At 46.2% G+C, this 250,842-nt stretch overlaps 7 protein-coding genes and 1 long non-coding RNA gene across 22 annotated transcripts; 4 read left to right on the plus strand and 4 right to left on the minus strand.

Annotated features, from left to right (window-relative positions):
* Positions 1–622: 622 nt before the first annotated feature.
* Positions 623–1,588, plus strand: LOC121476081 (olfactory receptor 10T2-like). Its single transcript, XM_041729829.1, has one exon. The coding sequence runs from the start codon at positions 623–625 to the stop codon at positions 1,586–1,588; it is 966 nt and encodes a 321-aa protein (XP_041585763.1).
* A 9,175-nt stretch (positions 1,589–10,763) lies between these two features.
* On the minus strand, positions 10,764–11,708 carry LOC121475992 (olfactory receptor 481). The gene has a single exon (XM_041729694.1). The coding sequence runs from the start codon at positions 11,700–11,702 to the stop codon at positions 10,764–10,766; it is 939 nt and encodes a 312-aa protein (XP_041585628.1). The 5' UTR covers positions 11,703–11,708.
* A 7,501-nt stretch (positions 11,709–19,209) lies between these two features.
* Positions 19,210–20,148, minus strand: LOC121475994 (olfactory receptor 481-like). Its single transcript, XM_041729695.1, has one exon. It carries the CDS (start codon positions 20,146–20,148, stop codon positions 19,210–19,212), a length of 939 nt encoding a protein of 312 aa, XP_041585629.1.
* A 6,790-nt stretch (positions 20,149–26,938) lies between these two features.
* On the plus strand, positions 26,939–49,253 carry OVCH2 (ovochymase 2). The gene is made up of 16 exons (XM_041729830.1): positions 26,939–27,026; positions 29,073–29,182; positions 30,794–30,885; positions 32,482–32,654; positions 33,019–33,114; positions 33,349–33,500; positions 34,208–34,397; positions 35,532–35,555; positions 37,411–37,501; positions 37,617–37,741; positions 38,615–38,755; positions 39,124–39,254; positions 41,452–41,545; positions 42,072–42,203; positions 43,547–43,627; positions 49,012–49,253. Exons 1-16 carry the CDS (start codon positions 26,939–26,941, stop codon positions 49,251–49,253), a joined length of 1,962 nt encoding a protein of 653 aa, XP_041585764.1.
* Positions 49,254–53,474: 4,221 nt separating this feature from the next.
* LOC121476266 (NADH-cytochrome b5 reductase 2) lies at positions 53,475–62,918 on the plus strand. Its single transcript, XM_041730038.1, has 9 exons — positions 53,475–53,596; positions 54,703–54,843; positions 55,116–55,188; positions 57,662–57,768; positions 58,032–58,161; positions 58,764–58,847; positions 59,587–59,672; positions 60,888–60,987; positions 61,877–62,918. The coding sequence occupies exons 1-9, from the start codon at positions 53,576–53,578 to the stop codon at positions 62,047–62,049; spliced, it is 915 nt and encodes a 304-aa protein (XP_041585972.1). The 5' UTR covers positions 53,475–53,575; the 3' UTR covers positions 62,050–62,918.
* A 2,219-nt stretch (positions 62,919–65,137) lies between these two features.
* Positions 65,138–212,240, minus strand: PPFIBP2 (PPFIA binding protein 2). 14 transcript variants are annotated; one of them, XM_041730024.1, is made up of 28 exons: positions 212,094–212,240; positions 179,464–179,560; positions 157,496–157,698; positions 128,318–128,410; positions 123,734–123,847; positions 112,664–112,795; positions 102,929–103,111; positions 99,544–99,636; positions 95,995–96,106; positions 93,503–93,564; positions 92,308–92,383; positions 91,145–91,248; positions 89,318–89,385; positions 87,686–87,743; positions 86,728–86,769; positions 83,141–83,279; positions 81,906–81,938; positions 81,370–81,511; positions 80,610–80,738; positions 73,729–73,879; positions 73,314–73,425; positions 73,017–73,105; positions 72,596–72,718; positions 71,262–71,387; positions 70,394–70,582; positions 69,071–69,247; positions 66,874–66,939; positions 65,138–65,591 (listed from the first exon to the last, which is right to left on the minus strand). In XM_041730024.1, exons 2-28 carry the CDS (start codon positions 179,525–179,527, stop codon positions 65,520–65,522), a joined length of 2,952 nt encoding a protein of 983 aa, XP_041585958.1. In that variant the 5' UTR covers positions 179,528–179,560; positions 212,094–212,240; the 3' UTR covers positions 65,138–65,519. The 14 variants fall into 14 exon arrangements, 13 of the variants coding, with proteins under 13 accessions (XP_041585958.1, XP_041585959.1, XP_041585960.1 ...); XM_041730025.1 differs by lacking the exon at positions 212,094–212,240 and adding an exon at positions 193,331–193,618; XM_041730026.1 differs by lacking the exon at positions 212,094–212,240 and adding an exon at positions 189,898–190,042.
* Positions 116,979–134,120, plus strand: LOC121476267. The gene is made up of 5 exons (XR_005983898.1): positions 116,979–117,107; positions 128,261–128,368; positions 130,984–131,060; positions 131,848–131,979; positions 132,578–134,120. It is a non-coding gene; the product is annotated as an uncharacterized LOC121476267 (long non-coding RNA).
* Positions 212,241–215,028: 2,788 nt separating the features above from the next.
* On the minus strand, positions 215,029–241,471 carry OLFML1 (olfactomedin like 1). Of its 2 annotated transcripts, none has more exons than XM_041729596.1 (3): positions 240,882–241,471; positions 238,386–238,674; positions 215,029–216,768 (listed from the first exon to the last, which is right to left on the minus strand). In XM_041729596.1, the coding sequence occupies exons 1-3, from the start codon at positions 241,005–241,007 to the stop codon at positions 215,978–215,980; spliced, it is 1,206 nt and encodes a 401-aa protein (XP_041585530.1). In that variant the 5' UTR covers positions 241,008–241,471; the 3' UTR covers positions 215,029–215,977. The 2 variants fall into 2 exon arrangements, with proteins under 2 accessions (XP_041585530.1, XP_041585531.1); XM_041729597.1 differs by having other exon boundaries at positions 238,386–238,750; positions 240,882–241,009.
* Between the last annotated feature and the right edge of the window lie 9,371 nt (positions 241,472–250,842).

Consider the following 250,842-nt stretch of genomic DNA (forward strand, 5'->3'; position numbering starts at 1 on the left):
GCTTCAGCTTACTGTCGTAAATAGGAAACCAGGACAAACTTCAAGATGATGAATTCATTTATTAGATCTACTCATTGGCATAATTGTTAGCTAAGTAGCCACTGCCTTCTGCAGAGCAACTCTAGAGATTCCAAGAATGTTTAGAAGCCATTCAAAATCTTTTAACTCTTAAAGTAGTATTATTCAGTTGACATCATTAGGCACTTCTGTACGCCAAGCTAGGATTAGATCACATAAGCATTTTTTACCTGTTACTTCTCATATACCTGTAGGTGAGAAAATAAGCATTTTTTCCTTCATATTTCTCTCTTTCTTGCCGATTCTGACTGTAGGGGACAGAAAGGAATGATAAATGAAGGGGTTCCTCGAATAATTTTTCAGTGTACTCTAGGGTATTTATACAAATTCTCCTACTAGAATCTTTTTCCTCATCACTCTGGCTTTGAATTCAGCCAGGTTCATTGAACTCCCATTTCTCAGGCTCTCTATATTAAGAGTTGTCTTGTCAGGAGACAGGAGCCCTGGATTAAAGGCCAGGTGACCTCAGTGCTTTTTATAATCTTGAATCTTGACCTCAAGAATGTCTACACCTGTCGGAGAAAGTTACTGAGCCTATTGAATGATGGGCAATCATACCACAGTGAGCACATTCCTTCTGTGGGGGTTTTCCAGTTTCCCAGACCTGCAGGCTCTCCTCTTTGTGATGATTTTCTTCTCCCATGTGACCATCCTAGCCGCAAATGTGTCCGTAATGGTGGCCATCAGGCTCAGTCACAACCTTCACACCCCTATGTACTTTTTCCTCTGCGGCCTGTCCTTCTCAGAAACATGTACCACGATGGCAATCATACCCCGCATGTTAGTGGACTTGCTAGCAGACTGTAAGACCATTTCTCTTCCTGAGTGTGCCACACAGATGTTTTTCTTCTTTGGCTTGGGAGCCAATAACTGCTTCATCATGGCTGCCATGTCCTATGACCGTTATATTGCCATTCACAACCCGCTGCACTACCCCATCTTGATGACCCATAAGATCTGCTTTCAGCTCATCATGGCCTCTTGGATGGCTGGGTTCCTGGTTTCTCTGTGCATCGTCATCATTGTATTCAACTTGTCTTTCTGTGACTCCAACATCATCCAGCACTTCTTCTGTGATATCTCACCTGTGGTCTGCCTTGCCTGTGATTACACCTTTTTTCAAAAAATGGTTCTTTTTGCATTCACTGCCTTTGTGTTGGTGGGCAGCTTTGTCTTCATTATGATGTCCTATGTCTTCATTGTGTCCACCGTTGTGAAGATGCCCTCTGCCAAGGGGAGGTATAAGGCCTTCTCTACTTGCTCCTCCCACCTCACTGTGGTGTGCATACACTATGGATTTGCTGGCTTTGTCTACTTGAGGCCCAAGGACAGGGACTCGTTCCGTGAGGACATGCTGATGGCTGTCACATATACAGTGTTGACCCCTCTGCTTAACCCGATTGTTTATAGTCTCAGAAACAAAGAAATGCAGACTGCCCTAAGGAAGGTTCTAGGCAGGACAGATAGGTTCATCCCTCAGATGGTGAATAAACGAACACCGCACAGTTAAAAATGCGCAGACTCTTGATAAATAAAAGTGGGAAAAGTAGAATATTTCCAATAGAATCATCACTTTGTGTACAAAGCATTTAAAGGGCATTCTAACTGCCTGATATACACTGGTCTCACTCCTTTCTACTACAAAACTAAATGTCATTTTAAAATATTTTAAAATGAGAAAAATATTTTAAAATGTTATTACATATATATATGTACACATATACCTATACATGCATACATATATACACAAGCACATATGTATGTAGTAAACATATCGAAAACAGCTTGGACTTGTTGCTTTTGGAAGAAGGAAAAAAATTATTCTAAAATAGAAAAGGAGGAAAAAATGAAAAGGAGAGTGAGCAAATGAAAAGGAAAATCACTAATCTACTAAATCAAAAAAGGAGAAACTGCAAACACAATTTAGATTTGAAATGAGTAAAAGACCACAATACAGAGAACTTTCAAGGAATTTTAAGAATGACCTTATTATGTTCTCATTCATTTGGGGAATATGAATAATAGTGAAAGGGAATATAAAGGAAGGGAAAAGAAATGTTGGGAAATATCAGGAAGGGAGACAGAACATAAAGACTCCTAACTCTGGGAAACGAACTAGGGGTGGTGGAAGGGGAGGAGGGCGGGTGTTGGAGGGGAATGGGTGACGGGCACTGAGGTGGACACTTGACGGGATGAGCACTGGGTGTTTTTCTGTATGTTGGTAAATTGAACACCAATAAAAATTAATTAAAAAAAAAAGAAGAATGACCTTATTCAACTCTATTCAGAGAAATCAGGAAACTAGATGGGAATGGATGAATTCCTGGAAAAAATAAACTGATGAAAATTACAGCAAAAGAGACATTTTAATATGCCAAATTTCAGGAATAATATAGAAAAGTCTGCCAAAGAACTATTCTTTCTATTCCCCAGGAAAGGAGTAGGCTAGATCGTTTCATAATTAACTTTCTGAAGTCTTCAAAAAGCAGATAATTCAAATGCTACTTGAGTTAGAGCATGAAAATCAATAGCTTCTAATTTAAGAAAATCACAGAAGTGGAAGGTGCTATATATAACTGAAGAATCTAATTGAGGTCATTGTAGTAAGATTCTCATGTGGATTGTGGAACTTGTTAGATGCTGTAAGGAGTTTAGGCATTTTGAGGTCACATTGTCTAATGGCACAGCCACATCGTGTGAAATTGGCAGTGTTGGAGGCCTGAGGGACTGAGATGGGGACAAGATGAAGAGGCTGGTGGAAACCTGCTAATACATGAGAAGAAATCAAGTAGTCAGTGAAAGACTCTGAGGACAATAGTACAGTTCACCCTTGAAAAACACTGGTTTGAACTGCACAGATCCACTTATGTGGGGACTTTTTCATAAATACAGTACTGTAAATGTATTTTTTTCTTCCCTCATGATTTTAACATTTTCTTTTCTCTACCCTAGATTGTTGTAAGAATACCGCATATACTACCTATAATATACAAAATATCTGTTGACTTTTAAAAAATGCATTTATTTAAGAAAGAGAGCATGAGCAGGGGAAAGAGCAGAGGGAGAGGGAGAAGCAGATTCCTCCCTGAGCCAGGAGCATGAAACCCCTTGTGGGGCAACATGTGGGACTTGATGCAAGGCTTGATACCAGGACCCTGGGATCATGACATGAGTGGAAGTCAGGAGCTTAACCAACTGAGCCACCCAGGTACCCTAATGAAGTTTTGAGGGGAGTCAAAAGTTACATGTGGCTTTTGACTGTGTTCCTAAGCCCTGCATTGTTCAAGGGTCAACTGCATATTGTTTCATAGCTGGATAAGATTGGTGCCAATGAGGAAAACGTTTTATCATAAATACGCAAAAAATGACTTAGAAATATAGTAAGAAGCTAGGAGAATATCAACCTTGTGGCTGGTGCCTGTAGCATAGGGAAATGAGCAACTTCCTTTTAACAAAACTGAGAAGCAGTTGTGTCTTTCTCAGACAACAGGTTTAGTTAAAATGAAGAGGTAGAGAATGAGCTCTTTGTAAAGTTGATGGGTCGAGTGAAGATTCCAGAATGGAAACAAAACATCTTGGAAGAAAACCCTGTAAAGAAAGAACAATCTCAAGAGAGGAAGCATGAGGTTGTGCTAGAGTGAATACAGGTGAAGAGAGCTCCGAAAGGGTTTGTAACTAGGATACAAATCATAGCTTCATTGATTATAGGTGGTGTCAGAGCCTATTGGGTCTCCAGGTCCCATTCTTTGACACTGAATAAAAATTTGGTTAGAAGTTCTCTGACCAGCCATTCACAAACTTCACCATTCTGTTTTCATAAAGGTCCCCTGATAACGTGAAAGTCTCTGTTTCCGCATATAGTCATCTTAAACTTTTTCATCTCATGATTCAAGTCTCAATTTTGACTAAGTAGAGATATGCCCCTGGGATGCAAGATGGTTTTAACATATGCAAACCAATCAGTGGGATATGCTCCACTGACAGAATGAAATAAAAACCACATGATCTTGTCAATAGATGTATTTATACACAGTGGCATATTATTCAGCCATGAAAAAGAAGGAAATCTTGCCATTTGCAACAACATGGATGCTGCAGACATTATGTTAAGTAAAATGAGCCAGACAAAGAAATAAAAATACTGTTGGATCTCACTTGTATGTGGACTCTAAGAAGTGGAACCTAGAAACATAGAGTAAAACAGTAGTTACCAGGGTTGGGGAAGTAGTACAAATGGGGAGACACTGGTCAAAGAGCACAAAGTGGCAATTATGTAGAATGAATATGTTCTAGAGATCTAAAGTAGAGCACGATAAGAGTAGTTAATACTATATTTTCACGCTGGAAGTTTGCTGAGAGCAAATTTCAGCTATTTTTCACCACACCTAAAAAGGTAACTGTGAGGAGATGGATGTGTTGATAAGCTTGACTGTATTAATCATTTCACTATGTATATGTATGTAAAAAAATCATGTTGTTCACCTCAAATATATACATTAAGAAATAAGGAAACTTTAAAAATTTTTAAAGTTTAAAAAATGGCAACTAGTACTTTATTCTTACCATTTGAAAGGAAACCATTGTATTTTTAAGAAGCATTTCTTTGTGAACTTCTTGAAAAAAAATACACGATATATTCAACTTTGTTTCCTCAGTTCCTAATCTAGTGCTAGGAATAGAGACCAAATAAATATTCATTGAACTGGAATTAATGTTTAACCAACAGATACTTGTGGAATGCTTGCTGTGTACCAGACACCGTACTTTGAGCTAAGGATAATTAGTTCAGCCTCCCACATCACTACTTTGACCCACCTGTTTCTGCATTTCCAGCTAGAAATGATCACCTTATTCCTATGTACCTTTATGCCTCCGTTTAATGTCATTTCCTCAGTATATCCTTCCTTGAGCCTCACAAATAAATGCATTTGCCAAATGATATCAAGAGGAACAGGGACTGAGCAAAAAGCTACAGCCTGGGGGTTTTGGCAATGTGGCAGGGTGAGTCCATAGAAATCTGAGGTCAGAGATGCCAAGGCAGCTAAGAGTTGTGAATCAGGATCCCGGAGATGAAAAACTATAGAGACATGAGCCTGAAGTCCTATGTGTAATTTCTCTTTAAGGGATTTGACTACTTCCAAGTTACATATGGGCTGGCAAGTTATCAAAATACCGGCTGGAAATCTGCCTGGGGGAAGCTGAAGATCTCAGCAGATTCAAGCATTTTGCAGTGCGGGTTTGATAGGCTGTTTAAGGTAGAGGGGACCTGTAACACCTTCTGCTTCTACTTGGAAATCCTGAAGGACTGAATCTTGGAGGCAATTGCAACATCCAAGAAATAAGGCCAAACCAGGAACAGATCATCCCCAACAAAACATGGCACCTAACCTATACTGGAAATATCACCACCATTTTACCAGGATGCAAGTTTAGGAGTTATGCTGTACAAAGAGACAGGAGTTATTTTGTTATACGAATTACCCCTCTGGGGGCTAGAACTCCATTTCTTCAAAGGGATTAATCCAGTGCTCTATCTGCCTACTGGAAGAAGACTGAATACATTTTGGAGGAAGATAATCTCATCTAGAGCCTCTACAACTTTTTATCTATATTGCCCATCATTCAAAAAACAAAACAACAAGATATGCCAATAACTTGCTAGGACCAAATGCATAAAAATTAGATCTTCAAAATAAACAGTAAAAATATATTTAAGAGAAACAGAGGAATAAAATGAAGAATTACACTAGAGAACTGAATACAAAGCATTTTTTTAAAACAAAAATGATCAAGTTTAAATCTTAGAAATGGAAAGTAAATTAGGAATTCAGCAGACAAATTCTTAGTAGATTGGCCACAGCAGATAAGAGGATTAGTAAACAGAAAGGTCGGTAGAGAACATTCATGTTACTGGATGGAGAAAAACATTTAAAAAATACAAAAAAGTGTGAGAGCTATATATGAAATTGTAAAAAGACATAACACATGTGCAATTGAAGTCCAAGCAAAACGAAGTACTTCCAAACACAGTAAGTAGAACAACCACACTTCTGGAAATCCTCACAGGGACTACAGGGAGCCAAAGCAAATGTGAAAAACTTCTAGGGTATTGGTTGGAAACCTTCTCCTGGAAGCTTCCCAGGTATGATTTGAAACCAGCTCCCTTGTACACAGTGTGGGGAGAAACCAAAAACTGAGGTGGCCACTCCCAGTAGGAAGGTGGCAGTTTTAATAAGTAGAGAGAACTTACATGCATGGCTTGTCTTGGGCAGCAGCAAGATGGCAAATGGATCCCCACACCTGCCAGCCAAATTTTAAAAGCTTGTAAGGAGGCTTTAACTGGGTATAGCCATGCAGACTATAGGTGTTTTCAATACCATGTTACTGTCTCAAGGCTGTGTCCTTGGAGCAGCCTCTGGGAGCCAGAAAGGCAAGTGGAATCCACATTCCAAGGACAGGGGAAGTGGCCAGCAGCCTCTGAATGCCTGTGTCCAGCTATTGGGTCAATGGCTGGTCACATCTCTTTGATGATGTTCCCCCTACATCATCAGGGGAAATAAAAGACATATTCCTTTTGAAAAGGAGGAGGGAAGAGGGAGGAAGGCTGATAGCTGAATTTCTGAGAGAAATGACAGAAACAAGTAAACAATTGCATCTTAAAAGTGATCCAAGATTTTTAACTGGTAACCTAGAAATTTACCCAAAATGGTTATCTCAGGAATGAAGGTGCACAGAACTATACTAATACATTGTCTCAGTGTCTATTTCTTGGTTTTGATATGGTACTTCAGGAACCTCTGGGTAAAACACAGCCTCCTTGTACTATCTTTGCAGCTCCTTGAATCTATAATTATTTCAAAATAAAAACATTTAAAAATGAAAAAAAAAAGAATGAAGGTGCTATAAAGACTTTTACGACCAAAAACAAACAAACCCACCCCAAACTTAAAATTCATCACCAGAAAACCTGTAACAAAAGAATAAATAATAGAATTTTAAAAAGATTTCTTTTTTGTTCATTTATTTGAGATAGAGAGAGGAGGAGAGAGCACAATCTGGGGGAGGGGCAGAGGGAGAGGAAGAAGAAGACTCCCCGCTGAGCAGGGAGCCTGAAGCCGGACTTGATCCCAGCACCCAGAGATCATGACCTGAGCTGAGGGCAGATGCTCAACTGACTGAGTCACCCAGGTGCACCAAAATAATAGAATTTTTTAAGCAGAAAGAAAGTCAATGTTGGTATGGGCATAGTGCTGAAGAAAGGAAGGAAGGACATCAAAAAGAATAAATGTCTGGGAAACTAGAGGAGGTGCAATAGGTGGAGGAACAATTTTGAGAAATAATTAAGAAATAGAATTGGCCTACATTGGTAAGTAGATGGTAATCCTGTCTCCACTGCCTATAGCCTCAGATTAAAATGAGAAAGAAAGGAGACTGTCTTGTAAAATCTTTTAAAATAGCAACTTTATTGAAGTATAATATACACATACACAATTTAAATATAGAGGTTGATGACTTTTGACAAATGTAAACACTTGTATAACCACCATCCCCGTTTCAGTATTCAATGAGTTCCTCACCCCCCAGAAATTACCTCTTGCCCCTTTGCCTTCATTCTTCTTCAATACTTTGCTACGGGTAAGGTTCATAGAATATGAGGAATGTCAATGACTTACTAAGACCCAATCCCTTCCAGAAAAAGAAAGTTTTCCTGAAATTTACATAGACAAAAATCTTTTAACAGCACAACAGTTCAGGACCCTCAAAATGTTCTCTCACTTCATAATCTGCCCTCTAAGAGCAATCTACAATCCATAGTAATCAGGAAACTTCTGAAAAAAAAAAAGTCTTACAAAAGGAGTTTTTGATTGTTCCCACAGAGATATCCTTGAACCTTATTTTTTGATGCACTTTTTTGCGGAAAATACTTTTTACATTCCTAATATTCTCTATCCCCCTTTTGAAGAGATATCCTCTAGCATAACACACACCTTTCTTAGCCTTCACTCCCTCCTTTTCTAGAATTAGAAAATTAGCTGATGCTAAGTTTGGAGGGGAAAACTAGATTTGTAGTAGTATTAGCTTTTGAGGGCAGCCGTAACAAAGTACCATACACTGAGTGGATTCAACAACAAAAATGGATTGTCTCACAGTTCTGGAGGCTAGGAGTCCAAGATCAAGGTGTCAGCAGGGTTGGTTCCTTCCAAGGGCTGTGGGATCCATTCTAGCTCTCTCACTTAGCTTCTGATGGTTTGTGGGCAATCTTTGGAGTTCCTTGGCTTATAGAAGCATAATCCACTTCTCCGTCTTTATTTTCACATGAGGTTCTCCCTCTGTGTTGTCTGTCCAAATTCCCCCTTTTTTGTGTTTTAAATAAGAACACCAGCCATATTGAATTAAAAGCCCACCTAACTGCAATATGACTTCATCTAAACTAATTACATCTCTAACATTTGTATCTATTTCCAAACAAGCTCACTTTCTGAGATACTGGTGGTTAGGACTACAACATATGAATTTTTCAGGAACACAATTCAACCCATAAGAGCAATCCCAGCCTTTCCCTTTCCCCCTTTCTCTTGGGAGTGAGTCTGCCCTCAGTGCTCTGGGCTACTCTTGGCCGTACTATAAACAGATGGGGTAAGGCCTAGTCTCTCTGGGGAGACCTGAGTGTTTCTAGTACTGCCAGGAACAGAGAAGAATGTCAAGTTCTGGGATTCAAAGCACAAAAACACCTGTGTCCACAAATATGTGTTAGATAATCTAATATCAGCTTCTTCATTTATACAGGTTAATATTTTGCTCTCCCATATGCCTTCTCTTTTTGTCATTTCCTCAATTGATTTAGAATTTGGGAGGGAAAGAATAGGTGCCAATGTGTATCCTCTCCAACAAAAGATGTTAATAGTTCCACACCATACCACCTACATCTGGGTGATTGGATTATTGAATCCCTTAGAGTAGAAATACAAAGGAAAAACCTCTGCATGGACTTACCGTATTCAACTGGAGTCTGTAAGCACCTAGACAGGAGAGACTTAGGTAAGGAAACCGTCAGTATGCACGTGTCTTCCATCTGGAAGGAGGCAGACTGTTTTGGTGGGTGTGCAGTGATGGTCACCTCAAATCTCTTGCATAGTAAGCCTTATAAAGAGATGCCACTTATTAAGAAAGGACCAGAGGAGAAGGAATAGTTCTGTGAGAACTATGATTAATTCAAGTCAGGGTGCACTGAGTTTGAGAGTCTTGGGGGAAGGCCAGTGACGAAGTTTGTCTGTCTTCCAAGGAAGGGTGTATATGGATTCTGTTACCACACAGGTGGCAGCTGAGCTCATGGGAGAAGATAAGATGACCCATGGGGGAGGGGCAGCAGGGCAGAAGGTCGAGCATGTACCCTGGTGAAAAGCCAAGTGTAAGAGGAAAGAGGAAGACAAAGACTTCCAGAAACTCTGAAAAACTTCAACCACCAGGATGTTCCCATCATGACTCCCAAGATGCCCTTCCAAGACAAGTTATACGTTTGGGGGCCTTCTCTTTGTAAAGGCCTGTATCTATACTGACTTCAACCTCAGAATTACTGCACTGGTGGGACTACAGGCCTATAATTTATGCAAGTAAAGAGGCACAAATGGGGAAATAGGACCAGAGAAATTCCACAGAGTAGCTTCTAGGCAGAAAAGGAGGAGGTTTCCTTGATTTGCCAGGGAAGAACCCAGGTCAGCTTGTAAAGTGGTCCCTCCAAACTGTCTCAGAATTTGTCTGACATTATTCATATGCTGATAATAAAATATATGAGCTAAAACATTAATCATAAATCATTGTGAAAGGAGTACAGGAGGCAGGGAATCAATATGGAGACAATTGACATAATCAGACTAGATCATAAGCACCTTCAGAAAGATCAAGTGGAAGAAGCAGTGATAGTAGAACCTCCCTGAGAGACATTACAAAGTATGCAGCCAATGTATTATTTGCCTGAACCATAATCTCATGTCTCCTATCTATCAATTATTGTTGAAAGAAAGTCCTGATATCCCAGTCTCCCCTCCAAAGAAACTTCAGCTTTTGAAATCTTACTGTAAGACCCAAGTTGCAAAAAGAGTCCACAGAGATGTGTACAAAGTTCCTTCTGTGTTATCTGGATTAGATCTCAGAATGGCCAAAAGAGGACTAATCTTTTGCTCTGGCTTAAACAAAGTGAAAATAGAAGCCTTTTTGGAGACCCTAACAGCAATGTTTCCAAAAGTTTAAATATCCATTGACAAAGGCAGGACAGTACCTTTAAGTACCTTTAAAGGAAGTGACGTGAAGTGCTTGACTTGTTAACATTATGATTTATTACACACCTGCTGGGAACAAATTGTTTTCCCAAATGTTTAACAAGATGGAATCCAATTAAATTTGATCTTTGGTGGGAATAGTTGTCTATATTTAAATAAGACTCACAACTGATAAACTGATATCAAACTGATAACCTTTAAAAGTTCATATTTAATTTGAATGAAGCAAATTTCCATGTTAATGATACATTTAACTCTCTATATGGAAGTGAACACTGGATTTTTGTATTTGTAGGAGATCTTCACTATCAAAGTGATAAAGTTTGTGATAAATATCATTAATGTATCAAGCACAAATGTTTCCTCAAATCATTGGTTCGTTATTTATGGATTTATATCTGATGTAATTCAGGAGAACCAATGCATTTTAGCCATTAGTTTTCTCATGGCTCCTTTTACCTCCTTGTTCCTCAGACTATAGATGAGGGGGTTCAACATGGGGACTACCACTGTATAGATCACAGATGCCACTTTGACCTGATCAGCTGAATAAGTTGACTTGGGCATCACATAAACGAACAAAACTGTCCCATAAAACAAAGTGACTGCAGTGAGGTGGGAGGTGCAGGTAGAGAAGGCCTTCTTTCTCCCCTCAGTAGAGCGCATATTCAGGATTGAGTGGAGAATGTAGGTATAGGACACAATTATGGTAAACAGTGTGCTTATGAGGACGGATGCAGAAGAGATGGCAGGCGATATTTCAGCAATATAAACATGGCCACAAGAAAGCTTCAAGAGTGGAAAGAGGTCACAGAAGAAATGGTTGATTTTGTTTGGTCCACAGAAGGTTAGATTCATCAAACAGCCAGTAAATGATGAAGCGTTCATGCATCCACCCAGGTAGGAAGCCCCCAATAGGAGGAAGCAGACCACTGGGGACATCTGGGTGGAGTAGAGCAAGGGAGAGCAGATGGCCACATAGCGATCATAGGCCATGGTGGCCAGCAGGAAGCACTCTGTAGTCCCAAAAGTGACATCAGAGCCAAGCTGGGCTATACAGCCAGTGACAGGGATAGTCGTTTTCTCTCTTAAGAAACTCATTAGCATGATCGGAGTCACTGAGGTGGAATACCCGATGTCTACAAAGGCCAAATGGCTGAGAAAAAGGTACATCGGGGTGTGAAGCTGTGGGCTGCTTCGGATTAGGATGATTATACTGATATTTCCCACTATGGTAATTATATAAACTCCCAGGAAAATCACAAAGAAGATGGCACATAATGTGGGATTATCTGTTAATCCCAGAATAATGAACTCTGTCACTGTTGTATGATTTTCATTCTCCATCTATCCATTTAATGGTGCCTATTGAAATCAGAACCAGAGGAGGTTAAACTGGTTGAAATTACTTCACATTTAATGTAGATATCTAAATAGAACCCTACAATTACAGTCTTTAAGTGGTAACTCTACCTCACACAGAGGACTTTGTGCACACAAATTTTCTTTCCAAATTTCATGAAAATGTTAAAATTGAACACTCTATGACCTTAGATTTCAGCTCTTTTACTTCTGTTTGCATGCCATGGAGTAAGTCTTTCCCATGTGTAAGAAGAAGTGTGTGAGTGATTGTTACAGCAATACTGAATGTAGTAACGTAAAATGTAAATCACCGAAATGATCATGGAGAGGCCAGCTCTTGATTTTCCACTCCCACCCTAAATGTGCCTCTGCCAGTATTTTCTTATTTAGTCAATACTATCACAATACATTTATCCAATTATTGGGCCAAAAAATATGGAGTTGACTTTGGCATCTCTTTCTTACTTGATCCTTTCCCTGGAATGAAAAAAATTACGTCCTTAGTTATGATTGATACCAAGGGCTAGAAAGTGTCTATGTCCAAGATGAAAGGGCCAAATAGAATTTTTATTATTGTTATGAGCTAACTCATGGATATTTGGCAAAATCTTTTAGGAGTAAGAGTACATCATACTTTTTCATGCTTCTAAGATTGCATGAAGCAACAAGAAGAGTCCAGGTATTTTTATGGGCTGGGGTTAATTGGAAAGTGAAGCATTTGGGGACCTGCATTAGTAAGTTTTGGTTTCATCAGTTCTATTAAGCAATTATAGGGAAATAGGAAGTAGGAGCATATGATGTGTGGGGAGAGGTAGTTAGAGAGGTATGGATGCAAGTAGCCAGCTAGTAAGGCTAGGAAATTGGGTTGAAAGAAAGATTAGCATTTCAGAAAAATATTCCCTTCATTCAAATTAGAGCACACGAATAAGGAGAGGGGAATATATTAGTTACATTCAATCATTTCCATGGCTCTTCTAGTTTAAAGACCAACATATTCTGCATAATTCGTTTTTTTCCTAAAGAACTTTTATCTGAAGAAAAATTAAGAAAACATACACATATAACTGTCAGCAACCATGCACATTTTACTCAATGGCATATGTGAGTCATGACAATGACATCCTACAGTATGAACAGTACTAGGGTTACATGTCTGAATTCTCACATTCTAGCTTTCTTAATAAGACAAAGCCTCAACCTGATATAAATTTTTTGAAAAAAAAATGTACGGAAGATACAAATGCTTTCAAAGTTTTATATGAGTGCCATCAGGGAAGGCAAAATGATGAGCAGAAATACCTTGGACTTTAGTAGCCACACAACCTTGGCATCGGTTTCTAGCTCTGCCTCCCACTATCTATGGAATCATTGGCACATTAAAGAAATTGCTTATCATCTGTTTCCTTACCTGTAAAAAGTAAATAATGATACATACCTCATGTGATTCTTGTGTTAAAAATGATGTGATGTGGATAAAAAAGACCAAGTACTATGTATGCAACAAATAAATGCCCAATTTCTAATAATTTTCTTGAAATAATCGACTTGTAATTTCTTGTACGTATAAGAGAATCAAATATTTCTGTGTCCTTAAAAAAGAACAAGTACAAACTTGTAACACATCCACTGCAATACTAGGGATAGGCTCCAAGGAATTGTCACCGTATGGCAGAGCCATATTTAAGTGAGGTTTGTGTCATTTGAGATAAGACCCAAATCACTTACTTCACTTATTATAAATTAGTTTGTTTTGGAAAACTACGTTGAGAATCCATTGGGATAGAGAAATTACATGTGCAAATCTATTGGGACAGAGATATACCATGTAAACATGATTATATAAAAGTATATAATTGAAATACTTTCTACATACTCTGAGGCTCCATTTATTTTTTAATTAAATAAAGAAATTAAACATTTTAATTTAATTACATTGAAAATAATTATAACATTTTAGTATCATTGAAGTTGATTATTAGATCAACAAGAATAATATGGGCTGTGACAATTTGTGGCACTTCTGAAATGTGGCTATATTCAATGGTCCAGGTTTTCATGTCATCTATGTTTAGAGATAATTTCTGTTTGCTAATACAGTTTAATTTACAAACACGAATCCACTGGAATTGCACTATTATTTTAACATAAGTGATGTACATTTAAAAAATCCTATATATTTTTCACTTGGTATATGGATCTGTCCTAGGACCCTTGACATACATACCACACTGGTGGGTGGCAAACGTTTCTTAACCATGCCCTTCTCTCCCCTTTGCCAACTTTGATCCACCAACATGTAAGCTTTCTAATAAAACAACGAAACTCACCCTAACATTTTTCTCAGGACCCTGCCATCCACAACTGCCACATAGACTGGCAGGTTGTCAAAGATACATGGCGACAGTTGACTCTGGCTGTATTCTTGAACCATGGCCACATAGCAGAACTTTCTTTAAGGTTGAAAGTCAGGTTCCTTTGATTCTAGGCTTGAAAGAGCCCATCAGTTAATAACATCAGAACAAAGCTAAACCTGATAATCGATGTTAGGAGGATCTAACAGCTCAGACACCTCAAACCCAGCAAATTAGGAAATGGACATGCTGAGGCTCCCTCAGTCCTAGGAAGATACTATTCCTTTAGGTTTCAAGAAGCCAAATTGTGACGGAGGACTGGCACAAATAGGTATTTGTATTCCTCTTTAATGGCAGAGTGCTGGAAATATAGAAAGCACTAAATAGATGTTTGTTGATTTAGTGTTAAACAATTTTTAGAAAATCTGTCTATGTATCAGATACTATGCTATGACCTAAAGATAAATACACACTCCCACATTTCTATCTTCACCCAATTACAAACTATTTTATAATTGTATTCATCACTCCACCCCTTTCCAATGGAAAACTAATTCCTGGCGACCTTAGGTCTGAGGTTTAAATTATTTGATCATTGAAGCATCTAAGTCTTGTTTAAGACTAAGTCATAGTCTCAGTAAACAGTTTCAGAGAATTCTAAAACCCTGAAATATGTTTTGTACATAATACACCTTTGCTTATGTAGATGCTAGTGTACATAATTGCTGAATGTCTTTTTTCCCCCTACTTTCCTACATTTCCATGAGGGAGGAATCATGTCTGCCTCATTCCACACTTTATTCTTAGAACATTGCAGAGTGCCTGGTACATAGAAGTTTTAAACAAATGAATGAGTCAGTGAATAAATGAATAATCTACTTTTTAAGATTTTTATTTTACTGTGGCACACCTAATATGAGATGTTCTCTTAATTGGCTCCTATGTGCACCCTATAGTATTGTTAACTATAATACAATGTTCTATAGCAGATTTCTAGGACTTATTCATCTTGCTTAACTACAACCTTAGGCCTGTTGACTAGCAGCTCCCCATTTCACTCCAACTCCAATCTCTGACAACCATCATTCCACTCTTGGGTCTATGAGTGACTATTTTAGGTACACTGTAAAATGGAATCATACAGACTTAGCCCTCCTGTGATGGGTTTATTTCACTTTGCATAACATCTTCCAGGTTCATCCATGTCATCACATATTGCAGAATTTCCTTTTCTAAGACTTAATAACATTCCATTATATGTATACATACCAAATGTTCTTTATGCATTTATCTATCTGTCAGTGGACATTTAGGCTGCTTTCCTGTCTTGGCTATTGTAAACGGTGCTGGAGTGAACATGAGAGGGCTGGTATCTCTGAGATACTAATTTCAGCTCTTTTAGATCAATATCTAGAGGTGGGATTACTGGATGATATGATAGTTCTATTATTGATTAACTTCCATACTGTTTTTCATAGTAATACCATTTTGCATTCCCAGGAACAAGGTACCAAAGTTTGCTCTTTCTCCACATCCTCATCTACACTTGTCTTTCTCTCTCTCTTTTAAATAATAGCCATCTTGACACATGTGAAATGATATCTCATTGTGGTCATTATTTGCATCTACATGATGATTAGTGATGTTGAGCATCTTTACTTGTACCTTTTGACATTTTTGTGTCTTTTTTGAAGAAATGTCCATTCGACTCTTTAGGCTATTTTTCAATCAAATTATTACTGTTTTTGGTACTGAGTTGTTTTTATTGAGTTGTTTCTTATATATTTTTGAAACTAACCTCTTATCAGATATGTGGTTTGCAAATATTTTCTCTCATTCTGTAGTTGCATTTTCACTTTGATGATTGTTTTCATTGCTGTGCAGATTATTAGTTTGTGGTGGTCCCACTTACCTGTTTTTTTGTTTTTGTTGCCTGTGATTTCGACGTCATACCAAAAAATTATTGCCAAGAATAATCATATGAAGCTTTCCCCTTGTTTTCTTCTGGAAGTTTTCTTCTTGCGGTTTAAATTCTTACATTTAAGTCTTGAATCTGTTTTGAGTTGATTCTTGTGTGTAATGTAAGAGTTCAATTTCATTCTTTTGCATGTGGATATCCAGTTTTCCCAATACCATTTACTGATGGGACTATCTATCCTTTCCTTACTGTGTATTCTTGGTGCCCTTGTCAAAAATTATTTGATTGTATATGCATGTGTTTATTTTTAGCTCTCTATTGCATTCATTGCTTTGTATGTCTATCTTTATGTCAGTACCATACCATTTTTTAAAAGATTTTATTTATTTATTCATAGACACAGAGAGAGAGAGAGAGAGAGAGAGAGAGAGGCAGAGGCACAGGCAGAGGGAGAAGCAGGCTCCATGCAGGGAGCCCAACATGGGACTTGATCCTGGGTCCCTAGGATCACGCCCTGGGCCAAAGGCAGGTGCTAAACTGCTGAGCCACCTGGGGTGCCCAGTACCATACCATTTTTATTACTGTAGCTTTGCAATATTATTTGAATCAGGAAGTGTGATGCCTACAGCTTTGTTTTTCCCTCTTAAGATTATTTTGGTTGTTTGGGGGCCCTCTGAGATTCCATATGAATCTTAGAATTGTTTCTTCTATTTCTATAACAAAATTCTATTGAGATTTTGATAGGGATGTACTGAATCTGCTTTGGGTAGTATGGATATTTTAACAATATTAAATCTTCCAACCCAAGAACATAGGATATTTTTAGATTTGCTTGTGTTTTATTTAATTTCTTTCATCAATATTTTGTAGTTTTCACTGTACAAGTCTTTCACCTCCTTTGTTAAATTTATCCTTAGGTTATTTTATTCTTTTTTGTGTTATTTTAAATGGGATTATTTCCCTGTCTTTCCTTGTGATCAGAGAACTGTGGCAAATTGCATACCTGAGGGCAGGTACAGAGTCTGATCTGCATTATACTGAGAAACCTTGAAGAGATGAGAAAAAATTAGCCAATTCTTGGATGGCAGTGTGGACTGCCTGGACAGACAGAAATCTAGAAGAAATCCAAGTGCAAAAAGAAATCATTTCACTCCAAAATTCTCTTTCCTTATGCACCAAGGATTTTACTTAGAAAGCAGCCTTGAAGGAGGAACTGGTAATATAAGCAAAATCACATAGTCCCACATATTCTCACAGTAAGTAGATGTGTGGGCCTTGCCTTTTTGAATTCACAGGCAAAACAAAAATATTTAAAATTACAACTCAACACTGAGTTTCAAAAGTATAAAGCCTCTAGGAGAATACATTAGAGAATATCTTTGTAACCTTGGATTGGACAAAGATTTCTTGAACTTGTCACGAAAGCACTAAACAATAAAGAAAATAGGGCAGCCCCAGTGGCTCAGCAGTTTAGCACTGCCTGCAGCCCAGGGTGTGATCCTGGAGACCCGGGATCGAGTCCCACATCGGGCTTCCTGCATGGAGCCTGCTTCTCCCTCTGCCTGTGTCTCTGCTTCTCTCTCTCCTCTCTGTGTATTCTCATGAATAAATAAATAAAATCTTAAAAAAAACAATAAAGAAAATACTGTTAAATTAGATTTCATTAAAATTAAAAGCTTTTGTTCATCAAAAGATACAATTAAGAGAGTGACAAGGCAAACCAGAATGGGAATGTAACTTTAAAATGTACAAAGCTGACAAAGGATTTATAGGCAGATTATAGTAAAACAAAATCAATAAGAAAAGTACCATCTGAGAATAAAATTGGTAAAGGACCTGAAGAGACATTACACAAAAGAAGATATGCAAATAAATATTTAATTTTTTTTTTAATGTGGAACATAAGAGGTCTGGGGAGATGGGAGGGAACACTGCCTGATGGCTTCATTGTAAAATCTAGTGACTAGCCTGGGATTCTCTGGTGTTATCTTTTTTGAAAACTATGGATAAATAACTTCATCCACAAGATGACTGAGTTACCAGGACTTCTTTAAGCCAGCTCCTTCTGTAGGCTATCTTTATACCCTTGACTGTTTGCAAAGAGTTACACTTTCACCAATTTACATGCTGGGAACTTTGAATTGGGGAGAGTTGGAATCTACTCTTGCTCTAGGATTCTTGTGACACACATCATTTTTGTAATAATTGGAAAACCATATTTTACTCTTCAAACATGATTAATCAGAAGTCATGGGGAAAGTTCTAGAGGCAGGAAGGTAATTAAGGAGGCTAAAAACTATCCAGGCTCAATCATAAACACCTAAAATAAAGCCATGACAAAAGTGGAGGCAATGAACACCCTGGGAGATACTACAAAGAAGGATGAAAGGTATATTCCATGTGTGCAGCAGCCTGGGTATCTAAATTCATAATTTTATACCCTGGAAATACCAACTGGCTTGTTTAAAAAAAGCTCCACTGTGCCATAGCCCCCTTCCTAGCACCACTCCGTGGTAGTTTTTCCTACTAATCAAAGGCTTGTCAGCAAAAGTTCGAAGACAAGTGTTTGCAGACAAACTTTTGAGAAATATGAAAAATTACTGGGAATTCTCAAAGCTCTCAAAGTCTGTCTTCAGAATTCCCTTTGTGTCATGTGGATTGAGTCATCTTGGTGACAAAACTATGGAATGTATTCTTTTGGTCTTATTTTAGGTAGGAATAAGATCTTTCAAGACTCCAGCATAACTATTTCAAAAGATTATGACAACCCTGTATAAGACAGGCCAAGTCTTCCAGAGAAAGTTATCTGGACTGACAACACTACATCAATTGCATTTCCACTGAGTACATGATGCTTTCTAAGATGTTAATTTATAAGACAATATTTTAAAAATATATAAGCTAACAGAAGAGAAAGAAAACACTCTCAAATCATGGACTGTAGACAATGAGCAAAGGAGAGAAAAAGTGAAATTGTATTTTCCAAGTCTCCTAACCCCGAAACATACACATTTGATTTGGACCCAGCAGAATTTCATGAAATGATATATATTGTGACTCTAGAAAATTATAAATTAAACTTGGCGTTAATTAACATACTGCAATTGTGTATTTAAGACTGCTCTTCACATAAAGTGATAAGGCTAATGGAAAACATAAACATCTATCACATATGTTCTGGAAGCTATCATTTTCGAGTTTCTAGAGTCACACTGCATTGCTTTCAAAATAACCAATGTCTTCTAGCCATCAATTTTCTCGTGGCCTCTTTAACCTCTTTGTTTCTCAGACTATAGATCAAGGGGTTCAACATGGGGATTACCACTGTGTAGAACACAGACACCACTTTAATATGATCAGACGAGTAATCTGACTTGGGTATGACATAAACAAATGTGACTGTCCCATAAAACAAAGTGACTGCACTGAGGTGAGAAGTACAAGTGGAGAAGGCCTTGTGTCTTCCTTCAGGGGAGCGCATATTTAGGACCGAATGCAGGATGTATAGATATGAAATAGCTATGATAAACAGTGTGATTACAATGATGGACCCGGCTAGGACAGCAGGTGATGTTTCAGCAACATAAATATGGGTACAAGAAAGCTTTACTAGTGGTGAGAAGTCACAAAAGAAATGATTGATTTTATTTGGTCCACAGAAAGTCAAGCTCAGTAGACAGCCAGTAAATGATGAAGCATTCACACATCCCCCCAGATAGGAAGCAGCCAAGAGGATGATGCAGACTCTGGAAGACATGTGTGTAGAGTAGAGAAGTGGAGAGCAGATGGCCACATAGCGATCATAGGCCATGGCGGCCAGCAGGAAGCACTCAGCTGTTCCAAAGATAACATCAGAGCCAAGCTGAGCTATGCAGCCAGCAACAGGGATAGTAGTTCTCTCTCTTAAGAAACCCACAATCATAATGGGTGTGACTGATGTGGAATACCCGATATCCACAAAGGCTAAATGGCTGAGGAAAAGATACATTGGGGTGTAAAGCTGAGGGCTTCTGTGGATCAGCATGATTATGCTGACATTGCCCAGTAGGGTAGCAACATAGATTCCTAGAAAAACCACAAAGAAGATGGAACAAAGTATAGGATCCTCTGTTAACCCCAAAATAATGAACTCTGTCACCATTGTATGGTTTTCAGTCTCCATCTTATTTGTAACAATGCCTATTGAAATAAATAACAAGTATATTCAATAAATTCAGTGATCTCATAGGTAACATATTTACTTTTCCATTCCCCCTATTAAAAAATCAAAATGGGGTGCCTGGCTGGCTCAGTTGGAAGAGCATGAGGCTCTTGATCTTGGGGCTGTGAGTTCAAGCCCCATGTTTGATGTAATGATTACTTAAATAAGCTTAAAAAAATCAAAACATAGATCCCTTTTGTCTAATGCTAACACTCTACAAAATATTTCCAAACATATTTACATTATGCATGATTTGAGATATTAATGTCCATTACTTTAAGGCCAAAGATACAAAGAGACCAATGACTCAGATCAGAGCACAGTTAACACTCATTTGCGTCATTTGATCAGTTCAGATTGTTGAATGAACCCTTACATCTGATGAGAACCAGAACGGTCAAAGGAATTGACTTTAAGCTAGTGTTTAGCAATATCCAATCTGCTCCTACCTTGTTCACCTTGGAGACCACATTTGCCAGCCCCTTTGTAGTTAGGTAAGACTGTGAATGGTACATGCCGATGGGCTAGTTGAGGAAATGCACTGTTTCTTCTAGATCAAATTAAATTACCAATGGACAGCTTTCTCTTTCTCTTCCATAGTGATATATTCTATATGATACAACTAGAATATAGTAGTACCTCCCAACAGCCTGGGATTTGAAGGAATGTGGAAAATAGAGAATACACTGGAGACATACTAGAAGTGAGAAACAAATCTATGCTGTGTTAGATACACTGACTTTCCAGGGTTGATTTGTTAGAAGAGCATAACATCACTTTACCTGATTAATATAATCACAGATTGGCTGTAAATGGAAGCTGCATGGAGAGTTTAACCCTAAGGACAACAGGAGAAATAAATCCACTCTGGATTATTAATTGTACTTTAGGGACTAAATAGACCTAACAAAAAGATATTTTTCATAATCATATGAATAACATATATAGAATAGGTGGGAAAAATGCTTCCATGCTTATATTATGCCAGTCATGTGAGACCAAGACAGTAATACACAATGAAAGGAATATCAAGAGGTCATTTCAACAATAGCAAAATTTAATGAGTAGGCTTAATCATAAAAATGCAAAAATTAAAACAGACTTTCAGTTTAAGCAATGCTGTGAACATGAAATATCCTAAAACATCCTCAACAAAATACTTGGATAAACTGCTGACTTAAGGATTGAAAGACATATTCAGAATGCAGAAGTGAGCTTTCATGTAAAAAGGGAAATCTCAACCAACCAAAAATGATGTGGGATATTTTAAATGATGCATAAATGACACAAGCAAACCAACCATGCTAAGATAGAGTGGAAGAGCATTGTAGTGTGAACTGCAATCGCAAGGAAAGTGATAGCTTTGCATTTTTGAAGAACAGCTAAGCCCATGTGGTGGGTAGTGATACAAGACTGACTCAAGAATTAGGCAGAAGCCAGATCACCTATGGCTTTGTGAGTCATAATGAGTTTAAACATTATTCTAAGTGCAATGGGAAGACAGTGCAAAATTTAAAAGAGAATGTCATGATCTAATTTACATAATGATAGGATAACGCTGGCTACTTTAAGGGGACTAACTTCTAGAGGAGTGAGAGAATTAACAGAAAGACCTTTCAGAATATTATAGTATTCCAGGTGCAATGTGGTACTGGCTTGGGTAGCAATTGTAAAGACTGAGCATAGTGGATAGACTAGGGAAATATTTGATAGGTTAGGGGGGAATTTGTAGCTGAGTCAGAGGAAATGGGAAGACGATACCAACATAGGATTTTTTTTTTTTTAAGGAGAAGATCAACTAACCTGCAGGTACCTCTAGTTTTGAGGTCATCCTACTATCCCTGCATCCCTGCATCCCAGCATCCTAGCATCCCAGCAAGAAATAAACCAGACCCACTGAAAAAGCAATTACTAAACAATGAAAAGAATCAGCAAGTACTATAAAATCAAAACTATTACCAAATATCAAATGATATTTTGGAAGTACTATAGAATATCAGATGTCTGCTACTTGAAAGAGAAGAAATGTAACTGTTTTTGAAAGGAACACTGTTGATCCTGTGTATCCCTCACTTTCCAAATGGAGTATTTGCTACTTAAAAAAACCCTCAACAAAAACAAAAAACAAAAAACAAAAAACCCTCAACATTAAGTTGCTTTTTTTTTTTTTTTTTTTTTACAAAATATACAGATAAATAACTATTGGTACCCTTAGTCAGTCTTACTAAGAAAAACTGTACCCTTTGCAGTGATGATTAAACCAATGTGATCCAATCAACTTTACACACAAATTAACCTGATACAGTATGTAAGAATGCTAAATCTCTAGTTTCGTTAGCCAATCCATGATTGTATCAGGGGTTTAAAGGACACAAATCTAAAATATATTATATATATATATAATATATATATTAATATTTTTAATTTATTTATTCATAGACTCACACACACACAGACAGAGGGAGAAGCAGGCACCATGCAGAGAGCCTGACGTGGGACTCGATCCAGGGTCTCCAGGATCACACCCTAGGCTGCAGGCGGTGCTAACCCACTGCACCACCAGGGCTGCCCAAGTCTTATATTTTTATTAAAAAAATATATACAGGGAACCTGGGTAGCTCAGGGGTTGGGTGTCTGCCTTTGGCTCAGGGTATGATCCCAAGATCTTAAAAAAAAAAAAAATATATATATATATATATATATATATATATATATATATATATATATATATACCTGAAAGACTCAAATGAGTTCCAGATAGGATGTGCGTACCAGTATGATATGGAAAACATAACATATAGTTACTGCAATGAAAATAAGATTTTAGGGATGCCTGAGTGGCTCAGTTGTTGAGTGTCTGCCTTTGGCTCAGGGCGTGATCCTGGAGTCCTGGGATCAAGTCCCATATCAGACTCCCTGCATGGAGCCTGCTTCTCTCTCTGCCTAAGTTTCTGCCTCTTTCTCTGTGTGTCTGTCATGAATAAATAAATAAAATCTTTTAAAAAAGAAAATAAGATTTTAGCACCAAAAGCTCTGGCAATAAATTTAAGGTCTGTCACTTATGAGCCAGATGATCTTGAAAATTTTACATAACCCTTCTGAGATCCAATATTCTTATTTTAAAAGTTAACATAATAATATTTACCTCACATGGCTGCTGTGTTAAGTAAGATGGTGCATGTTTATACCTAGTAATGGATGGTAGTAAACAAATAATCCGTAAATGAGAATCTACTTCAAATAAGCAACTATCAGCTTCTACTGCAAACGCGAAGGACATTTATAAATCAATAACAGAATGAAGGTTACCTGCTGGTCAAATGTTATGATAGTGACAAATTCTAGGAATCATTTCTATATGTCAGGGATTATTTATATAGGATTTATAAAGAATACAAAACCTTTACTTCAGCATCAGATATGCACAGGTTTGTTAACATCCCACTGAAAATCCAGTGGGAGAAAGTCCAAGGAGATTGAGAAAATTAGGTGCGTTTAGATATGCCTACACCATTATGCTGGCTGAGATACTCACCAAGGTCTCAGGGGCTTCATTTATTCTTCTCATTACTTGTATATAGGTATTACAATGGCAAACATCTAATTAGTTTTAAAACTTCTTTAAGATTTTGTTTATTTGGAATGCCTGGGTGGCTCAGCAGTTGAGCGTCTGCCTTCGGCTGGGGGCATCATCCCAGAGTCCTGGGATCGAGTCCTATATTGGGCTCCTTGCATGGAGCCTGCTTCCCTTGTCTCTGCCTCTCCCAGTGTCTCTCATGAATAAGTAAATAAAATCCTAGAAAAAAAAAGATTTTGTTTATTCATGAGAGACACACATAGAAAGGCAGATACATAGGCAGGGGAGAAACAGGCTTCCTGCAGGGAGCCTAATGTAGGACTCGATCCCAGGACTCTAGGGTCACAATCTGAGCCAAAGGCAGATGCTCAACCACTGAGTCACCCATCTCGCCCTAGTTTTAAAACTTGATTGGGACAACACAATTAAGGAGGGCTATAACAGCCATGACAATGTGCCTAGAACTAGTTTCTTGAACCCTATTTTGTAGTTCATAGTTAATCACACCTCAAGGAGTTGCAAGAAGAGCCAGGGTGCTTTTCTCTGTGTGAAACTGACCCATGATTTAATTCAGCATTGGCATTTCCTGCTTACCACATAAATCCCTCCACCAAATTGGGACTCCTAAAATAGCAATTATTGAAGATATTTCTTCCTTTCCCTATGTAATATTTATCTCTATCTCAAATCTCCCTATGGATAACCAAGAATCTCTTCCTTGTTCCTGATTTCCATAGGTTTTTTCATAAATGATGTTACTGCTTACATTATTCTGAAATTGCTTTCTTTTACTCAAAAATATTTTTAGATAATTCCTTGTGATTATGTATTAATCTCCTTCATTCTCTGTAAAGATCCATGGTATTCCAAGTATTAAATCATTATTTATTTAGCTATACCCTGCCAATGCTTCATTGTGCTTATATAACAGTAGTACCCTTGGATATACTCTAAGAAATGGAGTTACTGGATCAAAAACTTTGCCCAATTTAAATTCTGATAGATATTGCCAAATTGCACTTTTTCATTCTTTGCATCTGTGTGTAAATATATAAATATGTGTGTGTGTGTGTGTGTGTGTGTGTGTGTGTGTGTGTGTATGTGTGTATGATATTCTGGGTAATTCCTAAGACCTACCTTCCAGCTCATTATTTCTCTCTTCAGTTATGGATAATCTACTGTTTAATCTATATTTTTTCTGAATATATTTGTTTATTTCTACACTCTCTGGGTTTTTTTCAAATTTTTGTGCTCTTTCTAAAACAAAAACCCTTCTGAGATTTCTTGTTCTTTTATTTCTTCAAAAATACTAATCAATATTTTATAATGTCTATTAAACCATTCTATTACTTGAAGTTCTTGATGGTCTAAATCTGCTCTTTGATGTGTCTGCTGACATACTCTTATTATTTCTGTTTGTTTTTGCATTTACTCTTTTATAATTTTAAATTTTGTGCACATCTTTTTTTAGTGGGGTTTTATCTTTGTTACTCTTATTTAGCCTGGGTTGAGAGTATGTCCTCCCAAATAAGTTTTTTTGTTCTTTATTTCTGCTAGCTGCCTTCTAGATCACTGGCTCAGGATAAATTTTTATGCTATTTTTCTCAACTTGAAGGTCTACAAAAGAAGAAGACAGTAAAATTTGAACCCCCAAATGTATATTTGGTATAGATTTTGTTCTAAAATTCCCAAGAAAGATTTTTTCCTTCCAAAAGATTCTACAGTCTCATGGTTGAAAAATTGATTTTATACTACTACGCCAAGCAACACTTATGTATCCCTTTCTGCAAGTAACCACAATGTACAGTTATTATAATCTGTAGATCTCCAGGAGGCTTGGGGACCTGGCCTTATAGAAATTTTAGCATCCTAGAACCTGAAACAATCTCCATAAAGATAAAGATTTTAACAGCAAGGTGTCATAGTTTACATTCTCAAGAGATTAGATTTAAAAATTGTAATGACCAGTTTTATATTGGGAGTGTGTTGCTAACACTGATAACTGTGATATGTGTTGAATGTGTTGATATGAGCACCTAAAGGAAATGACTTCCTCTGAGCTAAAGAAATAAGCAAGATCCCATGACATTCCTGTGTGGCAGTCAACAAAAATGCCCCACTCTCCCACTGAGTGTGAAGTTGAGATTTTGATTATAGTTTATACTTTGATTACCTTTTATGGTTGATACCAATTCCCATACCAACAGCCAAAATTTTCCAACTTCAGGATTAAGTGTTTGTGGGAATGCCTCACTTGGGGTTTTGAGAGTCCTTCCTTGTCTCGCATTTATATTATTTGCATGTGTTGTATTTTTACAGATTTATTTTGTAGAAGGGCAAAAGTTGCCACAAGGAAGTTAAAGGCTTCTGGTTTGATATTTGCTCATTTGGGCAGATAATTTGTAAAGCTGACAGAAAAATCTCATATTCCTATGTGGGCATAGATAGCATTGACCAATCCACAAGTGTTTCTCACACACTGACTCAAAGAAGAGGAAGACTTGTATATAATCAGAGCTACCTCCCTGTGCCACATATTATACCAGGTGTAGAAGTTAAGATTTGGTGTTTGCCTTCTATAAATATAAAAAAATGGTGAGAAAATGAAGATTCACAAATGCCCCTATGGACAGTACCTAAATGACTGGTAGCTTAATGTCCTGAATGTACTATCTCCCTTTCCTTGCTAACACATGGCTATAACCACACATTTACAATTGGAAAATAAGAGAAAGAAAAATATTTTGGCATATTCTGATGGTCGTTTGCAAGCATGTAGTATAACCTTGCAAATGAGGATGACTTTGATATTCAGTCCTCTTGTAGAAAGTGGTAACATATATACTGAGAAGCAAGTAATGTTTGCAGATGAAACCTTAGACACCAACCACTTGGCTGGCCAATATACTCTGGGGGAAACAACATATTGATGTAGGTATAATGAGACATGTAATATTGCTCTATCAAGATTATGCTTCTGTGGTTGACTTCCCACATCTTACAAAGATCTTTGCAAGAAACCACATTCAGAAACATCATATGGACATAGTTGAATGACTCAAGTCTTGGTTAATAAATAACTTTCTTTTAAATTGGCTTCTTGCTGATTTCATAGGCTTTCTATTTGGTTCTTTAGTCTTTCTAAAATTCCAAGGAAAAGCTCTGAGTCTCAAAATGCCTCTGAGCAAGAATAAGCTGATCTTACTACTTGGAATGCTTTGTTTGGAACAAGGCAAATCTGCAACTGTCTCTCTCCCCAAAGGTAAGTTCCAAACAAACTCAATAACTGCTTTATCTGAAGGAGTAACCTTTGCTGGCAATGGGCTTCAAAACTCCATTCAATATGTCTTTGGGAAAACAGAAGCAGATGTATTTAGAGATCTATTTTTCATGTAATTATTTTGGCTTCTCTCCTGTAATTAGCATATAAACTGCATTAAACATTCATGGAATACAACTTGGACAAGTTGCATTGATCTGGAGAAAGCTGGAATTATTCACTTATTTGGACACATTACATAATCCCATCCTTTTTCATGGAGCAAATTCTGGAAATCAGCATATATTTGGAAGCATTTATAAACTTTTGGAAAATTATCTTACTGGAAAATATGAATTTTATTTACTGTAGTGTATTATGAATGGTCTTTTTTTCCCTCAAGTAACATAAGGTGAGAACAGTTCTTGGCAGGCTTCTCCATAGTTAGAGTTGTGCCAGCCCCAAGAATCATCTTGTTTTCTGTCTTTGCTTCAATGAGTTCAGGAAATAGTAAATTTTTGTGTCTAATTTATTTATGGTTTCATTCAACTGAAACAGAAATTAAGCTTTTGATTCACTGTCTGGCCTGCTTTGGGGTCAGAATCAAAAGGCTCAGTGTTACATCCATCCTTTGCTGTTAATTACCTGTGCATTTGATTCTTATTTTCTCATCTGTAATGCAGGGGCAATGGTGCTTGATTCACAGGCATAGAATGGGGATTAAGTGAGAAATTATTTGAAAGAGCTTTGTATATTTTAACATATTAATCTACATAGATTAAGAATATGTTCTCCAGAAAGCAAACAAAGATTTGTTCATCCATCCAATTTTCCTAAGTGTATGCTGTATGCTAGGATTTGTGGGAAACCTTGGAAATACAGAGATGAATAAAACATAGGTTTCTTTTTGCTCATGTGGTAATGAGAGGCAAGAAAAACAACTCATTATCACAATACTACATGGCACAATCTATAAAAGCGGGGAGGAAAGAGTACTACACAGTACAGGAGAGGCCCTTAACACAGCCTGAGGAAGTCAAGGAAGACTTCTCAGTTGAGGTGATGACTAAGCTGAGGAATAAGGATTAGAGGGTCCAGTTACGTAAAGTGGTGATCATGAGGCAGGGCTTTCTAGGTCCACCTTGAAAACATGTAAAAAAAGAATGATCTAATGAAGGGACAGAAAGTATGCCATCCTTGATTACCAGGCAGTCCTAAGCATCTTTAATCCAGCTCATCTGCTAGTTGAGGAGTCAAAAAATCCATTGACATTAAATACGTAAGTGCAATTTTTTTCAGGGATAAAGTCTTCTCACCAAAAAGGAAAGAGCTCTTTTTGCCATTACCTGGCAACCCTTCTAGCCTAATACCACTCTGGTATGTGAATCAGGGCATCGTCTTCTCTCTACTCTACTCTTCTTGGCCAACCTGCCACTTTCCACTTTCACTGAGAGTAAAATCCATTATCTGACAGTGTGTCAGGTAGCATGGACCATGGTCTCAGACTTGATCTCCTGGGTGGAGCAGAGAAGTTGTACACACAATTATAATCCAAGGCAGAGTATGGCATCATATCCATCACCAATTAACTGAGCAGCTTCTATGCAACACAAACTATTCTAGATATTTTGAATTTAGATATTTTTAAGATAAGTTACCATCTTTGAGAAACCCACAGTCTAGTTGGGTTGAAAGACATAGAAACAACCATAATGGCTGTGATAAATGTCATAAAAGTAGAGTGCTGTGAGGAGCCCACAAGGGGCCAGATTGCTCAGAATCAAGGGCACTATATTCTGGCTAACCTGGTGGAGATCTACCTCTGAGGCTCTTAATCTTCATATTAGAAAAGTATGACATACCTGTTATATGTGACAAAAGTTGAACAATCCTATGAACACAACAAATCCCATGATTAACATAAAAGCATTTTGTAATCTTTCTACATGCACTGTGTCCTACAGTTTTTCCTTGCTCAGAAAAGTTTCCTGTATCTCTCAATTCTAGGGGCTATCTAATCACTAAATTTTTGTCTTCTCTCTTTCCCAGCTCCCACTTGTGGGCAGAGTTTGGTGAAGAAACAGCCTTGGAAATACCTTAACATTTTCAGTCGCATTGTTGGGGGAGGCCAAGTAGAAAAGGGTTCCTACCCCTGGCAGGTAAGTCTCAGGGAACATTCTCTGGTGGGTAGACTATGAGCTTTCTTAGGCATGGATGTCCCTGAAACACGTTACTGTTTAGTATACTCCATTCTGCCTAACTCATCATCAGAGATCTCATAATTGTGTGCCAGGATCCAGGTCCTTCATGATGTCCATCCATTGAGTTCCAGAAAATCTACATTCAGAATAGTTACATGCACTATTGGTTTGCCCCCAAAATTGGAAATGCCCACCCAAACTTTCAGCCCCTCAGACAAAATCCCACTTTAATAAGCTAAAAAAAACCCACTTCAATTTATAATTAAAAAGCCAATTCTCTCATTCAGCAAATTATCTCATTATAGTTAAAGATGACAAGGAAAGTCAAAGGTGTCACATCTATAGGTCTGCTTTCTGTTTGGAGGTTTATACCTATACCATAGGACCTTTTAGGGAATAGTCAAGAATACTGCCTCCTTAGAAGCTGATGTCCTAATAATTCTCTCTCAGTCTAATATCCACGGCTTCCCATGCCATCAAAATGCCTTTGTGCTTCTGTCTCTAGCCTATGGTGTTTACATTTATTGACTTTGAAATTCTCCCAACTTTCTTTACCCCGAGAGCCATGTTGTATTCTTGCCTCTTTGTTTTGTAAGTAATAGTTCCTTACTTTTACTTTGTTTAAGTCAATCACATCTTTTGGTCAGTGGATGTTTAGTAATGGTTGGTTGATTTGAGTTTGTGTTCAGTATGTTGACTGCATGGCTGAATCAGTGTCATTTGATTGACTGATGGATTAATTACTTGGCTGAAGAGTTAATTGATCAGTTGCTAATTTGGTTAATTGGTTGACTAATCAACTCCAAAGTTCATATTCAAGTCATAGTCGGTGGTTTTATTTACTTTTACTTACTTTTTCTTTGTATTAATTTTTTAAATTGTTCCTTGAACAACTTTTGGTCAAAATGTGACAATCCTAATAAATGGCTTCTTTTCAAATTCTGACAATGGAATTAAAAGTATTTACTTGTACCCTGGAAGCCGTTTTAGAGTCAAATATGAACAGGATAACCAAGGATAGAAAGTAATTGGTAGGGGTAGAGTAAAACAATAGGCTTGAAGTCGTGGTAGAGGCCAAATAGCTAAGAGCGTGAGAAAATTGTAGGTACTGATATTTCTCTAAGAGGCTTGGAGAAATTGGAGCATGTGTTGGAAGATTTCCTTAGCCTTCACCTGTTTTTCTCCCAAAACGATTTATCTGGACTCTGCTGTATCTCATACTTCTCTTTCTTTTTTTCATTCACGGACTTTGTTCATATTGTTAGAGTAATAGTCTGGGTCAACAATATTATGAAAATAAATAAATACCAACAATTTTTACTACCAACTTTACTAAACGCTGATAGCCAACCATCTCAAATTAACTACTTCTCCCGACCAAGGTTGGGAATGTTCTGGTTCCAACATTGCTCTTCTTTCTGAGCTGTCATGGGATAGGTTTTATTCCTTCACAGTCCACAATTTCTAATATTTGTGAGTAAGATATCGGTCTATTTTTCAGAATAAGTTCGGTCTCCAGGTTTGGGCGGGAGGGCATTAACTTGCTCACTTAGGCTCTTTGCAATTCAGGTGTCTCTGAAACGAAGGCAGAAGCACATCTGTGGTGGGACCATCATCTCTGCACAGTGGGTGATTACGGCTGCTCACTGTGTTGCCAACAGGTAGGGAAGGCCTAGCTCATGATTACCCTCCCTCTCCCTTAGAATCAGCAGCAATAACTCTATCAAAACCTGGAAATGTGTAATGTACACTTTAACACAAAAATATATAACACAAACAGGGCTCAGTAACATTGTCAGAGGATACTGAATAAAGTAGAAAACATACTTTCTTTGCAGAAGTAGAATATTTTGTTTACTTAAATATGACTGGAAGTAATTAAAGAATAACATCTAAATGAAAACAAGTATCACAAAGATGTATTTGTGAAAATTCTCAAATTTCAGGGAAAAAAAAGAATCTGGTTCATTATATATCTTAAAAAATTGACAAAAGAACTGAATTCTACTCCTGAAACCAATACTGCTCTGTATGTTAGCTAACTAGAATTTAAATAAAAATTTGAAGAAAAAAATGATAAAAAAATTATTTTAAAAATGATTTAAAAAACAGAGGGAAGCCAATAAGGATCCCATCTCTGCTTTCCAACTGGTCCTGCCCCTTCCGAGTTTCAATCTAACAACTTCCCTACTTTATCTAATTTCCTGTGTACTCTAATAAATGTTCTATTGTTATTAATGCTCTGGATAGTCACCAGGCTGCAATCAAGATCACGTCCCATATTTCCCCTCTTTCATTTCAAGTCTGCAAACATCCCATGGATATTTACTTGGTGTTAGACACTTTGGTAGATACCAAAGATACAGAGATAAGTAATGTGGTTCCTGCTTTCCCAGAGTTGATGTTCTAAAGAAGAGTCAATGGATCATTTCACTGTAGCATGGCAAGTAATTAGGCAAAGAAATGCTACGTATTAGGTTAGGTACCAAACATAGCCAAGATTCAGGGAGATATACCAAGAGAAAATGATGCCCTTTCCAATTCTGTATAAAAGAAATTTATACAGAACTTCATTTAGGAATGAAATGTCCCCAAAAATGGTAAGCCCAAAGTTCTTAATCCACCTCAATGCACCCTACCAAGTTCCTTTCAGATAATTTTGCTACAGGATGAAGAGAAATAGAATGATCTTTCCCATCTTACACCATGTAAATTACAAACATAAAGGAGGTAAGGAGAAGATCCCCACCTCCCATGGTTTTAATCAGTCTCAAGCCTTGTGTGTGCATGCTCTCAGGGATATCAGAATTATGATGCTATTATGTCTTTCATAATATACATTAGATCTCTGATACGAAAGCAGCATACTCGGGGGAATCACAGATCATTCTCAAAGAATCACAGATACTGCAGCCAGGCCAACCAACTTGGGTAGCTGAACAAAGTCCACTATGGCTTCAGACCCCCGAATTACAACACATATGCATTTTTAGACGTGTTATGAATAGCACTGCAAAGTATTCAATTTATCATATTATTGGTTCCATCTGAAGCCATTCTTTATTAGTCCCCCACTTAAATTGGGAACCTTTGCATTTTTACTAGTAGTGATGAAATCATTCTCACTTTCTCTGTTCAGCATCCTCACAACCACATTATCCATACATGTCATTTTAAAGAGGCCAGATTGTCAACCGTTGTTAAGTGTCCTCAGAGGCTAAATGAAATTCACTCATTTTACTGCTTCCTCTTCATAGAAATATTGCAATAACTTTCAATGTTACTGCTGGGGAACATGACTTGAGCCATGTAGAGCAAGAGGAGCAAACCCTCACCATTGAAACTATCATCATACACCCCTATTTCTCCATCAAGAAGCCAATGGACTATGACATTGCTCTTTTGAAGATGGATGGTGCCTTCCATTTTGGTAAACATTTGATAAACTCACTGCAAATCATCTAACCCATGTTCCCTATAACTTCTGCTCCATAGCACATTCCCTAAATGTATGTTATGTAGCATATGTCGAACAGTTCCGGGTCCTGCATTTTAAGACAAAGATTTGGGGTGAAGGGTCCCTCACATGAAACTCTTTTTGCTTGTGCCTGCAGATATAGGATTATGTGGAGACAGGAGAGAGTCTTTCTTGGTCTGATAAGTGACCCCTGGAGGTGCAAGGCACAGATATCACAACTCTCATGAGTTCTTTTGGGAACCACCTAATTGGTGAGTGGCTTAGGGTGTCCTTTCCTCCATGGATGAGACAAGCCCTGCCCTGTTCTTTTCTTTAGGCCAGTTTGTGGGGCCCATGTGTCTTCCAGAGCCAAAGGAACGATTTGAGGCTGGATTTATTTGTACAACTGCAGGCTGGGGCCGCTCCGCTGAAGGTAAGAACTTCTATGCCACTTCTCTTAATCAGATGTCAGAACTCTCTAGTGGGTAGTCAGAAAATACAGTTTTTAATCTATTTTTTAAAAAAACAATTGTGTAAACATTTTAAAAGAGAATATCCATTGCACTTAGAAATTCAGGTTTTTCCAAAAGATGCAAACCTGAATGGGGCATTTTCAACTTAGGAAGGGTGAGTGCCTTGCTGGGGCTCTCATCTCTGTGTTTTCTAGATGGCGTTCTCTCGAAAGTCTTGCAGGAAGTGAACCTGCCCATTTTGAACCAAGAGGAATGTATGGCAGTTCTACTAACCCTAAAGAAACCTGTTAGTGGGCGGACCTTTCTCTGCACAGGCTTCCCAGATGGAGGGGGAGATGCATGTCAGGTAGGTGGGAGTGGCTGAGTTGAAATGTCCCAGGTAGAGCTTCCCTCAGCTTTGCCATCAGTGAGGGGTAAGACTGGACCCTGGAAAGAAGGGACAGGAATGATAAGGGAAGTCAAGTCAAAATAAAGGCACAGTTTATAAATCTGGGTTTTTAAAAATTTTTTTATTGGAGTTCAATTTGCCAACATATAGTATAAACCTGTTTTTACCAGGGAGTGTAGATTCAGAGGAGGTCTTTTATTTTTTCCAAAATAGCAGATAACAGAGATAATGCCAACAGTGAGCTTAGGATTGTATACCCCTGAAGGATGAGGATGGCTGGCTTTATCCTATTTAGAGGTTACCAATTTGTGGATAATGAGAACTTTACTTTTCTTCCATTCCTCCTACTGACCAAGATCTGAGATCAATTTTACAAGTAGGCCAGACTTCTCTGAGTCTGCAGGATGAGAGAGGGGAGTAGGAAGAAAGTCTGATGTTTGACGAAACAAACATCCCCTAGGATGGGGAAGAAAGAAGTGGAATTGATAGTCTCTAGTGATATATGAGGTTTTAATGTGAACTGTGCTTGGATTTTCTCCTGGGTCCCCGAGTCACACTTATTACAAGTGAAGAAATGTCATTGATCCTCATCTAGCATCTTTGTAGGGGGAAAGAGTGAGCACAAACTGGACAATGATGATAAGAGAGGCTCTTTCCTCCTACAGGGAGATTCAGGAGGCTCCCTCATGTGCCGGAATAAGAAGGGGGCTTGGACTCTGGCTGGTGTGACTTCCTGGGGTTTAGGCTGTGGCCGAGGCTGGAGAAACAACATACGGAAAGAAGACCAAGGATCCCCTGGGATCTTCACAGATCTTAGAAAAGTACTTCCTTGGATCCACAAACACATCCAAATTGGTAATAATGCCAGCTCATAAGGTAAAGAAGCTAGGGCCAGAGAGAGTGTCAGTTGTCTAGGCAAGTCAGGGCCACTGAGCAGACAGGCTCTGCTTCTGTTTTTAGGATAGCACACAAGAATTGTGACACCTAGGAAATTTAAAACAAGAGTAAAATTTGGTGCACAGTGCAGCAGACAAATATTCAAAGAAACATGAAGCCATCCATCCTAGGTTTTGTAAAATCTGCCTTTAGTTGAAACTATCAGTTAGTGATATATTCTCATCACTAACTTCTCAACTGTCCTACAAAGATATAGCAAGCTATTGTGGTTATGAACCAGTGGAGATTTTGCATCCCAGAGGACAAGGTCTGGAGATATTTTTGGTTGTCACAGTGGGGGCAGGGGTGCCACTGGCATCTAGTGGGTAGTACATATGGCTGTTGCTGAGGACAGTGCATAGGACAGCACCCACGACAGAGAATGATCCAGCCCAAAGTGTGAGTAATGCTGTAGCTGAGCAGGCCTGGCACAGATCTGGGTGTGTCATTAAGTCTGAAAAGGTGAAATGGTCAGGGTCTGTATACACCCTTCTACTAGACTGACCAGTGGGTTAATTGAAACTTCGTTTCTGACCCCAAAGCCAACTTAATTGTTTTCTAACTAGTAGCTTCCAACTTTAATAGGGCTTCTAGTCTGTCCCAAAGGGGTTAATTCAAATTCACTCAGTAAGTACTTGGGTTTGTTTTCAAGTGTATGGTACAGTGGCAGGTATCCAAGCCCTCGGCTCCAGTTGTACCTACACCGGCAACTCTTTTGTGGTTGTGGGTCACTTATTCCCATATCCAGGCTCCTTTCTCATGAACAATGACAGAAGTAGACCAGATAACCTCTGCTCTGTGTAACCTCCAAGCTAATCATGGCCTGTTTCTTAATTAGCCCACTTAATAAGGAGAGTGAAATTTCATCAAAACACCAAGGCCACTTTCTTGCTTTGTCAATTTATCCCTTCTGTTCTTTCCACAGATTAGATTTTCATTAGTTGCATGTGGACTTAAAAATGCCTGCACTTTGGAGCCAGGGAAATACTAACTTCTTGAAATGTTGTTCAGGATACCACAGTCCCTGAATATCATCTTTCTTTTTTTTCTCAGGGAAGCGGAGAAAGAGCTCCAGAGGTGGGTATTGCTCACAGCCTTCCATGAAGAGCAGGAAGTAATATCTAGTATTTCTGAGTATAGGTTCCCTTTATAATCAAAAGTCTTAGCAAGAGCTTTCTCTGCTCTCTAGGTATAAAGCTACCCACACTTGAGGCAACCACAACCATTCCCTGCCAGTCAGGGCAGTCTATCACCCAGAAGGAGCCCTAGAATTGCTCTCATTTCACTTCTTGAGAACTCCACCTCAACTTAACAAACATTTACTAAATCCTAGCTTTGGATCAGAGACTCAGGTGCAAGGAGATGAGGTGGTGCAGATGTGGTCAATAAGCTACACACCTTATCCTGAAAGTGTCTTCACGTATACGGAGGTCTCTCCCCCAGGGTTATAGGGCAAGTCTGCAATGAATCTACTCTGCAACTTTGGGAAGCCTCCTTCCTACCTCTGGACCTCAGTTTCCTCATCCATAAAGAAAAGAGTCTGGACCATTTGGTCTTTAAGGCACCTTTAGCTCAAATCTTTATTGGTTCCATGAGTCTGTTGAACCATCTACAAAGAACAATGGGGAAAATATATTCTGAGAGCTAGAGAAGTGGCTGGGTGAAAAAGCCAGAAGGGGCTTTGGAGCACAGACACCTTTTAAGATGAATCACAAAAACCCCCACAAAGAACCAGTAGGATGCTGTCAGGTGGAAACAGGATACAGGTAAAGAAAATTATTGCAGCTCAAGGAATCATCTTTGTCAAAAGACAATACCAAAGGATGGATCTACAAATATAGAGGGTAAAAGGGACCAGTATGTGGGGCTGAAGTGGAGTGTGATGGGGTTTGATGTGGAAGATGGGGTTTGGTGAGGAAGACTAGAAAATAAATTGAGACCAAGTGGTACGAACTTTGGATGCCTGTCAAAAAAGTTTGGATTTACTGAGTAATTAGAAGTTGATGAATTAGATAAATAGATTAGAGCAATACTCTAGTGGTGGGACAAGAACATCATGTAGGGGATAGGTTGGAAGGGACTTAGGAAATCACACATTAGTTCCAGAGACCCAGGACAATAGCCAAAGAATGAAAGGGTGGAAGTAGAAACAAGAGAATTGGGACCTGGTAGTACTTTGGATGAAGGGTGGTGAGGGACAGGGAGGAACAAAGGATGGTACCAAAGTTCTAAGCATAAGACATGAAACAAAGGGCACATAAAAGTAATCTAATCAGGGAACACCTGAGTAGTGCGGATGGTTGAGTATCTGACTCTTGGTTTCAGCTCAGGTCATGATCTCAGCCCACATTGGGCTCCGTGCTTGGCATGGAACCTGCTTGAGTTTCTCATTCCCTCTCCCTTGCCCTCCCGCTTGTTTTCTCTTCCTCTGTCTCTCTCTCTCTCTCTCATAAATAAATAAATAAATAAATAAATCTCTTTTTTTTAAGGTAATCTAATCTGAAGTGGATGCAGTTTTGCAGAACATTTGTAGCATGTTAAGGGGATATCTAGGAGATGGTTGAAAAGCCAGGTCTGAAGCTCAGGAGTGTAAAATAATAGCTGAAACCCAGAGAATGAAAGAGACTGGTCAGAGAGCTTGTGTAGAGAGAGATGAAAGCTAGGGATAAAGCCTGGGAAATACGTGTATGTACAGAATTATGATGCCAGAGAAAGAATAGTGGCGAAGAAATCATTGAATCTCAGGGTTAAGCAGACTCTAAAAAGAACAAAAAGAATAAAGCATCACAGAAGCCACAGCAGGGAAAGATTTCACAGGCGAGGAAGCAAGCATAATGAAGAACCAGGTGGGCCTAGTGTCTGTACAGGTTCCGGAAGGGCTGTGGTGGCTGGCCACCAGGGTCACCTTGACTCTCATGGCTCTCTCTCCCAGCCCCATGTCCTGAGCAGGACCATGTGCTCTGCAAGTCTGAGGGGGAGCTGCACTTTCCAGAAAGCCCCTACCTGTATTATGAGAGCAAGCAGTGAGTAGCCCCCTGCCACTCCTCCCGTCACCTCCAGCTGACTGTGCCCGTTAACTGTGCTGTGACAGCCGCTTTCTGCCTAGAAATGGTACCTTCTTAATGTATCTGCCTGCAGACGGTGTGTCTGGACCCTGCTGGCACCAGAGAAAATGCATGTGCTGCTCAGTGTTTCTCACTTGGATGCAGAGTCCTGTCACCACAGTCACCTCTCGATATATTCCTTAGAAGACAGACTTATTGGTGAGCAGATTTTCATGGTGTCAGATGGACGGTTGTGGTGCCAGGGCCTCAGGGGGCCGGCCTGCGGTATGCCTGGCACTGAGGCATCTGTAAACACCATACTTCCCGTCTCCCTGTTTGAGACTCAGGATTGACAGTGGAAAGGAAAGGCATCTGAGCCATTTCGTTTTGCTGTGCCTGTTTTCCATGGAACCAGGCTTCCGAGGTTCATTTGCCAGGCCTGGTAAAATACAGACATAGCACAGGGCCTCTCAGGCAGAATGTTGCTTTTCTGGGCATGAAAATGAGCTTGACTGCATCATCCAGCTAAAAAATAAAGTACCGGGGCGCCTGGGTGGCTCAGCGGTTGAGCGTCTGCTTTCAGCTCAGGGCGTCATCCCGGGGTCCTGGGATGGAGCCCTGCACCGGGGAGCCTGCTTCTCCCTCTGCCTGTGTCTCTGCCTCTCTGTCTCTCATGAATTAAAAAACAGAACAAAATAAAACAAACAAACAAAAAAAAAACAAAAAAAGAAAGTACCAATGGATAACCATGAGTAGGAGGCAAAGGTTCCTTATGCAAGAGATGCAGGAGCATTTCGGTGGTTAACAGGAGCTAGTTTTGCCCCCCAGGAGATAAGTGGCAATATCTCAGAAGCATTTTTGGTTGCCTTGACTAGAGGGAGTATTACTGGCATCTAGAGCAGAGGCCAGGGATGCTGTTAAACATCCCATAATGCACAGGACAGCCTGAACACCAAGAATGTTCCAGTTTAAAAATGTCATGAGTACCAAAGTTGAGAAACCCTGCACATCACAAGTCCAGTTCTCCCTAAGTCTCTTAATGGGTGCTGTTCTCTAGACCCTGAACAAGGACTCTTCTTCCTTCTGTTGCAGGGAAATTCTGTGGGAAAAGCCTCGCTTCGTCGGTTCTTATCGCCTCTAGCTCAATACGGCTGAATTTCATCTCTGATGCCACCGATTATGCAGCTGGGTTTAATCTCACCTATAAAGCTCTAAAGCCAAACTACCTTCCTGGTAAAACCACTTACCTTGATCACACACTATGCAGGCCATCTAGAGAAGTCTGAGGCCCTGTAGGAATTAGGTGAGAAGCAGGGAGCTCCCCCGCCATCCCTAGGGCCTGCTTAGCTCCACAGTAGTGGGGAGCACAGGGCCCTCCGTGTGCAGTCCTGCTAACCTGTGTTCATGGCACCCCTAAGTGAGTTGAGAGGGATGAGCGGGTCCCGGAAAATCAGCACACAGACGTCTTCCTTCGTGTGGACCCTGCCTGAAGAGTCAGCTGCTGCCTCATTTGCGGGAGACTGGGGGGGGGGGGGGGGGGCAAGAGGATTCCTCTTGGCTTGAGTGATGCCACTGTTGGGACTGCTCCCCTTGTGTTTCAGATTCAGGCTGCAGTTCCTTTACTGTCCTTTTTGAAGAAGGCTTCATACAGAGTCTTCACTACCCTGAAGACTATAGTGACATGGCCAACTGTAACTGGGTTTTTCAAGCCCCCAAACACTACCTAATTAAGGTACTGACTCTGGTTGCCCTTACCTTGCTCGGGTATCTCCACAGAAATCACAAGGGCAGAAGGTTTTTTTTGTGTTTTGTTTTCTTGGGGGGTGGGGGTGGAGATCTGTATGTGTGTGTTTGAATCACATTTATTCACTTCTGTATCCCTGGTCCCTGGCATTCAAGGCTCTTGATAGATATGCGTTAACAGACCAGCCTACTTTCCCCATCACTACCCCCATTTACCACTAGATGGCAATTGTGTGCTTTACTTTCTGTTGAAAGGCACCCTTAGTCTGTACCAGGTAACTGGCTTAATCAGTTGCTAGTCCCTTCTAGGAACAAGCATTTCTTCCTTATTAAACTGCTAACCAAAGGCTTTGTAAGTAATGGCTAACAAAAGTCAATGCCAATAAGACTCCAAACATCAAGCTGTCCACACAGAGGGAACAGAGCAAGCACAAAGGTGCTGGTGCAGAACAGGGTAAGGGACCAGCTGGTGTCAGAGAGTCCTAGGTGTAGGGGGAGAGGTCGTAGGTGAGGCTGAGGTCAAAGTGCAGAGACTTTTCAATGTCAGGATGCAGAGTATTCAGCATTTGATCAGTAGCGTTTGTAGCCACTTGTTTGTTCATTAAGCACGAGTGGGCCCTCTGCAGAGAGGCCCCCAGGTCATTAAAGGTAGGACCCCAGTCAGAATGAGGTTGGAAGTAGGCATTTATTTAGAAGTTTTTCTCTTAAAATAATAGTTGAAAGTGAGGGAGTGGGGCACCTGGGGGCGCAGTGGTTGAGGGTCTGCCTTCGGCTCAGATTGTGATCCTGGGGTCCTGGGATCGAGTCCTGCATCAGGCTCTCCACAGGGAGCCTGCTTCTCCCTCTTCTTCTGCCTTTGTCTCTGCCTCTCTCTGTCTCTCATGAATAAATTTTAAAAATCTTTAAAAAAAAGGGAGAGTATATGAAGGAGAGAAAAAGTAGAAAATAAAGGGGGAAGAATAAGGATGGACAAGACCTCCAGGTTCTCATGTATTTAAGAGGCAAAAAGAAGCCTGAGACTCAGCAGTTAGGATCATCCAGAGAATGAAGCCTTTAACTTAAAACACAAAACAAGCAAGCAAACAAAGAGGTGTGGCCCACAGTTTGGATTTACCACAGAAAGTGAGTTTAAAGGGGGGAGGACTGAGCATTTGCTGTCAGGTCTTCAGCTCATCCCCCAGAAAAACGGTTAAATAATTGGATTGACAATTGAACAATGGAGAGAGCAGGTGGGAGTGGAAGCACCCAAAACAGCCAGCCTGACATTCCGAGCAGGAGCAAGATCACACAGGTTTTACTGATGAGTGGAAGAAGACACAGAGGAAAGAAGTGTAGATCTCCTCTTTCTAAAAGCTTCTGGAACCCAAATAGTCAAAATAGAAATTTCAGGAAGAAGCAGAATTAAGGGAAGATTTGTTGTTAATGGTGGAGGATAAAAGTTGAGGTATGAGTGGATTTCTGGAAGGAGGAAGAAGAAAAATGTTGAAATCTGAACGTGCCAGAGCTAGAAGAAATTCAAAAACACCTATTCATGTGTACTGAGTGCCTGTGCACCAGTGAAATGATGCTTTCACCCCCTGCAGTGACAGCATCATTGTGCGAGGCCCAGCCAAGAGGAATTGGGAAATTAGCATTACAAATCACAACTATGGGCATATCATTAGACTCCAGAAAGCATCACAGGAAGGGTTTAGAAAGGTTTGAATGAATCCTGTTTCAACACTGTCCTCTCTGTGCCTACAGTCACCACTAGTGACCATTTACCTCTACTTTGTCCCATCCACGCAGTCCTCTGTGTCTCTCGCCCAGGATTCAGGCTCCATTGAATCCCCATCATCTGTGTGTTGAAAATCTAAATTCCTACCTCATCAGCCGAATCTCCCACTGCTCCTCTCTTCAGAGTCAATTGAAGGCCGGTGCTAGCAAATCGCTCAGATGGTTCTTGGCTGTTTATTCGCTCTTCCTAGGAGGGCACCAAGGGAGCTCAAGTATTTGCACGTTCCCCAACCCTTGTGTTTGGTAGCTGAGATATCTGGAGTTGAGGAGTCTGTGGCATAGCATCTTTTCCTAAATAATTTAACCCATTCATGAATGCCCCATTCACATCCCAGGGCAAGACGAACAATCCCAATTTCTCCGCTTACACAAAATCAGTCATTCGTTGACGTAACATGGAGTCTTGTCAGCTCTCCTTTCAGATCCTGGAAGTAGAGGAAAGTGGGGACTGCACTTCCGACTATGTGACTGTGCACAGGGATGTGGAAGGGCAGGAGGAAGTAGGTGTGTGCCCCTTGGAGCTGTGGCTCCCCGGGTTTGCATTTGGGCCCAGTCCTTTCGGGTGATTCCTTCTTGGGAATAAAAAGGGATTGGGCTCCAGCCTCCTTCATTTCCCTGTGCCCCCTTCCCTTTGACCCTCAGTGCTCACGACCACTCCCCCTTCTCCCTGGTCAGGGACAGGAAGAGTGGGAGGGAGGCCCAAAGAGCCACCTGGGCAGAAGGTGTGGAGGTGTCCCCCCCCTCCCCAGTGATCAGTGCCACTGAAATAAGCCCTGTGGCTCAAACCAGTTCTCTCCGTGGCTTTCCCAGTGGGAGTGTTTGAGAGATAAACAGAATTGAATCGCTGCTGGAGCTAATCCCTATTAAAAAGAAGGAAACTGCCCTTCTATTTTGAAAATGAATTGGGACACCCATCAAAAAAGTTTATTTCTCAACAATTACCTAAAGGACAACTTTTTTTCTATCCAATGCCACGTGTATTTGCTGGGCTCTTGACCGGTCCGTCTTGCCTGGGCTGGGCTCTAACCAGCTCGGTTTTGCGGCTTTGTTGCCCCTGCCCCTGTGCTGAGCTCCTCTGGTGTCATGCTCATCAGCTTCCAGTCGGATGAAAATGTCACCTTTAGAGGCTTTCAGGCTACAGTGTCTTTCATCCCTGAAACAGGTAAGAAGACAGAGGCATCAACTTCTTGGGTCCCAATTCCCATCCTCGCCATGTGGTACTAAATGGCAGCCTTTAGAGCCCAGCATGGACACAGGTGGTTCTCAGTAGTTGCAGCAGCTCTGGCCTATGACTCACTCAACCACCGCTCACAGGGGAAGTACAGGCTTAGGTCCCTGGGAGCCTCTGGTTTTACGGGTGTTTCTGTTTAAAGTCACCTTCTTCAATATAACTTGTGCATCCATTCACACTGAACTCACAGCCACACCACGGTGGCTTGGCCTGAAGAAAGCTTATCTATCAGTAGTTTTTCCGAAAGGCACATCACAGCCTCCTCGCACTCATGAACACTAGATGGCACTTCAGTACTACGTTACCTTCAGGGCCATTTCAAACAGCAAAATCATCAACAAAAAAGCACAAAAATGCAAAAGACCCACAGCACACAACACACCATGGAAAGGACACTTGTTTATAGTATAAGAGTAAAACAAAAAGCAGAGCGTCACCTCGTTGGACTTCACCTAGGAACATGTGCATCAGATGACTCAAGTGTTTCACTGCTCTGCATATGGCTTTGAATGATCATGAAAACACCATTAGTTACAAATAAATGTTAGGGAATAGGTGAATTTGCAAATGTGGAATCCATGAAAAATGAGGATCGATGCCATGTCTGAATCATGGCCTATCCTTATTAGAGGTGTGATCTAAGAGTCATCCGAGATTCACTTTCTTCACCTTACCGTGGGAGAATAATAGATGCCTCATAAAATTATAGTGAGAAGGGGACGCCTGGGTGGCTCAGTAGTTTAGCATCTCCCTTTGGCTCAGGGCGTGATCCTGGATTCCCAGGCTCGAGTCCCACATCGGGTTCCTTGCATGGAGCCTGCTTCTCCTCTCTCTGCCTCTCTGTGTCTCTTATAATAAATAAATAAAATCTTTTAAAAAAATTATAGTGAGGAGTAAATCAAATCAGGTACGCTTGGCCAGGAGCAAGTGTGTGACACACACAGATGCCTGGAAATGTGAAATGTCTTCACCAACCCCAAGTCCCTAGGCACATGAACAACACAACTCCCCTCCAAGTCCTCACATCCATGAGCATTCTGCCCAAATCCCACAAAGCCAGGTGTCAGCTTCTCAAGCTGTTCATTCTCGTTAGACAAGCAAGCAGCTGCATACGGCATACTTGGATTATAGTTAAAATATGCCACTTTTCAGTTAAAATGCCCACAGTCCAGCTAACTGAGATGCCCCAGAATTCTAACAACAGTAATTTTCTGGTAGCCCCAAACACTGGCCTTGTGTGTGTGATCTGAGCCATTGTATATGCTTACACTTAGATTTAAACATCTCCAGATCAGAGGATGAGTCGATGATTTTGGAGACATGGAAGGTACTACCTGAAGACCACAATGCTTCCGGTAAGCTGTTTTGGGGAATGTGACCAAGAGACACCCACAGAGTATATATCAGCCAGGGTTCCACCAGAGAATCCCAAAAAGATATATTGGAGTTCTAACCTCCAGTACTCTAGAATGTGACCTTATTTGGAGCTAAAGTCTTGACTGAGGTAATCAAGTTAAAATGGAGTCATCAGTGTGGGCCCTTAACCTAACAGGACTGGTGTCCTTGTAAAAGGGGAAATTTGGATGTGGAGAGAGCCACCCACACAGGGAGGAGGTCAAGTGAACATGAATGAAGGTGGAGACTGGGTGATGCATCATCTACAAGCCAAGGAACACCAGTGATCACCAGCAAACACTGGAAGCTGGGCGACAGGCACCATTAGCACCCTCAGAAGGAACCAACCATGCTAACACCTTGATCTCCAACCTACAGCCCCCGGAACTATGACACAATAAATTTCTGTTCTTCTGAGCCATCTGGTTTGTGATATTTTGTTACAGCAAGCCTTGCAAGTTAATACACTGGCTGACATGATTGTGGGGGGTGACCAAGCAATTAAATCCATTGGGCAGGCAATCAGAAAGAGATCACGGGACCCTGGAATTCCATAGGCATGGGAGGAAGGTTATTTTCCCCAGGGCAGAATTTCTTCTCTTTTTTTGGGGAAGCTTCAGCTCTGTTCTTAAGGGCTTTCCAACTAAGTCAGGCCCACCCAGATTGTTCAGGATGGTCTTCCTTACGTAATGTTAACTGATTAGAGACTTTTATTTCATCTGCAAAAATCCCTTTACAGTGACACCTGGATTCTTGTTTTTAATTGAGTAACTGGAAGCCATGGCTTAGCCAGGTTGACACACCAAAAGAAGCCATCACGCAGAGCTGTATGGGATGGGGTCATTGTCCATTCTGCTCAAAGCAACATTGAAATATTTCTGGTCACAAGAAGCAAAGTTCCCATCTAAATTGATTCATTTAGTGGAAATGCTAGTGTGCCAAACTATGGTCTGACTCACAAGATCCATCCACTAGAAAAAGTCTGTGTACTGCTCTGTTTTAATGCCAGTGAGCACTGGGAAGTGCTGGACTTTCTCTTTTCCTTGTTTGGTCCATGACATTCACTGACATACATGTGCCACATCCTGGTCTATGTGGAAAATATGGTGAGTGGAGCAAGCCTAGGAGGGGGTTGGGAAACTTAGAGTTTGCCATTTTGACAGTTTGTCGAGAGAAAGTTCAAGCATCTTATTTTTAGGGTTTTTTTTTTTTTTTTTTTTTAGTTTTATAAACTGACACATGGAACGTAGAGTGTTGAGAGAGAATATTCCTTTTAATGAGAAGGCATAGAAGCTAGAAGCAATCTGAGTCTTTTTGTCCTGTCTTCTTGGACCTCATGATGCAGAGATGCCTTAGGTAGAAAATCTCTGCAAGGTGTGGCGGCAGTGGCTCCTTCTCTTGACCACCATGGGGGTGCAGTCAGAAAAGCCATTTTTTTTTTCCCAGCCTAAACCCGGTCCAATGTTTTCTGAGGAGTCTCATTACAATGCTCAGCAAGATTTATCTATCATTCTATCCCCAGCTCCCACTGCAGTGCCCAGAACATGGCAGGTGCCCCTCTATTAAATCCTTATTTTTAAAAATTAGACTAGTAGAGATTTTTTTATTTTAGAAGACAGAGACATTCTTCTACTGAATCCATGCCCTTTGCACCCTACTGAGTCATTTCAGCTGACCTGGATAGGCAAGCTGCACAGGGGCTGGGGACTGTGCCTCTGAGTGAGTTCCTACAGATGACTAATGGGCATAGCTATAATCTGTGCTGACATTAAAATGAAGCTGCAAGACTTGATTATGTTCCCATTAGAGCTCTTAACTCATCAGTGATGTCAGGCAGACTAGATTGCTTCATGTTTCTGAGCCCCAGAACCTTTTATATACATAGAAAAGAGAACATTCACTAGAGCCTTGCCATACCACTGGAAGGGTTGGCTGTTGCTTCCATTGCAATGGCCAAAATGGTGGCTTTGCTAACCCTCTGATCCCAGGGCTCCTTAGAGAGTTACCTCATAACCCCACATATTTTAATGAGGCCATATCTGGAGATTCCTTTTCCTCTGATTTTCCAGGGAACAGCATGCAGCTGCCTGGGTGATGAATGCAAGAATCCATGATTTGGCCTAATACACCCCTCAGGTAAGAGCCCTCAGTCTCCCTTCTGTGCAGCAGCCTGGCCACTAGGCATGTCACTGTGGCTGCCAAAGCCCTGCTAGATTTTCAGGTTCATAATGCTATTTGGTGGTTGGCCATAGATGTTTTGGGCATGGAGTATGGGCTTTGGACTGAATTTTCTTTCCCTTTACAAGTCAGAGAAATAGGGGAGGATTCAAGAGCCAATGCCAAGCTTGTCCATTGTGTCTAGCTTCACAATGGAGGCCCTCTTCTTTTTCTGGAAGCCTACTGAAGATTTGTCTGTAGGCCAGCCTTTCCTTGTTTCCAGCCCCAACAAGACTGCAGGTTGAACAACAGTCACTTGGGAAATCCTCCCTGAGGCCCACATCCACCTGGTGCCATGCTGGGCTTGCAACACAAGGGTGAGTCAGACACCATCCCACATGGTGACCAGCTACCCAAACTTCAGGCTGTTTCCCCCTGGAGGGAAGTCCAAGCACCCATACTCCATGTGCCTCCCATCTTCATTGGGTCTATTTAAGGCTCCTTTTTTGTCTTACCAGAAAAGGTCCATCAAGCACATTGTACTGCACCCTACCTCCTACAGCATCACTGTGGAATGATTTGGCATCACTGCAGCTGGCCAATCTGCTTCAGTTTAATTCATACATTCATCCATCTGCCTGAGAGAAGCCAAAGGCTGCCTGCCTCCAGGGTGTGCACAACCATGGGCTGGGGGCAGTCATCTGGGGCTGCAACAAGCCCTCACACAAGGATCTTTGAAACCTTATAGCCTGTGGTACTTCACAGACTCCTTCCTCTTACACCTCCGTCAACTGCTTCTCACACTGCCCATGTGGTGTGAAAAGATGAGGATTTACCCCATACCCAGAAAAAGAAAAGAAACTGAGGCTTATAAAATTGAAGTGAGAGTCACGCACTGCTAAGTGAGACAGGGCATGGACCTAGTTCAGATAAGCCTGGTGATTTTTCCCCTACCCCCATGCCACCTGTCTTGGAGAACCAGTGGCCAATTCCACACCACTCTGGTGCTGTGCCACCCTCCCCTACCGTATGATCAATCACTCATTTCATTCATTCTTTTATATGGTCATGCACAAGTCTTCATTGAGCACCATCTTCTCATTGAACTTATAGTTAGGTGGGGATGCAAAAGCAAATAAAACCCAACCCCTGATTTCGCTCAAAGGCTTCGAGAGCCATGTTCAGCTGCCCCAGTACAGGGGGAGAAATGCTATAACAGATGTGAGCATTAGTGCAGACGGAGCATGGAGGAGTGAGTGGCTTCCTAGGAGTATCAGGGAAGGCCTAGTTCAGGATTAGACACGTATGCTGGCTCTTAAAGGAATCAGAAGCTTTTCAGGAAAGCAGAGAAGGGAAGGCACGTCATTCGGGGAAGGTGGCAGGAATGAAGGGTCAGAAAGACTAAGGCAAAAAGTGCAGTTCTGTGTGGCTGGTGCTTTGGCAGGGGGAGCTGAAGGGAGATTATTTGAAATTACAGCTCAAATCCCAGCTGTGATGGGTAGAAAGAAGGTTGGACTCTGTCTTATGGTCAGATGATGGGAATGATTGCCATTTGAGTGTGGAGGAGAAACAAAAAGATCAGACTTGTACTAAAGAGGAATTATTAATCTGGCAGAAGTCAACAGGATGGATGGATGGCAGGAGAGAATGGAGGCAGGAAATAGCTGAAGAGATTCATAGAAACAAGAGGCCAGAAGAAATATGATGGGGACTACAAGAGTGACAGGAGGGAAAAACAGGTTCAAGAAACACTGTGTTACGGAATCAACAAGCTTGGATGACCAACTAGGTTTAAAATGGAAGAAAGAAAAAAAAAATCACACATACAAAAATGACTCCCAGGTCCCTAACTCAGGTGATTGCATAGGTAAAAGCTAATAGGAGTCAGCATTTATTATGTACTCTGGGCCAAACCACTTATATGCATTATTTCTTACAAGCCTCTCAATAAACCTGAGAAGTAGGCAGTATTATTGACCCTAATTTTACACATGAAGAAACTGAAGCTCAGTGACCACGTTCTTTGCCCAAATAAGTGGTGCAGCCCTTCTGTCTGATTTCCCTTCTCTCAGGCTCCATACAGACATATATCAGGTTAATACTATCTATCTTTAGGGTAGACTATAAGACAATGGCTCAGGCCGTAGATTGCTTAACCACAGACACAGGGTAGAGCCGTCCACAGAATCCGGCACTCTAATCAATGTGGTCAGACTCAAGTGTTTCCTACTGTCCTCAATCACACATTTATAAATAATGCCCTGGGTTGTAATGAGGCTCGCCCAGTGCCCCCACATAGTAGACACGTGTGCCTCTGGAAGTCCATGAGCAACCAAAGTCCTGGTTATGTTCCAAGAGGAGAAGGACATGCTTCCCTTTGTTTCTTGAACATGTGGTACACTTCCCTACCCTGCCCAACCCCGTCCACTTCCTAAAGGCCCACCTTGTCCTCTGTTATAGGTCTGAGGCTACCGGCCACAGGCTAGCAGCCCCAACCCATCTGTGCAGGTGGACCTCTGCCCTAGAAACTGCATTTGCTGCCCCATTAATTCCCTGTTGTCCCCACAGTCCAAGCTGCAAACTCACAAATTGCTACCCTCTGGAGGCTCTAACCCTGCCCTCCACCCACAACAGATGCAGTTTGGGAAGAGTTGAAGCAACTGCTCTAAACACTGGAGAGGGCTTCACTAGCTTTGCTGGCATATCTCTGCAGATGTAGCTGCTCAGGAGGGGCCCCCTGGGTATGGGGAGGGCAACAGGGCAGAGGACTCTGCAAGCTGTTCTTTTGACTCTTCCCAAACACACCTGTTTCTGGCAAATCCGGCTTATTCCCGGTGTCTCAAGACTCTTGCCTTTATACAGTCTTATTCCATCAGGCCTATGCAAGGTTTCCCATGCCACATTTCTGTGATACAAATCAAGGCTGGGAAAGCAAAGTGTTACTATTGCTCTCTGCCCACCTTCAGGGCATTGTGGGGGTATCAATACACAATACACATTAGTTTAAAATCCTTGAAGAGGAAAACCAAGGAAACTCCAATTCAAGCAATGTTTTACATTCATGGCATCAGCTGTTTGGAGCGGGTTAGGTGTTTCATCAGTGTTCTCTCAAAGCTCACCCCAGTCAACGGGGATTTTTCTGCTGAGACCCTTTGTTCAGGATGACATTTTCACACAATGCACAAAGCACAGGCCAGCGACAGGGTGAGGAGGAAGGGATGGAGTGAGTGGGCCGCTCTTGTGGCCTGGCGAGGAAAACAAGCTGAAGACACGGCCAGGAGCAGGAGGCTGCTGAGGAAGGTGGTTCGCAGCAGAAGGGAGTCACACAGCCAGAGCAGCAAGAGCACTGGCACCAGAGCAGAGGAGCACTTCCTGGCTTTTCTGATCCAAATCACGGGAAATCTGTTCCTGGAAGAAATCCAAGTATAAACAAACAAGCCCTATGAGACAAAAATAATAGTTCATTGAGTGTATTAGTTTACCATTGCTGCTATAATGAATTACCACAACTTTGCTGACTTCAAACAGCACAAATGCATCATCCTCTTATAGTTTTGGAAGCCGGGAGTATAAAATCAGTTCCACTAGGTTAAAGTCAGGGTATCAGCAGGGCGGGTCCCTTGCAAAGGCTCTCAGGAGGAATGCTTTCTCTTGCCTTTTTCCACTTCCAGTGGCCACCTGCATCTCTGGGTTTGGAGACCCTCCCTCCATCTTCAAAATGTGTCATCCAAGGGCTGCTACTGGCATCACATTGCCTTCTTGTCTCCTGCTGCGTCCCTCTTAAAAGGAATATTGCGATCACATCCTGCCCACCGGACAATCCAGGATAGTCTCATCTTGAGATCTTGAAGTTACTCACAGCAACAGAGCCCCTTTTGCCATAGAAGGCAGCATCCACAAGTTCTGGGATTTAGGATGTGGGCATGTTTGGGGAAGGGCATTATCCAACCTACCACAATGTAGACTTACTAGGTGGTCATCTGTTCAGGGGCAAAATGGAAAGAAATCATTGTCAAGGTCAAAAAGCTAATGAAAAGGCCACAACAGCCTGGACATTGTTGAGAGAGCAAAGGCTTCTGGAGCTTCGACATGGCTCTTGGGAAATCTCAGTAGTGAAGGTGGCTGGTCCCCCCACTGGAGAAGCTGTCTTGTGGGTCAGTCTCCTACAACCTAAAACAGTGACAACAGACATTCATTCTTTTTTTCAGCACTCTCTGAGCACCGCCTCTTTGCCAGGCCCTATTACCAAGCTGCAGATTGAGACAGCGAGACATGAGCTCACAGTCTGTTTCAGCAAAGTAGTAAAGGATGAGCCAAACCAGGCGGAACATGGGCATGCAAGGGGCGCAGCCAGAGTGTGCAGGGGTGCCCAGGAGAGAGGGGAAGCACTGCTTTCTTGGAATTCCGAGAGCCCAGACAAACGCCTGCCTTTTATCCTGCTCCAAAGGTTAACCAAGGGGGATGTCTGCTGCCTCTCCGGTAACACGGAGGGAAAATAAGAAGGGGGAATGGAGGGTAGAGGCAACCACTAAGAGAGCCACAGGAAAAACTGACGTGCCCAATGATTCCACAGCCAAAAATAAAGAACAATTAATTGAATCGGAGGGAGAAAATTAAGTTCATTCTTCATTCACTCATTCATTCTATAAATGTTTATCGAGCCCCTACCAATTGCCAGGCACTGATCGGAGGCTTGGGAAACAACAGGACCTAAACCAGACAGAGCAAGTCCTGTCCTCCTGGTGCTTACACTGTAGTAGAGGGAAAGAGTAAGCAAACAGGGAAGATACAGAGTATGTCATCTGCTGACATGTCTTATGGAAACAAATTAAGCAAAAAAGGGGCACTGACTGTTCTTGCTCCTTCTCCAGGAGCATCTCCCATGTGCCAGGCAAAGTGCTAAATGTTGCAGCACAGAGAGGCATTCATTCATTCATTCATTCATTCATTCATTATATATTTATTAAATGTGTGACAGTCAATTGTGCTCAGCCCTGGAGAAACAAGGTCTCTGCCATAATGGGACTTCTAGACTAGCACAAGAGTCAACCATTTAACAATTAAATATACAAGATGTATAATTACAAACTGAAGTTAAAAGGCATGAATAGAATATAATGTGTACATCGACTTAATTGGAGGATTGGATTAGGCACCTCTAAGGGAGAAGTGATATTTGAACTGAGACCCAAAGAATGTAGGAGTGAAAGATACAAACAGTCGTAATAAACTACTGTAATTAGAGCAGTATGGTATTGGCAGAGGGGTTGGGCCACCAGATCAAAGGGAGTAGGAAGACCAGAACCAGACTCAGACATACATGAAAACTGATACATGACAGGGGTGGCATTGCAGGTTAGTGACCAGGCATGAGTAAGTCAACAAGTATTACTGACACAACACATTATCCACATGGAAAAAATTAAGTGGGATCCCTGCTTTGCATCATATACAGAAATCAGTTCCAGGGGGTTGAGAGGCGTAACTGTTAAAGGAAAAACTTTTAAGTCTTGTCAGAAAAAATAGTATCTTTATGATCTTGCATAGGACTAGACAAGCCACACAAAGCACTAACCATAAAGGCAAAAGATTGGAGATTGATGCATTTGACTACATTGAAATTACAAATTCAGGGGCACCTGGGTAGCTCAGTGGTTGAGCATCTGCCTTTGGCTCAGGTCCTGGGATGGAGTCCCGCATGGGGCTCCCTGCAGGGAGCCTGCTTCTCTCCCTCTGCCTATGTCTCTATGTCTCTCATAAATAAATAATCTTTTTAAGAAAAAAAAAAAACCCTGCAATTCATCAAAAGACAGAGAGAAGGGGAGGGAGGAAGGAAAGAAGGGAGGAAAAGAAAGGGAGGGAGGGAGGGGAGAAAGTTGCATACCAGGAGAAAATATTTGTAACTGATATAACTGACAAAGAAGTGGTGTCTGATATATAAAAGACCCCTAAAAATTAGTAAGGAAAGACAACCCAAGAGAAAAACGGCCAAAAGTCATGAGCAGGTATTTTTTTCAGGAAAAAAAAAAAACCACCATGGGAAATACACATATGAAGGATGTTCAAACTTCTCAGCTATTAGGTTCACAAGCCATCACTGAACACTTATTAGACTGTCACTAATGAAGATATCTTACAATAATAGGGAGGTGTCCACTAAGTATGCGCCTGTGCTGGCGTGTGTCGGGGGCTGGGGCTGGGGCTGGGGCTGGAATCCATTTCTTGGCTTCTCGGTTTCCCTCAGGCCCAGCGGCAGGGATTACCTTAGCCACCAGCACGGGGAGTACCCATGGGGAGGGGCTTACCGGGGTTCTGACATGTGCTGCGGTGAACCCCCACAACCGTCTATGCCTGCCATTCAGCCTCCTGCGGATCTGGTGTTGGGTACTTGTCACCTCTCTCCCAGTAGAGGATACATCGACGGGCGCTTTGAACAGGACTTAACTCCTCCACACCCGTCGGGCGAGCACCCAGCGCTGGGCCAGGCCCCCGGAGGAGCTCACTATGCGCGTCCAACGAATACATCCCCGTGCTCCCCGAGCCGGCCTGGACCCCGCTCCTTTCACCAGCACCCCCCTTCCTCCCACTGGGGCGCCCCTCTCCCTTTCTCCCACCTGGGCACAGCTCGGACAAGGCGCAGAGAGGAAGTTCTCGGTCGGGCGGCTCAGAGAGCGCTGGGAGGGGGCAGGATGGAGACGGCACCAACACGCGCGGGACGGCCGCTGCGAACGGGGCGCCCAGGCCCCCCTGGTCACGCCGCTTGGCGCGTGCGGAGAGCTCTGCTCTGCGGGGCCGGCGGGGGGGGGGCGGGGTGTGTGCTGTGCGCGTGCGGGGCGCAGGGCGGGGTTACGGGGGTGCACGGAGGGGACGGGGGCTGTGGGGGGCGCGGGGTGCCGGGAGGGGTCAAGAGGGTGCGCAGAGGGGAGCCGGGGCTGTGCGGGGTGCGGAGGGGTTACGGAGGGTGCGCAGAGGGGGGCGGGGGCTGTGCGGGGTGCGGAGGGGTTACGGAGGGTGCGCAGAGGGGAGCGGGGGCTGTGCGGGGTGCGGGGCGCGAGGAGGGGTTACGGGGGTGCGCAGAGGGGGGCGGGGGCTGTGCGGGGTGCGGAGGGGTTACGGGGTGCGCAGAGGGGAGCGGGGGCTGTGCGGGGTGCGGAGGGGTTACGGAGGGTGCGCAGAGGGGGGCGGGGGCTGTGCGGGGTGCGGAGGGGTTACGGAGGGTGCGCAGAGGGGGGCGGGGGCTCTGGGGGCGCGGGGCGCGAGGAGGGGTTACGGGGGTGCGCAGAGGGGGGCGGGGGCGGTGCGGGGCGCGGGGCGCGAGGAGGGGTTACGGGGGGGGGCTGCGCAGAGGGGGGCGGGGACTGTGCCGGGCGCGGGGCGCGAGGAGGGGTTACAGGGAGCTGCGCAGAGGGGGGCGGGGCTGTGCGGGGTGCGGGGCACGAGGAGGGGTTATGGGGGTGCGCAGAGGGGGCGGGGGCGGTGCGGGGCGCGGGGCACGAGGAGGGGTTATGGGGGGTGCGCAGAGGGGGCGGGGGCTGTGGGGGCGCGGGGCGCGAGGAGGGGTTACGGGGGGGGCTGCGCAGGGGGGGCGGGGGCTGTGCGGGGCGCGGGGCGCGAGGAGGGGTCACGGGGGTTGCGCGGGGGCGGCCGGGAGCGCGTTGCCAGCCGAGCGCCTCTCCGGCGTCGGCCAGGCCTTCCCGGTCCGCCAGGGGAGCCCCGACGCGCCGCGGCCCAGCAGCCGGCCGCACTACGACATGTTCGGCGTCTCCCTCCGGGTGGGTGCCCGGGGCGCGGCGGGGCGAGGCCGCGGGAGTCCGACGGGGCCCCGGGCGGGCCTGGCGGGCGAGGGCGGGGCCGGGGCGGGGCCGGGGCGGGGCCGGGGCGAGAGCCCGCCTGAGGGGCTGCAGGTGAGCGTCGGGGCCTCCTTCGCCTGCCCCGGAGGGTGCCGCTGTGTCCGGAGGCGCTAAGGTACCGGAGCACCCCCAAGTCGGAGGTACTCACTCCAGCCCACGCCCGCCCGAACCTGGTTGGGGGGTAGCGGGGTAGTGAGCCCCATCCTCTGCCTAGCTCTCAGCAACCACCTGCTGGAGGGCACAGCGCCTATCCCCCTCATTAGTTTTGTCTTGGGGGACTGGGACATTCATTTTAGATTGTGGGTTAGAAGCAGTGCCATCCGGGGTGCCTGAGTAGCTCAGTGGGTCAAGCTTCCCACTCTTGATTTCGGCTCAAGTCATGATCCCAGGGTCCTGACATAGAGCCCCACATCAGACTGAGGTGCTGGGCAGTGGGGTCTGCTTAGAATTCTCTCTCCCTGTCATTCCTGCCCCCCCACCTAGATCTCCCTCACTCAAAAAAAAAAAAAAAAAAAAAAGGAAGGAAGGAAGAAAGAAAGGGAAAAAAAGGAATGCCATCACCTCAAGGAGGGGACTCCCAGGACTTGCACACTTGCACCCTTGGATATACCAGATTGGAGACAGATGAATAGGAAGGGCCTGGTGACATTAATTCGGCCTGGCTTTGTCTGATTTGCAGCTGATTACTCTTTACCCTCCAGATCCACCATAGGCTCAGCTTGCATTCTGCTTTTGTTTTAAGATTTTATTTATTTGAGACAGAGAGTGCATGGAGGCGGGGGGTGGGGGGAAAAGCAGGCTGAGCAGGGAGCCGTGCTGGATCCCAGGACCCTGAGATCATGACCTGCGCCCAGCTGTCTGGAGGCAACCAGGCGCCCTGCATTCTGTTTTATTACCTTTTCTTCTGTCTGGTTTTTTTTTCTGGGCACAGCCCAGCTTCTTCTGTGCCCTTGGGGGAGGGTGCTGCTGTGCCTGAGCACTGTCCTGCCCAGGACCTGAACTGCCCTGCTCACATTGTGTCTGGCTAGGACCCATCCTTGCTCCTTGCCATCACTGTCATTGGGGTCACAGTGGTCCTGTTGGCCCTGAGGAACATGAACTCAAGGAGGAAACAGATCACCTTACAGGACTCTGAAGCCAAGTACCCGCTGCCCTTGATTGAGAAGGAGGTAATGGAGTCAGCCCATCCCCTCCACTGTCGGCCTGTGAGAGAGAAGAGGACAAGAGTGGTGGGGAATGTGCTGGCTGGGAAGGCAGAGCAGTGGGACAGGCCTTTCATGCCCTCCAGTTTGCCTCACACTGCGTGTGTGTGTGTGTGTGTGTGTGTGTGTGTGTGTGTGTACTGGGAGACTACGAAGTGGAGCTCCTTTCCCAGGCATCTGAGTTGCCCAGAAAGGCTTTTGTAAAGCTGACAGAGCCAGCTTTGTTTTCTGTTTTATAGCAAATCAGCCACAACACCTGGAGGTTCCGTTTTGGGCTGCCCTCATCAGACCATGTCTTGGGGCTTCCTATAGGTGAGTGGAATCGGGTTATCACCAGGACTGGGCCTTGCAGGCACTTGGGGTGTGGAGATTGTCCTGATACCTTTCCTAAGATAGGTGAGCTCAGAGATGTAGGGAAATGGGCTTGGGGACTGTCCATTTTCTTTCTCATTGTTTGATTTGGGCTGACACAGAAGTGATGTCTCAAGTGAGCATGGAAAAGAAGTGAATCTAGAATCAGAAGGTCTAATATCTCATCACAGGCTCCTTCTGGGCAACCTTAGGCAAGTCCTTCAACCTCTCTGAGCCTTGATCTATGAAATGAGGTTTTCCAGGCCTACCTGCCTCTTGGGTTCTGAAGGTAAAGTGACTGATGGATGTGAAAACTGAGAAAGTGCAAAGTGCTATACGTGTGGGGGATGGAAGGAGCTCATGTCACCTATAGATGGGAGAAAGGCCCAAAATGTGTGGGGAGGCAGGAGGGAGTCAGGTGTTTTCTTCCCTGCACGGTATGTCTTTTCAGCAGGGACCTTAGACCCACACAAGGAGGGACCATTGTGAATAACCAGTCCTAGCGGTCCTAGACTCTGAGTTATCCCACTTCTAGTCTGTGACACCACCAGATGCCCAAGTCCCCCTTAGGAAAGTGGAAAACCTCTGCTGGGTCCACAGCCTGGGGATTCAGAGCTCTGTACAGACTGCCAGTGCTGCTTGCCAGCCTGGTGGAGACCCTAATCCATGACCTACTTGTCCTGTGTGTGTAGGACGCAGGACCTTGACCTCTCCTGTCAGGTCATGAAATTACCCACCAGGCAGCCAGCCTGGCCCCTGAGCCTCCTGCTTTCTCTGTCTCCATTCATGAGAGCTCGGTGTCAGCCTGCCTTCCAGCCCTCTGCCTGGCCTGTGAGGTCAGTCCTGTTGGCCAGAAGGCTAAAAGAATGAAAGACAATGAGAAATAGAATTTCTTAGAATCTGCTGTCACTCACGCCCTCCTTCGCCCTGGTGTAGGCGGTGCAGAGGCAGTTCAGAGGCTTCTTGGACAGTCGGCTACAAGAGCTTCCCAGCTCAGCTGAAATGAAGTAGGTGGGATATGGGACCTGCCAGGGCAGCCCCATTTTCTCGGGGACTGCGCCCAGGTTGGCTGCATCTGAAAGAGCCTTTCTGAGGTCTCCAGGTTCACCTTTGTTCTCAGGAGGAAGCTGCCTCAGGCATTTATTTCTGCTTGTTCTGGATGCACAGCCAGGCCACAGCCAGAGTCGCTGGGCCTGTCCTTTTTTCTGTCTCTTTCCTTCAGCTTAATTCTGGTATCTGGCCTGTTCTTTTTTTTTTTTTTTTTTTTTTAAAGATTTTATTTATTTATTCATGGGGGACACAGAGACAGAGAGGCAGAGGGAGAAGCAGGTTCCCCACAGGGAGCCTGATGCGGGACTGGATCCCAGGACCCCGGAATCACACCCTGAGCCAAAGGCAGACGCTCAACCGCTGAGCCACCCAGGCGTCCCAAGTCCTGGCCCTTCTTAACCTGGAGCATTTGTAGCTCAGGCTTCGGGGCCTCCTCAGAGATGGTGGCAAGGACTCCCAGGGCTTACACTCCCAAGCAGCTCCTCTCCTCTCCCCCCCCCCCTTTCCAGCTGCATGTCCCATCTTTCCCGCATCAGTTTCTACTCCCTCTGATGGCACAGAGCTTCGTCTTGCCTCTGTCTCCTGGCAGCTCTTGCTGGCACTCCTGCCCGCTCCATTCTTTGCTGTGGTCACCGAAGTGTCCCACCTTAGAACGAGCAGCAGCCTGAGCGGCCCCGCCCATCCTGGGGCACTGGGGTGTAGTGACATGATCCACGGCTGTGTGGCCATCCCTGGTCCATTTGGTTCCACGCCGGAGGAGCAGAATTCCACGGCTCAAAACTTTACTGCTGCCCCCCAAGCAGAGCCATAGGCCCAGAAGACACAGTATTCTTTCTAGAACTCCTGGTTTGTGGTGTCCAAGTCCTGGGACCCAGCGTGCCTGTGAGCCTAGGCTGGCCCTGTGCTGGGCAGCACAAGGCAGACCAGGGGGCCGTGATTCGTTCACAGACCGCAGTGATCCACCCAGCTCAGGAAGAAATGATTTTGTGAAGGCACATATTTTGCTCTAAAAGGGAAACACACCTTTCTGTTACTTCTGATACTCAGCCTCCAACATTACCAAGCTCTTCCTGTTCTGGAGAGTATCTTGACACAGTAAGCATGCACGTGAAGCTCACAGCTCCACTGGGATGGAGGCAGGGCAGGCATGTCATCGCCACCCACCCAGAGGGGTCAAGTGACTTGCCCAGGGTAGTATGCAGTGTGACAAGAGCAGGCCTAGGACCCAGGCGTCCTGGTTTGAGGCCCCTCCCTGCTTGGCCCTGCTCCTGGGCACCCTGCCAGACTGTGTGTTCACCTCCCTGAAGCTCAGTCCTTTATGGGAACCCCGGGTCCTGTTGAGGCTGGCTGTGCTCAGATTTAACATTGGAGGCCTTTTCTGTAGGTAACTATGTCCATCTCTTGGCCAAAATTGATGGCGTTATGGTGGTCAGGGCTTACACGCCTGTGTCCAGTGATGATGACCGAGGCTTTGTGGACTTGATTATAAAGGTAAGTGGGGCCCACCCTGTCCAGCTGCTTCACCCTCACACACCTATTAAAGGTGGTAGGGTGGAGAAGGGACACATACCCTGGGAAGGGCTTTCCAGAAGGGTCATTTAACTGTGCAGCTGATGACTTGGTGAAGTCTTCAGGGCTGCTTAGAGCAACTGTGAATGCCAAGGATTTTCTCCAGTGGCAAATGGAATTTTGAATTGTATGCAGCTGTGGTCTCGGGTCTGATGGTATAAAAATCAGGCTGCCTTATTTTTCAGGTCTACTTCAAAAATGTGCACCCCAATTATCCAGAAGGGGGGAAGATGACTCAGTATTTGGAGAACATGAAAATTGGGGACACCATCCTTTTTCGAGGGCCAACTGGTCGCCTCTTCTATAATGGGCCAGGTATGGGGGTGGGAGTGTCACACCGGACCTCCCGCTGGAAGGAAGAAGATTCCTGTGGTTGTTCCATTGTTATAGAAAACTTCTCAGGGTTGGGTCCTGTGGACTTGTCCTTAAGTCTTCATAGGTTCACTCATAGCACACACACTTGATGAGATTGTAAGCTTCATTAAGGCAGGGGAGTGCTGGGGTGTTTCCTCATGGAGACTGGATCTCCAGCACAATGCCTGATACATAAAAGGTGCCTCCTAATGCTGCACAGTGGATGGATGGATGGATGCATCCACACTCGTTTATTTATGCACACATCACCACTGACTCGCTCACTCACTGCGGTGGCAGAGTGCTGTGTGAGGCCTCCCTCCTCCCTCCGAAGAAGAAGAGGCTCAGTGAGTCCTCAAGGAAGCCCAGGGTCTATTTCCACTTCATGCACCAGGGCAGTGGAGCTGGTGGAGGGGCCACCTTGACTCGCTTCTCTGGTTGAGAATGGTGTGGCCACTTCCTCGAGTGGACTTGCCACTGGGGAGTCCCAAGAAGAGCCAGTGATCTTTGGCAAGTTCTCAGGCAAGAGCTCTAGAAGTCAGAGGGGTCCTCTTTGTTTCCAGGGAACTTTTCAATCAAGCCATACAAAACAAGTGAGCCTGAAAAGAAGCTGGTCAGTCACCTGGGAATGATCGCTGGGGGCACAGGTAAGAGGCTTCTGGGGCTTTGTCCACAGGGTGGGCCTTTGGAACTTGGAGTCATTTGATCCTAGAGGAGATCCTTCCATGGCTTTAGATGCGGGTGCAGGGTTGATGACAGGCCTGGAAACTGACCCCACGTGCCCTGCTCCCCTGATCCAACAGGGTGGCTAGCCCAGGAAGTCAGGCGGGGGAACATGGAGGAGTCTGGGGATCGAGCCAAATAGGCCCAAACATGGTCCCCCAAGGGCTCCTGGATCCAGGTCAAGCCTGATACTCCTCATCCCTTGAAAATAAATATCTGAGAGAATAGAACCAATGTGTACGGATGCCTACAACATGCCAGGCACCATAATAGGCGCTTTAAAAACAACCACATTTACTTGTCATTAATTCTGTTGTACATACATGGACACTAAAGAGCTCAGACAGGCACTGCACTCACCCTGCTCAGATGGCAAGTGGGGAGGCTGGGTGTGAAACGCAGCCAGTTTAGAGCCAGTGCTCCTTCCATCTTGCCACGTGAACACGAGAAAGGGCTTTGGACTTATTGTTGCGTTAGAAGGGAAAACCAAAATGAAGGGGGTTTTCCACTTTGAGTTTTGGGGGCAGGCACGAGAAAAGTAGGATTCTCCAATCCTAACAGCTAAGGAAGCTGTTAAGGGCCTGCAGGCCAGGGCTCATGGGCTCATGGGCATCAGAGAGTGGGGGAGAGCCCCTAGCTGTGTCCTGCCTGCTGCTGTTCCAGGGATCACGCCCATGCTGCAGCTCATTCGCCACATCACCAAGAACCCCAACGACAGGACTAGGATGTCCCTCATCTTTGCCAACCAGGTCAGTTCTGCCCAGGGGAACCCAAGCTCGGAGCGGTAGGCTGGAATGTTTGCTGAGTGGCACTTCACATTTGTCCTTTCCCTGCTTGAGCTCTAGCTGCTGGGGTGTCTGTAAGCCACAGGGGTGCTTTCTGGGCTTGGCCAGGGGTGGCTGTGAAGGAGTGAAGGAGTCTATGCCTGGTTTCCCACTTGTTTTTGGCTTTTTTTTTTTTTTTTTAAGTCCAGGCCTGATTTCTCATTTATTTTTTTAACTGTCTCCCCCACCCCCCTATGAACTAAGCTGTCCTTCCTTTCTTAATGTGTAGTTCTGTTTTTGTGCGTATAACATCATAGATGCCTGCAGTAGAAATTTCAGGAAATACGGAAGTATATAAATATTCGACATCTTTTCTGTCTTTTCTTTATACATGCCGTATAGTTACAATTAGTTATATATTGCTTTGTTTTTTCACTCAGTATTACCACACAAGCATTTTCTTCCCATCAAAACTCTATATTTTTGTCTGTATCAAGTTGTACCATAATTTACTCTAACTTCTGCATTCACATTTTTTTTTCCAGTTTTCACAGTTGTAAAGGACCAAATGAATGATATTGCCTAGTCCTGTTGCCTTTTAGGTTATTTTCTTAAGTAGAATCCCAGAAGTGGAATTGTTGGCATTAAGAATCGTGAAGAGTTTTAAGATCCAGGTCCTCTGTGCAGTACCTCTGAGCTCCTGAGAAGTTTCTTTGGTTTTTGATCCCTTTCCCCAAATGAAGCTCCAACCTTTGTGTTCCTCTGCTTTAGCTCTCCAGTGCTGTTACGTTAGGTGGTACCTCATATGTTACCACCTTCACCGCTTGCACTTTTCACAGAAGATCCCGGGCGCACACGAGGCTGATTCCATCTGAGTTCCAGCCGGGTGGCTATACCTGGTGCTCAGTGTAGATGGGGTGGCGGGGTGCTGGGAACCTTGAGTGAGGCTGCCCTGCCTGGTCTTCCTGCTGGAAGGCAGTCATCGCCTCTGCGGGAGGTTCCCACCTCCTCCACCCACAGGAAAGAGGGCTGGTGGTGCAGGAGCTGCCACAGAACCTTTGCCCCAGAAGTTCTGGGTGGGGTGAGAGCACTCCCACTGAGTGGGGGCAGCTTGGGCAGAAATGGGCTGGCCCAGGTGCCCAGTGTGGGGAGAAGCGGTCCAGCCCTGGTGGGGCTTTGCTCATGGAGCTTCTTTTCTAGACAGAGGAGGATATCTTGGTGAGACGGGAACTTGAAGAAGTTGCCAGAACTCACCCGGACCAGTTTGACCTGTGGTACACCCTGGACAGGCCTCCTGTTGGTACGCTCCCTGTTGTCCCCATTGTGGTTTAGCTCCAACCCTTGACCCACCTTAGGAAGTAGTCCCTGGGTTTGTTTGCTTCTTAGGACTGGGCTGGGGGGGAGGGGGAGCTGAGACCTTCAGCTCTGTCTCCACATGGGAAATGGAGGGAACTTGAGGGAGAGAGGATTTGGAACAACCTGCTTGTAAGAGCCATCAAGGGCAGGCGTGTGATAGCTCAGCAACACTCCATATGCACATTGAACCTCGGGAGGTTCTCGAGGGACACTGAGGACTCCATGCTACACTCAACATGGCATCCCAGAGAATTCACACCCCCCTGCATCTAATATGGCCATGGACCCCATGCCCCCTTACCACCCAGCCTCTCCTGGACAGCAGTCCTCATATGCTGAGCTCCAGCCCGCTGCTACAACCCTAGCCAGCACCCAGCTGCCACCCATGCCCTGTGCCTTCCATGGCTGCCCCTCCTACCTCGTGAGTTGTGCCAGCCTTGTCACATAGCTCACTGCCCAGAAGAGGGTGCCCCCCCAAACCAAGCCACAAGCCCCGAGGCCTGCTCCACCAGGCACAGTCCCAACTCAAGGCCTTGATTCACACCGCACCTCACTGTAGTGTCCTCCATCCCTGACCATGCTTGGTGCACCAGACACCACCTGGGGGCCTCAGAGTCCCAGAGCATGGGATTTGGGGTCCATAGTGAAGACAGCTTCCTGGGCCTCTCGCATCTTCAACTTCCCCGCTTCTCTGCAGAGAACAACAGTGTAGACTTCTAAGTGTTGGAGAGCAGCCTTGCCTCCCTTCTTTGGGAGGGGGGCGGCAGGAGGCTTGGGGTCAGGGGCTTCACCCGGCACCCTCACAGCTTTTTTCTACTACTGCTTACTCTCAGGCTGGAAGTACAGCTCAGGCTACATCACCGCCAACATGATCAAGGAGCACCTCCCTCCTCCGGGGCAGTCCACGCTCATCCTGGTGTGTGGCCCAATGCCCCTGATCCAGACAGCTGCTCATCCTAACCTGGAGAAACTGGGTTATACCAAGGAGATGATTTTCACTTACTAATACCTTCCTTGCTCCAAGCAAATTTGCCTGGTCCCTTTCATCTATTTCAGAGTGAGTCCCGCCTCACCGCATTAAACAGGGATGTGTTCACAAGTGCCTTGTAATGCACCGGGGGCACATGGCTCCTCTCTTGGGCGTGGGCCTAAGCAGCGTTCAGGGGGCTGGAAGCAGACTGCTTTCAGAGGCCTCCTAGCTTGGGAGGCTTGAAGGAATTCCATTTCAGTGTCTTTCCCCAAAGTGTAATGAAATCAACTTCAGGACAAAGCAGATAGCTCAGGACATGTGGCTCTGTGGGGGTCCAGCTAGGCAGTTGGAAGGCCTTGGCCAGCCCTACGTGGGAACAGCCTTCTGTGTGTCCCAGGGAGGTCAGAACTGGCAAAAGCAGAAAATTCCAGAAGAACCCAAGTGGGGTCATGTCAACTCCCAGTAACTCTCTTCAATTCTCCCCTCTCCAGAGTGTTCTAAAGTCAGACCTACCAGAGGGCCCGGGCACCCTCCATGTGCACTCTTCCTTCTTTTGTAGGAGACCCTTGAAATGGGAATGGTGTTAAAAGGCATTAGGGCCATCGCGAATCCACAGGGCGGGCGGGCTCCAGCCATGCTGGACTCCCTGTGCTTTGCACAACAGAGGAAAGCAAGGGCCCTGGGTTTCTTAGCAGCTTCTGGATGCCAAGTCCTGTTCTGATCTGGCAGCGGGTGGTGGTTAGCACAGAAGCATCTGAACCTGCAAATGAGACTAGGCTCCAGGAGTTATTCCCGCAATCCTTCCCATTGCTAAACCCAAGCGATACCAATGACCACCATGTCCTTGGCTGTCCGCTGCCAGGCTGACGCGCTGCTCACCTGCGAGCAGGTAAACGCTTCCTGCACTTTAGTTCCTATCGTTCTCATAACAAACCAGAGATTCCGTGGGGATGTTGTTCTCCAAGTTACAGCTGAGGAGAGACTCTAAGACGAAGTTTTTGTCCCCAGGTCATTCCAACAGAAGGTGGGGAAACTGGGTTCAGACCTGGGCATTTAATTCCAAGTCATTCCCTTTCCACAAGAACTGGTATTGTAGTATTGTTGCTGCAGGGGGTGTCACTGGGTGTGTGCATGTGTGCACGTGCATGTGTGAGGGGCACAGAAGACGGTGAGCCAGCTCTAGAGAACTCATTTGAGTGCAGCTGTGCCCTGCCTATGGGTGGTCTCACAGAGGGAGCATGGGGTGCAGCAGGAAGGGGGGCATGGGGGGGAGAGGCTGCAAGCCTTTACCCATCTGTGTATTCAGTGCACCCTCAGCAAAGCCCTGCTTGGGGAAAGATACTCCACTGGGCACAGTATGAGGAGTAAGAGCCCACCCTCATGTTTTTCTCTAACACAGATTTTACCCTGCGTTGTCCCCTGCTTTCACGAGCTCCCACCTGGCCACCCGTGTCCTCACAGGGACCTGGCTCACAGGGCCTGTCCTGATCTGACTCGAGCTTGACATCACCAGGTTTTTCCTTTCCTGGGCTTCCCACTTTTACCCCATTTTGTGGCCCCAGTAGTTCTCAATGAGGGGCAGTTTTGTCCCCCAGGGAACATTTGGCAAAATCTGGAGACATTTTTATCAGAACCAGAGGAGGGGTGTTGCTGGGGTCTAGGGAGTAGAGGGTGCTGCTCACCATCCTACAACACACCAGACGGGCGCCATCACAACAAATTACCCAGCCCTAAGTGACAATGGTGCAGTGGCTGGGAAACTCTGCTCTAGTCTTAGCAACTTTGGGCACTCGCTAGGATGTACTGGGATGTTCCAAGGCCATTTGCCTGGAGCACCTTTTCCCACTCTGGTGTACTTGGGGAACCAGATTCATCGCTGAAAACCAAGTAGCCCCTCTTCCTGGAAGCCTTCCCTGTCCCCTCCCCCAGCTCACCATTAAAAATGACAACTAGTTTCTGTCGGAGCATCTGTAACTTTCAGCACACACTTGTTTGAAACAGAGGTGTACCCCCGACCCCTTGTCAGCACCCTCTGACAAGGACCTTGACACTCATGCCTGTATCTCCAGCTCTGCTTGGCCCAGCATGGAACATGCTTAGCCTGCACACACGGAGGGGCGAGGGGATGGGGAGCGTGGCAGCATGGAGTGCCTGGGCAGCTCGAGGACCAGGGTTTGTTCTGACTCCGGGCTGTACGGGAGTGTGCCCGCAGCAGGTGCTCGGTGCGTGTGTGCTGAGTGTGGCTGTGCGAAGGGAGAAAGGCACATTACTTCAGGGGTCCTAGGAGGGGCCCGGGCTGAAGGGCAGGCAGCGCAGCGGGGCCCAGGGACCTCCAACCAACGCATCAGCGAGGGCTTCCTGAAGGAAGCGGGGTCTTGCTGGGCCTTGACAGGCAGAACTTGGCCTTGTGAAGGGGGGAACAAGGGGGCAAAGACCTGCTACAGCGAGGAGGAGGCGGGCACACACGAACAGAGGGGGTTCGTGAGGCTGAAGATTCAGAAGGGCCGTGGGTGCAGCTAAGGCTCTTGAAGTCCTCTCTGGATTCGGGAACTGAGTTCTTAGCAGAAAGGTAACGGGATTAAAGCAGTGCTGTGGAAAGGCCACTCTGGGACAGAGGGGAGCGGCTGGGGACGTGGTGGAGCAAGCAGGAACCAGCTTTGGAAAGCAGAGGAGAGAGGAGGCCGGAGCTGTGACAGCCCCCCGAGGGGGAGAATGGGAGGGTCGGTATGGCTTGGGGCACCGGGCCTCTCCCTGAGGTAGGGGACCCCCCCCCCCCAGGCTGCTGTGTGTCCGCCAGCTGTGGTGGAAACATTGGCTCGTCCACTGGGGGGAGCTGTTTGACCAGACAACTGCTCTGCGGAGCCCAGGTTGCAGCGCGCGAGGGTGGGGGTGCCCCGGGGGTGCCTGCCCCTGCTCCCAACTGAGGAGGCCCAGCAGCACTGACAACCTGACACCCTGGTGCACAGGAGGGTAGGACGCGGACGGTCAGGGCCGAGGGGAGAGGGGCCCTGCTCCTTCCCGGGGCTCACCCAGACCCGACTCCGGGCCAGGGTCCTGTGAACGAGGTGCCCCCTCCTGCAGCCCGCGCAGCCGGTCCGGGACTGCCCAACATTTTTTTCCAGAATTTTCTTCCAGCAGAGCTTTTATGAACTCCTTGCCCTTCCCCCTTGGCGTAAGAACCTCCCAAATGTCACCAGGAAGAGCAGGAGCCATAGAGTCTGTGCCAACGTCTCACCACCCCCCCCCCGCCAGAAGTGGGGTGCAGTCCACGTATAAAAGTACAAAAGGTAAAAGGCTGTGTCCCTCAGCACAGCACGGTTGAAAACACAGGGCCCCTGGGGCCACCTCCCGGCGTCTGTGCACCGCTCTACGCGCTCCCGTCAGCACCACGTCTGGGATGTCCTGCCAGCCCGTCTGGGCCTGCAGGTGGCTGGGCCTGCTCCCCCTTGACGCCGAGACTCGGGGCCCCCACGTGTGCCTCTCTGGGCTCTCGGCCATGAAGAAAGTCATCTCCAGTCCTCCGAGCTGGGCGCGGCCAGGCGAGAGTCATTCAGCAGCTGGTCCTGGCTCAGCAGGGTCTGAAAGGACACAGCCCAAGGGGCAGTGGGACAGGGTTTTGGTCAAGGCCGCCCTGCGGCAGCTACGTGGGAAGCAGTGGGACCCTGGGTGTGGTCCCGTCTGATGCCAGCACCCTCCAAGTTCATGGGGTTTCAGGGACCCCACAGATGAAACCAGAATAGACTGCACGATCAAGGCAATACACTGCTCACGCCTCCTTAGAGGTGAAGGTGCTATTTGAAGACCACCCAAAGCCTACTAGTGGTGATGAGGGCAAGGTAGGGTGCGTTCACTTCAGTAGGTGAGCCAAGAAAAAAAGAAAAACCAGTTGAATAAAAATGATCCCATTTCCATTCAGGGAGTCTACTATCCCCACCCCCCCCTTCTATCTTGTCCTTTCTTGTCCTTGGTTACAGCCTTCTTAATGTGCCGAGATCAGTGAGCAAAGGATGGTGACAGGCCACAACATGGGCAGATGCTACAGCCAGTGGGCTCAGTGGTGGGACCGTCAAGGACCTAATAGGCATCGGAAGGTACAGGGCCTCAATAATGGGAATCTACTCTGTGGCTGGTCTTTTACTGGTGGCTGTTGTCGGTCTGTAAGCCTTGCCAGGAGGCTACTATTAGCTTCACTTCACAGATAACTAAGCCGGGGCTGGGAGAGAGAATGACTTGCCTGACGTCCCAGAGTTAGTAAGAGGCAGAGCAGGAGCTTGAACCATGCAGGCCTTACTCCAAAGAGGCTTCTTTCACCGACACCATTCCACCTCCTTACAAGGCACACCAGATGCATCCATGTGCCCGTGATACCCATGAGGCCAGAGGCATGGCATAAACTACATGTGTCTCATGGGCAGAGAGGCCGGAGCAGTGTCCACCAGGCCAGAGAGGAGGCCTGGGCACTGGGCTACACAAGGCAGGTGACCCAGAACTGCCAAGCATCTTGCTTTCCTCTGCAGCCCTGAACCTGGAGAGGACTGAGACCTGGCATGCTTCAGCTGGGTTCAGGGCAAGGCCCATGACCCTTCTCTCTCACTGCCCCTAGCAGCTCAAGGCCTAGCTCAAGGCTCAGCAGCACAGCAGGCCAATGGAAGCTTCTGGGAGGCTTTCCACTTCAGAGCTGGTTCCAGCTCAGGCCACAGGGCCCAGCACCACTCATCAAATTCCTAGCAGAGGCACTGATGACACAGGTTTGGGACTGGGGGAAGGGGGAGGGTATCTCAGGTCTTGGGCACCACTACACCAGACTCATGGGGTCACCCTGGCACCTGGTCTACTGTGGAGAGAGGGTCAGAATCCTACCGTGAGGCGGTGAATGTCTTGGGAGAGGAGCCCTATCTGCGTCACGGTGCCTTCCGAAGGTGCCATCTGTAAAATGGGCAGCAGCCTGGTCAGCACACATGGAGTCAGCTTGTGATTCACAGGGATGGCATGCAAGTCCTGTCCTGGGGGAGTGGGTGAGAGCGGGGCCAGGCCCTGAGGAGTGACAGGTGGGCAGAGCACATGCTGTTTCTGTCTTGGGGAAGGGCGGAGCTTCCAGTATCCCGAGGCCCACCCTGGCACCAACACGGAGGGTGCACAGGAGAAGGCCAGACACGGCCTGTCAGAAGCAGCCTTTCCACACGTGCTTGGCGCTCCAGCTATTTCCAGGAGCAAAAAACAGTGGGAAGGAAGGCCTCAGGATGCTGAATACACTGACCATTCCCAGCGACAGCAGGACCCCACGTGCCCATGCCCCAGTACCGGTATGGGTGGGCAACCTTAGAGAGATGCTCATAGAGCTTCCTCCCTGCTAGGAGCCTCCCTCGCCTCCCCTCCTACTCCTCAGGTAATGCTGGTCCACTCCCTCTTCCCTAAGCCTACGTAGACATTGGAGATTTAGAAGCGTCCTCCGAGGGCTTAAAGTATAATCTCTCATTTTCCAGGCGGAAAAATTGAGGCCCACAAAGGGTGACAGGCCTCGCTTGAGGCTGCACAGAGGTTTAGTGACATAATCCCATGCAGGGTTTGCAAACAGGTGCATGCAGAGAGAGACACTCTTCGCAGGACATTGTAGGAAATGAGGGACAGAGCCTACCCTGGGGCTCAGCAGTGACACCCAGCTACCAGCCCTGAGGAGCACCTGCCATTCAGTGTCCTGGGCACTGGGATCAAGCACCAGCTGTGCCAGCTGGAGAGCCCATCCATTTCTCAGCGGTGGACTTCAGCGGGGCCAGGAGGTCATCGCCCATCCCTGGGGCTGCTGATAGTTTAAAAAGCAAATCTCAGCATTGTCTCCATCTGGGACAGATTTAGAGTGCCCTCGATGAGGCCACCAAGCCCTGCCCCTGCCACCAGACAGTTCCTATGGGGCCCAGGGGACCCGGCAGGGCCAAAACCTGCCCTGGGCAGCCTGGAATCTCCTGAGCAGGAACCCAGACTGGCAGGATGTGTCTCTCCCTCAGTCCTCGTCCAGACAAGGCCCATCTGGAAGAGCCATTATCAGTTAGCCAGCCTCTAAATCGGGAGGCCAGGGCAGTTCCTGTTCTGCCAACAGGCCAACCCCTGCAGCAGTTAGGGGCCCAGCCAGGTCAATAGCAGAGAAGCTTACAAAGCACACAAAAGAACAAAGGCTATTTCCACAAGGCGGCTTTCTTGTCTCCCCCTCTACCCCCTAGGTGGCTCATGCCACCGAAATGGACACCAGCTTTGGGGTCTGCGTGACAGATGTGCCCTAGAGTCACTGAGCACAAGGTTCCCCAAGGCTCCACAGAGGGAGATGGAGCCTGGAGCGAACAGGGTATGAGGGTCCCTCCTGGCCCCCGCCCCCTCGTCCATGACACTTGGCAAACGCTGAGTGTGCATGTGGCCAAGGCCCGGTTGAGCGCCACCAGCCATCATGCTGGGCCACCCACGGGACTCTGTCTCCAGCCGTGCCCAGCTCTGTTCCCCTGGCGAGGTCAAGACAAGCAGAACTGTTTGCTTCCTACATAAATATCATCTTTATTCCCAGAAAGAAGCAAGCACCTCCGCGGTAAGGCACAACACAGTTATGCTGTCACTGAGGCAGAAATCCCTGCCGCCATCCCCTGGATCTCGGCCACAGGCCTGAGGCATTTGAGGGTGCCCCTCGATGGAAGCACAGCCGGGGGCCCCGAGAGCCGAGCCTCTTGGGATCGTCCATGACCTCTGGACCCGTGTCCAGCTTCATGCTGGACTGGTGCTGACGGTGGCCACTAAGAATGACTACAAATACACAAGCATCTCTGTGAAAGTCCTCCCGAGTCCATCTTTGGCAACAGTCCCCAAAGCCGGCCCCTTAGCAACTCCATACCCTGGCCACCCCCCAGAGTTCAAAGAGAGACTGGCCGGGGGTACGCAGCAGCTGGAACGTTCTCTGTGAGGCATGCACAGGTGCGGGGGGTGAGGTGCAGCTATATGGTGACACACGCGGTGTTACTGTGAAGCTCTCAGGGTGCACAGAGGACAGGTAACAAGGCCATCAGCTTATCTGTCCCACCTGGTCCAGCCCATCCAGTTCAGGGGCATCAAGGGGGCTATGGCCCCGGTAGCCACTGTAGATCCTGTGACTGTCACCAGTACTGTCACTGGGCTCCATGGGGCAAATGTAGTCCGTCGATTCATCGAATTTCTTTTTTCTTATATTTCCAAAATGTGAAAATCCTAGTTTCTTTGGCTAAAACACAATAAACACAAGATTAAGAGAAGGGGGATTATCAGGTCAGTGGGCTGACAGGACTCACAATATAGCAAAGAGCGGGCCCAGGAGGAAAGGAATGAGGCAAACTACTTCTGGAAAAATTCTCAACAAAATAGAGCTCCTGGCTACGGATAGGCCAACAGATAAATAATCTCGAGTGAGGAGAGAGGATCTTGCTTCTCTAAGACTGTGTATGGGACACTCACGCCCTGCTGTCCTAGGAGTGACATTCTACTTTCCCCAGGGGTGGGAGGGGGCTACAGGAACTTCTAGAGGGTGCCAAGGGGGAGGACCTGCCTGACGTAGCCGCTGCATCAGCTGCTCACAGTGCCTCACGCCCTGGGGAGGCCACAATGGAGAGCCCTGGGCGGCCCCTCCTGCTTGCTCTAGCTTCACACGGTACTACGTCTGCTGGCCTCCCCCAGGCACACTCCTGGTCCTGCTCCCTTGGGAAAGGAGGTCTGTGCATGAACTGTAGCTCGGCCTAGGCATCGCTGTGCCCCTGGGGTCAGGGCCAACCTGGCCTCCAGAGATTGGACGTGCAGGCGTGCAGCCAGAGTAGGACATGGTCTGAGGACAGTGCGGCTCAGGCAGCTTCTAACAGGCTCTGTGGGATTCAGGGAGCCCCAGTGAGTGGTGCTGGTGCCCGTATGACCTCGGGAACCCCAGACAGCTATGTACTGGCCACCTCCACAGCGCAAGGAGCCAGTTGTCACCAGGGGCACTCCCCGTGTTGGCAGGGCAGTTCTGACAGAGACCCCTGTGGCACTACGGCACACAGATGAGCCTGGCTGGAGGGAACTCAGAACCATGAATTCGTCTGCTTGCAAGATGAGTCCAGGGGGCACCGGGGCAGAGGACATGCCCTGGCTGCCTGGGATTAGATGCTTCCTGGATGTGGTGTCTTGGTAAAGAAAGCTGTCCTCTCTTCCCTGGACTCAAGTACGGCAGGGGACTGGCCTAACCAAGCTCTCAGGACAGGACCTGGGAAAGCCTCCTCATCCATGAGCCTCGAGGCAGGGCCCTGCTAGGTCGGCTCCAGCCACCGGGCCCACTGCCGTACAACAGGAGTGCTGGAAGGCAGGCCCCCAGGGGCACCCCAGAAAGGGCCTGGAGACTCACCCGGACTTTGGCTGTGGTGGTCAGGGGTGTGTAAGCGGGTGAGGCCATTTTCTCTCGCTTTTCCTGTTCAGCCTCAGGACCAATCAGGGCATTGAATTTGGTGGTTAGGTGGCGTCTGAGGAGCGTCTTTTGTGGTGGAATATTGAGAAGCATAGCTAGGGTGTCCCCGGTGAAGCGTGGCTCCAGAATCTAAGAAAAAAGCATAGACAGAGCCACCCAGTGATGACCATAGATGCCTCCAGGTGGTGACACTGTGGAATAGGCCCTCATGGGCTGAAGGGTGTCTCCAGAGCAGGGGCTGAAGCTCATCTACTTGCCCTATCACTCCCCTCTGTTTACCTGGCACAAGGCCTGGCTCTGAGTAAACACTAACACATTTGTTCACCAACAACTTCCTTTTTATAGATCTGCAGAGGGCAGTGGCTTCTTGGATAAGGCTGTCTCCCAGGGTCTGCTCTGCTCTGGAGGACACATAAGTATTCCCTTCATTTCCCCACTGACTTTACCACTTGACAGATCTGAGTGACAATCACGACCATACTGTGGCAAGTGCGAAGTTACACTGTAGTGGCCAGTCACTCATTTCCCCAGCCTCTGCATTTCTCCAGGTACAGGTGGAGAGGCTGTGTTAAGGCCGGACTCATGCAACCCATTCGTCCTGAAACCCCCTGGATCTGTTGTTATGGAAGTCCTTCCAGAAATCATCTTGCTTCCATGAAGTATATTAATTCCCAACTGCAAATTATCAAGTATTTTGATATTTCAACTGACATAAGGACTACTGGTATTTTTTTTTTATTGGGATTTATGTCTAGCCATTAAGAAATAAGTTTCTGAATATCCCAGTTTACGCTGAAGAGCCACTCACAATGAGGCCTCCATGGACACCACTCCCACGAAGGTTGGGCGCGTACTCCGCCAGGTCCACGGATCGCAACCACTCCATCACCCTGTGGTTGGACCACTGCACAACTTCTGAAGGAGAAAGGTTACTCTGTGAGAGGGAGAAGGAGAGTGAAAAAGTTAGGTCTCATAGGTCCTACCCGTGGTAGGGGGCCTGTGGGGCCAGCCTCTGTGAATAAGCCTGCCCCAGATGCCCAACCAGAAGACAACCCTCATGCCCAGAGAGTCAGGCAGCCAGCCCAGCCACCTGGGGGCCTTCCCAGTTTCCAAGATATAGAACTCTCATGGAATCTAACAAGATCTTCTACACTGAAATATCTGATCCCAGAATCCTGAGACTCATTAATTCTCTGGTTGGGACTAGTAAATGAAGGCACAGAGTCATTCATTCAGTGATTCAGAAGAACTCGAAAGAGGGCTATCATTTACGAGTTGAGTGTTTCATAGACAAAAGCTGTCCCTGGTGTGGCCAAATGTTTCAGGGGAATACACATTAAGACACTTACACCCAAGTAGCATCTTAATCTTCAGAATGCTCAGCACTGTGCCTGACACACAGAAGGCATTCAAAACCTATTTGTTGAATAGGGAGAAAACGAGACGGCAGGTAGAGGTAGGAGTCTTTAATCCCTCAGGAAGAGGAGTTAGTCTTACAGCGGGCTGATAGTTAGTTCCTAGGAACAGGAATATAGGGGTGTGGCCAGCAACTCTTTAGCTCTGGTGGCCTACAAGAGCTCCAAGCCATGTAGAGGGTGCCCCTCCACACAAGGGCCACCAAGTGCCCCTCTGTACATTCCCCAGAATGTATGTTGCTGTGTCTACCTACACTATTTCTTCTCTTGTGAAACCTGATCACGATCCCCTGTGCATGTGGCACTGCAGGTCAGTTAATGTTGTATCTACGAGTAGGAAGATCTGAAATGTCTGGCTCCTGATGGGCTCTTCCCTCCTCTACTTTGACCCCATCTTTCCATTTTGCTTTCCCCTTCTCCTTTGCACCACTTGCTCATCATCTTTGATCCTTGTGATGGCTTTGAAAGACTTGTTGCTGCCTCTGGCCCCAAGCACGGGTCTCCCCAAGAGTGGTGGGAGCTTAGAGGTCTAGTGTCTGTTGTAGGACATGAAGTGCAGGCCACGGGGGTGTCTAGCAGACCATGAAGTGTTAGCAAAGGAAAGAATTCCAAGCACCCTGCTTCCAAAGGCAGCCATGCTGTGCTGAGGTCATTCTTGTTTTCTCGCACCTAATCTTGCAAGTGTCCCTACTCAGGGCTACCAGGATAGGTACTGTCCTGCCCTCACCTCATCAGCTGGCCGCCGGTGGAGGCAGTGGGGGTTGAACTTGTTGACATGTAGCACGTGAATGGCACATTTGATGCTGAGATGATGTAGTTGGCTGGTGACTTTTAAGAAGAGGAGATCATTCTGGAAGAGAGAAGTTTTGGTTGATAAACCAGAATCTCCAAGGCGGCTAAGATCCCTACATTTCCTTCACAGACCACACACAGACCAGTCTCCCGCATCTCAGGAAGGTGCACATGGACACACCAGCAGCTTTTCTTAGCATGATGGTTCATACTCTGCTACCTCGGACCTCTTATGTGACTAACAATACTAACTTCTAGAAGGAAGAGGTGGAATCGAGTTTAAAATAAGCACCCCAGGGATACCTGAGCTGTGTGCTTGTAGGGACAACCGAAGCATAAAAAGGGAAAATCCTCACCACAGTTAGGTACTGCAGCATTCGCCCATCGACTCTGGACTCATGAAATTGGTCTTTGTACTGCGGTAAGCCAATATCATCAAGCCAGCCTACAGAAACCAGAAGAAACAGGTGTGGTCGGGCTCATAAGAATGGGAGACTAGAATGCAAATGCATAAAAAGCAACAAATAGTCATCTTGAAGGCCCAGCTGTATTCCCCATAAGGAACCTGCCCAGCTGCCTCTCCCAAGGAGAGCACAGTCTTTGAGGCATGCATTCACAGGCAAGTGACATGCATATATACTGCTCGTCCTTACGTGTCACCCAGATGTGGTCCAGCAGCGCAGACTTCTCCTCCTGCTTGGTGTTGATGGCTTTCACAGCTAAAATCAGCTTCTTCCTGTGCAGAGGTTGCTTAATTCCTAACTCCTGGAATTGAAAGATGAAGACAGATGTGGACATCCAGCCGGCAGCTTGACCCTCAGAGGGCGTCATGTCTGGGTGGAGACAGTCCACCTTGGGGTGAGGGCCCTGGGATCAACCTACAGTGACAAGAGGAAACCTCCGCCTCCTCCACCTGCCCACATGTGCCTGTGTGTGTGTGTGTGTGTGTGTGTGTGTGTGTGTACGCATGCGCATGTAAGGGCAAGGGATTGGGGAGTAGGAGCCTCACCTCCCCAGACATTGGTTTGAGGAGAAATGGGAACCCCCTTCCCAGGGCTCAGCCTTTACCTTTTCCATGTCCTGAGGGGTAGCTGACAGCAAAGTGTGGCCAGAAGTCACCCACTGCCTGGCAAAGATCACGTACTGACCCAGCCCGAAGTCCTCCAGCCATGCACACACGCGCTCTGTGCTCCACTGGGCAAAAGGGGCACTGGCATCACTAGAAGCAGGAAAATAGCATGGCCCTGTTAGTGGGAGAGCCTGAGGCTGCATCTGGACATAACAGAGCCTCAGAAAAAAAAGGGAACCATGTTTTAAACCATCCTGATCGTGGGATCTAGCCATACAAAGTTCCAATACTCATTTGCAGCAGGCTCTAGAGTTTTCTATGATAACACCTGGTCTGAATTTTGAATCTGCAGGGACTGTGAGCACGGGCCAGTCCTGTGGTCCTCAGGATGCTGTATTTATGTGCCGTCAGTCCACTTCTCAGGCACACGTGCCACAAGCCCAGAAGCGTGCCTCATTAGGAGGATAACTGTGTCATCAACAGGGTTTTTATGGATCAACACTGTTTTTAGGGAAATGCTTAGAAAACTAGGAAAAGGGGGTCAGTTCTCTAACATTAGAAAAGAAAACCTTCTGAGCAGCTAATACTTCATTAATGAAACACTAGGGACATTCACGTTAAAGTCAATAAAGAGAATATTTTTAATCAGGACTGACAACACGGGTCTGAGAGCGCAACCAGCATAAGAAGAAAGAAAAAGAAGGCTAGAAGGTAAAAGTAAAAGACAACCACTCTTCTCAGATGATGTACCTGCGTGCCTGGAAAACCTAAGAAAACTCAGTGAGGTGGCTAGTTCTAAAACACATATACTAGCTGCAGGACTTGTAGAGCTAATAATAGCACACATACTAACATTTTTGTTAAAATAATTTTAAAATCCCGTTTATAGCCATCAGAACTATAAAATGTCTAGGAGCTGCTTTCACCTGCAATGCCTAGGTCTTACGTAAGCGTGTGTGGGGATAAGAAGCAGTGCAGGGGGAGGTGGCGACTATAACACTCCATTGAGCAGCATCGAATCATGAATAAATGACAAGCTAGATCGTGTTCCTAGACAGGATGGCTGGGTATTACAAAGCCATCCGTTCTGAAAGACATCAATTTTTCATTTAAGAGTGACTATAATGGCCCATTGGAAACCTCCATGGAGTCTGAGGTGGGGAGGTTGACAAAGCAACTTTATGTTCTTTGGAAGAAAAATAAACCACAGGATTTATGGAATGTAGAAAACTAGATAGTCTGTAAGGTTCCTTCCAGGAAAGTACCCCTAACATGCCCGTTAAAAATTTTTTTTGAATGCCTGGTTGAGTTGTTCCTAAGGTGAAGGAGTTAAAAGACCAGAAGGACAAGAAAGCATGATTCTAGATGCCCTGGGGTAAATAATGGCCACTTGGAGTAATAAGCTATGAGTAGGTATGGATCCAGGTTTTGTGAGACTTAGAACTTGTAAAATTTAGGGGCCTTCTTCCAGAAAAGTACAAAATTTGAATATGGAATTACGAACAAATATTCATTTAGGATGAGAAATCACAAAAGGTTACACATTTAATTAAACTGAAAAAAAAATCACGAAATATAGAAATATTTTTATTAATTCCTATTACAAGTTTGTTATCTTTGTCGATGTATTATATTATGTAAAATCAAGAAATTTTCAGCTTTTTCCAGTGTTTTCACAGGATTCACTCTATATGAACAATAATCCAGGAACTTAATTCACTATATTTGGAATGTATCTTTTGCGTTTAATGAGTTACTGCTTTTGGTATGATCTGGAATTTGTTTTTTGTTGAGATACTAGTTTTTAAAAAAGCCAATTAACATATAGCATATTATTGGTTTCAGAGGTAAAGTTTAGTGATTCATCAGTTGCATATAATACCCAGGGTGCATTCCATCAAGTGCCTTCCTTTTTGCCCATCACTCAGTTACCCCATCCCCCCACCCACCTCCCTTCCAGCAACCCTCAGTTTGTTTCATAGAGTTTAAAAAAAAAAAAGACCAAAATAAACTTAAGATTATTTATTTGAGATAGAGAGCACGAGCGAGTGGGGAGGAGGAAACAGAGGAAGAAGGAAAAGCAGGCTCCCCACTGAGCAGCAAGCCTGATGCCTGCCCTGAGCGGAAGGCAGATGCTTAACTGACTAGGCCACCATGTGCCCCGGTTTGTCTAATCTTAATGCCAGAATACTTTCAATTTTAAAAGTTCATTTTATCATTTTTACTTCACATTCTATTAGTTTGTTATTTCACTCATTTTCTTATTTCTGGAAATTGGTAAAAATAAATATTCAATATATAGGAGATTTCAGTTCTGAAGGACAAACATGTTTTTGAGATCATTTAAAAACCTTGGTCCTGAGCAGCCCAGGTGGCTCAGTGGTTTAGTGCCACCGTCAGCCCAGGGCCTGATCCTGGAGTCCCGGGCTTGAGTCCCGCGTCGGGCTCCCTGCATGTGGCCTGCTTCTCCCTCTGCCTCTGTCTCTGCCTCTCTCTCTGTGTGTGCCTCTCATAAATAAATAAATAAATAAATAAATAAATAAATAAATAAATAATAAATAAAATAAAATAAAATAAAATAAAATAAAATAAAATAAAATAAAATAAAATAAAAACCTTGGTCGTGTACACCTTCTAGAGCTCTGGTGCTCATCTTCAACAGAATTCCCACGTCCTTCTTTATAAATTGTCTCCACCCTCCTACACCTTCGTTGTTCCTATAGTGGCAGATCCTGCTTTTCCACCCCCTTGCCCCCATGAGTTGCTCGCAGTTCTAGGGTCTCCCAGGGCTATAGCTGAACATGCAATTAAGTAATTTAGAGAGGACAGAGAAGGTACATTTCAGACACAGCCAAACCACTTGCTTTACTGACATGTTCCAAAACATCTTTCCAAATTGCAGTTAAAATGACGTAACAGATTATCAGATAGCCATCCCCATGAAAGAGAGAGAACAGGGATCCCTGGGTGGCGCAGCGGTTTGGCGCCTGCCTTTGGCCCAGGGCGCAATCCTGAAGACCTGGGATTGAATCCCACATCAGGCTCCCGGTGCATGGAGCCTGCTTCTCCCTCTGCCTCTCTCTCTCTCTCTCTCTCTGTGACTATCATAAATAAATAAAAATTTTAAAAAAATTTTAAAAAAAAGAGAGAGAGAACATATGGTGCATTTATAATTGTATACACTTCATTAGTGTGTTTCTGACTAGAGAGAAGTTCTGTTTTGACTAAGCATCCAAGAGAACCAAATCCCTTGCCTGATCTAATAACTGGAAGAAGTTTTCACAGAATAGCTTCTGGTTTTATACATTTGAAATGTTTCTTTTCCGCTACCCCATACTTCTGATACTGAGTGCCGAAGGACACGTTGATACTAGGACATGATCTCCAATTTTGTATCTCTGTATCAGAGTGCTGGGCAAATAGGCACACTGGGAGGTATCAGGAATCCTGAAAGCCATTTTTACACAGAACAGCTAGTCAACTAAACATGAAGTGACTGCAAACCACATATGCATAGCCCAATAAATCCAGACTAAATGGATACCCCAAACTCAACTTCCCCCTTAGCCAGATCCCCCAAATATCCCCATACTGCTCTTATGTCATCTGACAGAAGGCCATGTAGGTAGGCCAAGGGAAGGTAGGAGTAAAGAGTCAGCAGTCAAAAACTGGTTGTGTTAAAATACCTTACTTAGGAAAGTTTTGCAAAACACACGGCTTTGTCAGCACATTGACTGGACTCTCTCTAGATCCTAGAAGACATTCGGGTGTGAGTAAAGGAGCTTGAAGCTTAGACTTTCTCACATTCAGGATAAACCTGATGCCAAGAATACAGGAGAAAGGCAATAAAATAGTCTGATGGGAGACCTTCGTAGAGCTATAATCCCAAAGGGCAGGAAGACTCAGGAGGCCAACTTGACAAATCCTTGCACAAAAATAAGATGCAGCCATGTGATCAACTCTGCCTGACTTCAACATTATACACTGCTTTTTTTTTTGGAAAGATAAAAACACCTCTCACCATGTACCAAAATAAATCCCCAAATAGAGGATTCAAACAGTTTTTTTTCTTTAAATCATCAAAAAAAATTAACATGAACAAAACCACAAAGGAGAAGTTCATGAACCTCATTATACATAAACATAAAATTCCATAAGTCAAAGTGTCACAGAATAAAGTAAAATTCTGCAGCAGGCCTAAAAAAAGAATTTATCACAAATATTAGACATAGCTTCATGTCTTACTCTATAGAGACCAGATAGGAATCTGTAGACAGACATTAGCAAAAAATGGCAAAAAATGCAGACAATTCATAAAAAGTAAAATGACAAACATCTGCAAAGCAAATTAACAACAAAATGTAATTTTTTTTGTGGGTGTGACAGGCACTCTGTAGAGCAGTGCTGACTGGAATGTACATCAGTAAAACCAGAGGAAAAAAAGACAATAAAATTCATTCTTCTATAACCTTGGAGAGGAGTCCTATGAAATGTCATTATCAAATATTATTTTAAAAAGAAATGTTTTCTTTTTTTTTAAATTTTACTTATTTATTCATGAGAGACACACACAGAGAGAGGCAGAGACACAGGCAGAGGGAGAGGCAGGCTCCATGCAGAGAGCCTGATGTGGGACTTGATCCTGGGACTCTGGGATCACAATCTGAGCCAAAGGCAGACACTCCACCACTGAGCCACCCAGGCGTCCCCAAAAGAAATATTTCATTAGAAAAAAAGAGACTAGGGCTGGAGACTTTCTGTAACCAAGTACTTTTATAAAGATATTGGTGATGATACTTTGTAAGGCTATCCCTAAACATCTGTAAATACCAGAAGACGTCAGTTTATATCAAATTTCTGCTTATGAACAATAGAGGCCTTTCTTCTCTACCAGCGAATACATGGCCTTACCACAAGCACTGCTGGGATAAATGCAACAGTCTCCTCAGGACTTCTTTCCCTTCCCCTTCCTCATCCTTGATATGGTTAACAAACCACAAAGACATCAAAGCAGCCCTGTGGCTGGAAATGCAGTTTCTCCTTCAGCAGAGAAAGTTCCTGACTTTGGTTACCCCATCCCAAAATGGCTGGCAGAGGGTACACGGGTCCCCTAAACACGCACTAAGGAAAAATGCCGAAGGGTCTGAGAGAAAGTTCTTCTACCCCTGCCAGTGAATCAATCCTACAGAAATGGTCAGAATTGGAGCTAATGTTCATCATGCAAGCTTACTGTAGATTTTTTTCATCTCTGAAAAATCAGAAACAATTAAGTCTAAATTTAAAAATTGCTAATAAGTTAGAAGGCTCTTATGGAATATACAAGCTTTCTTTGGCTCACTTTTTCATGGCTCTGGATTGGTCTCTGCCTTCTCAGACCATGTCCTTAGATTTACCGACCATTTACATTTGTAACACCAATGCCTTGATCCTGAGAGAGCACGTACAGAAGTCTACATATCCCACATCTCTCTGCATGGCACTTGGAGGATACATCTGGGGACATCTATCAGAGTGCAAGTGGATCTAGAGAGGCCGCATGTCTCACGCCCAAGCACACCTGGAAAGCCTAGAAACCTGGGGTGGCAGGGTGGGGAAGGGTAGTGTGCATCTGTGGGTTCCCTTTCTTAGAGGTGCAGGTCTGGGAACAATAGGATACTTTCAGGATACCTTCTCCTCTCATCACTGGGACCTAGACTGGATTGTTTCTGAGAACTGACATTTCAGTTGTGCCCATCTTATTCACTACCTGCATTTGGCACAGGTGTATGGCAATCTCAGAGGAATGAAATAGGAGTTAAACGTTACTTTTCACTGTTTGGTTAGATTTAAAATGTCATAATCCAATCCTGAGGAAAGCACCCAGACGTCTGATCTTGGCTGAGCAACTCAGACTTCAGGAGATAATTACTGGAGATAATATTTTGTTGAAATTGTCTTATGGGAACAGGGGATCAGAGGATATAGAAAGTGATTTTCCTTTTTTTTTTTTTTTTCTACCATAAAGTGATTTTCTACCATAAAGTGATTTTCCTAAAACAAAAGAGTAAAGTTGCACCTGGGCAGGCCTGAGAGAGGCACACTTTCGCAGAATAGGGTGGCCCACGGACAGGGGGCAGAGCCAGTAACTGGAAGGCATCTACCAGTGCAGTCAGGGCAGGCCAGGAAAAGTTTAACTCCTTTTCTTGCTTTTTTATATGGGCGTGATGGGTGACTCATGCCAAAGTTTCCATTGTGGTTCCAGGGCACACACCCTCTACAACCCCTTTTCGCCAACACCCTTCAGCAAAGTGTGGTGCCTTGTCTTAGGAGAGATAATAGCAACATGGCCCTGCTCAGCCAACAGCCTTTGTGGAGGTCTGTGCAGTTGGGGGTACAAAGCCCTTCCTCACATCTACTAGAGGAAGATCACCAGTGAATGGCAGACTGCTGATGCTTGGCTTAGATGGGCAGTAGCGCGTGCAATCCTCATATGAGGAGACTGAGGCATCAGAGAGGTTATAGAACATGGTTAAGGCTTGGTGCTAGGAATTGGTTGAGTGGACACTGCAACTCAGGTCTATGATTCCAGAATCTGTGCCATTCATGGCTGCACCAGAGTTTCTCAACTCAGTGCACAGACGCACTGCTGAGAATGAATTACACCTGTGCAGAGCCACTGAGGTCCTTGGGGCGGCCAGAAGGCTCACCCCCAACGTTGGCTTGTAGGAAGCCTCTTGACTTTATTTCCGTGTGTCTGCAAAGCATGAGCAATGTCCCCTCGTGCTATGTGGGAAAAGGGGGAGCAGCTCTGCACTAGGACTCCTGCCTCCCATCTCTGGAGCGTTCAGCCCCCTGGCCAAGATCTCATGGTTTTCTGTGGATGGACTGGAGGGAGCCTTACCTTTTCTGGCCTTTGGAGTCTCTGGTCCTAGAGAGCCTAGGCCCTGCAGTGGCCCGGAGCCCACCTCGTCGAAACTCTGCCATCCCCGGGGCATCAGTGTTGAAGTTCCCGGACTGAGTTCTTCGGATTCTGTGTGGAGAGGAGTCCGTGGAGACCGTCAGGGGGCAGGCCTGGGAGCATGTAGGCAGTGTACTACCCCCCTATGCAGGGCCACACCAGCTGGACCCTGACTCTCTATGGCACTGCCGCCCAGGGCCTCCGCAGAGGTCAAGTATCATGGCCCATGACGGCTCCCCAGACCCAAGCCTCAATTCTCATTCTGCCTCTGGGATTTGGGGCACAGCCTGAGGGGTCCAAGTGAGGAGTGATGCCTGGTAGGTGGCCCTTTTCTACCACATTTCACACCCTGAGTCAGTGGCGTCAGCAAGTCCTTCCTCAGACACAGACTGACCCCTCAGCAGGAAGAAATTGCTCTCATCCATGTGTCTCTCCCAAAGTCCATGTGGTGTAAGCTGCAGAGAATGTGCTTGGGGTTCATGGGAAGGATGGGTGCCTGGAATGCAGGGCAGGGAAGGCATCTGCTACATTTAATGTTCTCCTCCTCTGGCCCCTCAAAGAGAGCTCAAATTCTTCCAATAGCCATTCTGTTTCTACTGCTGTTCCAACATCAAATTAAACAGGAGCCTATTGTAGTCCTTTGCCCATTCAAGAAGAATCTTAATTTTAAGTGATGTAATTAGGATCACCACCACCAACTTACTTTCCCCAGAACTTCCTGATGCCTTTGGGGCTCCGTTTACCATCTGGCGTTAGGGGAGACTGGGGGCTTGAGTCAGTGCCCGATGACGTGGAGGACAGGTCGTTGACCACGGCAGTGTCGTCCCAACCACTTTCTGTGTCTCCTGAGATGGAAAGAATGGAATGGGGGTGTGAAGGACAGGAAGGAACATGACCTTGGGCAACCTCCTCCCCAGGCCAGGGCCATCCTTCAGGGGGCAGAACTTTACACCTCCATCTCAGAGACCAGCAGGGGGCTCAGGTACACTCTAGGTTCTCTCTCTGAGGACTGGACAGGTTAAAGTTTCAAATTTGGGTGAGCTAATGTCTTCAAATGCTGAAGACTAGGGGGTCCAAGTACTTGCAGGTAACTCCAACATGGAGCTTCCTCCTTTCCCCAAGGGAGATGCAGGAATGCAGGCAGAAGGAGGACTTGGCTGAACGTTCTGGAAGGGGAGGGTGTCAGGGTCGGGAAACATGGGCATCTCACTCTCCACCTCACCTGGAAGGGTACAGTACCTAATACGGGGGCACTGACACTCCGGCCACGATCTCCAGCCAATCAAGAAGCAGAGAAGCCACATGAAGAAGCAAGAGAGGCCAAAGTCCAGCCCAACAGAGTTATAGGGAAGCAAAGAAATAAACAAAAGAGTCATCGAGCAAGAGAGAAAAACTCAAACAGAAAGAAAAATAATCCCATAAGAAAAGAAGGGGGGGAACAGTGAGTGAACTTGGCCCATAGGGTCAGTGCAGTGAGAGAAGGCCTCCTGTGAGGGGACCAAATACTCCTGGGGCCACTTCCTGGCAGTCTGAGGTGTCCATACACACGTAGGAAGAGGGAGGGAGAGCAACAGGGGCTCATATACCCGGCCACATGCAGCTCTTGTGTGGCTGCCAGGGTTCCCTCACATCAGACTAGAATGGTCTGAAGCAGTTGCAAGTGCAGAGTCTCAGTGTTACTAGAACAGATGCATTCAAGAGCTTATCTGGAGTTCCTGCAGCCAGAGGCAGAACTGGCCAAGGGCAGAAGCCAACACATGGGCTGGCACAGGGAACTACCAAGGATGAGGAGGAGGGTAGGGAGAGCTCTGCAGGGACCAGAACGTTCCCTCCTAGGCTCCACTGATCTGCTGTTCTTGAGGAAATATGGCCTACTCTGCATGAAAAGCAGCAAAGATCTCCATGATCCCAGGCCCTAAGCACCAAAAGGGTACCTGTGGATGGACATCCTTGCCCACTGGCCACTCCATTTCCCTAAGGAAACACTCTCCCTGGGAAGAGCACATAATATCATCCTACTGGTAATAGGGATGCTGCAAGAGGAAGGCAGAGACAGGAGAGAGAAGATCAGGATGACAGAGGAGGAGGGAGGGAGGGACAGGAGGGATGCTGTGGGGGGAGGGGGGACTAAGAGGGAGAGAACAGAGGAATGAAGGGAAAGACAGGAAGGGCCAGGGGAGGAGGGCAGGAAGAGGGCAAATGGGGGTGGAGTGATTGCAGAAAGAAAGGGCGGGCTCATAGCCTGGGTTTCTGGCACTCTCTAGGGCTTACCAAAGGAAACAATGTACCCAGAAAGGGAGCCATGGTCTTTGCAAGTGAGGCCACCCAGAGGGACGACTTGTCCCGTCCACCCACCCTCACCATCCTCCAACCATGGGCCACGGCAGTCGGGGCAAAGACCTTTGCAATAACAATAACTGAAAGTGCCAAGGCCACCGCCCAGGGGCCTCCGGCCCAGAGGCCTGGATACTCACTCAGCCTCAGCAGGCTGCTCCCTGCAGGGTCCGGCTGGGAGGCAGTGGGAGTGGACCTGGCAGCCTCTCCATTGGGCGTGGCTCCAGAAAGCTTCCCAGGTAACGTGGGGTATTTGTGCTCCACCAGGAAAGGGCTGTCCTATTGGAAGGAGAGAAGGAGACGTGTTGAAGCAACTTATCAGCCTCAAATGCAAACCCAGGTAGGAAATCTTCGGATGCAGGGACAACTCAGTTTTCTAAGAGCCATTTTTCACTTAGGCCAACTCAAAGGCCTTTCAAAGATCATTTAGTCCAGGCAAAGGGACCAGAGTTCTGAGAATGAGACTTGCCCAAGGTCCACGCAAGGAGACAGGGACAGAGTCAGGCCCAAACCCAGGGCTGACTACAACTGACTCTATTTTTTTTTTTAATTTTTATTTATTTATGATAGTCACAGAGAGAGAGAGAGAGAGGGGCAGAGACACAGGCAGAGGGAGAAGCAGGCTCCATGCACCGGGAGCCTGATGTGGGATTCGATCCCGGGTCTCCAGGATCGCGCCCTGGGCCAAAGGCAGGCACCAAACCGCTGCACCACCCAGGGATCCCTACAACTGACTCTAAATGGGAAGTAGAAGTGTCTTGCAAAGGGGACCCTTTGCCATTTGGCCTGCTGCTTGGAAACTCAGCGAACTAACAGCTATGAGTTGCCTGTTGAATGTTTTGAAGTAACAAACCCAAATTCTAGTAAAGGGTATATCTGTTGCTTTATTATATGTATTTATAATATACATCATATACAAATTATATTTATGTATTCTAATAACAGTTATTTTGAAAACTACCAGGTTAAGGCAAAGCAAGAAGGCACACACTCACTCGGGACATGACAAGAGAAAACAGGCCACGTATGAGGTTCGGCCCCAGTGTGCACACACCTTGGCTATAGAAAGGGTGCCCCGAAAAACAAGATAATGTAAAGGGAAAAGAATTGCACTTATTTGGTGTAAGATGGACATAATGCAGTCAGAGAAAAACAAATACCATATGATTTCACTCATATGTGGAATTTAAGAAATAAAACAAATGAACAAAGTGAAAAAGAGACCAACTAAAAAACAGACTCAACTCTAGAGCACAAACTGGTGGTCACCAGAGGGAAGGTGGGTGAGGGGAAGGGGGAAACAGGTGATGGGGATTAGGAAGACACTTATCACAAGGAGCGATGAGTAATGTACACAATTACTGAATCACTGCATTGTACACCTGAAACTAATATAACACTGTATGTTAACCATATTGGACTTTTTTTTTTTTAAGACAAAGGACACAATGGTCCTTAAACCCACGAACCTAGGGGAAACCCAGTGGAATGAATTTGAGTAAAAAAAGAAAATGAAGCCACATTACCAAGGAAATCATCTGTGGATGACTTGATTGGGCCCAGAAGAAAAGTCATACAAAAGCTCTGATTTCAAAATGGACAAGTCAGAAAAGTAATGGAGAGTTTAATGACTGACACATCTTTTCATTTAGGTAAAAGCCAAGTAAGTAATCCAGTGAATTTCTGAATTCAGTGTGCTTACAAACACATGTCCTAGAAATTATTTGAAATCCAATTCCTTCACTGAACGTGGGCTACTAACCCCTATAAATAAGCTCAGAAAGGAGAGACATGGAAAAAAAAAAAAAAGTAGACGAAATCTCCAAGGAAGCCTGAAAGAACTGGCTGGGGAAGTAGCAATAATCAGAACCTCAAGATAGGGAGTCCAAGTGATTTTTAAATTCATGATGACCCATGAGGGAGAGATTGGACCTGGTTAGACCAACAGTGTGCAAATGCCGGTCCTTGCGCCAGCTGCTCCATAGTCACCCAGGACACTTGTAAAGACAGAGCCTTCAGATGCACCTGGTCCCGTGAAGCCCCTTCTGGGAGTGCACCCGAAGTGTATGTATTTATTATTTATTATTATTATTATTACTATTATTATTATTATTATTGAGAGACACAGAGAGAGGCAGAGACATAGGCAGAGGAGAAGCAGTGTCCCTGCGGGGAGCCTGATGCAGAATTTGACTCCAGGACCCAGGGATCACAATCCAAGCTGAGCCAAAGGCAGATGCTCAACCACTGAGCCACCAGGTACCCTGAGTGTCCGTATTTTTAACAGGCATTTCAGATTACTCTGATGCACAGTCAGAGCTGGGAGCATGGCCTGTGGGCAAGGCAATGTTCAAAAAGGCTTAAGGAACTAAGACTCCAGGATCCCCGTCATGTAGGAATTAGGGGAGTAGGGAAGGGCTCTGAAAACCAGATTTCTGGTTGCATCGTCACACGCATCCCCCCTTAGACAGGGCAGAGGCTGCCGATGTGGGCTGCCCCGGGTGCTCGCTGAGGATCTGAGAGGGAAAGAGGCGTAATTGAACCCAAGCATGGGTGGCCCAGACCTATAAGATGACAAAAGGAATCAGAAGGCAACAGAAAGGATTCTCAGCTCTGTTCAGCCAAGGACAGCTGGGAAGAAAGGATTCACTGCTGGAGAAGGTCAAGGTCAGAAGAGGACACACAAGGAACAGAAGAATAAGGCTGGTTGTGGGGGAACGGAAATCTGCCTTACATTGGAGTGGAGAGGCAGCGCACCAGAGTGGCAAGAATATGGGTTTTGTATCAGATGGGCTCAGGCGAAGCTCTACCCCTTTAGCCTCGAGGACCTGTTTTATTGTTTCTCAATAGGGAAGGATTCCTGCCTGGGGCCGAGCATACCAGCACAGCACAAAAATGATCCTGTGCCCCGGGGCCTGGAGTCACAGCAGTAACTACCAGAGCAGGCCCTAGGTCAAGGAAGGCACCCATCAGACCCTATCTAGAATATGGTGCTCCAGGGTGGTCCAGGGCACCAGTTAGAGAAACCGGTGCTGACCCTCAAGAGACCGAATAGGATCTTTAAAGCCTTGTGATCTGCACACAGGAGAAGAGGATGTGCCACTCATCAGAGAGGGCCTGAGGAACTCAGATTCTGGAGCTGTCAGAGCAGGGGAGATGGGTGCATTCCAGGGGCTCCAAAGGGAGAGCCGGGATTGGCGGGTGTACACTCTAGGGAAGTCCAGTAGGTGCGTCTAATAGAGCTGGGAAAGAGTATAGTCTTATGAGGTAGTGAGCCCTCGGTCACAGAAGCAAGGGCCAGACACCAACGTGAGGGGCTGCCACGGAAAGATTCTTGCATCCGTGGCTGAGCGCGCCCCCGTTTAACCACGACATCAGCACAGAAAGGATGGGAGCTGTCGCGCCCCTCTGGCTGTGGGTGGAAACCCTAGCATCCCCCTTCCCGGCAGTCAGATCGGCAATGCCTTGTTAAAGCTGAGTTTTTCTGAGCCTGTAAAATGGAGGAGACAATAATAAATCCTACCCCACAATGGGGTGAAGTCACGCCACACAGAGGGGTGTGCATAAGCAGAAAATGGGAGAGGAAGCTTTGTCTTTCAGCAGGCCAAATGGCTCTTGTCCCGTTAATGAATGATTTTACAGTTGCCAAAGCTATAACCTGCTCGGGGAAAAGACTCCAGCAGACATGCGACCAGAAATGCAGGAGAGGGATATGCAGTTTCCATACCTTGGGTTCTACCACTGGGGAGATCTGGTTCCCGTTGACACACTACGCAGTGGCAAGAAGGATTTCAATCGCGTGGAGAGAGAGAGAGACCGTATTAGTCGCAAACAACCACCTAGGACCACCTGCCTGCTTACAGCTGCAAGGCTCATTCCCTCCCTCCCCATCTTCGTCAGGTAATCACCATCCATGGAAGGAACAGAGATCCCTGTCCAATCCATGGACAGATGTTCTGGGCAGCTGCCAGCGACCAGAGAGCCAGAGGCACCGGATCACAGGGCAGAGCCACCGAATGGGCCCTGTGGCTCCTGCCAGCTCCAGCCTTCATTGGTTTCCTTTGTAATTACCAGCGCTGGTACGCCGCTCAGACCAAGGGCTGCATGCGGCAGGTGTCCATAAAGGTGCTCTGTCAGGGAAGGAGCCCTCATCTCCAGGGACCTTGTCACCTACCCCTCTAGCACTGGGGTTACCCATGTGGTCAAGGGTCGCTCTCAAATAAGGGGTCACAGAGCCCTCCTCACATCTTTCTAGGCTCTTAAAAAAGCTTCCTCTCTAATCTCCTAAATTATCTCATAATTCATCAACTTTATCCACATTATCTCTTCATTCAAAATCTCCGCAATGCTCCCAGAGTGGCTCTGGAGATATAAGGCCAGGATTCAAGACCAGGGTTTGATCTGACTCATGGCTCTGAATTTACATTCTCCTACTCCCCGTGCCATATCCCAAAGCCTGCCTGTGCCCACTTCTACATCTTCTCTGTCAACTCCAGGCAGCATTTCCTGTCCCTGCCCTGCCTCTACGATGCCTCGGGCCATATCTGATTGGTTTTCTCAAAATGTTCATGTAATTCCTGCCTCCCTGGCAGCTATAGAAAGCCCTCTATAGGGTGGGATCTGTCTGTCACAGAACTGCTGGGTAAGTAAGTCAGGAGTCTTTATGGAGAGACCCAGAGGCTGACCTTGTCCACAGATTCACTTCTCAGGTCTTCTAGACTACAGGAGAGTTTTTTCTGAGCTCTGGAAAAACACAAAAGAAAGTTAACAAACAGTTACTAGAGCAGGTGTGTCATTTGCGCACAGGACATTCCGAGTTGTCCAGTTTACCAGTTGTCTGTTAAGTGAGTTTAGGATGAAGGTCAGGGAAAAACCATCCTCTCATCACAATCACTACATAGGAGACTGGCCCATCCCGGGGATAGCCTGGTCAGATAACATATTGCTGAGGGCATGAGGGCATCACTTAAATCCAAATCAAAGGACCTTGACATTCCCTGAAAGTCTAGAATACACTCAATTCTGTTACATTAATGGGAGCTAATTGTTATGCAGTCATAAAAGAAGGCTCTGTGGAGTCAAAAGACAGGAAAGGTGCCAACACTGCCTTGTCCGTGAATCTAAGACGGAATCCAGGGAGGAAGGAGCTGTGCCACATGAGAGTGAAAATGAGCACATCAGCCAGGCACAGCTCCAGAACATCACCTGCTGGATCTTCCAACCCTTTGCTTCAGCTCCATATACCCTCACTAGTCTGTTCAGAGGAATTTGCTTTTTCAGAGATTATTTTGCAGAGAAGGGCACCAATTGTATAGAGAAGAGGCAATGCCACCAGTGGTCATAAGGGTTACTTTGTGACAAGTCTCCCTGGCAGTGTTATTTCTCAGTTCATGTGAGTAAAGCAGAATCTCTTGGCACATTGGTCTCCTATGAGCCTGGTCAGTGTGAGTTAGTCAGTGGTGACTTCCTCCTGAGTGAACTCATAAACTGAATTTCTTATTGTGCAAAACCTACTGGTCAGTTGCTGTCTTTGACACTGACAGTTTTTCTCTAGGGCTAAAGGCTGAGGGAAACAGTGGCTCTCTAGAAAGTGGGGTCCTGAGCATGTAAGTTCTGGACTCTTAGCGCCATTCTGGGGAAGCTTCCATCATACTTATGGCCAATTTCCCCAGATACCCTCACTGAAAGACAGCCTGCTCTTGGCAGTGGAGCCTCTATGTCTCCATTACATGGGGCCCAACTTGGAAGTGTATTCTAAATTATTGACATAGGAAGCTAGAGGGAACCAGACAGGTGGCAGCCAGGTGATCCTACGGGCCAGCCTGTTATAATTGCTTCCCCAAAGCAATTAATCAACCTCCCTGTAGGAGAAATGGCTCTCCCTGGGAAGCCTGGACTGTCACAGCGCTCTAGGGATCTTGAGAGCAGGAAGGACTCTCAAGAAGAGCTGATGAAAACGAGACCTATGTCATGGCATACTCCCAGCCCCGAGGAGCCACTGGTGGGCACAGACAACCTACAGCCACCTCTCCTTTGAGCCTCCAAGCCCTGGTCAGGTCTACTCTCAGTGGCAATGGCCCAGACCCTTAGCCCATGGGAAGGGAAGTCTTTTCTGTGGCCAGGGGAGGAAGGCATGGTTTGTGACTGCTCCGTAGCCAGGGCTACACTGTGGCCACTGCCAGGGTCTGGAGTGCTGCTCAGTGGAAGGTTAGGTGTGGCTAGACATGTGGCTGTGCTCACTATGCATGGCCAGTCCACGCAGGGGCCCTAAGAGGGGCCTGAGGGCACAGCTCCAAGGAAATGATCAGGACTCCTACCTGGTTTCCAGTGATTTCTGCGGTAGTGGAGGTGGCCCCATGGTGGGAGAGCTACATCTTGGAGGCATCTGCACCAAAAAACAGAAGTCACTGTAGGGGACAGTTACTATCTGGAGACTTCCTACCATCCTTTCTCCTTGAGGAGTTCCACTTCCTCCTCTAGGTACAGCCAGGATGGCTGTGTCAGTATGGGTGCCTTGCTCTTTCAAGATGCCAAGGAGAAAGGAGTATTGGAAACCTGGGCCGACCTGCCTCTGCTCCCCAGACCTGCATCCATAACCCTGCAGTAGAGGCCTGACACCTGAACCCCTGGGAATCCTGTTTCTCCTGCCCTTTCTGAGCCAGGCTGTTCAGCTTTTTCTTTCATTCAGGAAGCCACCACACACCCTTTCAAAAACATGCCTTCTTGGTGTAGGTTAGCCAGAGTCGATTTCATTTGCTTACAGTGAGAAACACTATAATTGATATATTCACTTAACAAACATGGGCAACATCTCCTGCCTGCCGGGCCCTGTGCTGTGTAGGCTAAGTGCTCCCTACACCAGACAGGCAGACAATTAGGATAAACAATCAGTATAGATGTCCTTATGGTACTGATACCTATAATGCAGTATAGAGATACAGGGGAGGGAAGGATAGTTCAGAAGAGGGCTTCAGAGGGGAGAACATTTGAGAAATGAGAATGCACTTAGTGAAAAGGCTAAAAGGGAAGAGCATTACAGGTGAACCAAACATGAGTACTGGTGGTGTCTATGGAGGACACGGTTTGAAGTTTTCAGCATTAAGTACTAAGTGCAAAGATGATCTTTTCTCTAGAGCCCAGTAAGTACCTTTTTGGTCTACTATAGGGAGAACCCTGGTATTATAATACAGTTGTCAAAAGTCTGGGCTTTTTGGTCAGATGGATGGGAGTCTAATTCCAGGTGCTGCCATCTACCCACCGTGTGACCTAAAGCAGATCATTACCCTCTTTGAGCTTCAGCTTCACAATAAAATAAGAATCCCGACAGTGTCGTGAGGAGAAATGAGGTGAGAGCCATGTACAGTGCTCATCACAGTGACCACACAGAGCTACCGAGTGCCAATCATTGCTACCGGATTGTTGTCAGCAGTCTGGAATGTTTGTTTGAGTTGGTGACACTTTTGCTCCTCCCTCAGAAAAGCTGAGCTAGACTCCTGAGATCCTCTTCAGTTTGGCCATGCTAGAGTTTCATGAACTTTTTACATCCTGGGCTGAAGCCCCTTTTCCACCTGAGAAGGGATCTTTGCATTTACTTGCTCATTTGTATCTAGTCTAAATGCAGAGAGATTCATGTAATAGGACCAGCAAAAGAGAAAAGAAAATCTTCCTGCTGGTTATAGGGGCTGGAGGAGATGTCTGAAATAGGAACGATCACTGCAACAGCTGGAGGTATTCCCCTCGACGAGCAAGACACATTCATTCCTTCGACAAATATTTGCGTTCTCCTGGGCACCAGGCACTAACACAGACGCTGGAGAAACAGGGGGAAATGAAATGAAACCACCTGGGTCTCTGTTTATCTCCCAGATAGGAAAGATGAAAAGCATTAAGGAACTGGATTGAGAATTTCTGTCTTTGCAAGTCCAGTCTCTATGATGCCACCCCTCCCACTCTGAATGCAGGCCTGTACCTGGGTGCCCTCCACCCTCAGTGCTCTCCCCAAGGGCTGGGAGGACCGCTCCACCCACTTAGGTTCTCACCTGTCACGCTTTATACCTGACAGGTACCTAATTAGACCCTCTCCCAAGCTCTGTACAAGCCCCTAGGGCCTGCAGAAACCCCACATCATGGATGAAACACAGCACCTCTGGTTTAAATAATTCTTCGGGGCCTTTATTTGCAGTGCTCCACTTTCTGAAACTTCCCTCGAGTTCTTCTTCATTGCTTGAGAGAGTTCTTTCTGAGGGCCCTGGAAGCATGAATGCAGAAGAGGGTGGGGGTCACTACTGTGGGAGTTGTTCAGAAACCTGTAATGATGCAAAACTCTAACAGTCTTTCTCCTTCATGAAGAAAGCCTAAGGAAGATATAAAGGTACATTAAGAGTGTGAGTCCTAAGATTCTTCAGGACATCTGAAGAAGGTCTGTCATGAGGGTCATCTCAAGGGCAAAGCTCATGGGTGGAACAGAGAGAGGGCAATCTCTACTTTCCCTCCCAAACCTCATTCCTTGGCCAGGCAATTAGGCTCTGACTTGACCTCAAAGACCAGAGGAAAACGGGGCTGTGATATGTGTGCAGGATCAGCCAAAGCTCAGCTAGAATGACAGGTCTCTGAATACCCTCAGAGCAGCCCCCTCTTGCGAAGCAGGTGCTTTCCCGGGGCTGTGATAGGAGCCCAGGTCAACGTCGTGGAGGCTAAGGCAGGCAGCCCGGCATCTGCCCTCCTGGGCTTGTATGAGCACTAATGCTGCCTGCGTGGTGCCTTCAGCCTGGCGGCAAGCATGAGACGCCAACAGCTCTCCCTGCCCTCTGCCTTCCTACAGGAACCCAGGCACCTAGAGACTCAAAGAAGGCTCCCCACGTGCCCTGGAAACCTGCTGGGGGAGCTTTTAGATTACTCAAGAGGTGGACAAGCTCGAATCCCCCGTGAGGGGTACTGAACTGATCTTCGGCTCAGGTTTGACTGCACTCACTGCCCCTAAGGGGTATCCAGGAAAGACGCATGGGAGACCTACAAGGATGGGGATTCCCAAGGGCTCGCATCGATGGCTTTCTCTTGACAATCTGCTTAGTCCCTGGGAGCTCTGGACTGTCATCAGACATGTTTCTAGAAATCTAGAATCTAGACAGTTTCTAGAAATCAATAGCTGCTACCAATTTCCCACCGTCCAGGACAGTCTAACCAGCTCCATTCTCCAGCAGAGGATCATCCCCAAATAAAGAGGAGTCTCTAGTGAAATGCCCCTGGGTTTAATGCAGTAGATGGAATTCCTTTCTGGGAGAAAATGAAGAATCCTCCTTGCCCTCACCTTGAGTTGCCATCATCATCTCCTTCACCCTTCGGTACTGGTTTAGCAGCCCCGTGAGCTCCTCTATCCGACGGTCCTGTCAGTGTGAGAGCAGACCATATGTGAACACCACCACTGTTCCCTCAGACGACTTCTTGTGGGGGCCCACACTATGTTCTGGGCACACTGAGAAGATACGCTCCATGGAACTAAGGGACGCTTCAATGGGAAGCCTAGTGTCCAGAGCCTGGGTTCTCAGTGGTCTGCCCCCTAGGCGCTGCAAACATTCTTATCTCCACCTGAAGGCTATGAGTCAGGTCTCCAGCCATAAAACAATCCTTCGAGGGGCTTAACACATTTCCAGAAGCAGGAAACTCACTATCTCCCTATCCTTTGCAATCTGCCTCCTGGTTGACTATTGTCCTCTTGGAGCTACATGCCAAGAAAGATTAAAATAAAGCTGTTGTGTTTATCTCCAGTTTATCTCACCTGTCCCTTAGAAGTCGGAGATTCCTTGCACAACAGACAAAATTCCCAGAGGAGATCATTTCTTTCAGTGAAGGTCTGGGGGCTTGGGAGGCCATACAGAGTTTGGCCTTAGACAGACTCAGGGGTGACCCTGGCTCCACTCCCTACTGTTATCTGACCTTGGGCAAAACTACTCGAGTACTTGGAGTCTCAGTTTCCTCATCTGTAAAATGCAGGGTTGTGAGCTTCGGGGCTCAAGTTAGCACCTAGATGGGTGCTCTACAGTTACAGAGGTGGCTTTTCCAGGATCATGCAGGAACCAGATGTGAGGAACAGAAGGCAGCAGGGTAAGTACATCACAGGCTGCCCAGGGTCCTCGTGAGGGGTCTATCGCCAGACCGTGCGCATAGGAGGTGGGTGGACGGGTCTCAAGTTCTGCCAGGAGTCTAAGCAGCAGTTACGACACTCGCAATAACTGTGGTGGTATTTTTTACCCCACACCAGCACAAACAGGTAGGACTTGAATCTGCCGTCGGGAGATTTTAGTTAGGCAAAGTCCCCAAGGCTTCAAAGCAAGAAACAGGTGGCTGAGGCTCAGTCTTGAAGAGGCAGCAGCCGTTCTCCTGACATGTCCCTGGGTCACTGGCCTGCCGGGCATGGCCCTGCCCAGAATATCAGAGACCAGTAGGGATGGAACAGCCAGAGATGTCAGCAGAGGAAGAACAGGGCTGCCTGATGATCAGCTTACCTTATCTTCATTGGCCACAAGCAAAGTTTCCATCCCCATTTTCAGACGCTGGATTTCTTGGTCTAGAAGAATTTAGGTGTAGGAAGAATTATTGAAACGCAGACAGCCATCCCCACGTGCTAAGATGCTGACACTTTCCTTGTGAGAACATTACACATGGGCTCTTTTACTTCTTGGAGAGCCTGTGATGATGTCTGGCATAGTTGGTCTCATTGAATATTTGTTGGATTACTAAATGAATGAGCCTAGTATCTTATCTTCTCTTTATGGACATTAGTGGGGGGAAATCAAAATGCCATTTATTCAACAGTGGCACAGAACAACCCCCAAATCTTTCAGAACCAAGATCTCAGAAGAATACAGACATTTATTGCCTATTACCTGAGTGGGTATGCACCTGGGCTGCTAACTAGTTTTGTAGAAAATCAGAGTGTCCCATGGATTGCACAAAGGAGAGTTTAAAACAAGGGGGAAAAAAAAAAAGTCTACAGCTGAATGAAGATGAAAAAAGAACGATTATGTAAAAGAGCTGGATACTTGGCTTAAATTAAAATGCTCTAGTCAGAATTGACTAACAAATGTTTAGACACATCTATATATACATTAAAACAAACCCTACAGTTAAGGAAAACTATCTTATTTCAGAAACCCATAGAATTTCCCTGTAGCTCAAGGTACCTGTGTCAATCTGCTGTGGACAACCCATGGCCTGCTCTCCCTCTGGACCTAATAGGGACTCTTGATTTCTTCCCCAACTGACCTGATGGGGCAGGTCAAAGGCCGATGCCTAAAGGAGCTGGAGGTCATTCTGCTAAATGTTTAGGTCTAGGGATTGTCACATAATTGGAGCTTCAAAACAAAGACCTGTCCCCATCCCTGAACTGATTACTGCAAAAGGAATAGAGATAATTCTGTAAACAAAGTACAGGAGACGAGGAAACCAAGGTATAGGCATCTCGCTTGCAATAAGAATAGGAAGAGTAAATATATGGGCTTTGTGGTAATAGTCACAGGGATTCATTTTCAGAGGAAAGTAGAGTGCCTGCTCACTCTCTTAGGCTCTTGGCAGCTGAAGATCAGCTCTGCAGCTCCATTTGGGGGGGGGGGTGGTAAGCCCCATACGAAGACTGGCAAACCTCAATGCTTTGGGCAGAACCCAACCTGAGGAGCAAATGGCCAAAGGACCAGCTCCAAGAGTTACCTGATGATTGATTAGAGGTGTAGACTAGAGAGAAGCAAAGTTGGAAGGGGAAGACTGCCTGGCCTAGAGTCAGGGCACAGGAAGTGTTCTGTGCAGATTAATCATCACAGAGAGTCTAGAATATCTTAGGGGGCCCCAGACCCCACCTTGAGCCTTGGCAGGTGGGAAACATGCTGGAAGGCTGGGAAAAACACTGAGAAAGGCTGAGGAAGCGATGGATATATGGGTCACCAATCTCCTTCTCCAGCCGAAGTCACTGTTTCAGGGCTGCATGGCCTCTGCACGCCAGCCAGGGACCCAAGCTAAGCCCTGCTAAGGCTGAGAGGGGACCCAGCAGTGGGGCCAATCCACAGGGCTACAGGACCTCCTCTAGCACTGCCCTGCAGCCTGCAGGTAGGAGAAGTCGCAAGGTGTGTGATCATTTTGCACACCAGGTGAATAGCTGTAAATATCAAATAGGTGTGGATAAGAGGATTTGGGGATTCATCCTCTATTTTGAATCAGCAGACTTGAACTTATCACGGACAATCCACTGCCCTTTCACTTACTCAGTATTTCTTAGGGGCCTATCATGGCTGAATGCTGTGTGAAGTTCCATGGATATGGTCTTAAATAGAACAGAGACAGTCCCTGGCCCCACAGGGAGGACAACAGTCTATACCAAGAGACCTCCCTAAACGCAGCCCTGATAAGTTTTAAGTGCTAGGACACAAACAAGAAGAATGCCGACATAGAGGACAATAGGACTGGGGGCACCTCACTGAGGTAGAGTGGCCAGGAAAAGTCTTTCTGAGAGGTAACATTTAAGCTGAGATCTAAAGGATGAGAAATAACTGATTTTTTTCTGTAACCTCAGGGCCTTGTCTGGGTATCAGGTGAGCATCTATAAAGTGAGTAAATCACTAAAGCCTCCCTTATGGGGATGACACAAAAATAAGTCCTATCAATCAAGTGAAAAAAAAAAAGCTCCAGAGGTGGCTGTACAGAACTTAATGATCAGACTACATCTGAGAAAGCCTTCAGAGCAGAGTCTTCTGGACATGGGAGGAGTTCATGGCAATGATTCCACCATAGAGCTGCACTTTATAGGCCCGTTCAAGCATGTGCGTGCATGCATGCACACACTCATCTATTCACTTGGGCATGTTTGCACACACACAGGACATACGCGCACACTGGCATGCCTCTCACATAGGCATATACATACTCACTCAGGGACACACACGTCCACTTACGAGAGAGAGCTCGGGGCCCAGGGCCAACCATGTTCGATCACAGCCACACCAGTTACCTTTCTCTGCATGGTCATTGTGGAGAGCTGCAGTCCGGGAGAGCTGGCTGTGCAGACGCTCAATTTCTGCATCCTTCAGGGCCACCTGCTCTTGCAGCTGGGCTACCTCAGCCTGAAAGAGCAACAGAGGACCCTAGCGGCTCAGAGGGACTACCAGACTGTAACGAAGTACCTCAAGTCATTCAGAGACCAGGACCAATGCTGGGGTCCCATGGCATGTGGGGCAGTCAGGAGCAGAGGTGTCAGAGGTGAGCAGAGGTGTTCACTGCCCTCCCCAGCAGGTGGCGCTCCTCCTGGCCAATCTGGCCCTGCCCAGGGCTCTGGCTCTTCACCTGCACCCTCCTACCTGACCAGACTCTTTCCTTACCCTGCCCCCTGAGGCCCAGTCACCACTGAGGCCTGAGGAGCTGGAAGTGTGCACAACGGGAGGGCTGCTGATGGAGATTCTCTTTCTGGATGTGGCCTTCCTTCTTCCAAGATATTCATGCAACAGCACGTATAAACACCATTGTAACAAGTGTGCACATCTTTCATTTTTCTAGCCCATACAGGAAGTATAGTGGAAATCAAGTCACTCCTGGTAGACGGAGAGTAAGCCAAGAGTACTCCCTCCTTCGAAGTACTCTCCCAGCCTTCATGCATAGCCTCGGCCTCTGCCCAGCCTCCAGGCCCCGTGCACGCTCACCCAACATGTACTTAGGTACAAGCATTCAGGTGTGCTGAGCAGATACACTGTTGCAAATAAAGCATGTCAGTACAGCCACAAAGCTGCATACTTACATTGGTACACAGCCACACACGGACAGTTGTACTGGCAGGTTCCCACATTTCCACTAAGCAGAGCTTGTTAAATTTCACACATAACAGTAGGTGTGATTTCCATATCTTCCCATCCTCATTAGAAGATCAGAACCGTGTCGGTCCCATCCCAAGGGGCACACTGGCTTTATATCCCTGCATGTCACTACTGGGGAGACACCAGGAGTGCAGGATTCGAGGTCTAAGGCACAGAGCCACTCAGTGACCAGGCTGCCAACCCCACCTGCTATAAAGCCAGGTGCCACCTACTATAGCCTACTTCTGAGTTAAGAGCACAGGTGGAGGCCACTATCATGGAGCCCATCTCGGTGTATAGATCCATGGAGGCCAGAGAGCCAAGCCCCGCTACGTCAAACAGCTTGTTGAGACCTACAGCCACACGGCAGCTTTCCAGAGCTCACTTAGGGCCTCGCTGCCTGTGACTTACAACTAACAATGTTGGTGGCTTCTGAAAACCGTAGCCTTAAGACTTTTGGTCCAAACGCCTCTCATTTCTACAAGGACCACAGTATTTTTAGAAGATATCCTCTTAATCTTTCTTGTACCTTCCATGACCATTTTCCCCTTTCTTTGCAGTCAGAGTGAGAGCTGGCCTCTGTTAGGAATCTGGAAGGCCAATGCTTGTCTGAGGGACCCACGACAGATGTTGGTGATGTGGGCCTATCGAGGCAGAGCCCAGCACCCAGCATATGGAGGTCTCTTCTCTTAAGGCCTGCCTCTGGGTGAGGTTATCTATTTAAAATCCTATAGACTAAGTGGCCAGGCCCCACTTCCCATGTGCCAGTTTCCACAGAATAGGTCAGAAATGACAGGAGCTCTGTTGTGCTTAGCGTAGTACCGGTCCCCACAGCTGGAGAGTCTACAATGGCCCACAAGCTCTCTACCTGACCACGAGGACAGAGTACCCTACTGCCACGGCCACTGAGGCTGCACCTGTGCGGCAAGAGGTCCGAGGCAAAGGCATGCAGACTGGCAGGCAGGCGGGCACCCCAGCTCCCTGCAAGAACTCAGCCTCGTTAAACCCAGGGAGGACACCGTACTGCTGCTGCACTTGAAAATGAATCGCTTTCAGGGACGGACAAGCTTGACACAGAAAATGGAAGAACTTTCAAGAACGGGGCAGGTTTTTACTGCAGGGAATCAGGATTTTGTAGAGAAAAGAGCATGGTTTTTGGAATGACAGAGATCCAGATCTGAACCTCACCTTGGCCACTCTGAGCCTCGGTTTTCTTAACCACCAAAATGAGGAAAATAAATCAACAGACCTCAGTAGGCTATTTTATTGATCAAATGAGGAAGAAGTGGGCGAAGGGCTTGATGCATTCTGGCACACAAGAGGTGTCTCGCACCTGATAGTTACTAAATAACCTGTAGTATCTCAAAGGCCTAGATGCCAAGGCAAAGAGCTTAAGTGATCTAAAAAAAGGTATTTGGTTTTATAACAGGTGGCATGTTCAACTTCAAAGGCTTCCCCGAGACAGGATTTGCCGCCGTGGGGCACTGTGACAGAGGTTCTGAGCTATTTGAGAAAACCACTGCTCCTGGAACAGGTAAGTGAAGCACCCTACATACAAGGGTCACTTAGATAAAAACAGAGCTGGAGATAAGTGGATTTGGTTTGCCAGGATCAGTGCTGACTTGGTAAGATCTTGGGGAGAGTTATTTCACTGCTCTGTGCCTCAGCTTCCTCATCCATAAAGTGGTTAAGAAAATCACTTTATACAACAGGTTATACCTACATCAATATCATGTTCAGGGTTTTAATAGAGGGACATACATTATACATAAATTACCAACATTAGAAACTAAGAAAGAGAAAGAGAGAAACCCCCCCACACACACACCTCAAAAGAGAAATTCCTAGAAGGAAATATTAGTAATATAGCTCTGGGGTGGTATAGAAGTGATTTGAATTCATTTTTTAAAGGTTTGAAAACTCTCTGTAAGGGGTATTATTGTTATAAATCATAAAAATTAACCTAGAGGAAAAAATAAAATTATAAACTAGAAGTTAAGAAAATTCTTAAATACTCTTAAAAACTCCAGTAAGAAGTGAAAATCTGGTAACACATCTCGGTGGCGCTGCAGAGACCTTAGTGAAATAGCATATGTGCCTTCAGAGGCTCCCTCAAGTGGAAATGCTGCCCAGGGGTTGTTCCTTCCCCCCAACCCCAGGACAGCCTAGCTCCCCAGCTCAATAGAAACATGATTTAGTTAAAACAATAGTCAAATTATGCATGTATGGAATATGTATATATTATGTATATATAAGTATATTCCATATGTATATTCCATATGTATTCAAGGCTAAAAATGAAGCATGCCTATTTTAAAAACTGATTAATAATCAGTTAATAAAGTCCCCTTTAATAAAGGGACTGCTGTATTTAAAGTGATGCAGCCAGTATAACATTGGTGTTCATCTGCCTGAAGGCTTCTCCCTTGCTCACAGCCCCGTCCTGGTCCCAGGCCAGCCTAGGGGTGCTACGGGACACAGAGAGAGGAAGGAGACTCAGCTACTCCAGCATGAATCACCTCAGGGGGCTTTCCCTACGAGGAGGGCTTCTTAGACCCAAGCTGCCTGCTTGCACAATCTGTGCACTGTTGCGTGTGCACACAGTAGGGTCAATCTGCGTGCTTCCAGCTTAGGCTACCGCAAACCCTGGGCTTGAGTGCAGACCCTTGCCACCAGACCTCAAACTCTCCGAAAGTGTCAGAACCGCCTCTTACCTTAGTGGCCTTCAGCTTCCACTCATACTGATTCCGTTCATTCTCCAGCTCTTCCACCTTGATTTTGAGGTGCCTGAGCTCTTGCAGTAACTCCTAGAAGGATGAGGGAGAAAAACAAGGTTCTGATGGTTACAGAGCACAGTGTTCCCTGGATCTCCAACCCTGGTTAGGCTCATGCAGAGGATGCCTGGGGCAGGAGCACCTGCGTCATGCTCCACGCTGCAGCTTGAATCTTTAAACATGGTCCTGTTTCGGGAAAAGCTGTTTGGGCCATTAGACAACAGAAGCCAGGGAGTTTCAGGCACAGGAAGAGAAGATTTTCTTATTTTTAGAACCTGTTCAGCCTGCCCCTTTCTGAAATCCACATCCCTTGCGGGGTGTGCCCAGATCGTGCACAAGTGTGTGGGGGTGGGGGAGGGAGAGTGCAGGACAGATAGGACTTGGGAGCAAGAGGAACAAAGGTGCAAAGCGAGGCAGCTTATTACAAAGGAGGAGGAAGCAGGCTAGGTGGGAGCACCTCTCTGTGCTGGAGGGAGCGATCTAGGAACCTGGAGAGGGTTGGTGTGTGATCCTGGAAGGCTCTAGAGAAGAAGGGACAACCAGCAGGACAGAAAACTAGAGAACAAATGCCAAATGAAGAGCCAGTCTGAGTGTTCCAGGGCAGGGGAGTGGGTCCGCTTAAAGAAAGGAGAGAGGGAGAAGGTATCCCAGAGGCAGACAGGGAGACAGTCTGTTGGGCTGGGGCTGAGGGCAGGAGGCAGTGGGAGGTGAGGCTGGAAAGATAAGGTGGGGCCCTACTGCAAGGGCTTTGGATGGCGATATATGGAGCTCTGGTGCCAGTCTTTGGTCAGTAGGGAGCCACTGAAGGTCGCTGAATGAGGAAGGGAGAGTTGAACAACTTGGCCGTGGTGAGCTGGAAGTCAGATTGTTTCTTCTGACTACAGGGCCCTTTGCTGTCTAAACTACCCCTTCAGCAAAGATGACACCACTAAGCACCCTTGTCCCAAACCAAGGCTCCTTTAACAGACAGTTGGTCCTGCTGCCTGAGTCCTATCAGAAAAATTAGCATGAGAGTGATCACTTCCAGGCTTTCTGAACTCCAGATTCCCACAGACTCCCTACCCAACACCTCCACGCTGGCATCTCCAACTGCCATGGCCCAGTGGAACACTTAATTCCCCCTTTAAAAGACATTCCCGTCCCACAGAATGGCATCTCCATCCACCTACTTGCCTGTGCCAGAAACCTGGGGTCTATTCTTGGCACCTCGCTCTCTCCCACAGATGTAGTTCATCCCTAAGCCTGGTTAATTCTACCTCCAGGGAAATCAAGTTCTCTCTCTCCAACTCCACCACCACTACTCTGGCCTAGCAGTTCATCTCCACAGCCCACACAGCCTCTCCAGAGCTTGCTCCTCTGTCATCTTGCCACCCCTCCCCGCCTTTTTCTTAAGATTTTATTTATTTATTCATGAGAGACAGAGAGAGAGAGCGGGAGAGGCAGAGACACAGGCAGAGGGAGCAGGCTCCATGCAGGGAGCCTGATGGGAGACTCGATCCCAGGACACTGGGATCACAACTGAGCCACCCAGCCAACCAGATGACCCTCATCTTCTCTTCTTGAAGCCACTGCCCCTCCCCCCCCCCATCGCATCCAGGGGAACAATGTAATTAAAGCACACATCTGATCCTGGCATCCCTTGGCTCCTCCCAACTCAGTTCGGGCCTTCACACACAGCGCTCCCTCCTGTCTGCAGTGGTCTGCTGGGTTAATTCCCACCGACCCTCACACTTCATCAGGCCCCCCTGCTACACTCACAGGGCACCTGTGGCTCTCCTACATCCTTTGCAATCAGACATTTACTGATATGATGGCTAACGGCTAGTTCTCCTCCCACACTGTGAACTCCGTGAGGGGTCTGGCTAACCCCAAGTCTGTTTTGCTCCCTCTGGCACGCAGTAGGTCTGCATTCCTTCCTGACAAATGAACATGTGAAATTCAATTCATCATTTAACTGGCCCGGAGCTGAGACAATTTGCCAAAAAGTTACACTGCTGATCCTTGAATGTTGTAGGGTAATTCAGAAAGATTTTCTCATAGCTAAGGTAACCATTTGTTGATGCCCTTTTAGAAAAAAATTTAGAAAAAAAAAAAAAAAGCTAATTTCCTTGTATCCATGACCTGCAACATTAGACTTTAAGGCCTGGTGGGACTTGCAGCTGATTCAGGATGGTTTTGTGAGAACATTTCTGGTCCTGCCTAAGAGGCCACCACCAGGAGACATAGAGCATGATGTGGTCAGGGGCACGTCTTTCTCTTTCTAGGTTGTCTGTTGCCCATCATCATCTAGAAACACTGGTGCAAATTTTAGCCTCTTTTAGAGGTTTTTCTGCGGTGACCCACTCAACATGGGGCATGCCCAGCACCTTCTCAGCACTTCCCTGTCCAAATCCACACTTATACCTGGACTCTCATTTTTATCCCCTTATAATTTTTTCCCCCTCAATCATTTATTTAATTTAATGTAATCTCCCCCTCATCTTAACCCCCTTGCCCCCAAGCACTTCCCCTAATGCCTGAGTCTGGGTAGAGTTTCAATATGTTCCATAGTTGAATATGGATCGTGGTAACTTTCCTCAGAGCCGAGGCCAACCCTCTGCAGTGCTCATGCCTATGACCTTGACCTTCCCTCAAGCTTTCAAGTCCTCTCTGACAGTGGGCCCCAGGGGCATAGGTCATCTCCATGCAGTTTCCATCACCAGGCCCAACCAGGTCACACAGGACCCGGTCCCAGCAGTGTGAGGAGCCAAGTCCAGAATACCAGAAAGATATACCCCTTGGGGCCCAGAGGTTGTGAAATCCCTCTAATGTGATGAAGTGGGGAATGTTTCCTAGAAACTCAGATGATGACCTCATTGTCATAGCAAATGGAAACTTGTGTTCTATTTTCTCACTGGGGATCAACTTCTTTAAAAATAAACTTGAAAGGATTCTTTCATGATGCTATATTTTCCTTAAAAAAAAAAAAAAAAAAAAAGAAATCCCATGAGATGGAAGTTCATCGACTCTCCCAGCCCAGGAGAAGAAGCAGTGTCTGAATCACACCTGGGAAGGGAACTCCTGGGGCTTCCATTGGCACAAACGCCCTCAGTGCACCTGACACAGCTCATTCCCAACCCCGAGGAAGACGAGTGCCACTGCCTGTCTGAGGGGTGGCCTCACCTACTCAGACCTGCTCAGGGAGGGTCACAGAGCTCAGCCCGGAGGTAACAACAGAGCCATGTTAAGCCACTGCACGCACTTAAGGTTAGAAGAAACCCCAGCCCCTCCACCAGTGAAGTGCCCCCCACACGCATGCTCTGATATACTTAAGTGTGGTTCCTACAGGTGACCCCTCCCAACAGGCACCGTCCTGGCTGCAGGGCGGGGGCTGGGCCGCACCGTCACCGGCCGCCACCTCCTCAGGGTCGCCCCTACCGAGGGAGAGGCGCTCTTGGATCTGCCTGTGGATGTCCAGCTGCAGCCTACACATCTGCTCCTGCAGCTCACTGATCACATTCAGAACTGACTGTAAGAAGAGAGAGGGGAAAAAAAGCACTCAGGGTCAGTGAGCTCTCCACACAAAGCTCCTCAGCAGAGCAGCCCAGAAAGAAGGAAGCATGCAGAGGGCGAGCAGCAGGTGGCCCCGGGGGGACCACCCACTTTCTTCATGGGAACCAAGAGACGTGGCATCTTCGCGGACACCGGCCCCCATCTATGGGGCTGTCTTGCAGTTTGAACAAACCCCCGGCAGCTCCGTAGTGCCACACCGGGACCATCCTGGCACAGGAACAGTGAGGCCCGGGGCCTGGAACAGCAGATACAGGCACACAGAGAGACCCACACACCCCTTACATGGGCTATGGGTGCCAACCCCACCCCCATAAGCACATTGACCCCCGTGTGCAGGTGAACCATGGCACGCAGCACACTTATGCACGCTTATACGTCCCAACTCTAAACTCTGCCTCACGCTCTATACCAAACCCTCCCACTCCAAACCAGACTCCTTGGTAGCCTCGAGAACATTTGGCCTTTTATGGCAATTTTTTTAAAAAGATTTTATTTATTTACTCATGAGAGACACACACAGAGAGGCAGAGACACAGGCAGAGGGAGAAGCAGGCTCCATGCAGGGAGCCCGACGTGGGACTCGATTCTGGGACTCCAGCATCACGCCCCGGGCCGAAGGTGGCGCTAAACTGCTGAGCCACCCAGGGATCCCCTTTTATGGCAATTTTGAAAAGCCACTGCAATCCCTGGAATTCATACTTATCTACTCAACTGTGAATCCCTCTCACTAGCAGCTCTGACCTCTGACACCTACCCCACTGACATTTAGGCACTGTGCAGAGACCCACGGCCACACTAACCAATGGTGCTCACAGCTGAGTGGGGAGAGACACACAAATACTCATGACAGGCCGTTAGTGCCACTACCCAGAAAACATAGGGCTTCCAGGGAGTGGCTAGTTCTGCCTGGGTCAAGAGAAAGGGATGGCATGAGTCTAGGTGATGCCACTGAGGCAGGTGCCTTGCCCGGGGGTGGGAGTGAAGGAGAGCGAGTGAGCCATGAGCCTCGGTAACATGGTAGATGATGGTGCCACTCATGGTAGCAAGAAACCCAAGAGGTTGGGGGATGCTATGAGCAGCCTGTGGCACGGGGATGTGGACTTAAGGAAACACTTGGCAACAGAGCAGAGCAGAGACCTGGGTGGACAGAGTGGCAGCCAAGGAAACTGCGTAGGCCTCCCCGCCCACCTTTACTGATATTCTAAGCGCTGGCATCTGGTACCAGGGCCTGCTGCTGGCACCACAGAACTATCCAGGTGTGCCAGCAGGAAATTGTCCATCCTCCCTAATGACAATGGTGTCTAAGGAGAGAAACTCCCACTGGTATCTTGTTTTGTAAATCCCCTTCTCCAACCTAGAAGGGAAACAGGGTCTGAATGGCAGCTCAGGGCTGAGAGGGTGCTGGGCTACAGCCCCTGCTCTCCTTCCCGCTGATACCATTTGGACTGAGGGCTACACGGTGCTTGCCAGCATAAGCAGCCCCCCAGCCTCCCAGCTGCTCTGTGAGCCAGTCCACCTGAGCTGGCCCACAGACAGCCCCGGTTCTCTTCCCACAGGCCTGTCTGTCTAATAAGACATTTTCCTACCAAGACCAGAGGATTGGGCTGAGAAATCAAGGTGACCCTTATGGGCCTCAGGGCCCTGGATCTCAGACCTCCCCACAGCTCTACTCTTACTGGTCCCTGATGGGCCAGCACCAATGGGCTGGGGCATACCTGTCCTCTACCTTCTTACCTGCAGTCCCAGGACAGACACTGGCCTCTGACTTGGCCTGTGCTCTGTGCACCACTGGGCTCCAAACCCGTTGCTGGCTTAGAGCACACGCATGACAAAGGTAGGGGAGGATTCTCACCTGACTAGCCTGAACCACTAAGCATCATAGTCCAGCTCTGTCTCTACTGCCCATGGACTTGGCCACCACTGAGAGGTGCTCAATGGGGAAAAGACTGTCTGCACTCAGTTTGTTCCTGCTTTTTCTCCTGAAAAGTCTCAAAGTCTTTTGGTACTTTAACCACTTAGCAGGTAGGTCCCTAGGACTACCTTTGAGGATCAAGAAGCTGGGCAAGAGGAATTAAGAGGAAGGAAAGGCACTGGAATTGGCAGCCTGGGATGGGGGGATTAGCTAAGCACAAAGGGAATGCTGGGTGGGGTGGGGGGGCAGGCAGTCTTTAGATGAGCAACAGCAAGGTGAGGGAGATCTTCCCCATGGCCTTGATCTCTGTAAAGCAGGTAAGTTCCTTCTCAAAGGACGTAGCAGTCAAACAAAAGGGGATACAGATTTAGAGTGGCCACTGTGAGGTATGAGAAGAGGAAAGGTAGGTGCGGATAAGAGGAATACTGAGGAGAGGGGGAAATGCAGCTGGGAATTCAGTGGCATGAAGGCAATTTTTAAAAGTTTTACATCGAATCCTCTAACCAAGAGCCTTGGGGTAGAAGGAAGGATGGCAGATGAATCAAGGATGGAGCCAAAAGCAATCCGTCAAGGTAACAATCAGCCTTTACCTCCCCAGAGAGGGACGTTAGCCTGTTAGGGGTGACTATGCCACGATGGCACTGGCATGACACCGTCGGAGCGTGCAGGCTGCAGACTCATGTACACTTGTTTTTACTTGTGTAGAGTTTTTTTTTTTTTTTAAGATTTTATTTATTTATTCATGAGAGACACAGGCAGAGGGAGAAGCAGGCTCCATGCAGGGAGCTCGACATGGGACTCGATCCCAGGCCTCCAGGATCACACCTCAGGCTGCAGGCGGCGCTAAGCCGCTGCACCACCGGGGCCACCCTCACTTGTGTAGAATTGAGGGTTTATATCTCATAGGGTTACTGTGAAGGGTTAACCACGTGAGCCCTAAGTGATGCACCTGGCACAGGACCTAGCACATGGGAGGCATCAGATAAATGTGGGTTCCCTTCCCCCACTGCCTCTCCTCTGCCAAGTGTTTGAGCCATATGAACTAGGTGAGTAACAGAAAACACCCAACGGTCATGGGACACAGTCAAGGCCCATGACATTGATCGCTGACAAGAAAAGCCCACGCAATGGCTCTGCACTCCCTCAGGTGCTCACCATCTTGACTACTCATTTCCAGAATCTTTATTTAGTTCCTTGTGTACTAGCCCTGCTTGTCTTTAGACCTGCTTGTCTCTTTTATAGAAGCTGCTAGAACTTCACTGCCCTGTTCCTTCTTTTGTTCCCTCTATCGTTAAACCTCTCAAATGAAGAGTCTAGACCTGCTATCTGACTTCATCACCCCATTCATTCCCTGGCCCCAGGTCTCCAGGCAGACAAACTGTCTCCACCATGAGGGCCACTTATCTTCCTCAGGACCCTCTTCCTGGTCAAATCACATGTATGTTCCTGTCCTCAAGTTGCTTGGCTCTGTTATGAAGTGTTTCCTTCGATACCTTAGTGATTTTCCACTACTTAGGTTCTTCTGACCTCTTTTACCCTCTTCCTGGCAACCTAGCTATCACTCCAGTCTATATAGGTTTTTATGAATCTCAATGTCAGTTGATCCAGTTGGTTTTTCTTTGGCTTCACATCATCAGAGCTTCATGACCTTCTAGATGTGCTTCCACATTATATGTTAAAAATGCAAAATCAGGGGCACCTCAGTGGCTCAGTTGGTTAAGTGTCTGCCTTCAGCTTGGATCATGATCCCAGGGTCCTGGGATTGAGCCCCAGATTGGCTCTTTGCTCAGTGGGGAGTCTGCTTCTCTCCCTCTGCCACTCATCCTGTTTGTGCTGTTGAATAAATAAATAAAATCTTTTTAAAAAATGCTAAATAAGCAGGAGGGCAGAGGACTGTCACCCTCTACAATAAATCCTCCTAGAGTTGGTCTCTAGGTGCTATTATTACTGGAGTACTTCTCTTAGCATCCATCCTATATTCCTCTATTTCATCCAAAGACTGCCTGAGCAGTGTTTGTGCAATGCCTCACAAAGCACACATTTACCCCGTCTATCCCACACGATGCATTCCTGGCCCAACACACAAAGTCAAGTTGATATAACTTGCTCTTAATGAATACCATCCCTAGTTGATCTCCCAGCCTCCCACAGCCCATCATAGGGGTTAACCCCAGCCTCAACAGACTAAATTTCATAGAACCTATCTAACTTTCTTTGCCAGCTGGGGAGTGGGGGAAGAGGAAATAGTTCACCTCCAGTTTGCTAACAACTCACCCAGTTTCCCTGATACCTTAATATTCACTGACACCAAGCAGTTTGGAGACTGTTGCCCTAAGTTCTTTGTGCCAGAGGCATCAGTGGAACAGAGCCTGTTCTCTCTTTGATCTTCTTGAGGATGTAACTTTAACCAAAAGTGCCTCTCCTGTCCTTGGCACTGTCCCTCTGTTTGGGGTTTGCCCCTGCTGGTGCTGCTTATGCAGGGGCACTCTGCTTTGTCCTTTCTAGTTTTCATACAAGCCCCTCTGAAAACTAGCTTCTCTCCAGGAGCCCCCAAGCATCTCCTTTTTGTCGATATCATTTGTGAGGCTGCAGTCAGAAACAACATTATTTTTTAGTTCCATATTCTGAGTTGTCTTCTGCGTTCCTTCTAAACTTTCAAAGGTATGATTTCTCGAAGCCTACAGGCACGGCTGTCTCCATGTGGCTTTCCCACCCTCGCCTTTGGGGACTCACAGCACAGTGGCCGTGCACACCCAAGGCACCCGACACACTGCCCTCATAAACTAGTGTCTCCTTTGCTTCAGCATCACAGCCAGAGCAGCAGTTCCCAGTTTCCTTCTCTGCGCCCACCTGGGTAGAAACAAGCAAGGGAGCGGGGCACTGAAAGGCAGCCTCTCAAATATGTTCAGTGTTGAGCTGGTAGGGATTTTGAGGAGCTATGCAAACTGCCACCCCCTCCCACCACTGTCCCCCTGTCCGCCTCCGTGGGCCTGGGCATCTGTATCAGAGTGCACCAATTTCCCTCCTGCACTCCGGGGAGGGGGGGGGGTGACTATATGAGGCACCTGACACTTCCAGGACACTGCCCTCTCATCCTCCCACCCTGTGTGTTATTTTCCAAGGGATCCATCCTCGGGCTCAGCACTTCAATGGACATTTATCCATCTCTCTTCCCAAGGCTGGTCCATCACCCCTCACAACAGGTCTATTTCTCCCTCTGGTAGCCCTGTCCCATTCTTGGGTCCCATGTCACCAAGTCTAGGTGATGTGTCTGAGGTTCTAACTGCCACTCTGTGTTGTACTCTCAGCTGGTTTTATTACTCCTGCTTCACCAACCATCAACGTTCTTCTTTATGGCTCATTTCTATGTGAAATCACTGGTCCTGACACCTTCCGACCTGTTAAACTTGTTCCCAGTTTTACTTAGTTCTTTTTCTTTCTCTTCCTTCACGCTCAGTTTAATACTGGTCTGGCACTTACACATCACTGATGGGAACACAACCTCTGTGCTCCAGAGGACAACGTGGAAATATCCGTCAAAATCTGTGCATGTAGCCTTTGGCCCATCGATTACACTTCAGTATCCTCACAAGCATGCAAGATCATTCACAGCAGTATTACTTGTAATAACAAACACCTGGAAACCACTTATATGTCCATCAAGAGAGAACAGGTCAAATTAGGGTACAGATACTGAAATATGCAGATATAATTTTTTTAATGTACTTGGTACATTAAATTCCCAGAGTTTAAATTAGAAGGTCTAGAAATAAACTCCCAGAGTGCTAAATTAGAAGGTCTACAGTAGTGTGCATGTGTGCAAAAACGAGGCAGAGAATATGTGTGTGTATATGTACATACATCTCTCCACATAAGTTTGCTTGTCTGTGCATAACTCTGGGAGGATACAATCAAAATGATCACAGTGGTTCCTGACGGTGGGCCTCAGAGGCACGGAATGGGACCTTCTGCTGCATGAACTTTTATGCACTCTTAATTTTTGAATTGTGGGAGTGTATTTCCTATGCTAATAAAAATCAGTAAATAAAACAAAATACATAAAATAAAAAGTGGAAGATTCTCCTGCTCAGGCCAGTTCTTCCCAGAGCAAACACCATCATCTTCTCAGTCCCTGCTCTGTGCTCCAAGTCCATCATTCTGGTTGCCTCGTCCAGAAACCAGAATCCCTCCTTTCCAAGGTGCTCACCACAGGAAGGAAAAAGGAGGACAATCCCGCCCGTGCCTTAAGACATTCCTTTTTCTGCCAGAAATTCTAAAGACTCTTTTTGGCCCCTTCTCCATACTTGGGTATATCTCTGATCAACTGGGAGGCCTTCACTTTCCAGAACATGCTGGATCCCTGCTCCTTTCTTCACAGGATCTCTGATACTACACACCAACCTCTTCAATCCCAAAGAGATCCAGCTGCGAGCCTCCCTGTGCCTCCAGTGGTTTGGGGAAACCAGACTCCCATCTCCAAGGAATATGCCTCCGGAGGGACATGCCTGTGATATGGTGTGCCACCCAGAGGTTTTCCTTTGCCTCTGGATCTTTTATGTTCTATCCTCTTAATTCTGGTATTTACTTTCCATGGCAGCCATTCCTCTGCAGTCCTGCTTCTCAAGAGCAAACCTAGTTGATCCAAGCTTGGGTCTCCTAAAATGCCCCAGAATCACTGCAAAAGGCTTATGAGGAAAGGTAAGGATACAGGCTGGGGCCAGGGGATGGTGAGGATCAGAGCCAGACAGAAAAAGCAGCCTGCGATGCTCTTGTTAACAGCATTCTTTTTAAATTTTCACTGAAACATAAAGTGGAATTTGAGGATAAAGCCTGAATTACATGGAGGAAATTTCAGATCCAGCTACCCTAGAAAACAAACAAAACAAAGAGAAAGGTCCTGCCTTTCCAAACCACAAGCCATCAGGCCTTGGGCTAAGTATATTCACTGGAAAAAACCCAGCAGCAGTGCAGGCTGGGAGGCAGCATTCCCCTTATCCATGTAAGTACAACCTCTGGTGACCTTAGCTAAGTGTCCCCCTCGAACACATCCACGCACGTGACTACGGGGGGCCCTGGCTGTAGCAGCTCCCTGCGGCTTTAAGCCTCTGGTGCTCCAGATAGTTGCAAATAGAGCCTCTGAGCATACCAACAAAGATTATGTTCAATCCTAAGAAGGAGAAATGCATTTCAGGTCATGTGGCTGTTCACGGAGTATCACAGGTTGGAACAGCCTAAAAAAAAATTCCTCCACATAGAACCTTATGTTTGTACTAGCAACTGGGAAGGGCCGTTATCTCTAGGACTGAAGCCAGCAGCTCAGAGTCCATGTTGCCTCATGCATGAATAGCCTAAAGGAATACAAAAACAAAAAATTCAGATTGAAATATAATCCCTCGGAAAAGAAAAAATAAAGCAAACAGCAAAATGACTACTTTAGTTGTACTTGGCCCAGAAGTGGGAGCTCGCCTTCCATCCTGTCTTCCCCAGAAAGGAACTCAGCTGTCCCAGGTTGGTGCAAACTCTGCGTTCTCTCCAAGATGGATTCACACCCACCCATGTGCTCCCTACAGTTCAGAACCAGGCATGTGACCCAAACTGGCCCAATGAGATGCAATCCTGGGGCTTTTGCTGGACCTCTGAGAAAGAGACTCTCTCTCTCTCTCTCTCCATGGGTCACCCGCTGGTGGGATCTAGAGCTGCTGAAGGCCATCTGTGTCACCACATGGGGAGACCCTTCCTGAAAATAAGACTAAAGCAGAACCAAGATATACACTAAGGCTGAGTTTTAATGCAATTGTGAGGTCACCTGGATCTAGTGATATTGGACTTCAAACCCTAGACTCGTCAAGTTGTGTGACCTAAGAACCTCCCATGATTACTTATTTTTTTAATTTAAGTGGTTTTGAGTTGTCTCTACCACTTTAAGACTTCTCAGACTTTACTGATTTCTGCCGCCAGAGCCTTAATACATGTTCACAGGGAATCACACAGCTTGAAACACTGGTTAAAGCAACAAAACCCCAAAACTCTAAACCTGGAGAAAATTCAGTTTCCTTCTTTCTGAACATTTAAGAAGCAAAGTCTATTCAACTAACACTTCACCCAGATAAGCTCAGTCTGCGTGACCTTGCAGTTTGTAAAAGTAGCTTAATCTACATTTCCATCTGCAGCATGCTTAATGATATAATCAGTAAGTAATTGATACAAGCTAGCTGTTACTATGTGCCCAGCACTATGCTAAGGATGGTACCCTCATGATCTCATTCCCCGCTCTGACCCAGCTAGGAAATAGTGTGACTCTCTCCATTTTACAGAGGAAGAAGCAGCGGTTATTTTACTCGCCTAAGATCACAAAGCTAATGAGTAGCTCAGCTCCACATTACAGCTGGAAGATCTGATTCCAACTCTTAATCATTAGAAGACACGGTCTAAAGCTTAATGGAGAGATCTTTTGGCAACCCTACTTACCAATGAGCAGCTTCTCAAAAGCAATGCGTGGAATTGCCCACGTATTAAAAGCGTCCCAATCACCAGTGTTTACCCAGTACACACAGAAATAGGGAAGGCTTCAGTGCACAAGAATGGTAGTGCTTAATAGAAAGGAACAACATTCACCTTTAGATTTTGGAGATGCCTACATGGATGCGGTGGGGGATGGGGGTGAGAATAAACCAGGTACCTACATTATGCCAGATACTATGATAGGGACTTAACTTTTGGGATTTGATTCGGACTTCACACAGTTAACAGTTCTACAGATAAAGAAATGGAAGTTCAGAGAAATTAAGCAGCTAGCTTGCTGAATGAAGTCCAAAGCCTATTAAACAGGCCAATAACTGAATCAAGGTTTTTCTAATCCTAAAGCCTATCTTCTTTCCACATCTTACACATCCAGGTGCAAATATGGGGACTTGTAGGTCGAGGTACATGGAAGGTGGTCACCTAAGGTTCTCACACAACTGGATGTTCTCACTCAACAAAAGCAGCTCTGAGCCTAGAATTTATCCACAATATTTATCCCAAAAAGGAGTCTGACATGCTCTAGCCAATGGGATTATGGAGCCTGAAACAATAACAGGAACGATGCAGGAAAATATTATATGGGCTCCCTCCTAAAACCTATCAGAAGAAAAGAAACACATAATCTAAGAGTTCCATCTGGGTCCATGAAGTGCACTCCTTTGCTGTAATGACAGTGGCCTACTGGGCAGTGGACTTCATCCCGATACATGGTCACTACCTTAACTCTCACAGAGGACATCTTGGGTCCCTTCACATCTTGTTTGATTCTCCCCACGGCCCCCCACCCCAACCGCTTCCCTTTCCATCCTTGTCAGCAGCTTGAGGGAAGATAAAGCCTTAGAGCCAAAATTGGGTGGTTTGGGCATTGCTGAAATTTGCAGCCACAGCAAAACCTGATAACTTGGTATTAACAGATCATTGCGTCTCTAGTGCATAGATGCTGCTGGCGCCCAGTGGCTGCCAGCCTTGGGGTTGACTAGATGGCCTGAGTCCACATTAGGCTAGCTTCCCCTGCTCTGAGTTTAGAATAGTATGGATACCCCCTCCCCCCAGAATTTGGTATATCACACTCACCTCTGCTTTTCTCTGCTTCTCCTCCTGCTCTCTCTGCTCCTTCTCCATGCCAACCAGCTTGAGCTTCAGCTCAGAAACTTCAGTCATCAGATCAAGCTTCTGGGTCTCAAGAGATGTGCGGCTTAGCAGCTCCTGCAAGCAAAACCAGATCTCAAAATCACAGCCTCCATGGCAACGAGGGCAACTGTAGCTCCATCCAGAGCGCAGAAGGCAATCTCTAAGTTGTATGTTGAGACTGCTGCATATGAGCCACAGGTCTAGGAGGGACAGACCTGGTCTGCTACTGGGTCACTCAGGGAGAGCGCAGCCCCTGCCACTACCCACTGTGCTCTGAGAAACAGTGTGAACTACAGCTCTCAAAAACACATTTACCTAGAGAAACCAGTATTTCCAAGACAGAAAAATGGACAGTTTTGCTCAAAGAACTAAATGTTTCTATCTCTGTTTTTAAGGAAAATAAGCAGGTCCTCTCAACCAAAACAAACAAACACAAGCTTACATTAACAACATATTTTTCAAAATCAAGGATTCCAAATCATCTCATGGGCTCAATGTTTAGCCCCCGTCTTCAACAAATTTCATTGTAAAGTCTCACTGCAATGAGCCTAGGAAGGAACTAGAGCATAAGGTGGATATTCAATGAGTATTTATTGAATGATTAGAGTTGTACTTATGTGATATGGAATTTTTTCCTAGCCTATGTGATATGGAGTTTTCTGAGCCACCAAGGGATTAAACAGGAAAACTGTTCTTTCCTTACTGTAAGGCTAGACTAGGGGAGGTTATAAATCCTGCCATCACTAGAACAGTGGCAGACAACAACCTGCCTTTAACACATACACTTCATAAGCATACATAAGACAAAAAAAACAAAGGTGATAGACAAAATACCTGCTGGGAACTACTAGGAATTATGAAGGACCTCAAAAACCACGAGCATTCCCAAAGTCCAGGGGCAACACTTCTCCAATGGCAAAAGGCAATGGTCCATGAGCTCCGAAATCTTGGCACATGGTTGGTAGACACTGGATATGTAGGTCCCAGCAAGGAGACTATAGTAGGCAATTCAGAAAGTAACCAGCCACAAATAAGCAGCCGAAAAAGATACACTATCCTGTTATAGTATGAATATTCTTTATTCTCTTGGGCAATGCAACCATAGTATAAGAATGGTGACCAATATGCTGACCCAACAGCTAAATTTCACATATTCTGAACTGTCCTCAGACCATAAACCAAACCACACAGGACAGAGATTTTAACTGGGAATACAGGGTTCCCTAGGCCAAGGCCCTCAGGGTCTCAGAAAACCAAGCTACAAACTATCCACCTGCTAATCTGAGGGGATGAGTATCTAGAAGTTCAGCAAAATGAGCTCTCTGAGCACTGGGTAAAAGAGGCCAGCTCTTCCTGTTTCAGCTGGACTTGAAGCTAGCTTATAGGGCGGGGGTGGCAACGCTGCCATGTGTGAACTACAGCCTACTTGGTCATAAGGAGTCTGCCAGATAAATGTGTATAATGGTGGAGGGGGCAGGAGAGAAGACACACAGATTCCGTGAGTGCTTCCTCTGTGCCAGACCCTGCTGGGTACTTTACATGCATGCTCTCAATAAACCTTCCTAGTGATTCAACAGTAAATATTATCCTAATTTAACAGATGAGCAACCAGGCCCAAAGATTGGCCCGTCTTGGCCAAAACACATGCCAATCCACAACAGCAGAGTTAGTTTTCAAACCAAAGTCTGTTTGACTCCAAAACTCATTTCTAACGTATCGCATTGTTTCCTAAACAAAGGAAGAAGTCCAAGAATTTTAAGGGAAATAACAAAATACATACTGAAAAAAGCCAATCAACAAATATTCACGGAGTCCAGCAAATTGCCACTCAAAATTGTCAAGATTTTATTGAGCACACGTTTTCTACCAGGGCCTGACGCTAAGGCTCTCTTAAGACGCAATTCACCTGGACACCCACCTACTCTCACCTCCTCCCCCGCCTCATTCTGTGTTTCCCTCTCCAACCTTTCATCTACCTGCTTTGTTCCAAAAATGATTCGAGGCAGTTCAAAAAACGGACAGTTTGAGTTAAAATGTAAAATCATAAAATTAAAGCAGGTAGGAAAAGTAGGTAAGTTAAAGCCACAGCCATAGTTAGTATAAAACGCCTACCCTAAAGTTCTGTGGACTGCTAGAGATGGACCCTACTGTGCACATGAGCTTTGCAGCCACCAATGGGAAGAGAAAGAAGAGTAATTCTACAAATCAGGGTCCCCGAGACAATTGCTTTGGAACATTGACAACTGAGAAAATATTCTTCTATGAGACTTTAATCACTTACTCAATAAATATGTTTTTAAATATCTACCAGATGTCAAGGCCTAGGGATATGACCATTAAAAACACAGCCCATTGAGTGCTTGAGTGTTGTTAAGATGCAGTTTGTCTACTAACTAGCATTCATGATACTGCATCGGTGGGATTCAAAAAAGCCTCAGAATGTATCTCTCTTGAAAACTAAGAATCCACTCTATTTCCACTATTGCCAAAATCCCTCTAGCTATTTTAAGCTGCCAGGTTGTAATTGGTCACACCAATGTTCCAGCTGACAAGGATAATATTCGAATTGGTCCTACTAAAGTTCCAATAGCCGTTCCAATTGGTCATGCTGGGGTTCTAATTGGTCACACTAGCATTCCAAGTGGGCATTCCACTTATTAGCGATTATATTCCAGCTATTAGATCTATTAGCATATGCCTCTACCTTTCATTATCATCACCCCTCATCCCTGTCATCAATGAGTACTGTCCTAGTCCCTGAATTCAAAATCAGCCTTCGACAAGCTCATCCCAGTCCATCTCCACTTCCCATCTCCAGGCTCACATGGCCCCCAACCACTATTATGTGCTATATCCTCTATCATCTGTGTCCTAAGAGGGTTTAACTATCCTACATTTTCAACTGTTCCTTCCTCCTCCTTCCAGCATACACTGAATCCTAACTTTTGCATCACATGACCTATCCTTCCCAGTCATTTCAAATGGAGTCCACTCTGCTCCCCAAATCCAACTTCTTGGACAACTCTCTCCCTATTTCTGACTGCTTCCAGACCACTACTGTTCTTATCGACCATCTATGTCTGCCCTCCTCTTCTAAGGCAGTGCCATTTGGTTATGGCCTCATTTCCCAAGTATCCAGAACCCAAGACAGTCTCCCATTTTCCTCGGGGCTTTGTCTTTTGATCAACAGTTTCTCTACCTAGTTCGGGCACATTCCATTTCCTCAGTAACTTCAACATCCTGTTCTTTCCTTGGTAGTTTCCAGTATCCACTCTGGCTGCACCTTTCTTGACCACAGTGCCAACAGGCTTTGCCTCCACTTTGCCTCAGCTTCTCAGCAGGATGACCACAACTTGGCCCTTGCCTTTATCCAGAATGCATTTGCTCTGGATTCTACAATCTTCAGCTCTGAAATGGTCTCTTCTGGCCACAGTACCCTGACCTTTAAAACTTTCCCATTTACTGACTTCAATAATCCTTAATCTTTTCTTCTGTGGCGACTAGTTACCCATTTTCTCAGTTTATCAACTTCCCTTAAGTACTATTTGCCTCCTTATCCATTCCATCCCATGAGGTCATTTCAACTCTATCACATCTGTACAAGAACATTCCTCATCCAGTTAATCCCTGTCCCTAGACCTGAAATACATTTGCTTAACCAGAGCCCAGTCTAGGCCAAACCTCAGAGTCTTTTATCTATGTTTCTAGTCCCCATGGCCTGAAAATTGCTGGCAAACGACATTTAATGATGCCAAATGGTTTTCATACAAATTTACACTAATTAGAGCTGATCTTCCAATACCGCCTGGCACCCTTGCATTCATCTCTGGCCGGTTCCTTTTAGAGATTGTTCCAAATCTTTCCTACTCTCTTCCATCATATATCCCACTGTTTCTCCCTCTTCTCCTCAACCTCTCCTGAAAAGATATTTAAAAATAATCTGATCATTCATTGAACTTACATCCTTTCTATTTCAAAGTTTCCCTGAACCATCTCTCATTGAAATCTCTGAGATCCACGTCTTAGAGCAAGCAAGCCCAACTCTCCTGTTGGAGAGCCACTCTCAAGCACAGTGAGTTTCCAGGTTGCACATAAAAAGCATATGTTCAAGGACACAATGAGTCTAGAGTTTGCCCTGAAATTGCCCCATCTGACCCACCTTCCTATTGCTGACTATCTCATTCTCTAGGCTTCATGCCATCCCCACACAGCTTGATGTTCAGGCTTTCAAGTTACCTCCCCAGTCAATCATTAGCGTTTGGCTGTGATCTCCGGGTTCTGGTCCGGTTTCTCCCTCCGAAGGACGCCTCTTCACTTGCTCCCTAGGCTCTCCTTTACCTCTGTCCTGCCTGTGAGGAAGTTCCCACCCAGACTGTGCTACACTGAGGTAGGATCATTAATCATCCACTCTGACAGGCATTTAATCTCTTTCACCATCAGCTCCCATTCCTCAGGCTATAAACATGATCAAATTTCTGACATTCGAAAGAACTTTCCCTCTTGACCTTGCCTTCCCTGGAAGCAACCAATCATCAACCCTCTTGTGCTCTTGCTAAGCAAATGCATGCTGTGTGTGCACTGTTTGTATGGATGCCTTCTCTCTTCATCTTCTCACTTGCCCCTTCACAGCTAAGCTCTAGAATCAGTAATCTTTGCTACCTCTTCTTCCTCACCTTCCAGTCACTTCTCAACAAGATGTCTGTATGCCTGCAACCCAGCTTCTGCTTTCCCCAGGTAGAACACAGAAACAGTTCTTGTTCTGAGGACCAATGTCCAAACTTTCAGATGCAACCTGTACCTCTCAGCTTTCAACCACTTACTATGCTTCGTCCACTTTTCGGTTTCAGATACTACTTGCGACCCCCATCCTTCCTTTCGGTTTTCCTGATCTTTCTTTTTCTCTTCTGTCTCCTTTGCTAGCTGCTTTTACTCAGTCTGTGTCTTAAGAGACAAGTTGTTGGATCCCAAGCTCTCATTCTAAACACTAGAGTTATCTTTGGATCCAGCCTACTTGTCTGGGGCACCAACACAAGGTTGGTCTTTGCTCAGACCTACAGGGTGGATTTGTCTGGGGATCTCTTGGAATCAGGAAGCTACCATAAAGCTGGGGGAGGTGAGATGTGGGGAGGCAGGGGGCTGGAGATAAGGGGGACAGGTTTCATAAGCTGCATTAGTTTTTGCTCTCCCAATTGTTTTAAGATTGCCTATGGAGAACGCGCAAAGGAAAGGAAGGCGGTATGTGAGGCAGGTGATTTTTGTTACTATGAAGCATCATGAAACTAGGTAATGAAACTTTAGGAAAAAACTTTAATGAACAAAATTATCACTCACCCTCTTGCTTCATTCACCACTACCAGTAACCTCTTTCGGAAGAGCAAATACATCTCCTTTCCTGGAGATGGGGGAAAAAAGCTTACATCTCAGAGAGAACTGTCATTTCTTTTTTCCAAAGCTCGGTTTGAGAGTGGAGCCGATAAAAAGAAGTGGCCTCTCAATTTATTCCCTCCTTAAAGGGCCACATCTTGAAGCAATTACTTCCATCTTTAAGTGTGGAACATGACCCAGGGAGTTACTGACCAATGACAGAGGACTGGAGCCAGACTGGCAATCTGAAACCAGAATGAAAGAATGGGCCATGGAAAGACATGAAAGGGAAAATGTGTCCCTGTGCCCTTTGAAGTAAGAGGCCTATGCCATGCCAGAAAGCTGCTTTCATGAGTAACACTGCAGAGAGGTGCCTGTAGTCAACCCAGGTTCGAGTCCGGACCCAGTCCCCGCTAATGAGACCATCTCTCTGAACCTCAGTTCCCTTGCTCTGTGAAAAGGAGGGTAAAGCATCTAACACACACAGTGGTACGGAGATGCAACATAAATAAGATAAACTTGAGCAAAGCAGTTATTTCTGCCTCAGAAATCTCCCAGGAGGCAAGTTTAGGGAATTACAGGCAAATCTCTGTTTTCTTCACTCATGACTCAAGTGTCTTACCTCCGGAGACAGATTTGTGCTCCCAAAGGATCACATACACAGCTCTATTTAATATTCTTTTTGAGACAGAAATGTCTCATTAAGGGTGCTCTTGGGAAATGTATCAGCCAGGTGCTGGCGACACTTGGAGTTCACGCGCCTGGACATACTGTCCTTGACTCAACGCGTGGGTAGAAATTGGGTATGTTAGGTCCCCAAATCTCCATGCTCAATATCTTAAAACTGGTGATTTATGAGATAGTTCAGTTTTTTTTTTAATTTTTTTTAAATTTTTTTTTTTTTTTTTAATTCAGAGAGAGAGAGAGAGAGACTGAGAGGCAGAGACACAGGCAGAGGGAGAAGCGGGCTCCGTGCGGGGAGCCCGACGCGGGACTCAATCCTGGGTCTCCATGATCAGACCCCGGGCTGCAGGTGGCGCTAAACCGCTGTGCCACCAGGGGTGCCCAATAGTTCAGTTTTAATAAAACTGCAGTAACCATACTCCAGCTTTAAGAGGTGAACAATGTAAAGCCCGTATTGTCATCCTCGTTATACATACCTAAGAACACAGGTTTGACAACTTTCCCAGGTCAACGGGCAATGGTGAGTCCACAGAAAGTTGTCTACCACCTGGGGCTCTAGGTCACGAGGGAGGACTGACATCGAGGCAGGTGCCCTTCAACATTTCCCCAAAGCAGGGGTGTGTCCTCACAAGGAGGTCTGCATCCTTTCTACCTCCCCATTTGGCTCCTCTAGCCTGTCTTCTTTTTGACAATGAACATCTTTTCTGCTCTTGCCACTGGTCACATCTGTAAATTGCTAGTCTCTGGAAGGTGCGCCATTTGGCTGCCAGCTCTGTGTAAAGTCTCCTACCCACTGAGTAGCATCAGCTTCCTCCTTGAAGTCATCGTCCTCTGGAGAAAGGTCAGAGGCAGGGGAGCATGCCGGGCAGGACTCTACGGGACTCCAGAGGCTACTTTAGAAAAAGCTGCCAGTGACCTCAGTGCATCATCAGGCCATGGAGAACCTGCCCAGTGACACAGATTTTGTTGCCAGCAGGGTCTAAGCAAGTTATAAGAAGGAGGCCGCTGGTCCATGCCTGTGTTCCTGGGGTGCTAATTCTGGAGACCCCAGTGTGCAGCTATCAGAGATGCTGCTAAGCAATGCCTCGACCTGCTTAGGCAACAGAAGGCAAATGTCAGCCCTGTGAGCTCTCTGTACCTAGGCCCAGACTACCCAGACCTGGGAAAATGAACCCAGGCTGTGGCCTCTCGAAGACCAGTTTATAGATTTCCTGGAAAATGACTCTAACAGAGAAGGTTCCCTGGGAAATCCACACTGAGACCATACCCGAGTAGGGGCTTCCAGAGGCAGTCTACAAAGATGCTCATAGCTGCCCCCTCGCCACCCTGAACCTTGCAGGGGGCTGCAGACAAAGATTGCACCCATCACCTATATGCTGCTCATGTGGACCAGTCCATGCTGGTTTTATCTGGTTCTGGTTTGCCTATCTAACCCAAGGTCTTCATGTTCCCTTGTTCTGGAGACCAGATGGATCAATGCATAGAAGAAAACAGATGGGAACTGAGAGATTCAGCATTAGCAGGGGCAGGTGGAAGGGTGTGTGGTTCATGAGTTGGGTGAGGCACTAACTCCCTCTTCTCTTGGGCTCCTGCTCACCCTGGAGTGGGACAAACAGAAGCTGTGGCGAGTCATGGCTCAGTGGGGTTGTGGAGCCTATGTAAGCACAGGGCTTGGGCTATGCTGGGTTGGGTTTCCTTAAGTTCCACAGGTGCTGTTGTAGCCAGTGGAGGGGACAGAGTCTAGAGCAAGGGTTGGAGATTAGAGCTCTGTGGGCCAGGCTCGGCCTGCAGATATGCATGGTGTGGTTCACGCAGCACTTTTTTCCCCCATTTAAGTTGCCAGCATCTTTAAAACAGAAAGATTTATCTTTAAATCTGATTTCCAACCTTTTATGAAAAATGAGACTATCTAACAGCACTGGGCCTACGTGGGCAGTCAGCTCAAGGCAAGTGGCGGCAGCCTCCTGCAGACAAGGCCACTCCATACGCCGGAGAAGTGCTACCAGGGCGGCGGTGTCAACAGGGCGGCAGTGTCAATAGGCAGTAGTCACAAGGCCTCACGCTGACTGAGAAAGGACCTTGTTCAGAGCCCCTCAAGCCTTGGAGCAAGAGGCCAGGCGTGGCTCAGGCCAGGAACAGTCTCTGAGGGCTGGCAAAAAAGAGGCAATTGTTTGCCTCCCTTCTCTGCCTCGGGGATGGGAGTCCTGTGTGTTCCTATCACCAGAAGCCAAGAGCCCTGCAGTCCAGGATCTCGCTGGCAGACAAGCAAGTCCCTGCCTGTCCCCAGTACCCAGGACACATGCGTAACACGTCCCAGCTGTACACGGCCCCGCCTCAGCACTGTGGGGCAAGAGTTAAGTGCCTTTCAAACAGCATGAAGCAGATCTCAGGAAAGGGTCAGCACGTGCAGCAGAATATTCAACCTGGGGTTTGGAGTGGGGAACCCTAAAAGCTCCAGCTCAGGTTATCACCAAGCCCAGCAGACACACAAATGGTCCTATGACCTGAATCCAGGATACACCAAAACTCAGTATTCTATACTCCCTTCATTTTATCCTTGAAAGATGGAAAGAACACAGGGAAAGTTATGAGCATAAAAATAACTTGGTTAAGGGGGGGCCTGAGTGGCTCAGTTGGTTAAGTGTCCAACTCTTGATTTCAGCTCGGGTCATGATCTCACAGTCATGAGATCGAGCCCCAAGTTGGGCTCTGAGCTGGGTGTGAAGAGCCCGCTTAAGATTCTCTCTCCCTCTCCCATTGCTTGCGCTCTCTCTCCTCTCCCCCCTAAATAAATAAATAAATAAATATCTTTAAAATAATAATAATAATAATAACTTGGTTAATTTCAGGAAGGTTTTCAAATCTGAGAGGCTACAAATAAGACCTAGCACATTCCAAATTATTACCAAGCCATGGCATCTACCTCCATGGCACATGCAAACCACATGCCTGGTATCTCACCCATAACACAAAATAAGATTTAGAATCAACAAGAAATAAAAGGTAACTGAGCTTAAGACTTTTTCAGAAGTCTAAAATCCAGTCCATGGGCTGATGCTTGGGAGGACAAGACAGCCTGCCCAGGTGGTGCTGGGAAACATCATCAGACTCTCCAGCACAGAGACGCTGACAAGGGAGCAGAATGTGGAAGAGCAGCCAGGTAGCTCAGGCAGGCAGTCAGGTAGCTCAGGTGCCAAATGCAGCTGTGCTCTGACCCCAGATTACGTCGTTACCCGCAGGTACTACCTTCCGGAGACATCAACCTTCTGACATTTTCCTGACATGTTTCCCTTCCGCAGTCAAATCTTCTTGGTCTCTGTCTGGGGTTTTGCAACACTCCATCACTTTCCTCCCCTCCTCCCTCATCCCCACCTCCAAGCCACACCTCCAAGCAGCCTTGAAAACACAATCTAGTGGGCTCTTCTATCACTCTTTGTGAAAATTCTTTCCTGCCGTGCGTGCGACAGCTTTTCCATCAGGCTATTTTCTTTTCTGGTCTTCAGAAGGAAAATTCTGTTTGAAAAAATAAACTCAACTCCTACTGTTACTCAGATTTTCATGGAATAGGATGAGCAGGAGAAATGCATGCAATTTAAATAGAAAAATCAAACGGGGCCAAGGCTGTGGTAACTTATTATGCAGAGATGAAAAGAAAGCAAACTAGAGAGCAAACAGCTTCTGAGCTCTTGGAACCAGTTTTTTTTTGAAGACTGCATAGAAATATTGACTTAAAAAAGTTCTCAAATTCACTCAAAACGAAGAAATACCTAGGAACCAAAACATTTCTCTTAAAACCAAAGGTCAAATTCAAAGCCTGTGTTCATTACCATTCCACCAAGTAACAATATGAATGTTAATCATGACAGTAAAGAATGTTGGAGCTTTGGGGGATCAGTTATCTGATTACACCCATTTATGTTAAGGGACTGTCATTTGTTAAATAATTATTGAGTGCCTCCTATGTGCCAAGCAGTACACCAGGAGCTACAAAGCAGTAACCATGAGTGAAGTTTATGTGCCTCTTTCCCAAAATAATGGAAAATGCAAGGATGATTCAAGGAAATTAGATCATCTTGATAGATTTCACAAAATTTCTCATTAGCTTCTCAATGATTCTGAAAAGACTGAATAAAAATTCAACACCCCTTCCTAAAAATTGCAGGTCATCATTTACAATTGCGTAAAACTCTTCAAGAGCAGAATGATTATCATACTTTTCACTAAAAAAAAAAGCCTAAAAAAAAAAACCTCTAAGTGACAGTAAAGAAAACTATACAGCAAGATTTAAAAATGGAAAAAACTTCACGCTGATGTGAAGCATACAAAATCAGAGGACTAAATTGTACCTGTAGTGTGAACAGAGCTTTGTAAATTATATGCACACCTGATGACAACGAGGACCAAAAGGAAACAAGGCATTCAAGAGATTTGAATGGTACGAGAGCAGCTACATTTTTCATTTTGACAGCCATTAAATTACATCGAAATATTATTGATGAGATAAGTTCTATCAGAAACTACGCAGAGTGAGAGGGGACGAGTGAGACGGGACAGAGGCATGAAAGAAGCTAAGCTAGGCGACTTTCTAAAACCCCAGATGCCACTAGCAGTCAAGCTGTGTGTGGCTTGAGAAGAGAAGGGTGACTTTGCCAGCAGAGTGCCCCTGAACCTGAACCCGGGCTGGGGCGAGAGTGCCACCTGGGAAACTGTCTAACCAGCCCGACAGGTTATTCCTCTTAGGCCAGCCCTTCCCGCCCTCTCCTCCCTGACTCTCAGCTGGGGCTGGTTTCACCTGCTGTATAAACACCACATGCGGAGCAGCCCAGCCTACCTCCAGACGGGCGGGATGGGGAAGTAAGCAGTGACAGCGTGACCTGGACACAAAAGTGACTTTAACACACGAGCTGCTTTAGAACCCGAGGGCCTTTGCGTGTGCCACCCCTGCCTCCCCACCCCCCGCCTTACCTGTTGAAGCATCTCTTCAGCGGCATTGAGTTTCACCTGGTGTCCTTCCAGACACACTTCCAGGTCCCGAATCTTCTCTCCTTGGGCTTCCACTTGGTCTGTGAGGACACTCACCTGTTCGGGAAATATGGCAATTGTGGAGGAGCAGAAATGGCTCACCTCAAGCTGTGAAACTGCACTGCTAATCTTTACACAGAGATGGCTTTTCTTTTTGGCAGGTGGCAGGTTGGGGGGGGGGAGTGAAGGTTCCAGATAAAGCAAACTCCAGTTTTTTCTTACCTTGCCCCTGCCTGACTGACGTGGCTGCGTTTCCCGCTCTTGATGCACTCAACAGAAACACCCAACAGTCACGAGAGCTGCCTCTGGGCTGGCCTCCTGCTCCTTATTCCTCTCACAGAACTCACTCGGGCAGTCTGGACCTCAAGGCATATCTCGGCTGGCTTGCCAGGGCTCCTGCCACCTCATGTGGAAGAGCAATCCAAACTCCTGTGCAAACTAACCAATGCCCTTACCTCTCTCATAAGGGTGTGATGACTGCTCACCTATCAGGCGAGGCTTCTGAAGCAATCAAGGAATGTGGGATGTAAAGGGCATGTATTAGCACTGACAAAACTTGGCTCTAGGAACGTTTTTGTGCCTCACAGGCCAAAACATGACTCTCAGTCATAATACACACAAGCCACGCTGCACATACTGTGGCAGGAAAGTCCTCCATAGAAAAATCACCAAGAGATCTTTTGGAATTAATAAAGATCCATTTACAGGAAGTCATTTAAATTATGCCCTCAATGCATACTGAGAGGATTTTCATAGCCTGTTCTAGTAGCAAAACTAACCCCCAGATCCTCTTTTTTATTAAAAAGGTGCCTCAAAGCAGGAAGGTGAAGAAAGAGAGTGGGTGGCTTCCCCAAATAAAGAAATCAATGACGGGTAAATTGAGATCCTTTAGACACTTCTGGTTTTTAACCAATGGGTGAGGCATTGCCACTTACATATAGATTATCCTAAGTGATTTCTCAGCCCATAAAGGAATGGTAGTCAGAGCAGGAAGGGGTTAGCATGAATTCACTTCTGAGTGTTTAAACAGACTATCAATTATAAAGCTCCCTTTGCAAGGGGGAAAAAAACCCTAAATTGATAGCACTACTTTAAGCTTTCCATTTTTATATTCCCAAATGATTAATGAATTTTTGGAACATATTCCTGGAGTTGGTACGTAGTGTGCTAATATTCCACTTACAATCCCCCAACAGGAGCCTGCTGCCAATTAGGCCCATTTTATGGCAGTTTTTTTATTTTTTAATTGAATTTTTTATTTTTTTATTATATATTTTTTAATTGGAGTTCAGTTTGCCAACATATAGCATAACACCCAGTGCTCATCCCATCAAGTGCCCTGTCAGTGCCCGTTACCCAGTCACCCCCCACCTCCCGCCCACCTCCCTTTCCACCATGAGAGACTCCTAACTCTGGGAAACGAATTAGGCCCATTTTAAACACAAAACTTTGTGGTGGGTTTTCCAATCCTCATGACCCAACACTATCAGCAGTCCTGGCCTCTTTATACCTACAAACTAGACTTTCTAAAGGGTAGGATTCCAGAGGGTGGCCTTTCAAAGCTTCCTGGGTTCCAGTGTTTCTGTTTGGGAAGGATGTGTTATGGTTAGTCTTATTATGAGGATTATCGTCTGCACCACACCTCAAAGTCATGTGCTGGTTCCCAGAGGAATAGCATGAGGTCTCCTGCATTCCATAGCCTGTACCTCGGCTGTGCATAATATTCAGCATACACAGGCTGGGGGTTCCTCATGAACCTGAACACTCAATCACTAGAAGAACCATGAAGAGGCACAGAAAACTGGGACAAATGTATAAAGATCCTAGAATGTGACCTTTATTCAATAAAAGCACATAGTTTTTGAGTTCCTACCCTGGGCTACGCATAATTTTAGGCAAAGGAGGGAATATAGGAGTGGAATGAAAGGGAGGGGGTGAAAATCCTGACTTAAAAAAATTACATTCTAATGAAGATATAAAAGATTTTGGTTTTTAGTACATATGCTGCCGAAGCGAGCACAGAAGAGTTTGGGTTTGTTTTTAACTTATTCTGAAAACCAAGTATTTTGTTATATGTGATTTGCCTTGCTCTTCTACAAGTAGACCCAGGAAAACACTCTGGGTGTTTCTTTTTTTTTTTTTTTTTAAGGTTTATTTGTTTATTCATGAGAGACATAGAGAGAGAGGCAGAGACACAGGCAGGGGGAGAAGCAGGCTCCATGCAGGACTCGATCCCCGGACTCCAGGATCACGCCCTGGGCCGTAGGCGGGTGCTCAACCACTGAGCTACCCAGGTGTCCCTGGGTGTTTCAATTAATTCACTCTGACTGAGCTGCCTTGTAAATTAAGCAAAATGCTTTACCATGTTGAGAGGCTAACCAGCTCCAGGGGGTCACTACAAAACAGGGTGATCACCTAAGAGCAACTCTGAAAATCTCTTCACAAGCTCCTGGAACGGAAATCGTCAGGATCCACTTCTGACTTCTGTGATAAGCAGCTTCCTAATTGTGTTTGGGTTATTGAAATAGGGATTATTCAACGATTCAGAATTTTTAAAAAACCATGAATGTCAAGAGAACATTCACACATAGGACTTCTTTATTAAAATTAAATTCCTTTAAATAGGAATGTGTTCATTTAGCCATGAAGGTTCCTGGTTCAAAAGTTTGCAAGACCATACTGTTTGCTGCAAGATTTTAAATCAGGCACTCTGATTAATCATGTCATTGGGATGGACTTTTAAATTACACATCCCTCAAAATATGTGCAGTATAATGTGCTATATAATCTGGTTCCTCCTACCTCTCTGAAGGCAGTTCCCCAGCAGACTTCTTCACGGTCATAAACTCCAGCCACACAGACCCTTGCTTCTTCCCATACACCAAGCTGACTTCTGTCCTGGCTCAGGGTGTGTGTTGGATGGACCACCATCCGAGGGGCTTCCTCCCCAGCTTAGCTTCAGGACTCCTCCTCTCAGGGAGGTCTTCTCTGACTACACAATCCTTACCTTGATTTATTTTTCTCCATAGTATTTATCACTGCCAGAAATGTTTTATGTATTGGTTTCTTATACACACATGTGTATACACACACACAAGCTCTGTAAGAACAGGGAGTTAGTTTATGTTCTTCACGCTGGTTTTAGGTGCTACAACGCTAGCACCTAAAACCAGTGCCTGCCAAGAACCCCTAGCACAGGGATAGGCCTCATGTAAGAATGTTCAACTGTATGTCCTGCCAACCACTCAGGTCCTTTTTAATGAAAAATTAATGGAGAAAAAAAAAACCCAAAGATACAAAATCATGTAATTATATATTTGGTCTGAGCTTAATTTTTTTTAAATAGGGGCAGGACAGGGAGAAAAAATTGAGAAACAAAGGTCAAAATGTTAAACTCTTTCTGACTTTCCAAAGTTCCTAAAATAATCATTTATTGGGGCACCTGGGTGGCTTAGTGGTTGAGCGTCTGCCTTCGGCTCCAGTCGTGATCCCAGGATTGAGTCCCACATCCAGCTTCCCATGGGGAGCCTGCTTCTCTCTCTGCCTCTGTGTCTCTCATAAATAAATAAATAAGTAAAATCTTTTAAAAAAATCATTATTACTTTTACATTAGGAAAATGAAGTAATAAGATGAAACAGAAGGAAAAAAGCCAAACATACAGCAGCCTCTTCATTCCAGTGCTCTAGGCTAAAGCCCACAGTCTGTGGAGGGTTCCAGAACTCTACCTGCCCCCTCTTCTGTTTCACTACCAGTCTAACCTACCACCCTTCAAAAAGCTTTTTACTGAGCCAGGATTGAGACATTCATCTTCTTATTCTCCAAATCAACAAGCAGTGTCGGATACATACCAGACACCAAACAAATGCTTGATTTATGCATCTGAGAGCTAACACAGCAAAGAACCCCTAGCACAGGGATAGGCCTCATGTAAGAATGCTCAACTTCATGTCCTGCCAAGGAACATGACTTTTCAGCACTGAAAATGTTCCTTTGACTATCTTTCTCCATACAAGTTTTGGAGTTTCTCTCTTTGAAACAAGCGAGTCATCAAAGGCTCATTAGCCCATGTTACTAGCTCCAGGGGATTTGGCCTCAAAAGGATCAGTCTAGATCTGGCTCCAGAGGATTTGGGCCTGATCCAGTTAGCATCCACCCTATGTCCATATCACTCATGGCTGTTTTATTAGAGACAGGAAGACATGTCTTATCTCCCTTACAAGACTTCTGGGCTCCTAGAGGACAGGGTCCCATTAATCAGGCTGGATACAGAGCTTCCAGAGTACAGAAGGGGTTGCTCAGTATTACAAGATGAATAAATGAATGCGTTCAGAGCCCCACCGCCAAGTCCAGTTAAACTGGGGCTTCAGTTACTTTCTGCTTTGTTTCAGGAAGATTCTTTTTAAATACATATACTTCAGGAGTAAGATATACCCAGCAGAACAAACCTCTTGTGCTTCCCTCCCACCTAGGGCACCTACAGAGTTGGAGGTAAAAGGATAAGCTGTTTCCCATGAAAATGGACCCACCTGTAAAATGAGGGACTCCTTATCTCCTTCTAGACGTGCCAAGCGTTCCTGGTACGTTTCATTACTAGCAGCACCGTGGTGATTTACCTGGGACTAAAGGGGAAAGGGTGGGGGGGAGAATACATTTAAAAGGCTGGAAAAACATCTTACCAACTTTCAAATGAAGTATGCAATTTGTGAGGACAGTTTCGCTGGTTGCATGTACAAAACCACCCACCTAAACAGGAAACCACAGGATTTCAAAACTACTACGAGAGGACCATTGATAGGTGTGCCTTGAAAACTGGCCAAACCACCCCCTGGATGACCTCACCCTTGGCCGGGAAGGTCTTGATGGAACTCCAGACCCAGCGGTGCTTGACTTGACTGGGCGTGTTAGGTCTGGCGTAGGCGGAGGCACAGCCTGCCAGAGCACCAACAGCAATGAGTTTACTCTTTGAGAAGGCCAGGGGGCTCGTACCATTCACCGAGGAACTATGTGGGAACATGTCCCGCACAGATCTCGATCTCACCCAACTCTCGCATGAGGGTTCTCAGAACTGTAGCACACTTTACAGCATGGAGGCCTTCTTGAGCACCACAGAAAGCACAGAGGATGGGGAACACCAGGCATAAAGCCCTTCATCCATTCACATGTCCCTTCCAGGAATGGCCAGTCCCTCCCCTCCATAAGGGCTCCAGTGGCCAGGCTGGCATGCTGTGTGCTTACTTCTCTCAGCTCTAACACTGCAGGGAAGGAGGAAACATCCTGAGAAGACACCAGATGACAGCCAGAGGGGCCTCAAAGAGCTAATAGGGAACAAAGCATCCAGAAACCCAAAAACAGAGGAGGAGATGTGAATTGGCAGGTGGAAGATAGAATTTATAAAATGCCCTGAGCAAGAGAGAGGAGGCTGCAGGCACTTTTCGGGTGTGTCTGACCTGATTGTAGGCAGGGAGGAGGGAAAGAGGTGGCTGCTAATGGGACTCAACTGGCCCAATGCCATTAACACTCCCTTCCCCCATGCTTAAAGGAAGGCTGAAACTCAGAGGCCCAGAGTAGGCCATCCAGGGGCTTGGCAGCCTGAGAAAGCAGATGTTATTGCTAAATGGGGAAGTGACAATCATCATAATCTGGGCTAGTCCAGGGGAGTAAATGCTCTGAGATATATGAGGCAGTATCCTCCATTCCAAAGACAAGTCGTGGTTGAGCAAAGGAGTCGGTCAGAGAGGGATCAAGGCACAGAGGTCCAGAGGTGGCCCGCTTCTCCTGAGCTCATTTCCCCACATTCCAACCTTTAGAATGGGCTTGCCACCACCCCCCATTAAGAAAGGGCACCTCCTTCCCTCCCTTGTCTCTTGCCTTCCCCAGCGCACACCAGGTAAGGGCAGGAGACAGAGCCAGGCCCAGACCTGCAACAGACTTAGGGACTAAGCATTCTGCTTTCAAGCCCTGGAGTCTCACTTGTGAGAGAAGCACCTGCCAGTGGAGGTGCAGTGGGAGGGCCAGCCCAGGGGCCATTCCCTAGGGCGGCTGTACCAGGCATAGGCTCTAGGCTACCCAGGGCAAGGCACCCACCACCACACCACTGCCCTTCACTCCAGCCTCTCTCTAGTCTACATCTTCTTCACTGTTATGGAAGTTCTTTCACACTACAGACAAAGGGCCTTAACAATCACAAGTGACTTCTTTGTATTGATGGCAGTTTATTGTTGTGACAATGCTGGTCCTCATGTAGCCAAACACCAACTAGCATGCAAGGATATAATTATAACTCATGTTTTCTCAGAATCTCAAAAGAGAGGAAAATAATTCTTAACAGCAGGCCAAGTGCTTCTCTGTGAAATAATTCACATGATGGTGAGAAAATGACCCAGGCCCCTAAGGGAAGCTGGGCAATGTCTGATCCCAGTGCCAAAGTCAGGACATGTAAGGGGCCACCCAGCACTGCTAGCTGCCATGCGTCCAGCAGGAGGTCCAGGAGAGAAAAACCAAAAGGAAGACTCCCTCCCCAAGACTCCAGCAAGCCCCCACACCATGGTGCCTGAGTCAAATGGGTCAAAGTACGTTCTTCATGTTATAAGTCTACCCATATAATCACCCAGAGACGCAGCTATTTTTACAACCGACCAAAAACGAAGTTGATGTTATAAGTTCAGTTAACATACAAAATGCATGCCAAAGAGTCTGTAGCAGGTGCTAGATGTAAGTTTAAAAAAACAAATCTGGATCCACTCTAGCAGCCAGTGGAAAAAGCAAACCACAGTGAATTACAAGATGCACAGATCAGCATGGTAAATAAAGTCAAACTGACTGCCTAGGAGAAACGTAACTATTCCTACAGAAAGGAGAGACTTAAAAGTTTTCAGAGACTCTCTATGCAATAGGGTAAACATCCAATATCCATGATGTTATCCTCACAGTAACAGAGCCCAGTAGAACTCACTGCCTTCCTGTGATACCTTCTAAATACGTCAAAGGATAATGGATCATATGGGCCAAAGGCAAAAGAAATTCAATAGGACCAATCCAATGTGGCCCAAGCAAAGTACCGTAGGTACATACCAGGCACTTATGCAGTGCTCGGCATGTGTTGGGAACTGTTTAGAGCACTTTAAGTGCCTTAACTCTTTTAATACTTCCCATTACCCTGTGAGAGGAGTACTATTTTGATTCTATTTTACAGATAAAGGAACCAAGGCATAAAGTGTATGAATAAGGCATAAATGGATATTTTTCCTAAGTTACTGCGTAAGTAAATTGGTAAGTCTTCTGTTATAGCTTAATTGAGGAATCAAGTACAAATTTGGTTTAATATACTGGGATTGTATGAAAATTCACTTGAAATAAGTCTGAAAACACTGAACCTAAGTGTCCATTAATAGAGGAGTAGTTAAATAAACTATGGTTCATCCACATTATAGACAATCTCTGGCATTTCAAAATATGAGGTAGATATTTATGAACTGTCACAAAAATATAAGACCTATTAGATAGTGAAAAAAGCGAGATCCAAGGAATCAGAGTGATATTAGAAAACAATACTCTATGGCTCCATGGGTATAGGACATATGCATGAAAATAAATAGACTCAGTGTCTGGAAGGCTACACAGCAACCCGTAACAGTGCTCCTTCTGGGGAAGTGTCTGGGCTATGGAAGGCTGGGGTGGGAAGTTCGGTCAAGGTGGGCTTTTATTTCAACCATAACCATTTTTTGTAAGCAGCTCAAATATTTTCTTGAAAAATTAAAATACATTTTAAAATCCAGAAGCATTGAGTACCTACAACAATGGTTCCTGATACTTCCTTCCTCCCACAGCAGCCTTGAGAGATAGGCACGCTGGTCCCTAGGATGGTAATGCTCCTGGCAGAAAGGCACCTCCCTTGCCCCAAATCACTGTTTGAGCACCTTCCCCTCTCATTCAGTCTACCAAAATCACCATTGTTCTCTAGTAGGCTTTCAAGAGGTATTCAAAAACGGTGAAATGGAGACAATGTCCCGAACGCAAGTCTGCATTATCACCATCCTTTGCTTTTCCTGACATGCAGAACCAGGTCTTCGCAATCCAGTTTCCTTAGAAAGCATAGACCAGGATAAAACACCATCTCCACTGAACACAGAGCCAAGAAGAGGATTATTTTAGAATTACCTTGTTGAATGCCACTACTCATCAGCCAAAGGTGAGGATGTCATTAGGGCAGAAAAGGCACGTGGTTATGAAAATTCATTCCAATTACTCAGAAACATGTTTTAAAAGAGTTGAGACACAGCTCTGTTTTGTCCTACTTTGAAAAACGCTTGTTTGTCCAAGGCTATACTGGTTTCCCTAATTCTAACAGTGGAATTGCAATAGAAGGCTCGGACCAATTTGGAGATTGTACATCTGGATCCCTGGGTGACTCAGGTTTGGGAGTCTTTGAACTTCTTGTCCATATTCTCTATGAGGTAAATCAGTGATGGGGTAGCTGCCCAGCTCTCCATGCATGTGAGACTCAGGCATTCCATGGAGGGAAGAAGTCAAGCCAAATTCTGAAGGATGCTTCACGCTAAATTTTTATTCCTCCACATTCTAGTGTGGCAGGTGAATTTAAAGGAAAGTTCTACCCTGTTCCATTCTTTAAAGGATAATCATCCCATTGATGAGTAAAAACGACCTCTTATTTATATTCAACTAATGATGTTAGCCCCCCTAGGCTGGACCTTCTAATAGATGACTGATGTACTAGGTGGGATATACATCTATCCGATGTTCTCTTCTGTTTATGGTTATTTCTACAGATGTGACAGAAGAAAAAGGGATCTTCTCATTCAAATTTTCTATGGCCAGAGCTGCTCCTCAATCTATAACCAACATATTGTGTGGAACCAAGGAATCTGTGTGCTCTATGGAGGTGGAATGGCAACTATAGATGGACACTTCCATGTCCTCTTGCATCTTCACCAAAGAATGCCACAGTACAACATGCTTCCTCTCTCCTATCACAGAACTGAATAGATGGGGAGTTCTTCTTGTACGTATGTTGTCAATAATTGGCAAACTTCAGCCAAGATTATCGAAGCCATATCATCTTTGCTTTTACTAAAGCTTTGCTCTCAAGAGTCTGGGCAATCCATCCTCTAAAAGCCAGAACCCTTGAAGGCAAATATGAGACACAGTCCATATGGTCAGATCAAGGTCTTCCTGAGGCTTTGACAGTGACACTGCAGAAAGTCCTCAGGAACAGAGAAAAAACCACAGCACCTTGACTCTCAAAAGGTGAGAAAACTCCAAATGCTATTGCTTCTAGGACTGAGTCAGCCTAATATACAGCTTCAGCAACCAACAGTCTAAGGCTATTGTCTAAGCCATTCTTATCTGGAAAAGAAAGGCTTTAAGATGATGTAGCAGCCATGCAGGATGTTCTATGGTTGGGGTCGTAGAGTTGATCATGAAAGTCAATCAGCCTTAGTGATTAGGAGGGCAGGGAGAGGATGGAGAGAGGACTGTGTGTGTCCAGGAAGCAAAGCACTGGCCAGCAAGATTCCAACGTGGATAGTTTCTACAGAAAGGACAGTTTGGACCAAACAAGGACATTAACCTAATCTAGACTGAGTCTGCCTCTACCTCTCCCACAGGTCGGTGAATAAAGAGTTTACTATTGATAAGTTCCTCATGCATGAGAGCTGAATTCCAGGAGACTCAAGAAATAGAGCAGGCTTTCCATATCTTGGGAGGACACTGCATTTTAATTAGGGATGAGATTATCCAGGGACAGTTAAGGCCCCCAAAAGAACTATGGTTACTTGTTTAAAAAGAAAAAAAAAAAAAAAGCAAAACAAACCTCCAGACTAGGCAATTTTCCTCTTGCTTTCTTGCTCAGAGGGAAAATAAATGAAGACCAATATGAGAATTTTTCTGAACCCTGGAATCTACTGTCTGTCCAGAATAGACTGGATCATCACCTTTACTGTAATCACATGGCACAAGTGAGGGCTGCCATTTTCTTAGAGATATTCTCACCCCTCCCAGCCACCTGATCCACGTGCAGACGGTTGGATCCTTCCTCTGAAATTTTAAACTTGGGAATGGAAAATGGTAGTGGTTGTGCTAGAAGGTTTTTGGTTTGTCAGTAGCCACGTTCTCATTCATATGGAAGCAGCAGGTTTACAGCCAGAGTCAGCTAAGAAGCCAACATGCATGGGAACACAAAAGCCAAGAAGAAAAGAGATGGTGACATTCTCATCTCTGGTTCATGTGGTGTAAAGGCAGCAATATATCCCTGCCCTTCCTGTTGGTTCCTTCTTAACCTGCACGGTTCAAACTAAGGTTCTGTTGCTTGCAACCAAAAGCCCTGGTCAATGCATTTGTCTCAAAGGGTGATAAATCAATTGACCAAAATTTATTCCTTTGGAATAAAGAAGGAATTCCTGCTATTTGGAGAGAATACTAAGTAACAGAGAAATTCTGCCTACTGTTGATTTCTTGAACTGGCAGTTGAAGAAAGAATAGTTAGTTCTGAGCCAACTATAGTCCAAATCAGGAGCGAGGGCCAAAGGGGATCTACTTTGTAGCACAGAGTGTATCTGTGTGGGATGTACTGGGATAAAGACAGCACCCAGTCTCCTTCATGTGTGAAATGGAGAACTTCCTATCTACCATCTGTTGGCCTCCATTATTTCCCACGTAGAACAAAAAGGTTAAGGCAGGGAATGTTACAAAATTCAACAGGCCAATGAGTATCAACTGGGCATGTGTGGTGATCGGTGGGTGGGTGGGTATAGGGAAAGAGAAAAATAAGTTAAAACACAATAAACAAGAAGGTAAAGTAAGGTTAAAAGGATGAGTGGGAAATAAAAAAAAATGGGTAATAAGAATATGAAACCACCTCACCACCCATTTAAGAAGTTCTTTGCAAAGACTGACCTGTCCTATACAGCTGTACAAACGTAATGTCTGGGAGCACGGAGGCCAAGAGCAACAGGTTCCCTGTACCTACCCTTTGCCCAGCTGGAATTCAAGGCAGGGGATCCCTGGAGACTTTGCTGTGGGCCTTCTATATGCATGTACAGAATTCCTACAGCTGCCTGCTACACAGGCATGACATCTGCAAAATGACAGCTAGGAATGGCTAGGAGACAGGGCTGCACTAATCACATGTGATCTTGAGTAGGTCACCTCATTTTGGGTTTTCCTAGCCTTTAAATGGAGAAAGTATACCTCACCAAGCAATACAGGGGATCAGTTAGGTCATTAAGCACAAAAATGTATGGGAATACAATTACAGAATGTTTTTTATTGAGGGATGTTCTAGTATTTCAGTTTGTGAATGATCATGGAAATATGGAAATCATTTAAATGGCTTTGTTTAAAAGACCAAAGTACAGTCAGAAGCAGTTCCTCCCTTGTACTGACAGTTTAAATTAACTCAGTCTTTTTGTGCAAGAGAACAAAAAGGCCGTGTTTTTGATCAGGATACCTATAAAGTATCTGTAAAGATCTGTACAAATAGACCAAGGGAACAATAACCAAAATACTTTCAGTCTGAAAAGAAAAAAAATGCCTAAGTGACAACATAGACCCCACTGCTAGCTAAGAGCTCTGGAATCATGCCTGTGGAGCAGTTGAGGACGTGTTCATTTTCCACTGTTCCTGAAAAGACGCCCATGTTTTGAGTCAGATCTACAGGACCACAATTTTTTTCCTCCTTGTGAGCATTCTGCTACGTGCTGTAGATAATATGTGCTACATACATTATAAATGAGCACAATGAGAATTTCAATAGCTAACAAGGACCAATCATAAAAACTTGAATTATTTCTTTTCTAATCTGGAAGTTGTGTCCAACCTAAGTTAAACATGAAAATTCCAGACAAATCATCCCTGGAGCTTCCTGAGAGCCCTCACCCTCTGGACTCTAGTGGCTAGTTAGATTCCATGATGCTTGCTCACTCTTGGCCTGGCTCCTCCATTGTAGCTTGGCCAAGGGATAGCCATGTTAGGTCTCTGTGGAGTTCTGGATGGCGTGCTTAATGCCATGGCTGGGAGCCATGCAGAATCCCCAGGAGGACCTTTCACAGCCCAGCCAGTCTCTGTCAGTAGAGCATGCCCTCCATGTATGCTCTGGTCCATTCTCAGTGATGCTGGGTAGACCATTTCTGCAGCCTTCCCCTAACTGGTACATGCTAGGAAACCTCCCGTCAGCATCTCACTTCTCTGAACATGGGGGAAGAGCTGGTTCCAGAAGAGTCAAGGAGGGCAGACAAGAGGTCACATGGGGGTATCACGTGGCGTGCAAGTATGGAGTGTCGGCTTCCCAGTGTGACAGCTCTAGCCATTCATTGTGGTGCTATTCAAAACCAACAGCTACTACTCAGAGCTGCTGCCCCGGGGTCTAAAATACATCTGCCTTCCTTTTTATTTTTATATTTTTAAAAGATTTTATTTATTTATTCATGAGAGACACTGAGAGAGAGAGAGAGAGAGAGAGGAAGAGACACAGGTAGAGGGAGAAGCAGGCTCCATTCAGGGAGCCTGACGTGGGACTTGATCCCGGGACTCCAGGAACACATCCCAGGCTAAAGGCGGCACTAAACCGCTGAGCCACCAGGGCTGCCCTGCCCTCCTTTTTTTAATATCAAGATCTGCGGTCTTCAACAGGTAAAGTCACATTTCCTTCAGTGCTTCTAATAAGCTGTGAATTCCAGTTCCTGCAGGATCCTGGCCACAGTTCATATATTGTCCCAACTGGTTCAGATCATTTTATAGGATGATCCCTTGCTTGAAACAACATGGAGATTTTGAACAATTAATTATATGGGCTAAGCCTTGGCCTTAGATAAGTCTTGGGATGGCTCCCCCTTCTTCAGTCATTAAAAACGTAGATGACATGTGTTTTCAGCTGAATAAGAAAACAAGAGAAAATGTGTAGTATTTCCAGGCTGCCTGGTCAAGGGATTTTATCAAATCCAGAAAAGCAATTTCAACTGAGCCGTGGCTGCCAGGCATGGGGGAGACGTCAGAGTCTCTAAGGCTAGACTTCAAGCTCAGAAGCACTACTCACATACCAAACTTCTCAGAAACTTGAAAAATGTTGACCTTAAAAAATAAAGGGGACCAAAAATAATAAAAATAAGTGGATCACAGAGGCCATACTCCATTCCTGTTACACAGTTCAGGTTCTGTATCAGGGAACAAAGCAGCATGAGTGTAGGCAGTTGCTTGTAAATACAAAAAACTCCCTAGATTTTTTGGTTTATGAGTTAAAGGGCTTTCTGGCAGTTCATAGAAAAACAACTCTTCCCAGAACCAGTTCTACCTTTTCTAGGCAAAGAATAGTCGAGCCAGTTTGCTTTCTTTGGCCCAGAATTAAAGAAGTTTTTTACAAATGCAGTATGAGTGGAGTGCGAGTCCAACAAGAGAGATCTATCCTCACCTTGACACCTCTCTAGGCCTTCCACCTCTTGGTTTCAATTATATATAAGAGGAGGATATGTGTTACTGGTAGAACTGTCACTGTCAAATGATCTAAATGACCACCTTTAGGGGAAAGCAAAGCCAAGGTCATAAGCAGCAAACAGTCTGGTTGACTAAAGTTCATGTAATCTTCATTTATCTATTCAATGACTCAAATATTCCTGAATACCTACTAGGTGCCACTCTGTGCTGAATAAATAATTCAGTCTCTACCCTCAAAGAACTCTGTAGTCTCACGGAGATATATGATAAATACAGTCACAGAATACACCAGCAGCAGTGGCACAGGAGAGGGATGAATCAGTTATACCCTCAAGGAAGAAGAAAGACTTTCCAATGAATGAGTTTTGAAAGCTACAAAGGAATCTCCCCAGGAGAATGAGAGAACAGCATCTCTGGAAAGTCTTCCCAATATAGAAAAATGATCCACAAAACTGTAACAATCACTACCCTTCAGATGCTCTGGTTTCCCAAACTAACACAGAAAACAAAAGATACCATGAAGACCATAATCTAGATGCTCCCCACTCAAGGAGTTAGTGTGATGCACAGAAAGGCTCCTAACTGATCATCCTAAGGAGCATGTGGAGTGAATGAAATGCATTTGATTTCCCAAGATCTTGTTCCAAAATTATAGCCTTGATAAGCTTGGTCTCTGCTAAATTCTCCTGAGGAGGTGGCTGGATACATAAGGGACCTACAGCACTGGGCTGTAGAAGTGGTATTTGCAAGTGTTCTGGTTATCTTGCAAAGAGAATCTATTACTCTCCAGGGGGCGGTGGGGGGGGGAGTATAAATAGGAGGTTCTTTGAGTGATGCACGTTCCTCATCTTGCCAATATCAACAGACACACTGGTTCATTGTTATTAAAAACATTTTCGCGGACAGAAGGGCAACATCAGGTGCTGGGGTTGGGGTGGAGAGGGTGCTGTGACTGGAGACATGAGAAGCAAATGCTCAGTGCCTCTTGGACTGTCTGGACACGCTAAGGAGCCAACAGTCAAACTGGCACAAGAGAAAGACCCATGAATGGAAAACATGGGATTAGGTGGAGGGCCAAGGGAGGAGTGGGTCCTCTGGCCACAAGATTCCCAAATGGGAATGAATTCCAGGGGAAACGGACAGGAAAAGGTGCTTGCAAACTGGAGGCAGGAAGAACACTATAGAAGGAACTTGAAAGAGGTCATTAGGGACAAAGCCGGTGTGCAGTGGGTTTGGGAGCAGTCGGGAAAGAGTAGAGATGGTGAGTTTTCAGCCCACTCATTCAAGGTTCCTGATAGCGAAAGGCAGGCAGGTTATCAGGCAGCGTGGAGAGGCAAGTAAAGGTCAAAGACAGTCTTTTTTTTTTTTTTTAGATTTTATTTTTTTATTCATGAGAGACACACACACACAGAGAGAGGCAGAGACACAGGCAGAGGGAGAAGCAGGCTCTATGCAGGGAGCCCAACGTGGGACTCGATCTCGGGTCTCCAGGATCAGGCCCTGGGCTGAAGGCAGGCACTAAATCGCTGAGCCACCCAGGGATCCCCTCAAAGACAGTCTTGATTTGTTTTTCCCTAAGAATGGAGGAGACTAAGAATGGAGGAGAAGCATTTTCTGCCAAGGACAAGGATGAGCAGGCAGGGCAGATGTGAGAAGAAATGATCAGAGGAAAGAGAGGCAGCAGAACCAGACTGGGTCAGGAGGACAAGATCCCAATCTAGCCTTGGACCATGAAACAGGAGCTGAAAATGTTGGCTGTGAACATTGTTACGTTTTGTGGTGAAGGGGAGGGAATAGGAGAGATTCATCTATGGGTGACGTCCCCCTCCCCACAGTGAAGTAGCTAGTGACATCTGCTGAGAGGGGAGCATCAGGCTGGGGACAAATGGAAAGGTGTGAAAGGGCTGACACAGAAGCCAGAGAGGGAAGAATGCAAGGAGGAGTCCAGGATCCCCAAGCACAGCCACCAGCCCTTGGAGCTACCAATGGCTGTGCTGCTCTGTAGTATCTACAAGCTATTTAACAAATGGCCCTGTATGATGTCACCTTGTTAAACCCTGCTGGGAAAGAGGCCTGAGGGCCTCTCCAAGAAGCTGACAGACAGGAATCACAGGTGCCAGAGGTCAGAGACAGTGGAATTCTAGCTCCTACATTATGCTGAGGAATAGGATGCTTGGGCAAGTTGGGCACATTGGCTAAAGACGGGATATACCTATAGGAAATTGCAAATGGCTAAAACTCTTTAGTAATCATCCCCACTGCTATCCTCCTTGTGGTCTTGAAAAACCTCTCCATCCAGAATCACGGCGGGGCATATGGCTCTGGAGCAACCAAAGGCTGTCAGTTATGGTCCAGATCACCACTACCATAAATAAATGTCTACAATGCATTTTCTCAGCACTTTACATACATTGCATTATTTATCCATATTTTATAGTCGAGGAGGTTGAATCACAGGGGGGTTAAGCCAGTTATCCAAGGTCACATGGAGCGGAGACCTGAGCCTAAAGAGCTGGATCCAGGATCTGTACTGTCAGCCAGTAGGAGTGGCTTCCAGAGGCTGATGCCTACTTCTCCCCCTTGCACTGCAGTCCCACCTGAGCAGAAGGCAAGTCAAGGTCTGGAGCTAGGATGCCTGCATGTCTATTTGTCCTAGCGGCGTTTCCGGCCCAGGTTACTGGATCAACCATTCGAATACCAGATGACACAGAATAAAGTCTCAAGTTAGCAGGTGGAGCTCATCCCACATTCTACTACAGAACCCAAGCTATCTGCATCGGGGATCCAGGGTAATTCCTTTCTCTTTGAGACTTTGGGCTAGAAGTTGGCTTTAAACACTGGAAGTGCTAGAAGCCAAGCAACAGTGTGAAGATGCTGACAGTGGGATTTCTGTTCCTGGGAAAATAAGCTCCCCTCAGAGGGCAGTGGGTGGGCCCCACAGACCCTGCCTGGAGCTATTTTTAGAGACTCCCTTGTGACCATGTGGGTTGGATCCACGGATCTCAAGGCAGGGCAGGTGTGAGCTGTTTGTGAGTCAGTCAGGAACCAAACAGCTGAGGGACAGAGGCCCTCTGGACTCCTGCGGCAGATTACCTTGTCCTTGGGCTCTGTCTGTTGGAGAGGGAGCAGGAGGGAGCTGGTTAGCCTTCATGCAGCAGCCAGGGCCAGGATGGCCAGAGCCAGCAGCTGCCGGTGCCTCTGGTTATTCACCATGGGCCAGGTCACAGCTGCCTCTTTTAGGTCTTCAGCTTGAGACCTCGATGTGGAATGCAGCAAGGGGTGAGAGCCGAAGGGAGGAATGGCCTCAAACGTGCTGCTGGGTGAGAACCAAACTGGTCTCACCATTCTCCTGTCAGTTCCCACCTTCCTCATAACCGCCAATGGCAGTTAACGGGTATGGCAGGGTTCTTACAGGCACGGTACTATGCTACGCACACTACGACATTAGCTTACTTGACCCTCACAAAACCTGCGTGTCATTATAGGCACTGTTAACTTCCTTATTTCATAGATGAAGAAATCCAGGGTTTGAGGAAATCTACCTAAGATCATAAGGTAGGTAAGTTTGGCAAAGCCAAGATTCCAGAACAGCCCTTACTCCAAACCACGTGTTCTTAATTACAACAGTACACAGCATCCCATCCCCCAAAGGCCACAGAACAATGTCCCCTTTCTGAGCTAAGGCATCCCCTCCAGTCTGTGTCTCCTAGCCCACAGACATCTCCCTCGTTGCTCCCAAATTCAAAGACTTGGTCTTGCTCCGAGACACTAACCGCTCCCCCCGCCCAGGCCAGGCTGGTCAAAGGCCAAGGGCTTCCAGCTTACACACCAGGTCACCCCGCATCCATCTTTTCTAAAGTCACCCCTTCTGCATGGGAAAATGAAGGAGACAGTGTTTGCACCTTCAGAATCCTGGCCCAAGAGAGACCAGCTCTCCAAGCCACCTCGGCTTGAGGATGAGTAGGAGAAGGGGTATGTGAGCCAGGCAGATGGGAGGTACTAGAGATCCGAGGTGGAGGAGCCCACTGCAGGACTGGGGTCAGTAAAGGACTGCTGGAAAATGAGAGCCTCGATGGAGTCTCCTAAAGTGGGTGGCAATTAGGAGGATGCTGGGCAGCAGCTCAGCAAAGGGAGCGAGTGGACGCAAGAGCTCAGAGCAGATATGAATGAGGAGACAAAACAGCTAAGTTGAGGCTCAATCGCAGAAAGTCTCAAAGGCCAAGCAGGCAGGTGAGCCTGGGCTTTCTTTTCCAGACTAACAGCAAGTCCTGGGGTCTTAGGATCAGGGTCACAGAGGAAGGGATTTTTTTTTTTTTTTGAAGGGGATTAAAAGGGAAAGAATCTGGCACTAGTGTTTAGGGTAGAGACACTCTGGTTCTTCTTCCTATATCATATCCAATACTTTGTGCTTCACGTTTAATGATCTATAAGATTCTAAAAGTAGAAGAAAAACTGTTTTTGCTGGAAGTCACCCTAGAGGTTTCTGAGGTCTCCTTGCTTCAAACTTCCCTGAGCTGCCTTCCAGCTGTGCACAGGAGCCAGCGTGCACAGCCTGGGTCTCAGGACAAAGGGCCTTCTTACACCACAGCACATGCACAATCAGTTCCTCTATGGACAAAGCTTCTGCATGAGCTGTGGAGTTATATCCGCTGGGACATGGCACTGACGGTCCCAGGCACATCACAGCTGGAAGACCGTGTGGTTAAAAGCTTCATTTGGATATGGGAAAACAGACTGAGTGATGGGAAGTGCACCTCTCACCGATTTCCCCCCAGAATCTCCAGGGAAGGTTTCTGACTGCTTAAGACAATGGATACAAACCTTTGCCAAAATGTCTGGTCCCCTCAGCCTGCTCTCTGCTGGCTGCAGCGCCCCCATCCCAACGCTGAGCAGGGGCTGAGCACAGACAGGATTTCTACCGAGTTCTAAAACCAGTAATTTTTGACATATTTGGCAAAAGAGAGGAGGACAGAGAACTGGACTGGGAGACAGAAAGCAGGGTTCAAGGGCAGGCTGCACCACGAGTAGCTCTAACACTAACAATCAGGAGGTCCTTAGCCTCTCCTGGGTGTTGTTAAATGAAGGGCTTGTACCGGTTGGTCCCCACCAGTCCCAGTCCCCAGAGCTCTAGCTGTATTCAGCTGCCTTACTTTTCACAACACAGCTTGCCACACACCACCTCACAGATAGAGCAATTTTCTTAAAATACAAATTGGACCTCCTCCCCCTCCACGTGTCCCAGGTCACTTCTCTGCCACAACCCCCCGCCCCCCGTCACACAAACCACGTCCCCGCGCAACCCTCACCCTCCACTGTCCTGTGTGACTGAGCACCTGCCGGCTCCCCCTGCACGGAGCTCAGCCTCACCGGCTTTCTCGCAGTCTTGCAGCGCACCCAACTCCCTCTTGCCTTGGACCCTACACACACGAGCCTCTTTGAGTGGGGTGTTCTTCACCCCATTTTCCACCCGACTCACTCCTACTTTCCAGGTCTCCGTGAAGCGTTCCTCGCTCGGAGGGCTCCCTGACTGCTCCTTCTCACTCATTCATGCCCTGGATGGTGGCGATCAACAGTCCCTGCTCGTCGCTGCACTTAATTTGTAACTTCAGGTTTATTTGCTGGGACAGTAACCTCTGTCTCCCACAAGAGCAGAGTCGGATTCCACTTTGCTCACCACTGGACACCCAGGACCCCGTCTCTAGAAATATTTGCGGAGCGCGTGCTGCAGAGGGTGCATACAAAAGCCAGCATCCCCGTGTTTGGGGGGAGGTGGGGGGCTCTCCCAGCCCAACGCTTCCTGTCCCTCCTGCTCCTCCCCGGTTACAATGTCCAATCTCTTATCTGTCAGCTGCTTTGGCCCTTCCTGCTTCTGAGAAGTGCTCAGCCTCGGTGTGAAAAATAGAGACAACCACTGAGCCGGTTTAAAGATGGTCACGGAGGAGGAGAGAGCCTGAGTTCTGCGAGTACCGATGCTACCCCGGCCCCAACATTCATTTCATTCATTCGTTCGCGGCTCACACCACACACCTGAGCTCGTCCCCTAAAGAAAGGGCATCAGCAACTCGCAAGCCAAACCCTTGGCTTCAGAGCAAGCAGAAGAGAACTCCCCGAGAGCCTTCCTCCGGAAGCACAGAAGCTCTCCCTGCTGACAGCAACCGCGAACTCCGCATCCGATAACACCCTGAGGTCTGAATTCAGTGCATTTGAAAGGCAGCAGCTTCCTCTCGGCATCCTGGAACCCAGAGGCTAGGGGGACACCTTTATCTGGTCACCATTTAAGTGCCAGAGCTGAACTTTTTTCACCGCATCCGTGCCTTTCTGTACAGAAGCTCATTCACCAGAATGTCAGTGGAGAAACAAAGACAGCTGACTGTTTTCTCCCCTAGTGCCTATAATTAGATTCTCATGGAGAACTTGGCCACAACAGGGCTTTGCCGGACAAACACCCCCCCCACCGCTCCCACCCCCCAGCAGCATCTCCAGGGAGACCCAGATAAAGCAGCCAGCCACTTACCCTCTTCAGCCACGCAAAATGCTTGTAAACATCAATGTCCCCATCCATGCTGGGCACCCATGTCAGCAGTTAGAGTCCTTGGTTGAAAAAGCCCTTTTGCTGGCTAGAGACCAAATTCTCTCCTCTTCCCTGCTCCTGCCCCCCCTCCCCCCGGGACGTCAAGCTGTGTTCAAGTTTCCCCACTTCCCTGGCCCGTGTCCTTGGGCCTCTCCCCACACAGTTTCAGATGCACCGCGGCTCAGGCCGGCCTTACTGCTCCCGTGTCCTCCCCCTCCGCCCCCAGACACACGCGGGCACCGGCTCCGGGACTAGGAGCCTGCAGAGCAATCAGACCTAGCAAAAAGGTAGGGGGAAAAGAGACTGGGACAGGAGTTGTAAACACACACACACACACACACACACACACACACACACACAGGAACATTCTTTTTGGTGATAATACCAGAGCCTGCCAGAGGGAAACAGTCCCGAAGAAAATTCTTCGTCTGGCTTCCCCTTTCTGCAGTGGCTGGAACTCATTACGGAGAGACCCCGATTTCCTGTCTCCGCTCCACTCTGCATTTACCCACAGGCCCCCAGCTGCTCTCAGTTTATTTGGGACTGGGGAGAAGACTAAAAATAAGTGCTGCTCTTGGAGGAGCTGCCCGTTCCCACACACACAGCCTGACCCCCACCCCGAAGCCCACGCCTACCCCTTCTCCAGGCGGGCGTCGGGCTGGGCCCTCAGGAGGGCCTGTCATTTCCAAAAAAGCACACATTCGGAACCAGCCCCAGCCTGGCTTCCTGGCCCGCTGGGTGTCTGCCGTCCTTGGCGCTGCTGGCGCTGTCTGCCGAGGTGGAAGGCGTTTGCCATCGGAGGAGTCTGGCCTGGGCTGCTGGCAGCCACCAGGGGAGACCCGGGCTTCCTGGAGTGCGTTCAGCCCCAGGATGGGTACAGCCCCTGTTAAGGCTGAGGCCCGCCTGTCCCCCTCTCCAGAGGAGCTGCCTCAGAGGCCAGGGCCAGGGCAGGGTGAGGCCACCTCCTGTGTGTACCCATGAGATTCAGGGGGAGCTCTGGGGATGAGCCCCAGGAAGGCAGTAGCCAGTGGAGACAGGGGATCGCTGTTTCCCGGTGCTGGCCTTCCAGGGTGGCCTCCCCTCCTGCCCCCCCCACCCCCAGGCTGGGCTGCCCTTCACCTCCACACACTCCTCTCACTCTGAGAGCTTCCCTAAACACAGCTTTTTTCCTTTGCCTGGTCCTTAACGTGCGGCCTTTGGCTGGAGTGATTATGAAAGCGGCCCTTGATGTGGGTACAGCGGGAACCGTGGTTACACGCAAGGCCTCTGAGCTCTGCTGCCCTAAATGACTTGCAGATGCACATCTTGTGATTGCGTGGGCCTTCCCAGGGCCCTTAGGGGTCACGGCGGTGGTGGGGCGGGGTGAAGGGGGTGGGGGTGGGCCCTAGAACCGCCAGCCTGAAGAGAAGGGTCAGCCTGCCCCCCAGCATGGCCCCGACATCCACCACTGCCCAGAAGCCAGCCCGAGAGAGAGCAGAACGGGCCTGGCAGGGTAGTCGCCAGCAGGCTGGCCCAGTCCACACAGATCAGAGGCGGCAGCCGGAGCGCTCTGGCCAGCAGCTGGCACGAGGGGAGGAGTAAATTCCTGGAGACACACCCAGATCACAGGCTAGAAAGGAAAAGCAGGCTCTGCCATCCGTGCTCGGAGCTCTAGGCCCTTCTCGCCTCTGGCCCAGCTCAACCAGGGCCTGGCCCCACCCCTCGAAGCTCCCTGACCAGAACGGGGAGAGGATGTGTTGGCGAAGCAGCCCTCTAAGGTTGCAGGGCGAGGGAAGTTTTGTTTCTTTCTGTCTGAGCGTCTGGGGGAAGCCAAAGGGAGAATTCATTTGGTCAACACCCATTTGCCCAGCACCCAAGGCAAGTGAAACTGACTTCCTGCCTTGAGCAAATAAAGAATAAAGAATTATCACATGGTCTGTGGTAAAGGTGTTTCTGGGGGCTCTCGGGAAGAAGAGGGAGAGTGGGTTTAGGGGCTGGATGAGGAGGGACGGGGCATAATCCCAGCCCCTGTTCCCCTTGGTCGGGGCTTGGTGCTCTTCAGTAGGTTCTGGAGGGAGAGGAGGCAAGAAAGGACAATGGAGCAATGTGGTGGCTTCTCTCCACCTTGCTAGCTCCCACCTGCCCATGGGGGTTGGCTCAGATAGCATCCACTCATCAGCCACATCTCTCTCCACTTTATCACCTGCCCTGTCATACTGAACCACCCTGGACTGTTGACAGGTCTGTGCACTGCACCAGACTGGAGAACATGTGTCTGAGCCCTGGCACGCTGCTCTGACCTCCGTGCCTGCCACAGATTTTGGCACACAGTAAGAACTTAAACATTCTTTGAGTGAAAGAGTAAGGCTCACGTGGCAAAAGCCGAAAATTCTAATTGGAGAATAGGAGTCTTGAAGGTGTGCTTCCCCAGGGTAACGATGCTTCACTGAGAGGAAAAGATGGAGCAGAAAGGTATAGAAAGGGAAAGGAGAGGAGGGAGGAATCCAGACAAGTTGCAGCTAAATTCTTGACATATTTTTATGGTATCCTCAAGTAGCAATTCCTACCTCAGCCCTTTTTTTTTTCAAACTGTGTTTTATGATTCAACTCAGAAATGCACAAAATAACAATCCAAAGACCTAGGAGCAGAGCACGCATGTGGCAGGTGGGTTGAGTGACCAAGGACACAGAAGCCATACACATCTTTTCACTGACCCCCAGGTGGCAGGTGGCAGCTGGCCCTGGGCATGGCCCTGTGATCTCCCTGGCAGGGCACAGCTGGCAAACCTACAGGTGAACCACCTCACTCAGAAGGCCATCCCGGCCAGGGGCACCTCACAGTGGCCCACAGGTAGACTTTGGGGGGATTAGATAGGCCTCTGAATAGGTTCACAGGATACATACAAAATCCTGTTTGGATGTATAAATCATCATTTCTCTGAAAATAAAATTTTCAGATTATCAAAATGTTCCGTGACTCCCAAAGGATTAGAAGCCTGTGTTTTTTCTGGCCTGAGCAGTTATTCTGAAAGGTTTAATCTTCCCTTAAAGGGGGTTGAGGGGGTGGTCCTCCTATCTATTACACCACCTTGGATCTACTGCTGAAGAGTGATCTCAGGAACCACAGGGGGTACATAAATAGGGGTCATTACGGTGACCCTGAAAGCCCTTGGACCTTCCCAAAAGCAAGTCACTCACCAGCAACCACACTCAGCTCATCACTGTCTGGAACACGAGGCAGCCGGCTGAAGGCAAAGGGCATGACATTGAGAGACTGAGCATTTGGAGCCTAAAAACACAGCTAAGAGGATAGATAGCATAGTCCGGTTTGGACAGGGAAACTCATGTGATTTGCTCCCTCCCCCCTCCTCCATCCCAGGGCTTAGCAGGGAACCCTGGAGAGTCACCTCCACGGCTGGAATCTCATATACGTGTGGGAATGACTAAGGGTGGCTTCCTAAAGTTTGGCTCCTCTTACCAGGAGTTCAGCATCACCTAATTGGGCAGAACTGTGGACTGAGGGGGGAGGGGTGCCTCACGGGTCATGTGCCATTCTGACCTGTCACCTGCAGCCTGAGCTCTAGCTCAGCCCTGAACCTTGGGCTCTGGGCCATGGTGACAGGTATCAGGATGGCCCTGATATGCCAGATATAGGTTTGTGTCCTTCCAACAGGTGTGCTGCACGGTGGACCTGCCACTGGGGAGTGGAGGTGGAGGACAGGGAGGAGCCCAGCCAGAGGACCACTGCCCCTTTGGGCTGGCAAGCAAGTCTTGCTTGTGGAATAGCAGCCCAGCCACCGCAGCCCAAATCCCCATGGTGCATAAGCACAGGAACCCCTCCCCCACTCCCCACAAGGAGTTAGGACAAGAATCGGCAGACTTGCCCTGTAAAGGGCCAGATGGCAAATGTTTTAGGCTTTGCAGGCCATATGGTCTCTGTTATACTCTCTGCCATTTTAAGTGCAAAAGCAGCCACAGCTAACACATAAACCCAAGAGGGTGGCTATGTTAACACTTTATTTGTGGACATTGAAATTGGGATTTTAGGCCATTTTCAGATAAAATATGCTCATCATTTCTCATTGAAAAACATAAAAATCATTCTTAGCTCATGAGGCCTAAGAAAAAGGCAGTGAGCCAAATGCAGGCCACAGGTTGCTGACCCCTGGCTAGGGTAATACTTCCTCATGTAAAATGAATCCTCTGGGTTGAAGGGTGTTCTTATAAAAATGCCAATTCTGACCCAGAAAGTTGAGAATGGGACCGGACACTGTGCATTGTTAACAAGCTCCCGGGTGATGTTCATATGTGAGGATCTAAGGACCGTATTTGAATAGTCAGGGGTTAGGGAATCACTTTCAGAAACTTCTTAAAGCACAGGGTATTGAGCAAGTTTGCCTGGAAGTATGAATCCTCCAGAGCCTGCCTGCCTACTTACCTACCTACCTACCAGTGGTTCCTGCAAGGGCAGAAGGTCCCTGGTGGGTGCAGGGTGGGTGGGCGTCTACATGCTCAGACCCCAAGTTATGCTAACCTGGCAACATCAGCCACCGTGTCCCCTGGGCCCGAAGCAGGAAACTTAGTGGAGAAAGATTTATTTGCTCTTTTTCACCAGTGTTTGCACATTCTTGGTCATTTATAAACATTGGTTCTTAGGGACTGAAATAGTTTCCTCAAGTCAGGTCTGAAAGGGGCCAGACCTCTAGAAATTAGTAGGGTACAATTTACTTGGGTGCAAGCGGTGGGCAGCAAAAAATCCAGGAAAGTTAAAACTGCTAAATTTACAGTAGCTGCAGGGTCCCCACTCTGAGATGCTAATGCCAGGAAAAATGTATTTAAAAAAAAAAAAATCCAAGCTACGGGGAGGTTTCTCTAGGGCAAGGGCCTGGCAGCACAGGGCCAGGAAATGCCTCTTGGAATGGAAGGAGCTGTCCTAATAGCGCCCCAGCCAAAGGCACTGGAATGAAGGGGTATGGAGAGGTCTTCTCTGCTTTGACAATGGAAGGCCCGATCACTCTGCTCCCAGGACCAGCTCTGAGCCCTTGCATTTCCTCTGCCCCAGCACAGACCATAGAGGCCTCTCAGGCCAGTGGGTTCCAAGGAAAATAGGAAAGAGCTCTGCCAACTGACCCAGGTACACTGCTCAGCAGCTTCATCAATGAGAGGAGCTTAGGTCATCTGTCCAACTGAAACAAACAAAGCTGTTTTTCTTGTACAGAGCCTGGATCTCCTTCCTTGGGATTTAGACTTTCTAGCATTTATCCCTGACTCCCACCTAGTGGCTACATCCGGTACTTCACACAGGAACAAAGACCCAGACAACCAGCCCAGTTCGGGGGAGGAGTCCCTTGGGAGCAAAGGGGGTGAGGGGGGGTGGGGTTAGTGGGCGGGGCCTATACCTGTGACTTTCAGCTCTCACAAGGGAAAGGCAAGAAACTCACACTGCGAACTGGCTCCTAGAAGCTCTATTTTTTTTTCTTCTCCCTTGAAATGTAAGCACCAAGTTTCCCCTTCTCTCAAGTTCCAGAGAAAAAGATTTCCCTATAAAACCCCCATAACTTTTCAAAATGAGTATGTCCAACAAGCATATATCCTGATCCATCTTTTGTTCTAGGTCCCGGGTGGAGAATAAAGATAACAGAGACAAATCACATGGCATAAGGAACAAGCTCACAGTTCATAATTCACAGAACAGCTTTTCCTCCCTACCTTTTCTTAGAACTCCTCTGGCTTTTCAGCATGGTAAACAGATTTGCTTCCTTGGCCAGAATGAGAGATAGCAAGCTAAATCTGGTGGGAATGACGGGGCTTTGTTTGAGGAGCTGGGAGCTGAGCAAGCAGCCATCTGGGACAAGGTAGTGGAGCAATGAGGGGGGTGGCCATGTGCCTTCTGGGCCCAGGCCACTTTGGTTCTTGAAAGACTAGTTAAGAAGGGAACCGAAGGCTCCTGAAGCTGCAGCAGGCTGTCAGTAGGGAGCACACAGCCTAGAGAGGGCCTCACTGCCCCGCCATCCCATTCTACTGCTCCTGAGATGTCAGCCTCCACCCAGCCCAGACTGTAGGGTGGCTGCACCTAGAGAGGCTCCCTAACCCGTCTCCACCTTGGAAACCGAAAGGCCTCGGCTCGGGGAAGGCAGTGGCTTGTACTGGCCATGAAGCCAGGACTGGAAAGCCTGGCCAGATCTTGCAGCAGACTGTCCAATCAGCTGTCACTTCCAGTAGGGAGATGGGAGTCTCTAAGGAGGGAGAGGTTCATCCAAAGCCACAAGCGAGTGACAGACCACTGGCCTCTTCCTACCTCCCATGCTGCCTTACCCTGGTTCAGTGCCATCCAAGCATACTTGCGGGGACACCTGCAACCTTGTGGAAGAAAGCCAGGGTTCCGGCTGGGTGGTCAAGCTACTGCAGGAACCCTGCTTCCAGAGAGGGGCCTGAGGACAGTCCTATTGCAGGTTCTCTGCCCACCTCTTCCCCTCACCCTGGAGCCTGGGCTTGCCCTGACTTGCCCTCACTCTGTTGCTGCTGCCTTTGCCAGCCTTTCCTTGGACTTCATCTTGAGGCCCTGAAGCCTTGGCACTTTACACAGGATCCCCCTGACCCACATCCAAAGCCATTAAACAGCAGGATAGAGGTATTTGCAGGAGGAGAAGAGGCATAGGTACTGAACTGTTAGAGAAGCACCCAGGGCTGGAGACTGCTGGCTCTGAGAGCTCTTGGGCATCACCCAGGGGCCTGAGTCACCACCTGGCTGTCCCCCAGCCCTGCTGAGCCCTCTGGAAGACTAGTCCCGCTATGGGCTCTACCCCCAGCTCAGCTCTGGCTACCCAACCAGCTTCCATCTAGCCAAGGCAAGCAGGTGTAGAAAAATAGGGAAACCCCTTCTAGACCAGGAAAAAGCCCCACTCAAGGTACAGCTAGATTCCTAGACACGGCCACGGTGGCACAAGCTCCTCCTTGCCTGTGGTGCATGTCAGGGCCACCAACAAGCACCTCTATCCTTTCTGGCCTTCAGGACCATCTGGTGGGACTGAGAGGCTCTTGACCAGAAATGGCCACACTCTCCCTGAGGACATCATCTGCACTTCTCCACAGGTCGAGGAGGTAGCTGCAGGGAAGTGAAGGAGGCAGCCCCCTGTGGAACTCAGCTCCATATCCATCACAGCAGAGATGCCGCAGCCCTGTAGCCAGGGACTCAGCTTCACCCTCTGCTAGTATGGACCGTGAGGTTGGCCCTGTCTACCTAACATGAGGGATGACCCTTTCATCTCCTGAGCTCATGCAGCTCTGCGGTCCCACAGCATGGAACAGTCCCACTGAACTTCTCTGCCAGTTGGGCCCCGGCTCACTCTGGACCCCAGGACACTATCCCTCCAGGAGGGCCTTATTGGAAGCTCCCAGGTACGCTATCAACTTTCTGGTGATAGGCCCAGAATTCAGACACAGATACCACTTCCAGGACAAGAGAATCTGGGCACTTTGTTCCTTTCCTCACTGAAGCCACAGAGGGGGTCCCCTGCTTAGAGAGTCCCACACAATTTTGTAACTATCCCCAGGCAGAGTCTTCGCTGCTGCCTATCGATCTCTGTCCAGCATGCCAGCACCCGGCAGAGAGAGAACCAGCCCCACTGTAGAGAAACACAGCGGCCTGTGGTCCACCAGGACCAGGAGCTCCTTCTCCACTGGAGACAAAGGCAGGGCCCAGATCAGTCTGCTGTTTGTTCCTGTTCTAACCACCAACCATTCCCCCACATCCCCCTCTGCCCCAGCAGCACCTGTTTTCCTTATGTACTACAGATGCCCACGTCGGCGTCTGAGGGTCCCACAGCACGGAAGACGTCTTCTACCATGGGATCCTCTCACCACACCCAAGGGCAGCTAATCCACAGCTGTGTGTAAAAGAAGGGCCTTTAACTTATGTTTCTTTTGCACCTAACATTTCTGTTGGCCTGGAGGACTTGGCTCAAAAATGAGGAGGAGGCCAATTAGATTCTCTCCTTCAGGAATTTGAGCCACACACACATAGAGGGAATGATGCAGGAGAGAAAACACGAAAAGAATTTGTCAACAAGAATAAAATCAAATCTAAAGGCCATGTGGCAGTTGCTCGGGGCTGTCTTTCTAAAAGCCATTCATCCCCCTTCCCTCCTGTCATGGTTTCTTCTAGACAAAGGCCACCTCTCACTATGGTGAATGAAAGTACCAATACTTGTTTCCCGGCCTCTCTTGCAGCTACGTTATGCACATGTGAACAAATCTGGACATTAGGAGCATATGAGAAGTCTGCTGCAGGGCTTCAGAGAAAAAAAATTTCCTTCCTAATGGAGGGAGGTGGAGGGAGAGGAAAAGACATGTCCTACCTCTGAACATGTTGCCTGGAGCTGTAGTAGCCAACTTGCAGCTGCTAAGGGATACTCTCGAGGAAAAACCAACCCCCTAAGGATAATAGGGCAGAAAGATGGGAAGAGCCAGAGCCACTGGGGTCATCCCAGAGCCACTGATTTGACCCTGGGACCATCCATCTTCTGGATATCTTGTTAATGACACATAAACCTCCTTACTGTTTATGACACTTCTCTGGAGAAAGAACACCAACTGACAGTTCACAAGGCACAGCTGGACCATGCCAGGCCAACAGATGACAAAGCAGCAATGGAAGGATATGGCAAAGCCAATTGACTAAAGAGGAGAATAGCACAAACACAAGACGGACACACAGACATAAACACTCCCCACCTGATCCTTCAAGCTGCCTTATTAGTTCCTATTCTAAGCCACATGTATTTTTTTTTTTTAATATTTTCAGTGAGCATCTGTGGTTTAAAGCAGTGTTTCTCAAACTTTACTGTGAATATGGATCACTGGGAGATGGTTCAGTGAGTAAAGGAGCAGTGGGCCTATACTGTGCCCCTTTATAAAGACACCAAGTAGCAAACAAACTAGCAGGAAATGGCAAGCTTGCTGGTCCACAGACCATAATTTTCATGCCAAAATCTTTAACTAAAAGCACCAAGCTAAAACCAATCTAAAAAGTACCGGTAGATTTGTTCACTACTTTGGACTCCATTTCCGTATAGGTACGACCTACTATGAAACGTGTATGCCCCCAGATTATGTCTGCAAGAACCAATATACAGACAGGCTGTCTCTGTCCAGAATCAAAACTTAACATCCTGTCGTATCCTGGAATGTTTATATGAACTTTTGACCCACTCTAAAAGTACACCATTCATAGGTTGCTGATGGCCATAATTAATCTAAAAGACTCTGAATGCAACAACTTTCAGGAAACCTCCTCCAAAGGCAGGCATTCCCCACCCCCCCAACCACCATAAAGAACCTCCAAACAGATCTACAAATCTTAATATAGGTGGTTTTCTGCAACACGTCTTGAAAAAGAAACAATCATGTCAACTGCCTTTGGACCAAAAATATTTAAGAATCCTTTTTTAGTAAGTCATAGACGTTAGATTCAGATTTCACGCCACACACTTAGAAACATTGCAGGTGAATCCAAGGTTATCATAAGATATCAATCAAATCATAAACTTACTGGAGAAGATACAGGTGGATATTATTTAATCAGAGGTTAAAAAAGGGCCCTTCCAGAGATAAAAGGAAAACAAGAAACCCAAACAGGAGAGTTAATTACAATCCTAAAGTTCTGTCTCAAAAAAGCAACACAAACAGAATTTAAAAACAAAATGAGGAAAATGCCACACATAAAGCAAAAGGCTTTAAAAAGGTTCAACGTTGAGCAGCCTGGGTGGCTCAGCGGTTTAGCGGTTTTCGGCCCAGGGCGTGATCCTGGAGACCCGGGATCGAGTCCTGCACTGGGCTCCCTGCATGGAGCCTGCTTCTTCCTCTGCCTGTGTCTCTACCTCTCTCTCTGTGTGCCTCTGATGAATAATAAATAAAATCTTTTAAATAAATAAAATAAAAAGTTTCAATTTCTAAGAAAAGCACTAAAATCCTAACTGGCAGGGGAGAGAAGGGCATAGAATATGAACAGGGTGCGGTAGGCATGCCCGAGGTAACCTCCAAGGTGTGTGGGAAGAACACATTAGTGCCATTTTTTAACCTGATCCTTAAAAATCTGTATTTAGGGCTAGGTTTTATAAGTTACATACATTAGGCCAATGCTGTGGATATAGCTATGTATAAAAGGAAAATAAATTTTTTTTTTCCAGGTAGAGGTAGAGATCAAAACTTTGGAGACCATACAGAAAAATAGTAATTCCAAAAAAATGTTTAGCCTTCTACTAGGCAAAGAAATGCAAAAGTGGTAAAGAGACATTTTTTCCTAAGAAATCAGTAAAGCTGTTTTTTTAATCTTAGTGATGGTTGTTGATTAGGATGTACCTCAAACCCTGCCAACGAAAATATTAATGAGTCAAATTTTCCTGAGAACTGGTTTGGAAAACATGTCTTAAAGCCTTAAGATATTAATGCCCTTGGATTCGAGTTGCCAGATGAAGCAAACTGCATGGGACACACTTCTTTAGAACTATCCATCGCTTATCTAAAACTCTAGTTTAACGGCGTATCCTGCGTTTTGCCTGTTAACTCTACTTTGGTTCTACCTTTGGGACCCTACCTCAAGGAAATATCTAAAGACAAATCTTCCTGGACATTCTCTGCAGCAAAACTATATTAGTGAAAGATTTAGAAGAACCTAAATGTCAGTATTTAGAGAAATGGTCACATAGATTCAGGCATGTCCATACAAGGAAGAAGTACGTAATCACTGTAAACTATATAGCGAAGGATAAATCCATGAGCTGTTTTCCGTACTCTGGGCAGACCGGGCTTTCACTGGGGAGGCTGCCTCGGTGAATCTCTTGGTTATGTGATAAGTGTCCTGAGCAAGCTGAGAGGGGACATTTAATACGAGATGCTGAACTGCTCTGCAGCCTGGGGCAAGGATTCAGGGAACAGTGGAGGAGGCTCGGGGTGGGAGCTTCCAACAGGCCCCTGGCACATGGTGACAGGCCAGCCCAAGGACAGAGAGCATCAACAAGTGACTTTAGGAGACTTCTGGCTGGAGGATGTTGGGAGTAGGAACATCCGACAGCCAACATTTGGTTTTTGTTTTCTACACTGAAACACTCCACATAGAAGCTCATCATCCCTTACCTGTAGTTTTGAAACCCTCAAAGCTCTGAAAACCAAAAGGTCTTGTTTTGGAAAATAATGTTGGTGCCAAACTTATCTGGCAGCCTAACCGGACCTGAACGGGTAGGGGAGTATTTGAGTCTTTCTTTATCCCACTTCATGTGGGTATTCGTAAGTTTTGCTGAAGAAAGGACAATGCTTTCCTGTTCCATATCTGCTAGCTAGAGAATATGTTATACAGTAAAATGCACAGTCTCACCTTCCTGAAGTTTAAGAAGTTCTGAGTTTTAAAATACATCTGGGCCCAAGGGTTTCAGATGGAGGGGCCATGGACCCAGTAATCCTCTTGAGGCATCACAGAGTTCCCCTTAAACACAGCAGCTGGAGTCAGACTAGCAGGAATGGAGGGAGGGATGGGTGTCCCCCCAGGGGTGGGGGGTAAGGTGGGCCTTGGAAAGCTCAGCTGTATACACAGGTGGGCCGAAGATGGTCAGAGCAGACTGGAGTGAGCCTCGTAGAGCTGGAAGTATGGAAACAGCCAGAATTCCTGACAGAACTTGAGGGAGACACAGAGCCTTCTGCCCTGGGATGGGACAGAGAACGAAAAGCCTAAGGCCCCCCTGTGAACCCCGACGTCAAGTTTGAAAGGGTGGGTGGGGAGGGGCGGATGTGGCCTTCTGCTCGGTAGTGGTACAAGTCTAAGAGACCACCAAGTACTGTCTTCATTTGGGAGCGACATAAGGAGGTTTTCAAACCTAGAAGGTAACAGGCCCACCAGAGACCCATCCCGCGGGCTTCCCTACCCTTCTCTAGGGAGCATCTGGCTGTATTCCCTACTGCGACCTCCACAAGTTACTACAAACCTTGTGGCTTCTATTTTTTTTTTTTAAGATTTTTTTTTTTTTTTTTAAGATGAGAGACACAGAGAGATGCAGAGAGAGAGGCAGAGACACAGGCAGAGGGAGAAGCAGGCTCCGTGCAGGGAGCCCGGCGTGGGACTAGATCGGGCCTCCAGGATCCCGCCCTGGGCCGAAGGCGGCGCTAAACCACTGAGCCACCGGGGCTGCCCCCTGGTGGCTTCTAATAAGGCAAACGTACTGTCTTGCAGCTCTGGAGGTCAGAAGTCTCAAGCGGGTCTTGCCAAGGTGCTGGTAGGACGACTTTCCCTGCTGGAAGCTCTAGGAGAGGGCCACCTTGCTAGCTGCCCAGCCCCTGCCTGCGTCTCTAGGCTCTTGTTTCCATCTGCAAAAGCAGACTCACCTCGCTCCCACACCAACCCTTCGGCTGCCTCCTTCCACTTACTTATAAGGACACCAGTGACCTACACTGGGCCCACCTGGACAATCCACACCAGGTGCTCTTCCTCTTTAAACTCTGATTAGCAACCTTAATTCCATCTGCTACCTTCCCTTTTGCCAAAGTAAGGCGCTTGGTTCTGGCAACTGGCACATAGATGTCTTGGGAGGCCAGGACTCTCCCTGCCACGCTGGCACAGGTACATTCAGAACACGAGACGAGCAGCCTACACGCTGAAAATACTGAGTAACACACATGAATATAATGAATTCTTCAGTGTTCAGAGGACAGTGTGAGTATAAAACCGTATTGAAAAAAATAAAAATAAATAAAACCGTATTGACGGAGAACTCTTGAACAGAGTCAGCTAGGACATCCAGGATGTAACCTGCCTAATCACAAGTGACTTGGCCTCTGGACAGGAGCGTCTCAGCCTCCTTAGTCTCTAACATTCAACCTCGAACTCCTAGTTTAGTGGTCCCATTATGCCATCCCACCTCTGTGGGTACTTTCCCATTTGGGATCAGTCTGCAGGACTCTAGCTTTAGAAGACTGCATTTTGGCTTTCATCCTCAAAATCAGCTTAGGCAATCACATGCTCCCTCCCCAAGCTTTCCCAGTTTCCCCCCTCCTGCCCTGGAACGGCTGCATTTTACACACCTCCTCAGTGGGCAAGCTCCTCGGCTACCCCATTCCTGAATCAATCTCACTAGGCTCTTGAAGTTGACCAGCGTGCCCACGGGGAAGGAGACAGGTAACCAAAGCCATGTAGTTCCAGCTCTGGTTCCTCATCGGCTTCCCTCGGAGGCTGGCAGGTGTGCAGCCTTGATCTGGAGAGGGCAGGAGGGGAGTCAGGAAGCCTGCATCCTGCCCTCAGGACAGAACATACAGGAGCAGCTGTGAAGGGATGGGTGAGGTGACTTGCTGTTGTAAGAAAAAGGGGGTACAGTATAGAGACCCCACCTCGGGATTATAATCTGGCAAGTTGTACTCGTCATCCTGCTGGGGAAAACTCTCCTGCTTGCTCTCCTCCGGCCCTGATGTCTCCCTTCTCAGAGAACGTGACGGGAGTGCACAGGCAGGCTGGCTGACCAGACAACTTTAAGCTGCTTGCCTGGGCTCTCCCCTCCTGCTGGGAAGGACCACACAGCGGGGGGCTGACCAAAGCCAGATGGGAAGTGAGAAGAGGCTGGAAGGTGCACAGATGAGGTAATGGTCCCAGGCAGCGTGGCATTCCGTAAGCCCCGCAGTTATGTGGTTGTGTTCCCCAGTGGAGTCCCGAACAGGCCACGGGCCCACTCACCAAGCTCTCCTTGATGTAGGCGGCTGTGGGGCCCGGGATCTGGCTCAGGAGGGCTGCTCTCTCCTGAGGATGCTCCAGCATCTCCAGGGCCAGTCTCAAGTCCTCAACGAGATGGAGCACGGGGAAGGCGTTGGCGTGGGAGGCCGGGGAGGCCAGAGCAGGCTCACAGCTACCATCACTGTTCTCTGTACCTGTTTTAGTGCCTGGAACGAGAGGGGGGGAGGGGGGAACCTTGGTAAGAAAGGTGGATGCCATGGGCAAGGAACTGACAAAGAGCAAAGAGAGGCGACAGGCAAAAGAGAAGGATCGGAAGCCCAGAAAACCACTTCTGCCTCAGCAGAACCATTCACAAAGCAAACTGAGCAGAAGCCATCTTTAATCCTGGACTGGGCGTGACAGGAAGAGACGGGAACCAGGTGGACGACCTGTCCGGCGAGACTGAATCTCAGAAGCTCACACCCCCTAGACAACCGGGAGAACATGGCCAGGCCTTAGCATGAGCCAAAACAACGGGCTGCCATTCTTCTGCCTTTAGACTCCTAACTTGAGGTCAATGTGGTAGGGCTGTCTGCGTGGACGGCAGCCGACAGGCCTCCCCTGCCTGTGTGTGCATTCCTCTGCTCTCCTTCCATAGCAGTTTCTGACTCTGGGCTGGGGCTGGCCCCACGATACGGTGTCACCAAGGGACACAGTGTGACGCCATGCCAGCTCAGGTGAGGGGTTCTAGTGAGCTGGAATCTTTCTGGCTCTTCCCACTTGGGGCAATCTCTACTATGCACTCACACTTTACAGCTGTCTTAGCTACTTGTGCAATCCACATCTCATCCGCGCCCCCCTTGGTCTCGGGCTGTAAAGCTCTGCGGCCAGGGTCCCTGCCATGGTGGGCTGACTCCCTGGCATCACGGCCCTGCCCCACAGATTGCTGAAGGGGCATCTATCTGCACCCACACTTGGAGGAACGGCCATGAGGAAGAGAGCATGGATTGGGTCAGCTCTAATTCCAAGTGTCCCAAGACCATTTTTTTTTTTTTTTTTTTTGCCTTTCTGAACCTCACCATTTAAACAAACAAACAAACAAAAAGTCTTCTTTGCATAAACAGAGTGGTCTGTTTTTTAGATCAAAAACTGGGGTGACAGTCTGACAAAGGATTTCTGTGCTTCCATCAGCAATAAAACACACCGTAGAAAATATGGTGTCTGGGGCGGAATTTCTAGGGCATGTGGATTGTTTATAAGGCCAACAGGAATTAGGGCTCTGCTGGAAAATGTGGGCAATAGAGCCACCGCATCCACAGCTACCCAGCGGCCTTGACGTCTAAATCTAGGTCCCTCCACCCTTCTAAGAGCCAGCTTTCTAGTTGCCACGGCAGTCTTCACAAGGAAAAATCCACACAGAAGGAAACAATTACTATTTGATTGCTGGTTTGCTTTCTGAAAGCACAGGATACAGGGAATTGTGGGTCACAATCCACAAACAAGCCCATGGCTCTAGGGAGCTGGGAAACTGCCCATTACCCACACTTGGGTGTGCTCAGCAGTTTCTGGGCCCTAGAAATCCAATGGAGATTTGACTAGAGAAGGCCATAGCCAACAGGGAAGGAAATGGATTGAAATAGAGCAAAACACCACCACCCGCCCCCCCCCCCCCCCCCCCCCCACTCCCTCAAGTCTTCAAGCAAATGCTGAGTAATCCCTGGCCATCCTGGACATGCTTCAACACACACACACCTTCTTAATATGGAGGATAAGTCAGGCCAGGAGTAGGTGGAAGACTGAGATTTTCATTAACTTTATGTCACTCTGGTGTTGGACAAGTCTCTTCTTTCTCTGGGCCCCTCCCTGCCCTAAAGCCTCAGAATGCTTCTCTACTGTTCAAGGTGTGTGTGTGTGTGTGTGTGTGTGTGTGTGTGTATACACATGTGTATCTGTGTCTATATTTGCATGTGTTGTATGTATACATAAAATACTTACATCCTTTTTTTTTTCAATTTACATCAACACATAGGCTCACAAAATAGTCCAGAATGGTGAAACTCCCAGGGCCCAGCACTAGCAAAGGCAAAAATCACCCAGAATATTCAATACGCCACATATTCCCTTCAGATGATTACCTCCTATAGAAAAATTACCACCACGGAGGGAAACAAATCAAAATAGAACTACCAGATACAACAAAGAAGAAAATGAATGCCCTCATATTTGAGGATAAAGGAACAAGATAATAGAGACGGTAACATAACATCTAACACAAAACATAAAAGAGACAAGGTGTTGTTCCCCAAATTACTTCTCAGAAAAGAGTAATTGAGTAATTCACCTTATATTCAAACCCTAATAAAACTGTTTCTCTCTGGGGGCACTCTGGTACTTTATTTTGAACAACAAAGCACTCTTTGAGGAAGACAGATTAGCACAAAAGGTTTCAATTTTATATGCATATTGAATTTTACAAACTACAGATGCTTGGGTCCCACCTCCAGATGTTCTAATTGGTCTGAGGTGTGACCTGGGAGGAAAAAAAAAGCTCCCCAGATGATTTTAATGTACAGCCTAAGTTGAAACCAGTGCACCAGCAAATCACCACAGCCAATACTAAAATTTGATGTTTAGGGAGGTCACCTGGGAATCTTTATTTTAAGGATACAAAACTAAGGCGTAATACAGATTTAGGAATTGTTAGAGGAAATAAGACCACATAAAATGCAAGCACAGGATTTTACTGAAAGCCTTTTAATGATCACTTTCAAAAGCAAGGAAGTAGGTAGGAGGTAATAATTAGGGTTATTTATATATGCTTTGGTTCTCCTCTACTTGAGCTCATAGTGTGGGACTATGCATTTGACCCTTGAAGTTACTTAAGGCCACATGACTTCCTTTGGCCAATAAAAATGAAAGTCTTTAAGAAACAGTACATACATAATTCCTCATCTTTTCTACCTGCTCTGGCCTCTGGCAATGGTGGAGGCTGAACCAGCCCATGTCCAAGAGTGATGATGCCAGGGCCCAGAGCTCCCAGTAGATCTAGGGGAAACTTAGAATATGAACAAGAAACAAACTTTGCTGTTTCAAGCTACTGATCTTTTAGGCAGGAACAAACAGTCCTATCTTCACTTATACGAAGTACATATTTTACAGTTCAGAAATACTTATATGAAAGATAAACTTTAAAAAAAATGATCTTTTAATAGGTTTGAACTTAATCGGCCATCAACTTAGTACAGACTTGGGATGCCTGGGTGGCTCAACGGTTTAGCGCCTGTCTTCAGCCCAGGGCGTGATCCTGGAGTCCCAGGATCGAGTCCCACATCAGGCACTCTGAATGGAGCCTGCTTCTCCCTCTGCCTGTGTCTCTGCCTCTCTCTCTGTCTTTCATGAATAAATAAATAAAATCTTAAAAAAAAAAAAAAACCTAGTACAGACAGTGTTACATATACGTGAGATGTTAATCACAAACACTGCTAACAGATATGCAAAAAATAAAAAGAATCCAAGTATATTAGCAAAGAAAGCCAGCAAACTGTGAGAAAAGAACAAGAAAATAAAGGACAGAGATGAATTACAAAAACAACCACAAAAACAGGTAACAAAATGGCAATAAGTACATACCAAACAATAATTACTTTGAATATAAATGGACTAAACACTCCAAACAAAAGACATAGGGTGACGGAATGGATAAAAAACAAGATCCATCTATATGCTGCCTACAGGAGACTCATTTTAGACCTACAGACACATGCAGATTGAAAGTGTGGGATACAAAAGCATTTATGATGCAAACGGAAGTGAAAAGAAAGCCTTGGTAGTGATACTTATGTTGGGGAAAATGGACTTTAAAACAAAGACTGAAACAAACAAACAAAGACTGTAACAAGAGAAAAAGAAGGACATTATAATAATTAAGGGATCAATCCAACAAGACCATATAACAGTTGTAAATATTTATGCACTCAACATGAGAGTGCCCAAATACACAAAGCAGCTAATAGCAAACATAAAGGGAGTAATTGAGAGTAATATAATAATAATAGAGGATGTTAACACCCTACTTACATCAATGGCTAAATCATCAAGGAAACACTGACTCTGAATGACATCTTGGACCAGATGGAACTAACGTATATTCAGAACATTCCATCTTAAAACAGCAGCATACACATTCTTTTCAAGTGCATATGGAACATTTTCCAGAATAGATCACTTATTAGGTCACAAAACAAGTCTCAACAAATTTAAAAGCACTGAAGTCATACCAGGCATCTTTGCCAACTGCAACACTCTGAAACTAGAAATCAACCGCAAGAAAAGGTCTGAGAAGAAACACAAATACATGGAGATTAAATAACATGCTACTAAACCATGAATGGGTCAACCAAGAACTCAAAGAGGAAATTTAAAAAGACATGGAGACAAATGACAATACAATAGTCCACAATCTTTGGGATGCAGCAAAAGTTGTTCTAAGAGGGAAGTTTATAGCAATACAGGCCTATTTCAAGAAGCAAGAAAAATCTCAAACAATCTAATTGGGATACCTGGGTGGCTCAGTCAGTTAAGTGTCTATCTTCAGCTCAGGTCTTATCCCAGGATCCTGAGATCTAACCCTGTGACAGGCTCCCTGCTCAGCAGAGGAGAGCCTGCTTCTCTCCCTCCCTCTGCCCCTCTCCCCACTTGTGCTCACTAGTGCCCCCTATCACAAATAAATAAATAAATCTTTTTTTAAAAATAAACAACCTAATCTTACACCTAAAGGAGTCAAAGAACAACAACAAACAAAATGCAAACCCAGTAGAAGGAAGTAAATAATAAGATTAGAGCAGAAATAGACAAAATAGAAACTAAAAAACCAATAGAGCAATAGAATAGAACAATGAAATCAGGAACTGGTTCTTTGAGAAGATCAATAATATTAATAAACCTTTATTTAGCCAGACCCATCAAAAGAGAGAGAGAGAGAGAGAGAGAGAGTGAGAGACAGAGAGAGAGAAGGACTCAAAATCAGAAATGAAAGAGGAGAAATATCAACCGACACAGGGAAATACAAAGGATTATAAGAGCATATTATGAAAAATCGTATGCCACCAAACTGGACAACCTAGAAGAAATAGATAAATTCCTAGGAACATATAACCTCCAAAACCTGAATCAGGAATAAATAGAAAATTTGAACAGACTGATTACCAGTAATGAAACTGAATCAGTAATCAAAAACGCTCTCAGCAACAACAACAACAAAACTCTCTACAAGCAAAAGTCCAGGACCAGATGGCTTCATGGGTAAATTCTACCAAAATTAATTAAAATTAATTAAAATTAATACCTATTCTTCTCAAACTACTCCAAAAAAAAATAAAAGAGGAAAAAAGCTTCCAAATTCATCCTATGAGGTCAGTATTACCCTGATACTGAAACCAGATAGAGACACTACAAAAAAAGAGAACTACAGGCCAATATCTCTGAGAGATGCAAAAGTCCTCAAAAAAAAAAAAAAAAAAATTAGGAAACCAAATCTAACAATATATTTTAAAAAATCATTCACCATGATCAAATGGGATATATTCCTAGGATGTAAGGCTGGTTCAATGTTCACAAATTAACATTACATACATCACATCACATGTGATACATCAGTAAGAGAAAGGATAAAAATCTTATGATCATCTCAAAAATGCTGAAAAAGCATTCTACTAAGTACAACATCCATTCATGATAACCCTCAATAGAGTAGGTTTAGAAGGAATATACCTCAACATAATAAAGGCCATACATCATACCCAATCGTGAAAAACTGAGAGCTTTTCCCCTAAGATCAGGAAACAGACAGAGACATCTACCCTCGCCACTTTTATTCAACATAGTACTGGAAGTCCTAGCCACAGCAATCAGACAACAAAAAGAAATCAAGGAATTCAAATTAGTAATAAGTAAAACTCTCCTATTTGCAGATAGTATAATACTATATAGAAAAATCATAAAAACTCCACAAAAAAACCACTAGAATAAGTGATAAGTGAATATAGTAAGATTGCAGGATACAATATCAATATACAGAAACCTGTTGCATTTCTATACATTCATAATGAAACAGATAGAGAAATTAAGAAGACAATCATATTTAAAACTGCACCAAAAAATTTGAAATAAAATGCATAACTTATCCAAGGAGGTGAAAGATCTGTATTCTCAAAACTACAGAGCATTGATGAAAAAAATTGAAGACAACACAAAGAAATGGAAAGGCATTCCATGCTCATGGATTGGAAGAACAAATATTGTGAAAATGTCCATACTACCCGAAGCAATCTAGAGATTTAATGTAATCCCTATCAAAATACCAGTAGCTTTTTTCACAGAACTAGAATAATCCTAAAATATTTGTATGGAACCACAAAAGACCTTGAATAGCCAAAGTGATCTTGAAAAAGAACAAAGCTGGAAGTACCACAATCCCAGACTTCAAGTTATACTACACAGCTGTAGTAATCAAAACAGTAATGGTACTGGCACTAAAATAGACACATAAACCAATAGGACAGAATAGAGAGCCCAGAAATAAACACATGATTAAATGGCCAATTGGTTTTTGACAAAGGAGATAAGAATATACAATGGGAAGACAGTCTCTTCAACAAATGGTGCTGGGAAAACCGGACAGCTACATGCAGAAGAATGAAACTGGACCACTTTCTTACACCATATACAAAAATAAACTCAAAATGGATTAAAGACCTAAATGTGAGGCCTGAAACCATAAAAATCCTAGAGAACGCAGGCAGTTAACCTCTTTGACATCGACCATGGCAACAGTTTTCTAGATATGTCTCCTGAGGCAAGGGAAACAAAAGGAAAAATAAACTATCGGGACTACATCAAAATAAAAAGCTTCTGCACAGCAAAGAAAACAGTCAACAGAACTAAAAGACAACCTACTTAATGGAAGAAGATATATGCAAATGACATATCCAATAGAGGGTTAGTATCCATATATAAAAAACTTCTATAACTTAACACCAAAAATCCCAAATAATCCAATTAAAAATGGGCAGAAGACATGAACGGACATTTCTTCAAAGACATCCAGATGGCCAATAGACACACAAAAAGATGTTCAACATCAAACATCATCAGGGAAATGCAAATCAAAACCACAATGAGATGACACCTCACACTGGTCAGAATGGTTAAATTGAAAAACACAAGAACCAGCAAGTATTAGCAAGGATATGGAGAAAAAGGAACCTTCAGGCATTGACCCACAGGGACAGCAACTGTGGGAAACAGTATGGAGGCTCTCTGAAAAATTGAAAATAGAATTACCATAGGATCCAGTAATTCCACTACTGGGTATTTGCCCAAAGACTATGAAAAACTAATTCAAAAAGACATATGCATTCTTATGTTTTTTGCAGCATTATTTGCAATAGCCAAATTATGGAAAGAGCCCCAGTGTCCATCAACAGATGAATGGATAAAGAAAATGTGAGATCAATATAATGATATATTACTCAGCCACAAAAAAGAAGAAAATAATGGAATCTTACCATTTACAACAACATGGATATATCTAAAAAGTATAGTGCTAAGTGAAATACGTCATTCAGAGAAAGACCAATACCATATGATTTCATTAATATGTGGAATTTAAGAAACAAAAGAAACAAAGAAGAGACAAACCAAAAAAAAAAAAAAAAGACTTAACTATAGAGAACAACCCAGTGGTTACCAGAGGGGAGGTGGGGGTGGGGGAAGGGATGGGGGAAAGGAATGGGTAAAACAGGTGGTGGGGATTAAGAGTACACTTATCATGATGAGCACCAGGTGATGTATGGAAGTGTCGAATCACTATTATTGTACATTTGAAACTAATATAATACTGTATGTTAACTATATTGGAACTAAAATTGTTCTAAATGATCTTTAATCATTTAAATGGTGGTTCTTGGGCATAAGATGAAATATCTGATGACGATATCATATATGAATTTTAAAAGTGCTTTATTTAAAACAACTTTAAAATAATGTTTTCTAAGCCTCTGCCACTTAAAAGTGTGGCACACATCAGCAGCAGCAGCAGCACTCGGGAGCTCAGTGGAAATGCAGACTCTTATGTCCTATCTTGGCCCTACAAACATGGACTTACATTTTATCAACATCCCCAAACGCTCTACAACTGCTCTGGAATGCTAAAAGTATTCAAAAGGTAGCATTCATAATGATAGAAATAGCATTTCGGAGATAAACATAATGCTTGAATAAAACTGTTAAAAATGTGCTGAGACACAAGCACATGAGAAAATGCTCCGTATCACTTGCTATCAGGGAAATACAAATCAAAACCACAATGAGATCCCACCTCACACCAGTGAGAATGGGGAAAATTAACAAAACAGGAAACCACAAATGTTGGAGAGGATGTGGAGAAAGGGGAACCCTCCTGCACCGTTGGTGGGAATGTGAACTGGTGCAGCCACTCTGGAAAACTGTGTGGAGGTTCCTCAAAGAGTTAAAAATAGACCTGCCCTACGACCCAGCAATTGCACTGCTGGGGATTTACCCCAAAGATACAGAGGCAATGAAACGCCGGGACACCTGCACCCCGATGTTTATAGCAGCAATGTCCACAAGAGCCAAACTGTTGAAGAAGCCTCAGTGTCCATCGAAAGACGAATGGATAAAGAAGATGTGGTCTATGTATACAATGGAATATTACTCAGCCATTAGAAATGACAAATACCCACCATTTGCTTTGACGTGGATGGAACTGGAGGGTATTATGCTGAGTGAAATAAGTCAATCGGAGAGGGACAAACATTATATGGTCTCATTCATTTGGGGAATATAAAAAATAGTGAAAGGGAATAAAGGGGAAAGAAGAAAAAATGAGTGGGAAATATCAGGGAGGGAGACAGAACATGAGAGACTCCTAACTCTGGGAAACGAACTAGGGGTGGTGGAAGGGGAGGTGGGCGGGGGGTGGGGGTGAATGGGTGATGGGCACTGAGGGGGGCACTTGATGGGATGAGCACTGGGTATTATTCTATATGTTGGCAATTGAACACCAATAAAAATAAATTTATAAAAAAAATAAAAATAAAAAAATGTGCTGAGACAAGAAATTAATAAATGTATTTTACATGAGTACTCATAAATACACATGAGTCTAAACCAACCAATTAATAGGAGTGGGTATTTGTCTATTTTGGAATGCTTGTCTATTGGAGCATATACAATATGTCTTACATCATTAAAGGGGAAAAGGAAGAAATAAAAACCTTAATGAAAGAATAAGAAAAGGCACGAGAAAGAACAGGAAAATTTGAAAAAGAAATGAGTGGAAAGCAAAACAAAGAATGCAACACTTTATTTCTAAGTGACAGGTTGAAGAACAGACAAGAGAATTATGGGAGTGGAAGGTGGAAAGAGATGGCATACAGAGCGAACCAGAGGCAACAAACAGAAAACCACTATGGATTTTTCACAGTTGAAAATTTGAGTTGTCTCATTTTGAAGACACACACTGAATCCCCAAAAGGAGACATATCAAAACTCACCCACCCCAGAAACCACACGGTGAAACTCAAGAACACCAAAGATAAAGAGGAAGTTTAAAAGCAACTAGAGATAAAAGACAGAGATATTCTACAGTTACTTTGTCAAGAGATTTCTCACGGGCAATAAATCCCAATGACCACAATATATCATTTACAACCTGTAACCTGCACAAGAGAAGCTGTTACTCAAGATTAAGAATAAAATAAGGACATTTTTCAGATGGCGACTCATGCAATGGACTGATGGAATTTTAAAGGATCTACTTCATGAAGAAGGAAATTGCACCAAACAAAAAGGTGTGGGATGGAACAACCAATTATGTTGGAGAAGTTGTTAAAATTTTTTGTTAAACAAAATAAATACTGTCAATTAAAAGTCACAGTAATTTGAAGGATATGGATCAAGAAGATACTAAAATCCTATGCAAAAATAATGTGGACAATGGGGCAATGGTAGAAATCAAGGCATTCTGAGAGTCAGGTATTAATGATGAAGAATTCCCCTTCTTTAAAGATACTTATCTTTAGCCTTCATGGTAAGGAGGCAAGTTGAAAATAGAAACATGAGCATTAAAAGACTAGAAATAGATATTGAACTTTTCAACAGAGATTAAAGACAAGAGAGGCCAGTAAGGCAAAACCAAAAATAAGTTAAAAAAAAAGTTAAAACAGAGACATAAGTATTAACACATCTGTATACCTGTTAATTATAAATGCATTAAATTCACCTATTTAAACTAAAAAATTTGAATAGAAAAAAATCTAGTTCTTTTTTTTTTTTTTAAGATTTTATTTATTTATTCATGAGAAACAGAGAGGCAGAGACACAGGCAGAGGGAGAAGCAGGCTCCATGTAGGGAGCCCGACGTGGGACTCGATCCCAGGTCCAGGATCAGGCCCTGGGCTGAAGGCGGCGGCGCTAAACCCCTGAGCCACCCGGGCTGCCCTAGTTCTTTGATATTCTTGAGAGAGATATGCAGGAGACACACAAAACATTATGACACTGAATGACTGAAATATATTTTAAAAGACACAGCAAAGGACTCCATATATTAAAGCATTGGGTCCAACTATTAAAAACAGTCACACACTCATACACAAAATCACTGGATAAAACAATAAAAACAAAAAAATCACCTGAATAGTCCTGTAAAAAACTATTTAAATTGTCATTTGAAACATCTGAACCATAACTTAAAATTTTTTTCAAAGAAAATATCAGGCCAGGAGCACCTGGGTGGCTCAGTGGTTCAGGGTCTACCTTCAGCTCAGGCCCTGATCCCAGGGTCCTGGGATCGAGTCCTGCATTGGGTTCCCCACAGGGAGCCTGCCTCTCCCTCTGCCTATGTCTCTGTCTCTCTCTGTGTCTCTCATGAATAAATTTAAAAAAATCTTAAAAAAAATGTATCAGGCCAAATGTTTTCACAAGTTAGTTCTGTCAAACCTTCAAGAACTGAATAATTGTACTCTATTTTGTTTAAGTGTGGTTAGGGACTGCTCCCAGCATACTCAATAAGAAGAACCTGCCAGCACAGCCCGTAGATGGGAACCGTACATAGAACTCAGCAGTCCTGAGCACCACCCAGGGAATTCCAGGCCTTCTCACTGATGAACCTGGACACACAAATCCTAACCACAAATTTTAAAAACCAAACCCCATGGTGTATAAATAAGATAGCACACAGTGACATCTAACCTGGAAAATGACAGATCAAGCAGACCCAAAAGGAAATAACAAATAAAATGGTGATGTATCAGAATAACAAAGGACAGAGAACCCTGCCCCAATCAGCTAGAGGTGGCACACTGTGTTGAAGCACATGTGAAGCATTTTCATCAAAACTGCCCATAGACATGTTGGAGGGACTAAAATAAAAAAAAAAAAAAGACAAGAAACAACAAGTGTTGGTGGGGATGTAGAGAAAAACAAACCCCCATACACTGTTGGCAGGAATATAAATTGCTATAGTCATGGTGGAAAACAGTATGGAGTTTCCTCCAAAAATTAGAAATAGAAATACCATATGATCCAATAATTCCACCACTGGGTATTTACCCAAAGAAACAAAAACACTACTTAAAAAGATATATGCAGGGGGATCCCTGGGTGGCTCAGCAGTTTAGCACCTGCCTTCGGCCCAGGGTGGGATCCTGGAGTCCAGGGTTTTTAATAGTTGGACCCAATGCTTTAATATATGGAGTCCTTCACTGTGTCTTTTTAAAGATATTTCAGTCATTCAGTGTCATAATGCTTTGTGTGTCTCCTGCATGTCTCTCTTAATAATATCAAAGAACTAGGGCAGCCCGGGTGGCTCAGCGGTTTAGCACCGCCTTCAGCCCAGGGCCTGATCCTGGAGTCCAGGGATCGAGTCCCACACGTCGGGCTCCCTGCATGGAGCCTGCTTCTCCCTCTGCCTGTGTCTCTGCCTCTCTCTTTCTCCATGTCTCTCATGAATAAATAAATAAAATCTTTTTAAAAAATTAAAAAAAAGATATATGCACTGCTGTGTTTATTACATTATTTACAATAGCCAAGATATGGAAGCAACCCAAGTGTCCAGGTATAAATGAATGGATAAGGAAAATGTGATATATTAATATCACATGAATTCATTAAAAAGGACGAGATTGTGCCATTTGGGACAACATGGATGGACCTAGAGGGTATTATGCTAAATGAAATAAATCAGACTGAGAAAGACAAATATTGTATGATTTCACTCTACTGTGGAATCTAAAAAAATCTAAAAAAACCCCCCAAAAAAAACAACCCCCCCCACACACACACAAATGAACAAAGAAACAAAAAGCAGAACCAAACCTATAAATAGAGACAACAAGCTGATGGTTGCCAGAGGGAAGGGGGTTGGGGAAATGGACAAAATGGGAGAAGGGGAGGGGGAGATACAGGCTTCCCGTTATGGTATAAGTCACCAGGATATTTAAAGGCTCAGCATAAAGAATAGAGTCAATGATGTTGTAATGGAGACGTCTGGGAACAGATGGTAGCTACACCTGCGGTGAACACAGCATATGCATAAACTTGTTGAATCACTACATTATACAGGTGAAACCAAGGTAACATTGTGTGTCCCATTCAGACTAAAAAAGAAAACAGACCATCGACTCCAGCCACACAGGAAGTCTCAACAAGACTCCAGAATCGCTATTAGGGGGACCTATTCCTGTCTCCATATTTCTGTGGGAGGGGAGGGTGGCTGCCACTAAGGCCACATTTGTGGCCTTGCCCCTGCCTCCCCTCACGCAACTTTTCCTCAAAGGAGGAACACATCTCTGGCCAGAGAGCTTACAGAAGGGCCTCTCTTGAGAGTTGCCTATCCTTGGATTTGATTATCCTTGGATTTTTCCAGGGAAGTTTCTGAGACCAGCTCTGCCTCTACAGAGTGGAGGTCTGTAGTCTGCAATTCAATTTACAGTGTAAGTGTGTGTAGGATGTCTGGTATTCAAGATCCTGATTGTGGCCTCAGCTCAAGCTAACTTGCCTAATCAGTACAACTAACGATAAAGCCACTGTTTTGGTCTCTTTCTGTCCGACCCCTTTGTCTATTCCTTAATTGGTTTAAAACGAAGGAAGGAAGGGACACCTGGGTGGCTCAGTGGTTGAGTGTGTCTACCTTTGACTCAGAGCATGATTGTGTGGTCCTGGGATCGAGTTCCACACCAGGCTCCCCACGGGGAACCTGCTGTTCCCGCTACCTGCATCTCTTTCTCTCTCTCTCTGTGTCTCTCACGAATGAATGAATAAAATCTTTTTTAAAAAGTAATAAGAAAGGGAAAAATGGGATGCTATTCAACAATTATTGTGGTAGACAGAATAGTATCTCCCCAAAGATATCCATGTCCTAAATCATGGCATCTATGTGTTACCTCACATAGTGAAAGGGACTTTATGGATGTGATTAAGGTCCAGAATTTTGAGATGAGGAAGTTATCCTGTATTGTTAATCAGTTGAATTCTTAAATAAGAAAAGGGAGGCAGAAGACTGGGTCCCAAGGGACATGACCTGAGGACTTGAGCTGCCACTGTTGGGGCTCTGAAGATAGAAGAAGGGGACAGTGAGCCAAGGAAGGTGACAGCATTAGAGTAGCAATAAGGCAGGCAGGGGCAGACTAGTCATACAGAGAAAACCCTCTAAGAACACCCCAAAATTTTTAAAAATACCCATGTACACACACTCTTTTAAGCAACTGAACTATCAGAAATCTTCAGAGCTCAAAACCTCGGAGTTAAGAGAGCATCTGAGCTGGTGTTTGCCCTTACATCCTGCCAATTCCCTGATGGCCTAACGCCTGGGCCACAGGTCACTTGAGGGGGACAGGGGACAAAGCTTAGGTCTGAGCAAAGGGACAGGCACATGGGAGACCTCTGCACAAAGCCAGGATAGAAAAGAGAAATACCCTCTGTCAACTGGAGGAGTCTATCCCACAGGAGGAAACTGGGCCTTAAAACTAGATCACATACAAATAATTCAATGTTTTAAAACAATAATAAAAAAAAAAAAGGAAAGAAGCACAGAAAATGTGAGACAAGTAGAAATCAGACAAGAGAGTTGAAAATTGATCAGATGAGTTAATTGTCAAAATAAATGTATACAGACTAAACTGGCCAGTGAAAAGACAGATATTGTAGATTGGTTAAAAAGTGAAAACACATCTGTATCCCACTGGCAAAAGCTACATCTAAATCAAAAGAACAGTGAAAGCCTGTGACTGAAAAAGGATGGAAGGACAATACCAAGAAAATAATAACCAAAAGGAACACTTCACATTGGCATGCAACATTGGCTCTCCCCTGGATCTCCAGCCTTATGGCCTATCCTGTAGATTTTGGACTTGCTAGTTTCCATAATTACATGAGCCAATTCCTTAAAATCAATCAATCAACGGATATCTTAGAAATTTCTTTCTCTACACACACACACCCTATTGCTTTTGTTTCTCTGGAGAACCTGGACCAATAGATAGATATAGATATATAGATATACATATTTATATATTTGCAGAATAAAAAAATGTATAAAAACATACCACACACATATAATGGAGACTAATCAGCAAAGGCAAAACTCACTTCTTTGAAAATAATCATAAAAAAGATAACTCCGGCAAGAGGCACCTGGGTGCTCAGCCAGTTAAGCATCAACTCTCGGTTTTGGCTCAGGTCATGATCTCAGGGTTGTAAGAGCCCTGTGTTGGTTCTGTGCTTGGCAAGGAGCTGGCTTCAGATTTTCTTTCTTTCTTTCTTCCCCTCCCTACCTTCATGTGCACACACTCTCTCTCTCTCTCTCTCAAAAAAAAAAAAAAAAAAGAAAGATAACTCTGGCAACATATAAGAAAACAGAGGGTACAATTAAGTAATATTATGTATATAAACAGAGATACAAGAAGTGTAGCAGATCTTTAAAAAATATGATAGGCAGAGAGACTAGGTTAAGTGACTGCCCTTGATTTTGGCTCAGGTCATTATCCCAGGGTTGTGAGATCCAGCCACAAGAGGGCTCTGTGCTCAGCAGAGAGTCTGCTTGAGATTCTCTCTCTCCCTCTGCCCCTCCCCCTACTCAGGAGCATGCACATGCATTCTCTCTCTCAAATAAATATTTTTAAAAATCTATGATAGCCATATTTATGTTAACAAAATTAAAGACCCTCAGGCACCTGGATGGTAGAGTCAGTTAAGCATCTGACTCTTGGCTTTGGCTCAGGTCATGATCTCAGCCCTATGATGGGCTCCCTGTCAGGTGAGGAATCTGCTCAGGATTCTTTCCCTCTTTTCTCCCTCCCCCTCTGCTCCTCCCTCGGCTAGCATGCAAGAGGGTGTTCTCTCTCTCAAATAAAAAAAATGATATCTATTTAAAAAAACCCAAGAAACAAAATTAAATATCTCAGTAAAATGCACAAATTTTTAGATAGATATAACTTACCAAAACTCAACCGAGAATTTAAGCCATTGTTTATAACTATGAAGAAAAGAAAATCTTTCAGTGAGAAAACACCAGGTCCACTTGGGTTTCGTAGGTCAATTCCTATACAACTGTAGCAAATACATAAGGAAGAAATGATCATCCCAGTTTTACTCAAACTCTTTTAGAGAATAGAAAATGAGCCTATGTAGCCCTAAAGTTTTGGAGGAGAGCTCTGCCAGTGAGGGGAAAAATCAAAATGATGTCTGTTGAACTGTGCTTGCCACCATGGGCCATTCTGATCTCTTTACGCAAAGAATCGTTTTTGATATCTCAGCCCATTGGACATCTCCAAACTTCCATTCTGAATGTCTCTGGGTCATAATGAAAGCCGAGCACTCTCAATCTGAGTCCTGAATGAGAAACAGGCAAGTTTTGGTTCTGCCCCACTTACTGATGACTGCTATATGCTGACCCACCTCAGAGAAGGCTTGGACAAGACCAATTAACTGAGCATGTTCAGTGCATGGACTTATCAGCAGCCTGAAGTCATTTTTTTTTTTCAGAATATGCCTATTTTATTAACATCATGCTTGAATAAATAATTGGCTACTGCTAATAAAATTAAACCTCTGTTTACAACAGCCCCCAATATTCCATGTTGACCATTCACGCAGAATTTGGTGTAAAAAGTCAAGTGAAATGTAGACCCTGAGCTATTGAGTAATTATGCTTCAGTATAAAAATAGAGAATTAGTCTTACAACCGAAGATCTGAACAGGAACACAAACCACCTCTCTGTGGGTTTTAGCTTTTGTGGAATAGGTCAGGATCTTAATAGGGGTGTAAGGCAGGAAGAGACTTGCAGGATTTTCTCATTTTGAAGACTTTTGGGAAAGGTGTGAATAATCTCAGCCTTGACCAGAACTTTCTCTGCTCCAACTCTAAATCTTAAAAAAAAAAAAAAAAAAAAAGCAAAAACACCAAGACACGAATCAGAGTTAGCAGAGAGGTCCAGAGCAACCTTTTTTTAACTGTCATAAAACAGGCTCCTTTTGCCTATTCCTTACTGATGGGTACAGCTTACAGATGACTGCTTGAATGAACTTCTACCACAGTGAAGAGGAATAAGTGGTCCTCTGTGTCCTGACCACGGGGTTCTCTGGTACTACTACAGAAATGGCCTCACACAGCAGCCACTGAACCTATTAGCCCACAAATTACGCTTCATGCAAAATGACAATATGTGGCAGTTGTTCTGGGTTATCCAGAGGGATGTACTTGAGCAATATATAGTTCAATTTCAATTGTCAACAGTGTAATTCAACTACGGTATTATGTGCAGACCAAATCACTGGGATTAATCAGGAGCAAGAGCAAAGGTTAACACTGTACTGGAAGCTAACAACAATGGTCTTTTGTACTAGAAACAAATCATTTTGACAAAGGTTCCGGGGTCTTTAAAGTCACCTCTTTCCAACTTTCTAGTACAGAATTTTGAGGTTCCGATTAAGTACAGTCACACCCAGGAAACACTCATTCAGGTTTCAATAATTCAACCTTATAAGGAGTTTCATTTACTAGTCCTGTTTCTGCCATCAATGCATTTCTTTTCCTCACACCTCCAGAGCCACTGAGTGCCTTGAGATAAAGGTCATCATGTCATGGAGCATATCTGGCATGTGTGCGTCAGGATGTCCTCTCAGAGTATCCCTGGCCTGGTTGTTTAAGTGATAATATCCTGATTGCTTGTATTGTTTACATTGATTTGGAGGAAGGAGACTTTTTTTTTTTTTTGCATTAAAGACTTAATTACATAAATATTGATATCACATGTCCAAGTGTACTCTTTTTGGAGAATTTCAGAAAATGAACCTGAACCTATCATAGTACAGAGTAATTAATAAAGGGAAATCCCTTGTTCTGAAGTGTTACAACTATGAATCATCATTATTGAAGGAACTGTGTCCGTTTTAGGAGGAATCCGTGTTGTTTTTGCATCAATGATTGCTCTGTGGGGTGTGTAGGAAGCCAGTAAAAATTACCTCCATTTGAAATAAGTGGTAATTGTGTCTTCGAAAGTGAGAGAATACAGTCCCTGAGTACTCATTTGAGCACCTTAATAGATGCAAAAGCAATCATTCAAAATAATAGGAAAATAGAAATACAGAAAGGACGATATAGATATTCACATAACAATGTCATTTCTGCAGGATTTGTGGCATCATGATGTGGTAACGCAGTTTTCAAACTTTCTCCTGGCTGCCACGCTTTCAGCGAAGGAACCCTTACTTGGAAGTCTGATATGTAAGAGATATGAGAGCAAAGTCACTCTGGTTAGAGGATTGAGAGCAAAACCAGAATTTGACCCCTCTCCCAGTTAACTCTTCTCTGTAGATGGCCCCACAGAGCCCCCAGGGCTCCATAGCACATCATCATAAAACCAATGCAGGCATGACAGCAGCCAGGAAGAGACTCAGATGGCCCTGGACTAAAAATCCTGACATTTACCAGCACTGTAACCTTGGGTGGTGAAAATCCTAATGTCAGTACCAATCTCGACAAAACAGTAACTTACTGACTGAGCACTTAATATGTGCCTTATTTGCATTAATTTAATCCTCCCAGTAATAGGAGATGAGTACAAATACCATTATTTTATATATGAGGAAAGTGAGCTCAGATTGGGATTAAACCATTTGCCTAAAGATCTCACATCCAGTCAGTGCTAAGTAATGGAGCTGGGATTCAAACCCCAATAGTCCTATCTCCCTGGTCCACATCAACAACCTTAAAAACTCTTAAGCTCTTTGGTCCAGTTTGGCCCAGCCACCTCAGATATCGGGAGGGTGTTAATAATCTTGTGGAAGAGCATCTTGCACAAAGGCATTCAATAATTATCATTCTTGTCATCACAAATGGTGTAGAGTGTATACCCTCCAGACACTCACTAATTACCTCAATGTTCAATTATCTGCCAAATAGCTCCTGTCAAATGTCTGTGTGAGCCAATTACTACTTGAGAGATGGTTCACAGGACAGGCCAATCACCAAATCTTCAAAAAAAATTAGTGATTTGAAAAAAAAAATAGTGATTTGTTTTTCCAGAAGAATCAGTGAAAGGTACCAGAAAAAAATAATAAATGAAGTTCAGTGCACAGCCAGAGAAGATACATATAGAAATGAACAACTAGCCCCAAACCAACAATAAAGAGAACCTATTCGCAAAAGTAAATAAAATGTGCATGTAACGAGTACTTATTAAACACCTAATACGTGCTATAGACCAACCGAGGTGTTGGAGATGAGCGGCAAAGCATCTGTCCTCATGGAACTTACAACCTGGTGCAGGAGGCCGATGATACACCAAGAGACAAAAGTGAATGTAATAGGTCAGGTGGTGATCAGTGCTATAAAGAAATATAAACAGGATATGAGAACAGAGTGATGGGAGGGGGAGGAGGCCAATTAAAGAAGGTCAGGGAAGACCCCTCTGATGTGGCAACATTTTGGCAGAGATCAGATCTGAGGGTATCTGGAGGATGGCATTCCAGCAAAGGTGGAGGGCAGCAAGCACAAAGGTCCTAAGACAGTTGGTGTGCAGGCTAAAGCAAGAAGATGGGAGGAAAGTGACAGGAAGGGTGGCCATAAAGGTGGCCAAAGGCCAGATGGCAGCTAGAAGTGCCAGCTGTGTTGACTTCAGATTTTATCCCAAGATGGGAAGCCATTGATGTGCTCTGGAGAGAGGAATGCTGTGATTTGATGTACGTTTTAAGGATTGCTCTGCTGCTGTGTGGAAGAGCCCATAAGGGCCAGGAGCAGGGCAGAGACCTCAGAAGACTATGCATGAATCTTGCAGGCCCAAGGGAAGTCTAGCAAGGCATGCACAAGTCTTATACAATGAAAGGCACAGAATTCAAATGGGTGAGACAAGGTCCTGAATAAATCAGAACTCTACAGTGTCCCTAGAGAAGATGTACCATAATAAAGATTTCTTATCCCTCATTAATTTATCAGAAGCCAACATTTTATAGTGCTTACAATGTGCCAGGTACTGTTCTTGGCACCTTATGTGTATAAAAATAGCAACCCTCGAAGGTGGGTTCTACTATCATTCCCATTCTAAATATGAGGAAACTGAGGCCTGGTTGGGTCAAGAGTTTGTTGTAGAGCAAGGATTTGAGCCAAGCAGCCTGGCTCCAGGAGCTCCTCCCAAACCAATTGACCAATTGGCAAAGAATGCCTTGGGATGTCTTAAATTGCCTCGCTACAGAACTCTCACACCTGTTCCAGTCACCACAGCCTAAAGAGGGTTCAACTAAGGAGGAGGATGAAGGAAAAGGAAGAAGGGAGAACTTTGTGCTGAAAAGGCAGAAGGATGGGCCTCCTGGGTTCTGTACAACCCATGACGGAGGCCTTTCCTCCTTGTCCATCCCAGATCCTCACCTGCAGATCCTGTGTTAAGGCAAGGCCCTGAGGGTCACATACAGCTCTCTGCAACAGGGCACTTCGCCAGCAGCTTCATCATTTTAGGAATGCCAATGTGGAGAAATTGGGAGGCAGGAAGAGAACTGACCCCATGCCAGCTGTCTTCTTTAGGAAGTGTCCATTCATCCTTCACAGCCATCCAAGAGCTCTAAGGTTTGAGGGTCTGACCCTGGCTCTGATCTCTTTTATTTTTTTTTTAAGTTTTATTTATTTATTCATGAGAGACAGAGAGAGAGGCAGAGACATAGGGAGAGGGAGAAGCAGGCTTCTTGTGGGGAGCCTGATGCATGACTTGATCCCAGGACCCCGAGATCATGACCTGAGCCAAAGGCAGATGCTCAACCACTGGGCCACCCAGGTGTCCCTGTGGCTCTGATCTCAATGCACATGAGCCCCTGGCAGCTTCCAGACGAGACTGTGTAAAAGCACTGCTAGCAAATCCACACTCTTGACTGTTGCCTCTCAGTGGGGCTTTGGAGTCCCTAACCTAGAACAGGACATCCCAACCTATAGAGCCTCTGAAAATCATTAGGCCTCTCAAGAGCTATTCTGTTCACTGAGAAATTAAGAGCCTGACAGATGACAGAACATGGTACAGTCCCACCAAGAACATGAAGAATCTTCAACACACGATGCCTCCCCCAACCCTACCCTGGGCACCAACACCCAAAAGCCTCAGTGAGTCAGATTCTCTCTTCAGGGTGGAAAGTGAAGCAAATGTCTGGCAAATGGCAGTATCAGGTACCCATGTACATCCTGGGCTTTAGCCACACTTAGCCCAAGCCTGCCTCCCTGGCTTCCTCCAGCAGAAGCTCCACACAATAGAGAGCCAGGGCCCAAAGAAGCACACCCAGCATGGCAAACAAGGCCACTGACTTATTATCAGGTCAGGACAGAAAGAGGACCTGAGACCTTCAGGAAAGATTTTCAATGACAGATTTATTCTAATCAGTCTGTATTGATTGGGTTCCCCCAATCAAAGAGTTAATTAGCCCAAATAGCCCACTGGCAGTCCTTTCCAATTAACCAGTTTTGCTGGATCTTTTCTAGGGAATATTGCTAACTGACTAATGTGAATGTTAAGTCAGTTATGATAGGTAAGACACAATATGGCATAAGGGACATTTTTTTTAAAGATTTTTTTAAAGATTTTATTTATTTATTCATGGGAGAGAGAGAGAGAGAGAGAGAGAGAGAGAGGCAGAGACACAGAGGGAGAAGCAGGCTCCACGCAGGTAGCCCGACATGGGACTCGACCCCAGGTCTTCAGGATCACGCCCTGGGCTGAAGGCAGGCGCTAAACTGCAGAGCCACCCGGGCTGCCCAATAAGGGAGATTTCTTTTTAAGATTTATTTATTTGAGAGAGAAAGAGAGAGAGAGAGAGAGAGAGAGCGCATGAGCAGAAGGGGCAGCAGGAGAGGGAGAGAGAGAATAGAATCCTCAGGCAGACTCACTGCTGAGCACGGAGTCTGATGCTTTTGAGCCAAAATCAAGAGTCAGATGCTTAGCCGACTGAGCCACCCAGGTGCTCCAAGAACATTCTGTAGGTGATGAGGTGAATCAATACCAAACTGCCTCCCAATTCCCAAACATACTGGAGACCAGCTGGGGAAGGGAGTCGACAAGTGCACGAGGGTGGCAAAGTTGCCAGACTTGGAGTTTCACTTCAGCTGGACTGTGATAAGCCATAATGTGCTCTGGAAAATTTGCAGTAAAGGTAACCCTATTGCAGCCAAACCTCCTTACATCTGGGACCCATGCTGGGCCACGGTTTGATACATGCTAACACCCAGTGTGCCCACACTGTCTCGGCAGACCTAACCTCATGCCAGGATTCAAAGAATTCTACAAGTCTAAACTAAAAAAAAAGAGATGGCATGCACAATAAAATAAAATAAATCTACCGAGGGGCTTCTTGCTGTGCCAGAAAGAAAAGTCAAATGCGAGAAAACAGTTTCTCAAGGGTAGAGGGCGCGAGCCACAGTTGTGAGGTCTCCCTGACTGTACCTGCGATGATCCCATCCATTTGCTCCAGGGCAGCTTCCAGTGCATGACTGGCATCAGAAGCCATGATGCCTTTCCCCTCCGTCTTCTCCTTCTCTTACTGAAAATTCAAGCACAAAACAAAGGAAAAGTTACAGAAAGGTCCACACCATGCATGCAAGACCTCAAACCCTCCTTTTCATCACGCAGCACAGTCTCACAAGAATCCTAGCACGCAACCGCACCCCTGCCCCTGATTCTGACATCTGTAGAGGGAGACAAGAGCTCCATCTCCATGAGCCTTTAGTATATGATCCCACTCACTTCTGAAATTAGGAGCCACCATTAGGGTCCCAAGTTCCAGAAGATTTACAGAGAGCACTGGGGCAGCTCCCCTACAAGTCAGGATAAGTGACTCAAAAGGACGTGCCCTCCAACAGAGGGGATCAAGACAGTCTCGACAGGCACACATCTGTCTTCCAGCTGCATTTGTCCAGCACCTGCAATGGGTTGGGTAGACACGGTCCAGGCTGAGACCTCCACTACCACTTTCACTTCTCAGATGTCAAAAAGGGGCCTGGCCTAGGAAGGCTGCCGGCACACTGTCGTGGGGAGAGTTCTGTCCCAAGAACCTGGAGCACTTCCTCTTACCATTTTACTTCTACTCTACCCAATACCATGCAAGGAGCAGCATCCCATCTCCTTGGGACTGGAGAGCTTCTCCAAGCACACTCAGTCCAGCCACTCCCCCAGTGCTGAGTCTCCTGTCTAATGGGGAAGATGGCAGTTGGTTCCACCTCTAGACAACTCTGCCTCTACAAAAGGTCTTTTAGTTACACTGTCTTCCTGCAGCCTCTTCTCATTTTTCTTGCTTTGCTTCCCACCCACTCCCTGGGTGGCAGGGACAGACTTACAACAGTATTTGTAATCTCTAGTTCACGTCTATAAACTGGAGGCAGGAGTTGTTGTTTTCTCCATCAGCAAAACCCATGCATATGCCCAATGGGCCTAAGTGCCATGGAGAACAGAGGCCTGGCTCCTCCACGGGTGGCACAGGCCAGGAAACAGAGAATCTCGAGGGTCTCCTTGGCTCATATTCCCTGGGAAGTTGGACTTTCAAAGAGAAGAAAGTAAACTGAACAGCCACAGGAAAGTGGCTTTGGGGATGGTGTGGATAAAAATTTTAGGACCACAAAGAATCACAGGGGACTGGACCAGGCAGCAGCAGTTCAAATAGTCTGGGCTTGAACATTGCTCTGCCATTTATTCTGTGATCTCTGAGCCTCAGCATCCTCATTTGTAAAAGGGGGAAAATACCAGCACTTAACTCACCAGGTCCAGGTCATGATTAAATGAGGATTTAATATTTCATAGGAAATACTTAGTACATTCCCTTATAGATAGGAAGTGCTCAATATATGCTAGCTGTTTTCGTTTTTGTTTTTGAAGTGAGGCAATCATCTCAGGATGTATTTGTGCCAGGACAGCTCACTGGATGAGAGACTTTAAGCTCAATAGGGTAGGCTCAGGGAGGGAGAACCCAGGTAAGTCCAAGAGGCTGGTTCCCCTAGGCATGGCAAAGAGAGATAAGCAATGATGCATGTTGGAGGGGGAGGGTGGTGATTCATAGGAGCAAAGGCCAAGGAAGGTTTGGGAACAGGCACTGGGCTTCAGCAGGCCAAGAACCATTGCACAATCGACTCGGGAATGAGAACCGGAGTTTGTGGAGGGGGTGGGAGCCTCATTGGCACCTTGGGGCTGTGGCAGGAGCCAGGCAAGGCTGTAGCAAAGAAGAGAGTTGCCCCTGCTGAGAAGAGCAGCCTGGATGGCTGGAAACCCCAAACTCGGTGTGCATATCTCAGGATCTGGATGGAAGCAAGCTTAGGGTCAGGGTGGGGGTGGTAGTGATGAAAGAAGTACCAGAAAGGGGGGAGGGGAACCAGAAACAAGCCAATAATCAGCACATTCCCACCTATTCAGAGACGCTGAAGATCTGAAATACTTCCCCCTGAGGACTTCCCACTACTCCCAAAGAAAAATCCAAACTGCTCGCTCACTGTGATCCATGAAAGAGAGGCAGTGTAGGATCTGGCCAGGCCAACCCCATTGCTCATGTTCCAGCAGCATTGATCTCCTGTCTGCCCCTCCCCCTCCAACACACTCCAAGACACACACTCCCACCTTCACCTCTGCAACCTTACACCTGCCATCCCCTCAGCCCTCAGTGTGCTTTCCCAGCTCCCTCCATGGTCGATTTATTCTCATCTTCCAGGGTTCAGCTCCCTTCAGCTCCCATGTGTCTTCCAGAGAGAGGCCTTCCTTGCACACCTCCATCTACAGCAGCCCCTTTGAAGCACAGCAGTTCCAAAGTATCTGGTCCATATCCTTGATTCCTTGCTAACTGGCCTTGCTCACCCATCTCAGGGAGGCAGGGGGATCCTGTCTACCCTGTTCACCCCGTGTGTGCCCAGTGCCTAGCATGGTGCCTGGCATGAGGAAGTTTATGAGTAAATGGGTAGGTCTATCCCACCAACATTCCCTAAACCCTCCTGTGCTGGATGCTGAGGAGATAACGATAAAACACACCTAGTCCCTTCCCCCATGGACCACGTAGCCTAGTGAAGACAAAAGTATACACAAATAATTATGAAGCCACTGGGGGTATGCTGACTGGGGCAGGTATGTAGCTTCCTTGGGTCTTGAAGGATGAGTAGAAGCTTTCTCAGAAGACAAAGGGGAGAACGCTATTCTAGGCAGAGCAGGGTGGAAAGGTAGGGAAGCATGTAAAGGCAGGATGGAGTTGGCAAATATCAAAATGGCTGATGAGATTATACCGGAGCATCCAGCTGCTCATGATGAGTCAAAACCTTTCACAGAATTCACATAAGTGTGACAAGGGCAATTAATTAGAGGAGCTTGGGAATCACACCCACTACTTCAGGGGTCTGGATGCCAGCACACAACAAACTGAGTGGTCTCCGATTTAAACATGACAGATCCTTAAGAAGAAAGATCTCACACTGCAACAGACAGGTCCCATTTGGGGTCTTACTACAAGGGTAGAAGGGAGAGGACAGTTAGAAGATGCCAAGCCGAGGGCCCAGGGCGCATCCCTCTGCAACAGAAGGGCCGTAAAAGGAGGTCCACGGGCCTTCTGCCCAGTGATGAGTTTGTACTTGGCAAATGGCAAGTTGGGTGGACCCGTGGGAGGTGGTGTGAAGTGAAATGTGAGTCAAAGGTGTATCATATTTACACCCCAGGAGCCTGGGCCGGTAGGGTTGGAAGCGCTCAGAAGCCAGAACCTGTTTGGGGTAGCTGATTAGCTCAGTTCCAAACCTGCTGGGTCTGAGGTGATGGCAGGCACCTGGGTAAGAAGTGGCCCACAGGCCTCTGTCACAGGGCTGCTGTGAGGTGTCAGTGGTGTGGGGTACATGTTTGAAGGCCCAAATATGCCATCGATGTGAGGCCTCCAGTCCCCACCCGTGAGCACAGACACTCTTATCACAACAAGGAGGCCACAAAGTCACCAACCATCCCCATTCTGGCAGCTAGGAGGCACTTTCTCCTCAGGGCCACAGTTGAGGCTGGAGCTCCTAGCAGTAACACAGGACAACAGGACAACCACTGCCCTTAAGGAACTCGGGGCCTCAGAGGCAAACAGGTCCAACAGCAGCATTCAGTGCCTGTTCCTCCCTTGGGAGCCTGGGTTCATGAGGGATGTCGAGCTTAAGTGCACAAAGCTCCAGCAGGTGAATGCCTGGACGCCTCCTGGGGAGAAGCGAGGTAAGAGGCAACAACCCAAAGGGGACTGGGGGAGAGCCACATTCCAGGGAAGACTCCAAAGGCCGACTTAGAGCAGGGCAAGCTCTAAGCAGGTGGTAGGGAGTGGAAGTGGAATCACGTTCTCTACCAATGACAGGAGAGGGCCAGCCGCCAGCCAGGGGCCTGACACAGTGTGGACAACACCGGAGGAGGACCCAGTAGGTCCAGGGGACTCCACGGTGGAGTGTGCACACACACCCCCCTCCCCAGCCCAGGAAGCAGAGGAACAAGCAGAGGATGATGTTGCTCTTAACAAGTTCAGGACAGTGACAGCTGTTCTAGTGGCCAAGGCCAGTCTTCATTCTCTCTGACGTCTGGACTATTACTGGAGCCCTGCATTTGATGGTGGAGGCACAGGCCGACTTCTCTTACCAAGAGAACTAGCTACAAAGAAGAGGTGGGAATGTTAAGAGAAGGTGTAGCCCACATGCCATTCACCCTTCACTTCACCCACAGGCCTCTCTAGATGCCGTTGTCCTCTTATCCATGACGATGACCCACTACCACCGAACTTTACCCTTTTTGCTACCAGCCAAAGAGAAAATGACCTCGTAGCTATATAGCCAGCCAATACCGGACAGCCATGTTTCAAATGACAGATGTCATAGCCACCTGAACTACACCACACAAACGCCAGTTTGGCACCTGGAAGCTCATCAGGGCACAGGATTAGGGGTTCTGAAATTTAGAAAGTGAGCCACAATGAGCTGCTCATTATCTGACGTACTCTTAGGCGACTGGTGATTTAGATACTGCGTTAGCAGGAACTGTTGATGGAGATAAGTCCAGGGCAAGTAACCTTGATTTATTCTACCCATATTGAAGTGCAAACTTCCATTCCATTCTATGAAATACTCTTGTCTCAGTAAAAGTGGTTAGAGCTACAAGTGTTTTGGGCAGGCTGCCAATGGCCCAGACAAAGGAAGGAATCAGGAAGAGCACCAGAGTCCCTGGTACCCCTGCTCCTCCTGTGCCATGGACACAGCTGAGCCAGCACTAGGGCCTGTTCCCTTGGCAGCTGCATCCAGGTGGAGGGGTGGGGGAGGACAGTGCCCCCAAGTAGAAGGCAAGGCCTGGGAAAGGAACTCTCAGGCAAGAACCTACCACCACCAACCAAACTTGGACTCCTTGTACACCTCTTCCTTCCCTACAAGGCCACCGGGTGGTAATGAAGTGTCACTGTATCATAACCAACCAAAGCCTTGTCCCCATAATTTACAGGTTGCTCAGAAACCAGAGCTGCTCCTAAATGGTTAAGGAATACCTCTTGCTATCCCTATGTTTGGGAGACAGCTTTTTAAAGGGATATATGAGACCTGTCTTTTTGGGATAACAGAGCAAGAAGCCATTTTCAGGACTTAAAAAAAATGAAGATGACAGAAGACATACAAAGGAAACTGATGGCAGTGCCAATGTTTGCAATCAAATCCCATATCAACCAATAACACCTGTGTTTTCAGAGGACAAAGAAGAAAGAGCATAGGTTTCATAGCCACAGTCTTGAGTTAAAACATGCGCTCTGTGGCATAATGGCCATGGGTCTTTAGACAAGTTATTTAACCCCTTTCAGACTCAACAGTCTCCTCTATATCGCATTGTTACCAGTGAAAGTAAACAAGATAGACATCAGGTAAATGCAGCAGATTGAACCTGAACATCTAATTTAGCTATCCACTGCAACGAAGGTAGAAGAATTTATTTTGAAAGACATAAACCCACAGGGACATGGAGAAGTGATAGGAGACATAAGGGCAACAGCTCTGCAGCAACCGTAAAAGGGTGGCTGGTCCATGGCGGAGAGCTTTCCAAAGCTCTGGGAGAGATTTCTCTGGTAACACGAAAATCACAGGACACCTCAGGCATCAGAACACCCAAAGAGATTTATATGATTGGTGAGGAATTTGTTGACTTCAATGATAAGAAAATAGAAAACCAAGTGAGTGACAAAAGAAACTGCAGGGAGACCAAAAAGTAAAAAGTAACCACAGACCATACAGTGAAAAACCATGTGGCAATCTAACCAGAAGTGTGCAGGCAGCCTGGTAGGGGATGGATAGTGCTTGTGAGCAGTGGGGGTAGTAGGGCTGGAAAGGCAGTGGAGTCCACACCTCCTGGAGGGTGGACTCAGAAGTCACTAGATAATGAAAAAAATAATAAAGCAGGAGAACAAGCATTATTTCAGTAATATGGATAAAAATACTCAAAAATGTAAAAAGTCTGCATCTGAGGAAGAGCAATGGGGAGGGTGGGGAGACAACAGCTGTTTTAACAAATCATATACAAGTATTTGTTTAAATTGTGTAGATAGGTAGTAGTGATCAAAATAAAAATAATCAAAATGATTTAAAAACGTAGTAGTGATCAAAATAAAAATAATCAAAATGATTTTAAAAGGTAAGATGTACCTCTGTGCCTGGCACAGAGTAGAGACTCTGTGTGTGTTCCTTTCCCCTCTCAGGCAGGTGTCTGTTAGCTCCATGCTAGGAGTTTATCCAACACTGTCTCACATAATCCCCACACACCACTCAGGAATTCTCCCACTTTGCCGATGAGCAAAAATTTAGGCAGCTTGCCGAGGATGCACACCATTCTTCCACATTGCCTCTGAGATGGAAACCCAGAAGAGGGTTTTGAGAACAGGAGGTTCTAACATATCTTTTCACAAAGGAACACTGTGGCTGAAAATGGAGAGGGTGGGTGGGAATGCAGTGCATGAGTGAACACAGGAAATCCAGGTGAGAGATGAAGGTAGCTTGGACCAAATTGATGGGTGATAAATGTTCCAAATCTTGATATAGGTCGAAGGCAAAACCAGCAGGCTATGTTGATGGAGTGGACATGGGGGAAAGACGTCAGAATGACTTGCCCTGAGTCCCAGAGAGGAGGGCTTCAGGAGCAGCAACTAGGGGGGGAGAGGGGATCAGGAGATTGGTTTTGGAAATGTTCGGTTTAAGATGCCTAAGAGGGAGGGGGTGCTTGGGTGGCTCAGTCGGTTAAGAGTCTGCCTTCCGCTCAGGTCATGATCTCAGAGTCCTGGGATCCGAGCCCATGGTGGACTCCCTGCTCAGCAAGGAGCCTGCTTCTCCTTCTACCTCTGCCCCTCCCTCTGCTTGTGTTTTCTCTCTCTCTCTAAGAAATAAAATCCTTAAAAAATAATAATAATAAGATGCCTAAGGGGACACCTAGGAAGATATGCTGAGTAAGGCATTTGGAAATATGAGTCTGATGTTTGGAGGTAAGTCTGGCTGGAGAGAATTTGGGAGCCATCTGCAGAGAGATATAATCTAAAATAACTGCATGAAGCAGTCCACATAGTAGAGAGAGAGAGAGAGAGAGAGAGAGAGAGAGAGAGAGAGAGAGAGAAAGAAAGAAAGAAAGAAAGAAAGAAGAAAGAAAGAAAGAAAGAAAGAAAGAAAGAAAGAAAGAAAGAAAGAAAGAAGCCTCAGAGAACTCTCTGGAACACTTCAACACAGCCATCAGGGAGAAGAACAAAACAAAGGGGACTGAGGAGGAACAGCCAGGAGAATTGGGAAAGTGCTGCCCTAGACCAAATAGAGGGTTCAGGATGGAGAAGGATGCAATCGGGGGAGCCAAGTGCTGCTGAGTCAGACCAGAGATGGTCTTCTCGCCCAGTGCTCGCTGCAGGTGATCTCATCTGCTCCCACAGCCTTACCTGTCCCCGCATTACCTCACCCTAGACTCCTGCAAGAGCCTCCTAACTGGCTGCCTGCCTCCAGGGCCTGACCGTGTATCCTGCCCTACCTAGCTCCTCGGGGGATTCTGATACTGAACGAAGCTGAAGAGCCAATGACAGAAGGCAACACAGCTCCAACCTGGCACTCTTCTGCTTAGAAAGTCTCGGGGGCTCACCATCAAGCCCTAGAATTCATGCCTTTTACCACATGCACTCAGCCCACTTGGTTGAAACTTCAACTTCCATCATAGCCCCGGGGCAAACCTCTGCCCATCCCCACCAAAATGTCTTACCATCTGCGGACAGATTCTAGTTGTTAGCTGACTGCGCCAGCAGCTTTCCTGCCTTATGCCCAAGCCAGAAGCTTTCCTCCCTAGATCCCCATCTCCTCTTCAAGCCAGTTCTTCCGGGAAACCAAACTTGATCCTGCCTACCTAAATGTGATCTCCTAATCTCTCTTATTTTTTCAGAAAAGGGAGGGAAGGAGTAGTGCTCAGCCATCTCTCCTGCAACTCTTCCATGTGTTTGGCCCCTGAGGACACCCCCATTCCGTGAGTCCTGAGGACACGTTCACAGATTCACTGATAAAACTATTCATTGTCTGTGGGAAAGTAAAGCCTGCACCGTCCCACACCCACACCTGACACCCATCTCCCTCTCCATGCCTTCATGCTTGGCAGGCCCCAAAAGATGGTCTTCTGCAATATGCACCCCCACCACCACCATGGTAATGCCACTGCAAGTAACCAAGCCAGACCTGGGAGTCATCTCAGGCCTTCCCGCCTCTCATCCACAACCAGTTGGTCTCCACATCCAGCCAAGTCTCCCTCGTCATCATCTCTCACATCTGTCCCCTCCTGTTCTCCTGGCCCACTTCAGGCCACATCGTCTTCCACCTGAATGACCACCATAGCTTCCTGACTTACTTTCCTGCCTGCAGCCTGACTCTCACACACCCCTCAAGCTCCACCCTGCTGGCCAGAGCACGGGGTCTGTGTCACAAGCCTCACTGAGACACCCACCCCAGCACTTGTACAACACTGCTCACCAGCTCCTACCCCAGAAAGTGAAGTCAGGAGCACGCACTCTCTAGTCCGGCTGCATTTGGGACCACATTTTTCCCATCATGGGCTATGTCCCTTGGACAAGTTCTTTAAGATCACTGAGCTTCATTTTCCCTATTTATAAAGTGCAGGTGAAAATATACACACTGTGGGGTTAGGGGGACTCCGTGAGATATCGTATGTAGAAGTCCTCTGTATACAGTTGGGCGGGAGGTCACAACTGCAGCAGTGATACTTCTCTCAGCCATACTTGGCCCCCTCCTGAGCACTAACCATTTCACCCCCTGCTTTTGCTGTAAGGCCCCTTCAACATGTAACATTTTAGTCCATGACCCCATTCCACCTGCTGATTTCCCACTCCTCATTCAAGGCCCAATTCTGGCATCATGATTCTAGGGCTCCCCTCCCATCCCTCACATGGAGGTGACTGCTCTGACTCAGTCCCCCTCTCCATGCCCACGACAGACTTCCCTTACAACACCTGGAACTCTCTAGAGCACTAACCACTTATGTGTGTGACTTTGTCTAAGTGGTAAGCGCTTCGTGGGCAGGGCAATGTCTCAGAAGCCCAGAGTTCGGGCCTGGAACTGGCTCAGAGAAGGCCAGCTTGTGTGTGTTGAATGGACAGACAGAGCCACAGATCTGCCTGAGGGAATGTCAGTTGGAAGCTGACCGGGAGCAAAATTCCTCTCCACCTGTGGTTCTTAAAACAAGTTATCCGCTTCCAAAATACAATGGGACAGGTATAGGGTAGACGTTCCCATCCCAAAAAGGAGAAAATGGATAAAGAGGTAACTGGTCTAAACTGGGAGTTGAGAGCCCCTGTGAGTGGCAGGGGCCCTGGGAGGCCCTGAGGCCTGAGGTCCTGTCTGGTCTGGAGGTCTCTATCCCCTAAGGGAAGAGCCTTATGAAGAGGAAAAGCAGCCCAGGTGGCCTCAGCACAATGGTGGGGCCCGCAGACACCGCCTTTGTAGCAGGACTGAAGGACAAGAGCACGGACGTTGACTCTCTGTCAGGACAGAGGAGGGGGATGTCACGACAGACAGGAGTCGGAGCAGAATAGGACGGCCAGGATGCTGAGAGAGCTGCTATCAGATCGCTGATCGCCTTTAGTATCTGAGTCTGACCAAAAGGGAACACGTAGAGCCTAGATTTCCTCTTCTAATGAACAGAAGCTTAAGCAGCCTCAGAAAAACTGCACAGGAGCAAGAAAAAAAAGCCTCTGAAGGTGAAAAAGCCGCTGAACTAGTACCAGTCACCCCTGATAACCAACCTGTGTTTGATGGTTTCAGCTTTAAAAATGTTTTTCACACATGGGCTTCTCATTACTGCCTAAACATCCCAGGTCAGGCTGCTCTGTTTGGTCAACCAGGTAAACTGAGGCTGGGGGGGGCGTTGGGCTGAGATCTGCCAGGAGGGCCACGGGCTAGCCGTGCTGGGGCAGCAGGGGACAAATGCAGTATTTCTTGCTCAACGTCTTTTTCTCCCGCTGTGCCAGTTAGTGAGCTGTGTGTGCTGGGCATTCCCAGCCACTCCCTGTTGGGCGAGTTCCAAAAGATCCCTAAGAACATTTGTGCTAGAGCCCAGCTCCACAGAACCCGCTGGAAGGAGCCCTTTCTCTTTCTGGCCCTTCCATTGAAAACCCAGCCCAATTCTTATCACATGTCACCGCTCCTCCACCAGGCTCCTTTGGCACATCCCAACCCAGATGCTTCCACTTAAGCTCTTCCCCAAAGAGCTCAAGTCCTTCAGAGAAGGCTCCATGGCCCCAAACAGCTCTTCTACCAACGTGCAATAATAGCCGGAGACTTGGTCACCCAGCTCAGCACCCTCCTCAGAAGAATGGTAAGGAATAGCCATCAGGCGCAGACACCTCACCTCTAGGCACCGTGAGACCAGCCTTCTTCCCAGCTCAGCCGTCCCCCAGGCTCAGGAGCAGGGCCAACATCCTCCTGCTCGGAATGGCAAGCTTCTTAAGAGAAACACCACCCTCAAAGACATGAGTGTGAGACACCATGAGCCCAGCCCACAAGGAGGAGCACGAGGTCTGGCCAGGAAACGAGTGTGAGAGAGCGTGAGGTTGTCCTGGCTCACACCCAAACAGCACATCTGACCTTCTAGGCTCCAGAACACTGAAGAGCCGATGTTGGGTTTCCATCCAGGTCTTTGCTTAATATTTTTAGACGCTTGCTTCACCTTCCTCTGACTGTTCTCACCCCCCATTTCTGCTCTTGACATTCTGTCTCCAAGCTGGACCTTCTTCCTGATTCAAGGGCTTACTGTGGTGAAGAGGCCACAGAATCTCAGTGACCAGGGCCACAGGCCTCAACCCAGGTCTGCCAAGAAAAGGTCTGGACAGATCTCAGAAGGCAAGCAACACAGGTACTCCAGCAAGGAGAGGGATTGGGGGGGAGGGGGAAGGGGGACAGGCAGGCCAGAATCTGTGCCTCTGGGAGGAGGAAGGAGGGAGCTGGGGAGCCAGACAGTGTCCAGGGGACAGAGCATCACCATGCCCCCTCTTAACACTGTGCTTACAACAAGTACATCTGTGTCTTCGCTGCAGTGGGGGCTCACTGTAGCTACCTAGAGAACTTGATATGGAAGGTTCTTTCCCTTCCTTGTGAGAGTCTCAGAAAACAGCAGGTCTGAGGAGTAGACATAAATAAGTGTCCCCTTCCAGGCTAGGATGTGAAGGACCAGGCCTCAGCCACAACACCTTACGGGCCTGAAGATCTCGCTGCCTGCCCCTGCCCCCACCCCCCCGCCATCCACGAGGCAGCAAGTGATGGCACACTACCTTGTGCCTGTAGTTTCCACCTGTCTGTAAAAGCCGCCTGCTCCAGGAGTTCACAGAGGGTTTCCAGGTCCTACAGAAGCAGCGGTGAAAATACTCTGTCCTCACTGCCTCATTTAATCTTCCCGGCCATCCTGCGATGGATGGATTATAATTACCAGCCCCATTTTACAAAAGAGGCAACCGAGACACAGAGATGTGAAGACACTGGCTGAGGTCACATGGTTGCTCAGAGTCCCTCCGTGGCATCCAGTCTGTCTGTCACCAAAGTCCCTGCCAGCTCTCCCCACCACATTGCCTTCCCCTGCAGATTTGCTCAGAGCAGTGAAGGCTGGGAGATAGGAAGCTGGTCTCCATGTCCAAACAAACAGGGCTCAGAGCACCTGGGGCCAAGACACCACTAACTTCTGCCCTTCATAAAATATCTTCACAGGGACACTGGATGCCCTGAGTTCCCTCAACTCAGTTACAGTAAGAGCATATTTTACTCAAAAAAAGACAACACAGGACAGAAAAAATTATAAAAATGCATGACCTATAAAAATCAACATATATATTTTTAGATTTGTTTATCTATTTAACAAATACTATTTGCTCCGCATTACTGGTAAAACCCTGTAGTAGACACCGAGAGGAAATTATTGAATGTTAATCCACCAAGGGCCAAAACTCTTCATGTCTCATCCGTGGGAAGGTTACTTGTAGGACTGGGCCTCAACCTGGGATCCATAAGGCAGAGCCAACAAACTTTGGCTTTGACCAACTTCGACTTCAGAAATCCATAAATTAAGGTCTAATTTTAAAGTCATCATGATATTCCTTTGTGAGAAGAAAAAAACATCATTTCCCTGGAATTCCCATTATCTCCAAAATCAAGTTCAGATGGCAGCTCAGTTGCTAATGTCAATTTTCCAACGTCACTAGCTCAACAGGCAAGTAACATGTAAGACATCACATGGAAGTTACTTGCAAAGCTGAGCCTCAAAACTTGACCATTTGATGATCATTTTATGGATAATAAGGCTCAGTTTACCACCTACTCTTTCAAGGGGATGAGCAGTCAAAGGGGAGCTGGCATCATAGAAGCCCTGGTGATTCCAGAAAGATATGTGCATGCAACAACAGAGCATCAAGCCCACTCCAGGGAGAGGGAAGCTGAGCATGCCCAGAGCAAGGCGGCGGGAGGAAGGAGCAACGAGTGCAGGGTGGGCCATCCCAGAAAGCTTCAGAGAGGGCAGCGTGCAGAAACACAGATGCACTACAAAAGGAGTGAGGCGTGTACATATCCCAAGGTATGCTGGGTGGGGGGCAGGTGTGTGTGCGTGTGTGTGCGTGCACGCTCATGCATGCGTGCAGCTCGGAGTGATCAGAGAACTGGGAAAGAGTGAGAGCAACTGAGGCTAGGGCCAGCTTACGAGGGGTCTCTCACCTCACCCCCAGAACTTGGCCTTTACCCATCAGGCAGCAGGAGTCACTGCCTGGCAGCCACCCATCATTTTCCAGCAACAATGCAGCAGGAAGTAAGGACCTTCTCCCTGAGAAGAACCAGGCCACGGCAGCCTCTTCCCTCCACTGCCCACCTCAGGAGCCTTCCCACATCCTCCTCTGACTCTGTTGCCCCTTTCAGCACCCCTTCCTTCTGGAGGGCAGGGATGGGGCCCCTCTACAGTAGGTCCTGTCGGCCTGGCCGCATGTCAGCACCTGATACCTGCCCACCTCCCTCCAGCCTCCTCCCCAGCTCACACTGCCTCTGGGTCGCGACTCACCCCAAGTACCCCTGCCCGGGGAGACAAGGTCAGGTGGCTCAGCTCTGCAAGGCCCTCGTGCACCCAGATCTTTAATCTGGTGTGCCCTTCCTACCAGACTCCCCCTCAGTGCACTACCACATCTGTCATTGGTGAGAAACAGAATGCTCACTTCCCCTCCTCTCCTCCTCAGACTTCCCCTTCTCTCCTCCTCAGACTTCCGGTAATCTAGCCCCACCAGGCCCAGCCTCTCCGTGGTTCCCTAAGCTGAGTCTGGCCTCTCTCCCCTCTCCTGGGGACTCCTTCCTCCTGACCCACGCAAATATTATGGCCTCTGCTCTCCTAAAACACTGCCTTCGGCTACCAGCTCACGTTTCTCCTTGGCTTTGCTGCCAAAGGGCTCATCTCCTGTTCTCCCTGGTACCTGCTGCCAGGAGACCCCATTTCTGTGCCCTGCTGCTGCCCCCCTGCCCCCAAGCTATGTCCACTCTTACCCCTGTGAGAGGCAGTGGAGGGTGGGCATAAAGTGCATGCGGAGCCGTAGAGCTGGACCGTGGGTCAGACCCTGTGTGGAATGGTCCTGGGCCAGGGATTCCCTTGGCCTCTGCTTAACCCTCTGCCAGATGGGAATAACCGAGGCCCCTGTCTCAGAGGTGGCTGTGAAGGTTCCATGCGTTCCTACGAGCACAGCATCTAGAGCAGCGAGCAGTCACTGTCGGCTGGGATTGCTTCCTTGGCATCTCCCCCACACCAAAACCCCTCCAATTCGCACCTCCTGGGGCATTTGGGACACAGCGCTCTCTGGTTCTTCTGGATCTTCCTCCTTCACTAAATGTCCTATGTCTCAGCTTCCACTCAGTGCCCCCAGCCCCTGCTCCAGGGCAGATTCTCTGCTCAGCTCTCTTCCTGTCCCTTTTGCAGTCCCTCTCCGGACAATCCATATTTCATCCCCATGCTCACCACTCATAACACTAGGCTACTGCTGTGAGCTCCAGACCGAAGTATTTCCAAATGCTCATCGTGCAGCCCCCGAGAGTCAGCATGATCAGAAGCTCTCAGCACGGTCCTGCTCTCTCTGGGCAGCAACTGGCCTGCTTGACCTGCACGCCCTACCTTCCCCTGGGGCCCCCCTTGCCTTCCCACAGCAGAGAGGCGCCTGCAGATTGCTCCAGGCAGGGAGGTGTGTCCCCACCCGCCCCTCCCCCCAGCCACCCAGCCTGGGATTCAGGTATCAGAATCTTTGCCTTGGAGGGCCTCCTCTCACCATGCCTGGCCTCTCCCACAGCAATCCAGACTGATGCGGCTGGCATCTAAGGCATCTGTTGGCTGACCCCAAATCATCCTGGCCACATGATGGCAATAATAACGGCTTCCATTTTTAAAACACTTGTTCTGCACTGAGCTAAGCATTTACAGGTGTCTCATACCTCAATATTCAGAACTGTGGTTATCCAACTGAAGCTTGCAGAGGTCAAATCACATGTCCTGGAAGCAGTGGAGATGGGGCTGAACCCAGGCAGTCTTCCAAGGTCATGTTCTTAACTCCACAGCCCTTCCTCCCTGGGCCTGGCCACTTCCAAACCTCATTCTTCTTACTTCTTGGTACTCCAGCCATTAGAGAGCATTCTCATTTTGCTGTGCCTTTTTCAAGCTGTCCCTCAAGCTAAAGGTCCCTTCTCTCCAGTCTCTGTCCATCAAAATTAATTCTTCAAGGAGATTCTTCTCTCTCCAAGACAGCATCCCTACCCCTAACCATCCAAGAGCATCGCTGCAGACATACAACCCATGCTTACACCCCCATTTGGGTTGTCTCATGTTGCCATTGGGACATCCAATAGGGGCTGACATTCTCTTTCTTAGCCTTCACCTCCTGGGGAGCAGCTGTATATCTGATGGAGGGAATGGGGGAAGGAACCTAGCACGTGTGGCTCAACCCCACTCTTCCCTTTTCTCCAGAGGCCTTGCCACAGGGGAGTGGCCTGTCCCCAGCAGGAGGTAGTCATCTAGGTCTCTGACCCAGGCAGATATGCTAATTGAGGAGAGGGCTGCCCTGGGAACCCTCCTGGCCACATCCTTATTAGCCCCAGAGGGGGGGATCCTAGTCTCCAGCTGTCTGGCTCCTGGTCTTATTTTTCAATTAGTGCCAAACGCAGAGGGCATTTAAGTAGTGCCAGCAATTAACAAATGTCCATTATGGTGAGGGTGAAGGGGTAAAGTGGTAGCGCCTGTAGAAGGACTGGTCAGCATTGATCTGTACAGCACACTGGTGACCGGTACACCATCTCTGGGGTTATGGGTACTTGTCACTAGCAAGGAGGCCCCATCAGCAGCTTGGGGACATCCCTACTATCCACCCAATGCCCTCTCTCCAGGAACCTGGCTGCCCAGCAACCTGCCAAGAGCCCTGTAATCCACCTTTGGGAAATGCCAGGAGGGCCATCTGGGAAGACAGGTTATTTGTGCTGTGGCCACCGACTATTGCCCACCGAAGTAAATTAGTGCACTGGCTTCTGGTTTATAGATTGGCCTTGTCAGTTTGGTCAGCACAAATCAGGCTCTCGGGCCACAGGAATCCTTCAGTGAGTGACTAACGAGGGTGTCCAACCCAGCAAAACTGCCCTTCCAAGGCCGTCCATACCTCCGTTCTCTCCCATGTCCACATCTCACCTGCCCCCTGGCAGAGAGAGCCTTACCCACCGACAGGACCTGCTGGCAGTGTGCTGCTTCCTCAGCTCCAGAACACAAAGAAAGCTGCCCTCACTGCCCCTCTCACAGCAGAGAACACACACACATGGGCACACCATTATACACCCAAGGAGAAACAAATGGCCATCAAGTTATTTCAGTGCATCAACCTGATGATAGACTCAGAGAAGTGATTCCAATGTAGCCTCAACTCGAATACTTTCAAAAAGCCTCATTGCAAAAATTATCCCTTAGAGGGGCGTCTGGGTGGCGCAGATGGTTAAATGTCTGACTCTTGGTTTTGGCTCAGATCGTGATCTCAGGGGTGTGAGACTGAGCCCCATGTCAGGCTCCATACTCAGCACAGAGTCTGCGTGAGAGTCTTTCTCTCGGTCTCTCTCTCTTTCTCTCAAATGCATAAGCAAATCTTTTTAAAAAAATTATCCCCTAGAGATACAACCAGCAAGGGCTCATTGTTGAAGCTGGCTGATGAGTTGATTCATTACACGGTTCTTTCCATTTTTTTGTGTATGTTTGAATTTTTTTTTTTTAATAACAAAGGGTTTTTTTTTTTTTCTTTTTTTCGTTGCTTGTTTTTTTGAACCTAGCACTTGTGGATCTGAGCTTTTCCAGAGAGGGGCATGGGATGTCACCTGACCTGGCTGGAGAACAGAACCTGAGGTTCGAACCTCAATTCTGATGGTACTCTTTCCACAGTGCCGTTCAGCCTCTCGGAAGGTCCTGACACCTGTCCTAACGCCCAGCCCACCCTCGTTCAGCTCCTCCCCATCTCTCCCTCCAGCTGCCAAGCTGCCTCCTCTAATCTAGGCCTCCCACTTCGAGATGACTCTTCTTCAGTCCATCTCTCCCAGAGTACACAGGGTATGTTTCATAAAGCCCACGGCATTACTCCTCTGCTCCCAAGCATTTGATGGCTCCCCACTGTCTCAGGAACAAAGCTGTATTCCATGGCTCCTCCGATAAGATTCACCTTCACAGCCACACTCCTCACCACACTCTCAGTTCAGTCTCCACTGAGCCACCTCCTACTCCCTACAAACAGCAGGATTTCCCTGTGTTCCGTCTCTCCTCTGTTTGGGATGCTTTTCTCCAGCTACATTTTCACATCCTGCATATTCTAAGACCTTCTCCAAATGCACCAACCCAAGGAAGCCTTTCCTGACACCAATACCCACAGGACCTGAAGGTGCTGGGTGTGCCACCCTGCTTCTGGCATACTTGGGACTCACCTTTATCATCCCACTTACAGCGCCGGTTATAGGGTTCCTTGCTATGTCCGTCCCTCCTTCTAAATTAATATGCTTGAGAACAAGGAGCGTGTGCTATTTACCTTATTAGTCCTCAGAACCCAGCAAGGAACCTGACATAGGTGGCCTCTCAGTAAATGCTGACTGACGCAAGATGTTCAGTGTGTGCACTGAGCGGAGAGCAGAGGGGAAAGAGCACATGACAGAAAGAGAGAAAGACCTTGGCCAACTTTCTGAATAAGGGTGGGGAGCTGTCCACGGCAGCCTCTCTCCTCTCACCCTCTCCATACACGAGACCCCTGTCTTTGTGGCCTGATAATCAGAGGCGGAGGAGGACCGGCCATGGTTGGCCCTGGCGGGAGCAAGAGACAACAGATGAATGCAAGTATATTTCCTTAGGAACAACGAGAGAAGAGGGTGTAACTTCCCCTAACAGATTATAAAACCAGGCATTTCTCCTTATTCTATTATTTCAGAATGCTAAGCAACAAGAAAAAAACCCACATCTGAATTGGCGAGTTTCCTCTATCATCTCGAATGTTCAGGGGCCTCCTACATAACTTGAGCCTGTAGCCAGCTACCTCCTGTGAGCCTCCCAAGTTGCCTGGGGAGGAACCCAGACCCCAGAATTTGGCGGTCTCTGGATAAATACTAATTGGATTAATCAAAATTTATCCTGTGTCTTGAGCCTTCATTTCAACACTTGTCAAACAGTTTAATTTCGAATCAGTGCAATAGCTTTCCTTTTGCGTTAAACAACAACAAAAGTTCAGGCCAGTAGGAGACCAAGGAATTTCCCTAAAGTCAGGCTGTGTGCACTGGCAACAAGAGCCTGGCTCCTGCCTCAGTCAGAGAAGAAGGGGGCTTCCTTGGCAGGCCTGGGCTGGAGGGTATTAGCAGGGTATTAGCAGCTCTGTCTTCACTGGAGGGCTGAGGCCATATGGAAGCCAGATGAAGACAGCACACAGAACTCACTGCTGCTAGAGAGCCCAGATGACATGGAAACTGTTTGGCCTGGACTTTTTGGGACTGAACCTCTGGATGAGGCCAGTCAAGCTTCCTCCACCATCTGGGGGGCATCTACCTCTTCTCCTGGTCTCTTGGCAGGACCAGCAACAAGTGCCTCTCTATCTTTCATCAGGACATGAAAGCTTGTTCACTGAGGATTTGGGAAATATCCTATTATAGGCCAAATTGTATCCCCCTCCCCAAATTCATATCTAACATCCAGTACCTTAGAACGTGACTGTGTTTAGAAGAAAGTTCTTTAAAGAGATAATGAAGTTAAAATGAAGTCACTAGAATGGGTCCTAATCAAATATGACTGGTATCCTTAGAAAGACACACATGGGTACAGAGACCATGTGAGGACACAGGGAAGTGACCATTTATAAGCCTCAGAAGAAACCAACCCTGCTGATACCTTGGTCTTAGACTTTGAGCCTCCAGAACTGTGAGAAAATAACTTGCTGTAGTTTCACCCAGCCAGCCTGTGGTGCCTAGTCGGGTAGGACATGCCCTAGTCTGATCCCAGATGCAATAATCTGCTGGAACAGGGCAGCCTCCTCTCCAGAGATGTGGGGCTCTGTTCCCATCCAGCAGTATCCCCCTTCCCTTTGTCTGAGGAACACTTTACCTTGCATCTTCAGACCTTAAGCAACATGGAGGTAAGGACAGTTCCTAATTGTCCTTTATTTATCTCTGTCAGTCAGCTCTGAGTCGGGTCATGCCCAGGGAGCAAGGCCATTTAGCTAGGCCAGACTGGTATGCTACAAGAAGGAAACCCCCCTTGACTCCACAGCCTGACCAGCTGTCAAGCTGCATTCAAGGAGCCAAGCACCCTGAGCCCAAACATCTTCTCTTCGACCCAATTCAACAACTCTAGTATGTAATGGGGGGGGGGGGGGGAAGGAGAGGCAGGCCCTGGCCCCTAATCTCAGCTCACCCATCCCAAGACACTTGCCACTAGGATTGCTTCTCTCTCCTGACAGCACTTAGGCCAGAATGATTCAGGGATTTCCCAAGAAAAGTGATCTAGGAATCCCCTGTTTGCACACATTTGCCTACAGACCAAAGACAAGCCAGCTAGAGAATTATATAGCAGTAGGTCTCCCCTCTCCAGGCGCCCAAGAGGTCTTGCTCCCAGAAGTCTGTCAGTTGGATCCCCGGGGAGTGGGGGCATCTACAGTAGCTCCTAGGGGCGCTTCTCTCTCTCTCTTTCTCTTGTCCTCAAAGTGGAGCTGGTTTCCCATGGGAGACACCCGAGCAATTCCTCAGACTCATAGTGAAAGGTGTAGAAGGGGCCGCGGCAGGGGAAGGCAGCCCCAACGGGAGCCCCCCCTCCATCCCAGCCCGTTCAAACCCTGAGCTCCGGCGCCCCATTCCTTATCCCCGAAGGAGAGGAGCGGAGGCAGCAGAGTCCAAGCCTTGCAGTCAAACCCGCTTGGGTTTAAATCCTGGCTCTGCTACTGGACAGCTGGGTTGGTTTTTGACCTGGGGTAACATATATTAACCTCTCGGGTTACTGTGTAACGAAGATAATAATGCCTGCCTCACACGGCGGGGCTGGCCAGAGGGTTAGGAGAGAGGACAGGGTAAACCAGCCGGCTCAGGGCCAGCCCAGGGAATATCCAACACTCTGCCTCTCCCACCTCGGAGAACGCGTCCCTCACTGCACTATTCCAGAAGACAGATTAAGCCAAAACCCCTTACCAGGCTCCAACTGCTGGGGTTAGGGAGGGGAAAAAAAAAAAAAATATATATATATATATATATATATATATATATATATTTTTTATATATACTTTTATATATTTATATAAAAATATAAATTATTTATATATTATATATTATATATTTATGAATATTTATATATTTTATTTATGTATATTTTATATATTTATATTTTATTTATTTACCTATCTATTTATTTATTTATATGATATTGACTCCTTTTGAGAAGTTCCCAAATCCCTCAGAACCAGCCCCCAAGGCGGCAGACCCTGGGGCCCACGCACAGGGTACACACTCGGAGCCTTCTGTGTTTCTGGAGCGGTAGCTGACAGGCCAGTCCAGGCCAGCAGGTCTTCCAGAGCACAAGTGCCCTACTGATCTTGTGCTTATTCTTACAGCCCCATGGCACCTTCCTCGGCCATCCCGCCAGCGGCTCCCAGGCATGCCACTCAGGGCCTATGTTGTTTGTGGGCCACTTGGGCGCAGGCCCCTGGCAGAGGAGTCACAGCTGGGAGACGGGTTTGGGAGATGCCAAACACGGAGGCTAAAGCTGAAGCTGGGCTCCAGGGCTTGGCGACAGGAAAGGCCAAGTCCTGACCATGCTTGTGGAGCAGGAGGTCCCTGGCCCTGGGCACCAGCAGTGGGAGAGCCCCTTTAACTCAGAGGTGACCCTGATAGAAGACGGTCAGTCGCGTTGGACTGGTGACCCAGAGAGGCTCCGCAGTTGCTCCCAGTGGATATGACACTCTTAGAGAATGCCTAGGTGTCTGCCAAGCAGGTGTCTGCTCCCTGAGTTACTTGGGAGAGGTTTCCATGTGCGATGTGTCACTGCAATGCAATAAGAAGTCTGTCTCATGGAACCTGTAGAAACGTTCTCATGACCACCATCCTTCATTCAACTGTCACTAGATTTATTTAAAATTCTCTTTCAAATACAAATAATCATGACATTTGAGGACTGGATTTGTGACCGCGGAGCAGCCCCTTAACAATTTTCAAAGCACTCCTGGTTAGTAGGCAGGACATGGAGACAGAGCTTTGTCCCAACCAACATCCCCAGTTAAAATGAGATCCCAAGTCACTGCAGCCCAGTTATAACCCTATCTGCACCCCTGCCTCCCTAAGGTGGTCTTCTCAGGTTTTGTCTCTGGGCTGAGGGGACACATCCTCAGCCTCCCACAGGGCGGCCAGGAGGAGCCCAGGTCTCCCCCAAGGAAGCAGGGCGCGACTGCCAGGGCCAGGTCTGGGTTCTGAGCTCTGGTGCAGCAGCCGAGCTGAACAGAGGGGATGGGGCCCTAAGCAGGCCTGATCAGCAATAAGGACTGGCTGGCTCTACAGCATACTAGAGAAGAACCCCAACTTCAGCAGGCACCCCCCTCCTACCAGCCTCCACCTGCTCAGAGCCTGAACATGCTGGTGGAAACAATGCTCTCCTTTCATCCAGGCTCCCAGCGCCCACTCCACACTCCTGCATGGCCAGGCTCCCAGCCGCCTTACTGAGCCGTACTGGCCCCTCCTTCCACCCCTACACCCTCACCTGGGTTACTGCGGAGGCTTCTCTGACTCTCATCCCTCACCCCACCCTTCCAACCCACCGCAGAGCACCATCTCGCTTAATATCCCTTTATTGCTGACACTCTGGAGTACCCCCACAGATGAGGTGGGTTGTAAGCAGCTTGTTACTAATGACAAAGCAGCTAAAGCCAAGAAGCTTTCCGTATGAATTAGAGAAGATTCCAGGTTATCTGGCCCCCTTCTGATATACTTTATTGAAGTGGGTGGAATTCAGCCAAGAAATCAGCAATTGCTTATAGTGCTCAGGAAGTAAGAGTTTCTATGACACCGTGAACGACTCTGCAGCTTCCTACTATTTTAGGGACTTACTTCCAAAGACGTCTCTGTGTGTATGTATATAGGTAGTGGGGCTGGCTGTACGTCCTTCACAATATGGCCATGTCCACCAAGTGCTTCTCACAGGCTACCGTCATCTGACACGTGCAGCCTGACCATATTCCGGCTTCAGCGTGAAGACGACTTAATCTTCGTGGTCAGCTTAAGACTCTGAATAATCTGACCTTTCAACGTGGTGGCAAGATAGAAAGGAAAAAACATGGGCTTGAGCATCAGGTAAACTGGGCCTAAGTCTTATTTCAGCCTCTTGCCAGCTGGGGAACCTTGGAAAGTCACTTTTCCCGAGTCATTTTCCTTCTTGGTGGGGACTTAATAAATGATGATTTCCAATCCCCGGTTCCCTATATAACCCCACTCCTCAGTTCTAGCCAAACCAAACCACTGGCTGTTGTCCACGTATGCCCTTTAATTTACTGTCCCTATGCCTTTCTTTATACACTGCTGTTCCCTCTGCTAGAAATGCCCTGGATGCAGAGAAAAGGGGGTGTCTGGTCTCTGCGTTTCCTTCCAGACACATTTCAAACGCCACCTCCTCAGCAAGCCAGGTGCCTCAACCTCTTCTTTCTCTAAATGTTTGCTGTGTCCCCTCTGTGGTTATTATCACCTATTTTGAGGAAGGGGTACACTCCTTAAGTTTGATCCAAGCAGGGGATGTGTCTTACTCATCTCATGTCCCCACCATCACTGTCCTCAGCACAGAGGATAGTCAAAAAGCATTCAATGACAAATAATAAATGAGGTCACACATCTATTGGCTCCAGAGTACTTAGAATTATGATCTACCTCGGTTCCTAATGGGGAGTTGCCCTAGATCCAGTGGGCCAGTTCTGACTTTAGGGCTTCTGTAGCCTCCCTCCCTGCCACTCTGGCCAGGATAGCGTGCCCCTCAGACATCCACGCTGCTTAACCACAGCCCTCTCCATCCTCCACCCACACACCCCACCCAAAACCTCAGCCCACTTGAATAAGGCCCCCACTGCCCACAACCCTTCCCTGGCTCCTCTTGGGGCTAGAAGCTTGCTCTGTGGCCCAGGCTACAGAGTCAGACATCCCAGTGTTGTACTCAACACCTTCCCAGATGGCTCTGTCCTATATCCGCCATCTCCTCTTGGACGCTGTGATCCCAGCATCTCAGACCACGTGGCCCTGGTTCTTCAGATACCAGTATATGCTGTGTCTGGAAATCTTCAAGGGGTGGCCATGGGTCTATAAGAGCCTTCAAGCACCAGTTAGGTGGCTGAGCGAAGGTAGGCATCAGCTGAGAATATCACTTCTTGAGGATCATAGGCCTCAGCGTTTCAGGCCACAAAGTCATTTCCTCAGAGCCTTTCCTCTCTCCCTACCCCTGTGACTGAGCAGGACCTGAGCTTGTGACTTGGGACACAGAAGCTCCTGCACAGCTTTGCGACCACTCTTCCCTGGCCTCCCACCTTCATTCCATCCTATGTTTGCCACAAGTCATCTCTGCTCAGAAGCCAACTGTCCCCATGACCCTGCCGTACTTTAAGTCAGATCTCTCAGCAAATCCTGCCTCCCCTACAATTTCGCAAACTTCTCCCTGTCAATAGTGCTTGGACAACACCCTCTGCAGGTAGACTGTAACACATGCTCTAATGCTGCTGCCTCGCCCCCGAGGTAAGCTTGAATTATGCAGAATTTCTTACATCACAGAATTTCTTACATCCAACTGAAATCTGCCTCCTCTTTAATTCCCTCTCCGGTCACCACCAAGGATCCCCAGCTCTGCCCTCCAAGCAGCACAGAGCAAGATGGCTCCCTCTCTGACCTGAAAAATCACAATCAACAGCCCCAAGTGTCTTCCTGTCAGTCATTAGGTCCTTTCAAAAGACCTAATGTGCTTGCCAGGGACAGACTCCAGCTTTGCAGCATCAAGAATCCCTCCTCCACCTGCTCCCAGAGTGTGGTGTGCCTAATCTTGGCCAGGGCAGAAAAAAGTGGGATGATCTTCTAGCAAGGTCTAAAGCCAGGACTTCTACTAATGGAACCAGGCTAAGGCAGCTTATATGGGTTTTTCCACATGGTCAGGTAGGAAACTCACACCATGGATTTTTGGAGCCTATGGGACAGGACTTTGCACTTCCCCTGCCACATCTCATCAAGCTGGTTTGTGTTCCCAAATCTCTCTGCTGCCTTTGTCCTGTATGCTGGTGACCAGTTGTCTGAAACCAGGCTGTATCCCACCTGCCATGCACTTCTGCCTCTTGGACTTCCTGCTCACCTTCACCATGATGTCCTTTCGTGTCACACTCAGAGGCCCAGAGAATTCTACTTCTCCCTGAAATTTCAGACTAAGCCCTCTAAATGATATAAATACTCATCTTAACGAAATATCTTTTCTTCCAGGCTTCCTGAAAAGAGGATGAAATGATAACAATCCCCTTTGTTGATTACTTAGGATGTGCCAAGTACCGTAATCAACACCTTATGTCAATCATCTCACTGAATCTTTACAGGAACCAAATGAAATAGGCTTATTATTGTTCCCATTGATCAGATGAGGAGCTTAAGGCTCAGAGAAGCAACAGCAAACCCATGTAGAGTGGGCTTTAAATGGAGGCCATCTGGCTCAAAGTCCATACGCTAGAGCAAGCAGGGTCCTCAGCGATCAGGGAGGCGAAGTCCTCCCAGTGGAGGAAAGCTGCTGCCTGCCATGCTGCGGGTGGGCAGGGGGCAGGACTCCGTTTCCTCATCCTCAGAAGCAGGACAATAATCCCTGCCTGAGGCATTGTGCAGCTCCAGTGAGCTGGCACAGCGAAAACCTAGCCGGACACACACGGTGCTGGTTGTTGTTACCGGGTGAGCACATTGCATCGAAGAACCAGATGTCTTGGCTGGTCACAGGAAGAGCTTATGTAATAAAACTTTTTCAGGACATCCCACCAAGGTCAGGTGTCAGAGCCAAGAACTATTCCTTTGCTTTGGTAAAGAGCTGAATTAGAAGAATCTGCCTTTCCTGTCCAAATGCAAATTCTAACTTCTCCCCTCCCCCTACTGAAACCCTCTCTCCTGGATTCTCAACCCCCGACCCCCTACCCCCACCCCCCATGCCACTGCTCACCTGCCTGGGTTGCTTACTAAACCTGGATTTCCATACCACATACCTAATCTGCCAAGACAGCCCTGTCACCCTAGGATCCCACCCAGCTCAGCATTTGTCTGCCTCCTTTTCACTCTCAAAAGTATCCCAATTTGGACAATAAATTAAATTGAATACTTGGAATCTTTTTTAAAAATCACTTTAGAAAAAAATTAATTAATTTAAAAATAAATAAATAAATAAATAAATAAATAAATAATCACTTTAGTTCTCTGGCACCTATTTCCCTCCCATCAAATGGGAATAATATGACCCACCTGATGAGACAAGCCCGCTGTAAAACTCACCAAGCTGGAAGCTGCCCCCATCCTTCCTCTGCAAGCAGTTTCTGGGGGGGCCAGTCTATCCACACCTTTGTTGCCTTCATGAAGCAGTGCAATGTCCAGCTAGCTAGCAATTCATGCAGAAACCTCCTTGACTCAAGGCCTGTGTTGGGGGAAGGAAACTGCTGCCCCTGAAGACAGAGGACTTGCCACCTATGTGTATGAGGATGAACGGTAACTCATTTTTGTTGTTCTAGCCTGAGCTGTGGCTCTGCCCTTCTCTTCTCCCTAATTCCTACAACAGGCCTCCGGGTTCCTCCACAACTCTTTTTTCCTTCCTCCCTCCCTCTATCTCTCTTACACACACACACACACACACACGCACACACACACATACACACACGCGCATGCACACACATACACTGTCAACCTCAGGAGTTGCTTTTGGTAAGGCCTTCTGGGCTTTTCTGCCAGAAGCAGGTTGGAGAAGTTTGTTAAGACCTCTTGGGATACCAGTGCAGTCACAGGAGTGGCCCTCCCAGTCAGAGTGGTCGCTGCCCAGCTGAGAGGCCCAGCTACATGTGACTGGTACATTCCAATCACACACACAACTCACTGCGGATTCATGTGTTCACCCGAGAGTCAGGGCAGGAGTTCTGGCTCTGCCCACTGAGCACATTCCCAGCAACCAGCAAGCACTGGTTATCCCTAAGCAGGCAGAGTAACCCTGGGATTTGCATCAATCCTTCCCCATGCCTGTCCTCATCACCAGGAAGAAACAGATGTACCCAGAGCAGAGCCACCCAGGACCGGCTCAGCAGCTACAGGCCTAGGGAGAGGTTGGGCTACAGTGGATTCCCCATAGCCTCACCTAAGTTAACAGTCTGTTCCTGGAGATTTGTCAGAAGGCCCTCCACCCACTCACCTCTGCAGAAGTCATTCTGAGACATGGACAACCCAAATCTCAAGTCTGCGACCTATAGCCGTCCTTGATTCTTCACCATGGATGAGAAGGCTCTGCACACATTTTGGTATCAGCAAAAATATATAAGTAAAGAACCATGAAAACAAAAACTCAAAAGAAGGCAGAAACTTCCCAGATCCAACTGCATAATTCAAAAGAGCCACGAGGCTCGACAAGTTTCCCTCAAAGCTGAATCCCAGCATTCCTTGTCTTTGTTTTCATTTGGCAATTACCACGTGCCAGGCAATCACCTAAATGTTTCACATGCATTAACCCAGCTCTGCCTTAGCAAACTAAGGCGACCACTGTACCACGCCAAAGGCTGGACCTGTCCCGGGAGGCTGGAGGCTGAAGAGCCTGGCCAGGCAGAAAGGTGTGGAGGGGAGAGGTGGGGAGAAGAAATCCAGCCTCAGGGTTACTGAGTCTCCAGGCAGCAGTGCAGATTCTAGATAAAGTCTTCTCTCCTCACCTGATAGCTATGGCCCTCCCCCAACCATCTGGATCCCTGACACTGGCCCTACACACACATAGGCCTCTGCTTGGAGCCACCCACCACCCCAGCTCCAACACTACACAGGCAACTTCTTCTGACTAATTGGATGTGTCCCTAAACTTTGCCGGGGTGGGGGGGGTAACTGTTTGGGTCTTAGAATACAACTTTCTGGAGATTTGATAGACTGGTGCTTGTATTCCCAGAAAAACTATTTAATACATATGTACCCATGCTGAGCACTAACAGGTATGAGTGTCCACACCATAAAGCACTTCTTGCTTCCTATCAGCCCATATATATCTAGGCCGCAGGACAGAAAGGAGGACTCATGAGCCTCCACAGCCACATTGGCACTGGTTACTAGCTGACACTTCCCTTCTGAGTCCTTGACCTATAAGATTCCAGCCTTAGCTGTTCTGTAGACAGAATTCACTCCAAACCTGGGCTCTTTCCCATTTGTCATTGCCTAATGGAATCTCCTTCTGGACCTTCTGGCAACTCTTCTCTGGCCAGCTCACAGTGTTCCAAAGGATAGAGCCCCAGGCCAGAGGGCCAGGCCAGGAGGTCTGGGTTCTGCCACCAACAGCAGGTGACCCTTGATGGGTTCCTTTGGATAGGCTCACCACCCTTGTGTGCATGTGTGTGCATGTATGTTGTGTGTCATATATACATATATATATGATGTAAGGAAGTACCCAAGGCTCTCTTCTGATTCCAAATTAAACCAACCATTCTCACTACCCTTCCCCCTTCCAAGAATCGCCTCCATGCTCTCATGGTACCAACAATGCCTCATTCTTCTTCCAGCACACTAGCACAAAGTGTCAGTGTCCCATTTGTTGCCTTTCTCTCCCTCAAATCCAGTCAGTCACCCAATCCCGCAGGATTTCTTGGCAAGATCACTCCCTCTCCATCTCCACTGCCCCTGCCTTGACTTATATCCTAAGCTACCTCGATGGGTTATTCCAACATCATACTCTCACAGGAAGTTGCTCCCTGTCCCTCCAACCTGCCCGAGGTCATCCTGGAAGCAGAGATTTCACCATGCCTTTTCCACACTGAAAGACTTTCAATGCCATGGGAATAAAATTTCAATTCTTTAGCTGCAGTGTTCAAGGCCTCCCATGACCTCTCCCTAGCCTAAGACTCCAGTCTCACCTCTCCCAGTGTCCCCTCCCACCCCACCCTCTGACTCTAGCCATATGGGCCACTCCTCATTGGGCTTGTCCTAGTCTTTCAGGTTCTGTTCTCGTTTCTTCCCTCATCTCTGGTGCAAAATAACCTACCCCTTCCCCCCTTTTACTGAGGCACACATTGCAAAACCAGCTAGCTCAGAACCCAAATTTGCCACAAACTCTACCTGGACATCTGCTAAGTGTAGGGCTGCACGCAAGGGCTGATGCATAGACAGCCCTAGAGCAGCTCAGGGGCTGGAGCGGGTGTGGACAGACCTGCAAATAGAGTGCCTAAGTACCAGAGCAGGGTTCTCTAATTGAGGCTCTATGTATACACCAGAGAGAAGAGTCCAAGTAACTTGGAGGTGAAGGGCGGAGAGGGATTTCAAGAGTTTGATCTGCACCCTGAAGTTTCAATAAGAGTTCATTCATCTTGCAGAGCCAAGGAAAGAGCTTTCCAGGAAGAGCAAACAATGCATGCAAAGATAGAGAGGCACCTAGGATAGAAACTGGTGAGCTACTCAGTTTGGGGAACAGTGGAGATGCTGTGAGCTACAGTACAGCCAGCCTTTGCAGGGCCTCGAGTGCCAAACAAGGATGCTACACTTTATCCTACCAAGGAAGCAATCCTATCCCATCTCATGTAGATCTTCCATCTACAGATATATTACAGAGCCAAGATATCTGCCTACATGGCATGGAACATGGTGATTAAGAGCATGGTGCTTCTGGGGCGCCTGGGGGGCTCAGCAGTTGAGCGGCTGCCTTTAGCTCAGGGTGTGGTCCTGGAGTCTGGGTCCCACATCGGGCTCCCTGCAAGGAGCCTGCTTCTCCCTCTGCCTATGTCTCAGCCTCTCTCTGTGTCTCTCATGAATACATAAATAAAGTCTTAAAAAAAAAAAAAGAGCAATGGTGCTTTTTGTTTTGTTTTGTTTTGGTCAAACTTTTTATTTAGTATTCTATAGTTGCTTAGCACACACTTAAATGGTCTTATTGGGGTAAGGGAAAGGAGAGGTTCTTGTAGATTCCCAAGGAAATGTCAGAAAGGCAAAATAGGGACAGAATTATCCATTTGCTTTTTTGGATTTACTGGGTGAATAGCACTTTCCTTACACAAGCATGTGATCTCAGGTTTTTCATTACTGAGAACACTGAGATTTCTATTTGAAGACACCCTAAAATCCTAAGAGTAGCACACCCTGATCACCCTCTAATAGCTAACTTGTTTGTATAGGCAGAAGGATTCAACTCTCCATTTTAGATGGCTAGATGTATGTAGAAGGTCTTAGAATTGCTTTGCCTCATTTACCTGGGAAAAATAAGATATAGAAAGTGGCCTTTAGGAACACTTTTAACTTGAAAAATTACAACACTAGTACACAAGTCAAGTCTTAACACATTTAACATTTGCTTATTTAAAGCAATGTCATAAAGTCAAATAAGATTAAATAGGTTTTACTTTTTTTTTTCCCCTCACAAGAACATAAAAACTATGGACGGGCAACCTAAAGGGAAGGATCAGGAAGGGCCAGTTCTGTGTGTGTATAAATGTGCAGGTGACAGAGGAAATGAACGCAAGAATTATAGAGGCCCACCAAAGTAAGAATTATCTAGAAGCACTAAGTAGAAGTCATCCATTTCCTGAAGACAAAGCGGAGAGTCAGCGGCCCCCCTGGAAAATCACAAGGCCACAAGGAGATCTGGGTCTGAAGCTAAGCAGACTGCTCCAGGACAGCATCTCTTAGATTATTTACTCAGAGTGTCAGAGATAAGAATGGAGGTCGCGAAGATTTCCCAAGGGTGAACAAGGCCTGGCTTTCACAGTCCAGAAGGGATACAGCCCACCCTTGTGAGACCACCTGGGGATTCTGGAACACTGAGACACAGAAGTGCCATCAAGTGCTGAAACCTAAGAATGATGCCAGAAAACAAAGTGGAACTGCTGTAAGGAGGAAGCAGGAAAAACAGTGACTCAGGACAACACAAAGCTGCCAAAAGTTTGTCTTGTTATACCCACACCAAGTGGTGACACTGTCACATCTTTTCTCCCCCACTCTCCCTCAGGGTCACTTCTTGAATGGGGGTGCACAATCTGGGAATTTAGTACAGGTTTAGATGCCTCATTAGATGCATTCATATTAGCTGCTCCTCATATTTTGCGAGAGGGGATCTGCCGGAGGATTTGAAGTAGGGAAGTATCATGAACAGATTTGTATTTCAATAAAAAAAATTTTTTGATGGCCACGTTAAAATCAACTTCCAAATTTTACATCAAATGTTATAGCATAATTGAACTCCAATAAAAAAAAAATTTTTTTTAAATTAAAAAGAAACAAAAAGTTATAGCATGAAAGGCATGCCATTTTTCCCCAAAGCTGAATTCTCTCAGAATAGTTTCCCCCTCCTCACTTCTGGAATGTGTCCAGTCAGTCTAAAAGACAGAACCAGGGGCAGCCTGGGTGGCTCAGCAGTTTAGGGCTGCCTTCAGCCCAGGGCGTGATTCTGGAGCCCCGGGATTGAGTCCCACGTCGGGCTCCCTGCATGGAGCCTGCTTCTCCCTCTGCCTGTGTCTCTGCCTCTCTCTGTGTCTCTCATGAATAAATAAATAAAATATTAAAAAAAAAAAAAAAGAACCTGAGCCTCTGGCCCATGAGTCTACCTCTCTAGAGTCTCTCCTACCCGTCCCACTCTTTCAGGCCCAATATAAGGCCTGAACTTCAGTGTCCTAACTGGCCCCTCGGCCCCAGTGTCTGTCCCCTCTGCTCACTCCTTTCCAGGCTCTGCCACAGTAGGCTTGAGCAGGCCACCTTAGCTTTCATGAGAATCACATGGGGGAACCTAGGAACACCATCCCAGACCCATTTCATTCCATATACTTTTTAAAATTTTTTTTTATTGGAGTTCAATTTGCCAACATACAGTGTAACACCCAGTGCTCATCCCGCCAAGTGCCCCCCTTCAGTGCCGGTCACCCAGTCATCCCAAACCCCCGCCCACCTCCCTTTCCACTACCCCTTGTTCATTTCCCAGAGTTAGGTGTCTCTCATGTTTTGTCATCCTCACTGATATTTTCACTCATTTTCTTTAAAAGCTCCCTAGTTTACAAGTCAGGTCCCACCCCTGACCTAGGAATCAGAATCTGCATTTGAACAAGACCCTCCTGGTGATTCTTAAGCTCCTTATAGGCTGAAAAGCTCAGCTCTAAGGTGTTGCCTGACCATTCATTCCACAAATATTTACTGGATTTTCTCCAGTGCAGGCTAGGGGTTGGGAAGGTCAAGGGCCAAGGTCTTTGAGAAGCTCATCGAAACTTCAGTCAATCCCTTGCTTAAAACCTGCCATTCGCTCCCACGCTTTCCAATTCCAGACTTCTGCCCCTGACCTTCATGGCCCATTGGGGCCATGCTTTATCCTTGTCATCAGCTCTACCGTCTAGCACTCACCCTGAGCACCTAGTTGGACCACTTGCCACTTCTCACAGCTAGCTGGTGCTTGTCAGCCTACACACAGCTCTCAGCCCAGGCTCTACCCGCCTCTGCCTGGAGACACCCAGGAGAAATCCTCTGAGATCCATCACACAAGTCACCTGCTTCTTGAAATTTTCCCAGACCTTCTTCGCTCAGATGAAAGGCAGGAATTCCCAAAACTCCTTGCTCTTCTTCCCCCCCTCCGTGGTACTCTCATTCTGCTCAGTTTTAAAGCCAGCACACCTGCTGGAGCTACCCCAGGAGAGACCATGATTCTGTTTGTCTCAGTAGCAATAAGCTAATAACTGGCACATCATCAAATCTCTAAGTAAGAAGAAGAATACATGCATTACAAAATCAGGGATGACTGCAGTAAGTGAGCCATTCACTAATCTCTCTCATTTCCGACTTCAAAGTCGTCTGAATATAAATTTAGTTAGAATAGTAATGGGCTGCCTTGCCACCCAAAAGAGAAATAATCTCTAAATAATTTTTTGTTTTCCATACCATACTCAAGTAATAATCAAAGACTGAACATACTGAAGATGAATTCTGTGCACGGCCAATTACCTCTCTGTAGTTGGACATTTAAGCTCACAAAACGCAACATGAAATTTGGAAACACTTCAGATTTGTATTAGAATCGATTAAGGCACTGGGAAAGAGACAGATGAAGAAAAGGATTTGAAGCAGACCAAAATATGGAAAGAGGGACCGACCTGACGACATACCCAGCGGCTCTAAAAGGAAAACTACAATACTCTGGGTTTGTTTTTTAAGAGGATTAAGGATTTGGTTTGCTAGAATGCCTGTTTCAATCCTCTGCAAACTTCGGAAATGCTAGCTTCTAAATCTATAATCTTATTTTCATTTGAAGAAAAACTGCAGGTCTGGAATTGGGACGTCATGAGGGAGAGGCGGAGCCCACTTTCCAGCAAAACCTTGCCCATCTGGCTGTCTGCTGGGACGCGGCGGCTCGAGATGTGGATGGGCAGGCTGCATTTTCGCAATTAGAGTACAGAGCTGGCCTCAGCCAGGGCGCTGCATCTGCACACGCCCGAACAGCTGGGCTTGCGCACGCAGACCCAAGCGCCCGGCCACCGTGGGCCCTCGAGGTTCCGCCGGTGCTTCAGCGACGCGCCGCTCTGACCCTCCTGCGCATCTCCAGGGCCACGCTGGCACCTGCAGGGGCGCGGGTCGTCCGTAGGTCCCGGGTTGGGTGGAAACTCGGAGCAAATCCACGGGAGGTTTACCCTCCTCTCAGTTTTCTGCCGGAGAAGAGCGAGAGGGTCCCTGTCCTCGCGCCTGGGACACGCTCTGGGGCCCTTCCTGGCGCTGCCTCCCACCCCTCGGGTGGTTCTTGAACCTGGGGGCTCTCGGTTCCCCAGGCAATGCACCCGCGGGGGCTCCGGGTCCGGAACGCGCGAGGGACCTGGGGCGTGGGGAGAGCCCACTGACCTGGGTGCGGGGCTCCTCTCCGGGCGGCTCAGGTGTGCGGGCCGCTCCCGTGTCCCTCCCACCTCCGAACATGAGAGCCGCGAGCCGAGCTGCAGGCCACTGACCCACCGACCAACTGACCGACCAACCAGCCGACCGAGCGGCGGCGGCCGGGTCTGGAGCCCACGTGACGGGGCGGGACCCACGGGAGGCTCGTCCCGGACTCCCCGCTTTCTCCCGCCCCCCTCCCCCGGGACCGCCCCCCAACTCCCCTCCCCTCTCCTGCTGCGCGGCGGCCCGCAGGGACCCGGCCGCCCCCGGCTCCCTTCCCTCGGGGACCTGCCTCGTCAACCCCGCCCCTTCGAACCTGCCTTCCCCGCGTCCTCCCAGCCGCGGCCCCGCCCCGCCCCCCGGGCCGCGCTCGGAGCCCGCAGGCCCCGCCCCCCGGGCCGCGCTCGGAGCCCGCAGGCCCCGCCCCCCCGGGCCGCGCTCGGAGCCCGCAGGCCCCGCCCCCCCGGCCGCGCTCGGAGCCCGCAGGCCCCGCCCCCACGAGGCCCCGCCTCCCACGGAGCCCCGCCCCCTCCTGTCAAACCCACCCCCCCCCCCCCCCCAGCACCCTTACGACCCCGGGGAGACCGACGGGCGGTTCCCGGCACTAGTGCTGCCAGTCCCCCCGGGCTTCCCCAGCCCTGCGGCACCATTCCCGGCCGGTCGCAGGAAATGCAGACGAGGAAGCAGAAAAGCAATTTGTATGGAGAATTGCAAAGAGAAGCCACAGAAAAAAAACACTTAGAGGCGCGCTCAGCGCAGCAGCCCTTTGGCTGTTCGGACGGCCCGGACCCGTGCGATGCAGTCCAAATCGAGGTTGTCCCGAGGGCAGCTTCATTCCCGGTATCTGAACAACAAACGCAGAGTTTGGAAGGCTCTGAGTCACCCTAGAGTCTGGCTGCGCTTGAACCCCGCGACCTGGGGTGGAGATCCCCCTAGTGGTCAAGCCCCAACCAAAGACACTTGCGCCGGGTCTGTGAACAAGAAGCGCTTCCCTCTGCTCAGCACCTAGACGGGGTTCCACAGACGGGGAAAGCTTTGGCACCTGTGACCACAGGAATGGGTCCTAGAGACTCAGTCCAACGCCTTCCCCCAGCGTATGGCCTGAATCCCCTCTAGTTGTACTGCTAGATTGCTGCCTTGCCCAGGCCTCCGGGGCTGGTTGCTCAATTCAGCTGATTTAAAATCCCTGTGGGCCATGGATGGCATCCGCACCACAGACTCTGGCATAGTCCCCAGCTCTGGCAGGAGTCACTACAGCCCGGGCCTCAGTTTTAATCTACATTTCTACAGGCTGGACAAATTCCACAAGGCACATCTTTTTTCAGATGACCCGGTGGTCTGAAATTACCAGTATGCCCAGGAGACTTTTACATGTGAACAGAACTTAAGCCACCTCGGCAAATATGAGCCTCCTGTCACTGCAGGAACCTGGCCAGAAGCAGACCAAAGGCAAAGCCAGCAGAGGAAGGCTGAGGCCCACAAGAGTTGTGTTACAGCAGGACACCCTTCGGTTCTCTTTCACTTCCTTAAAATAGCAGCAGAGGCTTTTGTAGACCTAGGTCTACAGTTCACATGAGTTCATGGGCGTTTCCAAATCCCACATGTTATTGCCCCAATGGACACGCTGCCCTAACCTCAGCCCCTAGAAAATGTTAATCTGTCTTAGAACTATACAACTGCTTTTTAAAAATTACCTTTAAAAATGGAGCAAGTCCCTGGCTCTCCAGCGTCTTACACTTTGGAACCATTTTGAGGGGAGGAGGCTTAAAAAATAACTGTTGTCTGGGTCCTACCTACAGAGGTCTGGGAGTAAGCCTAGTATTAGGATTTTTCAGAGCTCCTTAGGTGATTCTCATGTGCAGTCAAGTTTAAGAACTGCTGCTACAGGACTTAGAGACTTTCATTCTGACCAATACCCAATAAGAGACCCCAGAACTCAACAGTTTACATGAAAGAAGCCCAAAAGCGTGTTTGTGGCCCTGCATGCTGTCCTACCCTGGCTCCCAGGGAACAAAGTGCCACATTAACAGGGAAACAATGTCTTGACCTAAAAGAATGATTCTAGATGCAGGAATTTAAAGCACCTGGTGGGTTATTAGTAGCAGGTGCACCTTTCAGAATTGTCACATCAAAGTCTATCATGGATGAAAGGCAACTCTCCTCTGGGCCGCTAAAGGCCATGTGTGTAGGACTCACACATAATTCCATTCACTGATAATCCCACTCCAACCTCCTCTTGAGGCATCCCACATTCCTTATTCCTGCAAAATAGGTAATGTTATTGTACCCACAGGGCAGATAATGTCTGTAAACCCACGGAGTGGGTAACATCGCCATGTTTATATATTCATACCTGCCTCGTTCCACAACAGATTGGGGCTCTGTACCCATTAGAACTGTGGATAATTGTGCTGTATACATGGGGTGAGTAATTCATTCTGCCAAAGACCTACTCAAATGCTATGGGGGGAGAAAAATGTCTCTTCATTGCCTCTGGTTCCACCCTGAGCTTGGCAGAGTTGGCAAAACAGCTGCAAGCACACAAAACAAACCCTCTCATGTGACCAACCTGGAAAGAGACAGAGGCCTCAGCACATGACACAGGCTGGCACCACAGCCTGCACTTGTGACCCACACTAGGCACAATTGGGCAAATGCATGGGAAAGGTTTGAAGAAGCCCCTCTGGACGAGCACAGCTGTGCTCTGTCACCTGTGCCACTTGGCATGCCTGCTGTGACAGGGAGTCACTTGCCTGCTACCTGGCTTCCATCCAGGTTCCAGAATCTTTCCCAAGGGCCTCAGTGTGCTGGGGAGTGTGCCAGCGAGTCCAAGCATGGGCAGCATTTCCTGAAAGCTTGTCTGCAGAAGGCACGTACACAAATATAACCTGATGGGGCGTATTTGCTTAGTGTCAGTTTTATTGTGTTTCCAGCAAGCAGACAGACACAGGGGAGGGTGAGACAGGATGAAGCTACAGGTGGGATCCTCACCCTTAGGCTGTAGGCTGGTTTTCTGGAGGAAGTAGCTTTTGAAGGGCTTACAGGAAGGTCTTGTGCAGACATGAAAACAGGCTACAGGGGGCAGACCACTATATTTTAGGATGAGATGCTGAACATAATAAGGCTGAGTGAACAAACATACGTATTCGATGCTTTCTTGGGCAACAGAAAGACCAGGACCTGCAGAATTTTCTAGCCTTATTTTCATTTGGAAGCTCATTATTCTGAATGGCTCGCCTAAACTTGTCATCTCTAAAATGGCAATTATAAAGACTTCTTCCGAACGTCTCAGAGGGTGGCATTAGATGATGTACAGAGGAGCACTTTGTAACTGGCAAAGGGGTATTCAAATGTGAGTGGTTTTACTTTCCTCTTATATCTCCTCAGCTTGGTGAAGGAGCAGAACTGGGGGACGTGGAGATTAAACATCAATAGGAAGTGATACTTTAGTTGGGCAGTAAAAAATGGAAGAATAGCAATCGGCACTTGTGCAGGAGGAAAGAGCTTCAGGAAAGGCCAGGGGCCAGGAATATTAGGAGGCGGGGTACATTTTGGCTAACTGTTGGGGGTAGTAAGAAAAGGCTGGACGTAAGCTAGATCAGCATGTGGACGGCCGTGAGAGCTGGGAGATTTGGATGGGTGTTGGAAGTTGAAAATTTCTGAACAACAGACCATCTAAGCTCTTGGAAGATAACTCAGGCTTAATATCCAGGGAAGGATGCATATGGGAGCCCACTTCTAGCCTCTCTCCCTGAATGTGATCAGGGGATACTGTATTGCAAAGGGGCTGTGGCCTCAGTGTCCCGGAGAGCAGTGTCCACAGCCTTACTGCTCTCTCTCCGTGCTGTCCTGCATTACTCCAGAGGCTGCTTTCTCTTTGTCTGGAGTTTGTAAATGATCTGGTTTCCATCATTCCAGGCATAGAGCTGCTTATCTCTAGGGTTGTAATGGATCATGGAGTGACTTCTCGGCCGCCTGGGGAAGAACAGTTTGGGCAGATCCTCCTCACCAATAGTGCCCAGGGGATCGTAGACGCAGGTGATGCGGTGAGGGCCGTGGCCACCAGGACTATAGACCACATACAGAACCCCACACAAAAGGAAGGAGGCTTCAGCATCCTGGCTTCTGCATGGAGTGTCCCATGAGTGTTCCACTCCCAGTGTGCCAGGTTCAATTTTTGTGAGAACCAAATGGCCATAGATGCCTGGCCCTGAGTGGATGGCCCAGAGCCCATGCTCATCCACAGCCAGGTCTATGTACGTTGATGGGGAGTGCTGGTAGACCAGTCCTCGGCCTGCCCCTCCTGGGAGCAGCATTCTATCTTCCACAGTCCTCTTCTGCAGATTATATTTGATGATCTCGTTGAGAGTCCCTTGGTTGTGAAAAAACAGAAAACCTTTGTGGATCACTTGGCCTGTTCCCTGCCAGGAATGTGTTAGGATTAGCTTCCGCGGGGCTGGCTTGGTGCTATCCTCCATGAATGCCCGTATGTTTGCAAATTCCCACACGGTTTTGTTTCTGGATCCAATTAAAAAATAAACCTTTTGGGAATTGCTGGCAGCATCTTTCATCCAAGAGCCATGTGTGTCCGTAGTCTTCTTCACTATTTTCAGAGACTTAATGCCCATCAACATGTTGTCACAGCCTGGCCAAACGGGAGAAAAAGGAGAGGTACTTTATATACATGAGATGTCTGCTTTTCTCACAGATTACTTCTTAATTTTCTGTTTATTGAGGCAGGGTTGACATACAATGTTACATCAGTTTCATATGTACAACATACTGATTCAACTTCCCTATACGTTATGCTTGCTCACAAGTGTAGTTGCCATCTGTCACCACACAACACTCTGACTATATTCCCTATACTGTATCTTTTATCACGTTTATTCATTTTGTAACTGGGAGCCTGTGCCTTCCACTGTTCTTCACCCATTTTGCTCCCCTGCAACAACAATGGTTTGTTCCCTATACTTATGGGGTCTGTTTCTTTTCTTTTCTTTTTTTAGATTCCATATATAAATAAAATCATATGGTGTCTTTCTCTAACTTATTTCACTTAGCATAATACCCTCTAGATCTATCCATGTTGTCACAAATGGCAAGATTGCCTTCTTTATGGCAGAGTAACGTTTTATATATACCACATCTTCTTTATCCACTCATCTATTGAAGGACATTTAAGTTGCTTTTATGTTTTGGCAATTATAAATAATGGTGGAATAAACACAGGGATGCATATATCTTTTCAAATTTAGTGTTTTTGTTTCTGTTGGGTAAATAGCCAGTAGTGGAATTACTGGATTATATGTTATTTCTATTTTTAATTTTTTGAGGAACCTCCACACTGTTTTCCACAGTGGCTACAACAATTTATATTCCCACTAATAGTATACAAGGGTTCCTTTTTACTCCACATCCTTGCCAACATTTGTTATTTCTTTTTGATACTAGCCATTCTGAAAGGTATGAGGTGATATCTCTTTGTGGTTTTGATTTGCATTTCCCTGATGATTAGTGATATTGAGCATCTTTTCATGTGTCTGTTCTAACAGATTGCTTTTTTCCTTCTGTGTCTAGAATAAAATTATCACACATAGATCAATCACAATTTATCGTATGGTTTAAAGAATCAAAGAGCTAAGTGAATAAATGGGTTCTTGTTAAGGGAGTTGCTATCCAATTAGAAGAGTCAACATTTCATTCAAATCAGGATTTAAATAGCTATTTGCTGGGTCAGAGACCCTGTTCACCTTCTTGGGGTTGAGACAGCAAGAATCACTTAGGGGTGAAGCTGCCTAATTCAATTCCATTTGCGAAGATTTTACCAATTATCTACTGTGTACTTAGCTTACAATGCTCCCAGAACCACGCTAAGTAAGTATTGAGGATAAAAAACATAATATCAACCCTAAACCTTGAGGAGATCACCTTCTAGTGAAGGATTCTGGCCCTTAATCCTATTAGAACATTATAACTAATCCATTCCTTTATTTACTCATGAATACACATATGTAGTGAGCAGACACTGGATACCTACAAAAGGTGAGATACTGAGCTAGGTGTTATGAACTGAGGTGCAAAGGGCTGAGGGGCAATGATGAGTTAGGATTGGTTCTTGCTTTATAGAAACTATAATAGAAAACCTAAAGTGGATTTTTTACAAAAGGGCAGAGAATGATAATATCATTTGAAGAAGGAGATAACCTACATTTGATTTGATCCTTGAGGGGTGCCATTCTGAGATGGTTGGGAATAGCATTCTTTGCAATTCACAAAACCACATTTGGGAAAGTCCTTCATGACTCCTGTTAGTAAAGTAGTGTAGAATTTAATCCAATAATTGCTGTTGCCTCAAACTAGATGCATAAAAACAAAGTAGTAGATTGAAACCAGCTCTGTGCCTGGACCACTGGGCAGTGGGGTGGGGTTAAGGAATATGGATTTTATTCTACTGGCAGGTAGGGAGCTACTGAAGTTTTTGAGCAACAGAGTATCATGGTCAAGATTAATTAAGCAGTCGTGTGTATGATTGATACATAGGAGAGAAACCAAAATCAGGGAAACCAACTAGGAGAGTATGTCTGTAATCAAAACAGGATCATAAGGGTCTGAAATAGGTGAAGGATGATGAAGTAACAAAAGGGCTTTACATTCTCTGGCTTCTCTACCTTCATGCAAAAAACCTCCCTTCTTTGTATCTCACGTTATCAACTCCTTCTAGTCTAAATCACTAATAGGTCTCCACCCCATATGCATCAAGAGCCCTGTTACCTCAAACTCTTCAACTCCACGGCACAATGCTTTCAACCTATCTAGCAACCCCCTCCCACACCCATACTCTGGATCCCTGCCCTGCCTCCCATCCCCTGGAACTGCTCCTTATTAGAAATGGAAAACTCTACACTCCTACCCTCTGCAACAATTCCTTACTCTTCCATTTCTCACATTTTTGTTCTCACCGACTCTGCTCTTCCATTTCCTCATGCCCTCCAGTCCCTTGACCTCTGCTTTCTCCCAGGCTATCAGCTTCTGTTCCTATCTAGCCTGGACTACTGCAATATCTCTCTCACCAGCACCCTCACCCACCACCCCCTTGTTATTCCACAGTTACCCACTCTACAAAAACCCCTGGTTCTGGGTGAGTTCAAATATCTGGCTCCGTCCCAGAGTGTGTGGTAGAGAAACTCTCTCACAAATGTGTTGCTACACATTAGGGATCTCCAACTTCAGCTGAGCACTAAGTACCATACCGCTCTCTCCATGGTTAGGCCCCCATCTGCCACATAGCAGGTGTCTTAAATCTGCACCCCCACCACATACACACACACTACCTCATCAGTCCGTACATTAATAACAGACTAACTTCTCTGAAAAAATAAACACCATTAGACTTGAAGTCCCTCCATTTCCTGTCCCTCACTATAAACTTTTCTTAAGTTGTTCCTACTCTTGCTACCCTCCCACACATCTTAGAAGAGGCACATCATTCCTCCTGTCCAAGACTAATGCATTCACTTGTGCTCTGATCTCACTCTTTTCTGGCTTTTTTTTTTTAAGTTTTTTTTTTTTTCATTTATTCATGAGAAACACACAGAGAGAGGCAGAGACACAGGCAGAGGGAGAAACAGGCCCCCCACAAGGATCACTACCTGAGCCAAAGGCAGACGCTCAACCACTGAGCCACCCAGGTGCCCCCTTTCCTGGCTTCTCGACTCTCTAGATGAATTGCAACCATTCTATTATTTATCTTTAATTTCTCCTTCACTGCTAGTTCCCTCGCTTGTAAACACCCTGCCTATATTCAGAAACAATTCTCCCTCAATTAGACACCATCCTCTAGCTATTTCACTCTTTCTATCATTTTATGTAGTTCTTCCTCCAGAATAGTCTATGCTCTCTTGGTCTACTTCTTCACCTCTCATCTTTCACTTCACAATAACTTCACAGAAACTACCCTTCATAACATCACCAAGGACTTCCCAACTGAAACTCGGACCTTTATGTTCACATCCTACTTCATCTCCCCACAGCATGACAGTCTTGATCAATTTCTCTTTCTTGAAGATTTCTTTTTTTTTTTAAGATTTCTTTTTTTTATTCATTCATGAGAGACACAGAGAGAGAGGCAGAGACAAAGGCAGAGGGAGAAGCAGGCTCCCTGAAGGATCCTCCAGAACCCCAGGATCATGACCTGAGCCAAAGGCAGATGCTCAACCACTGAACCACCGAGGAGTCCCTCTTTCTTGAAGATTTCATTTCCCTTGATCTTTGTGTCACTACTGTCGTTGTGTGTGCCTCCTACTTGTTTCTTCCCTACTTATAGCAGAGACAGTATCTGTGTTCATCAAATGCCATTTCATTTTCCTCTTTCCTACTTGTATATTCGCACCTTTCTTTGTAGTTAGGCTGTACTCACTGATCCGTCTTCTGTCCACTGAGATGGTGGAAACCACTTCCACGGGCCCTCAAATACACTATCTTCCATGAGATGACCTTAGTATCTTGGAATTCTCATGGTGTCCATGGTAAAGAGGGATATGGGCCAAGATGAAATTAGTTCTACTGGTCATTTCAGGAAAGGTGGGTCACCAGTTCTAGTGAGGAACTCATTGTTGGGACTGCCCTGTTAGTCTGTTGTGAGGTAAGCAGTGTCATGGGTGTGGGGAGTGGTGGCTTATTTGAAGCATAAGGAATCCTGTGGGTATCCCTCAAATCCTGCCAAGGTCTGTATGGGAACCATATGGGCCTCTCTCAGTGACTGCTGGAGTGTGTGGTGGTGGGGTACCAGGCATTTAACACTCTCCCCAGGAGCACTGAGCATTGTGTGTTTCCCTCAAGGCTTTGCAAAGGCTTTGCTATAAGAAGCTGGATGGGCCAGTGGGTTGTCATTTTCTTCCTAATAGATGCTTGGGTTCTTCAGGCCAAATGGGGACTCTCTAGAGTCAGAGGACAGGAAACAGGGTAAAGGAAGAGAAACTGGACACAGAGAGGAGAGGTGCACCGCCTGAGAAGTTCCAGAAGTTCCAGAAGTTTTGAGGTAAGCAAGCATTTTAGCAAACTGCTTGTTACTGACAGCTGTTTGGATAGAATTCGATCACAGTTCCTTTATCAATTCATCATCTACTATTACCATACCTTCTTTTCTCTCCTCAAAGCCTCCATCATACCTTCCTCACTCCCATATGAAGGTCTCGACTCTTATTTCACTGAGAAAATAGAAGCCAGTCGAGAACTGCATCATCTCCTGCCAGCATTACTGTAGTAATTTCCCACAGGGAGGCCATACGTCCATCCTTGACTCCTGTACTGCATTCCACATAACAGCCAAAGTGATCTTTTCAAAATATCAGTCAGATCATATCACATGTCTGCTCAAAACTCACCAGTGACTTTCCATCTTACTAAGAGTACAGTTCAAGTCTTTACCTTCCAGGCAGGTGAGCTGTCCTCATGTGGCTTCTCTGGCCTTACAATACTCCCACCCTCTTCATTTCATTCAGTCACACTGGCCTTCCTGCTATTCCTCAAATTGTGCCCTCAGAAATTTGTCACTTTTTCATCCTTCTGCTTGGAAACCATCTTTCCCAGATATGTACACGGCTTCTTCCTCACTTCCATTAGGCCTGTTCTCAAATATTCTCTAACCATTAAGGCCTTTTCTGACCACTCTACAAAAAATGGCAACCCTCCAGGTCTCCATAACCCCCTTACCCTAGTTCATTTTTCTCCATAGTGCTTATTATCTTCTCGCTGACATCCTATAAATGCATCTGTTAACATATTTACTGCTTGACTCCCCTCAGTGGAATGTAAATGTAATGAGAGCATGAGCTTTTTTTATCCGTTTCATTCACTGCTGTATATCTTGCCCCTAAGATAGAAAATGTCACATAGTAGGCTAGTATTTACTAAATGAATGAATGAATGAATGAATGAATAAATGAGTTTTCCAACCACCAAATCTAATAACCAATGGTATCTGAACCCATATTCTCTGCCTCGTCTCCTGCTCCCTTTATTTTTGTGGTAGAGTTCATCCTCTCTAACTTACTCAAGGACTTAGCCTCAATAGTCTCTCCCTACCTACTGGACTCTTCCCCTTGGTAAACATATAGAACTTTCTAGTGGGGACCCATTTCTCTCTTCCATTTTTTAATGAAACTCTTCAGTGAGGAGTTTCCTCACCTCCAATTATGTCCTAAGCTGCTCTAATCAGGCCTCAGGCCTTCACTGGTCTAAACTCCTCTGCTTATTCCACAGAATCAGTTCTTGTCAAGGTCACCAACAGCCTTCATGTGGCCGAATCCAAGGGTCAATTCTTAGTCTTATGTCCTAATCAACTTCTCAGCAAAATTTGATTACTTAATCACTACTTCCCCTTGAAAGTCTTTTCTCTGGATTCTGGAACACCCCTCCTTTTGTTTGTCCTTCCATCTTTCTGGATTTTTTTCTTGGGATCCATTATTGGTTCTTTTTCCTCTCTCACTTAAGGAGTAAGTGCTCTGTCCTCACATCTCAGCTCTGAGCTACCTCATTCTATCTTATGGCTTTCAGAGCCACCTCATTCAGCTTCATTCTGATGGCTCTGCATACATGTAAATTCTAACTAATGATGAATTCTGAATTTGCCTTTGGAATGACATCCTATCTAGATGTCTACTTAGTCCCAAACTCACTTATGCAACTGCCTGCTCGATGTCCCTACTTGGATATCTTCAAACTTAACCTGTTCAATGCAGAACTCTTGCTTCCCCCCCCCCAAAAAAAACACTCTCTCTCTCCCTACTCTTCCCATCTTAAGCAAAAAACATCAACCAAATTTCTTACCTAGAAGTCATTCTTAACTCCTTTCTCCCCATCTCCCCACTACTGGCAAGTTCAGATATTAAAACTAACCTTTAAATGATGTTATACTTAAATTAAAATGCTCAAATATGTCTCTCTCCTCTTTTTCTCACCACTCATCCCTGTACTCCCTGAATCCTCCCCTCTTGCCTAGACCACTTCAGTGGTCTCCAACTTGTCTCCCCAATTTTATTCTTGCTTACCTACAATATGTTTTCCATGATGCAGGGGATGTGATCTTTTTAAAAACATGAATTATATGGCTGACCATTAAATCCATTCTCCTATCACTCTTGGAATAAAATCATAACCTCTTATCCCATCCTAAAGTACCTACATGATATGGCAGCTGCCTATCTATGGGACTTTATTCTCTACTCTCCCTCTTGTTCACTGTGTTGTGATTATGCAGGCTTTCTTGCTATTCTAGGAGCATGTCAAGTTTGTGCCTAATAACTCCTGCAGTTGTAATTCTTTCTGCCTTTGTACTCATTTCCCTGATCCTCCCACAGTCTGCTCCTCTCAGCCTTCAAAAATCAGTTTCAATATCATCTCCCTAAAGGGCTTCCTATGACGACTGCATCTAAATTTAAAATGGTCTAATACAACATCTTTCTTATTTCCTTGAGATCACTTGTCATATTCTGTAATTATGTCATCTGTTTTATTTTCTAGCTTATTGTCCTTTTCTCCCACTAGACTATAAGCTCCACAGAAGTAGGGCTTTTGTCTTCATGTTTACTATTGTACCCTACTGCCTACTAACTCAGTGCTTTGTGGGTTCAGTAAATATCTGTTGAATTAATGAAGAAAAGAGCTTCATTCAAACAGATGTTTTTCTAGGGCCTATACAGTATTGTGCATCTGGAGTTCTGACCACAGGCCTGTCTTAAATAAATAATAATTTGTAAAGTATTTTAAAGCTTTTAAGATACTTTAAGATCCACGATTTCATTTAAAAATCTGACACAAGGTGCTGGCCAAAGAACATATGGCAGGAGTGGGGATGGGGAGCAAAATTAGCTGGGAGGAGCTGAGAAAGCCCCCAAAACTCAGTCTTTTACATGGTCACGTCATCATCAGCTGCTCCCAAATGCCCAGGGGCCTTGGGGCCTTGCCTGGTCCCCATCGTGGCCAAGGGAGGCACTAGAAAAGTCTGTCAGCCATCAGTTGCCACCATGTCCCCCTGTAGACATGCTTTGCCAGCCTGAGGGATTGTTTCTTCGTGGCCTCTGGGTCCACTTCATCCTGGCTGGCCTGGTTATAGTCCCCTCTTGCTGCGAGGGATATGTTCCAAGACCCCCAGTGGATGCCTAGAACTGTGGAGTCACACACACACACACACACACACACACACACATATAAATGTTTTTCCTATATATTACACATGCAAAGCTATGATAAAGTATAATTTATAAATTAGGCACAGTAAGAGATTAACAACTAATAATAAAACAGAACAATTATAGCAATACACTATAATGAAAGTTCTGTGAACGTGGTCTCCTTCTCTCTCAAAAGTACCTTAACTGTGCTGTCTTCACCCCTCTTGTCGTCACTAAAAGTGTGAAAGCGAAACCACAGACAAAGGGTGATTAATGTATAGGAAGCTAACCCCTAGGGACAACAGAGAAACCTGGGCTAACTGCAAATCTTATGCGCTGCAGGAACAGCTAAGGGAAGGACACCCCCCACCCCCGCCAGGCTGAGAGGAAGAGAAAGGACTATGAGGGGGTCCTATGGGCTATACCTTTTCTCTGCTTCTCAAGCTGAGAGTGTCTCCTGTGCACCCTCTGCTCTTCCTACACTCTCTGGTGATCACAGAGGATGAACAAATGAGGGTTTTTAAGCTCATCGGTGTCTTTTTTTTTTTTTTTAATTGATGCCTTTAATAGGGAAGAGGAGGGGTCCATGGACCACTAGAGAAGCTCAGAGATTGTTTGCAATTGAAGAACAAGCACAAAGGCTTGATAAATTAATAAATATCTACAGATACATATAATTTGCTTTGCACAGTAGCAAGCACTTTATTCACATCATCTTGCAATAAGTGCTTATAATAAGCCTAAGTGGTCCACATTTTAATCTCCATTTTCCAAATGAAAAGAAAAGAGTTGGACAAGTTACTTGGAAGGTCACAGGGCTATGGGTCCTCTGAGCTCAGTGTGAACCCAGAGGCAGGGCAAGCCAGGAAATCTCCAGCCAACCCCCGGGGACATGCCCATCCCTCCAGAAGGAGAGTCTGTGGCTTACAGCACAGCTACAGAGGGGGACTGTGTCTAAGAACAAGGCACATTCAACATCTCACAAGGGAGAAAATGTTCATTTAATATACGGCAGAAACTAGTACAATCATTCTCCTTTCTCCTTCTCCTCCTCCTACTACATGCAGAATCCTTAGAGAAATAGCAAAACAAGAGAGTGTTGATAGATGGTTTTGATTAGGGAGAGACAGTCCTGAGAATACAAAAATACAAAAAACACAGAATTTCCCCTTGTGCTGTCCTTCCTTTGTAGAGGAAACCTGGGACTGGGAGTCAGAGACCTGAATGGTCTGAACCCTGTCTCTGGTTCTCTGTGTGTTTCCCCACAAGTCCCTTGGTCAATCTGCCCTTAGTCCTAAAATGGGGGGTTTCGGTTGGATGTTCTCTATATTTTTTTCAGGACTGAGAGTCTATAATTTTAGAAATTCTTCTTTTGGAATTTGGAGAAAATATACTTTTAGTGTGTTTGTAAAAGGGTAAGATAGAACTGCCTGCTGTGCTTCTCTTGAGCAAGAGATAATTAGCAGTAGAAAAAAGGTTGAGGAAGGAAATAAATTTAAAACCTTTGAGTTCAGCCAAGATGCAAATTATTTAACAGAATCAATGGCGAGCAAGGTTCCACCTGCAAACCAGAGAATGCTAATCTGTGGTTTTCCCTTGGGACACAATTGCAGACAAGCAATTAGGCTAGGATTTGGCCTAAGGCCTCACAGTGACTTCATATACAAATATCACTTATTTGAATTTTTTAAATACCTTTCCCCTTATTTAACATAACACTCTCTCCAGATCTGGTGAGACTTGTCCCTCTACAGGAGAGTGACTCAACTCTCCTCTAGTTATGTCTCAGAAACATAGATCTGGATGTTGATGGACACCGGACTGGGGGTAGGGGTGGGAAAGAGAGATCACAGGGAAACAGGTAGAGTCTAGAAGTACAATCCAGATCAGAGATATCCAAATAATGATGGGCATGGGAAAATTAGTATGGATTCGAGAAATAGGAAAAGAGGGGTCAAGTCTTAGTCACTGGTTAGATGGGAGGAGCCCTCAAGGGTGATGGAATATGGAGGGATAGACACAGAGAGGGAGCTTCTGGGTTTGCTTGGGAAAAAGAGGAATGAAATATTTGTTAAAAAAAAACCCTCCTGTAAAACAAAACAAAACAAAACAAAAAAACCCTCCTGTAAAATCATAAGTATTTTAAAATAAAAACAAAACAAAACAAAAATGAGTATTTTGACTGCTTCTTGAAATTCTGTGCTATAGGGATCCCTGGGAGGCGCAGCGGTTTAGCGCCTGCCTTTGGCCCAGGGTGCGATCCTGGAGACCCGGGATCGAATCCCACGTTGGGCTCCCGGTGCATGGAGCCTGCTTCTCCCTCTGCCTATGTCTCTGCCATTCTCTCTCTCTCTCTCTCTCTCTGACTATCATAAATTAAAAAAAAAAAAGAAAGAAAGAAAAAAAGAAATTCTGTGCTACAAAACTTAACTCTTTCAACAACCTGGATTATATTCATGTTAATAAACCTTAGTCAATACCTATCGAGTGACAGGTATAATGTCAGGCTCTGGAATGATAAAGGTGGAGCTCTTAGATGAGCAATTAATTACAAAAGCTTTGAGCAAATATAATGAAATTGTCAGTGTAGACTTAATTTGTTGAAATTGGGGCTTCACTGTTAGAAATTGGGGCTGTTTCATGCTTTCTGCCCACAGAATAAATTTCAAAGATCTCAGTATGGCATTCACGGTCCTTTGCCGACCTCCTCTTGGCGCTGCCCTACTCCACTGGGCTGGTCACTCGTCACCAACTTGCCATGACCTCTTACAAGTTTTAGACTTTTCCCATTTTATTCCTTAGCTCACTGTCACTAACTTGGGATACATCTACTAATCCTTCAAAACAAAATTCTCTGGCTCCTGCAGAGTAATCTGTTGCTCCTTCTTGTGCAGATCTCTTCCAGAATGTTATCTTGCTGAATCAGAATTGCTTACTCACTCTGTTTTCCTGTAACTATCTCGGACCGGGGGTGGGTCTTATTTTTGTTGTTTTGTTTTGTTTTTTAAAAGATTTTATTTATTTATTCATGAGAAACACAGAGAGAGAGAGGCACAGACACAGGCAGAGGGAGAAGCAGGCTCCATGCAGGGAGCCCAATGTAGGCCTCGATCCCAGGACTCCAGGATCATGCCCTGGGTTGAAGGCAGGCGCGCTCAACCGCTGAGCCACTCGGGTGTCCCTTATATCTGTTTTTATCCAGAGCGCCTGGGACCCACTATGTATATCCTTCCTATTTAATCTCATTGCTTACTGTCTACAAACTCAAGGATCAATTTGATTTGGAGAAGACAGTATTTGCCAGTGTCCAAACTTCTATCCCCGTTCATGCTCTGCCAGCTTAGAAATTGGATGGATTTAAATAGCAAGAGGTAGGTGCGGGCATTAGCAGGTGCTAATGCACCATTTCACACAAGCCTGAGTAGATGGATGGCAGGAAAGCAAGAAGGTTGGCTTGTGTGAAATGGTGCTCGGTGAGCCATAGGAGAATTTCGGTTTGCAGGATGGTGCATCCAGGGCTTTGAAAGGGCAGGAACACACTAGGTGCTCTATATGTTGGTTTTGGTGAGTCATAGAGAAATCTTTAGTAAATCTACTCTAGAAGTTGTCCCAGGTTCCCAGCATTAAGTTCAAAGTATTTCATAGTCCCCACTAAGGCACCCTGACATCTTCCCCTTATCAGTGATTAACAGTAGCTTGTGAGAAAGAAAACAGATTTGCTATATGGCTGGTTGCTTGCATGGCTCTGTTCCTCAACATCAAGTTGATAACTACACAGAAGCGCATGGAGGCCTGGAAGATGTGTGAGTGTGAGTGTGAGTATAAGTGTGAGTCAGGCCAGCTCCTTCCATGGGGTCCCTACAGCTGGAATCCGACACAGCCTACTGCTTTCAGATGTTTCCTTGGGGCACTGGCCAGCTGCCCTAACTTCCATACCTCATCTGATTTTCTTCTGTGGGATTTATTATCCTCTATCTGACATGTTTTAAATTTATCTGTTTAATGTATTATTTTGGGGGGCGCCTGGGTGGCTCAGCGATTGAGGATCTGCCTTCAGCTCAGGGCCTGATCCTGGAGTCGGGGATTGAGTCCTGCATCAGGCTCCCCACATGGAGCCTGCTTCTCCCTCTGCCTATGTCTCTGCCTCTCTCTGTGTGTCTCTCCTGAATAAATAAATGAAAATATTTTAAAAAATAAATTTGTCTGTTAACATTATTTATTGTTTGACTCCCTTCAATAGAATGTAAACCCTACCAGGGCAGGGCTTTGTCTAATCTCTCTTTTTTTTTAAAGTGCTGTATGTCCTGTCCTAAAATAGCATCTGGCATATATTACAATCTTTCTATTTTAATTTTGAATGTGGTAAATATCGATAGTTGTAACTTATATCAAGAAAAATTCTTTGGGGTCCTGAATAATTTCTAGAAATGTAAAGGGTTCCCGAAACTAGAAGTTTGAGAATGCTGTTCTAGAGGTGCCACACAGTCAACACTCATGGGAAGTGAGGCATTGAAGCGGGTAGTCCTCTGAGGAATTTCTGACCAAACAACTCCATTTTGAATCAATTATCTGACTGTTGCAACATTTAAGCATTCCGAGATTATAATTATGAACTTTTTGTTTTTGTTTATTTTTCATTTAAAAACTGAGCTGGTTTTTGTGGTGGCCTTTTTTTTTTTTCATAGTGTTTTTTGTTTGTTTTCTTCCTGTAATCCTATTCTTACCAAACTAAAAGGATAGAAATGTTCTCAATTTCTAGGCGTGGTACTGCCATTCTCCCATTTGCCTGGTTAGGAAACACAGTCATTTTGACATTGTGCCACAGATTCTTCCTGTGAATCTCACTTCATCTTGTTCTCACCATCCTGTCTCAAAGTCCAGGACCTGCTCTCTTGAACTTGAACTTTGCAGCAGCCTCAAAACCATCAGCCACACACTAATGCCTGATTTACTGATTCCAGGAGAAATTTGCATTTGTAAAAACTGATCTTGTTTAATGCCTGTTTACAGGAGCATCAAGATCAAAAATCTTTTTAGATGCTGTCAAAGGTTCTAGTGGAAGGGTAGGCTCTAGAGCCAGACTTGGAACTTGCTTTGGCCGAAAGAATTGGGTACAAGTGACCAGATCTTAGTGTGCTTGTGCCTCCTCTCTCAGAGGTCTGCCTCCATCACCGCCCAGGTTCACTTCCTGAAGGATCAGGGACCATGTGGAGGAGATCCAAGCCATGGCAGCTGAGATCATCCTCAACTAGGCATCCCTCAGGCCATGTGCCCCTGGAAACCCAGCCAAGAGCACCCACCCCAGCCCAGGTCTGCCCAGCTGCCCTGCAGACTCCTGAGAAATAACCGATGATTATTGTTTTAACCCACGAAGTTACAGCATTGCATTATTGTGGCAACTAACCTGGGCTCTGGCTGTTAGCCTGGCTTTGTTTAGATGGCTTCCCTGCTTGGCTGTAGCTTTTTGAGGACGAGGATGTTACCCTGGTCAATTCCATAGCTAATGCCTCACAGATAGAATGGGGGTGAGGGCACGGTGAGCAGAAGGAGGCTGAGATGAATCTGGTGTGTCTGGGGTGGGGGTGGGGGCACATTCCTGAATGTAACAGGAGTATGGGAGGCAGATGGGACTGCATGAAACACTGCACCATAGTATCTTCATCTGACAAGAAGTCACAATGGTATCTACCTGGCGGGGTTGTTGTAGGCTTTGGACAACATAACAGACAAGAGGCCTTAATGCAGTCTTTGGCAAGTAGTTGCCCCCACTTTCTAATAAACTATTCCTCAAGGTCAGAAAATATTGATTTCAATTCTGTTCCAAGCACTGTGATAGACTTGGAGAAGATAGCATGAATAATGCAGGGCGCATGAACCCTATTTAGTGTGTTCGGAATAGCACATCAGACAGCACAGAGCAGTGGGTGGATGGGGACAGGCAGTAGAGACATAAGGTGAGGCTTGAAGTTCATGTGTTCAGCCATTGACGCGTTATCCCCCTTTATAGAAAGGTAAATAGGGTAAATATAGTGCAGATGATAGTCATAGTTTTTTATCAGCAGGTGTTACTTTCGTGGAAAGTGACAAAATACTTAAAGCTAGTTTGAGGTCAGGTTGTAAAGGGCTTTCTTTATGCTATTTTATGGGGTTTGCTTTACCCTATAAGTTGTGGTTACTGTCAAGGTTGCTAAAGCAATGATGCAGTAACTCTAGCAGGCTAAACCCCGTGAGCATATAGGACAGAGCCCAGGAACGGGCAGAGCGTGGTGGCAGGAAGCTCGGTGAGCAGGCTCCGGCAATAATCAGGACCAGAGACCAGGAGAGAACAGTGCCCATGGAAAGAACACAAGAAGGCTTTGCAGAAAAAAAGGATCTACTGGCTTTGGTGACTGGTCAGATGAGGGTCAAAGAGACCTTTCTGAGGTTTCTAGCACAGGGAAGTGTGTGTGGAACTCCTCTGCTGAGAAAATCTTGGTGGTGGTGGTAGGGGTGGGGGTTTGAAGAGGAGTGTTTTAGTTCTAAAAGTAAACGAAGGAAAGGCAGGGAATTAAAAGCCAAGGAGGTGGGGGAAGAAAACTGACCCTTCTCAGGGTTTTTTTTTTTTTTAATTTTATTTTAAATTTTTATTTATTTATGATAGTCACAGAGAGAGAGAGAGAGAGAGAGAGAGAGAGAAAGAGAGGCAGAGTCACAGGCAGAGGGAGAAGCAGGCTCCATGCACCGGGAGCCTGACGTGGGATTCGATCCCGGGTCTCCAGGATCGCGCCCTGGGCCAAAGGCAGGCGCCAAACCGCTGCGCCACCCAGGGATCCCCCTTCTCAGGGTTTAAAAAAATGATTTCAAGTAATCTGTGAGTAGGAATCATCATCATCAGTGACCAAGAGGACTGTCTCGGTCCTCAGGTGTGCCCCACAAGGAGACCACAGGCCAGCTGGGCCTCCTGGGTGCAGGCACCGACACAGAGGCCTCCTACCCCGAGTGCCTCCTGGACGGCCCTGGTGATGGCTGCCCGGCTCCCATTCCCCCTCCTGCGCACACCCACCCTCCCCACTGCCCTGTGGTGGGAGTGACCTTCCCCAACCTCCCTGGGAGCCCTGACGCACCCATGCTTGCCACTCTTGGGCACAGCAGCACAATGAGAGAGGCCAGAATGTGTAGGAGACAGCTTCCCCCTCCCCCCAGTCTGCGACCCAACTCTGGCATCTATTAGGCGGGAGACCCTGGGCAGCTGGCTCATGCTCTCAGTGCCTCGATTTCCTCACAGATAGAATGGGGATAACTGTAATACGTACACATAGGGCTGTGTGAGAATCGGATGATATAACACAACAAGATAGATACATACTTAAAGACGACTCAGTACACAATAAGCCCTCAATAAATAGCAGCTACTAGGAGTCGCATTACTGTCATTCCCGAAGCCTGAAAGCACGAGCCAGCTTAGCACAGAGCAAGCCCCCTTCCAGTTCTTCCACCTGCTCTCCGTGAGGGCCTCTCTGCTCCCACAGGCTGTTCCACTTGCTTGAAGCAGCCTCTCCACTCTACTCTCCATTTAATCTGTTCTTTTCCATTATTAAAACTCAGCTTGAGGGTTACTTTCCAGATTCCACATCCCTCCCCTGCCACCAGCTCCACAGCAGCCCTGACCATACTTCACTCTTCGCTCTTAATGGCCCCTTGTCCTTCAGTGAGAGTGGGCAGCACTCTGGCTGTTAGCCTGGCTTTGTTTAGATGGCTTCCCCGCTTGGCTGTAGCTTTTTGAGGACAAGGATGTTACCTTGGTCAATGTTCCATAGCTAACGCCTGGCACAAGGCCCAACATATACACCTGGAACTCAGGAGACATTTGCTGAACTAGTGAGCAAATGAATGAGTTAGAGAGAGAATGAATGGGTGTTCCCTCTACCTAGAGCCAAAAGCCACCAGCTACAACAACTCTGGGATCTTCTATCAGTATCTGTAGTGATGGGACTGGAGGTATTCTCCTAGACGGCAGGCCTTCCACATAAATAAACAAAAGAAGTAGTATGTATATAGGCCTTTCCGGACCCAGCACACCCACCTCTGGGGACTCTGCAGGGGACAGGACAGGATAAGCTCTGCATAGTCTTCTGGTGCTGCTGGCCCCATGATGTAGCAATTTCTGGGTAGAGAATGTGTGTGTGCACACCTGCACATATATACTCTCTCTCTCCTGCAGTTACACTTGCGTGTATACTCTCAATCCCCTCCTTTATGGAAAATTAATTATTGCAAATTAGATCTCTTAATGCTTTGTGCCGCTTGTCACAAACTAGTGGACCTTCCTTGGGTGTTGACTCACAGAGATGTTTTATTTGGCTTCCAGTGGGTTTATTGCTTTTTGTGTGTGTGGGTTTTTTTTTTTTTTTTTTTTTTTTTGCTTTTAATGGCTTTGAATATGGGCCAGGCACATTTATAATATCTGAATGGATCCCACAGGTATTTAAATGTGCAGCAATAGGCTTTCTTTTTGAAGCCTGATCTAACAAAAGGTAGAAGTTATTTAATGCACAAGTCAGAGGGTTACTTGAGGTCACCTATGTGCACCCTTGGAATAAAAGGAGGTGGCATGAAACAGGAAAGAAAATCAAGTCTGCGATAATGGCTTGTTTTGACTGCCTTGAGAATTTTTCTTCATAAGCTGCATACAAATAAAAAGAGGTTAATACTCTTATCCACACAAGAACACAGCCTGTGGAATCTGCGAAAACCTGTTAGTTGGATAAATTCTCAGTCTGGGTGTCTGAGGCAGCATGCTTTGCCATAAGTTGCCAAGTGCAATGCAAAATTTTTTTACTAATAACAGAGTGCCAAAGATTCCAAATGACTTTTATATATATGTCAGATTGGGTACCAGTCACTTTCACTCACTGCATTCTAAATTGTGTGAATGTGTGTCTGTGTGTATGTGTGAGTGTGTGTGGTGTGCGTGTGAAAGAGATGGGGAGTGAGGGAGAAAAGAGGAGAATGTGTGTGTCAGAGTTAAAAAGATTTAAGAATTTGACCTAACTGCAGGACATCCATGGGATTGCAGCCCTCATGTGAATGTCATTTGGGGATTGTCTCTAAATAAAGGGTAAAGACTTGAGAGCAGCTCTATAGGAAATGGCTTCATTATAGGGTGATTCTATCTTATTTATCATCCCCAGTATCTGACCCTTTCTAGTTGAGAAATATCCCAGGAGTAAATGCACACCAACTATATTTTTTAAGTAGGCTCCAAGCTCAGCATGGAGCCAATGTAGGGCCCAGTGTGGGGCTTGAATTTATGACCCTGAGATCAAGACCTGAGCTGAAATCAGGAGTTGTATGCCTAACCAGGTGCCCCGAATGTAAACCATTTAGACTGATGTCAGAATTTTCTTGAAGTCTCCTGAGACAGAAGGTTGAATCTCCCAAGGGATTTGCACCATTCTCTTCCTTTAGTGTTTCTAAGAAACTCTCTTTGTAAGACAGCATGTATGTATGAAGGAAATACTGTGACGTGACGATCCCTCCCTGGCCCATAACCCCCAGGTGTTTGCCTACACAACAGTGCTGACTTGAGTCTTAAGGATTTTAGTAGGAGTTCTGTAACTGGTTCAGTCCCCACTGGCCAAGGATAGAATACAGGAAGATCAGAGCCCTGTAGGAAGAAGGTAGGTACAGGCAATTAGTACCAGATGGGCCTAGCAGACTAGAGCAGGAGGTAGGCAGAGTTCCAAGATTCCCTCCCTTGGTGTACATGCCCTGCACAATCCCCTCCCCAGCAACACCTGTGAATATGACAGGATAGCATCTGTGATTTGGTTACATCACAAGACAAAGGTGAAGGGACTTTGCAAATATAATTAAGGTCTCAAGCCAGCTGGTTCTGAGCTAATCCAAAAGAAAGTTATTATGGGTGGGCCTGACATACATCAGATCCAAATTCTTTTTTTTTTTTTTTTTAAGATTTTATTTATTCATTGAGGAGACAGAGAGAGAGAGAGAGAGCAGGCTTTCCATGGAGCAGGGAGCCAGATGCGGAATTTGATCCCAGGACCCCGGGATTATGACCTGAGCCAAAGGCAGACATTTAACCAACTGAGCTACATAGGTACACCAAGATACAAATTCTTAAGAGGGACTAGGTACTTCCTGAAGAGAGACGTTCCCCTTCTGGCCTTGAAGAAGCAACAACCACATTGTGGGGATCCCTGGGTGGCGCCTGCCTTTGGCCCAGGGCGCGATCCTGAAGACCCGGGATCGAGTCTCACATCAGGCTCCCGGTGCATGGAGCCTGCTTCTCCCTCCGCCTGTGTCTCTGCCTCTCTCTCTCTCTGTGACTATCATAAAAAAAAAAAAAAAAAAAAAAACAACCACATTGTGAGCTGCCGATGTAGATGGGCAGCTCTAGAAGCTGAGGGCCTCAGTCTTACAGCTGTGAGAAAGTTAATCCTGCCAACAACCTTACTGCGCTTGGAAGAGGACCCTGAGACCAAAGGGTCCAGTTAAGCTGTGCCTGGGCTCCTGACCCACAGACACTCCAAAATAATAAACATGTATTGTCGTAAACTGCTAAATCTGTAGTAGTTTGTTACTTGGCATTAGAAACCTAAGATAGATACAGTTACTAACAGAAATAGCCGAAGGAAAAAAAAAGTGTGGAATAGGCACATATACAAAATACAGAAAAGCCTATTCTTGAGGAGAGAACCTCTGAAAATAATAGATCTATACTAATCACATCATTATGATTGTTTACAGGTTTGTCTTCCCCTGAACTAAGCCCTGAGGGGACTCTGCTGTCAGTATTTCTACTATAGGCCATTTTTACAGCCTCCTCCATGGGCTGTGCTGACCCAGACTCTGTGAATACAGAAATGAAGCTGTCCATATGCTCATGGCCCAGTCAAGGAGCAAATACACACAGATATATGTGGTTGAGAGTATTAATGGTCCCCTGGAGGATTTAGTGAGATACTTTGGGAGCCCTAGAAGCCAATCTGCCTGGCAGGAGAGCTTCACTGAAAAAATATATATAATTTATATGACTATATATATATTAATTGCAACTGCATGTAGGTAAATTATGGGAGAAGCAACAGCTGAAAATCAACTTGGGTCACTTCATAAATGGCCTTCCCCATATAAAAAGCCAAGAGATTTGAATGGAATTTTTGCTGTTGATAATTGATAGAGAGCAGAAAAAACAATTCTACACAGAGGTGTAATCTAATTAATTTGGTGTTGTGGGGAGGTCTGTGTGACAGCAGATAGGAGGCAAGATCAGAGGCAAAGGGAGCAGTAGGAAAGCCAGAGCAGGGCGTAGACATGATGTACTCACCCCTCTATCCCTACTGTAGAGCACAGGGCCCATCCAGGAGGAGGCCAAAAGTGTTTGTTGAACCTTAAACCAAAGAGTCATCAAATGAGAGCTCCAGAGGTGATAGGCAAGAAAGTAGCAATCTCTGAGAAGTTGAAATTTTTCACTCACCACGGAGCTGGGAGAGGGACTATTTCAGGCCTCCAGTGTCCAAGGAATGAGGGAGAGGATAAGGAGTTGAAAAATCAGCAAGTTCAAAATCAGGATGTCTGCTGAGCTCTAGCTGGAGAGGACAGGGCCGACCCCAAGGCCTGAGGAGCTGAGTAAGTCCAGGGACCAGGAGTAGGTCAGGGATCTAACTGAGCACCACTGTTTAGGGCTGGAGTCCTGCATGACCCCTGGCATGAAAGTTCGGGCACATTCTAGCTCAGGCCACACTGGTACCCAAGCTTTCCCATCAGATTTTTAGGCAGCCTCTGTTCATCCTCTGTGGGATCACACTTACCCTTTCTCTCCTTCTTTCACTATGTGCTAACCCCTCTTTGGTCCCTCTCAGAGGGTGGTTCATCTCAAGACAATGTCAGCACCAAAGAAAATATTTACTCGTTCAACCAGCTTGGTCCATTGCTTCGTATTTTAGATAGACACCCTCCTCTGTCTTCTGCCTCAGCATTAAGATGTTCCCTTTTCTGTCAAAACCTAATAACCCCTCTGTGTTGACAATCCCTCCCTCCACCTATTTGTTCATTTCCTCCCTTAGTTATTCACTGACAAATATACACTGGCCCTAGACACTATTCTAGGCACTGGGACACAGCATTGAGCATGAAATGCAGGATCCAAGCTCTCATAGAGCTGACCTTCTAGAAGGAGAGGCAGAAAATAAGCAGTGAGCAAATAAGTGAACTACAAGACTTCAGAGTATTAAGTATACCGAAAAAAAATAGTAGAGTAATAATTGCCCTGGGTTTCTTATCTCAACGTATTTTTTTAAGATTTTATTTATTCATTCATCAGAGACACAGAGAGGGTGGGGGGCAGAGACACTGGCAGAGAGAGAAGCAGGCTCCATGCAGGGAGCCCAGCGCGGGACTCGATCCTGGAACTCCAGGATCATGCCCTGGGCTGAAGGCAGGCACTAAACCACTGAGCCACCCAGGGATCCCCGTATCTCAACATATTTGAGAACAACTACCCAAAGACCTAAGCCAAAAATCTGGAAAGTGTCCTGGACTTATCCTTCTCATTCATTTTTCACTTTCAATTATCAGACACCAAGCCATGGGATTCCAACTCTCAATGGCTCTCAAATCCATCTGCCCTTCTCCATCTCAATGACCCTTAATGCAGACACCATCGGTTGTCCTCAAATTACTGCAGTAGCCCCTGAATGGTCTTTCTTGAGTCTGGCCCTCTTCCTACATGCGATGCCCCTGACGAAAATCACTGGGTGGTTCTCTCTCATTTTTCCAATCAAATTCAACTCCCTTTGCTTTGCATGAGGGTCTTTTATTATCTGGGTCCTGCTGAACCTTTGAGTCTTGTTTCTTGATCCCCAAATGCACCTGCCCAACAGAGCTTCCACTTGGCCACACCTGCAGATCTTCGTGCTCATGTGTTATGTACTCTCACGCCCTCTGGAGGTTGTGCCTGCACCCTACGTGCCCTCTGCTCATTCTTCACTAACGCTTTGTTCAAAACTCAGATCAAGCATCACCTCACTTTGGACCACCCTTCCTATAATGCCCCATGGAGTTCTTATTAGGATTACATTGAGAAGATGTATGAAATCTTTAGCACAACGCCGGCAATCAGCTTTTATCTTATTTCCCTGATGGAGTTTCTCACATTTGGGTCAGACATAATTAACATGTAATTAAAGTTTTCCTATTTGCAGTGAAACCACCTCAGAATGCAGACACTGAGCTGGGCAACTTGTCTCCCTCATTGTTTTCATAAAATGGACAGGAAAATTTCTTTCCTATTTATGTTTTTCTTGCTTGATACTTGTTATCATAATTCGAGTTCCTAACCATTATTCTTAATGGCCTGGAAGTGATTTGAATGGGATCACAAGGCTGAAGACAAATCCCTTAGATATCACCATCCTGACAACACACACAGTACTAATTCACTGCAGTTCCCAGTTCCCAACCTGAGCGTTGGCCAATGCCATCTAAAATTTCAGACTGGGGAACCCTGGGTGGCGCAGCGGTTTAGCGCCTGCCTTTGGCCCAGGGCGCGATCCTGGAGACCCGGAATCGAATCCCACGTCAGGCTCCCGGCGCATGGAGCCTGCTTCTCCCTCTGCCTGTGTCTCTGCCTCTCTCTCTCTGTGACTATCATAAATAAAAATTAAAAATAAAATAAAATAAAATAAAATTTCAGACTGTTTCTCGGCACATTTGTGGCCTCTGCTGACTGCCAGGGCACTGTGAGAATCCACCAACCTTCCATCCTCTCTGGAAGGACCTGGGACAACACACCTCTTCCAAACCAAGGTCTATCTGAAAATGCCCTTCCTGGGCTGACCCCTCACACTGAAGCTCTGACCTTCTATTGGGCCTTTAGGAACTCTCTGTGCAATGAAAAGTTGCTTTCTGAGGATGACTTTTCCTGCAGATACCTGTTCGCTGCTAAGGTTTCCCTCCCAGCACCTGCACCCAAAAACCACACATCTGGTTCTTAACTCTCATACTTGGCCAGACCCCTATCTGTGCTGAGTCTTGTGTCTCTCAGTGTGAGTCCCTAGAAGAGCTGCCAAAGACACAGTTCTCTTACTTGCATTCAGCAGATTCCGGATCTTCTTCTCCTCTTCGGCCTCTTGGATGAGCTTTTCTGTCAGGGTCTTGTCCTCTGATTCCACACACACATCAGCTTCTCTCAGGTACTCTAGGTAGTCGATCTCCCGTTGGGCACGTTCGACTCTCAGGACCAGGTTAGTCACTGCACTCTTATACTCACTCGTGTAGGTCTGACATCTTCCCAGCATAGCGGATATGTTTTTCGAGAACTCTTGGAAGTCTTGAATGTATGCCCTCGTGGCTTGGGTGCATTTTTCCAGTCCTTGCTTCAGTCAGAAAATACATTCTCAAATTATTGCTAGTTATGTAAATCAGCCAAGTAATATAAATAGCTATCATTCACTGAAAAAGATTTTTAAAATACAAATAATCATGATGGGGGAAAAATAAAAATCACCCATAATCCCATAATCACCCATAATGACTTGTTAGTGAATCAGTTTTTAAAAGTTTCCATGCATTTCATCATATATATGAATACATATTTTAAAATGCGATTTTACTATATGTAGGTTTTGTGACATATTTTCACTTGCTGATCTACCGTGAACATATTTCAGTACTAATTAATAGATAGCTACACAATCATTTTAACGATCTAGAATTCCATTGACTTGATGTCCTATTATTTATTCTATTAGACTCTTTTGATGGATATTTGTGGGCTTTTCAAATTTTTGCCATTCGAACAGCTCTGAAAAAAATCTTTGTATTTACATCTTTGTGTACTTATCTGGCTTTATTCTAGGGTAGATTTCCAGAAGTAAGTTCCATCCTTAGCACCTGGCTCAGGTCCTAGCACATAGTACTTAATATTTACTGAAAGAAAGAATAAAATGAATGAAGAATGGAAATGGGGTAGCCAGGTCAAAGAGGATGTATACTTAAAGCTCATTTGTCAGTCTATCAAAATGCTCCCCACAAAAGTTGCAAAAATTTAGACTACAAATAGCAGTACGTAAGACTGTTCACTTTGAAGGAAAAGAAAGATGGAGAGGTAGAGAAAGAGGGAAAAAGTAAGAGGGAGAGAGCGAGAGAAAGACAGAAGCTACCTAAATATATTCTTTTATTTCTTCCTTATCCCTCGGACACAAATGCTTCAGGGTGAGGACTATATTGGTTTGTTTCTAAGTGTCCACACTGGCCATCAGGGACCACCACCTGGGACTTGACTTGCCCTCCAGGTCATGACCAGGATGGGAAGATCTATACAAACCACACCCCTATCTTTTTCAATTCCACATTCATAGCCATCAAAGTATTTGTCTATACTTTATACCCTTGTCTGCAGATCAACTTTTCAGTTACTGAGGAAAACCTGCAGGGAAATGCCGGGTGCTAATCCCAGGGTAAATTGGTGCTAAATGCAGAGGGACTATGGTTGAGTGCAATTCTAGCACTTTCTAGGAGGCGCGCTGGGGAGGAGCTATCTGAGGAGAGGGCAAGTAAGGCAGCAGCAAAAGGCTACTGGCCTGGGAAGATCGCATTCCCTGCCCCAAGGCCTCAGCTTGTTGGACTGGACAACTTTAGGAAATGCATTCGGGTTGCTCTTTGGAATTATTTTATTTAGCTAGATGACCAAATAATTTGGACTTCAAATATATTTATATTGTTCAAGAACATATAGAAAATAAATATTGGTGATAAGAGTGTCTTTGAAAAAAGTGTTTTTGGAAGAAGATGAATAATTTATCAAAATTTAACTTGTGCAAAAGCAAAGCAATGAAGTATGAAATAATGGCTAGGAGTATGTCAAAGACTAAGGCAGAGGGTTACATTTGTTCCTGGAAGCCTGTCTGTGCCGAAAAAATGTTGGATTTTGTAAATTGTAAACAAGGGGCAGCTTCAACGCATGGAGAAGCAACCCAAGCACTTTCTCTCTATTTAACACAGCTTAAATCTACTCATTTCTAAACCCTGTGCAGTGCAGCAAAGAAGCTAAGATGTAGCTTTTTGGTACAACATCATGACTTGTTACAGTGGCCTCATGTTCTATCATAAAAAGACAAAAAGAAAAGCTTAAATCTGCTATCATCCTGATATGGTAAAACATGAATAAAAACTGACCCAAATTTTTAGTTTTTCTATTTTAAAAATTGAAATTATTGAATAAGAATAACAATTTGGACATTTACCACCATGCCAGGTAATGTTCTAAGTATGGATTAATTTTTTAAATCTTCAGAATAGCCATAGATCAATTCTATTATCATCCTCATTTTACAGATGAGAAAAATTGCTAGATCAGAGCACGGAGTGAAGTCCTGCTCAAGGCTGCGGAGTGGTACAGCCTGGACTCTGGAGTTGGTGCTCCGAGCCACTAGACTACGCGAATGTTCACGTGTTATGTTGGCACCGTATTTATCAATTACTATGTGGGGAACATGCATCCCAGTAGATAGGGAAGCAGAGGTGAGATAAGGTGACTTCTGGGAGGGATGTTCCCCGGATCAGGTGCACAGATGCCACCTACCTCCAAGACTTGAAAGCGTTGGTAGATGTAGTGCACCATGGCCGGGTCCTGGGCACACTGTGGTGGGGGCAGAAGAGCTGCCAGGAACAGAACCAGGAAAGCAGAAGCTCGCCGAAGGGCCATCATTGTCCTGCAAACCACCCAGGGGTGGAATCTCCTAAGCTGTGCTCTCTAAGAAAACTCAAGGGTCCAGGTGGTGGTCTCCTGCTTTCTATCCACTGCTGGGAAAATCCTCTAAAAACAGCCAGGGAGCAAAGCCTGCTTGTTTTTCCACCAGATGCGTGATCTCACTTTGCAAGCTGGTGATCAAGTCCAGCTGTTGGCAAGCCCGTCCCTGGAGGCCTTGCAGGTCGACTTGGGCTAGAGAGGTCCTTGGGTCCATCTGTTACCATCACCCTTCACACACGCTGATCCTCTCCAGGCTAGTGGCTGCACCCTCTTGCAGGCCTGGGTGAATGTGCATTGGGGTGGGGGTGAGGATGGGGAGGGCTTCCCCCCTTTCCTTGGCTCTTTGCGTTTTCTGCTTTCCTCCTCCCTGGTGGACTTTGCAGTCCAATCACAGGCTGACCCAACACAAACCACCCCCAACTTCTTGGAGTTGGACTCTCAGATTAGTTTCTGGCAAAAATTCCCAGGATCCTTTTCCCAGAAGTCCTGTTGGGAGACCCCACCCCTCCTCCAGACTCTCTGCATTCCTGTAGCTCTTAAAGGCACAGCAAGGAAAATGAAAGCTTGGCTACACCCCTGTCTCTGAATAGCCAGTGTGCAGGGCTGACTGTCCCTTGGGGAGAGAGGTACAATGTGCCACAGGCCTGGCTGTCCCAGGGCTGACAGCTGAAAAATCTGGAGGACGGAGTTCAGAGGAGTTCTATTAAGAGGCACAACAATAGCTATCCATAGAGTGATGCTCCCAGAGCCAAGCCATCAGGACATGGAACTCCTTTTGTAAGGAAGTCCTTGAGCTTTTGCAATCTCTTGAAGCTGAATCCTCTTCCTGTAGCTACAGGCCAGCAGTTCATAATTCCTGCAGGCCTTGGTACATCCCTAGGGCAAAGTGGTAAAATCTTCCTTTTTTTTTTTTTTTTTTTTTGCTTTGCTATCCAGGCCTTTAATGATCTCAATCTCTCCTTCCATGCTTCCATGGGTGGGTCCAACATACCCATGGTTCTTTCTCAATCATCTACCAAAGTGGGGACATGGGAAGAACTCTGGCCAGGAGTCAGACGATCTGGGTTTGCACTTGGTCCCTGCAAGAGAATTTTCCAGGGTGTATTTGCAAGTCCCTGTCCCCCTTAGATAAATGTTCCCCTCTATCTGTCTTCCACATGACCTTGACCCCTAACTGTCCCTCCCCTCTCGCTTGGTAAAGTCACAAACAATGGCTCCTTATCTTTAAGGTTAATTCTTCCTATTTCCAATAACTGTCTTTGAACCATTCCCCAAAGGAGATGAACTTCGGCTGACCCCTCCTCCTAAATGCTCAGAAACAACACTGCGCCACTCAGCCTCCTTCCCCAAGTGAGAACATTCTTGCAGAAACTCCTTGTGCGCAGCATCTTGGAACCAATCTTATGCTGGAGGAGCTCTAGTAGATTCTATTCACGAATGCCTCCGGTCCTAACACTGAGACTGTGAACTCAGTTGGGTATAAGGTCCAGTGGAAGTAGAATTCTGATTGTATGACAACTAACTTTTGGGGGGCGGTGTTGTGGGAAAACTTTTTCTTGGTTTTCTGTAGCATCTTTACATTATTTTCACAGTGAAGCACACATTCAATACCAATGAAGTCGAAGGAATTCTGGTGAGTAGGTGAGAAAGCAGTGGGAGGCCATGGCTATTGCGTGAAGTCCCCAGGCCTTGCCCAGCGTGGCTGCTGCCCTGCTGTCTCCACGGTGGGCTCCAGAGAGTGGGCCTGGGAGCCCCTCAGTCTCACCTGGCAGAAACTGATTGCCTGTCCCTGATTCAGGCCCACACCAACATCTCTTCAGTCACCAGCTTCAGAGGCACTAGACTGGCCTCTCCACTCTAAGTGTCCATCCCCGGCAGTAGCTGGAGAACGTTAGTCAGCAGGCTCCCCGGGCACATCAGGACTGATGGGCCATGGGGCAGACCCAGAGTGGAAACCCTTGTGTTCTCGTAACATGAGGTTTCACAAAGAAAGATTAAACTCCCTTTGGAGATAATCACAGATTTGACTGCCATGCGGGGGTCAACATACATCCTTACTTGGAGCAGGAAGAAAAAGATGGCATGGTGCATGGTAGCTCACAGTTGGAATAAAATCATTTGCCCAGCTCTTTCATTTTCCTTATATTTCACCTCTGGCCTTGAGCTCTGCCAGGAGCTCACTAGTGAGGACAGTGACCAAGCACAGTGACCCCCCCAACCCCACTTTTCTCCTCAGCAAGTGTCTGATCCTTCTGCTTTCTGCCCCTGTATCCTGAGAAAGGAAACTTAAGCCCTTGACAGGCACCACTATGTCCTCAGTGTGGTTGGATCTAGGTCACTAGTCTTGATCTGTAAGCCCAGTCCTAAGCGGACTTTTCTAGATGACCAGTCAGAACCAGACCTGTCGGTGCCCAGCTTCCCAGCTTCTCTTAGAATTCTGTGCCACCGTCATCACAGGTGACCCTTGTGCTGCTGTGCCTCTAGATTAACCGACTCCTTGATTTCTAGAGCCTCGTCTGCTCCCTGTGTCCTTCACAGAGAAGGGCTGGCCAAAGAGGAGACTGCTTTCTTGAGGAGGGAGACAGAACGCCATCTGGGATGCCAGCATGCAGCATTTAGATCTGACCAAGGCACTTCCTGTTTTTGTCCTTCTCTTTTCTTTCCCCCCATACTTCATATTTTATTCCCCACTCAGGCCCCCGCCCCCACCCCGACCAACTCTTTGCCTTAACATCATCCTCCATCCTTCCAGCCTTTTACAAGTAATTGCATTGTTTCCTGCCTGAGTGATCAGAGCAGCCTCCAATTCCCTGTCTCTTCACAGAAAGCATTGGCTGATTTTATGCCAACAGGAAGGCACTTTAAAACGTGACCTCGGCCAACCCCTCTTACCATCCCCCTTGTTCAACCTCCACAACTGCCACATCTAATTGTCCCTGGACTCCGAGATTTAACATCATGGCATCTTCGTTTAGCCTAAAATGTTTCTCCCTTTTGGGACCAGTGAACTCTTATTTGCCCTGCAAGCCTTCCCACCACCTCGTCACCCCCATCCCCGCCAGTATAAGCCCCTCTCTCATCTGTGTCCATAACATGTTGAAGACCAAGGGGAAGGCTCCTCCGGACATTGGTGCTCTCTGATGGAGGGGTGTGGGCTGGCTGCCTATGGGCCAGTGCTGTGGAAGGAAGAGGAGGAGAAACATAGACTTCTTCTTTTTTTTTTTTTTTTTTAAGATTTTATTTATTTATTCATGAGAGACAGAGAGACAGAGAGAGAGAAGCAGAGACACAGGCAGAGAGAGAAGCAGGCTCCATGCAGGGAGCCTGACATGGGACTCGACCTAGGCCAAAGGCGGTGCTAAACCGCTGAGCCACCCAGGTTGCCAGAAACATAGACTTCTTATGGGCTGTGTCAATCCATAAAATTCTTATTTTGGAGTCCTAACTCATACACCTCAGAATGTGACTGCATTTGGAGACAAGGCCTTTAAAAAAGTGATGAAGTTAAAATGAAGCCTTCACAGTGGGCCCTAATCTAATCTGACTGGTGACCTTATAAAATGAGGGAATTTGGGCACACTGAGAGGTACAACGTGCTCAGAGGAAGTGCCATGGAAGGTCACAGTAAGAAGGAGGCATCTGCAAGCCAAGGAAAGAATCCTCAGAAGACACTAAGCTTGTTGACATCTTGATCTTGGAACTCTGACCCCTAGAACCATGAGAAATAAATTCCTGTTGTTATGGCGGCCCCAACAAACTTAAATGAGCATCCACTAAATTGCCGAAAGGGGCAGCATGGGGACAAAATAGAAAAAGCTTCCAGTGGGGGTCTACAGGATGTTCTTGGCAGGAAGTAAATTGATAAGGAAGATCCTGGGTGATACACCACCAATGATTTCCAAGTCCAGCCTTACTGCTTGAGCTCCAAATCCTATTTTCACCTCCCTACTAGACATTTGCACTTGGATATAGAATAGATAACTCAAACTTGAGCTGTTTCTTGTTATCTTTCTACTCAAACTTCCTGCTGCATTTTCTCTCTCCCCAAATAGCACTATCTTCTATAAATGCAGAAATGTAGGAGTTATTCTAGACTCTTCCTCACTCTTATTCTTATGTTTAATTAGTTAATTAATCAGTTGCCAAGACCTATTGGTTTTATCACATAAATACATATATCAAAAATGCCCTCTTCTATCTTTTTATTGCTACTTCCTTATTTAGGGCTTTTTAAATTTACTACTTTTTATTCATTTATTTAACAAATATTTGGGGGTGGCTATTATGTTCCAATCACTGGACTGTGCACTAGGGATACAATGACAAGACACAATAGACACATTCCTTGCCCACATAGAGGATGTAGTCTAGGAGGGGAGACAAATCACCCAGATGCATAATTATAATGCATCATTCATTCCTCCACAGGTATTGTCCACTGAGCACACCCCCAGAAATGTCTTGCATGCAAGTTGGTCTCCGTGCCTGTTTCCTAGGGAACCTAACCATGATACTTTCCTAGCACTATTCCTCAGTCATTGAAAGTCCATACAGAACTTTTATCACTGCCTCCAATCCATTAAGTCCTCTGTTCTGTTATCTTTGCACATGCAAAGAGAGGGAGGAGTCCAGTTTGATGGCTGGATTTGGCCTTGCCTTGCCTACAAAAGCTTCCATTCTGACCCCTTCTGGTCTATTATCTACACTAAAGCCAGTTTGCCAACCTCATTATGTAATTCCCCTGCTTAGGAGCACTGACTGTCTGTAGTTCCTCCCCAATAAATCCAGAATTGCCCAGGCTCAGGGAAGGCTTTGCAAGTAAGTTACATCTGAATTAAGATGCTAGCATATGTAAAATGTCAGCAAAGGAAGAGGGGTAAGTGTGAGGTATGTTCCCAGTGGGGAGGTAGGCAGATAGTCCTTTAGCTCTGACTAGCAAGGCTGCCTCTCGGAAGTGACCATGTTTCTTTTGGACCCAATTTCTGCCAGTCTGTTTGTCTTTGCCTATGTCTCCCACTCAGTTCTTAGAGCCTTGTTTGGACACATATCCTTGCCTAGACCAATTCCTGAAAGACAGACACATTTGCTCTTGGTCTCTCCAGAACTGGTCCCTCGTCTAAATCTTTTTTTTAATAATAAATTTATTTTTTATTGGTGTTCAATTTGCCAACATACAGAATAACACCCAGTGCTCATCCCGTCAAGTGCCTCCCCTCAGTGCCCGTCACCCATTCACCCCCTTGTCTAAATCTGCTTGCTCTCACCTGACCACCTGACAGCCTCTCTGAAAGACACTTAGGGTTTTGCATGGATGATCTAAGAACCTTAGCTCTGCTATAGAGGCCCACTTAATGAATGGGTTTTAGCATTGACCTCAAATCTTATATTATTTTGAAGGCTTCAGTGCTCTCTAGCTCTTAGCAAAGTGGACAGGTGTGAGATAGTTTCACTGCGATTCACTATATTCCACACACCTCTGAAGACCAAGTTCTCAGAAGTGTCAGATTTATGAGCTATGTAGTACTGTGGACATGACAGGGAGGACTTTGCAAGGACAATCAAACCTCAAAAGTTAGGAGGAGGGGCACTGAATGAAGAAGGGGGGCCTTAAACACCAAATTGTTAAAAAAAAAAAAAAGTACTTTTCAGTACTAAAGATCCAGTTGTGAGGATCACAGTTGTTTGTATGTAAATAAAAGGTGTATAGGGGACTTGAAACAGCCTCCTTTCCTTTTTTTTTTTTTTTTTAAGATTTTATTTATTTATTTGGAAATGAGAGAGAGAGAGAGAGAGAGTTTGCACATGTGAGCAAGGGCAGGAAGAGGGACAAACAGGCTCTGCACTGAGTTTGGAGCCCTGTGAAGGCTGGATACTGGGATCCTGAGACCATGACCTGAGAGCTAAAACCAAGAGTCGGATGCTTAATCAACGGAGCCACCCAGGCGCCTCACTTCTCCTATCTTAATTACTGCCATTTTCCCTGGATTGATTTATTTTCTTATTAATTGGGTACTCTCATCTTTTCAAATCTTGGATTACATGGAAAGGAAGGAGGTGGAAGTGGAACAATAGGGAGTGGTCTGTGGAATTTCATAGGGACTAAATACTGTTTCAGGGTGTGATTAAATTAAAGAGATGTAATAGGGGCACCTGGGTGGCTCAATTGGTGAGCATCCGATTCTTGATTTTGGCTCAGGTCATGATTTCAGGGTTGTGGGATCTAGCCCTGTGTCAGGCTTCCCACTGAGGATGGAGTTTACTTAAGGTTCTCCCTCCCTCTCCATCTCTCTCTCTCTCTCTCTCTCCATACTGTAGAAGGGACTTAAATTAGACATTAAGAAGAGGTTCTCACTGAGAATTCTGGCGTAAGAGATTATTGAAGCAAGTTGCTATGTTTCTAGGGGATAATGAGATATTTCAGGAATCATTTAAAAATCTTTACAGATTTATGTTAGAATGTAGGGAGTCAGGACAGAACCCCTTAGAAGGCCCCATAAAGATAACAAAAAAACAGAAGTCATATATAAATGCTTGAGGGATGTCCAATCATTGTCAGATAGACCTTTAGGTACCTTCTGTCCCATGCAGCCTTGGCTGTGTCACCAGACCTTCCATTTGTCCATAATGACATCATTTTGACAGGAGCAAGAAGTTCCCAAGACACCCTCTTCACCCCCATTCACCTCTCCCTACCAGGCTCCCCCACTCTTGGCCTGACTCTACTCGGAGCGCAAACTTCTCGGTCCTGGACTTCCTCCCCCAACTCCCCCACACCTTACTGGAAAAACCTTCTGGCCAGAATCCTCTGAAGCTGCCAGAAGTAGAGAGCCTCACCCTGCAGCCTCCAGGGTGAGAGGGGCGCTGTGCAGCATTCCTTTGGTGGAATACCCACAGCCTTGCCTTTTGTTGCTGTTGTACTTGCTGTCTTTTTTTTTTTTAAAAAAGATTTTATTTATTTATGAGAGAGAGAGAGAGAGAAAGAGAAAGAGAGAGAAACAGGTTCCATGCAGAGAGCCTGATGTGGGACTCGATCCCTGGACTCTAGGATCACACCCTGGGCTGAAGACGGCTAAACTGCTGAGCCACCCAGGCTGCCCTGCTGCCGTTTTTTAACTGAAGTATAACTGACGTACAGCGTCCTATTAGTTTCAGGTGTGTATCATAGGGATTTGATATTTTTATACACTACAAACTGATCCTCATGATAACTCTGGTCACCATCTGTCACCATACAGAGTTATTACAATATTATTGATTATATTCCCTGTGCTTTACATTACATCCCCGTGATTTATTTAAACCATATGCACCAGGATCCCTAGACCTTCCAAAACCTCTCTCAGTGATCATCCTGGTTTGGCTTTTGAAAGCCACCTGGGCAATTTCCCTTGAATGGATTCTCACTGCAGGCTAAATGTCTGCTCCTAACTGGCACTCGCCAAACGCCAGGTGTGGCTGGTTGTTGGGCTCAGGTGGCCTATTTGGAGCGTCTGTTCTTGGAGCACCTGGTAACCACACCTCTGCCAAGAGTCCTGAAGTCTGGCCGGTATTCACTTACCTTGGGGAGGTCTTGGGAGTGGGGGATGGATGGACTGCAGGGAGGGGACTGATCAGTGAGCACCAGTGGTGGGGATGGGACATGATTAGTTCCTCTGGTGGTGGGAAAGCTGTGGGTGCAGCTGTGGAAGACTTGCTGGCCAGGAGATGACGTCGTGTTGCCTGATGGTCACCTGCCCAGGGCTCCTCACTAAGCAGGCCCTGGGACCAGGGCTGGTCAGCACGTGTGGGAAAGCTGAGGCTTATACAGGCTCTGTGTCTTCCCCGGTATAGGACTTAGCTTTGGTCTCTGCTGCACAGGTCCCCGAGAGGGTGAGGCCTCATGAGCACTCAGCCCACCGGGGACAGAGCCCCAGGTCTTAACAGTGAGGCAGTATATCAAGTCCCCACAAAGTACCTGCTTGGCTGGTCTCAGTTCAGTGTTCCAGGCCCAAACACGGAGTCCATTTTGTGCAAAATATTTGTTTGAGCCTTTAGCCACTAGAGGGCAGACACTATTTAGGTAGTTACCCAAGCGTGGCTCCGACAGTAGTCCTTTTTCCTTTTTATATTTGAATGGGAACATATTCTATCTACAAAAAGTTGCCTATCAACTTTTTCCCTTTCTTCCCCTCCCCCCACTAAATTTGATGGATATTCTCAATCAGATTGAATTAATAGAATGGACTGAGTGGTTTCATATTCAAAAATGTTCTTGCAGTCAACAGTGCCCGAGGCCCTAGAAATGCAAATCTCAAATCAGTCACATGGGGGCTTGGTGGGTGAGCAGTGTTAGCTTGTGTGAACTATGCAGTCTGGAGAAGGGAGCTTCCTGTGCCTCCGCCCCCCCACCCCCCCACAGACACCTCCGTCTTGATGTATCAGGAGCACAGGCCTGAGCTGCCAAGGCTGTGGACAAATCCACGAGCTTCCTGGGATAAAGATTTTTATCACAGCCTGAGGCAGGGATTATAGGCTGTTGCTTGAGGAAGTAAGCCAGGGAAAAAGGCTGCTCTGCATTCTCCCTCCTTCCTGCCCCTAAGAATCAACCACCCAGACTGTCTTTCCCTCTTCATCTAACACCTACTTCATGAAGAAGTCCTTCCAGGGAGCTCTTTGCTGCTGCCCTCTTCCCTCCCTGCAGCTTAGTCATAGGACCACGATGAGTCCTTTAGGATACATTGAGAGAATCTATATGGGTATTGAATACAAAATGGAATTTCTTCTGCTTGGAGTGCCAGTCCTGGTGTTATGATCCACACTAGATGTCACTGGTCATTCAAAGGGATTTAGGTAATTCTCAAAATCAAATGCCTTTCAGCTCACTTGTTACAGATGAAGAGCCAGTGAAAAGGGAACTGAGAAAAAATGGGAGGCAGGGGGAGAGAGCTTATGGCCTCTGAAAAACATAGAAAACCCTCCCCCAGGGTGAGCCTGCACTTGGATTTCTGGGCAACAGGAATCTAGACCTGTACGGGCCGCACCCCGGCTACACGCCTTCCTGTCAGTTCCTCAAACTCAGAGATATACAGACCACAGGTGGAGGAGGACAGAACACATTAGGCCAAACTTCCTCATGTAAGGAGAAACTGAGAGCCACAGGAGTCGCCTTAGCTTCAGACGCATGCAAAGCCCCGGGCCCCACTCCAGACCATGGCTCCATGATGTCATGCTCCCCCTCTGGCCCTTGCTCAGTGTCTATGATCCTTGAACAACAGCTGACCTTGAACAACAAGGGTTTGAGCTGGGTGGGTCCACTTAATAGGTGGGTTTTTTACCCTGCAGTACTGTAAATGTATTTTCTCTTCCTCATGATCTTCTTGATAACATTTTCTTTTCTCTAGTTTACTTCATTGTAAGAATAAGGTATATAATACATAGAATATGCAAAATTTGGTCATCAAATATTTATGTTATTGGTAAGGCTTGTGGTCAATGGTAGGCTGCTAGTAGTTAAATTTGGGGGAAGTCTAAAATTATATGTGGGCTTTCGACTATGTGGAGGGGTTCAGTGCCCTATCCCCTGCATTACGTGGGGGTCAACTGTACTACCTGTGAATGGTGGTCTTTCACTCTGACAAACCCTACACATGATGCTGTAGTCTCTGACTTGATCCTTTCTTGAACCCACCTATCATGGCCCTACAGGTGTACTCATCCACAGTGATGCTTTTCCTGGCTGAAGACTGGGTTCTGGAGGTGTCATTGCAGACTCTTGCATTAAATGAGAGTATTGAGCTTTCATGACCGAGAGTCA

Source organism: Vulpes lagopus, chromosome 15, assembly GCF_018345385.1.
Source record: "Vulpes lagopus strain Blue_001 chromosome 15, ASM1834538v1, whole genome shotgun sequence".
NCBI classification, from domain to species: domain Eukaryota; kingdom Metazoa; phylum Chordata; class Mammalia; order Carnivora; family Canidae; genus Vulpes; species Vulpes lagopus.

Coding starts and splice junctions, on each gene's coding strand:
- LOC121475994 (XM_041729695.1), bottom strand. CDS start 20,148: ATGGAGACTGAAAACCATACAATGGTGACAGAGTTCATTATTTTGGGG.
- OLFML1 (XM_041729596.1), bottom strand. CDS start 241,007: ATGATGGCCCTTCGGCGAGCTTCTGCTTTCCTGGTTCTGTTCCTGGCA. Junction 238,675..240,881: donor AACGCTTTCAAGTCTTGGAG/GTAGGTGGCATC, acceptor TTCTGACTGAAG/CAAGGACTGGAAAAATGCAC. Junction 216,769..238,385: donor CCGGAATCTGCTGAATGCAA/GTAAGAGAACTG, acceptor CCGTTTGGCCAG/GCTGTGACAACATGTTGATG.
- LOC121476081 (XM_041729829.1), top strand. CDS start 623: ATGGGCAATCATACCACAGTGAGCACATTCCTTCTGTGGGGGTTTTCC.
- LOC121476266 (XM_041730038.1), top strand. CDS start 53,576: ATGTTCGGCGTCTCCCTCCGG. Junction 54,844..55,115: donor TGCCCTTGATTGAGAAGGAG/GTAATGGAGTCA, acceptor TCTGTTTTATAG/CAAATCAGCCACAACACCTG. Junction 57,769..58,031: donor TTGTGGACTTGATTATAAAG/GTAAGTGGGGCC, acceptor CTTATTTTTCAG/GTCTACTTCAAAAATGTGCA.
- OVCH2 (XM_041729830.1), top strand. CDS start 26,939: ATGCCTCTGAGCAAGAATAAGCTGATCTTACTACTTGGAATGCTTTGT. Junction 32,655..33,018: donor GGATGGTGCCTTCCATTTTG/GTAAACATTTGA, acceptor TCTTTTCTTTAG/GCCAGTTTGTGGGGCCCATG. Junction 34,398..35,531: donor CCACAAACACATCCAAATTG/GTAATAATGCCA, acceptor TTTTTTTCTCAG/GGAAGCGGAGAAAGAGCTCC.
- PPFIBP2 (XM_041730024.1), bottom strand. CDS start 179,527: ATGGCTTCTGATGCCAGTCATGCACTGGAAGCTGCCCTGGAGCAAATG. Junction 103,112..112,663: donor AGAAGCAGAGAAAAGCAGAG/GTGAGTGTGATA, acceptor CTCTTCTTACAG/TCAGTTCTGAATGTGATCAG. Junction 99,637..102,928: donor CCTGTTGGGAGGGGTCACCT/GTAGGAACCACA, acceptor TCATCCTTCTAG/GAGTTACTGCAAGAGCTCAG.
- LOC121475992 (XM_041729694.1), bottom strand. CDS start 11,702: ATGGAGAATGAAAATCATACAACAGTGACAGAGTTCATTATTCTGGGA.